This window comes from Crocodylus siamensis, chromosome 3 (assembly GCF_052110815.1).
Source record: "Crocodylus siamensis isolate JL-2025a chromosome 3, ASM5211081v1, whole genome shotgun sequence".
Taxonomy (NCBI): domain Eukaryota; kingdom Metazoa; phylum Chordata; order Crocodylia; family Crocodylidae; genus Crocodylus; species Crocodylus siamensis.
Window position 1 is genome coordinate 62,296,351 of NC_143397.1, and position 288,358 is coordinate 62,584,708.

General features: G+C 44.8%; 3 protein-coding genes and 1 pseudogene across 8 annotated transcripts; 1 reads left to right on the plus strand and 3 right to left on the minus strand.

The window, feature by feature from the left end:
• Positions 1–21,022: 21,022 nt before the first annotated feature.
• On the minus strand, positions 21,023–71,145 carry TRIM36 (tripartite motif containing 36). Of its 2 annotated transcripts, none has more exons than XM_090038395.1 (10): positions 70,676–71,145; positions 52,294–52,531; positions 41,132–41,457; positions 34,867–35,013; positions 31,660–31,755; positions 29,458–29,711; positions 28,803–28,927; positions 27,677–27,970; positions 27,037–27,334; positions 21,023–23,326 (listed from the first exon to the last, which is right to left on the minus strand). In XM_090038395.1, exons 1-10 carry the CDS (start codon positions 70,736–70,738, stop codon positions 22,972–22,974), a joined length of 2,196 nt encoding a protein of 731 aa, XP_089894521.1. In that variant the 5' UTR covers positions 70,739–71,145; the 3' UTR covers positions 21,023–22,971. The 2 variants fall into 2 exon arrangements, with proteins under 2 accessions (XP_089894521.1, XP_089894522.1); XM_090038396.1 differs by lacking the exon at positions 70,676–71,145 and adding an exon at positions 54,724–54,868.
• Positions 71,146–99,077: 27,932 nt separating this feature from the next.
• On the minus strand, positions 99,078–156,377 carry PGGT1B (protein geranylgeranyltransferase type I subunit beta). 3 transcript variants are annotated; one of them, XM_090038401.1, is made up of 9 exons: positions 156,195–156,375; positions 143,584–143,702; positions 132,930–132,997; positions 117,796–117,947; positions 112,399–112,531; positions 109,299–109,344; positions 106,195–106,379; positions 105,819–105,927; positions 99,078–99,778 (listed from the first exon to the last, which is right to left on the minus strand). In XM_090038401.1, exons 1-9 carry the CDS (start codon positions 156,341–156,343, stop codon positions 99,597–99,599), a joined length of 1,143 nt encoding a protein of 380 aa, XP_089894527.1. In that variant the 5' UTR covers positions 156,344–156,375; the 3' UTR covers positions 99,078–99,596. The 3 variants fall into 3 exon arrangements, with proteins under 3 accessions (XP_089894527.1, XP_089894529.1, XP_089894528.1); XM_090038403.1 differs by having other exon boundaries at positions 156,233–156,341; XM_090038402.1 differs by lacking the exon at positions 99,078–99,778 and adding an exon at positions 104,099–104,877 and having other exon boundaries at positions 156,195–156,377.
• Positions 156,378–166,942: 10,565 nt separating this feature from the next.
• On the minus strand, positions 166,943–278,370 carry CCDC112 (coiled-coil domain containing 112). 3 transcript variants are annotated; one of them, XM_090038400.1, is made up of 11 exons: positions 278,257–278,370; positions 258,570–258,793; positions 191,309–191,430; positions 183,130–183,251; positions 178,709–178,798; positions 175,668–175,743; positions 173,468–173,858; positions 171,260–171,676; positions 169,187–169,282; positions 168,368–168,486; positions 166,943–167,260 (listed from the first exon to the last, which is right to left on the minus strand). In XM_090038400.1, the coding sequence occupies exons 2-11, from the start codon at positions 258,585–258,587 to the stop codon at positions 167,230–167,232; spliced, it is 1,482 nt and encodes a 493-aa protein (XP_089894526.1). In that variant the 5' UTR covers positions 258,588–258,793; positions 278,257–278,370; the 3' UTR covers positions 166,943–167,229. The 3 variants fall into 3 exon arrangements, with proteins under 3 accessions (XP_089894526.1, XP_089894525.1, XP_089894524.1); XM_090038399.1 differs by lacking the exons at positions 258,570–258,793; positions 278,257–278,370 and adding an exon at positions 222,012–222,122; XM_090038398.1 differs by lacking the exons at positions 258,570–258,793; positions 278,257–278,370 and adding an exon at positions 195,826–195,961.
• On the plus strand, positions 204,047–206,385 carry LOC149868332 (uncharacterized; annotated as a pseudogene).
• Positions 278,371–288,358: the final 9,988 nt, after the last annotated feature.

The window sequence follows — 288,358 nt, forward strand, 5'->3', positions numbered from 1 at the left end:
CCCACTCTAAAGGGAACAACTGACAGTTAGCTGGGGCCCAAAGGGAATGATCTCTAGTGAGCTCCTGCAGACATCTACTTGGCACTTCCTCCTTCTTCCCATATTAGCCCCAGGTGTCATTTCCGAATCAGGTCCACCTGAGATGCACCTAAGCTTCAGTAGCCCTACTTTACTTACAGGGGCCAGAGACTGTGACAATATGACAAAACAGCTCATCATTTCTAGCAAGGCTCCCTAATGGAGATATTTGGTCTCAGATAGTGACAGGATATAACACTCATTTTGATAAGCCATATCAAAGAGTCCTGTGCCTAGTTTTGTTGAAGAGGGGCTGGAGGCTACTTTGGATTTTTAATTTTATTTTTGCATTGTCTTAGAGGTTTCAGTCATGCTCTGCTCTCTCTCAAGGAAATCTGCACTGCACCACACTCTGAAGAGCGTGAACATGAGTACACTCCACCTGCCTTAATGTCTGATCCATGACTACCATCTTCTGGTGGCATCAGGGAAAAGCAGAAGGGAAAAATATCCGCAAGAGAAGAATCCTGCATTGAGGCACAAGCAGGCTTGATAAAAGAAATTGAAACAGTCAGCTCTTAAAGAAGAAATCTTAGGGACTACCAGACAGATTCAAAGGAGAAGGATGGCAAAAATTAGGAAGTGCCCCCTAATTTAACTGTATTTTTTTTAATAGGACAAACTCAGTGAAGAGAGTATACAGACATTCAGCACTTCTGGTGATAAACTTGCCATTGAGAAAGTGAGAGAAATGCACGTTTCTTTATGTAGGTACAAATAAAAAAATTTCAGACATTTTTAAGTTATAAAAAGTCATTTATACAACTATCCATGCATGACTAGGTGATTAGGAATATTCCAATAAAAAATATGGAGAATCCTTGTTTTGATAGATCTGCTTAAGTCAAAAGCTTCAGCTGTCACTGTGACATTGTTTGGCATAAGGTAAGGTAGATATGTACCTTATAAACTAAATTCAAGTATATAACTTTTTGTGAGCCCAAGCTCACTTCATGACTAGAAGAGCCCCTGAACTCAAAGGCTAGGGACAGACATTACACATAAACTGATTTAAGTGATCAGAAACTGGTTTAAACCCATAACAGAACAGAAGTTAAGTGGACATAAACAAGTTTCAAAATGGCTGAAACTGATTTAAGATAAACCTGGTTGAATGTAGTATCAGACTTAACTGATTTAAGTCAAATCAGTTTATGAAACTTCTGTCCCAGACCCCTTCCTGGTCCAAGTTAAAGCAGAGTCTCCCAACATTTTGCAGCCCTGAGTTGGGCTGGGCTGGGCTGGGCTGTCTGCTCCAGAGAGCAGAGCTAGGCTTACCCCTCTTCTTCCTAGCTGGAGCAGTGAGGGCTGGCTGACAAGGGGGCTGGTGGGAGCCCAGCTGGGGACACAACCCAATCTATTGGGGTGGGGAGGGGGGAAGGACTGCCCCACTCAGACAAAACCCAGCTGGTGGTTGGGGCCAGCAAATGGGGGTTAAACACCCCTTCCCTGGCTCAAACTTACTGCTGGCTGCAACTGGGGACTATAAACCCCAGAGGTACCTGGAAGCAGGAAGAAGTAGTGATGAGCAACCCTGCAGAGTCCTGTTGCTGTAATCCTGGACTGCAAATCCCAGTGACCTTGAGGGCAGCAGGAAGAGGAAGTGAACACACAGCCAGAGAGCCATGCTCTAACTGCCCCCAGCTTCTGGCCTGAGCCACAACAGGCATGTGGCTGCATTTTCTGAATCAAAGATAAATGTCTGTTCACTTCTGTTTCAATTTAATCTGTCCAACTTAAACTAACCTGCAAAGACTGAATCAATTCAGCCTCAGGCTTTTTGACTGTCTGTACCTAGCCAAATGAATCTAGTGCATACATATATCAATAAACCTCCCCAGCCAACTGATTATTTCCACAGGATGAGCAACTTCAAATAGTTAAAGCTATACAGACAGTATGATAATGAGAAAAGAAAATGGAAATACTTAAGGCACACTTCAAAAATGAAGGTGAACCACCTGATGTGGCATGTGTGTTTGGGCAGCTGGAGAAACACACAAAAGAAAGTGAACACAAATAATCTCTCTTTTGAATGGTACACAGGGAGGGAAAACTTAAAGGATTTAACAAAATAGAGGCAGGCAAGGAGTGCCTATGATAGACAGGGATGACAAAGCTATGTTTGTCACAAGTGACATCCAGTTGAGCAGCAGCAATTCTGACTCATGTGGCACTCATTGGAGCCGTGTGTTTTTATAGTGCATCTGCATTTGTACAGAGCTGAAAGAGTGCTTCGATAATACCTGAGTACACTTTACATGGCCCAGGCTAAATGCAAAACATTTCAATTTCCAGAAAGCAAACATGGACAGTATAATGAGCAAGTTCTTTCAGACCTAGAGCAACAAACAACTCACTGACATCCTGCCAGGGAGATGTACACACTGAGGAACTTGAAAGACAGACAGCTTCAGAGCTATCTTGAGCATCTGTGCCAAGAAATATATATACATCTCACATTTCAAAGCAAATTCCTGCCTAACAATCCAAGGATTTCAGCGGCCTGGTCCTGACTATGGTATCTTATATCTTCTTCACACTATTCTCTGAGAACTAATTTTGACCATCCTCACTTTTTTTTCATAGAAAAGAATTGCAGGAGTGGCCTTAGGTGGATCATAGGAAACTAAGGATGGAAGGGATCTCATGAGGTTATCTAGTCCACACCCCTGCTAAAGCAAGAATCATCCCTGACTAAACCAGCCCAGCCAAGTATCTGTCCAAACTACTCTTGAAAATTGCCAGGGATGGAGGTTGCAGAACTTTTATAGGTAGCCCGTTCCAATGCTTGACCACCCTCACAGTCAGCAAGTTCCTCCTACTCTCCAACCTGAATTTCTCTGCTGTAGCCTGAAGCCATTGCTCCTTCTCCTGTCCCCTACATGGTCCCATGGTATCACTAATACCATGGTTGCCTGTACACCTCTTCAGGGGTTTTCTGCATTTGTTTGTTTTTTGTCAGAAATAGACAACAAATGTATAATATTTATAATTAAAGTAAAGAAAAAGTACAGTATTTATTTGATCAAATCATGTATGCCTCAATGTGCAATCAGGGCTTCTGCTTTCATTTTCAGGCATGCAGACACTGCCACTTGAGGACTATTTAAACAAGTGCTGCACTCCATTAACTTCTGTGGAAACTACTGGCAGCTGTGAGTACTCAGGAGTCCTGAGTCAGTCCAGTGTGTATCAAATGAACACCTGCAGAGAGCCAACATATTTTTACCTTGATGTGTCCAAGAATATGTTTTAAACTAAGATGTTGTTGGCCCTGAGCTTGACTTTGAAACAATTCTTTAAGTCAGGGCTGCTCAACTACCAGCCTATGGACCACATTTAGCCCTCTTGTGCCATGTCATCTTGTGCACAGAGCAACACAATGCTCATTCCTAGCATATGGGACTGGACAGAGGCAGTGCAGGACCCAGTCCTGGTCTGCAGGATCCCACTCAGTTTGTAGACAGTCTCCACACCCCGCATCTGTCCCACTAGGCCAAAACTTTGAGCACAACTGCTTTAAATGACTACCCTGAACATGTCTGCACCTCAACCTCCTATCTCTTTCACTCTGCACTTCCTGCCTTTAGCTTTCATTGTAGGCTGTCAAAAATGTACATACATAAGGGAGGGCCACAATGAAGGACAAGATGACCTCCTGTCTAGTCGCTTCATGGTGACTACACCCTGCAGTGTAGCACACATCAAGTGTGTCTACATGTGCTTTTATGCACACCTAAACTTAATGTGCATTAACCTAATCCACATTAAGGCGATTTAGGCGCACATCCACACATCCATGCGGGTTAATGCAGGTGTGCAGACCGACTTGGGACTAAAATAAGTCCCAAGTCAATGGACACACACCACATTAATGCGCGGTAGCGTGTCTTCATGTTTGCTAATGTAATGTAACTATCCGCGCATAAATTTGATACCTGCATTATACAGTATCAAATTTAGGCTCAAATGGCCTTAAATCACCATTTTAAGGTGTATTAAGGGTGTGCACATGTAGAAATATGCCCTTAATGCACCTTAAATCAGGCTAATGCACATTAAATGTGCATGTGTAGACACACACACCAAGTGCCACAGAAAGGTAGTTTCATTTATACCTCGTTCAGGGTGCAGCATATATGAAGCAGAAATTCCCTACTTCACTCAGCAGTCCCTAGTGTGATTTACAGACAGTGTAGACCTGCCTTGTTTTGTTTTGTCCCTGCTCTTTCTTCGACATGTCTAAATATTCTTCCTTTACAATAGATTTCTGTCCTCTTGCATAGCAAGATATGGTTTCAAAGTGCTTCCTCTAGACACACATAGTGAATCACTGTATGTTTCTATCACCAGCAGTAACTTAAAAAGGAACTTTGGATAGCACAGTGTATTAATTATAGAAGCATATTTTAAATTTATGTCCTAATTTTGGCTTTAATTTTTCCTGTCTGATCTTCTTACTGGAATTAGTGGGGCATACCAAGAAAAAATACAGGAGTCTTATTCTGTTGCATCACCTTCCATAGAATTATAGAAAATTAGGGTTGGAAGGGACCTCAGGAGGTCATCTAGTCCAACCCCCTGCTCAAAGCAGGACCATCCTCAACTATATCACCCTAGCCAAGGCTTTGTCTAGCTGGGTCTTAAAAACCTCCAAGAAAGGAGATTCCACAACTTCTCTTGGTAACCTGTTCCAGTGTTTTACTACCCTCCTAGTAAGAAAGGTAAACTCTTTCTTCTAGTCAGATTCTGGTTACAGCCTATATTAGCTATAACAATCATTACAAAGGAGAAAAGGTAATTCTAAGAGGATTACCATCTTTCATTGACATTATCTATTAATGTGGCCAGGGCCCCAGAGGCTTTTCAAGTCATGGAACAAGTATCATCCTTGTGCTCAAAGGCGCTCATAGATATGATGCACTGGCTAGATGCAAAGGTCCTAACCCCTGAATAGAATGAAGCCTTGCACCCTATGGTCAAGGTCATGGCTTGGGTATCCTTTGTGTTTCCTAGGAGGAATCACAATATGGCTCCAGGTAGACCCTTCCCCACTCCACCCCCATGCTCCGGGCATTCTTCATATTCAGACTACACCTTGGCTCAGGAGTGGGGCTGTGGATTTTAGCCTGTATCATTTTCACCCTTGAGGCTGGCCTCTCTCTAGAAATGGTGGCTTTAGGTTATTTGTTACCAATTTTTCTAAAAAACGAATACAGTGAAAATTGAATGAGAGCAGCTAATCTCCAACTTTATAATATTTCACAAGAAAATGAAGTAGTCTATATTGAAATAATAATGATTTCAAACAGCTAATGGCTGAGGGTTTCTGGGCCGCTCAGGGCTTTACATTCACATACAAGCTCTATTTTTTATGATGTATTTCCATTAATAACACCTGAAGCAGTATTATGAGCATTTAACTAACTATTGTTTGATCATTTAAAAGTAGGTAGTGTGGTTGCCAGCTGCAGAGTCAAATGATTACAGTCTAACAACACTAACCCCAAGACTTATTCATATTAACAGTCAGAACTGAAAAAGCCACAGTATCTTCCTTCTGCTGTCCTAGACTGAAGGCCACTTCCAGTCAGTTTTCTCATTAGAGCTGCTTACATGAGAACTATGCAAAAAAGCCCCCCAAAACCCATGATTATTCACCTAAAGACTTGCTTTCCCAAATTGGCCCTTTATGGAAATAAATATCCAATTAATGCACAACACAGATGATGCTTCTTAAGCAATATTCTCAATAGCTCAAAATTTAGCAACATGCTTGAATTTTTGCTTAGCACCTAGAGTCAGACTGTGGAAGGTCATGGCACAATGGAATAGCAGAGTAACAGAGGCAACAGACCTGGACACCACCTTTGAGGGAAGAGGTGCATATATAGCTATTGCCACAGCAGGTAGCTGGTCATGCTGCTGCTGGCAGCACAGCAGCCAGTGCTGCCCCCATACAGAGCTGCTGCCAGGGCGTGGAGCTACCCTACTACACCTCTACAATGGAAAGACAAATTTAAAAAGCAGTCACGTGGTGGCACTGGGAATCAGAGATACAAGCTAGACAGCACACAGTGTTTTGATGGGAAGAATAACAAGTTAAGTTAGCTTTAAGAAACCTCCTGAAAGAGGGCCAATGTGGTCGCCATTTTCAAAAAAGGGAAGAGGGAGGACCTGGGCAACTATAGGCCCGTTAGTCTTACTTTGATCCTGGGGAAGCTCTTTGAGAAGATTATCCAGGAGCACATCTGGGAAGGATGAGCAGGGAGGCGATGCTCAGGAGCAACCAGCATGGGTTCATTAGGGGCAGGTCCTGTCAGACCAACCTGATTGCCTTCTATGATCAGGTCACAAAAATCATTAGATGCAGGTGTCGCAGTGGATGTAGTGTTTCTGGACTTCAAGAAGACCTTTGACACTGTCTCCTACCCCATTCTTATTGAAAAGTTAGGTGACTCTGGCATTGATGCCTACACAGTCAGATGGGTCGCAAATTGGCTGAGGGGCTGCACCCAGAGTGGTAGTGGACGGGTTATATTCGACCTGGAGAGATGTGGACAGTGGGGTCCCTCACGGCTTGGTCCTCGGGCCTGCACTGTTTAATCTCTTTATTAGCAACTTGGATGAGGGGGTGAAAAGCACCCTTTTCAAATTTGCTGGCAACACCAAGATCTGGGGCGAGGTGGGCATGCTAGAAGAGGGAGACAGGATACAGCTGGACCTGGACAGGTTACAGGGGTGGGCAAATGTGAATAGGATGGGATTCAACACTGACAAGTGCAGGGTGCTGCACTTGGGCAGAAAGAACCAGCAGCATACCTACAGGCTGGGGAATTCCCTTCTCAAAAGCACTGTGACAGAAAGAGATCTTGGAGTCATTATTGATTCTAAAATGAACATGAGCCGCCAATGTGCAGAAGTGGTCAGGAAGGCTAACCACACCTTGTCATGCATCCAGAGATGCATCACAAGCAGGGCCAAAGAGGTGATCCTCCCCCTCTATGCGACACTGGTCAGGCTGCAGTTGGAATAATGCATCCAGTTCTGGGTGCCGCACTTCAGGAAGGATGTGGACAGCAATGAGAGGGTCCAGAGGAGGCCCACTCACATGATCCGGGGACAACAGGGCAGGCCCTACAAGGAGAGGCTGCAGGACCTGAACCTGTTCAGCCTTCACAAGAGAAGGCTGAGAGGGGACCTGGTGGCCGTCTACAAACTTTCCAGGGGGGACCTGCTGGGAATGGGAGAGACCCTGTTCACCCAAGCACCTCCCAGAACAACAAGGAATAATGGCCATAAGTTGTTTGAGAGTAGGTTCAGATGGGACATTAGAAGACACTGTTTCACAGTCAGGGTGGCTAGGATCTGGAACCAACTTCCAAGGGAAATGGTGCTGGCTTCTACCTTGGGGGTCTTTAAGAGAAGTTTGATAATTACCTAGCTGGGGTCATATGAGCTTAGTATTCTCTCCTGCCCAGGGCAGGGGGTCGGACTTGATGATCTACTTAGGTCCCTTCCAACCCTACAGCTATATGAATCTATATATGCCAGGATTCCCCAGAAGCTGAAAAAAAAAACCCCAAAGGTTCATGCTCCACCCCTTTTTAATGAAGTTGGCGAGTCCAAATTGATAGGAACTGTAGTTTCACAATAGGATTGATAAAAGGAAAATACAGGAACTACACATACCTATTGCATGAGCCCAGTCCTTAAAAAAAAGACAATTAAGAAGCCTCCTGATATTTGTTTTAACTGGATCATGAACCACTGCTACTATAAAATAGGAAGCCATTTGTTAACCTGGAGAGTCTAGGACCTTGTCTCTTCAGTGATGTTCAGGTGGACAGACTCTTGCACTCATGCTGGTGAAATGTGTCAAGATCTGGTACAGGCATGTTGGTTTTGGCTTCTTTCAAGGGTCTGATACCTCACTTAGGATGTCCATAGGATTCCCACCTACCTACTTTCCTCCTTTTTTAAAGTACAGCAGTGGACCCCAAAGTAAATGGACATTTAATTAATGTTTTTGTGCATTAAAACATAGCAATAACAGTATTTTAAATGACTTTGGCTTCTAGAAGTAGAATATTCATCTGAATTCACTAGTTTGGATGATACATCAGAAGAGGTGAGATACCAATTACAAATCTCCACAGAAGTATTCATCATGCGGATTTATTCCCGTGGCGATGTTTTGAATATGATGTTCATGTAATATTACTTTGTACATCAGTTGAAGCAGCAACTAAGGACCAGCTGTGTAGCTCACAAGTACCTTGGGGAAAACAACATTGTTAATGTTTATTGTATCATGCATTAACTATAGGAAATCCAAATTACAGCATATTCGTGCAGGTGTAAAACATTCCTTGCTTGCTTCCTATTTAGCAAGTGATTTGATGGCTGTCAGGTTTACAACATTGTCATCTTAATAACTCAACCATAAGAGAATAAATTGTCCTGGTGTGTCTGCAAACATTTAAGACACCTACCATAATAGGTACTATGGGGAAAACCATTTTTTAAAAAGGTGGGGACACAAACCATTACAGTAGAGTTGATTACAAACAGAACACCAAGGGAAAAAAAGGTGAGCTTCTCCTACCATGGCATGACATCAATCAGGACATTTCTAATGTTAAACTTTCTTCTGTTTCCATTTTAACCTCCCCAGCTAAAGGACTTTGAAAGTCTACCATACTGCTGTTATTGCTGCCAAAAGGCCTTGGAATAGACCTTCTGGGAAGGGGTAGATCCAAAAAAAGGGGCAGGGGATTGAGGGAGTGCAAGTTTAAAACCAGCCACCCGGCAGTGACAACAGCATTAGCACTGAGGGAGTCAATTGACTTCATGGCTCATTATCATCTAACTGATCCTTTCTACACTCTTCATCCCACAGGTATTAATAACCCTCTCTTTTTTTTAAAAATGGTCTTGACATTTCACTGATCAAGCTAAACTTTCTTCTCCAACTCTGCTTTCTGTTAGCCACTCCTGTTCATGAGTTTCTATTTCACAGCTGTGCAGACTGTTCTTAACTCATTGCAATGAAGTTATATGTTTTTCCTTCAGAGTAGCCCTAGGTCTCAAGCATCTTTGTAAAGCTCCTAGAGTTTTTGTTTTTTTATTTGAGAAATGTGTTGTTTCAGAGGGGATGATACACCTCACCATATGCATCCCCCTTTTCCAAATTCTACATCTACCTGTGCTTCTGGGTACATCCACATAATTCCCATCAAAGGTGGGGACCTAGCTACATGACTGTGCTCTGACTCTTTCTCTCTCGCAAGCACACATACTTTAGCTGTGTTGTACATATTTAATCATATACTGCAAGTATGCTAAAACTGGGTAATGACCACAACATTGGCTTGGTAATGGAGTATGATAAAGGCCACATCAGCGTTTTTAAAAAAAATTCAAATTAACTGTAGCAGTCAAGAGACAACCTTGAGTGATCAAATCTCTCAATGCAGTTGTAACTCCAGGCTAGATAGACCATTTCTCCTCATTTTGTAGTCTTTTATGGGTATTTCAATACCGTTTTGGAAATGGTTTTGCTCCAATAAAATTTCCTTTTTGTTACCGTGATGGGAAAAAAAAATGTATAAACAAAAAAAATAGATGTAATGCCATTTGGGTGCATCTATATGTTCATCAATGTGCTGTAGTTACTGTGTGTAAAGTTTAGTACTTGTATAATCAAGTACTAAATCAATGCACAGTAACTGGCGCTACTGTGCAGTAGCACTGGCGCATGCCTTTTTAGTTATGCTACTGTGCAGTAGCCTAATAATACTGCACAGTAGCATATTAGCACAGTTTGTACTGTGACACACTACTGCAACGTATTATTAAGCTATTGTACTTTTAGCATCTCGTGTAGACATGCCCTTTTGGGAGAAATAAAACAAAAATAAGAAATCAATACGCTTTGCTACATGTACAATGCTTCTCACAGTTTGGGCTTAAAGGACAGATTAAAGAATTTTCACCTCCAAAAGAGAAAGAAAGAGAGAGAAATTACTATGTACTATGGACAAGTCTGAGAAGTCAAACTTCTTTAGAGGTTTTTTTTTTAAATTAACAATAAAGTATAGCAATAAAAAAAAAACTGAGAGAAGTGATCTTCATGCAAGAGCATTTATAATTCCTCTTGCAGTTAGCTGGCATTAGTACTAGAAAATTATTGTTGGTCTATTTTTAACTACCAAGAGTCCTATTAATTATCTATCTGTTATCATAACATCTCTTAACAGCACAGGAGCTGGAGTGTGAATTATTAAGTAGTAAGCCAAAGTTTGTGCTGTAGCAACTTTGGAAAAAAATTCAATGGCATTCTCAACATTTCCAAGAGAGAATTTGGTGAAAGCAGTTTGACTGTTTCAGGTGCACTTGCTTTTCCAGTACAACAGTGTCATCTTAAATATGTGAATGACAGACATGAATGATGCAAGTTTCATGACCCTCTGTAAATATCAGGGAAAACTGACACAGCACAGTCTGTTGGTTGTTTTATTTTGGGTCAGCAGCCATGCCCTTGGACAGGAAAGTATGTTAGAAAAGTTTTTTAAAAGTGGCATAAAACAAAGTGGAAAACAGAACTGTCTTTTTGGTTCTTTCTCACTCCATAGTCTTTGATGGTCACCCTCTGGTATTCATCAGCACTGTTTAGACAACTCAATGGGAATGGCAGCCATACAACTAATGGCAATACCATTAGGTTTGTCTAATGAGAAGAAACATTTCTCAGCTTTACTTCAAAGCAATTGTTCACTGTGCCTTTGCATTCATGTATGTTCTATGGTGGATAACAATGCTGCCAGCTGCACTGAAACTGCATTAAAGGCAGGGATAGCCCCAGGTCAAAGGGCACCTCAGGCAGTCTTAAATTTTGTGCCACTCCCCACAGAACTAAAGAGGTCATTGTGAGGTTGCTCCATTGTATCATGTGAGGCACACAGTTGCATTTCATGATCTTTAAAGAGTTGGCACATCTTGTGTCCCAGTAGATGCTGTTCTGAAACAACATAACCCACTTTTCCACCTACTTCAGTGTTTAATTCTTCTCCAGTCAGTAGGACTTGATGACAGTCTCAAGACTGGCCACTTGGCAAAGGTAAATATATATATAATTTCCCTCCGCCCCAGTAAATTGCTGGAATTTACATTTAATTACACATGCAAGTAATTCATTCCTACATGCCCTAAATTCAGTGGGCATGCTCACAATAGCAAAAAGGTTCACAAGTGTTGGCAGGACAAGCCCTTATTTAGGCCTCAGTCATAGACATAGGAATCCATAATGGGTGTAAACAGAAGTGCAGCTCCCAGCTGCAACCTCTGGCAGCAGCAGGTTTTGCAGGCAGCAGCTGTCACCACCATCACAGGCCTCCAGGTAAGTGGCAGTGGCTGCCATGTACAAGCCCAAGCCCAAGCTCATGCCCCCACCCCTCATCGTGGCTGCAGAGTCAGCCATGGAGCCGTGCTCTGGCGGCATGCCAGCTTCCCTCTCCGCCTCCCCCGGATAGCCGGCCAGGCGGCATGTGTGTGGCCTGCACGTGGCGGGCACCACCACAAGGGCGCTCCATATCACTTGCCCACAAAGCCTCCTGCAGAGGGACATCCCTGCCCTTGCCCCCTGGCCCTGTTCCCAGCTGTGATTCCTTCAACCCCCAAACATCTTCCTCAGCCCTGGTCCACAGCCCCCAAACTCCACTTACCTCTAGGATTCAGGGGCAAAGGGCATGGCTCCATGGTGGCAGCGCTTACCCACCAAGCCCTGCCACCCTGCATACAGCCGCCACCACCCCACAACGCCATGGAGCCATGCAGCCAGTTGTGGGATATGCTGCTGCATGCAAGCCCACCGTTTTACACCCCCGCCGGGTGGCACATATGTGGCCCACACACGGTGGTTGCCACCGCACTGCTGCTGCCATGCCCTGCACCACTTGCCCACAAAGCCATTCAGGTGGCTGTGGGATGGTAGCACAGGGTGCAGTGACAAAGTTGTGATGGCAGCCTCCATGTGCGAACCTCCTGCCAGGCTGGCCAGCACGTATGTAGCCCACAGAATGGCCCTGCTCCTGGGAATGGGCACAGGGGCACACTCCCCCACTTCTTGATCTACCCCACCAGCACCTTTCCCCACCCTGGCCTGCCCCTCACCCCCACACACACTTACCTGCTGGGGTGGGTGTCAGTGTCTGCATGTCTGTGGGTCTGGGGGGCTGTTGCAGGGGGCATCAAGACGGCTGTTAAGACTGTGGCAGGGAGTGCGGGGCACCAGTAGCACTGGGAGGGGCTGTGGGGGGCCATTAATTATCATGGATTTTGGGTTTTTAATCAGAGAATTTTAAATTTTTAACAGGAGAATTTTCAATTTTTAATCAGAGAAAACCAGGATCCCTGGTAATGAGTTACAACATTACCCCAAACTAAACAGAATTTCACTGTTAGTTCAGGGGGAATCTAGCTGGGAGCTGGGAGTCCAATACACCCACCCACACTCTAGCAGGGGCTGAAGAACCCCAGACTGAACTCTGTCCACTCCTTTCCCCCCCTCCCATTCTGAAAACAGCAACAGGCTGGGAGCCCCGCAGACACAAGTTACAAAAAATGCTACATTTTGAAATGTCTTTATCTGATACCTTATGCAATGAGGGGGCAGATTTTCACCCAATCGGATTTCTCAAGCTGCCTGCAGCCATGCAGTTGTATTTGGTCATGGCCAGAGCCATTCTTTGGAGGGGTGGGGAAGGCAGGAGGTGAATCAGGGCAAACACCCTGGGCCCCACATTTTGGGGGGCCCCACAGACAGTGCTGTTCAGGCCCTGCTGGCCACCATGCACCACCGGATCCGCACTACAGCTGCTCACCCCCCAACCCCTCTGCACTCTGGTCTCTCCCCCCGCAAACAGACCCTGCACAGGCTAATATGCCCTGGACCCTGCACACCCCTAAGGATGGCTCTGGTTATGGCTATAGACTGCTTTCTGTGGCCAGATAATGCAAAAATTGTCACTTCTGCCTGGACCCTGGGAACTTCTGTTTGGTCTGGGGTAATGTTGTAACCCAAAACACTTTGCAGAAAATGTTCTGAATTATAGCTGGGAGCTGCACTTCTGTCTGCACCCCCTATGACTGACTCTGATGGAATCCTACTGACCTCAGTGGCACTGCCAATAAGGACAGGATCCAGCACTGTAAACCCTCATGTAACACTGAGGTCTTAGACAAACTTGCTCTTTCTGTGAGAGCCATTGTAAGCATGAGCAGAAAAGCAACACAACTCTTATATAAGCTTTACAGAACTTTTAAGTTTAAGGACTTTTAATTTTGATGATGTGCAATTTAAAGTAGGATTATGTTTTTAAATGAATCAAGTAGATGGATTTGATTCAGCCTGCTTTTCCTTGGTATCAGACAATATACAGACCCTTTTTAATATTATACATCAAAAAGTAATCCTTAATCTCTTTTTACCTGCCCTGTAGAACTACTTTTATTACAAAGAGTGAATTGCAAGGGAAGATATTAAAATTATGCCCTTTATTGCTTCTTTATGATGTATAAAAAATAATCAAAAAAATGTTTTAAAAAAATTTGCTCATGTTTTACGTTAGTAGTCCAGGACTTTGACTAGCATGGTTTGAAAACCAGGAGGGACTAATCCAATAGCTAGAGGTAATAGAGTTTTAAAAAATAGCAAAACAGGCTACTTAGCACTATGAAGGAATCTGAACTGAAAGTATTCAAGGGTTGATTCGGTGACAGTGAAACCTTGATGTACTTAATAGGGCTGTGCGAGGCTTTGGACAGCGCTTCAGATCCGAAGAAGTTTCAGACGCTTTGGCATCCAAAGCAGCATGTCCAGATCAAAGCGCTGGCTTTGTTAGGCTTTCTGAAGCAGTTTGAAGCTTCCAAAATGCTTCGGAGCCGCTTCAGAGATCCGGCCATAGGGTATAATGGAGAAACAATGAAATATCTATAACTTTGTTGGTTTGTGTTTGATTTGGATGTAACTTGCAGGGGTGGTAGTCTCTGCTTGGAGCACAAAGCCTGCCAAGTTTTAAGAAGATTGGTGGAGAGGTTCAGGGGGAATTGCACCTCAACTTTGTGAAAGCAAAACTGATGTCATGTGTATGCGTTACATCACAGGGGGGTGAAAACTGCTCAAGTGGTGGCCCTGGCTAGCACCACAAAGCCTGCCAAGTTTCAAGAAGATCGGTGCAGGGGTTTGGGGAGAACTGTACCCCAAAGTCTTGAAAGCAAAACTCATGTCACGGCTATGTGTTACACCACAGGGGAGTGAAAACTGCAGGGGTGGTAGCTCCTGGTGAGGCCACAAAGCCTGCCAAGTTTCAAGAAGATCAGTGCAGGGGTTTGTGGGGAACTGCACCTCAAGCTGCAGACAAGCTGAACTTGTGACATGGGTGACCCCGTATATGTTAAGGCACAGTAGGGTGAAAGCTGAAGGGATAGCAGCCCCTGCTGTGGCCACAAAGCCTGCCAGCTGTTAAGGGGATAGGTGCAGGGGGGTTCTGGGGTCCTGCACCCCTAGCTGCTGATGGACAAAACTCGTGACATGGGTGCTTGTGCAACTGACTGTCTCCGTCTTGGGGCATGGGAGACACCACTGCAGACCTCGCTGCTAAGCTTCTGTGTTACCAGTTACCAACCAATCATGATTCACTCAGGGACCAGCTCAATACACTGCTTTGACGAGCCCCTTCTCTAGCTCCCTCTCACATGGTTACCTTTGTAATAGAGCTTCATACGCCATCCCTCCCAAATTTCCTCAAATCCAGAGAGTTGTGACAGGCCAACCTTAGACTTCCTTTCCAAACCTTTTCCTGAGACTTTTCATAGATTCATAGAAGTAGGGTCAGAAGGGACCTTGTAGCTCATTGAGTCGGACCCCCTGCCTTTTCTTATGCATAGGGGAAGCTGTCTTTCACAGGAAGCCTATCATCCTTCAGCTACCACCACATGATGCATGGGCACCTGCTATAATTACTTGTCCAAACCCTACCCTACCACCTGGGGCCAAATAGCAAAAGCAGAACTCTTAAAGCATCCTACAACCCTTATTATTTCTACAGAAATGTAGAAATGCTACTTAAAAAAATTATCATAGCAGGCCACATCTGATGTACTGTGTTACATTTTGGGTCCCCCACTACAGAAAGGATGTGGACAAATTGGAAAGAGTCCAGCAGAAGGCAAGAAAAATGGTGACCGGGCTGGGGGACATGACTTATGAGAAAAGGCTGAGGGAGCTGGGCTTATTTAGTTTAGAGAAGAGACGACAGAGGGGATTTAATAGCAACCTTCAACTACCTCAAGGAGGGTTCAAAAAAGGATGGAGCTGGACTGTTCTCAATGGTGACAGATGACAGAACAAGGAGCAACAGTCTCAAGTTACAGCAAGGGAAGTTTAGGTTAGATATTAACAATAATTTTCTGAGAGGGTAGTAAAACACTGGAACAGGCTACCCAGAGAAGTGGTGGACTCTCCATTCTTGGAGGTTTTTAAGACCTGGCCAGACAAAGCCTTGACTGGGATGATCTAGTTGGGCCTGGTCCAGTTTTGAACATGGGGTTGGACTAGATGACCTCCTCAGGTCCCTTCTAACCCTAATTTTCTATGATTCTATGAATTTTGTTAAAAATATTCTTGCATATATTTTCACTCTAAACATGCATGATTAATGTTATGCAAGAGGCAAGGAAGGATCTCAGGATGATACCTTGTATTGAACCAACAGCATAGATCAGACAGTTAGAGAAGCTTTTCATTTTTCTCTTTTGACAAACTACGTTTAGTGCTCAAAGGACAAGGTGCTGTACTTGTATGTAGTTCTCTCTCTCAAAGTTCAGTTAGTCTCAATGATGCTCGCTCGAAGTCCAATAAGATAGTATTTGCAGGGATTAATTCTATGATTGATGCCAAAGTTCCCCTCTGTTTTAAAGGTGCAGGATTTGGCCATCACACTCCACTCCTGTAAACAGGTAGTCATGCAATTAACTGTGTGTGTGCATGTGTGTGAAGAGTGTCATCAACTTCAATCCATTTCATGCACAATTTTTTTTGTCCACCCCAACACACAGCTGTATTGTCAGGCCAGGCTTCTCTTGGTCTGCTATCTGGTACCATGTAAGCCAGTACAGCCTGTTCTATGGTCAGGTTATCAGTGACTAAACTGGTGCCCCAACCTGGGCTAGCCCAGGTGAGGAGGGTGTGTGGACATCCAGCAGTACTAAACACAAGGCCGGTCAAACGGTGGATGAGCTCCCTATGAGCCAATGGTCATCCATACCTGGAGTGGAGATGGGCACCACCAGGTCACTGCATGAAGACTCACCAGTGGAGGAGGGTTGTTTCAGCATCAAAGGTGCTCCACCAGTCACAACAGCCTCAGGACTGACTTGACTTGAACACTTGGCTCCCCCATTGCAGCTCTGCCCAGCTGATTTTCTTAGATGTTTTTTGTAGTCTCAGCCAGTACAGTACTTGAGCCTTGACTAGGAGGGAGAAAATGGCAGCTGAGCCTACACTTTGTGAGCCCATCTCTTCCTCCTCACAATAGAGGAAAATAAAAAGCATTTTGGCCTGGAAAGCATGGGTCTTGTCTACATTTAGCTTCCCTTCATTTTAGCCAAGTTTTCTGCTGGCTGCGCACATACCACTGAGTGAAATTTGGGATGAGGGGTGGGGGAGGACAATAGCCAAAACATGAAAATGATTATAGGCTTCAAAGAAATAAATCTTTTTTTTTTCCAAGAAAGTGCACACCTTTGATTTGTCTCACTTCAGAATTAGGGAAAGAAGAGTGAGTAGATAAACGTAAGAGGTGTAAAGCATGCTCACAAGTGTACACTCCACACTCATCTTGAAAATCTCATGACAACCTAGGCCTACAGTAGGTAAAATAGTATTCTTCTTTGATGAATTAAAAATTACATCCATTCCATTATTTTTCCTCATGAGTATGGTTGGTGTCCCTCGCCTAGGTCTTGGTCAACATTGATCTAGTTTAGACTTTAAGAACTAGGTTTACCCTCCTTTAAAAAAAAAAAAAGAGGGGGGAAAAAGTTAAAAAGGTACCTGTCCAAAGAACTCTCTGTAAAACAATCTGCCATGTTTATAGGACTAAGATTAATGGCTTATTCCTTTTGCAGACTCTAGCAAGTGTATTAAAAAAGGCAAGGTTTTATAGAGGTAGCTAAAGCAGAAAGAAGGAAGAACAAATTTCACTGTTGAGGAACTAGACAAATATGAGCGATACAAGAGATTACCTTCAGCTGGGGTATGTAAGGACTTGGATCCCAGCAGTTTGGTATTTTTCCAAAGAGGAAGGAAAGTCTTTTTGTCAGTTTTTCCTAAGCACTTTTCTTTTAGTCACATAGCAGAAAGCAAGGGGAAGGAAGACTTCCTAGGTAGACAAAGGAAACTGAAAAAAGGAGACACACGGGTCCTCATGGGAAACATCTACACAAGATGCTACTGCAACTTTGCACCCCCTGCTGTGGCAGTAGTCAGGCAGGTTGAGGAGCCAAGCACCACTCTGCTTATGGGAATGGAGAAAAAAGATAATCCAGCCTGGCCAGCCACAGAGCTAAGCCAGCACCTCACCCCAGCAAGGCACTTGGGAGGAGAGTGCTCATGGCCAGTGGCTAGTAGGATGCAGCCGAAGGCCTGCACTACCCAGATCCCAATTCTGGGAGCTCTCTCTCTGGGACCCCACAATAACCATTGTCTGTAGGAGACGTGGGGGAGAAACTTACTGGCTAGGATGGACACACAAGCAAGTCCAGTGTGCAATCTCAAGCTTCAAGCTCATGCTTGGGGGAATACATTAAGCTGCGAGGCCCAGGCCTAGAGCCTTCTCTGTGGGACTTTTGCTGGGGTCCAAGTCTTTACATACCCATGCCTGAGGACCCCAGAAAATTTAAAAACAAAATTACCATCCCTGGCCAGGAGGGGCCCCCGTAACTTTATGTTTAAAAGGCCAGAGACCCTGCTACTGGACCACCAGCAGGGGTTTTTTTGGCGTTCTCCTACCAGCAAATTTCACTGTTGCAGCCCTTTTTGGGCTGATGTTTTTCCAGAAGGCAAAGCCAGATCCCACAGCAACTAGTGTGCCAAAAGACTCCTTTTCCTCTTTTCCTGCAGTAGAGTCATTCCTACCACAGTTTAAAGTAGCACCCAAGCTCCAGGTTTCTGATTCCTTGTTCACAGAGTCCTGATTCCAGCTCCTGGCTCCTTTTGCTCTAGATTTGCCAGTTCCTGATTTCTTCCCATACCTTTCTTACCCCCGTCTACCTGAGTCCAGTCAAGACCTGTTTTCTGACAGTGGGCTCCTGACTTTAGTTTAGTAATCACCTGCACCCTTGTCCCTTACAGCTAGAATCACCTGCTCCAAGCCCCCCTGACTAGCAACATTTTAGTACTTTACTAAACTTGGTCTCCTGCCCCACATGCTCCTAATCCTGACTCTTGTATTTAGTCTGGACCCTGTCTGCTCCCGATTTCCTAAGTTGTAACCCTCTATAGCTAAGTCTTGACCAACCACATCTTGGTCATACCACAAGACGTGCATGGCTCTGATACAGCAGCTGTACTAGCAGAGCACAAAGTGCTGTCTGGGAGAAGAGCGACTACTAAAGAGCTCTCTAAAGCTAGCAGAAGGGACAGTGCCTACACGTATTTTCTGCTGGCTGCCAGATGGTGGCAGAATCTCCAAGAGAGAAATGAAATCACTCTGCCCATAAAAGGGGGAGACACTGCCCGCAGTGAGTACCTTTGAATGTGGTCAATCTAAACCCTTTCCCAACAGAACACTGTACTGCAGACTGGGTCTCTGTATTGAGCAAAACCCCGGATATGGATCTCAATAGTAATTAGAAGCACCTGAGACATTTGTGTTAGTGGATAGCCAGAAGTGTTATAGCCAGCCTAAACTAACTGATTCGGAAGTATGCTCACACTATTTTGTGGTCTTTCTAGTCATTTCATGAGAAAGAAGCTGAAGAGTTCTCCCTTTCTTGATGGAAGAACAGCAGCACTTCGTTGTATACTTTGTAATTAAGTGGGTAATAGGGTTACTAGCATAAGAGTCTAAACATAAATAGCATTCACTCATTTCTAGTATTTCTTAAGCAGAGGTCATAGCTCACAAGCAGTTCTCATCTTAATTTACTACTTAAATTTAAAAATATGGCTTTGCCTATGCTTTTCTGTTTTGTTTTGATGCAGAAAGTGACTAAAATTAAAATTTACTCCAGTTCTTACGGTCACTTTAAATTGCATTAATACAATTTTGCAATGTACCAGAAGTCAGGTCAGTGGAGTTGGAAGTCAGCTAGGCTTGGTGTATAAAGGCAGTTATCCCACCACATGATAGTATTATTCTAAAGGGAGGAGGGAAAAAAAAAGCCCAGCAGCTCAGGGCAGCTCTGCTTCCCACTCTTTTCTCTGCTGCAACTGCCACATAGACTTAGGGAAGAGGAATGAAGACTCCTAGCACTGCAAGAAAGTAGGAGTGACATGGGCACAGCACTGATTTGGACCATCAGAATTCCTGGTAGCATCTGAGTATGGAAATAGACAGCTGGAAAGGTTGAGATATGCCCCCAGCTATATACTTTTCAGATCACATAAAAAGTACTGTCCCTTCATCCTCTACACACAGACACACACTTTTTGTCTAAAGAGTTCCTTTAGAGAAAGTAGAAGCAAGAGGGGGAAAAAAACCCAAACTAACAAGAATGGAGCCTGTCAAACAAGGCAGGCCAGCTAAACAAGTGAATCCTTTCATGTAGAGCTGGATTTGCCAAGTGTAATGTTTATGGTTGGGCAATAAATACACAAAAAGGCTTATTATTGTGCCAAGGAGCTAAAAATGTTCTTCAAGCCAAGTCAAAGTGACTTTTTTCAACGTGCACCAGAGTCTCATATTAGCTCTCTCTCACACAGACAGGCATTTATAGTGGTGTTTTCCTAAGTCTTAAAAAAATGAATTAATGAAACTGTTACAGAGTAAAAAAAAGTTAGACACCATGAAATTTCTGAATATGCCCCTTAAAGCATAGGCTTTATAATATGCCAGTAAGCTTTACCTCCACTTCCTTGTGCTCCTCTCAGGAAGCACACAAACAGTGACTTTCACACAACCGGTTCCCCTTCCCTAACGTTTTTATTAGGGCGGTAATTCAGGTATGTTAAGGCTATTTAAACAAAGAATTACAACATATTAAACACAAATGACTCCACAAAGAAAAGCATAATGTTGCCTGTAACAGAGTATGGTCTGTTTTGAGATAGTTCAAGTTTAGCAAACAACTTTCATGCCTTCTTGGAAGGGCATAGAGAGTCATTTGCTCTAGCAAGACAGGCTCTCCTTGTTCTCAATGGATTCCAACTCTAATTGTGAGGAACACAGCCCAACTCCTAAAAAGGACTATAACCTAAACATCTGACCAAGGAGTGACCATGTTAACATTTTTCACAATTCACCAATTATACAGTGTATTTGGGGCTAGAGCCATCAGTGGGCACAGATGCACATAAGACGCTCCAAGAGGAAGAGAGAGACTGAGTAACTCAAAATAAGAACATGAAAGTACTGAAACTTTATAAAGGTGGAATTCTTAACATCTGATTTTCATGGTGTACACTTTAGGGGAGGTCAATTTTCAGGCATACAATTCAAACAAAAAGTAATCACAAAGAATCCAGAATGAACTCATCCACTATACCAAAAAACGAATAACCAGGGCTCCATGAGTACTTAACATACTGTTATAATGCACAGATATTTACTGTTGTTAAAACAGGACAAACTACTTCTACTAAGAATGTCAGTCATTTTTTGCATCTATCAGCAACACAGTTTAAAGCCAGGATATAAGAATGTGAGTGACCCAACTATTACATTTAAGTTTTTATTTTTAAAAAAGCCAAAGTGAAGTTACATTTACATTACAGAATATTTTTAAACAAGGCCTTCCTGTTAAAGCTTTAAATATATTATGAAAAAAACATTGTGATTTTTTTTACACCTGCACAGAGCTTTGAGATCACACAGTAGTCACAATGGTTTTAAAACAACTATATTGCACAGATCCACTCAACCACCACAAATTCTTAGCTTAGTCTATGTTGTAAAGTGCTATTTTGTAGGAAGAAACAAGTTTTGAAGAAACAAACAAACACTTAGAGACAGGCAAGTATCACTGAACTGTTTTCTTCCCTTTGTAGTTAAAAATAAATCATTTGCTTCCATATACCTGATGATAGTATATTTGCATTTATTAAACTGGAGTAAGCACCATGTATTATCATACTGAATGTGTCTGAAATATTCAAGTAATGCCCAGTGCCAAATCAATCAATGTTCAACTCAAATAAGGAAATGCATACACCAGAAGTTCCCTGGCTGGATCATACTTTAATTGACAAACATACTGGGATTTTAAAGTACTATCAATCCCCTGTCTAATAAAGTTATTGCATAGGTGGTACATATTAAATTAATGCAAAATAAAGTTAATATAATTTATGCTTATGATCCAGAATGACCCCAATATCCTCAATCAAAAATGCTGCAATATTTAAATTCCAATTCATATACTTGTACTTAGATAGCACAGCTTGTAAACTTACTCCATACACAGGCAGCAAAATTACTATCACAATCAAAACAGAGCACTAGACATTTGTTTCAGAATTACTTTCCACAGCAGGTTCATCTTTCACAAACTAGACTAAAACCAACAATGCAGGTACTTCAGCCATTTTTGCACAGATTCCTTTCAGTCATTACCACACAAATAATCAGAGTGTAATGGAACAGGAATAGACACTTAAACTAAAGACACTTTAAGGCAAAAAAAACCCAACAACAAAAACCCAATCTCAAACGTAATCAGTGCACTTTCCTAACTTATTCTTATTAAAACATTCCTTTATTGGATCCAAAGTTAACTTATAAAATATTTATTAACAGAAATACCTGAATTAATTTAAATTTAAAAGTCGCTTATGTTTTATCACTTATGACAATTATTCAATTATTTTTTTGCCCAGAAAAAGACCAGGTACCATTATTATACATGCCCATAGTTAAGTTACACAGACAATGAAATGAAATATTTCAAGACAAATTGCACTTCTCAATATATTTTATCCAGTCTATACTAAAACCTTGGAATAGTAAGAGCTCTTACTAGAAGAGCTATACACCAGTTTTATAGGTCATCATTTTATACACTTAGTGTGATTATAGGCTATCTGATACCATTCTTTTAATATTATTTTCTCCTTTCAAATAAAAGCCAGGTTCAACTGCAGTTGTGATACCCTAGTGCTTTGTACTTTCAACTGGTGCAAACCTCAGTGTTGCTTACGATTTAGTTACAAGAACTGCTCAAACTCATTCAGACAGGCTTCTTTTAAAATGAAGAGCATATACAGAAAATAACAGCAATAAAATAGACTATGTGGGTCTTACTCCATTAAAAAATGGAATGTGATGTCAACAGTACCAACTAGATAAATGATTTAACTTGCATAAAAGGCAGGTTCCTAGGTCAAGTAAAGCAATCAGGTTGCTAATAAAACTTTTTTTTTTTCATACATTTGTGGAATGTGGGTTACCACACAACAAAAAGGCAGCACAGTGAATAGAAGGATGTCCTCTCTAGAGAGTTGGTAGAGAGAGTAGATCATGTTCGGTTTTGTGCATAAAAAAATAAGACCAAAAAGCCTGAGTGCAACAAGAACACTTAAACAGGATGTAATTATTCAAGAATTTATGCTAAGGCAGATCCTTCCGCTTTCATTTCTGATCTCAAAACAGCAATTAGTAGAGATATGCACTACACATCATCTGGATATTCCAAATACTTTGCTGTGATGGCCTCCTCAAGATGAATCCCTGCACTGCCCATTAATGCAAACGCTGGATACATTGTACCCGAACAATCTACCTGGCGCTCATAAAGGCATTTCATGTGGTCAGCATCATAGAATCCAACTTTGCCTTTGTCATAGTCCAGGCAGATTCCTACACAGGACGGCATGGGAAGAATCCTGTTGGCAGAATCTTTGGGAGCAGTAGGTGCCTTGGGAATAAAGAATTTCTTCATGCCTAAAGTAACCAATGTAAAAGGCTGAGATGATTCAAAGCAGGTATCTTCACTCCCACTGTCATGACCGCTGTCTTGCTCATACCTAGAACAGAAGAGCAGCACTGTCTGAAATCTGAAAGGCTGAGAGAGTTCTTAATATGATCTACTAAAACTAAGGATCTACTGCAATTGGGACAGCTGCCCACCACTTTCACAGGCAGAGCGTGGGACCCACCAGCCATTTCACAGGCAGAGCATGGTGGTGCCCCCACTCCTCTGATTAGCTGAGGGTCCTGATGGCCCTGCCCCTTGCCTATTATTGGCTGTGAGGACTGCCTGTCTTGCAGCCCTGCCCCCTCACCACTGATTGGTGGAAAGAGACAGGGCCACATCATGGGTAACCCTTCCAACCAATCAGCAGTGAGGGGCAGGGGCAGCACTCATCTTGCCAGCAGCCCTTCGAGTGGGCAGAACCCCTCCCCCTCTTTCCCGGTGGGCTGCCGCAGCACCCTAAGGACTGCCGGCTCCCTCTGGGGAGCCAATATTTTATTTTCAGTAATTTGGGGGTTTTTTCTTCCTATAGATTTCACAGGCAATGCTGGATTTCACAAAATCCGCAAATTGTGATTTTGGTAGGACCCTAATTATAACAAGTATTTTATAGCACAAATCATCAGAAGATGATGACAGAGCACCACAAGAAATTTCTAATACAAGTGAGGGTGTGACACTACCTCAGCTAGCGTATCCCTGGTATCAGTGAAGGCTAGGTTACAGCTGAGGGTGACAAAGACCATACACCAGAATAGACTCCAGCATGAGTCATGCCACAATCCCAATTGCTGGCTTGTGCTGAAATCCATACTCTTAGCTTATCTTTGCCCTCCTTATCTATGCTAGATAAAATAGATCCTAACTGACATGCTGTGTAGGTGTTCCCTGAATTAAGGTGTTACTAGCACTGGTGGGAATATCCTTGTTAGCATTAATCTACCTGTAAGGAGTTCCAGGTGTTGCTGTGTCTAGGACACAGGACATCTGCATTCAGTCTCCTGCTCTAAAACAGACCGTGGACAAATCACAATATTGATAGAATCATAGAATCAATGAGTCGGAAGGGACCTAAACAGATCATCTAGTCCGACCCCCTGCCATGGGCAGGAAGGAGCACTGGGGGTGGCAGGGGTCATAAGACATTTATTTCTTTATCTGTAACATCAGTCAAGTCGTTCTATCCCCAACAGAGTTCTTACAAAGCCAAAGTCACTAATAATTAAGAGATGCTAGAAGTTGTGCTAATCAGCACTATGCCTTTAAAACAACAACAACACAATCAGTCTAGATAGATGTAGCATTACTGAATAACAAGTTCAGGCAGAACCTCCTTCAGCCTAAGGAGACCAACTGCATCAATGCTAGAAGCAGATCAGTAAAGGGCCTGCAGAATTATGCCTGCAGCTCAACATTTAACCACTGTGCTCAAGTCCATATTTTAAACCACCCCGTCCTTCCAGCATACATAAAATGGATATAAAAATAAGTGGAATAATTCCTATTTTAATTGTCCTCCTCTTTTTTCAGCCTCATGTCTAAGATAACATGAAGAACAGTTTGTCAGCTTGACCCAAGGGTAATTAATACTAACCAGATCAATACTTTCTGTTAAACTACAGAGAAGACGCCTGGCAAAGGGAGGGACATACCTACTCATTTATCAACTGCTTGATTACCTATAAGTAGGCAGAATACCATTAACTCAACAGCGCACAGCAAGGCAACAGGAATGACTAAAAATACACATGTGCACCACAATAACTTTTTTTCCTAACCATTATCAGATAATTTGATATTAGTTTGGGTTTCCCCTTTGATAGCAAGGGACCAGAGTATTGACAAGAGGAGGGAAGTTTACAATATGGCTCTATAGGAAATGAAGTTTCTTTTACTGCCATGGTGCTTCCTTGTGCAGAAAAAGCAGAACATATATCAAGAGGTAATGAAAATAGATGGGGTGCACCGATAAAGATTTTTTGGGCTGATTACCAACAGCCAACCAGCCATATCGGCCAATACTGATCCAATTGCCGATATGCAGCCTGGAGAACAGCATCTGGCTGGTAAATCTGTGGGGGGAAAGGGTATGGAGGTGCAGATCAAAGACCCCACAGTGAGGGAGGGAGTGGGGCTGGGGCAGGGGAAGGCACTGCCTAGCCAGGGCAGGGTGGGGCACAGGATGGAGCCACAGGTGGCTCGTCCAGGGGTACCGGGGGGAGGAGAGTGGCTCCCACCGCTGCACACACCCCTGGGTGAGGTATGGGGGCATGTGACCCCTGGATTTGTGTGCAGGGTGAAGGTGGGCTGCCCCCTGGGGGCTGGGGCCAGGAGCTGTACCAGCCCCTTACTGGAAGTGGGGTTGGGCCAGGGCTGCGCTCAGGGCAGGTGGTGGCAGTGACACTGGGAAGGGGGGCTATGGGGTGGGCTACAGCCACCCCAAAAGCTGTGGTAGCCATCCCATAGTCCCCTCTCAGTGTTGCTGCTGCCCTCCCTGCCCTGAGCGCAGACCCAGCCCAGCCACTCTGCCGGAAAGAAGCTGGTGCAGCCCTCAGTCCCAAGCCGATAGCATGCAGTCCACCCTCATCTTGTGCACAAATCCAAAGGGCACATGCTTGCCATGACTCCACCGGGGACATGCGCAGCAGCAAGAGCCACCCCTCCTGCACACCCAGGCAAGCTGCCCACAGCTCCATCCTGCACTTTGCCGTGGCTGGGCAGCACCTGCCCTTGCCCCTACCTGAGCCCCCTCCCTCCCTCACTGTGGGGGCCTCAATCTGCCCCCTCCTCATGCCCCCACAGACTTACCAGCTGAACACTGGTCTCCATACTACTGGGCTGCATTCCTGGCCACATGCATGCTGCAGCTGAGCACATGCAAGTGGCATTTATTGGTGACATTATCAGCCACACCAGCCAAAAATAGGTGATTACTGATAAGGTAAATTTTTCTTTTTATTGGTGCCGATACTACATGGACCAATATATCTGTACACCTCTAGAAAAGACCACATCATTCTTTTCACAAGCCTGCACCCACACTGACATCCCTTCCCCAGTGATCTCTGGATTATCTTCCAAATAATAAATCCAACAGGCATATGTATAAGCAAGTATCACAACTCCACTTACAGCCATTTATCAGTTCAAGTTTTGAACACCTGCAATGATTTAAGAATGGTGAACTTCCAGTAGAGGATGGATTATTGGAGCTTACACTTAAATAAAATGGTATTTGTCACTCGCCTCACTTGCAGGCCCACTATACCAGTTCTGACTCGGCTTCCCAGGAAATGCATTAATGGCTTAACATTAAAGTTTAGGAGAACCCAAACAAAAGAGTGAGGACAGAAAGTGTAAGTTATAGCAACTGAATTACTTTCCAGACTCCCCTTTGCATTTGACCTATGGTATTCTTCCGCAGAGCAATACATACCCAACAAGAATGGCATGTGAGCTCTACTCTGCAAATATTCCTAATGTTGGTGAGGGACCAAACTGTGTCGTCAACTGGTAATTTAGCCTCTATCATTTGGTTATAAAACTCAGGCTGACTGAAAACACAGAGGTACGTAGCTTGTGGAAAGATGAGGGAAGAGAAAGGAAACATTAGAAGCACTGTGAAATAGGGTCACATCTTAGTTCTACTAATTTTTAAATTTACTGGGGAAAAAATTACTTTAATTTACTGGCTAAAAAAAAAACAACAGGAAAACTAGGTGAGGCTTTTTATCTCATCTTAGACAACAGTCTACCATTTACCTTGGGCTGGTTACATCACGGGGATTATGGAACCACTCTTGTATTTTAGCACTAGATGCAACTCCCACTTTCACCAGGTATGAATAGGATTCCACACGAAAAGCCCAGAAGTGCTTCCCTTTTGTGATTCCTGTGTCTCCAATGATGTAGTCAAGAGTCATATAACACCCCACTTGGATACGTTCAGCTCCTAGCAGCAGAGGAAATCCAGCCCGACTTTCCACAGAGTTTCTCTTTGCATTCAGCACAAGACGTTCTTGGTTGTAGCCACACTTGTCATCAAAGAGAAAACTATAGACTAAAAAAAACCCAGCCAAAAACCAAACATTTATATTAGCACAATATTTGACCATATTTCTGGTACTTAACCTATTCCTTGTGCCAGCACATCTTGGAATTTTTTTTTTTTTAAACGCAAACTACTGGATTACAATTCAAGAAACAGTAGATTGCTTACTATTGGATGTTTACAATTATTTGTAACTTTAATTATTTCATTAACATACTACTTTCAACAAACATACACACATAAGATGGTAACAAAATTAAGTACGTATTGAAAATGGCTGCATTAGAAAGAAATTGTAGGCGCTGTGTATTGATACAATTGTTTATGGACAAGGCAAAAAGCATACTTTACCTGAAGCTGGAGGTGTGTGCAAGATAACTTCCCTACTCCATGGGCTACAGATAGACCCTTTATAGCCTCGGACTCTAAAGGCATAGCTGCTGTTGTTATCAAGGTCGGAGATTACTTTACTTTTGTTGCAGACTTCAGTCTCCTGCCACATTGCATTCTCCTCTTCTCTATTAAGCTTACGATATTCAAGGATATAGGTATCAGCTAACTCTGCCTTCCCTGGCTGCTCCCAACTGATCAAAGCTTTATTATACATTCTGCTCTGCTCCTCATTGATCTCTGGTACATCTAGACCTGGAATAGAAGTTTTATATATTGGTCAAAGGCTACATGACGTATGATTTACAATGAATGCAATGAAGAGTTTTTCTGGGGTGGGCATTGCAAATCCATGTTTTACTAATGTTCCTCCTGTTTTCTGTACTTATTTTTTAAGTTCAGTGTCAAGTATCTACAGTACATTTTAAAAACCACAATATGCCCCTTACCTGTCACTTGAGGGATCAAAACCTTCTAGTTAGACCAAATATGACCAAAATCCTATGAAACACGTCCAAACAATAAAAAACAGTCCTAATACTAACTTATTAGCAAACAGCTATTTAAGCAAGCTTTTACAGTGTTTTAATTCTAAAAGCAAATGTCTGTTATGGTTATTCAAAATAATTCTCCATGCTAGTTTACCTTAGGTTTCTACTGCTTATTTACCAAGACTTAAGCCTGCAATATTAACATGTATATTATATTTAGTGGTCTTCCCCCTGCACTCCCTTATTGGACAGTATCATATTATGATCACAACTCTCTTCCATCATAGTATTCTTTCAGAAGCGGTACTAAATGTTCTTGCTGCCTTTATAAACTGCAAAAATAAGACTGAAATTTTAGAATGCTTTGTTAGAAAGAACAGCAGAGCTCTCTCTCACCACAAAGAGCTTTTCTATCACTTCTTGCAGGGAAATAGCTTTGCGAGGGTCAGAGAGAAGCAAAGGGGAGACAATGAATTCTCCAAGGCTGTGGACCGTTAACCTTTCCTAATACATAGGCTCCTTCCAGTGTTAGCATTAATTACTGATCCCCAGATTAAGAAAGAGTAAGCAAGACTGCCATTACTTCTGCAACTTACCACTGGAGTAAAAAGACAAGTCTCCAAGAGTCTCCTCTTGCTTGGTTGTATCAAGCACAAAGTCTTCAAAAGAAGCTTGAGCTGCTGGTCTGAAACTCTTCAGAGATTCAGTAGCTTTCTGTATTCTAAAAAACGACAGTGATAAATAAATACTAATGTTTATTTAATACCACAGTATAATAACAACAGCCAGATGAAAATTCTGGCCCCAGATGTCATCCATTTTACAACATGATAAATCCAAAATAGCCCAATAAATCTGACAAGTGGAGGTGTCTGTAGATAAGCATCCATAAAAATAGTTTAGGAAACAAAACATATGTGAATAATTAGTAATAGCATAATCTGATCTAGCCCCAACAACTTTGCAATAGTCCCTTAATATGGCAAAATACCTTTTGACTTAACCATTTTCTGATGGATGAATTTCCCATCATTTATATTAAGAGAAAGGTTCACCTCTGTGCGTTTTCTACATTGCAATTTAATGTAAGTTATCTGCACCATAAATCTGGACTCATTAACCTCTGCAAAATAAGCATCAGTTACATCCAGTATTTTGTCAAACAACAACATCCTAACAATATTTGAAAACACATGCCATAACTATTTTAAAGTGCATCTAAAATTCAAGTGCATTTTAAAATGTAAATACCTGACATGAAGCTGTTTTGCTGTTTGAACAAAGCAAGATTGGTCTGTTTCTTTAAGCACTTCTTGAGCATATCCTACAAGGCCATTATTTTCCAGAAGTCCCTGATATTCCTCTATTTGAGTCTGCAGTTTCTCCAGTCTTAAATTCTTAGAAGCATCAATTGCCCTGAGAGCAGATGATCTCCTCTCTTGCAAAACATCAAACAACTTGTCAAAATTATGAGATGCTTCTTCTTTAGCTCTCTCCCCATTGCACTATTATAAGAAATAAAGTACATTAAAAAACCCCAAGATTTACTCATTCTACAGTGCTGTGGAATCTTATGGGAAGTATTTTCAAAACAGCAGTTAAAAATTCTAACAATGCAGTTATTTTTGATGGGCAACTAGACCATTTTTAATCACTTAATTAAAAGAGAAAGGAGTTATGTGCACAAGTTCATAAATAGTCATTAGCCCTTCAAAATGGTAATACAGTCAAAAAATAAAACAAGAAGATACTTCTCTAATCATCCCAGAAATATATAGAGCATAACTCTCCTTATATCATTCGCACTAGGCATTTTAATTTATGTGATAAAAGCTCAACAGCTCAACTTCGTAGTCTTTTCCAGCACTCAGATATTTCAAGTAAAAAGTTTCCTACTGTGGTAATTAACATTTGTGTCAGGTTTATTATTCAAAAGAATTATTTCCACTGTGGGGCAGAAAAATATGGATTTAAGAATTTCCACATGTCCTCTGTTCTTTAAGTTTATACTGTTTCCCCAACAAAGATACTAGCTTTAATTTCTCAAGTAGGAAATTCCCTTATTTCCTTCAACTTATGGCTTTCATTCTTGCCACACTTTCACTGTATAATCAGATGGAGACTACAGATTACATAATCAAAGAGCAACTGACATTCCTACAACCTGAGGCAGCCTTCCTTTCTCATCCATTCTGTTTTGCTTCTAGTCTTATATGTGAATTTTTCTTCTTAGTGTTACTGTACATTTTTTCCTATTTAATCTTAAATATGTCCTTTTTTCAAATCAGGTTCCCGATATGCAGGGGACAAGCACTAGAGGGGCATGCAGATGTGACAATTTTCACCTGATCTAGCCCCTGAAAGTGCTCTGTCTGGTCATGGCTGTAGAAGTGAATGGCTGCAGAGTGCTTTAAAAAGGGCCCTATCCCACAAAAATCTGAACCCCCATTGCACAAGGGTTCAGATGAAGACACTCCAAAATGGAGGGCCCTCAGTAATTTTTGTCTGGGCTGCTTCCCACCCCAGGGACTGTTTTCAAAATGAGAGGGGGGAAGTGAGTGGAAGGAGTTCAGCCTCATGTTTTTTCAGCCGGTTCAGGAGGGAGTACTGAAGCCATCTGAGGTGCAGAAGCTCCAATCCACCCAACCCCATCCTCCAGCGCCACCTGGGCAACCCCTAGGACAGGGCTGGCAGGGAAGATGTGCATGGCTCTGGGGAGACCAGCTGCAGGCTCACAACAGCTCTGAACAACAGCTGGATTGCCTAACACCCAGCACTCAACAGCACACTTCTGTTGGGTCCAGAGGATCACTGAAACCCAGAGCATTTCCTGCAAAGTGCCATGAGTTATAACATGGAGCTACACTTCTGTCTGCGTCTTAGATTCTTTCCTCTTTAAATATGTTATAGTAGCATTTAACGCTTCTGATCCAGACTGGGTCCCTATTGTACATTGAAGACATCTCCTACCCTAAAGACGTCCAAGAGGACGTTATCAGACACCTGCCTAGTACCAGAGCTGACCTTAGGGGAAATGGTTGTACTTTGGTGCCATCCTCCGCCCTAACCCAATGCCTCTCCCCTCTCCTTTCCCCAAGTCACCAGCACTGATACCCTGCTGCACAGTGGCTCCATCCAACAGGCCCAGGAGCTGGGCAGCATGTGTGTATGACACCCCCCCTGATAACAGCACCCTGGGCAGTCTCCCATGTTGCCCACCATTAAAGTTAGCTCTGACAGGTACCTTTGTCAAAGGAGGTTTAACTCAAATGATCCTCAAATACAATGCACAAAATAAAAAGTTCTGATAGATCCCCTCCTCCCAAAAAATCACAGAACTCAGTTTCAGCACATTTCCATAAAGTAAAAAAGAGAAAATCATGACTGTACTCCAATATTAAGAGCCCCCATTACGATACCTAGCAAAACACCCATGTATCGAGTTATCCTTACCTGTGTTTCTTTCATCAAGAGACTCAGTTCAGAAATCTGACCTTTCACCTGGCTCTCCTTACTAATGAGGTAATCAATATCCTTTGAAAGCTTCTCCTGTTGAAATATAATAAAAAATTATCAGAAACAAAATTCTATCTACATTGTCTTATATGGTTTACATGCAGCAACTGTCAGACATCTAGAGTTCACTTTACATATCTGCAAGCACTAAATAGCTCTAGATTACAAAAAGCAGCAGGTTACAGGAACATGCACAGTAGGCCTGTGCAAAGCAGCAAGCATTTGCTTCGGATTTGGATTCAGCTGATTCAGAGGGACAGTGATTCAATTCGGTGATTCGGATCACTGTCCCAATTCAATTCAGCCAATTCGGATCTGAAGGTTCGGCGCTGATTCAGAGATTCAGCCATAAACTAAACAGGCAGCAGTCTTCACCACGCTGGAGACAGATGCCTCTAGCTAGTAAGTTTGTTGTGGTGGACAGAGGGGAGAGGGAAGGGGGGGGGAGGAGGGGGCAGATCAACTCCCCCACAACAGGGAAGGGATTGGGCCTGGGACAAGCTGCCAATATGGGACACGGGGGTGCAGGACTCAGGGAGGGGGGCTCCCGCCACTGCGCACCACCAGTCCAGGAGGGCATGGGAGTGGGCATGTGCCTCCGGAGCTGCACGGGGTGGGCTTTGTGCTGCATCTATTCACAGTCATCAGTTTTCTTTAAGGTGGGCAGGCTAGAGTTTCCTATGCTCTTCAGACAACCTGGGCAGGCATGCTGGAGGCTTCAGGGCCCAACTATGCATGCACCAAGAATTCCCATTTCCTGGGCATGCACAATTTGTGTCCTTGAATCCCCAGAAGCACCTGTACAGGGTCTCTCATTTGCAGGGGTGCATCCCAAGCTGGTTTCTCCAGGCGTGCACCTCTACAAAAGGTGGGGGGGAACCCCAGGTTTCTCCATTTGCAGAGCTGCATGCTTGGGGAATCCAACTCAGGGCACATCTCTGAAAATGCAGAAACCCAGAGTTTCCTAAGATTTGGTCCCACAAGATTCAGCTCAGATGCTCCTGGGAATGGCAGACAACAAGTGACATGCATTTCACCTAATGAAGAGAATCAGACAGCAAGGCCAGATCTAGCCATAGGCAGAGGAAGAAAATGTTATTTGAGGGAGCTGAGTACATGCATACATGCACCTCCCAGCAGGTAAGTCTGTGGAGGGGAAGGAGTAGGGGAAGAGAGAAGGGGCATTGGGAAGGTAGTGGTCAAGGCCCCCACCGCAAGGGAGGGAGTGGGGCAGGGGCAAATGGGGCCCAGGGGCAGCTCATCTGGGGTGCAGGGGGGCTCTCGCTCCCGTGCACACCCCGGGGGAGGCAGGGGAGATGCATGCCCCCCAGATTTGTGTGCAGGGTGGAGATGGGCTGCCCACTGCGGGCTGAGGGCTCTTTGCCCTGCTGCCACTGCCTTAGGAGTCGTGCAACACCATGTGCCTGCCATCAGGCAGGGAGGGGACACAACGCAGTCTGGCAGTGGCAGGAAGATGGTGTCACGTGGCTCCCAAGGCAGGAGCATGGGGCAAAGGCATGGGGCAACCAATGGTCACTTTTGAACTGGTGAGGGAGCACTTGAAGACATTAAGCTACTCTAAATTATCAGGACCAGATGGACTACACCCATGAGTGCTGAGAGAGTTGGCTGGAGGCTTTGTGGGACCATTGGCAAAGATATTTGAAGATTCATGGTACTGGAAGAGGTCCTGGAAGACTGAAAAAGGGCCAAGTACTGGTCTAGAAACTAATATAAAACAGACTGGTTGGATAATTGTATTCAAACAGTAGTCATGGAATGACTTGATGTCCTACTAGATAAGGCATGAGGGAAGATGGTCCCACAAAGTAAGGTCTGGGTCCAGTACTATTCAATATCTTTATTACTAACTTGGGAAAATGGAATTTAAGTTATATTTAATAAATTTCCAAGGACACCAAGGTGGGTCAGGTAACAAACATTTGGTGGACGGTATTAAGACTTAAAAATTATCTGAAACAAAAAGCAAATGAAATGCAATGTAATAATGACAATCTAGTGTTCAGGGCAGAAAAATTAAATGCACAAGTATAAAATAGGACTTGCCAAGCTGTGTGCACTGTACAAAAATAAAAGGGACCAAACTGAACAAGACAGTGTAACATTACCTTAAAAAAAGAAAAAAGGAGGAAAAAAGCTAATAGCATATTTGGATTAATTGAACAGGAGTGCTGTATACAAATAATTAGAGAACTAAAAAAACATAAGGAAAGACTGGAAGAATTCGGATTATTTGGTCTAGAGAAGAGAAGCAATGGGGAGAGGAGAGTTGATAAGTTTTCGGATACAAAAAGGGTTGTTATAAAGATAATGATTTGGTGACCAACTGTTCCGCATCCAAAGAATGGTCTGAAACTGCAACAAAGATGATTGTGGTAAGTATTAGGACAAACTTTCCAACTCGAAGGGTGATTAAGTACTGGAACAGATAGCTTTGAGAGGGTGTACAACTTCCATCATCAGAATACAGATGAGACAAATATTTGTCTGACAAGTTTTAGACAGGGATGATCCTGCCTTAAGCAGAGGGATAGGTAGGGGAAGGGACTAGAGTTGGCTATCTAGTCCATTTCTCTATGATTCTAAGATGAGTTCATTCTATGAAATTTTAAAATCTTTCAGAACACGTGGTGTATAATTTTAGGTAAACATGAGTGAACCAATTACCAGATGTGCCACTTTGCGACAGCCTTTACAAAAATATCTTCCAATTATATGGTCTGATTTTCTGCAAGTGAGCCCATTCCAAGAACACAACACCTTACAACCAGTGGTTCTCAATCTTTTTCAGCTCAAGACCACCTCATGTTAAACTCAAATCACCCCTGGGAAAATACCAGCTCTTAGCTTTCTTGACTACAAAAAAGTAACAGAGGAATTTTCCTGTGGCAAAGAAGTCAAAAAGACCACAACAGGTCAGAAAGTTTTTGGTGCTACGGATTCCTATGTGAAAACTCTTATCTTATGAATCACATGTAGGTGTTTAATACCTAACAATGCTAATATTGTGAAGCACCCCATCAAAAGAACTGACAGCACCTTTATTGAAAATCACCAATTTATACACACAGATGTCATGAATTTTTCCTTTCCTCAGGCAAAGCGAAGGGTTAACAGTCTCACCTTGAGAGTTTTGTAGGCACTGCTCATGGTTGTTACTTTATGGTTTGCATGAGACCCACCCAGTTTACAAAGATGACAAACAGGCCGTCTGCAGATTTCACAATACATGTTCACCCTCTCCATTTCATGTTCTGGGCACATCAAAATCTGCAAAGAGCAATTAAAATACAGGTGTTTCAGAAGAATGAAATGTTAACAACCTGCACAGGGCCAGATTGGAGCCTGGCCATGTCCTCTCCCCCCAGCCATGTCCCTAACCCCCTTCCTCCACACAACTACCCCCACCCTCCTCCATGTGTCTGGGTGGAGCTCTGCCATGCCAGCCCCGGGTGCCAGATTCAGACCACTGGCTGGATCCAGCCCACCAGGCAAAAAGATTGAATATCACTGCTTTAGTGTAATAGAACTGTTTAACATATGTCATCCATGCCAAGGACAGAAATAGTCCTATTACACTTAAAACAACACTCCTGGGACTACTGACTCCAGTCTTATTTACCAGTGCCTCACCTAATTCCCTAAAATAGCTTAGAGGTTTCCAAAAGCAGAATACAGTGTAATGTAGGAAAGATGCCAATTTTAGAAGCAAAATGCCAATTTGTAACACGTCACAGAATAAATACAGCCAGACATTGTAAACATCAGTTTAAACATAACCATAGCTGGAAAAAACAAAAAAGAAAAGGAAAAATTCTATTGTGTTAGGTAAACATGAAACTGTAATGTAATATCTACTCTGGTTGCACTACACATTGATTAAACTTGTTATGTTAGGGTTTAAAAAAAAGAAAAGTGCCATACTGGGTTAGACCAATGGTCTGTCTACCTGAGTCTCCTGTCTCTGACAGCAGAAGCAGTAGATGCTTTACAGCAGGCGTGCTCAGTCCTCAGCCAGTGAAGGCATGTAATTTCTGCAGGTCTAACAATTTGGCAGCAGGGGAATAGTGGCAACATTAATTGCTGCTCTCCTGTGGCCAAATTTCCAGAGATAGGGAGCCTAGTGTGCTATACTAGAGAGAAAGGGGCAGCCCAAGATGGCGCAGGGCCAGATTCAGGTGTGCCAACCCCAAAAGGGATCTGGCCTGCAAACCATCTCTGCACCACTCATCTGACCCACAGGACTGAAAGTTTGAGCACCAGTGCTTTAGAGGGAAAATTTTTCGTGTAATCAATACCTGGTCATACCCTCCCTGTTGTCAGTCATTATTGGTTTGGGGATATCAGAGGATATCCCTGTCTGTTTTCTTTGGTAGCTATTAATAGAGCTGTCCTCCATGAATATGTCTAATACATGGTTATACTATCTGCCTCTACAACCTCCTGTGATGAAAATATCTGCAAATTAACTATGCATATATGCAACACTGGGCAATGAGTTAGCTGTTATGACTTGGGAAATGTAGGAGTTTCAGTTATGTTAGGCTCCAGTAATGCTAAGACACTGCAAAAGACGTTGGGAGTAAAAGGCTTTACTGACTGCTGGATGACTTGATAAAAGATGCAGTGAGCAAAAACATAAGAAACTATAGCTGAATAAGCTGGGGTGTAAAAAGTTAGAACTCACTAGGGAGGCAGAGATAACAGAGGGCAAGCTGCACTCAGCAGGGGTAAGTTAAAGATACTCAAATTCAGTAGGGAGCACGCTAGAAAAGCCCAAACTCAGAAAGAAGTGAGCTCTAAATGTCTAAATTTGGGAGGGGGGAGCTGCAGTTGGCAAGGAATAAGCTGCAAGTGTCTGGACTAGACCAAAAGAAAAGCGAAAAGAGATAAGAACTGGCATGGAGTGAGGGCATCTAGGCTATAAATACAGGGATGTGAGACTCGCCCTTTCGTAGTGACTTAAGGGGCATCTGTGCACGTAATGCATCACTTACCATTGTGTGGGCAGTTTTGCTGAGCCGGGCAGATTGCTATACAAACCTGCTAGTGTACTATCCTAAAAGACAATAAACTTATCTGAGCTTTCACCACTGACACAAATTCAAGCTGTTCTTTTTTCGTGCCACGCAAGCTCTAGGAAGTTGGTTGCAGGCAACTGCCTCTGAAAGCACACTGACCAAAGCAGCCTGAACACCAAGAGTGACAGCAGGCTGACTGGGAACCCTCCCAATCCCCAAGTGCCTCTGAGCAACAGGAAAAATTACCTTGGAGCTGTTATATGTAGCTCTCTAAAAACAATGGCTCAAATATGCAGTGGAATTCAATCTCTTGTTTGTTTTAAACCTGCCTCCTGATAATTTCAGTGGGTATCCTCTCATTCTTGTATTCTTGTATTCTGGGACTTAGAGATTGAAAGTTTCCGATTCACTTAATCCACACCTGTCATGATTTTACAGACCTTTATCTTGTCCCTGATCAGCCTTTTTCATTCCAAACAAGAAGTCCTACCCCTCCTAGTCTCTCCTGATACAGCAGCCTCTCCATATTCCTGATCATTTTTGTTGGCCCTCTCTGTACATTTTTAGTTCTACTGCATTCTTCTTTTTTGGATGTGAAGAAATGCACACAGCATTCAAGATGTGCACGTACCATGGATTTACATAGTAAAGTGATGATTTTTCTGTTTAGTTTTTAATTGTCTTCTTAATGATGCTCACCACTTTACTGGATTGTTGGATGCCCAACATTTTACCAGGCTTTGTTGGCCACCATTGCATACTGAGCCAATGTTTTTAGAGAACTATATATATATATATATATATATAACAACTCCAAGGTCACCTTTCCCAAGTCGTAACAGCTAGTTCAGAGCCAAGCAGTGTCTATGTACATTACTTAGCACTTAACACTGAGGCTGCTTTGCCACTTTTTGCCCACTCAGGTGTGCAAGTTGCAAGAATAAGTTGTTTTCTCACAGAACTGTTTAACTATTGTAATACAGCTTAAAATATAACTGTGTCATGTTATTTTACATTTGGTAAATGAAAGTTATAGCTCGCAAAAAACAAGAGATGGAGAAGACCTACCAGATTATCTTGTTCTTCTATGTCATAATTCAAGGAACAATAATACAGTACGTGTCTCTCCCATCCCTACCACACACATTGCTCAGCATTATTCAGTCTGGTTTTAAATTAATCAAATGAGTGACTGGGAACATTGTTTACGAGAATAACAACACTCCATGCATTCAAATCATCTCCTAACAAAAAGGCATGTGATCAAAACTCTAATCTAATCTTGTGCAGTAGTCACAGCATATCCCTTAAGGGGCCAACATACAGGCTTCACTATAGTTTACTATTCCTCATTTTGTCTTCATAGGAAAGTGTATAAATTGAAACACTCAAGCCATAGATGGACATTGCAAAATGTCAATCTATTAATAAACCATGTCCATATTAGCATCAAGAGAACCAGAATTCTCTCCTCCTTTATCTGCCTACAAGATGAATTTCCTATAGGTACTACATCTTAAAAATCTTAATAAATGACATATTTCTAAATTTTAAGTCTAACCCTAAAAATAATTTAAAGGTTTCTAGTGACCTTAAAAACATGTAGCCATAAGCCAGTATGTCTGATAAAGTAGGCCCATCCCCCCCCGCAAAAAAAGCATAGATGTTTACATGTTATTTTTATGCAGTTAAAATGCTAGTAAATGAAATAATTAAATGACAATGACTTGATGCAATACTTTGTATTAAAAAGAGGAATTTAACTATGATCTGTTCATTATATAAATCAGTCTACCAAGTCCAGGAAAATTAAGCTCCTGTGCCTCCCTAGATCCTCTTGCTTTGAATGAGTGGGAGCCTATACATTCAGTGTGCCCATCTTCACAATACATACAAAATTAAATAAGGTATGGCTAGAAAAGTGAAAACCAGATACCAGTTTTACAAAGCTATGCAACTAAAGTTAATATTGTATGGTTCTATTTTGCCTGGCTGCATGAATACCATGAATGAAAATTAAGCTTAGAGAAGAGTAATTTAATACAATCTTCATATAAATTTAATACTTCAATACTAAACAGGATTAAATCACATCTATCTGAACTTACCTTCAGTTTACTTGCTTACAGGAGAAAGATTAGAAAACCTACAAAGTAAAAGTAACTACAACAATCTGGATAAAGGTACTCTCTTACAGAACTTAACAATTTTATCAAGTTAGACTAAAAATTTGTACGAACTAAAAAGCAGCCCCACGTGGTAAGCTTTGATTTTCTAGAACCTCGCACTCTCCATAAATAGCATGACTAGATTTTAATCTTACAGTTATGTTTAAGTTTAAATGTACTTGTAAGAACAACTGCTATCAGAAAATGCTACACTGTTAGTAAAAAGCTTCACATATGAGCAAATCTACCTGTTTAAAAGTATGTGGTTAAGTATTTCCAGAACCAGTGAACAGTTTAGTTCTTTAAAAGTCAGCTCCGTGCAGTGCGAACATTTTACTCAATTAAAACATGTAATTTGGTCTATACAGAACTCAATGCAAGGCAAAACTGGTCTTAAAAGCAAAGTATTACCTCACAGTAGTATCCATGAGACAATGGCATACTAAGAGTAGAGTTCCATGGATGCAAAAATTTTGAATTCACATAGGTCTAAGCAATCTTTAAATATAGCCATTTATACCAGTTACATTCATCATGGAATTACCATGTGCTATTTATACACTGAGTAAACCATTGTGCCTTTCCCTTTGCTACTATTCCCTGGTGAAGCATGAAGCAGCAGCAACCAACAGCATGAAGTCCAGAACTTCTTATGAAAGCTCCATTCTTCTACAATAGCTACACAAGAATTATGACTGTGGGGAAAAAAAAAGCATAAAGCTCAACTTCATCAGTCCTAAGCTTGCCAAAAGGGGAAGGGAAGAAATCCCATATCCCTGAGTAGAGGTGCACCAATAGAGATTTTGGGGCCGATACCAATAGCTGATTTTTAAGGAGGCATATCAGCCGATACCGATCCAATTTCTGACATGCAGGCCTGCAGCTTGAAGAGCTATATGTAGCATGTAAGTCTGTTGTGGTGGAAGGGGAGTGGGAGGGCAAGGGCAGGGGTGTGGGGAGTGCAGATCAAGGCTCCCGCAGTGTGGGAGGAGTGGGGCTGGGGCAGGGGCAGGGGCGGGATGGAGCCACAGCTCATCCGGGGGGTGTGGCTCCCACCACTGCACACACCCTGAGAGGGCATGGTGGGGTGGGGAATCCCTGGATCTGCGTGAGGCAGGGCAGACTGTAGGTGCAGGCTAGGGCCAGAGCTGTACAGGGCTCTTCCCAGAGGGGACTGGGCCAAGCTGCACTCGGGGTGGGCAGCGGCAGTGCCAGGAGGGGACTATAGAGGCGGGCTGCAGCCTCCCCAAAATTTGCCATAGCCCCCCCTCCCAGTGTCACCACATGCCCCGAGCACAGCCCTGGCCCAACCCCCCTTCCCTCCTACACGCTGAGAAGAGCCCAGAGCAGCCCCAATGCCAGCCCACAGCTGCAACCTATCCCGCCCTGCGCAGATCTGGGGGCACATGCCCCCTGTGCCCTCCCAGGGTGCACACAGTGGTGGGAGCTGCACCCTTCCCCCAGACAAGCCATAGCTCCATCCAGCATGCTGCCCTGCCCCAGCTGGGCAGCACCTGCACCAGACTCAGCCCCAGCCCCAGCCCCACTCCATCCCTCACCACAGGGGCCTTGATCTGTCCCCCATGTCCCTTCCCTCCCCACTCCTCTTCAACCACAACACACTTACCAGCTGGATGGAGCTCTCCAAGCTGCCAGACTATGCTCCTGACTAAGTGCTGCACTGTGGCTGAACGCATGCAGAGGCATTTATCAGCCAAATTATCAGCCACATCAGGCTGATTTCCAATAAAATCCATTTTCTTTATATTGGTGCTGATCTGATAATGAACCGATGTATCGGTGCACCTCTATCCCTGAGCTTATTTGGATATCAAAAGAAATCCAAAAGGAAATTTCATTGCAGAACTCTGATTATTCTGCTACTTATAAGAAAGCCACTGAAATCAGGAATTAAGACCATTCTAAGGACAATCTACACACACATCTAACCATTCCTGTGTGTGCTCCTACACTTGTCAACACCCACCACATTAACATCTTTAATATGTGGCTGATGATTTCTTCAGTACATGTTAGTAATAAAGTCTAGAAGTTCAAATGAAATGGTTATCAGTCATAAAAAAAGCGCTGGGTCAGATATATTCTGTAGTATAGTAGAGTGGGGCAAGAGATGCACATGGTAAGTAACATATCTGCAGGATTCGTCCGTATGGTACGTTAGCTTAAAACACCACTTACCTTAGGCCTGAAGTTAGTAGTTGGTCCAACATATTCATGCTGGGCTTTTACAGTTCCCCAAGGATGATGTATTTTGAAGCATTCATTGCAATAGCTTGCACTGCAGTCCATGCAACTCTTTGTGGATTCTTGAGGTGGAGGTTTGCAGAGATCACACATAATAGCTGTGGCTGCCCTGGCTGCCTGCCTGTATCTTTCCACTATAGTTTCCAATGTGAAGTTTCGGAATAAGCCATTGATGCCACGTTCTCCCAGATCTATATCATGCCGACAGCCAGGACAAGGAAAGATGGTGGTTCTAGGAGTCAATGAATTGCGTTTCCAGCCTGTATAGACAGCAAGTCTTAGTTACAAAAAAGTGGGAAAACAGGGCAGAAGCAGGGAGAGATCATAAAAGACAGGGATCTGTAAGCCAATTCCGAACCATTTCAGCGCACCTCTCAAAAGTGGTACAATACTAATTCTGATATATTCAGCCAAGCCAAAAAGAACAGATTGCCTTTTCAAAGAATTGCCTCATTTGTATACAGAAGACAGAGCAAGTTACAACTGAATTCCAAATGAAATTGAGGTAACAAAATTTTACTAATTCAATACCAAATGTGCAGCACTGAAGTTGTGTTTCTGGTAACAGTACAAAATAGTATAGTATGGCTGAGAGGCTGCTTTTCTTCAGAAACAAGCACTATATAGTCCAGGCAGTGTGAAAGACAATACCTATACAATGGAGCAATTAGTTTCTGCAGTACTGTGCAAGGCAGAAAAAACTCCCTGTATTTGTCATTTATAGTTCTGGTGGAAAGGCATTTTTAGACAAACATACTTAGAAGTATGATCAAAATACTTACTCTACACCATGGAAGTTTTTCCAAACTCAATTCTAAAAGTATCAAAAACTGAGTTTCTACCATTAACATTCAAAGATTTACCGCAGTAATCCAGTTTTGGATCTGTCACAGGTGGAACCATCTTTAAATACCATACAACCACATAGCTATCAGCTGACTGCCCAGAGGAGTTTTCCATCTATTGACTCCTCTGTGAAATCCTATGAAATATAAACTTTCATTTCTACCCAGGAGAACTTCTACAATATTTTCTCCAATGCCTGATGAAGGGTGTGTGCCCAAAAGCTTGCAATTAAAGACATTTTTTTGCAAAAATCTTGTTGGTCTAATAAAAGATATCATCTCTACTACGAGTCCCGATTGCCTTATACATACATACAAACTTTCTATAATCTGTCTGGATCGATGGCTGTTCAAATAAAGATCGGGGGGGTGTTGATAAAATACACAAAATGAAGGTTGTTTAATCTCAGAGTGACAATAAACAGTATTGTTCCCCAAAATCCAAATGTACTTAATTTTTAAAAACATGGTTTGGAAGGAACCCACAAATACAAGACAAGACAGGTAGACTCTTAAAACACTGGGAGCTTCCAGCCAAATCATTCAATCCCAGTAGGGACAGACTGAGCTGAATGTTTTTAATTGAACAGTTTAGACAGGCTTGTTTTTAAACAAGCTTGTCGGAACTAAATACTCTATAAAAAAGAAGACCACCAAACATGATACCAAAGAAAACCCCAACGTTTGGTTTTTAGCAGGGTTAATATATTGTATACCCTAGTCTGTACTGGGGAAAAAAAATGAGACTGCAGGACCTAAAGGGAATGTTAAGCTAATTTTTCAAGAGGGATGGATAGATTAGATAGACAGATAAACGTCAACTAATTACACACACTTCTTTTTAACCAATACATCAACCCTTTATCAACCTCTGTGATAAAGCAGACATAAAGCCTCACATAATTTGAAGAGTTCCTTGGTGAAGACTTCATTAAATAAATTTTAAAAAAAAATCTCAAGGTGCCACTAACAGCTCCTTCTCATCTCAGACTTCATGGCATTCTGCATTGCTCTAATGAAAAAAGGTTCCCCAGAATAAATGAATTCCTTTACAAAGTCTTCTCATTGTTGTGAAGAATGATTCTCCTAAAATATGCACCATGTTATAGCTGCATAGGCAAGACAGGGAATAAAAAGTCCAACTGTGGAGTGAGCAAATGTACACAAGCAGATGGTGCCTCTCCAGTTCACTAAATCACATATTTATCTCTGCCTAGACAACATATGGAAATAAGGCTACTTGGATGGGAGGGGAAAAAGTGAAATTAAACCAGTTACTGTAGTTCAGGTACTGTTTAGATCTCTGGCTAAAAAGGAATACAAAGTTTCTTGGTACTTAAAAAGAAATACAAAGTTTCTTGGTACTTACTTGATGTGAATTTAATAACCCAAACTGCATGCCCTGCAATATCTGTAACTTGGCATATGTAGAGTAACACACACATGCAATGGATAAAACAGTAACAGTTTAAAAGCCTTATATAAAGATGTATGCTCCCAGGACATGCATACACAAATATAAATACACTTTCTACATAGACTTTGAAACAAGCCTGAAAGACCTGGGTTGAAGATAATTTGACATGCAATACCATGCAGTGAAGAACAGCCACCAAAAGATGCTTACATAAAAAGCAAAGAAATAATGGAAAACCAAGCACTGGTTTGTATAGCTACAGCACAAGTGGTTAATACAATGCTTTAAGGAGCAATACCAAAAATGTAAAATAGCAGGTGAAAAAAACATGGTGCAGTGGTCAAGTTTAAAACAATACAAATCTCAAACTCTTATCCAGTAGCATGCTTTTGAAGTCTGGACTAAGTTGACACAAATGTGGGAAAGGAATTTGTTTAACCCCAGATACGAGTCAGCCATTTTCTTTGTCACACATGAAACAAGACAAGATTGTGATAACGAAGCCATGCTTTATACATATACTGGTGACACCATACCTATACCAACATATTCAGTGGCCAGGAAATCCAAGAGATCTTAAGATATTCCATCCCTTTTCACTGATTCAACGCTAATAATTTGTTTTTCTTAGACTAAGAACTACTTCAAAGAATACAAGGTCCGTAAATTCATATGGAGACAAGAAATTCATATGTTAACTATGTCAGCACATGCTACTGGTAGTTAACTTAAAAACTTAGGCCAATTCTTCATGTATCTGAACAGTAAATTAGCTTGGTAATTCCCATTTTTATTAAAAATACAAGTTGGTAAAGGTAAGATTCTAATCAATTTATTGATCTAAGAACACAAGGTATCTTTTTATGTTTTACATTGCCTTCTACCAAAAAACTCTACATACAGCTGTCCCAGGAAATTTCAAAAACTATAACAATATTAAACTTCTAGCTTCATTTTTTTCTGGATATTTACACTCACTATCAAGTAGAGGGCTTCCTACTGCTGGTATCATAAGTTATGTAAACTTCTGGGCTAAGTGCAGACAGTCAAAAAGCCTGAGGCTGAATTGATTCAGTATTTGCAGATTAGTCTAAGATGCAAAAATTGAACCAATAAGCAAATGAACAGATACTCGCTTTTGATTCAGGAAATGCAGCCATATGCCTGCAGTGGCTCAGGCCAGAAACCAGGGGGTGCTAGAGCATGGCTCGCTGGCAAGAAGCCAGCTTGGGCTGTGTGTTCACTTCCTCTTCCTGCTGCCCCTGAGGTCTCTGAGATTTGCAGGACAAAATCACAACAGTAGGACTCTGCAAGATTACTCATCACTTCCCCTTCCAGGTGCTTCTGGAATTTGTAGTCCAGTCACAGCCAGCACTAAGTAAGCCAGCAGGGCAGGGCAGCTCTGTACTTTGGGGAAAGTGAGTTTAACATGCTCCCTGGCCCCAGATCCCAGCTGAGGGACTCTGATTTAACTTAAACCAGGAAGGGGTCTGGGACAGAAGTTGTATAAACTGGTTTAGCCGAAATCAGTTAAGTCTGATACTACATTCAACCAGATTCATCTTAAACCAGGTTCAGTCACTTTGAAACTGGGTTATGTGCACTGAACTTCTGTTCTGTTATAGGCTTAAACCAGTTTTTGATCACTTAAACTGGCTTGTGTGTAACTTCCTTCTCTAGCCCTATAGATTCTCCTACACTGTTAAGTTATGAAGATATGGTTCTCCTGCTAGAGACAGTGCATGTGCAGGTGGGGGCCTTCAACAACTGACAAGTCTAAACTAACCTTTAAAAATATATATCCTCCATGACAGCATCCTATATTTAAATTAGAGAACAGCACCATCTCTGGCAGTTAAATCAGAAAAGGGATACCACATCTTAAACACAAATCACTTGGAAAAACAAACATGTAAAATCAGATATCACCAGCATTCTGTGGTCATGGAAAATACAAATACAATTTGTGAGGGGGTTTAGAAAAGAATATCTTAAAGGTCAACTGGACTCTGCCATGATTTTTTTTAAAGAGTTCACATTTACAGCATCTTCAAAAGCTAGTGAGGTCATGAAGAACCATGAAGAGTCCTAAACTGAAGAACAAATCAGTAAATTACATGCTTAAAATTTATTGTCTTGTCTGACTTTAAAATCTTTTGTTTATATTAATCTTAAGTGTTGCTTGAAAATATGATAGCTAGAAACAGCTTCATTCCTAACAGAAAGAAGCTGTTTCCCAAGTTAAATATCTTTTCAAAAAGATGGACTGTGACCTGCAAGAATAACCCTGAAATGTCTTTATTTTTGTCAGTTGGGAGGTTTACATAAGAAGGACCTTCCATGTTTCGCCTGAACAGTCAGTTTCCTCACTTTGGGTCTATCACACAGCCAAGTGACAAGCTATAGTTGTTCTCAACCATTATAGACTGGAGGCAGCCCTCAAAAGACTCAAGGCATCTCTCATAAAATGCCAGCTCTTAGTTTTCACTTGTTTTGTGACTACAGAAAAATAATGGGGTGATTCTTCTATTTCAAAGATCTCAGAAAACTCACAAAAGGTCAGGATGTTTTTAATAACATGGATTCCTATTCAAGATTGCTGGGTTTATCTTATGAATCTTATTTGCATGCCTAACAGTGCTAGCACTGCATGGCACCCCAGGACCTTGAGGCACCCCAGCTGAGAATCACTCTACTAGAGCAACTGCAAATGCACAAGAGTTAGCAGACATATTCTGGAGCAGGTTTAATACCTGAAACTGTAAAACTATTTTTAAATCAACTATCCTTCAAGTTGGCTGTGATTAATTAAGCTCTCTGAATATCATAAAATAAATCCAATTAACTTTTGTTCTGATTTTGAGTGCATCCAGAAACTAAAGAAGAACTTAATGAGGAAACACTGAATCTCTGAACCTCTGCTCTAAAACAGTATGCTGTTAGAAAGAGCAACTTAAGATCATCACTTAAAGGGAAAACCAAGTGTCCTTCAACAGCTGTAGAAGTGATGTTTTCCTCCCAGAAAATAGTAGTTCTCAGCTGAATGAATCAGTACAACAGTGATTAGTGCTGACATCTCAAGAAGAGGTGCTATTATACTGTTAATTTTCAGCATGAATCCCAGTCTAACATTTTAAAAAATGACAGGAAAAGTCAACTGAATATTTGAATATTCAAAAAAGCTAGAACCAAATCTACTATATTTATATATAATTTCACCACTGTTTTTGAAATTGCTATCTCTGCTCCTACATTCTTACACCAAAATGCAGTTTCTGGATGCCAGAACTACTCAGTCAGGCCAGCGACTTCCTCTTCAGCATTTCTTTCTTTCAAGAGTTATTCATTCTCTTTCTATAATGCAATACAAACTTTAAGGATACTTCTTTCTCTTTAAGCTAGAAAACAATGACTATGGTACCTAAAGATCATCACTTAAATTGTACTGGACAGAATGGCATCTTAAAGACTTACAGGTTGAGAGAGGCATAAACTTTTGTAGCCTACCACTTCCTAAGATGCTATCAATGGACTTGCAGAAAGCAGGGGTTCTATATAGAGGGGGACAAAAGATAGGAGGAAGGGGACACTCCCGAAAGGGGAAAAGATGGGTCAAATAAGTCAGTAAGGTGCATCTCTGCCCTGCCTTCTGCCTGACTTCAGACTAGCTATCTCTTTACATCTTACTGAAATTAAAACTATATTCAGTTGTACTGAAGCTTGGTTATGTAGCAGATGAGAAATTGTTCCCTTAAAAAGGAATGCACATTAGACAGTACATCTACAGAAATTGTGTAACCCACATAAATGTGTGTGTTTGAGTCCAGTTGACCTTCAGGCTAATTGCAGAACAGAATAAAATGTCTTCCAAATAGAAGTCTTCCATATCTTTGTCCACTTGCTAAACTGTTTTGCAGACTTGACCACTGATATTTAAACTATATGCCAATCAATGATATTTTACTTAATATCTAAATGCTATACTATCTACAGAAATACAAAGAGTGAAATAGTTCTACCTCTCCACCCAAAAGACCTCCGCTGTGAGGCTGTGGACAATGAATAGAAAGCTGTTTTTAGAAATAACAGAAGTGTAGATTCACCAATTGTTTTTAATGGTTCACATAAGAAAGCAACAACTCTTTTCTTCCCCACTGCAGTAAAGTACTGTAAGACTGAAATAAAAAATTGTTTAGTTTCCTAATACACTACACAGTTGTAACACAAAGAGGGAAAAAAACAAAGACAAAGGCCCATTTCATTTCATTTGAGAATAGTTCAGTGCTTCACGAATACAATTTTTGTAGTATAAACACCACCAGATTTTTTTGCATTATTATAACAAAGCTACATTTGAACAAAGTAAGTAGTATAGATAATAGCTCCATAAAGCAGAATTTTAGCTAACAAATCTCCCTTCTTATGAAGGAATGGGTATATGTCCCTTCCCCCAGTCAGATTCTATTGTAAAACCCACTCTATTCTACAAAAACACATTAGCTAGGGGAATACACAGAACATTCAGCCAAGAGGGGCAACCAAACTGTTTCTAGCACCATTTACATTCAGACAAGTAGCTTCTGTTTTCTGAGACCACACCTCATACCCCACACACAGGAATGGAACCATATATTTCTATATCACAAGTAACCCACACAGCAACATTTGTAGTTGCCCAGAACTTGTCATTACAGATCTTGTTTTCAGGTGCTTGTAATTTTGGCAAACTTTAAGCATTTCACCTGAAGCTTTCTCAGGTTGGATGTCTATCCGATGATTTAGCTTGGGGATGAAGAAAGCAACTTCAACTACAACAATTTAGCCATTTCCAAGAACAATGTTAGAGAAATACTGCTCGTGTTAAAAAAATTTCATAAGCCTCTTATTTGAGAAACTAGCCAATTGCCCATCAAGAATGATGGGGTGGGGGGGAGGCCACACTTTCCCTCCCCACCTACCTTCATGGCTGAGGTAGACCTGCCCCCCCCCAGCCATTCCCCCATACCATGCCATCCACCGCGCCACATCCGTCTGCCTCCCCTCCCCTCCTCATGAATGATTGTGGGGGAGTGGGGAAGGGTGTGGACGGAGCACCACCACTCAACGCCCCATGCCACTGCTGCATCTAAGGAGCAGGGGGTGGGGGGTAAGGCCAGTGCTGCTGGCCTCATCCCTCACTCTGTCCCAGGAGAGCTGGCCTCACCCCCCTGCTGCCTCCCCTTTGTCCCCACTGTCACGGCAGCATCCAGGCCCACTCTTCCCCCACGCCACAGTGGGCACACACTCATTTCCCCCCCTCCCCCTCCTGCCTCGCACCGCTGCCATGGGTCCAACCCTGTTTCCCACTGCCCTCACGCCACCACCTCCGACTCCTCCACCCCTTCTGTCCCTGCTGTCCTGGCAGTGCCACCACCACCTGCAGCCCAAACACTCTTAGAGCACTGTGACCAGCTGCAGACAGCCAATCAGTGCGACTAAAGCATTACGGATGGACAGAGACAAACAGACAGACTAAGGCTTTTATAATATTAGAATTCTAGGGCCTACATGCTTTGGTGTCAGCCATGCCTCTGAGAAGTCACCCAAGTCAACTATTATAAGCCTCTAAAAAATTTCCATTCATACACGCACACAGTAGAAATTATATGTCAAGATTGGCACCCAAAGAAGACAACTGGAGACCCTTTGGGTAAGAATCCGAGGGGAACGTCGTGAAGTGGATACAATGGTAGGAGTTTCCTACAGGCCTCCAAAATCAGGAACAAGAGCTTGACCAAGATTTGCCTGGAAACTAGCCAAGGCTGCACGCTCTCGGTGCATGGTTGTCTGTGTAGCTGAAGTCTCCCATGACATCTCATGGGAAGAGCACTCAGCCAAACTTGATTATTCTCAAAGCTTCCATACATGCATGGATGAGCTCTACCCGTCTCAAGAAGTTTATGGGCCGACAAGAGGTAAGGCACTGCTGGACCTGATACTGGCCAAAGGGGATGATGTAATCAGTGACCTAAGAATCCAAGGGAAGCTGGGTGAGAGTGACCACAAGTAGATCACTTTCACTGTCCATCACGAAGCTGGCAAGTCAGCCAGCAATGCAGTAGTCCTCGACTTTAGGACAGCTGACTTTCACAAGCTCAGAAGGCCTGTTCTTGAGGCCCTGAGAGGCCATGATTTCACAGGGAGGGGAGCTGATGAGTGGTTGCTCCTTAAGGAAGTGATCCTAGAAGCACAAGGGGAATCCATCCCAAGCCATAAGAAAGGTGGTAAAAAGGCTCAACAACCCCCTTGGCTCAAAAGGAAACTCATGGACACCCTACATCTTCAGAGAAAGGCTTATAATGGATGGAAGTCACGAAACACCACTAAGGAGGAGTATTCTACACTGGTCCACACCTGCAGGGAGCGAACTAAGAAAGCCAAAGCTGCAACTGAACTCCAACTGGCTATACGAATCAAGGACAATAAAAAGTCCTTCTTCACATATGTGGGGAGTCAAAAGAGAAACAAGGGCAATTGGACCTCTGCTAAACCAGTTGGGGCAGCTGACTACCAACACCAAGGAAAAAAGCCAATCTGCTTAATGATTACTTTGAGTTGTTTTTTTTGGGTGTTTTTTTTTTTTAACATGGGGGGGGGGGGATGTTTTGTTTTTTGTTTGTTTGTTTTTTTTTTTACCAGCCCAAAGGGACCACCCTGGCTAACATGATGCAGGATGACCAGGGTGAGGATGAATATCCGCACCATTGGTGTGGATGTTCTGAGAGAGCATCTTAAGAGACTAGACCCCCCACAAATCAGCTGGGTCTGGATAGATGGCACCCATGAGTGCTAAACGAACTGGTAGACATCATAGTGCAGCCACTGGCAAGGATATTCAAGAACTCGTAGCACTCAGAGGTGTAAGGCACGAAATGGTGATTGTGCTGCATGCGCCCTCCTGTAAGCGATCAAGCCCAGGCTTGCAAAAACAAGCATGAATGGAAAAATTGGGCAACTGTGGCCTCGACTACTCCACAATCTGATGGCTGGGGAACTGACTCTGAAGTCGGACCTAGAGAGTGGTAGTTGACAGAACTAAATCAACATAGCACTTGGTGACTAGCGATGTCCCCCCAGGCTCTGTTCTCAAACCTGTACTCTTTAACGTCTTCAGAAGCGATCTGGACACTTGTGTCAGAAGTCAACAGGCTAAGTTTGCTAACGACACCAAGCTTGGGGGAAGCGTCCACTCTTGAGAACAGGCTGGTGATCCTGATCCGGGCTGACCTCAATAGGCTTCCAAGGCAGTTGAATGAAAATATGATGGCATTCCATACAGAGAAATGAAAGGTACTTCACCTCAGGGGGCAGGAACCCACATCATCACACTTATAGGCTTGGCAATGCTACGCTCGCTAGCACCATGACCAGAAAAGACTTGGGGGTCATGATGGACCACAAAATGAACAGGAGCCACCAATGCAATACCGCAGCTGGCAAAGCGAACAAGACTCCGGCTTGCATCTACCGATTCATCTCGAGCAAGACCCAGGATGTCATCCTTCAGGTTTACTTGGCCTTGGTGAAGCCACATATAGAGTACTGCATCCAATTCTGGGCTCCACAAATTCAAGAAGGATGTGGAGAAGCTTGAAGGAGTCCAGAGAAGAGCCACACCCATGATCAGAGGGCAAGAGAACAGGTCTTATGAAGAGAGGCTATGAGCTATGGGACTCTTCAGCCTGAAGAAGTGCAGGCTCAGAGGTGACTTGGTGGCAGCCTATAACTACATAAGGGGTGTGCATCAGGATCTGGGGGAATGCCTGTTCACCAGAGCACCCTAAGGGATGACAAGATCTTGCAAGAGTTTGTGACAGTTGGACCATTTTAGGCTAGACATAAGGAAAAAACTTCTTTATTGTCCAAGCCCTTAAGGCCTGGAACAGACTCCCCCCATAGGAGGTGCAAGCACCTACTCTGGACACTTTTAAGAAACACTTGGATGCTTATCTCGCTGTGATCCTATGACCCCAGCTGACTTCCTGCCCCTTGGGCAGGGGGCTGGACCCAATGATCTTATGAGGTCCCTTCCAGCCCTAATGTCTATGAAATCTATGAAATGGAGATCATGGGTCCTGGAACAGCCCTTCAGCAGCATCTCAACTGAGGTGAGACTGGAGGGGAGCAGGGAGAAGGGAGCTTCCCCATGCTCATCAGCTTTTAATAGGGCAAGTAGGATTCACACGTGCAGGATCAGCTGTAGCCCCAAGCTCCGTGTGGTTTGGAGATGCCCATGAAGCTGGAGACAGCTCCTCCCACCCCCTGGAGCTCAGGGTTTAGCCAAGCAGCAATTGTGACCCCCCTGCCGCATAGGCTGACGGAGAGCATTAGACACATGCACTTTGGCATATTAGTTGAGAGCGACATTTTCTAGTACCCATATCTGTCAGTACTAGCAAGCAGTACATTAAATTAATCTACTGCACAGTAATTGCTGTGCATATAGTCTTATGTGCAGTAAAGTGCATGTGTAGACATTTCCAGTGAGTTACTGAATTTATTTAATACTGGGGGGGAGTCAGGAAGTGAAAATGGCTATTTGCAGGATACCTTATTTAAAGGCTATTTCATACATGTTCACTAGAGCAGCTCCTTTTTTTTTTGACAATAAAGGCAGACATTCTCACAGTCAATTTTCTGAGCTGTAACCACAACCTTTCACATACCACTCCAAGCTAATTACTTATAACACTTAAAAAGTACAGAGAGGACATTTTTACTAAGTCAGACACCATTCAGATCAAGTCATGTCTTACACGTAAAAGTACGAGATTACACAAAGTTCTAGTACGTACCCGATCTAGCAACCCTTTCAATTCTATCCATACTAGGAGAATGGATTCGAATCCGAGGGCTACTCTGATTGGATGATTCGGAGCCCGCATCAGTAAAAGAGTCTTCAACTGTGAAGAATAGAATTTCTTTCACACATTTGTGACAGATACTGTGCTGACATGGGAGGATCAGTGGGTGAGTAAATAACTCCTTGCATGCTGGGCAGATAAGCTCTCGTTCAATGTTTTTAATGGTAACCTGGTAAAAGAAAGACAAAGAAAGAATATAATTTGAGCAAAGATGACCCACAATATACACAAGCATTCAGAAATGGTGTTAAAACATAGGTGGGGAACTGTTTCCAAAAACTGAGGAAGATTATTTTGAAGTATTTTATTACTCTAAGAGTAAATGTCCACAAAGACCATGGTTGTGTTAGAGCGACATCGTAGCCATGGGGATGCAGAAATTATGCAAGGCAAGGATTTCTTAGGATAATATATCTTTTTACTGAACCAACTGCATAGTTAAGATAGAATCAGGCAAGCTTTCAAATGCAAGTCTTTCTTCATCAATGAAGGTTTTGAATGGAAGGCATTCTTCTTCAGGTGACCTGAAGGAGGTGATCTTGCACTCTGAGACTACCTAACTCTATCCTAACTATGCAATTGGTCCAATAAATGATATCACCCTAAGAAATCCTTACCTCTCGCAGAGACCATAACAGATTAATACGGTAAACCAAATGGTGATAATACTAAGAAAACTTTGCTAACATTCACTGATACATAAACAAGACAATACACTTGATCTTAGCTTACAAGAGGACAAGAAGCAATTTATGCAACACAAAACTGCTAGCATGGAGCAAGATATCATCTAGTGAGCAAGTTGGCACAATCTACGCAACACAAAACTGAACTGCTTTACTTGCCTAAGGAACTGTCTTTTTAAAATGAAAAGTAAGGGGAACTGAATTAATTGAAAACCCTAAGGAAGAAAAGATTAATTAAATAATCAATCTTTAGATTAGTTTAAAACCCTAAAAGAACATCTTTTTTAAATAAAAAGGGGAATTGAATTAAATTTAAACCCCTAAGGAAGAAAAGACAGTTGTCATTTTAATACAAGTTCTCAAGTGGAGTTAAATTCTAAATTCCACCACAGTTTACTCAAACTGATAATTTATGCTAAAACTGCCTACTTTTCACTAGGATTAACCTGAATTAAGACTTTTTTGTGCTGATGACTTGTCCTTGGATTCTAGGTGCTACTTTGAACACTGACTGTCTGTGATCATCTGTCTGCTACCCAGACATTTTAAAACCTGTTGTAAAAGTTAATTAAAACCCACTAAAACCCATGATTTTAAGTTATAATCTGGTTACCAAATATTCCTTTCTATACAATCCTTAATTGTTAAGATTACAGCTTCTTTCCAGGCCAGGAATGGAAAAAAGAATATTTTTATGTCAAGCATCATGATTCCCTGCTTAATGGTGAACTAGAAAGAAAACATTTTTCTAAGCATCCACAGAAAGCTTTTGATTTTTTTTTCTTTAAAAGGTGTGTAGACACAGCCTGAAAATTTTTCCACAAAGCAGCTTTTTCTGCTTGTTTTTTCAAACTTAGAGAAATTAGAGACATGAAATTATCACTTCCTTGTACAGCTGGTTTAGAAAACAGATACAGATACATAAGCACATTAGTAGAACTGGAAGTGGCTCCAAGTTCAGCATTGCGTACATCATGTTCCCCTGTGTTCCGAGTTTTAGGTTACACAGACATTAAAGATGAACAAGAATGAAAAAAATCTTCTCTTTTCACTTGCTTAGATGCCTGTTTCTTGTGACAGCCCACAAGGTGTCACATACACACCCCCCAAATCCCAGCCAGGCACGGCAGGTCTATCAGCAATAAGGAAGTAAGATTCTTTGCTCTCCGCTTGTGTAAATAAAAGCCTTTTTTTTAATGCCTCTATGACCAGGGGCTGTATCTGGCTCCGCCAGTCACTTCTTGAAAGGATCAAAAACAAGTAGACTCCTTCCCAACACCCCACGCTGACAGGTCCCCCGGGACCTCACGTCTCCCTCCAGCACCCAAAGGGAGCAAAGGGCAAGCGGAGCTGCCTGCCTGGACAGATTTCCTTCCCCCCGTGCCCCTGGGCTGGACAAGCCATGCCAGGCTGACCATGGGCCCAGCACCTGGTGCTGCCCCCGGGACCCACCGGCCGGCGTGCCATGCTGCGGCTGTGCCCGCGGCCGGGCGCCCAGTCTCCAGGCTTCCCCGGGCAGGCGGGCGGGAAGCGGAGACCGCCCGCAGCCTTTCAAGCCCCTGCAGCCGCCGGGGCGCCCAGGGCGGGCGCGGGGGGCTGGGCGCGGGGCCCCGGACTGCGGGCAGGGCCAGGCCGGGCCGAGCGGCAGCGATCCCCCCCGCCCGCGCTCACTCACAGCGGGCTCCCGCCGGTCGCCCTCCATGGCGGGCCGCTCCCTGCGGCGGCGGCGGCGGCGGCGGCTGCTGAAGCTGCGGCTCGGCCCCGGGCGGGGCCGCCTGGCAACGGGGCCCAGCGCACAATGGGGGGCGGGGCGGGGCGGGGCGGGGCGGCTGCACCTGCCCCTTTGTGAGGCGCGGGAGGCGCCCGGGGCCGGGGCCGGGGCCGCCCTGTCCGAGCTGGGGGCCGGGGCGGGGCGGCGCGGCGCGGCGCGGCGCAGGCGCGGGAGGCGCGGAGCTGTCCAGCAGGACCCGGCCGGGGCCGCCCTCCGCGCGCATACGTTGCACTCGTTACACGCGCGCCGCACACACCACACCCAGCACACACCGCACCCACACTACGCACCCATCTGACGCGCTTACCACACACGACATACCACAGATACACGCTACACACGACACGCATTTCACACCCCCACACCACACCAGACACACACTACACAAATGACATACCCACGTCTATTAAACACCCACCCTACATACACATGACACACACTACATACCACACACTACACACCTACACATACATGCATTACACACCCCCGCTACACACCCACACGCACCACACACATACTACACATCTACACTTTAAACACCCACAATACAAATGTATCCGACACACATGCCACAGACTTACTATACACACACACTACACACATTGCACACACCCTCACTCCACACCCACATGCACACTACACACATTGTATGGCCAGAGCCATCCCTGGGGGGCGCTAACTGGGGCAACCCTTCCTCGCCTGCTGCTGACACCAATGCTGCTGATGGCACCAGCAGCGTCTTTGGGCCTGGCCACATGGGATGGGAGTGGGGACAGGACCCTGCATGGGCTGATTTGCCCCAGGCCCTGCACCTGCTTGGGTTGTCTCTGTATACAGCACACACACACTACACCCCCACGCCTCAAACACCCACACTACACACACATCTGGCACACACACAACACACCACAGATGCACACTACACACAGATTACACACACACCCCCTATATACCCCTTACACACACACCCTCACACCCTACACACACACCTCATACATGCCCAGACTTGGGCATCTTCCCTGGGCAGCCACAGAAGCAGAATCCACCCACCAAATGTGCCCAGCCCTTGGGGACCCTGCCATTGCCTGGCAGCTTCAGTGAAGCAGAAGTCCCCGATCCAGTGGGCAGAGCCAAGCTGTCACTGCCCCAGCCTCTGCAGAAGGGAGCAGGAGCTTGAGAGGCCTGGGGCCCAGCACAGCTGCCTGCTTCAGACAAACGGGAGACAGACAAGGCCACATCCTGTGTGGATTAGGGTAGAGTTGCACCTGCTAGTCTAACCCAGTGGGACTCAAAGGTTTGGCACTACAGCCCAGATGAGTGGCATTGGGCGAGTACGGGGCCAGGGGCCAGATCAAGCCCTGTGTGCCAGGAGTGGGCCCCATGCTGCCTCTGCCAGCCTGACACACCTAGATGTGGTCCCTGGGTGCTGGAACTGGCCCCACTCTGCCTAAGTGCTGGGACTGTGCTCCATGTGCCGCAATTGGGCCCTGGGGCCCAACTCTACATGCCAGGATCAGGCACCCAATCTAGTGCACAAGGCCCAGGGCTCCCCACAAGTCCGGAAATGTGGCAGCAGGCCTACCAGCAATTTGTAGACCCCTAGGGTACCCCATGGGCCAGCTAACAGCACTGGGGGCCAGATCTGGCCTGTGGGCCATAGGTTCAGCACCCCTGGTTTAATACAATTATCCATCACAAGCTTTCATGGGCAGAGGCTAACTCCATCAGATGCTGTGAAAGGACAGGCACAAAGCTGGGGGTCAGAAGAAGAGAGAAATTTGAATACAAAAGACAGGGGGGAGAGAAGAGGGAGAGGGGAAATTTTGAGAGAGAGGAGAGAGAGACAGGGAAACTAACCAGCTGCCATAGCTACTCTCAGCTGGACATGTATACCCTGGCTTGTTTGCATCCTGCCACATTCAACTTGTATGCCCTAAAGCTTCCCTTGGTCTGACCAGATTGGCACCATTGTTTTTTTTTATTTACAAACTTCTCTCGCTCCTTCACAGAAAAGGAGATTTCGGCACCCAGTGATGGCCCTCCCAGACCTGAGAAGTAGCTCAAGCCCAGTCACCCTCTCAGAGCACAAATCTTTTGAAACCCCTGCACGTTTCCTCTCCCCAGAGAGTCATAATAGTGGGAGAAAAGACATGCAGTCTTGGCACAAGGTTCCAATAAACAAGGCAAGCTATTTTCAGACTAATTAACACAGAGGGTGCTCAGACAACATGGGGATGGGTGCAATTAAAAACAAAACAAAACAGCTAGATTTGAGGCTGCATCAGCACTGGGAGTAAAAAAAAAGAGCAACCTTTCACTCCCCCCCCCCGCAAAAAAAAATATTGGTGGGTGTGTGATTATATATATATATATATATATGTGTGTGTGTGTGTATGTGTATGTATATATATATGTATGTAGGAGCTGAAAAGTAGCCAGGGATTTATGAATAGGCAAAGCATTTAAGATTGCCTAGCTATTAGTTCACAAACTGAGAACAGAACAGTTATGCTGACAGAGCTTTCAGTTTCATCCTCCTAATTCTGATGGGGAAGCACCAACTTTCTTCCATGGAGCAAGATATTGTCTAGGGCTGTTGTGGCCAACCTTTTCATTGGGCATGCCACAAATTGAGTTCTGCCCCCTCCCTGAGTGCCACTCTGATCCCCTTCCCCTGTCCCATCTGCTGTTCTGCTTTTTGCTTCCTCCCCAATCTGCCACTGTGTCCCCTGGCCCCTCTGCAATCTGCTGCATGCCATACACAGAGGTTGCCTGTGCCACTTTTAGCACATATGTCCCAGGTTGGCCACCCCTGCTCTAGGGAACAATCAACAGGTAGTTAGTTCACAAATCCTCCTCTGTGAACCTTCTGCAGTCTATTGGGAGTATCAAGCTCAGTATTAATATTGTGATAAGAATTTATAAGCTTGCATGAAGAAAGGCATTTTAGATTATTTTGTAGTTGGCAGAGAACACTGGAGGTGATCTCATCTTAATTAGAATCTTGAGAAATCTTAAAAGTTGAAGGTCTGGAGTTCAAGGAGCCTCCCCAAAAAGGGGAAAGGAACTAACAAAGAGGGAGTGAAAGCAAGAGGAGAGGTAAAAGAACAGTAAGTGCATGGAATTGATTGTGTCCAAAACTATCAGAAGTCAAGGTCTCCAAAACTCTAATCCTGCCTCTGCTACCAACTCCCTCTCTGGCCTGAGAAAGCCAGTCGACTGCTGTGTTATTCCCTTTGTCTAGAAAAGTTTATTGGTTTAAACTAAACTGATTTCAAAGTTAAGCTGGTTAAACTAGTACAAATCCTGTCTGACCTTTGCTTATGTCAATTTAACTTAAGTCAGTAACTACATTAAGATAAGATGGGGTTGGAACTGTGAATGTGTCTTCATTATACACTGGCACCAGCTTAACTAAATTGATTTAAAGATCCAAGTAGCACACATTTCTTCTGCAAACAGTGCCCTAATCATTCATTGATGCAATATACCGCATAGACTGTGCTCATGCTAGACTTTCTGGAAAGTGTCCTGCCTTCACAGCACTGGGATACACAAGGCACCTATGCTTTTACTGCTCTGCTATCTCACTCTGTTAACAACAAGTCTGGACATCAATGGAAAAGAAAACAATGCCCTTTCTCAACTAGCGTCCACTTTTGCTGCCACTGGTAGGAAAATGACCTCCAAAATGTTTAATACAGACAAAACTACAGGGTATGTAAATCTCAGTTAATGTTAGGTACAGCACTTTAGGTACAGGAGATTTAAGAGACTGTGAATGCTAAGGATTATAATTTATTTGTATTAGAACAAAAAACCGTCACCAAAAAAAGGCAAGGCCCTTGTCAGAAAAAGCATAAAATGTAGATGAGGGATGGGGGAGTTTGAGTTCTCAAATTTTAGGAGAGTGTTTGGAGAATCAACTTCTGTTTCCTAACTGTGGGGTGTCTGTCTTGTTATTATAAGCCATTCTGTGCCTTTTGGATAGGAAAAAATATAAATCTAATAAATAGAATTTTTTTTAAAAATCCATACCTTAGGAAAGAGGGAAACAGTAAAACATTATGGAATTGGGGAGAAACCACCAGAGTAATAGTATCAGTAGTCAGACAGATAAACTCCAAATGGTCTTTATGTGCTTGTGTCTGTCTCTCTCACACACTTGCATGTGCATACACACACACCTTCTCCCCTTTTCAACATGTTTGTGTTAGAAATAAGTTAAGCCTGTACATAACATTGTTTTCTTTATTGGAAAGAGATAGAAACAATACTATCTATGGTTATGTAGAATTCAACTTGGTCATGAGGGGTGGAGAACGAGGCAGAAACAATCACTTAACAAGAAAATTCAAAGTTAAGACAATGTCCTGAATCCATACAGTGGAAGGAAGTTTACTTTTATTAAAACTGATTGAGTTGAGGACAAAACATCAGTGTTAATGGGCTGTCAAGTTCAGTAAACCCTAAATCTGACCTACATCTTACCAGCTTTCATTTATATTTGTACAGTTTATTTAAGAAAGCACAACTCATTATATTTCCCCCCAAACTCTTTACTGGTATTTGTACTACCTTCTACACAAACTATTAATAACAAAATATCTGAAGAGTGTAATGTGGTTTTCAGCATTGATTATTTTTGTGCTTCTCTGAGCCTGAGCTGTGAAATTTGACTGGTAAATTATGCTTTCTGGAAATGGTGAACATCGGGGTGGTGATTTTGCATTTTCAGCATTGCAAAGGGATATTCACATTCCAGACAAAAGGGAAAGTATTTTAATATTTTTATAGATAGATGTAAATATTTTCTTATGTGTTTGCTTTCTAAGCCACCCTCTAATCAAGTTAAACTTTAAACTACTTGACAATGGCAGGAATTCTTTGTATATATTTTTATGTCAAAGTGCCAATTGGCCAGAATTCACATTCAACCTTGCAGCAATAAACCATCACACAAAGGACTAAAAACATGTTGGCCGGGAAATGACAGTGTATAGCTTCCACAAGGCTAATAAAACATGAATTGAAAAATGGTTTGGAAACTTGTGAATAATTTTATTATACTCTGATCTTCAAAATTCCTTGTCTCTATGTGTGTCATTTAAAGAATTTAGTCTTTTATAAGCATGACCCAATCTTGTCCACACTAGCATATTACTGACAATGGGTGCAAGTGGCCTGGGGTAATATGGTTTAAATAATAACTACCAACAAAAAAGATGGATGTTCAACATCGCCATAGTCTCTGAAACAGTACTGAAGAGAACTGTCCCAGATGACACATACAAACGCAGACAGAGATAGTTAGTCATGTTAATCTGAAGTCAGGCAGAAGACAGGATACATTTGCACTTTATAGACTAACTAAATCAAAAAGGGTATCTTCTCAGTATCTGACCCCACCTTCTGCCCACACTTACAAATTAAATTGGGCTCTATACTGGTTTAGATAAAACCCTTGCTAGTGTAGACAAGGCCAAAATGTCCCCATTCTTCTTATTCCCTCACCCTCCGAATGCAAACGAATGCCAACTATCATTATTGTCACAACTTGCCAGGGACTTTTTAGTCAATCCTTTAATTGATCATTAAGGTATTAACTTGTTTGAATGTCTGTTTGCATTGGCTGCAGTGTGAACAGAATTTTAATTACCTTGCTCCCCTCAGCTTACTGAGGTGTTGTATGTATGAAAAGGCCTGAGGCCTTCCAACATGTAGAATTCAGAAGGGAAAGCTTTTTGTCCTCACTTTTGCCCCCCTTCATCCTATTACCAGGCTTTTTTACTGTCATGGGGATGTCCCCTCAGTGCAGGGTTACTACATTCTCAATGCTCTTCCCTATTCTATTTTTGCTTTTGTTGCTGTATCAAAAAACATCTTGTGCATTATATTTGGAGCAGAGATTGGAGAGCTGTCCTAATAGGAGAAGCAGGGGGTTTCTCTTAAGGTTGGTGTAGCGTGTAGCTGGCTCTAGATCACTTGGGTCTTGTGGCTTGACAAGGGAAGTAATGGTAAACCAACTAATCATAAAGCCAACAGTTTCGCATTTTGCTTCCCCAGCTACTCAAAGCATTCAAAATCAGGGCATACCGAGGTCCTTGCTGCATTGGACAATTAGTACATATTTTATTTAGCGTGTAGTAAGATTTACCATGCCATATATGGACCTGAAATTTTATTTCCTGGTCTCTTCCTAAATACATGGGTTGAAATGTGCAATGTTACTCAAAGATATAGAAGTTTTTATCTTAATCTTTTTAAACTGAATATTTATTCTTCAGCTGGCAAATGGCTTTGAACAGGTGCTTTGAAAGATGAGAAGACAGCCAAAGAGGTTTTTCTTTAATTTAAGCGCACCTGTGCACTCACATACATGCACACTATATATTCCATATATATACACATATATTCTTTATTTTAAATCCTTTGAATTAAGTGATGTTTTTAAATGTTATTTTTTTTGAATCCCAAGATCTCTGTAAAACTTGATTGTTCTGGGTTTAGGCAGAAAGACAAAATAGAGTGAGAAGGAGTCATTTGAAAAGATTGAAGAATTGCTCAAGATAACTGTGAATGTTGTGACCCTTCTTTGAACAGCAAAATCATATATAGCAAAAATATTTACAGCTAAGCTAAAATGACTCTTAAATTCTTACTGTTTTACAATTTTGTTTTAGAAAACTATGCAAAACATTGGCTCTGCTGTTCAATTGAAACAAATGCCATCATGCACAAATATGGTTCCATATCATATGGTTCTGCACATACATTGAAGTTACTGCTGCTGCAGAAAGAGCCAAGTTAATCTTAAGCCATATTCTGAACAAAAATAAAACAGTGGTCTATAAATGGAGGACAAGTTTGTGAACAGGCTCAGAGAAGCATTTTTTTTAAATACAGTATTTTCATGTTTGGCTATTGTGAAAGGGGCATTCTGGCTACGTACAGACATTCAAAAAGCCTGAGCCTGAATTGATTCAATTTTTGCAGGTTAATTTAACCTGTGTAGATTGAACCGGCAAGCAAGTGAATAGACGTTTACTTTTGATTCCGGCAATGCAGTCATATGCCTGCAGTGGCCCAGGCATGGAGCCAGGGGACACTAGAGCAGCCTTCCCTTCCCTTCTGCAGTGGCCGAGGGGGCAGAGGGAGGCATGGCCAGGCCCTGGCAGGCCTGAGTATGATTGGGGAGGGGTTTAAACCCCCACCCTGGCCTGCAGGGACTCCAGCCAGGGTCTGCCTGGAGGAGGAGGGAAGCAGCCATTACCAGACTTTTTTGGGGAGGGATCATGGCCAGACCCTGGCCCCTGGCCAGATGCCAGCCCAGGATGGCCCCTAAAGCAAAGAGGGGAGTTGGGGTCCGCCTAGTTGGGGTGGAGCAGCCCCTATCAGGATCCCCAACCCCCTTGCCATTCCAGCACCAGGGGCAGCTGCTGGGAGACTCTGATTTAACTTAAACCAGAAAGGGGTCTGGGACAGAAGTTCTATAAACTGGCTTGACATTGTAGTGGGCAAACTGAGTTATGCTCAGGGTCTTAGCATAACTTTAGGCCTTCCCTGAACTAAGCAATTAAATTGTACAGAGTGCCTTATAAGGCACTGGGAAAAATGAGTGCTGTGATTGGTATGGTGGGATAACCAGGTACAGTACTTTCCCTAAAAGGAAAGAAACCCAAAAATGGAATAGGATTGGAGCACCTTATCTAAAAAGATGAGGTAAGAAACTTGAGGATTGGACAGTTTGAGATGAGAAAGTTACAGAAGTAGTGGACAAAGAGACATTGTGTGTTTGTGTTGCCACCCTGGGAAGACAGGAACAGCCTTGGACTTCTTGCTTTGAGTAACAGGAAAACCAGAAACTAACATCCCACACATCCTGCAGAGGATCTGAGGCTGGTACCACCGAAGGTCACTGTTGTAACATCTAAGGAACCACTTGCCAGGTCGTATTGCAAGGATGATTATTTTGTAATAAGCCTAGGAGTTACTAATAAAGTTCACTTGATACCAAATCGGATGAGGGGCTGTGTCAATCTTTGGGAGTCTCTGGTAAAAGGAACCCTGGGACAACAGACATCAGTGAGTTAAGTCTGGTACTACATTCAACCACGTTTATCTTAAACCAGGTTGGGCCATTTTGAAAGTGATTTATGTGCACTGAACTTCTGTTCACTTTCAGTTTAAACTGCCTTCTGATCACTTAAACCAGTTTATGTGTAACTTCTGTCCCTGGCCTATAGGAATTAGGGAGCAGAATGAAAGAAAATTGATACTATCACTGGCAAGGAAAAATGTACTTTTGCTTAAGATTTGGCCTGTAACTCAGGAAATCGATGGAAGTCTCCTCTTCCCAGCCTCCTCCTCCTTTTCTGTAAAAGAGGGACAATGCTTATACTACTTCAGTTGGGTATCATAGGGCACTCAGATGCTACACAGCTATAGGGACGCTTGTAACAGACGCTCTGGAAAGACAGAATATTCCAGAGACTGTTACATCAAGATGTGACAGATGCTATGAGCACATGGAAAATTCAAAGACTACTGCATCAAGGCTATTAGTGTTACATGGGCCCTTTGTGTTCCTGGTTCAGTGAGTGGGTTTCTTGTAGGAACTGCTGTCTCTAGGGGGTAATTAATGTAAATCACTAATGAAGATAACAAGTTTGTGGCAGTCTCATTCCCTGGGGGAAATAGTGAGTAGTGATTTCCTTTGATTTAAGAGGCCTGACAAAGAAGTAAAACTATAAAGGGAGGGTAGCGATCTCAGAGAAGGGTCACTTGCTGGATATATTTGTGTACTGTAGCTGCCAGGATTCTAGGTGGATATGTAGGTATGCATGAAAGCTGCTTATATTTTATTACATGTTTTCGTTAGTGCTTTGACTCTAAATAAACAGTTCTTTACTACGTGAAAGGTGGCTGATCACTAGTTAACACTGGCCAGGTCTACACTACAAAGGCTGGCTAGCATAATGATGTTGATTAGGATCACAGTGAAAAAAAAGTCACTTACCCCCACCAGCTGCTGGTATCGCTTATGTCATTTGGGGACTTGATTTAACTACTCCCATAAAAAGGACTTTGCTAGTATAAGATCTATCTCCAGCAGGAGGCTTTGCTGGTATAGCAGCTGTGTCAGCATAGCATCTGCAGGTAACCTAGCCTTGCCGTAGTCCCTGAGAAAGATGAGTTGCAGGTGCTGAACTTAAATCCTTTGGGAAAGTAAGAATGACCAGAAAGAGGGCAGTAGTTTCAAAACACGATCTAGAGGGGGGGGGAAAAGTGCTTCACACCCTGAGAAATATAAGGGTTTAGAGGCCTGAAACCTAAGACTTTGAAGAGACCATGAAAGAGACCAGTGCAGTTAATTAAGGAACTGAGACAATAACCACCATACAAAAACCTTGCAAATAGAAATTTCTGAATATGCAGAAAAAAGAGCCCCGTTTTTTAAAGAACATCAAGTGGGTCATAACACGGCCTTGTCAAGTGTGGTTTGGGACCAAATGTATAAGGAATCCAGAACAGCATTCTTGAGATGCACGTTCACTAGGGACAGAAGTTACACATAAACCGGTTCAAGTGATCAGAAACTGGTTTAAACCTGTGCCAGAACAGAAGTTCAGTGCATATAACACTGGTCTAGTTGGGGATAGCCTAGTCTTCACTTTCAAAATGGCTAAAACTGGTTTGAGATAAACCCGCTTGAATATAGTATCAGACTTGGGTCAAACTGTTTTATGGGAATTCGGTCCCAAACACCTTCCTGGTTTAAGTTAAATAAAAGTCCCCCAGCATCCCAGCATGCTCTGCACCCCTGAGCTGTGCTCTCTGCTCCAACAGAGCAGGACTAGTCCAGCCCCCAGGTACCAACAGGGATTTTTCCATCCCCAGCAGCCAGGAGTGGGGTGTATTTCCTCACCCCCGTCTCAGCCAGGAAATCAACAAGCTCCCATCTGGGGCAGGGGAGTAAAGCCCCCACTACCAGCTTCCCCCCTCTGCTGGGCACAGAGTGGGCATTCCCCCCACCCCTGGCTTCAGCTGCTGGGGGTGGCAGGGCCCCAGGCTGTAGCTCTGCACAGGAGGTACTGGGCAGCCAATGCTCTGTCCCCCTGAGCCAGCTCCCATGAATAGCAGTGGTGCCAGGGGCTGTGCTCACTCAGCAGTTTCTGGGACAACAGCAAGCATCTGGAATTGGGGTGGGAGACAGAAAGGGAGGAGGCTGCCATTTTTTCTCCCCACTCCCTCCTTAGCCAGCCTGCTGGCTGGGGAGCAAATACCAGCAGGTGATCAGCCCCATTCCTAGCTGCACAGAAGCCCACAGTCCATGAATGGTGTGTGCCCCCGGTGGCTGGGGGGGAATGGTTGTGCTGTTGGTGGTGGTGGGAGCACAGTGGCAACAGCGGGAGCACAGCAGCGGTAAGCTAGGAACTCCTGCAGATGGTGCCAGCACTGTCAGTGGTTGGGGGCATGGTGAGTACAAGCCAGGGGTCGGCGATCACCCACAGGTGCCGCTGGCAGCAGTGGCAGTGGCCTGGGGTGATCGTGGACTGCCCACAGATGCCACTGGCGGTGTTGGCAGCAGGATGATGAGTGGCAACCACCCGCAAGCACTGCTGACACTGTCGGCGGCGCCTTTTTACAGAGGGTGCACTGCCATGCTCAGGGGGTGCATGTGCAACCATGTGCACCCCCTACACATTGCCCCTGCCACAGTCCAACCTGAGTCAGAAGCCAGGGCAATTACCCAGCCATGCCCTTTCCCCAGCCAGTGGGCCAGCTGAGGAGGGAGTGGGGAGGGGAACAGCCCCCATTATGGGCTTCCCACCCCTGTGCTGGGCACAGCCTGGATACAAATCCAAAGTCGGGGCAGTGGGGGGTGAGGGGAGGCTTTTTCCCTCCAACTCCCTCCTCAGCCGGCCTGCCAGCCAAGCAGGGGGCATGACTGGGTGATCAGGATGGCTCCCAGCTCAGGTGGGGGAGTAAAGCCCTCACTGCAGGCTTCCCCACAGCTGGGAGCTAAGCTGATCACCAGGCCATGCCCCCTCCCCAGTGGGCAGCCCAGCTGAGGAGGAAGATGGTAAAAACAGCCCCACTGAGGACTCCCCCCCTGCACCTGACACAGCCCAGCTGGGGGTCCAGAGCTGGGGGGAGGCATCCCCCCCAACTCCCTTCTCAGCCAGCCTGCTGGCCAAGGAGGGGGCACAACCAGGTAATCAGCCCAGCTCCTGGCTTTGTGTGGGGGGAGGAGGAAAGAATCACCCTGCTGGGGGTCCAGTGCCAGGCAGAGTGAAGAGGTTCCCCCCACATCCCCTCCTCAGCCAGCCCAGATTGAGGAGGGGGGATGGCTAGGGAGACCGGATCCAGGCATGGGGAGAGAGGGAGAAACACTCTACTGTGGGTTTCCCTCTTCCCCCTTCCCCAGTGCTAGGGAGAGCCTGGCTGGAGGTCTGATGGGGAGGTTTCCCCCATGCCCCCTCCTCAGCTGACTGGAGGCTAAAGAGGGAGCATGACTGGGGAAGTCATCCATCTCCCCACTAGCCACCAGACTGGGAGGTGAGTTCTAGCATGCCCTGGCTCCTGGTGTGGACCACTGCAGGGGCCTGTCTCCCTTCCACTTTTGAAAAGCAAGCATGACTTCACTTTCTTATCAGTTCAGTCTAAGTAGTTTACAGAAACCTGCAAAGCCTGAATCAATTCAGCTTCAGGCTTTTTGATTGTCTGTCCCTAGCCCTTATGTCATTCTTGGAAATCAGTCGCCAAGTTTAACATTTGATATCAGCAAGTTTGCAGACAACACCAAGCTGTGGGGAGTAGCAAATATGCTGGAGGTAGGGCTAGGATTCAGAGTGATTTAGACAAATGGGAGGATTGGGTCAAAAAGCACCTCATGAGGTTCAACAAGGGTAAGTGCAAAGTCCTGCACTTAGGATGGAGCAATCCCATGCACCTGCACAAGCTGGGGGCTGACTGGCTGGGAAGCAGCTCTGCAGAAAAGGACTTGGGAGTTACAGTGGACAATAAGCTGAATCTAAGCCAGCAGTGTGCCCTTGTTGCCAAGAAGGCTAATGGCATACTGGGCTACATTGATAGGTGTGTTTCCAGTAGTTCAAGCATGAACAGCACATGCCCTTGGAGGCTGGTGGGTCACAGCGACTGCATGCAGGCAGCAGCGGTGGCAGTGATGTCGGCAGCAGGGGACAGGGTGGCAGTGAATGGGGACTGCTTACAGGTGGCTGCAGTGACATCGGCAGTGAGGGTGAGCCAAGTGGGGACCTCCTGCAGGCAGCCACAGCAGTCTCGGCAGCAAGGGGGGATGGGGGTTGGCAAGCAGGAGGCAGTGGGCAGAGACCACCCGCAGCCACCATCCACACTGTTGGCAGCAGCAAGCAGTGAGCGGGGACTGCCCACAGCTGCCGGGGGCCCACAGCGACTGCCCACAGAAGCCAGCAACAGCTTCAGCAGCAGCCAATCTCAGGGGGGAGGGGCATGTACCCCCCACCCCATGCCTCTCCCATGCATCACATATGATGTCAAGGGAAGTGATCATTCCCCCCTATTTTGCACCAGTGAGGCCACATCTGGAGTTGACTGTGGTTAGTTTTGAGACCCCTACAGAAAGGACGTGGACAAACTGGAGAGAGTCCAGAGGACAACAAAAATGGTGAGGGGCCTGAAGGACATGATTTATGAGAAAAGACTGAGGGAACTGAGCTTATTTAGTCTTGACAAGAGAAGACAAAGAGGGGATTTACTAGCAGACTTCAACTACCTGAGGGGGAGGAGTTGAAAGAGGATGGAACTGGACTGTTTTCAGTGTTGGCAGATGACAGAACAAGGAGCAATGGTCTCAAATTGCAGCAAGGGAAGTTTAGGTTAGATACTAGGAAGAATTTTCTCACTAGGAGGGTAGTAAAATACTGGAACAGGTTACCTGGAGAGGTGGTGAAAACTCCATCCTTGGGGGTTTTCAAAACCTGGCTAGACAAAGTTTTGGCTGGAATAATCTAATTGGGGATGGTTCTGCTTTGTGCAGGGTGTTGGACTAGAAGACCTCCTGAGGTCCCTTCCAATGCTAACTTTCTATGCTAGCCATTCCTCACGCTACCTTACTGGTGTATGTTTTACTAAAGAGAGGTAATAAAGGAAAGTTTGGTACTTATTACCAGCTCAGAACAATTATTTGTGATGGAAGAGCTGGAAATAAAACCCATTGTTTTATTGTGGGGCAAGAAGTGATTGCAATCTTTGGAAACAGTTTTTATGCCTATCATTTAGAGCAATGGGGCCCATGACAGCAGCAAAAATTTGTCTTCAGGCATCTCTTTATGAGCCACAAACTTGAATCCTGTCCAGCAGGAATGGCAGTGCTAACTAGTAAGCAGAAACAGCTCCTCAGGCGAGAACATTTCCCTCACCCTTACCTAGCCTTCTATTTCAGAACACTTATTCAGAGTGAGGCATTAGTAATATTCAGAATTACTAGTCTTTTTTTCCAAACAATGTATCATTACAGCCATTATTATTTCCAAATTTTCAATAGTTTACCAGGAGAAGTAAAGAGAAAAGCAATACAAGGCGGGCAACTTTGACTAAGCCAAAAATGAAACAAACCCACATTTGAGCATGCACAAAGACCTCATTATGCCTTAAGAACAGAAATAGAAAGAGGAAGAGTGCCTTAAATAATCCCTTTCCTAATCTAAAGTACAGGGTGTATTTCAGGTTTTTAGAGCTCTCACAAACCATAGCATAACCTTTTCAGGAAAATAAGTCAGATAAAAAGGTTTAAAAAGCCATCAGCCTTTACTAATATGAAAAAAGGAGTTGGATTCCTTATTTTTTTTACTTTAAAAGATGCAGACACCATTATTTCCCCAAAATGTCTCTGCAAGTCCTGAATCATTTCCTGTTAGACAGCAGTGTTTTCATTAGAGCAGTATCCTCAGCCACAGCAACCATGGATAAAAAAAGAAAATATTTAATATCACGTTGCCAGTATTTGTTTCTACACTAGCACATTTTGTAACTCTAATTTAGCATTACAACACTCTGGAGTACAAGCAAGAGATAAAGCCACCAAATGCTAGACTTTTCTCTCTACCTCAAGCTTAAAAATATGTCACTTTTCAGCTGAAGATTTCGAAGTGCAGGACAAATACCAGTCAGCCTCTGAAGCATACAAGTGAAGTGAACGGTCCAAAAATCACAGAGAATCAATGACAGAGCTAAGAATAGAGTCCAAGAGGCCCAGCAGTCTCCTGTTATAATCATTACAACAACTTTTCTTCCAAAGAGATTTTTAACACCTTTTTGCTTCAGAGTACTAAAAATTAACTCTTCTTTGTGCCTCTCTTTTCCATAGAAATGAGAATGTCTCTGGACTCTTCCATGAGCAGAGAGGAAGCTGTGTTAGTGTGAAGTCAGGCAGAAGGCAGGATAAAGATGCACCTTATAGACTAAGTAAATCAGAGATGCGTAAGCTTTCATGAGCCCAAGCTTACTTCGTCATGAAGTGATGCACAAAGAACTGAAGCGAGATCACCATAAAGTGACCCTGGATTCATGAAACTTATGCATCTCTGATTTACTTAGTCTACAAGGTGCACCTCTACCCTGCCTTCTGCCTCAGCACTTCCCCGTGTTTCTGGTCTTCAGGCTAAGGTACTGCATGCAGCACTACAACTGGCTCAACCCAGGATCATTCTGAATGTTGAACAGCCCAGGTAACTTAATTTATTCCCATTAATGACCCAGGCCCCAGTTTTGCAAAAATGTATGCATCTATGCTAGAAACCATGCTGCTTTCTAACTGCACATTAAAATCCCAGCATAGACAGGCTGGGTGTAACTTTACACATTAGCTATGCAAGGGAAATGCCAATAGGGGTTTAATGTCATCTGGCAAATGTTTTAAAGCTGCAGGGTGTTTTGTCAGTACTAGGCTGTCAGTGCACACCTTCTCCCCAGTATAGCCACAGGCACTGCATGCAATGGGACTAGTCCCACGTTTGTGACAAGATGCTCATCTCAGAAGGATTAAAGACAACAGAAGCACCAGAGATAGAGCTGCTTCATGAATCCTGGGGTGTATGGTCTAATGAGGGGGGCGACAGCCTGCAGCATGTGTGTCACAAGTGGCATGGGCAGAGCACAGCAGATCACAGAGTGGACAGGCGGGGAGGCCAGGGCAGGAAGCAGAGCAGCAGATCAGGGAGGGAGCAGGAGGCAGAGCAGCAGAGTAGACAGGGAACAGTAAGCAGAGCAAGCCAAACAGGGGACATGGAACAGGGAGCAGAAAGCAGAGTAGCAGATCTGGCAGGGAGCAGAAAGTAAAGAAGCTGGACAGGGAAAACAGGGCAGGGAGCAGAAGGCAGAGTAGCAGATCTGGCAGAGAGCAGAAGGTAAAAAAGTGGGACAGGGAATGTAGGGCAGGAGCAGAAGGCAGCGCAGCAAGTCAGACGGGGGCACGGGGTGGGGAGCAGAAAGCAGAGTAGCAGATCGGACAAGGAGCAGAAGACGGAACGAGAAGTCGGGCGGGGGACACGGGGCAGGGAGCAGCAAGCAGAGCAGGGGATCGGGCAGGGGCAGAGCAGCAAGTCAGACGGGGGACACGGCGGGGAGCAGAGAGCAGGTCGGGCAGGGAGTAGGAGACAGACCAAGTCAGACGGGACGCGGGGACGGGAGCAGAAAGCAGAGCCGCAAATCGGGGGGGGGGGGGTTGGGAATGGGTGTCCTGCCTGGGGCTACTTCGTGCCCGCCTCCCCCCTCCCCCCGCCCGCGGATCCCCCCGCAGCAGCCTCCCTCCCCCCCTCGCTCGCGGCGGCGGCGGCGGCGGCCGGGTCCTTACCTTGCCTTTTTCTATCAACTCCATGATGTAGCCGAACTGCTTCCCTTCATCTGACTCGGACATGGCTGGCAACCTTTGCCGGCGGATGCCCACAAGCCCGGCAGCCTCCTGAAGAGCGAGGACTTTCCACGCTGCTCTGGGCAAGAGATTTGCCCCCAGAAAGGGGGGGAAGTGGGAACCTCCCCCCGCAAAAAAACCCCAACCACCCCGAGCTGTGCCCTGAAGGACTAAAAGAAAAGAGGCAGGGAGCTGCCTTGATTGATTGCATTGGTGATGTGGTCAGGGAGAAGATGAGCTAACGGAAAAAAGTGAGAGCTGCTGTGAAAATGTATTAGGTGAACTTGGGACATACAAGCTCCTCCTAAAGGGCCTGTGTTTCTCCTCCCCCCGGGGCATCTCTCTTTAAGCCGGGAACAACACACCAGAAAGGCAGTCTGGCTCCCGTGTATAACATGAAGGGCTCCAGTCTGGGCTTGAAATCTGGTGGGTCCAAGTCAAAACAGGCAGGGAGCAGGGCAGCCCCCTGCCTTTATTTGGTCAGAACTTGGGAAGTGCCTTTCCCTTCCCCCTTACAATCAGACTGTTTTAACCCACAAGGGAAAGGAGAGATGCATAGCAAAGAACATGAAACCAGCTGGCCTCCTCTGGTGATGAGATGGAGTAAAAGGGCATGAGCTGAACATCAGCCTAGAATGCATGGTAGTGAAGGAAGAGGACTGTACTAATCCTGTAGATTAAGCATGTTGCTGCTCCAAAAAAAAGTGTGGCTTATATAAAAACATAGTAGTTGCTTATATGAGTGATTTTTCTGAGTATCTGCTGAGTGTGATTAAAAAGACATGGTCATCTTAAAACTCAGTTCCTTACCTGAATTCCTTTAGATAATCAGACCTAACATTTAATATCTGGCTAAGTTTTCACCATTGCTTCCGTCTCAGGCACTAGCACTCTTTTAGCTCAAACCACAAAAGCTACATGATTGCACCTACCCTGAGAATATCTAAGAAGCTATTTAACTTAAACACTCTGAGCAGGGTCTCTGAAGGCAATGTACTCAGAGTGTATACATTTTCATCTGCAAATAAGGGAGTGGCTACACAGTGTATGAATCCTAGAGAAGCAGGGCTGGAAGGGACTCCAGAGATCATCTAGTTCTCTCCCTGAAGCAGGAATCATAGGACCCAAGGCAGGAAGGGACCTCAGTAGGTCGTCAAGTCCAACCCCCTGCTCAAAGCAGGACCAGCCCCAACTAGATCATCCCAGCCAGGGATTTGTTCAGCCGGATTTTGAAAACCTCCAAGGATGGAGCTTCCACCACCTCTCTGGGTAACCTGTTCCTTTGCTTTACTACCTTCCTAGCAAAAAATTTCTTCCTAATATCTAACCTAAAAGTCCCTTACTGCAACCTGAGACCATTGCTCCTTGTTCTGTCATCTGCCACTACTGAGAACAGTTCAGCTTCATCCTCTTTTGAACCCCACTCCAGGAAGCTGAAGACTGCTATTAAGCCTCCTCTCAGTCTCCTCTTCTCTAGCCTAATAAATTCAGTTCCCCCAGTCTTGCCTCATAAATCATGTCCGCCAGCCCTCTTGTTATACAAATAGACTTTTTGCCTATTGCTTTTAATCTTATATATTTTCATGAGTTTTGCATTGCCTTAAGAAACTCCATTTTGTATTGCTCTGAATCTTGACAAAGTGCTCGACCTTTGTATGTTGTATGTGTGAGAGAATGGGTGAGAGTATGTTTGTGGAAAAGGAAAACATCAGCTGGTGACTGGCTGAAGAATGCAGACAGATAAAAGACAAAAACAAGAAAAATCCACCCCAAAACAGCAACAGAACAACAGTAACTGACCTTCAAGGAAGAACACATTGATAACCCAGCAGAAGCCCAGAGGACTGGGTGAATTGACAAGGCTATAAAAGATGGGGCGAGACATATTGATTTTGGGTCTTGTTCTGCATGTCATCCTGGCGCATCAGTTCATCTGACAAGACAGACTGCCAGAAGCCCGGCTCCTACTTGTGATCATCTTGGCTGGCCACCGAGTTGATCTGAGCACTAAGACTGGTAACATATACCAGTGCAGAACAGAAATTGGGGTATGAATGTGGGGGCCGTGCGTGCGTGCGTGTGTGTATTAAGTGCTCAATCAATAAATGCGCCATCTTGCCTTATCCTCCCTCAGAAGGTCTTGCTCGTGATTTGAGCAATTGGCAATTTATGGAACACCCTCCACATTTTGTCACCCTCTGCTAGACTCTCTCCAAACCATAATTTAAATTCTACATAAGTTTACCCTCAACCCTGATACAACACAGCCCTAACTTGCCACAACTAAAATAGGAGAACCACAGCAGCCAACATCCTGCTTTCATGAACCGTTGTATATATATGCTCAAGAGATCCAAGGGAGAGGGCCACACTCCCCTTTCCCTCCTCTCCCCAGCTGCAGAGGAAGGCAAAAACCCTCACAGTCCAAACCAATCTGACCATGGGGTAAAATTCCTTCCTGACCCCAAATATGGAGATTGGTCTGACCATAAGCAGAGGGGCAAGTCCCTCTAAACAGGAACCTCTGGCTTTGGTCCCAGCAGGAGCATTAGCCAAAGTCCCCAGCCTTGGCTGTAACCAATACCCAATGCTTCTTGGAAGGCTTAAAAACACCCTGACACATATAGCAGAAAAAGAGGTGAGGGGAAGGAAGAGAAGGCAAGTGGTAAAGCCCAGAAGCATGGGAAATACCTACAGTTACACTTGCGTTGGGGAATGGCATAACTGTGCTTTGATCAGCAGTCAGCAACATTTTTGGGCAGAGCGCCAAAAAACCCTGCAACTTCAACTTGTAAGATGTTGGTGTACCAGGAGCAGACAGCGAGGGAGCCACGAAGGGCCCAATCCTTGTTGGGGCAGCGAAGCCCTGGCCTCTTCCCCACCATCTGCCTAGAGGCACGCATGAACCTGCCGCCAGCAACAAGCCAAGCTAGGGCTCCACAGACCCTGCCGCAGCTGCTCGCAGCCTCCCTGCCACCTGATGTGAGCAGCCCCGGCTCTGTGGCTGGTGGCAGGGGCCAGCCCAGAGCCTGGGATGACTGTAGCACGCTGAGCAAAATAGTTTCATGTGCCACACTCTGGCACGCTGAGCAAAATAGTTTCATGTGCCACACTCTGGCACCCAGCCCCTGGCTTAGATCATCTCTGGCCAGTGGCTCTCCAACCTTCTCTTGAACACCTCCAGCAATGGAGAATATAGCGCACAGGTAATATATGTGCTTGCTTTAATCTAGTTAGCACAACAAACAATAGCAGCAGAGTGCCTAGGGACAAAAGGGCCCCTGCCCATGTCACTGTGGCCAGTTTCCACAGAGACCCCAGTAGTGGTCATGCCATGACAGCATGGGGCTAGGGTTTCCATGGAGACTGGCCCCCAGCAGCATTGGCAAGGTGCACGATTGGGCAGTGAGCTGTTCCAGGGTCAGGGCTGGGATCTTGCAGTGGTAACAGTATGGTCCAGAGCTGCAATCCACTGCCTGCATGACCATGCTGTGAATGCTGCAAGATCCCAGCCCTGGAGCAGCTTCCCATCCAGCTGTGCACCCTGCCAGCACTGCTGGGGCCAGGTCTCCACAGAAACCCTGGCCCCACGCTGTCATGGTGCTGCTGCTCTCAGGGTCTCCATGGAAACCGGACACAACTATGTGGGTAGGGACTGCTGGGAAATGGAGACTGCTGCAGGCCCAGTCTGGCCTGCAGGCCAGACTTTGCCCACCCTTGGCCTAGGGGGACAATAGTTTATTGGCCATCTTCTGCTCTTTGCTTCTTAAGTTCCTTATACTAGCTAGATGTTAACTAACACAGGTACTAATGCTGCAATCACACCTTTATTTTGCAGTGTAGGCATACTCTCAGTGTTTGCAGGATCAAACCTTAAAGCAGTTTCTTAAACTGTGTGTAGTTGTTAGGTAAAAGATGCCTGTGACAAACCTTTGGCCACAAACTTGCAATCTGATCCACCAGAGTGGACCTTATTCCCAGGTAGAGCTCCAGATAGTAGCACAGTTCTTCACCCACTTCAGTCTGATTGTAGTATCAGGGCCTATGGACTTGTCAACATAGGAAAATTGACCAGAATAGTTCTTTTAAATGAGACAAAGTGCTATAGCTCCTTGCACCTCCCCATTTTATCATGGAATAATTACTTCACTCACAAAGTCCACTAATAAATAAGATACAATCTCATTTTTATCGAAGATTAGAATGTAAGTACAGAGGTATTTATTGCAGAATAGCTTGTAACACACCAGCTATTCTGATAAATCTAAGTCCACCTGTAGTCAAGACCATGGACAAAGTTCAATTTCACTTTCTGATTCCCCAGCATTTGCTGCAGTCTCTAAACTGCAAGGCTGGTGTGTTTCAATCTAATTTAAACTTACTTAATTTTTAAACAGCTTTTCATGAAAAAATTTCTATTCCATTATAGATTTTATGAAACATTTTTCTCCTCAGAACCTGCATTCGTGACTCAGTAAATGACAGTGCTATTTTAACATATAATCAGCTGTGTTTCTTCCTCTGAAAAATTACTGATGCCCTTTGTTAGTTAGTAAGGCCATTCATTGGTTTGATATGGAAAGTTATAGTAGATCCTTCTTGTGTTTACCTACCTCCTTTCAAAGGGAGAAACTTGGCACCAAGGGCTCCAGCATGCATATGGGGACACAGCAAACCTACTCCTTTCCCAAAACACCTTTTGTTCACCTGGCTTTCCGAATTCTCATCTTCTGTTTCAAGGAAACAAAGAGACAATGGGAGAAGAAGCGTGGAAAGGCTCATCTGTATACAAAAGTGGCACCAATATGGTCCGCATCAATATAATTTACGCCAGTCGTGAGTGTGGTCTGGCATTTGCAGTGCGGCAGCCCATATTGTAGTTGGGAGAACATTTCAGGAGACTAGAGGAACTATGATAGGAGGCATCAGATTCTTGTGATCCTTCCATCTAGAAATCAGAATTCCTGATTCCTGCACTGTTTTCAAATTTCTGTTAGAGAAGAAGCCCTGCGGGGTATAGCGTACTAGGGCATTACTGAAGTTGATGAGCAGATCCCATTGTAACTGAGCTACAGTCCATCTGATGGGTGAAGCCCTTGCTCTCCCTCTGCTGTTGGCAGTTCTCCAACCAACAGCAGAACTGTGATAGGACCAAAGGATCTCCCTACATTCTTCTTGCAGGGAAAGTGAGAGCGCTAGTTCTCTCTGAGTAATGAAGTCATTTCAGCCCTGTTATCATGGGCATCCCTCCAGGCTCTGTCACTCCAATGAAGAAGTAAGGACTGACCATAGTGTAGGTAATTACAGACTTTGAGAAGTGAAAATATATGAATTCCTCTTTTCTAGAACTCCTCAGTACCCCCCCACAAATGGGTGTGAAATACAGGGTCAGTTTCTCAGCAGATATAGGTTGCTCTAGCTCCAGTCTGGTTTCAGTTGAGCTCTACACCCCTCAGTGGGTTGAGATACATCCCCGAAGATCTGGCTTAAAATTAAAACAAAAAAAAGGTACCAGTTACTTCATAATACAATGCGCAACATCCCATCAAATTTATAATTATATTTGGCCCCGTGAGGCCAGGAATTTCAGCATAAATTTATCTACTAGATGCTTAGTACCCGTTAACAGATGTTTTCTGATCGTTGTAATGCGATTGTCATAAGCTGAGTCTCCAAGCACGCCATTTATAATCACTTCAAAGAAGGGTCTAAGAACTGTAGGATCTAAGAGGCTCTAATCTTATTACCTTTAACTCCAGTCTGATTCTCCACACAACTCCTCCCACGTAGGATGTGAACAATACTCTGAACAAACCTTGCACCTATTCCACAGGTAATAGAGGGATTTGTCATAACCAGGTATCAGCGTAATATAATACTGGTCTCCTGAAAGACTGAGACGATTGCTTCTACAAGCATCTCAGGCACAGGCATTCTAAGGTGTGTCAGGAATGGTGTGAAAATAGCGCAAATAGTCTTCTAGCTTACCCTTCAGCAGAAAAATATATGGGATTAGGAAAATGTGACTGGAGAACTCTGTCACTGAAGGAGAAAATGCAATAAATCTCCTTCGGGAGGATATATCTGCAACCACACTGCATGGGCAAGGTGGCTTAGTGGGAACACAAGGGTCTGTAGTGAAACCAGATCCCAAATGCTTTGGGTAATAGAGCACTCGTGTCTACCCACATCTCTCAGTAAAAAGCCATGCTTTCACTGCCTCCCTCTTAATGAACACACATTTTGCCCTCTGTAAAGGCAGGTAGAAACCCCAGGCAAGACTTTGTGTTTGGAAATCCGCTGAGTTTTTGGAGGAGCACACTGCAGAGAGCAGTTGACTTCTCATCTCCCCCCTTCCAGTCTTACACTCCCCACAAACGCCACAGTGACCACCTTCACAGCGCTCACAGGAAGGAGTCCTCCTTGCTCTTGCCTGGTGTAAAGGCCTTACTGCCTACCTTTGGTCCCTTCCACACCAGGAAGGAGGGGAGGAGTATCCTTAGCATTGGGTACTGCATAAGTAACCTACTAATCACATCTAACTTCTCTCTGGTGAAAACATTGAAAAGGGGATTTTATAACAGTATTGTGTATCTTTTCAGAGCCTGTGTTTGCTAAAGTCTCTGATACTACAGTAATATTATCCCAGACCCTTTCTACAGGTTACTCATTGAAATAATAAACCCTTTCTTTCTCAGTAAATGGGGCACATGAATAGATACCAGACTTGTTTGTTATTAGATACTAGCAACAGATATCAGATGACTCATTAACCGGACAGCTTGCTATTTGAATATACACACACACTTTCAGTACACTGTCAGCAGTCTGACAGTTCTTTCCTTCCATCTTGTTTATTCCTAAACCGCTGTCAGGAAAGAAAGAGACATTGGTCAATAGAGCAGCAAAGCTCTTGATGCATAATTTAACATGATGCTAGGTATTCTATTTCTCTGATCTACCTAATAAAGACTTTTTACAGCTCATCTGGCATGTCTACACATGCATTTGTGATGGCTTAAATTTACTGCACAGTAAATTACTGCACAGTAAGTGGGAATAGGCTGGCATGCACATGTGCAGGCATTAAAGCACATTAATGCTGAGTGCGGACTGACTTGGGACTAAATTTAGTCCCAAGTCAGTCCACACACAGTGTTACTGTGCAGTAAGGCGCCTACACATGCATTACTGTGAAGTAACTAATCGGGTGTAAATTTGATACCTGCATGATGCAGGTATCAAATTTACGCTCAAGTCAGCATAAGTTGCCATATTTAGTGTGCAGTACAGCTGTGTAAGTATAGACATGCACCTGTACAGCACAGTAATTTGGGTTACTGCGCAGTCAATGCCCACCTGTAGACATACCTACTAAGTAGTATTAAAAAGCACTTCTATGGCCAACTTTCACTGTCTGTTATCATTCCTTTTCCTGAGTATTAGCAGGAGTTCAGGAATAATAAGTTAGTTAATCCTAGAACAAGGAATTGTTTGAAAGGTTTCCTTATATTTTGAGAACTCTTACTGCAACTGTCATTAAACTGGGATACTAATTTAGTCCTGAAGAAAGGGTTGAATCACTGCTGCATTAAGGAAGATTATAATCTGATGCTTCTCCAGAATTATAGAATCTCATGAAGTGATTTTGGCCTCACAAAAACTTGTGCATCTCCACCTTAATTAGTCTATAAGGTGCACCTCTACCCTGCTTTCTTCAAAACGATAATCAGAACCAGGCAAAAACACACCTTTGATCTTCTGTTGAGTAAAAACACGGTGAAAAGCCAAGAATTTACAGCTATTTCCACTTCACAATACTGAAGACAATAGTTTACACTACAGTTTCCTCTAGCTAGTGGCCATATTCAAGATCCTGCTTCTTAGGACACGTCTACACTTGAATCTTAGTGCAAGTTTGAATGTCTGTATCCAGTGAGCCTTAATAACTATTGCAGTGTGTATACACCACATTGTTAGCCAATGATCAAGGTATTTTTGCTTGTCTCTTTGAGAATGCACAGCACAGCAGGAGCATCTATACATGTTGCTGTAGTGCTGTTGTTACTGCACCATTATTTAGTATTTCCTTTTGGAAGTACTAAAAGCTGGTGCATTAACAGCCTGTACTGCAACGTGTACACCCTGGGGTTATTTTTAGGCACTACGTCGCTGTAGCGACATGCTATAATGAGGGAGTGTGTTGCTAAAGTGACATAGCTGCAGTGTCATGGTTTTTGCCCACGGATGCTATGTCACTATGGCATGTTGCTAGGGTGATGTAGTGTCATGTGTAGACATGCCCAGTGATGCTTCTAAAGAAGTCCACTGCGTTCTGGCCAGATGTCCCACAGTGCATTGCTCCACTGCTGTGCTAAATGCATTCTGGGATTTTCTATGCTGTGCTTGTGGGTTTCCTCACCAGAAGCCAATGGAATTCTGGAGCTTCAGATCAAAAATATTCCTCTTTTTTCACCCCATAATCCCTGTTATTTTTGCAAGCCAGGCTATGCCATTTTCCAAGTACTGTCAGGCCATGTGCCAGTTGTTGTTAGATAACAGGACTTGAGCAATCACTGAATTAAAGCCTGGAACCAGAAGCTGGCTGCCAGGAGACGGAGTCTGGACTAGAGCCTATAGCTGGAAGTCAAGAGCAAGAAGACAGCAGTCACGAACAAGGAGCCTGTGGCTAAAACTTCCTGCCCCTGGGGCAGGCGGCTGAACTTGATGATCTTTGAGGTCCCTTCCAGCCCTAACGTCTATGAAATCTATGAAACAGAGACATCTGTGCTGATGAGTAGCCTGACAAACACTGAGAGGTCAGCTGCTTATACCCAGGGAAGACACTCCCACACTGGTAACTAGAGGCAGCTGGGGGTAAGTAGGCAACTGGCAGCCATTACTCCATTACTTAGGGCTAGCTGGGGGTTAAACCCTACCTGTTGCCCTGACTCCTGACAATAGGATGCTGTAAATCAATTTAACATCTGGTGGCGACTTCAGAACCAGTTCAATAAGGCCATCTGAAAAGAATAGGCAAGCTGAAATGTCCATTTCATTTCTCCAAAATCTCTTCCTGTCACAGCTTGACTTAGTGGCTGGCTTCACTTGCACTGACTGATGGGACAGGATAGTGCAGCAGACTTGGGATAACCAGAAGCGACAGGAGAACGTCACGCTAGCTGCAGGCTCTCCCAGATATCTTGCCATTGTCCTTCACGCTCTTATGACCCAGCCAGACCTCTTTAGTCTCCATGTAGTACTGACTTCTTTTTCAGTTGGATCCCTTCTCCTTCAGTTGTTCAGGTAGCCACTTGTATATACTTTGGGTGGCTAGACGGACCACGGACCTGTGTACACCTCTTCCCCAGAGATCTTAGCATACGGCCACACTAACACGAGGCATAGCCACTGAATAATCAGGAATATGATAGTCTGACACAGGTCTGTGAAAAAGGTGGATTTGTGGACACAAGGCACTTTACTACAGAATAACCCAACTTGCCCTGCAACAAATTTCAGCTGTAGGTATACACTTACCTCAGCACTTTTCAGCCAAATCAAGCAGATTTCCACCATAGAATGACGATGGAATTTATCTGCAGTAAAGGACCCCAAAGATCAATACAATGGAAACAAAAGGACTGAATAGTTTAGCAAACTGAACAAATTATGGGATTAGTAATGACTGAAAATTTCTACAGTTTTCAGTTTGCATGAAATTACTTTGATGATCTAGTAGATAGTCTAGATCCCTGTCTACTACACTTTAAAAACTACCAGAATAATTGTCACTAAAATCTCAGCCATGCTAGCAAATGGTCTCCTATCTGCACTGGAACACTAATTAGATTCAAGCGCTCTTCCTGCACTCGTGTACACATTGTTGTTCTTCACTGTACACTAGTAGTCTTCAAATTGATTTGATCATTGCTATTAATAATTGTCTATAGGGTCAGCTGCCTACCATGTATAGGACTTAACTAGCACCCTGTTCTGACAATCAGAACCAACAGGCCAAGGTTTACCACCTCCTTTAAAAGGAGTTGCCATTGGTGGAGAAATTCCTAAAAAATTCCCACTTTTATCAGTGTTGGTAGAGATGAACAGGAGACCTGTGGTAGCCAAAAATCCCTTTGTCAAACAAATGAGAGTATCTTAGTAAGCTGTCCTAATACAAATATGGCAGCAAGAGTGGTCTTGGATGAGTCATATTGGCAGAGCACTTAGGATATGTCTTCAGTTTAGACTTAAGTTGGTGTCCTCTCTGGGTGTTGACCCTAAATCCCTTCCCACCCACAGAAACTTTTTACTCAGTGTAAATGGTGGTACTTTCAGCTCAGGCTAGCTGGTCTAGCTAGGGAGCATAGGCCAGAGCACAAGTGCTGCTTTTACTCAACTTTGCCATGAGGAGTTAGTCTAAAAAACTCATGGTCTGATAAGACTCACCAGAATTTCCCCTACATACTTGTGTTCTCCCATAATAGACTACAAAAGAATAATAAAGCAGCTCAGGTTATTTTTTACAGCTCAAAGAACCATGGTACAAAGAACTATCCCCCAGAAGAAGTCCCAGTGGTATACAAAATAAATATAAAAGAGGTACAGCATTAATGAGGACACAGTGGGAAGGAGGTGCCTAAATGCTATCCACCTACCACCGATAGAAAATTTGGGTTGGAAGGGACCTCAGGAGATCATCTAATCCAAGCCCCTGCTCAAAGCAGGATCATCTGCAATTATATCATCCCAGCCAAGGCTTTGTCTAGCTGTGTCTTAAAAACCTCGGAGGATGGAGACACCCAAGTCCACACTTTAGATCCTCATTCATGGAGAGAAACACAAGACAGCATACACAGGGAGAATTTGGCTGAATATATAGATAAGAATTAATACGAACTGATACCTTTGCACTTTTGGTTTTATTCGGGCTTCAGTTCAGGAGATAAGTTGGTTCTGCTCCAGACATGAGAAATTCTGACAGAATTTTTCTTGCATTCAAAAGGAGTTACATCTGAAGCTTCAGGGTAAATCCATCTCCCATAAGTAGTTTCCTTATCTTAAGGTTGCATTAGCACAGATTTCTTCATGTACATTTCTAGGACAAGTAAGAAATTCTGTCCTGCTGCATTAGAGACAGGCCCCGTGATACCTTCATATACCCTCATCTGAAGCATGACAGCACAGCAGAGAGCAGGAACTAACCTAAAGGCTCCACATCACAGCTAGAACTCCATGGGATGTTTCTCTGTGGCCTGGTTGGGGGGTGGTCAAATGCTCGCTCGTCTTCCCAGATCCAAAAAGATGTAAAAAACCCCATTTTCTTCTTAATGTCACTGGCTACGGCTGTCATTCAGGTGCCATTTGTTCACTGTTGGGACAGGAGGTGGTGTATGTGGAGCAGCAAGGGAGGGGGAGGGAGCTTGCGAAACAATTAGATGTAGGTGAAATGTTGCAAATGCCCACCTTTGACCTGTTTTCTATGAACCAGAACATGAGACTAGTGTGTATTTGTTTTTTGTCTGTTTTCTTCATCTGTAGGAGCCTTTTTCATCTCTAGAACTGTTTTTTTATTCTTTTTTCTTCAAAAACTGTTAGCACCAATTCAGTGCTTTTTATAAGCTCTTGATAGACTTAACATCAAAATAAAGAGTAAACTGTTTGCTTTGGACTTTAAAATGGCTTCCATACAAATACATACCATGGGCCAAGTTATCAGCTGTCACAAACCAATTTATATGAATATACCCTAGCAGGTGACTTGGTTCCACATTGTAGTCCTGTAGCATAGCACAAACTAGTACTGAGTCTTGGTGTGACTTGATAGAGATCAACATATAGAAGAAATGCATATTTCCTGACCTGTAAAATATGTTGACTCTCCAAGGACAGTTGGTGACAACTCTGGATTTGCTGCTTTGTTTCTTCCTCTGCTGAGTTTCTGCTGCTGAACTAATTTTGAGTGGTGAAGCTTGATGCTATTTTCTTTCTACTCTCTGAGGACTCTAAAGTATTCACTTTTTTCCACAAGTTAGTGAATCCAGTCATGTACATACCTATTATACATGTCTCGCTTCTTGTTTAAAGGCTTTTTCCATATAAATATGCACACAGGGTATTTAAATCACTGGCAGGTCTTACATAGGGAATCCTCTTAAGACAAGTAACTGGAAATGGTGGTTCAAATGGGGACATTCCAAATAGCAATATACTGGATCCACTTGCATGGAAGACAATGTAGAAAGACTGGGACCAAATTCTACCCTCTAAATAGGATAATTGGAATGAAAATAGATACATGCAGAAAGACAACCATGTACTTTTATATCACAGCAATAAAATGTCATTAACATTTTAAACTTGAGGAAGAGAGAGACAAGACAGATCAAATTATGGATGGTACTAAAATATTCCAGGGTACAGTGTGACTGTCCTAAGCATTACATTGTATCATTAGAACAACAAACACTCAAAATCATTAAAGAACTGTGCATATGCATATCAAAAGTATGTGTGTCTCTGGTGAGAAATATGACCTACTTCTGTTCTTCCAGACATAATCAAAGGAGTTTATAGGCCCATGTCCAAATCAAACAAAACTAAAGAGAATTAGCATAAATGGTTTATGAATTTTACATAAACCCTCTCCTTCCTCAGGGAACAGAGTCAGTGGAAAGTACCAGGAGCAGCTGAAGAGATTCAATAAAGCATCAGGAACACATTCCCCCCCTTCCCCCAACAGGAAGGAGGAATTTTACAAATAGAAGAAATGTTATTTGACCAAATTTTCATTCATAAGCTCACTGCTTGGGTGTGTAGGCCACAAACTACACTTGCAGTGAAACCTATTCATGGCTGTTCTGTACTAGGAGGCATCTCTTTTAGATGCTACAGTTGGATTTTTTTTTCTTTTTCAAATTTCCCCTTCGCTGCTTCTGGGAGGAAAAAGCAATGCAATTAACTTGACACTGATAGTAAACAATCAATATACATGCATTATCATCTGTCAAGGAACTGAGAATAGCCATTAGTTTGTTAGCTTCCACTGCTCTTCCTTTCTCCATCTTTGTTTTACTGCTGATACACATATCATTTGCACTTTTATAGTGTCTTCCATGGAGGGATCTCAGAATATGTTTGTCTCATCAAATCCTAAAGTCTTTTCTCTTTGAAAAGGTCTTTCTACCTCAAGGAGGATGCCCACAACATAGACAACCTGGCTTTTATCCCAAGTTCTCCACCCAAGGCCCCTATTAAAAAATAAAAGGCAAATTAAGACATAACTGATTTCTTACTTTGAAAAGGGAGAAATACAAGGGACTCCATGAAATTCACTAAAGCCTCAGATTTTAACTAAAAGATGCTCAGATCCTACAATGATCATGGTAATATAAAACATGAAGATGGTTGGATGGGTGAGGGAAACTTTACAATGCATCTATGAGTTATATAAATATCTTTGACACCCTTTTTACAAAGAGAGAAATAGGCTTGTATTCAAAGGGCATGTCTACATGTGCATTTTCACTGACTTCAATTTACTGGGCAGTAAATTACTGCTCAGTAAGAGGGAATAGGCCAGTGTCTACATATGCAGGCATTAAAACACATTAACACTGCATGTGGACTGACTTGGAACTAAAGTTAGTCTTAAGTCAGTCCACACACACAGTGTTACTACATAGTAAGGTGTCTACATGTATGTTATTGTGTAGTAACTAATCAGGAGTAAATTTGATACCTGCATCATGCAAATTTACGCTCAAGTTGGCATAAGTCACCATATTTACTGTACAGTATGAGCATGTATATGTAGATGTGTGCCCGGACTGTGCAGTAATTTTAGTTACTACGCAGTAAATGCACATGTGTAGATCCACCCAGTCACACAACTCAATGAAAGTATCAGGAATACAGTCCTGAATGGACCAACTATTAGCATCCAGTTACATACAACAGATTATGGCACTAATGGGGGGGGGTCTTCTATGAAAAGGGCTAGAAGACCCGCCCCCCATGGGCAGTTGTGCCACTTTTCCAGTGGAATGACATTTTTCCACAGGCTGGGCCATATCTTGGTCACCCCTGGTCTAGGCCCAACTCTGTGACAGGACCAGCGAGGAGGCATAGCAAGAGAGAGCCACTGGAAAAGTGACTGGAGAAAAAGGAAGGTACTGAATGTCAAAAAGAAGTTGGACCACTTAGAAATGACAAAAATCCCCAAAATATCCAATGAAAGGGTATGAAGAAGGTTGCACTGAGCTGTGGAAAGGAGGAGAGCAGTAAGGGAAGGACATGGCTCAGTAGAAGCATTTATTGGCTGGAAAGGTAGCTTTATTGAAGGTTGGGTGCCTAGCTCTTTTCAGCAAGAGACCACCACCACCACATATTTTCCAGCATTTGGCTGGAAGGTGGGGGAAGGGGATTGAGAATACCATACCAACCAAATATTATAAACTCCACCCTGACTATAGTCCAGGAGAGCTGCAATTATGGTGCTACTTTGAACCTTAAACACCAACCTCATTTTCTGTTCGAAGTATACTATCACCAGCATCTCCCATACCAACAACTTATGGGAAGATCCCATGACTTTGTGGAGCCTCAAATGAGGCACAAGAGTAGAGAAGTATAGCCAGAACCCCACACTGAGGTTACAGAGGAAGCAAAAGAAGGGCTGCAATCTGTCTCCCTTTCACCACAAAAATAATGAGTGTTGAGGGGGCACAGAAAACCATACCAAAAACATGGTGAGATCATGGTTCCAAGGAGGAGCTGCCAACTCACATCCTACTTGGATATTGGTGGATGTAGGAGCAGGACAGAACAGAGGTTGGCACCTTAGAATTTGTAATTCTCCATAAGTGGCAAGAGATGGTATCACTGGGTGTTGGTTTGAGTCACAAGAATGAGGAAATGGATTGTGTAGAGCATCAATGTGTAGAGGTGTTTTGAGGGCACAACCCAGAGGCAGACTGGCTTGACTGTAGCCAACTTACTACAAAAGTGAGCAAGCAGCCACAGAGTCTTCAGAGAAAGGGCTTGAAGGCTAAAGAAGGACTGAGGTAAGGCATGGGCAGGAAACATGAGGCTCACTCAAGACAGGATGGTCTGGAGGAGTAAGACAGTCATCTCCTGGGACAAATGACTAGTGATACCCCCAGATGGGCCACTTGATAGACCAGGCAAGTGTTACAGGATCTTACCCAGTCTCCTTGACCATATACGAAGGGGTTTCCAGTCTTGATGACACTGATCAGGACTATTCCCAAGCAATACGAGCTGACTTCCAGTCCTTGCAGGTTCAGCTTGGGATTCAGGCCAGAGGCTCTGTGAGGAGGTCCCTGTGTTTGGCAGCTGCAACAGACCTGGTTACTTCAATGAGCTTCTACATCTGGACTATATGGGAATTCCTGTTGCAGGGGTGTGGGATCCAGTTAGCTCTTGCTCCTGTGCATACCAGACCACCTGTTAGTGGATCTTACACCTCAATTCAAACTGTGCAATAATCTTTAGAAGAGACAGTTCTACATAATACATCTGCTTTTAGTCACACCTTCTCTCCAGCAATCTCACTGTCACCATTCTCAGCCACCAACTGCAGTTCTTTCTTTGCCTCTAGATCCCTGTCCTTAACCTTCAGCACCTTCACACCTAAATCCTCTCAGTTAGTCTACCCACAATCAGGCAACAGTCTGACGCTCCTCAGTGGGTGCGTCTACACAAGACGATTAATGCAGAGTAGACTAATTCTACTGTGCATTAGAGAGCATCACAGCAAAACTGTACTAATGCACTAATGCACAGTAGAATTAGTCTACAGTGCATTAAGCATCGTAAAAACACCATGCACCATTGCTACTGCACATTAGCACTGGCTACTGCACATTTATGTAGTATCTCATGTTAGAGGTACTACATTTAATACACAGTAGCAATGGCATGTTAATACATGTGTAGATATACTCAGTTTGTAGAAAAGCTTAGAACAGCATTTCTCAGCTCATGGGTCACAATGCAAAAGTGGGCCACAAGAACATATCAAAGAGTTACGAACAAACTTTAAAAATATTTAGGGCAGGGGGGAGCAGGAGGCGGCCAGCAAGGGGGCACTACACGGATGTGTGCATGTGCACATGCACATGGCAGCCAAACAGCAGTGGAGAGAAGCTCCCGCAGCTCCTTACAGGTAAGTTGGGGGTGGTGGGAGCATAGGTGACACATTGGGACAGGCATGCCCCTAATTTCTGTGCCCACATTGGGCACAGGGTTGCAGCCTGACTGAACTGTAGCGGTGGGACCTGACATGGGAGGGCAGAACGGGACAGCAAGGCTTGTTTCTGCCACTGCTGCTGGGACCCTCATGCCAGCCGCATTGCCAGCAGTGTAAGGAGGGTGCGCTGCCCTCACCTCTCCCACCACCAGTTGCTCACATGTCAGGCTGCAGCTTTATCTCACTGCCATGTCCTAGCCATTGCCACCACTGTCCTCAGGCCATGACTCTACCCCAGAAGTGAGGTGGGGTGAGGAGCAGTGTGGGCAGCTTGAGGGGAGCAGAGGTGGCTCCTGCCCAGTCTAGCGAGGCTGCATCCACATGCCCGCTGTGGGCACAGAAATTGGGGGGCATATACATATCCATACTCTGCCCCACCCACTGGGGGTCTTTGGGTTGGGAGTGAGGGGCATCAGCAGGGCCGAGGGGTGCAGGTCAGGAGTGAGGGGGACCTTGAGTCCAAAAAGGTTGAGAACCACTGGCTTAAGAGGGCATTTCACAACCTGTAATTACAGTCAGCTAAATTGATATAAAATTTCCACTCAGGAGTAATGTTTAGGGGCATCTTGGCCTCTGCCACTCCAAATCTAGTCTTTTCATCTCAGCCCAGAACTGACTGGTACATCTTGTGATTCTTGGTTTGGGGAGTTCGTCCAAAATCTGTTTATAGACTCACTGTTTTTGGATAGCACACTGTTCCACATCACAATTAAGATCCTTCTTCTGATCTTGTTTCAGTTGGCTGATCATTCCAACTCGGCTCTTGCTAACAAAGTGAAATAATCCAACAAAGGAGACACGAATGCCCACAATAAACTACGTGCTGTCAGCTACTTAAAAACCAGTAGCTACTTCTTGTTTCTGCAGGGCACATCACTCAGTGGGATACATAGCATAAAATTGGGAGCACCCTGTGAAAGATCAGGGAAGAGGATTGCCCAGCTAGCCAACTCAGATCATACAGGCTTTCAATCCTCAGTTGAGATGGAAATTGAGATACTTGTCCTTTACCACTCAGTTGAACTTAGGATCTGAGCAAGACTTAGTACTGGTGTTTGGGCAGGCTTTCAATGACTTCTGAAGACATGTCATACATTGACATACATTTCCACCAGGATGGTACTTGGAACTACACAAATGAATTAAAATGTCAACACCTATTACCATAAGATAAAATAGGTTTTAGCATCGCTGGTAATTTTACTCTGATGACCACCAGCAAAGACAGTAAAAACATTACACATGTAATACTAAACTACCAGTTCCTGTAACAATAAAACATTGCTGGTAAGCAATGCATTAGCAGTGCTTTATACTTGCTCATGCTACTGATGACAGAATCTAGAGAGAAACGTTCCATTTCTGGAAATGACCCCCCTTCTCCTGATCTCTGCCCCCACATCTGATTTACAGATGTTCATGACCCAAACAAAGTTGTGGCAAAGTGCACTGAATGGACATTTCAAGCCCACAAAGTTTTGAGGCATTTGGGTCCAGAGATTCTGTTTATCCATAGATAATGGTCAACTGTGAACCATGGATCCCAATCATTTTAATACCCAAGGTATTGGACTTTGTTGACCTGCTCTGTTTCTAGTCCAACACCCTCTGTCATTTGAGGTGCAAACACACAAAAGAGAAAGATATTCAGAGAAAAGCCCTTTGCTTCAGTGATTTGCTGCACTGAAACATATAATTCCTTATGGTCTCCCCTCACATGGTTCCATTTGACATAACAGTACAGTAATTATATGCCACTGGGAACAAGTTCATTTTAGAAATATGGGTTAAGTATGTAGACTTCTATTAATATTTAATACAGTATTTTGAGTATGCAATTATATATTTATAAAGAACCATTCCAAGTATGTAGCCATGCATACCATGAATATGTAATGCAGAAGCCATTTTATGGTGCAGTTATTGTTAATATAGTCTGACAAGAGGAATGTAAGTAATCCACAGTTTTTAAAAACATTAATTGAATAAGAACAGCAGACCGACTAAATTCATTCACTTAAAACAATCTGCCCTAAAACTCAGAAATCAGATACTGCTGGAAATCAGAGAAAGACCAGTCCTATGCAGTCAGTGCAAGTTAATTTGCTACAATATATTTTCTAGCACTATCTGTAGTTAAGTTTTAACATCATCAGTGGGGTTTCCACACTTCTTAGAGCTTGGCTACACAGGTTTTTTTGTTCATATTAACTTGGAGGGTTTTTGTTGGGTTTTTTTGTTTTAAATAAAATAGCATATATCATATTCTGTAATTTACCAGCTGAACAGATTCTATAATCCCCTTCTTAAGTGGAAAAAGTTCACTGTACACTCCTGTACTTTGCACTAGCCTGGCACTCCTCCAGTTGCTATCCCACAGTGCTTTGCAATAACACCAGGACTCACCAGTTTTTCACCTGTGTGCACGTCACTGTTCTGGGGCCATTTAAAGCCTAGGACACACCCAGGACTGGTCCACTTGTGGTTTCACACTCTGAAAATAGCATCCCACAGTAATATAGTGCTGTTATTATGGCAAAGCTATATTAGGCATCCTCTGACCACTTGGAGCCCAGCAGAAGTCATGGATCTCTCTTACCCACTGAAAAGAAGCAAATATGCAGGTGGCCCTTTCAAAAAGGTCACTGTAATAGGCTCGTCTACAAAGAACAAATGGTTACACGCATCTCTTAATAGGCTGAACAGTAGGGCTGTGTGCAGCTTCAGGTGATGATTCGATTCAGAGGAGATTTGGCCTGATTTGGTGGCCGAATCTCCAAATCCAAATTGAATCAGAGAACCAATAAAAAGGTCTGAATCAATTTGAAGCTCTCTGAATCAATTTGGAAAAGATTCGGAGAACCTGGATGATTCAGACAGTCCCCACCTGCTGCAGCAGGGAGCTGGAACCAGACTCAGAGTTGGTAAGTAGGGGGCAGGGGAGGGGAAGCTGAAGAAGTGGGGAGGGGACCATGGGGTCCCCTGCCAGGCCCCATCCCCTGCCTGCTCTCTCAACCCCCTCCAACTCCAGCCTGCTCCCCCAGCTCTCCGCCCATGGCTGCCCCGCCCATCCCAGCTCCTGGTGCTTTAAAAAAAGCACTGACTCACCAGGTGTTGCTGGGTGGGGGCCCTGCTGTCTCCACTGCATGTGCGGGCTCTGCCACGAGCCCCCTGATCCCCCCTCACTCCCCCAAACCCCTCAATGCCTGCCCAGCCTGCCCCAGCTCCAGCCCTTTAAGAAACCCCCCCCCCTCCGGACTCACTAGTTCCTGCAGCGGTGGTCAGGGCTTCATGGGGCTTGTGCAGAGCCCCCCATGCAGCGTGGGGGGCAGCAGGGATCACCCCCCACCCAGGAGGAACTGGTGAGCCTGGGGGTTTGGTGGGGGGGTTCTTAAAGACTGGAACTGGGGTGGGCAGGGCAGCCATTCCCAGGGCTGGGAGAGTGGGTGGGGGATGGGCCTGTGTGAGTCGGAGATTTGACAGCAGCTGAATCTCTGAATCAGATTCGGCTGAATCAATTCAGGCCAGTGATTCGAATCACTGAATCAAATCACTGTCCCCCAAATCAGCCAAATCTAAATCCAAATTTCACAAAAAATAATGACATCCTTTACTGACTTGACTGTGCTGTAAAACATTTCTAGCTTTACCCTCCCTCTGGCTCCATAAGGGGCTCCTGCCATTGACCTGAAGCCTCTTGCAACAGGTGGAAGTATTATCTGCTTGTGGCGCACAGCCCTTCAGAGCGGTGACTGACATCAGGCCACTTGTTTAGTTGGGGGGAAAAAAAAGAAATCATCCACCTGCCCATTTGCTTTAACTCTGCACAGAGGATGACACCAAAGCATTGAAAAGCTTTGTTCCAGCTGTAGAGAGGACAGGCTAGCTTGACAGAGAGAGGGGAATCCAATCCAATCTTGCTCTCTGAGCAACAGCTGCTGCAGAATTTTGTTGCCTTTTTTAGAAAGGAGACCGTGGGAATGGTTGATCTCTAGCAGCATTCCACAGCCTTGGGGCTTTGAAAGGGCACTTTCCAGGGACCCGCACTAAGCACGTCTCATACTCTGCTTAGAAGGATCCTTAGAGTCTTTCCCCCTCTGCCTTTGCTGACTCCAGAGCTAGGAGGCCACAGCCATGAATTAATTGCCCTCCCCGCTCCAAACCCTGGAGCTGCAAACTCTCCACTGAAGCTCCTTAGCATTTGCAGGGGATCACTGAGGTCAAGACTGCAGTAGGGTTTGCACAGCCCTACAGGGGACTAAAGGCAGGGGGGTAGCTGAGAACATTCACAGGGATGAGAATCAGGGATTCCCAGATACAGAAGAAGGAAGCAGATGGGCTCTTAAGTGAACTGTCACACAAGGCCCCCACCAGATATCTCAGGAACTCTGCTGGAACCCTTGTATGCCTGGCAAACCACAGTACATGGGAGTGTAAAAACGTGAACTACAACATGGCCCTGGATATAGTTTCCCAGCAGCAAAGATTTTAGCATCTCCAGAAGCTCAGTAACAGCATGAAGTTCTGCTGTTCTGTGTCAAGGGTTCACAAAGGCTGTAAGGGGAGGCGGGGGGAAGAAGATGGGGGCCTGGCACATTGCTAATGGCCTGAGGCATTTGTCTAATTATCAGAAGAATGAACATGCTTTTCCTTTTTAAAATTACGCTGTCTCCGTATTTGCAGCTTCCTTGGTCCATTAGTACAAATTATTTGCTAGTGGAATTAGTTTACAAAGAAAACAATTCTCAGGGCTTGGAAGAGCTATTAGAGGGACCTAGTCATAGCAGTAGCTTGCATGGTTGGGTGGGTGTGGGTGTAATACTGGATCATATGTTACTACCAGTCTGCAGGCAACATGTTCCATCTCTCTTATGCATCTGTGTATATAAAAGGAAAGTCCTGTGGCTATATTTGACCTGCTTGGGCCGGTTTTGCTCTTGCTGGAGCCTGTCCTTGGCCCTGAGAGCTGCACATTTCAGAGGCTATTTAAGGATGGTGTGTAGTGAGTGTAAGCTACACACAGTTGGTTTGTATAATATGAGTATGCAGAATGGACAGCAAATGAATGTACACCATCCTGTAAAGACTGTGGATTTGTTCTAAAATCTCTCCCTACTATTTATAACAATCACATATTCATGCCTGTGTGCTTTTGAGTTGAGTTGTCTGTAAAAGAAAAAAAGAGCAAATCGCATCAGACCAACCTCAAAAAGTATAAATAGAATAAATAGGAATAAACAGAACAAGCACCAAAACAAGTAACAAAGATAAGACTATAAACGTTTCTACAATGAGAGTTTACAGTTACAGCAAGAGGTGATATGATGGCTGATCCCAAGGTTAAGAAGTTATTTTTTTCTTTAATTTCCTTTATTGTGGTGAGCTGAAGCCACAGAAGGAAGGCTTTTCCTAAAATAAGGTTACTGCGCAGCACCAAGTAAAGACAGGGCCATGCTCATTTCAGATAGCTGAAAGCTATTTCAAGTATGTCGTTCCAAGAACATTCCAGCTTGCTTAGCTGTCTGGGCAGCACAGGCACCACAACGATACGTTATGAACCATTCCCTTTTGTTTGCCCTAAACTTAGAAATGGGCAATTAAAAATGAAATCCTCTTTCCTGAAGATGGCCCAGATTTTATTCTGAGGAGCCCCCGTTTTCCATATCATTTCAATATCAAATTGCCTTTTGGTGGGTGTCCCACAAAATGAGCATGTGATTCTCTGGATCCCCCCCCCGAATAAAGTCTATGTTTAGCAAATCCTGAACGTATTGTGTGCGCTGTGCTTATGGGAAAAGAGGTGGTGGCACAGAGACCTTGATCCAAAAGGGTCTACAAAAACAACTTCAAATAGGCCTTGCTTCCATTTCAAAAGAACATTTTAACTTAGGTTATTCAAATGGGATAGCTTCTACCAAAGTCAGCCAATCCAAAAGGATGTTTCAGTTGACTGGAGCAAGAGGTTATTCATTTGATGAATTTCATCTTGGCAGGGCTACAGGGTTCAACAGGGATGCAGTCTTCATGAAAAAAGGCCACAATTCATTGTCAAAGTATAGACTCCTCTTCATTTGCATGTTTTTCCTCCCACCATTTTTCTTCTTTTTTTACTGAAACATACCTAATAACCTTAGCAATGAAAACCCCATTCTCTAGCACTGAGAAATTTCCTCCTCTCCCAACACTGGGCAAGACAGTGAATACATGCATAACTCTGTTCTAGACTCCTGTCTCGGGTGGATAGCTCCTTTTGGAAAGCAAACAGCAGGAGTTTTAACACAGCTAGTGTGAAGATAATCTGGAAGTCTTTGCACCAGTGGATGAGAAATTAGCTAGTCCAATTTAGTACCTGAAGGCATAAATGCAGTAATATATAGGCAACATGACATGCTGAGACTGAAGGCATTAAATATAGCATCATTAAGGTGGAGGACATTATGCATCACTAAAGTTGTCGTGTCACTTCTTTCCCCAATAACCCTAAGAGACAGCACTAGTAAAGGCAGACAAGGGTGGCCCTAAGGCTTCCACTGAAAAGCTCGTCATCACTAAATGCCACATTCAAATACATCTCATCATACCACCTCAGCACCTAAAAGTCCTTCTCTCTTTACATTTTTTCCATCATGCCCTTATCATATATACATTCTGCCTCCACATCTGCCTCTTTAGTCTTCTTGAACCCATACTAGTCCTCCAAACCAGGCAATGTCCTGTAGTGAAAGTAGTCCCTCATGCTACACTTCCATGTTGGACATGTTATTCTTCCTTTTGAACTGTATACATACAGCCAAACCTTTGAGCCTTTCATTTTGTGAAAGGTATACAAATATGAGTGAAATAACTGAGAGGAAAAATGCTGTGTCCTGTTTCATGTTAAGACCCTAATTAGCCAAGTATTAACATTTCTAAGTAGACCAGGCCAAGTATTTTCTGGTGAAAACATTTTAATTTGAAAACATTAATTTGCCAATAGCGACTTGTTTTACAAGAAACGCACCAGTTCCATCTAATTTCCAAAGGAAGTCTGCCTGCTTCTCTGACAGCTCACTTTGTGGATTCTTGTAGAGCCCAGAGTTTCTAGGATACGTGGGACCAGAGAAGCATCTCTTTGAGGTCTGCCTTCCAACTATAAATGCTGGCTGGCATGTAAGAGGCAGTTTCATGCAGGGTGTCCTTATAAAGGCCCTTGAAATTGGCAGTCAATACCCTCCCTCTTCCACATGAAATCATTTGAACTCTTAAAGCTTTAAGGCTGCAATGGAGGGTTTGTAGATACAAAGGTGGAGATATTTCAGTTTTGGGTAGTAACCACGTGTAGACAAAATGGTCATGTGCTCCTGCTCTCCCCAGTTTTGACTTTTCTTTTAATTTTTCCAGGATACCAAGAAGACCTTGATTTGTTTGTTGAAATTAATATATTTTAGGTTTCTCCTACATCCAATTATTTGTTAGCCATCTGTATTAGAATGTATTAGTCTCATTTGGAACTTTGAAGATGAGGAAACCGTGTATATAAATAGATGTGCACTTAGCAGGAACACTCCCAATTAAGTCATCATACCATCTTCCACTAATTATGTTAAAATGAGGATGAGGTTAAAGTTTCAATGCAAGCCTTCATTTCTGTATAATTAAATAGTACATTTCAAATAAAGTGTAGCTGCATTAGTTAATTAGATCATGTGAAAAGCTGAGGTTTACCATAGATGGGTAGTAGAGCTGTGCAAAATTTCTCCGGCTGTTTCGTTTCAACTTGTTTCAAGCTTGAAACAGCAAAATCAAAACGAAATGAAAAGCTTTGAAAAAGCCTTGAATCAGAACTTGGGCAGTCGAAACATTTTGAAAGTTTCAAAAAGTTTCGAGTTTCGAAGCTGGGCTTGCTCACAGCTACAGAGAAACTAAGGAGAGGGAGGGGGAAGGACTGCTCTGATATTGACTGTGTAGCTGGCCAGTGACTGATCCTTCCCTGAGGTCCCTTCCAATCCCAGTGCTCTGAGGGAGGGAGGGAAAAACTGCAAAAAAGCATTGTTTGAACTGAGTTCTCTCTGTGCTTTCACGCTTACGAGCGATACAAGTTTTGCTGTGAACAGTTTGAGGTGAAGTTTCCCAGAACTCCCTGCACCTATCTCCTTGAAACTTGGCAGGCTTCATGGCCTCAGAAGGGGCTACCATCCCTGCAAGTTCCATCTGAATCAGGCCAGAAATGACAAAGGTATAGGCAGTTTTGTGCTTCCCCATTATAGCCTATGGGCGAAACGTCAAAACAGTGTTGAACAGAGAAACAGTTTTGATGAAACAAAACAGAACAGTGCTTTCGAAATGAACTGAAACGCAAAACAAAACTCAAAACGAAACACTGTCCTGTCAGAACAGAAGTCAAAATGAAACAGTGCTGTTTCACACAGCCCTAATGTTGGGCAGCAGTGTAATGCTTTCACAGCTACATTTTCCGCTTCTGTATACTGGTTACATATCTCAATCTGCTGAATCTAAATTTCCAGGTTCACCTTCTCTTACCTGTTATCACTTTAAGAATTTTACACAAAGATAAACACTTTTCCCTAGCCACTTTTCCCAAGATGATCAAGAAAAATGAGAAGGCTAAAATGAATTTACAGATTTATCTCTGCTAGCATTAATGCCATTGACACAATCACAATCAAAATGGCAGCTACACAAGAATGTGCAATGGCCATCATTTGTCAGTTTCATGCAGAATGAGACATTAAGAGCAAATCATCAATTCCAAGCTTGTGTCTACTTAATGGGTGAACTCTGTCAATGTAAAATATTAGAGGTTTCAAACTAATCAAAGTCATTATGTTGTTCATGAGAAGTAAAGGCACAAACAGTTCAAGGATATAAAAACAAAGCCAGAGAAGTTAATGGGATATAAATACAACATCTATAATGATTTTGGCTATTCCAACTTAAGACAAATGGCAGTCTGATATTGACATTCAGCCTGAACAAGATTTTGTGGATGTCACATAACTTGAAATGAAACAAGGAGGGTCAAATGAACCCCCCGACCCCAGCTAATTCAACATACCACAGTAGTTTACAGGTCTAAAAATGAAGCAAAACAAAAACAATCCCCCTCCACCCAAACACATTTTAGCTGGTTTTCTAAATAAAATGCTGTCAATTTGCATATGATGCAAGAAACAAACCAGTTTTGAACCTGAATGTAAATGGATTTGCTAGGACTTGATTTTTAACGGCTGTCCCATCATTCGTGTTTTTTCCACCTCCATTTACCATAAAGATTGCAGTACTGTGGATTATGGTAATGTGTCCTCATTATGGATTATACACTATGTTGTTAAAGGTCCCCAAAATCAATACATCTACTTGTGTGACTGTCAATGCGAGGAACATCACATCCTGCAGAAGCCAGTAAAAAGACTGCCATTTTATTAACTGGCTCACCTTGCAGTAATAGTTAAGCCCTGCCTCAAAGCAGCCTACCACAATTGTACCTCTTGTGAATTATATTATATATTTAAAGAAATCAAAACAGAATTCATTGCGTCATCGCACCCTAGCTGTATGACTGGTGCTCAGCTTCAGAGCAGTGTGCCGCGATGACATTTGGACACGCACTACCTTTTCCGGAGGATTCCGCTAGTTCTTTTCTTCCTCGTTGTTTGTAAGATTTTTAGTCCATACCACATTAAAATCCAACAAAGGTAGTAATACTTCAGTAAAAGCCAATTACAACAGTCCACTTCAAGGGTAGGCAACGTTTTTAGCCATAGTGTTGAACCGCCCCCCAATGTCTACCTTGGAAGGTGCCAGAGTGCCAGCATGCAAGAAAAAAAGACCGGGGCAGGGGGTACATGGCAGGATGCACTGCATAGTAATATAGTTAACAATCATACATGTTGTTTTTTTACGGTAAATAATAGGTTTTCTAAAGATTCTAAACCTGGTGACAGTAAATAAAACTTCATATACTACCTTTCTTCTTGTGTATTTTTCTTAAGCATGTTGTAATGAGAGAGAGAAAAAAAGAGAAAGGTGGGGGCAAGGGAAAGAAAAAAGAAAAAAAGAGAGGAGAGAGACAAATGAAAGACAGGTAAAGAAAGAAAAAAGGAGAGAAAGAAAAACGAGAGAAAAAGGGGAGAAGAGAAAAAAAGGAGAGAAAAAGAGAGATGGAGGAGATAAGAAAGAAAAAAAAAGAAAGATGGAAAGACAAGAAAGGGAAAAAAGAAAGAGGGTGTGTCCTTTGCTGCTCATGTCTCCCACCGCTACAAGCTACAGCTTGGGCCTGCTAGTTCAAGGCAACATCCAGTGGAGGGAGGCAGCAACGCCCCAGCAACAGACACCAGAGCTGGGGAGCTCAGGCCTCCCCGATGATCCCGGAGCGGGGGAAGCCTGGGCCTAAGGCTGGGGCTCAGGCAAGCAGATGTCCCTACCCCACCCACATGAAGGCAGCACCGAGGCGCCGAGCACTGGGGTGGCCATCATAGAGGACATTCCAATTTTCTGATACTCTGCCCTCTATTGATATAAAACCAAATGCCTTTATGTCCTCTATTTTTGTCTTGAAGAGAAAAATAGAGGACATAAAGGCATCAGGTTTCATATCAATAGAGAACAGAGGACAACCAGACTGTCCTCTATGATGGCCACCCTATGGAGCACCAAAGCCGGGTGCTCAGGACAGGATCTGGGCTGCACAGGGAGATGGCTGCTGCTGTGGACAGGCTGACCCCTTGGGAAGGCAGCAGCTGGAGGAGAGCGGGAGCCAAGTGAGAAGCAGGGGCTGCCCTGGGGCTCCGCAGACTTGGGCCACGGCAGGTAGGCAGGGGTGCCCAGCAACACCCGAGGTGGGGCCCAGCCCATCCCAGCCCATGCAGCTCTGCAGTGTTGGGCTGCAGCTGCCCTGCCTGCCAGGGGATGTGCCTGGCCAGGTCAGGATGCTAGGCTCGGGGTGTGTGGGGGGGGTGGTCTGGCTCTGGACTCAACCTCCTTGTGCACCAGGCACAGTGCAAGCAGGGCAGAGCTGCCCCCAGTGCAAGGACCTGACTATGGGAGCTCCCCGGGCCTTGGGAACAGCTACCACAGGCGGTGCTTGGGGTCAAGCCAGCCAGGAGCCTGCAGTGCAGTGGCCCTCCACAGTGCCTGCCCCATCTCTGGTAGTTGCCGGTCAGCAAGGCCAGGGCTTGGTCAGGCAACTGTGACGGCTATTCCCGGGACCTGACAGACTCCCACAGCCAGGCCCTTGCAGCAGGGGAGGCTCTGCCCTGTTTAGACTGTGCCCTATGCACAGGGAGGCCGAGCCTGGAGCCAGGAGACCCCCTGAGCTGGATGTCCTGCCCTGGCCAGCTGGTGCCCCTCACAGGCAGGGCAACTGTGGCTCATCCCTGCAAAGCTGCACAGACTGAGCCCCACCTTGGGTGCTGCTGGGCGCTCCTGCCCACCCACCAGCTGTGGCCCAAGTTCGTGGAGCCCCAAGGCAGCCTCGCTTCCCACCCAGCGCCACCCTTCCCAAGGGGTCAGTCTGCCCACAGCACCTTACCCTGCACCTCTTTCTCTCTATGCTGCCCATACCCTGGCCTGAGCACCCAGCCCTCTGGTGCTGCCCCCAGCTGGGTGGGACAGAGCGTCTGCCTGCCCGAACCCCAGCCAGGCCTAGGGCTCATCCACCTACTGGGAGCCTCCAGCACAGTGGCCCTGCACAGTGCCTGCCCAAGCCCATCCCACCCTTCCAGCAGCTCCCTCCAGGGGCCAGGCTGGGCTGGGGGATGCAGCCCAGGGACAGGAGTTAGGGTTAGCAAAACACAGACTGCATCCCTGTCTGTGTTCTCCTGACTTTACCCCACTCTGTGCCTGCCATCGTGCTAGGACCTGCAGTTGCTCAGAAGAACACAGAGCAGCAACTTAATTTTTTTTTTTAAAACAATTTCCTCACACACCTCCTCGTGTGCTGGGGAAAATGTCTCTGCATGCCACTAACTGGCATGTGTGCCAGGGGTTGCCTGTCCTTGGTCTACTTCCTTGTTGCAGGAGCTGTGCAAGTGGATTATGAATATTTTAATAACTTTAGAAATCCACTCTATATTGAATAAAATAATTTTATTTTTTTTAATTTTTTTTACAAAGATTATGGAATCTGAAAGTAGATGAAAAAAGGTAACCTTTAATGAGGCTTAATGTAGATTCTCTACCCAAAAGTGTGTCAAATAATGTCATTAAGAACTCCAAAATTTAGTGCTATACTGTATGATATGTAAACAGATTTTGAAAATACTTTCCCCGTTACACAGCTTGACACAGTATGCACTAATTTAAAAAAATATAAACTGAAGAGTTAAATTTGCTTCAAGGGACTTCTTAGAAGAAGGACAAGCTGTTTGAAGAGCCTTTACAGAGCCTGCAGCAAAGAACTTCTACATAACTGAAATTATTTCCTTTTACCCCAGTGCCAAATAACTCACCAAAGGCTGTTCGCTATCAAAGTGATGCCCGGAACATGGGTTTGATTGTAGGACTCCAGCACTTAAAGAGCACATTGGTTATACATGGCTTTTAACCCTGGGCTACAGTGATGCTACAACACTAAACTTGGGCCTAAATCAGTCATGTAGAGATATGCATATCATCTGAACACTGTTTAGAGTCCTTAGTTTTCCAGATCTCATGGAGGTGGTGAAGGCGCTCTGAGGTTCTGGTGCTTACATTCAGGGCAGGGTGAACTTTGCAAATGCCAGATTCCTCCATTAATGACAGGCCACAGATCCCAAAATAGGCATGTAAAGCATCTGAAAACAAGACAAAAAGGAATATAGTAAGAGCTTTGTGGTGAACCATGCGGCAACACAGTCACCTGTTCTAGATTCCAATATATTTTTAGCCAGGCAATGAACAACTAGAAAATGAAAAGCCCTTCACTTTCTGCTTTATTATTCAACGGATCTAAATATTTCATGCTGTATTTGTTCACATACACCAGGGGTTCTTAAACTGCGGGTCATGACCCCTGGGAGGTCACGAGCAACTTAAAAAGGGGGCCGCAAACTCCCCAGGGGGTATGGGCAGCAATGTGGGGAAGTGTCGTGCAGAGGGGTGGCAGCGGCTACCACATGTGAGCTTCCTGTCTCCCACCATCCAGCGCTCGGGGTTATGGTATCACAAAGTTTGAGAACCCCTGACATAAACCATGGCCTCCCGGTATAATATTTACCTTGTTTTAAAGGCAAGTGAAGAAAACAAAGAGTTTTCCTAGAAGAAAACCAGTGGTAGGGAGCCAAACCTGTTGCCAGTCTTGCATGCCAGATAAGTCTAGGACCACGTGTCAAGTCCAGCCACAGACCAACCCCATGCACTGCCCCGTCTAGCACATAGGAACATGTCATCCAGCTGGGGGGGGGGGGTGTGCTCTACACAGGGCTAGAAATTTAGTGGCAGGGGAGTAGTGGTACCTTGAATTGTCATAGCTCCCATAGCTGCACCATATTTCACCATATTTTCACAAGTTAATGCTACCACTGCTCCATAGCCACCATGTTTCTGGGTTCAAGAGTGGATTTTCTTGATGGATTTTCAGTTGGTTTTCATGAAAAAGGGTGTTACACATGAGAAAACACAGTAATTGACTAGGTCATAAAGAGTATTTGAGCAAAGGCCTGAAATCTGAGAATGTATTCTAGGAATCTCAACTTTATTCAGCAAAGGCCTTTGCCAACTAATAGTAGTTACTTTAGCCTAGGGAGGAGATGGCCCTTACCTAAAGAGTGTGCTTCTCAGAGTCAATATTCTCAAGCAGTGAGAATTGACCTTCTTGGCAGAAGCACCGTAAATTAGCTCTGCACCCTCCCCGAGTACTACTCTGACCTCCTTCCCTTGCCCATCTGCTGCTCTTTCTTCTTCCTTCCCTGTTCTCTCCAACTGATCTGCTGCTCTGCTTTGTTTCCTGCCCCATGCTACCTGCCTGATATGCTGCTGCTTTTCTGCTCCATGCTCTGTTTGCCACTTTGCTGCTGATGTCCCCTCCCCAATCTGCCACATGCCACACATGGACTGCCTGTACCACTTGAGGTGCACAGATCACAGGCAGGCCACCACTGGTCTAAACATTTCCTGCTACAAATAGGCAGAAGATATTTTTGAGCATAGGAACATTGTTCATGGGTACAGCAGGAGACTCTGCAGATGAGATGACATGAATTATTGAAACAGCAAGGTATATATGAAAACTAGGAACTATAACCATGAACATAATACCACCAAAAACACAGAAAGATTCCCCACACTTCCCGCCCCCCATGGGAAATGATACCCCTAACTTGACTCTCTCTCAGGCAGATCAATGCTCCATAATGTACTTAGGTGAGTTTCACTGTAATTTCACAGGTGACTGAACAGATTTTTCAAGAATGTATTTGCACAAACGCCAGTCAAATGTTTTGAGCTTTAATGAATGAAAGAATCCTTCATTAAACTTCATTAACATGCAGACAGACCATAGTTCACTATATATGGCAAATATGTCTGCCACGGAGAGCTCTCCCACAGGAAAAAAACAAAGAATGTTCGCTAAAACCCCATTACAAACTATTGCCTGATTGTTCATATATGGCTATCTGGTACGCTTAATTAGGTTGTGAAGTAGTGCAGACTAATGCAGAATTTAGGATAGGTCAAAACATACCTATTCTGACATAGCTTTGTTTGAAACAAGTCAGTCACCATCAGTTAAGGCTTCTGAAGGCTAGAAGAGTTGCACAACCAAAGTTCAGTGAAAGAGTCAAATAGATAGCAGATAGCCTAATAATTTAAGGCATTCAGACCTGCAATGACTGGATAAGACAACTTTCATTTACAGTGCTTCCTAAACAAGTCTCAGCTTACATATACTCATAACTTCACTTTTAATTAAGGGTGCACCAATAAAGATTTTTCTGGCCAATACCGATGGCCAGTTATTAACCAGCCATATCAGCCAATACTGATCTGATAGTTGATATGCAGCCTGACAGCATGGAGAGCAGCATCCAGCTGGTAAGTCTATGGTGGGGGAAGGAGCTTGAGGGAGGGAAGGTGCATAGTGGGAGGCAGATCGAGGCCCCTGCAGTGAGGGAGGGATTGGGCTGGGGCAGGTACTGCCCAGCTGGGGCGGTGGATAGACCCTCATTCAGGAGGGTGCGCAGGGATCGGGGGCAGGGGAAACAGTTCCCTGTTGCTGCATGCATCCCAGGGGGGAGGAATGGGGGGCATAGGCCCCCCAGATTTGTATGCGGGGCAAGGGCAGGTTACCTGCTGTGAGCTGGGGCCAGAGGGTGTACCAACCTGCCCTTGCCAGGGGGCTGGGCCACAGCTGTGCTCAGGGTGGGCAGGACAGGTGCGCTACGGCAAATTTGAGGGTGGCTATAACCCACCCCATAGCTCCCACTCCCAGTGCTGCTGCCACCTGTCACACCCCCATGCCGGGAAGAGGCTGGTGCAGCCCCAGGCTCGCAGTAAGCAGTCCATCCTCACCCTGTGCACAAATCAAGGGGGCACATGCTCCCCATGCCTCCGAGAAGCCACCTCCCTCTCCAGTGCCCCACAGACCCAGATGAGCCTTCTGCAGCTCCATCCCATGCCCCACCCTGCTCTGGCTGGGCAGCACCTTCCCCCGTCCCACTCCCTCCCTCACCATGTGGGCCTTGATTTGCATCCCCCATGCCCCTTCCCTTCTTCACACCCCTTCCCCACCACTGACTTACCATCTGGACGCTGCTTTCCACACTGCCAGGCTGCATTCCTGGCCACATGCATGCTGTAGCTGCATGCGTGCATGTGGTATTTATTGGTGACATTATCAGCCACACTGGTCAAAAAAACCCAATTGCTGATAACATCAATTTTCTTTTTATCGGTGCAGATCCAATATGAACTGATATGTCAGTGCACTTCTACTTCTAATGTTTTCAAAGTGCTTATTTCTACGTTCTTCTTGATCCTTGTGTTTTAATCAAAGTAATTCTTCATTTCCAGTCTTCTTTCTGCTTCATCTGTGCCTTTATATACACATTCAATTCACTCTTCATTTTCTTAGTTTTGCATTGAATTTTAAAGTTTAGGTAATTCAGATACTACACTGAGGTGTATAGTATAAAACTCAGATAAGTTCTCACTGTTTTGGCCCAACAGGAACACAGGCAATTGTGTTGGTGTCTATTTTCCCCTGAAGAAACTCTCTTTACCAAGACTGATGCATAAGTAGTGAAGGATAACCAAGTCATTCTTTGTTTTTCAAAACTGGCTTATTCACAAAAAAGTCTTGTACTGATCACTTATCACTGGATACCAGCAAAATTAACATAAGACAGATGTCAATCTTAAATATGTAAATCTGAAAGCCTTTTAAACAAAGGTCTGCTTTTGCTTACCTAACTGGAAACACAATTAAAGTGCATGTGATTTATTAGTGATTAACATATAAGCCAACTTGATGTTTGAAGTTCTACTGCTTTAACATGAAATTTTTGGACAAATCTGCACTTCCCCTCCTCAACTGCAAAACAGCAGTAACATCGCTACTGGGGTTTTGTGAGGTTTAAGGTACTGTGCTCTCAAATTGTGTACAATCTTGAATGGGTGTTCAGCTGCACAGCTAACTACAATGGATCCTACAAGCACAGAACAAAAAGTTTCTTAGTTCCCAGCCCAGAGATCTAGAATTATACTAGTCCATAACTAAAGACTTGGTGATGGTAAGTTAAGAACCAGTGCTAAACAGCATGCTAGATTGAAGATCCACCAATTCTTTGGTCTTTAGTACAATGCAAATTAAGATTAGAAATGACTGCGTTTCAATTTTCTTAATGCTGAAAAACATTTGTATCCTTTTTGGCCCATGAAATGAAAAAAATAACATTCTTTCTACTTACCATTATATCCCCCTGACCCCACCCTTCAGTTGACATCAGCTCAAGAGCTAGGATCACAACTGTACAAAGCCAGAACATTTGGAATCTCAAGCTTTCAACACTAATTTCAAAATCTAGGTTTCATGAGATGACCACCTATTAACATGAATGCTCAACTGAAGTAAGGGTGGGGGGGAGAATAAAATCAGAGTAACTGTACAACCAATATGGTATCACCAAATTAAATCTCTATATTTATTAGCCATGTACAATTTTTGCTCAGTTACACAAAACTTAGATGTAATCTTTCTTCTTGAAGATTACTATTTGACCCACAAGATACGGACATAGGTTGCAGTTTCAAAGATCAAAGAGTAAAAAGACTCCTTATATCAATAGAGAAGTCAAAGGAGATCAGAACAGAATCACAACTTGAAAAATGACTATACAAAAATAGCATCCACATATTAAATAGACTTGCTTTGGTGCATATAGAGTCACACTCACTGACTTCAGTGACAAAGGCAAGTTTAACACTCCTCTATGTTTAGCCTTGCAGAACCAGAGAAGCTCAAGGAAAGTGAACCATCTCTTTCCTGATTCTCGCATCAACAAACTTGAGTTCAGTTTACAGGACTACTGTCCTTCCCACCTCTAGATGTGGATGTTACAGTGAAAGTAACAGGGCTGTTTCATCCTGATGGTATGTTCTGAAGACAAAGGGTGTAACGGAAGACAGCATTAGGCTGGAAAAATCTGCATTATGCAGATATTGTACAAGCCAGAAAGAACGAAGCTTAACTCTCAGACGCCAAGCAGATTCTTCAGGGATGGCAGTTCCCATTTCAGCTGTGCGGTTTTGTAATAGAAGCCACAGACATGCATAAGTGGAAATGTAAGAGACAGTTTTCATGAGGTCACTCTTCAAAGCAGATCTGCATTCACTCCCTCATACCTGATTTAAGCTTTGTGAAGTTGCACACAGGTGATATTCAAAAGCAGCAAAACTGCATAAAACACATATAGGTCACACAAACTGCCAGGGCTAATAAGTACTAAGAAATAAGCTGCATTTCGCAAGGTGCCAGGGCTAATAAGTGCTTAGCATACCAGTGAAGTTTTCTAGAGACATCCTACACTAATCATGAGACTGAAGTTCTAAATCCTCCAGTTCCACATTCAGCCTGTCTATAAATCAGGCACAGAAGCCTACCACCTTCAAAAGAGAGCCTTGGTAGCAGAATCAGAGAAGACTCACTTTGAAGGGAATTACATAGTGTTCATGTGTGCACTTAATGAAAAACCAAAAAAAGTAAGGTTTATCTTTAGCCGTACCAACCTTAAGTCTTATTCCTTCATACATACAACTTCGATAGTACAAGAGACATTTTATACAGCTCAGGTTTTAAACAGATTGCTTTTTAGTGTGCTAAAAAAGGAGCACATCAAGATAGAGAGGAATGGCTCTACTATGGTGACAGTGACTGATCTCAAAGCAGCATAGCATATACAAGTAGGTTCAAGAAGAATACATTCTCATGCAATGATTCTTTTGCTGGAAACCTTATGGTAAATACATACTTCCTTTGGGGTATTATCATGTGGACAGAACCACTCCATGTGCCATCTCTGTTAAGACTATATGGTTACTTATTACACAAGTTCTTTAGTTAAAAAGTGATCAGAAAAACTAAAGAAAATGCAATCCAGAGTCTAAACTCTGTTCTATGTCCCCTTTACATAAGAGACTAATTTGCTGCAGCAATAAACAAGGAAAAGTGGCAGAGGGAAATGTGTATACTTCATGTTATGACAGTCAGTTATATTTTATAGCTTTTATTGCCCACATTTTTGAGAGGAAAACAATTAAATATAATAAAAAGTATGAGAGACCTGTTGGACTAAATTGGGAGATAAAAAATACCCCAGATTTGAGAGAGTAGTTTACCTGGATGGCTGTCTGGCCACTTCGCAAATCCACCAACAAGGCGATCTTGAGTTGACAAGATGTAATTCCTGTTTTTCTCAAAATTGGTATACTGGAATATTTTTAAGAGCTGAAAAGAAATGAGTGGTTCAACAATACATGAACAAAAGTATTAATAATTAATTGGTGCAACAGAGAATAAATCTAGTAAAAGTTAAGGCCCTACATTTTTGCAAAAAATTACTAGATAAGTATAGTACAGTACAAAGTGCAGAGAGCAAGATACCAATTTTAAGGTCACGCCAACCTGCACTGGATGCAACTATGCTACAGCAGTGACAGATAAAGGAGTTAAACTAGCTAATAAATATATAAAAATGTCTCACTACTGTATTACCTTAAGAGTTGCTCCCACCCAGAAGGAGTAACACGTGTCCACAGGTTTATTGGGCCGTCCATGGTAGCCATTCTGTTGCCTCATTATACACCATCTTCTTATCCTGTTCAGTTCTTTCTCAGAGAAGACTTCCTCCAATTTACCCATCAAGCACAATGATGCAATTCCACAGAATGTGGAGCCACCTGCAAGGAGAAGAAGAATAGCCTCTGTGATGCTTTGAAATAGAAATTTAGCCTTAGTGAGAATCTGGCTAACTGAGATCATAAAAGCTACAGCATAATACAAAAAAAATAAATAAATCAGAAGCCTGCTTAATTAGAAAAGCTGATTTGAAATCTAAACTCCAGAGGAAAAGTAACCCTTTGTCTACCACAGACACCCACCACAAAAAAAATTACATGCGCTATTCTACAGTGACTAGAGCTTCATTTCCTCACAGCTGGAGGCTCTATCAGTGCTGCACCATTCATATAAGTAGTAAACATTGATGTAACAGTGCTGTATTCACTGCTGCAGACCTGTTTCCATATGTAATCCATAAGCAAATGAATAGGAATCCAGAAATCTGAAACAATGCTGGCAAATTCAGAGACACAGTAAGCAAGCTATCTATACCAGCGTTTCTCAACTTTTAAGTAGCAAGTACCCCTTAACTTCTAAAAATTTTAATAAGTACCCCAACACTCAATTTTTCAAGGGATTTTATATTTACAGACTACTGTGTGCCATATGTTGGAAGAAGGGCTGCGTATATAAGGCCGTGATATGACAGATGTCTGATCTGGTGTGGGTAGGATTGCCACATTTTACACCAGGGGTGCACAACTCAAGTATGACCTGGGCTAGAGGTGATGTTGACCAAAACTAGAAGGGCTGAACCCAGTGCCGTGCAAAGCACGGCATGCCAAATTATTAGAGGGAAATTTAAAGCGCCGCAGTGCATGGCACACCAAATTTTTTGCCATAGTTTTGAGAGGAGGAAGGGGCAAGAGAGAAAGAGAAGAGGGTGAGAGAGAGAGAGAGTCCTGGGGTACCCAGGTACCCCCAGGGGTACATGTACCACAGGTTGAGAAACTATTATCTATACCACTCCAATGCAGAAAAATTAAAGGGAAGAAAATTTTTCAATTCACTACCCCCTACAATAAATCTCATTGTGTCAGGGAAAAAGAAGGATCATAAGGTTGGAGAGAGAGAGAAATTTCCAGTGAAAGAAGGGGGAAGATAAAATCATTCCACCCTTTATTTCTACAGAATATTCACTATTGTTTTTAAGCCACAATAAGGACCTTTGCCTTCTTTCTGCTAGTGCTCCAGCTGGGATGATCTGAGGCACAGAAACAGAAAATTGCTGAACCCTCTCCTCTCAGGGCATCCCCTTCCTCACCCTCAGTTCCGATTCAACTGCTCTCACTAGAGCCAATGAACGATGGTTTATTAATCAAATTAATGCTACAGTTACACCAGAACAAATATCAGTCATTTTCCTTCAACTGGGGTGGGGGGGTCACAGAGGGAAAAGCTAGACTTCCACATCAAATTACTGAAGTAGCCAAATTCCTGAAGTATGTTGTAGGCAACCTACCAGTGTATTTAGTTAGCTCATGCTCAAAAGTCCAACTAGTTACAAGCTGCCAGCAGTTGTGCATTGTTCCAGGCTCCCTTACTGCTACACTTCAGCAAGTTTACAATGAAAAATATACCACCATGAAGCTTCTTACACTGCAGCTGGCCTACTGGAAACTGATCATTCCACCATCTTCTCACTGCACTGACAGTAAACACCAAGTACTTGCCTAAAATTGCTGATGTAGAACATTTCTCTGATGGACAGAAGGGGACCACAAGACCATATCCATTTCAAGATGGCGCCTACCCTACGAAAGTCTAAGAACCCCATTATAACTATAAAGAACACTGCAAAACACACAGTGGTGCTCCAGACTTCAAGAGAACAGACTGAGGTCTGAAACAAAACAGGAATCTCAAGTAATTTCTGCATCACTTTCACACTAACTAAACTGTCAAGATTTCCTGAAACCACACTACAAGTTGGTAGTGAATTACTTTATCTGAGTCTACCTAATCCTTGTTATTATGGAATATGCCATAGCATACACTTAGGTTAAAAACTGCCTGGGTAAGAACCTAAATTAAATTGTTGAGGCAATATGTGGGCTCATTTAGATCAAGACACACCGCTAGCAATATAAACATGCTGTGAACTAGGTCCAATGAGAATTAGGCTCCTGTACTTCACTACTAACTTCATTCTAGCATCAATACATAGAAAAGACTCTAGAGCAAAAGCATGGTGGGATGCTAAGGAACCATGGTTAAATTTGCTAACTGTAGACATTATTAAATAATCCCTATGAAATGAGTTTTTGATTTCCAATATGCCATGAAACAATCATCATAACATCATATAAGAACATATAAGTTCAGTGTAAAGTTATCAAACCTTTAACATACACGCACACACATAATAACGTTGTCTTATCCATATTAGAAATGACCCAACTGTTCTAGCAATTATTGCCACAGACAAATAAGTAATGTTTGCACTGAAAACAGCAAGTTAAGAATTCCTGACTTCATGCTTTTCAGCTTGCTGCTTATAAAAGCTAACGGTAGTCCTAAAATTTAACCCCACATTGACTCTGTGGTTCAGCATAGGAAACGATGATAGGGTTTATCTGTGGCTGTCTGAACTGGAGAGTATCCTCAGGAAGGAGAGCTGCATGAGGACACTTGCAGGACTGACAAAAAAGCAATGATAACATTGCAAGGACGCTGCTCTCCCAATATACAGCTTAGGTCCCATCTTTTAAGAGTTAGTTAGATAAGAACAAGAGAGCAAAACTGTTTAGCACTCTCTCTCTGTGCCTCCAAACACAGGTAAGACCGTAGGGTCATAGGAAAAAGGATGGCAACACATTCTGAGAGATGCTTTGGATTTATTGTACTTCCTTAACCACCCAAAATATTCAAAGGGAGGGAAAGCATGATAGGAAAGCTGAATACCAGAAGTGTGGAAAGCAGCTTAAAAGTTCACTATAGCCATTTTTAGAGTGGAGAAAACATTTTGAGGGCCTTACCATGAGATTCCAGCCCAGCTCCCTGTGCCAGCCCATTATCGTATGACTGAAAAAGAAAAAGCACTTCAGAACCAAATTATTCATATCAACATACATCTCCAGCATCTTGCATACATATTTTCATTTTGTAAGAATTTGTATCAAGACACAGTGTTCAATTTTTAAACCAGCTGATAACTTCTGAACAACTTGTGCCTTGAAAAGTTAACAGCAATAAAATGCCCTGCCAGCAGCTTTTATAATTGTTTTCTCAAAACAAGATCAATGTTTCTGTTTCAGTAGCACTGCATGATAAGTGATGAATAATTATACAGTATTTCATTGCAAAGTTACAGGACCAGAAAAAGCTAATTCTGTGGGACTCTTTAAATCTATTCTGCTGGAGCTGTGTTTTTTTGTTTTTTTTTTACAAAGAGAAAGCAGTTTCTGAATTCAGACAAGATGAACCTAATTTATTTATGCTGTTACCTTCACCAAAAAACCAAGAGCAAGAAAGTAACAAAGCATTACAAGTAACCTGGCACTGAAGTACATGACATACTCTAGTAAAGACTAGCACACATCAAGCCCATAAGAGCAACAAGAAAACATACTTGTTAAGCATGAAAAAGAAAGCACCCTGCTTGAGATGAAATGAAGCAGCTCTATGGAAAGCTACCTTTAAAAATACAAATGTTGGCAATTATTTCTTTCTTCTGATGTAAGCTTTAGCAATCAGTTAAGTGCTAAAATTTCTTGTATTAAATCTGCCTAAAAACATTTCAAAACAGAATACAATTTTTTATAAAGGCAGCATTGTGGGTTCCACGTTTATGGGATTAGTAATTCCAAGCCATGCCTATTCAGTTTATCTATCTGTATTTTCTAAAAAGGGTCACAACCCCTTGAATACTGAAGTCAAAGTTGACGCCAAGGTTTACAGATCAATAACAATTCTACATCAGAGAAGTAACAACTTTGAAATCAGTGACATAATGAAAAGAGTGCTAGTCTATCATGTACAAAGATGCATTTTTAAAAATAGATTACTTTTTCAGACTAGAGGTACACTGTAATATTGTAATGTTCAATCATAACATTTGCCTTTATTGTCATATGTGCTTAAATGTATGATTCAGGAAACAATTTTCTGTATGAAATTTAAGTTTGTGTTGCACTTCTGACACAACAATGCTAAACCAAGGGACAGAGGGCAAGAGAAAATAATGAATTCTAAAACAGGAAAGATCTATTATAATGACTGATATGGCTATTCATTCTTGCTGTTGTCTAAACAAATTACTATATCTCAGCTGCAAGTCAATTTGCATAGCTGAAGAGCTTATGAACTATGACTTGCACTGAAATATATAAATAAGCCTCACTTACTTGCAACTGGTGACATAAGATATTGAAACAAAACCAAATCTTTGTATGGCAGTTCACTACTGAACAATGCCAACTATTTTGCCTGATAATGTGCATATCAGAACAAAGTAACATTGTTAAAAAAGAAGCATTTGTATGGGAAAAAACCAACTAAAACAACGATATAGTTTATAAAAGAAATCCAGAACTGTAAAAACTGAAATAATATTTACTTATAATCATGAAATTTACTTTTGAATGGAAAAATATTTGTACTTAACGTTATTTTATAACAGCAGCCACTTAGTGTTTAATAGCAGCATTGGATATTAGCATTTAGGTATCCTGTGTGTTATGCAATTTTAAATACTGTATTTATAAACTCTGTAAAATTCCTTTTACATAGTGGGAAAATGGTCACCTTGGCAACCTACATAAAGCAAAAATTGAGCAGCCTCTGTTAGTAACAGCTCTATTTTATTTTTCTTTCTGATAGTATAATAAATACTTGTTTTCTAACTTCAATGGACCTGGAGATTCATCAGACTAGAAATCAAGCAGAGGTAAACCAAGTGATAAGCAGGATGAATGCTTTCCAGGTGTGGTATTTTGTAATTTACCTGGATTAGAAAGGCTTGCTTAAAAGACTGAATTCCCAATTGCATGAGGAACTGTGCCTATCCTGGATAGCAAGACACGAGAACTCAACTGTCAGGCTTACACTAAGGTTATACAACCCAGTAGCGTTTGACACTGATCCAAAAATGAACATAGCAGGCTAGAAAGCAGACCTGGCCTATAAACACCTTACTGGGGATCCCTGCTGCACTGGGGGCTCCCTAGCAAGCGTAAAGCCAACAAAGCATCGACGTACCACACAAACACAGGCCATATGCCCGCTGATGAAGAGTACCTTGAGGAACGAAATGCAGCAGGGGACCCAGCCAAGCAAATCCCAATGTATAAATGTATATTTTCTTATGACTGACAAATTTCTTCATTTGGGTAAGGGCTACAAACAGAGACTGTACATCTTCAGTGCCTGTGCTCTGAATGCTACCACATTCAGAGACCTAATGACTACAACATGACAACAAGTCTCCCTTCTCAGTTACATTCTTTTCCATCTCATAGCACAGGAGAGCTGCAGGCATGTCTAACTCGAATCTTTGATCCTGCAACAGCCCCGCTTATTCAATATGTGCATCAGGAACAAAACTAACTCACTGGTTGACTGTATCAGGGATGACTGCAGTAACCAGATTCTAAAACATGGTGGGACTGAAGGTGTATCCATACTTCTATGCAAAGATACCTGTGCTAAGTCTAAACAGTCAAAAATGGATACTGGAAGCTGGTAAGCCATAAGAGCACAGAGCTTCAAATGGGCTACTTTACCTGCTCTTGTATCTTTAGACTGCGCCACAGCATCCTACCTCATTCCAATCTGAGGGTTCATTGATACAGCATGGTTATACATTTTTAATAGAACATAATAAATGTAGGTCTTAACAAAGGTAGACAATTTGATATTACATTTGAAACATATATATGCTAAAAATAAATTATATTAACAAATACAAATAACTGACTTCTTATCCCTGGCTCATATATAATATCAGAATTATATTAAACGGCACATGTACAGCAGGGCTGTGTACTGTACACATTTAAATGTATAATGCTAACACCTGAAGATCTTCCCTACTATATAGAAGTCTAATATCTTTTTAACAAACACAGGAAAACTCACCATACTTCTTCTAATATAGTCTATTGCCTTCTTCATATCCATGCCTGACCAGTTGTTGAGCATGTAGCAGATGCAGGAAGCACAGTACACAAATCTCATGTCATTCTCGCTACCTTCAAGCACAGCGCAGAAACTGAAAGACAGATTTTTTTCAATATGCACTGAAAAGAGTATCACTTTATCAAGATGAACATGAATATTACCTATTCTGAATAATGCAACATTTATTTCTCCTTTCAGGAGGAAATTCCTTATAAATTTGGGCTACCTAGAAGGACTATACTATGATTAGAAAGATATCTAATCCACCCATTGAATTATTAAATATCCTCTGTAAAAGATATGCTTCGATCAAACAAAACAAGATTAAATGAACCATTTACATTTTAGAGGCTTTTGCAATTTTAGCTACGCTAATGTCAGACTACTTGTATTAATATTTAATAGACTGTTTCAATGCCTGCATTCTTCCACCCACTATCATATCGCATCACTACCCACAACAGAAACTTTTTGCCTACTAATCCCTTTGTAGGAATCCTACGGCCTTAGTTTTTCACTATTTAAGGATCGGGTTATATGTAGAAAGATATTAAATCAGTATCATTAGCGCTCACATACTGTGTGTGGAAATAATCTGGCATCAAGTTTCTTTGATTGGGTGACCCTTTTGAATTCTACCTTAGTCCTTCTAACAACTGGAAAATGAGTGCTGCATGAATTAACGCGTCCAAATCAGACACCGATCTTTATGTTTCTAGACATCAAAAACCATATAACTGAATTGGTCTGCTATCTGACAAGAGTTCATTTGGCTCAAATATATAGATAGGATACTTGGGAGCTTTTAGAACCTACAAGCCAGGCAGGTGAACTGAAGTTGTTTGAAAGTGTCCTCTGACTGACACATTAATCTAAAGAACAATTTATCTTTTTGATTTGAAAAACACCAACTCAAAATACCACACTGAGCCTAACAATAAGAGAAGAGTGTCAGATATAGACACGCTAATAATCCCATGTGCCTGCAGATGCTGACTTGCATCAAAACTAGACAGACAAATGCACACTTTTTTGCACATAAGACTATTTGGCTCATTTCACGTCAGTCATTTTATCTAGACATGAGATTCAAGTTCAAAAACACATGCAGCTCATTCCTCATCTAGAATTCTCAAATTTTAAAATAAAATTTAAATTATATTTTCATTTGGTCTGAATTCCTGAAAAGAGTTTTACTTGGTAGAGTCCTCTATAATATATTATTATACACATCATCTTAGCTCAAATTGAAAATACTTTGATTTTTCATTACACTTTTTTATAGCCCATTCTGGGCTAGATGTGACCCACAGGCTACCAGTTGGACAACCCTGACATATGATATACATATTTTTAGACCAGTTCTATTTCCTTTAGATACTGAAATATAATGATTCAGTTTAAGGGAACAAAAAATGTTACTTGGGCAACACTGAACTACATCTTACTGTAACATTACAGTAAGCTTATTACTTCAGTGTTATCAGGTAAGGGAATGTCTCTCTTTTTCAAAACTAAGTGCACATGCGAAATACTTTCACCCTAGTTGCCAACTGATTTAGAAGCTAAATGCTAACTTACAATTGCTCTGAGGTCAAAACAGTTTCTACTTAAAGGAAGGTCTGATGATAGAATTGGAACCTTCAATGCAAAAACCAAGTGTAAACATAATTCAGAAATGGAAAGGATCCTTTTGCAATGAAGAGCCCCAAACAGACAGTTCATTCATGAACCAACAAAGCCTCTTCAATGAATGACAACTGGAGGGGCTGTACACATGGTTTTTTACAATCAGAATAATGGATTCACAGAATTATAAAATGGACATGTATTCTACACGCTGCCTGCTCCCTAATAATTTGCCCATACTGCCTTTTATCTAACATTCCCCTTCAAACCTGTCTAACCTGCTAGTGTTCTGGTTTAACTTTAGGTAAGTGTGTAATTTAATTAAAACAACACTGTTTTATTGTTTAAGTTCTGATTCCTAAACTATTCTTGAAGCAGAATGTGATGGAAAATGAGCTTCCTTATTGTCAGTGACATTTAGTGCATATGCTTAGCAAAAATAACTTAATTAGTTGAGTTTTTGGAAACCTGCGTTAACTTAATTTGGGAAACTCAGGCTTATGAAGGTCAAAAGTATGACGACAGCCCTAGCTATTTCTAATTGTGTACCTCTGGTTTCTAGGAGCAAATAGCTAAAGCAGGGATGAAGAACCTCCAGGGCATTGGTCAGCTGGGGACTCCATTTCCCCAACCCCTGCCCCCATGTCTCATGCCAGTCTCCATGAAGACCTCAGCCACACTGGCAGTGCATGTGACAGAGCAGTGCAGGGGCTGTTCCAGAGCTGCCAGGAGCATGGGACAGGGGCATCTTGCTCTGGAACTGCCATCCGTAGCCTGCATGCACCAGGCAGGGGTATGCATGCAGGGGATCATGGCTCTACCCTAGCTCCACACAGGCTGTCACTGCTGCAAGGAGCCAGGGCACAGCCATGATCCCCTACATGCGTGCCCCTGCCTGGAGCTTGCAGGCTATAGATCGCGGCTCTGCCCTGGCTCCAGAGCAAGCTGCCCCCGCCACAAGATCCCAGCAGCTCTGGGGCAACCCGCTACACTGCTCTGCCTCATGCACTGCTGGCTGGCTGAGGCTTGGGTCTCCATGGAAACCAGCACAAGCTATGTGGGCTGGGGTGGCTGGGAAATGGAGTCCCCGGCCAACCAGATCTGGCCCATGGGGCAGACATTCCCCATCCTTGAGCTAAAGTTTCAAGTACTGAATGGGCTACAATGCTTGGATTTTTGCTATATATTTACCAATTTAGTGTAGGATCCCCTAAAATGTCACAAAAAAATGCAAAAGAATTATGCTTTCACAGACATATCATTAGCCTCTAATTTACAAATGGTGTCTGAGGGCTCCTGTCTTTTTTCAATTGTATGCATTACTGTGGGCTAATACAAATACATCCCCTAATGGAGGGAAGTATTAAAAACAAATATAAGCTATTAACTAATCTGGGGTGCTGAACAGCAACAGAAGCTTATGCTTTCTTCTGAAGACTCTCCCTCCCCCCCCACAATTTCCCTTCCTCCCATCCCTACCCCATATAAAAATGTCTTGAGTCAACTGTGCTTAAGTGTGGCTAATTTCTGAGAAACTCAATATTATAAGGGTCCTTCAGAACCTAGCATACTGTTCAGTTTGTCTCCTGAAAAATATATTATAAGAAATTAAGGGCCGTCTCTCTCATATCCCTCTATGTACAAACAGCAGCGTATTACCAAATGCATTCCTTACATTTCTGACTACCTTTAAAATCCTGAATCAGAAAGCTCCTGTCAAGACAATTTGACAAGCTTTTGATCTGGTATCCCATGATCACCTCTTGGCCAAACTGCCCAGTTGTGGCCTTGGCTCCACCACGATCCGCTGGCTGGGAAATTGGCTTCGTGGTCGGACCCAGAGGGTTGTGATTGATGGCACTCACTCATCGTGGTGCCCTGTGACCAGTGGGGTCCCTCAAGGCTCTGTCCTGGGACCCATACTGTTCAACATCTTCATTAACGATGTGGACATTGGAGTCAGGAGTGGACTCGCCAAGTTCGCCGATGACACCAAACTTTGGGGCAAAGCATCCACGCTAGAAGATAGGCGGGTGATCCAGGCTGACCTGGACAAGCTCAGCAAATGGGCAGACGAGAACCTGATGGTGTTTAACACCGAAAAATGCAAGGTTCTCCACCTTGGGAGGAAAAACCTGCAGCACCCTTATAGGCTCGGCAGTGCTACGTTGGTTAGCACTACAGAAGAAAAAGACTTGGGGGTCATCATTGACCACAAGATGAACATGAGCCTGCAATGCGATGCTGCGGCTAGTAAAGCAACCAAAATGCTGGCGTGCATCCATAGATGCTTCTCGAGCAAATCCCGGGACGTCATTCTCCCCTTGTACTCGGCCTTGGTGAGGCCGCAGCTGGAGTACTGCGTCCAGTTTTGGGCTCCACAATTAAAAAAGGATGTGGAGAAGCTTGAGAGAGTGCAGAGGAGAGCCACGCGCATGATCAGAGGTCAGGAAAACAGATCTTACGATGACAGGCTGAGAGCCATGGGACTCTTTAGCCTGGAAAAGCGTAGGCTCAGGGGTGATCTGATGGCCACCTATAAGTTTATCAGGGGTGACCACCAGGATCTGGGGGAACGTCTGTTCACCAGAGTGCCCCAAGGGATGACGAGGTCGAACGGTCACAAACTCCTGCAAGACCGTTTCAGGCTGGACATAAGGAAGAATTTCTTTACTGTCCGAGCCCCCAAGGTCTGGAACAGTCTGCCAGCGGAGGTGGTTCAAGCACCTACATTGAACACCTTCAAGAGTAAATTGGATGCTTATCTTGCTGGGATCCTATGACCCCAGCTGACTTCCTGCCCTTTGGGCAGGGGGCTGGACTCGATGATCTCCCGAGGTCCCTTCCAGCCCTAATGTCTATGAAATCTATGATCAGTCTACCATCCACTAAAAACAAACAGGGAACTACAAACAAAATATTTTTTCTCTCAAACTCTAGAAAGTCAGACACTCCATATGTTGCTTTTCTACAGTCTTCTTTGAGAGGACATCAAGGAGTCTAGCACCACACAGAAAGCCAAACAAGTCTGTTTAATATGCATCTCATGTGAAGAAACTGGGGATTGAGAAACAAAAACAATTTTTTTTCAAGCTAATCCATTGCCTTTGACTACACTGTGGACACAGGTTCACTCATGACCTATTTATGGGATTGAGGAATAGAGCAGCATTAGTTTATGCAGTGGAGTTAGCCCCGCCCCCCCCCGACTAATGCCAGAGACACCTGTAAGTCTGGCAGGATCCGCTCTCCTTTCCAGATAGGACACTACATTTCAATGTCTAACATGCAGAAGACAGACTGAGAGGTTAAGCCAACTAGATTGCCTCAAAACTAAACAAAGCTCAGATAGCTGAGCATGTTCCTTTGCAGGACCTAAGAGCACCATCAAAATCAGAAAACAGGAAGGCATATTCAAGTTAATTTAGGCTCCAATGAAAAAGACACCACAGCCATAGACTTCTTAATAGGGAACCTTTGCAATGCTAGACAAGCATAACTGTTCTTTAAATATAAGTAATCTCAGGATACCAGTAAGCTATACTGCCTCTGGTTCAACCCCTGCTAACGTATTTGTAGCTTAGCTTCTACAGAGAACAGGAAGCTTTTGGTAAATAGAGAACTCTTAAAACCAGGTGTTTCACAGCAATATGTAGTATATTTGTTCCACAGTTACATTTTCCTCCAAATTTTCCAGTGTGCTTTGCTATAAAGGAAGTCTTGTACCTTCCATCTTCCAGCTGGAGAGCCTTCAATCCAATCAACAAGGCATCTTTGTTCACTCGACTCAGGTCATCGCCAAGAATAACCAAACATGATAATCCAGTGTAAGTCATTGCTATGTGGCCACTGTCGTATGGATGAGATATACCAGGACCCTTACAAACAAAAACATTTAGCAGAGGATATTATCAGACAACAAAATGCATATAGGCAGTCCAAACTTTTATGTTTTGTTTACCTTTATAATTCATCTCTGTGCAACTAATTTTGGTCAAATGGAATACAGCCCGCCAGATACATCTGAAATAAATTAAAATTATTGCACAGCTCCATTTAACATCCTTGCCAACTTTTGCCATGATGGAAACCAGTAGAAGGTTATAGGAGTTTTTAAGAACAGGTTAGACAAGCACTTGTCTAGTTAGGGATAATTCTGTCTTGAGCAGGGTATTAAACTAGATGACCTCCTTCCTAATGTCTCTCCCAGGCCTGTTTTCTATGATTCTAAGCTTCACAAATCCTTAAAAAAAAAAAAAAAAAAAGTGGGCTCTACTAAAAACTGGTAATTATACCAATAAATAAACAAACCAGTAGTACTCATTCAAACAGCTTTGTAAAAAGAGATCACCACATTCAAGGCTAATACTGAACTTTTCAGCTACAGTTCTCATCTCTCTTTACTAAGGTAAAGTGAAATTAATCACATTTTGTGCATAAGCAAATAAGAGTTAGAGGCAGCAACTGGCCAACGGTCAAAGAGCAGAACCCAAAATCACAAAGGAAATCAGGGACAATCTTTTGGTAACACAAGTTAAACTCTGAGCCCCGAGTGCCACTTCCATCACCTTTCCCTGCTGCTCTGGTTTCTGCTCCCTGCCAGATCTGCTGCTCTACTCTCTGCTCCTGACCCTCTTATTCCCTACCTAATCTGCTGCTCTGCTTTCTGCTCCCTGTCTGATCTATCATGTGCTCCTGGCTCCCTGCCTGATTCCACATGTGCCACACAGAGAGGCTGTATGCGTTACTTGCAGCATGCATGTCACATGTCATAGGTTGGCCCCACACTAAGACTGTCTGATGATTTAGTTACTCAATCACACTGCTTACAACAGTCCCTTCTACAAAGGGCTGACAATATATTAACAAGTATTTGGAGTTATTCATTTAATACTTTCTATATCCACAAATTCCCTCACATCCTTAGATGTATATATTAGCAAGTGTGAGAAATACAACATGCCAGATTTCTGCAATTTTTGCTTTGCTGGCTGAAGGAGAATCTTTTATCTCTATTACACAAGACCTAAATAGGAGATGAAACATAAAAACTTTAAAGGCATCCTACAAAGCTAAAATGAAAGGCAAGCTCCAAAACACAACAGAAACAGCATCAATTTGTGGGCATTCATAAGGGAAGACAGTTTTTCTTGTGATGCCCTAGGTGCACCTATCACTGGATTATTGTACTACATCAAATACCACGTGTTGCAATGATTCAAATATGTAGGGCAGACCTTTAAAAAAACTGCAAGTATCAAGACTTCATAAGAGGAAGAGAAGATTTTTTTAAATGCTAGGAGAGCCATTTCTCTACTGAACACAGTGGAAACCAACTGGGGATTTTAGCACATTTTAAGAGGGGTTTTATTTTAAACTATTTTTATTTTCACTTTCTGGCCCTTTTTTAAAATCTATGCAAGAAAAATAATACTAAGTTTTTAAAACTATTAAAGAAAAAACCTTATTCTTAGCACTAAATTCAGGAGAAATGTACTCATCTTTCCTGCCTTCACTCTGAGAATAGATACCCAAATTAGCTGTTTATTTTCCAGTCACCAATCCAATGTTATCTTTACAGCTATAAGGGCTGAATATTTTTCAAAGTAAAAGTTTTGCTTCAACTGCAGAATTTGGCACCAAATCCCACAGCTGTGACATAAAAGGAATGCAGACTACTTAAAGTCTCCACAGATAACAGGTACATGGACCTGTTGACAGACAACAGGTACATGACCCAACTAGGGAAGTAGATGGGGAGAAAACGTCAGGCAAATCCCTATTCTTGCAAAAACAATACAACAGATTAAATTAATGCTAGTACTCAGTGGCCGGGGGGTGGTCTGTATATAGTCCTTACTCTCCTGGAGATTTTCAGTCCAAAACAGGGGGGAAAAGAGGTGCAATAGGTAATGTTTCACTTTCTGCCATGTATTATGAGGGGCAAAAAAAAGGGAGAGAGATTGAAGTGGAAAAGATAAGGCAAGCAGTCAGACTAGACAGTAAAAAATGTCCAGCGTTCAAGATTCAAAGTAGCATCTGTTGGCCCAGCATCCTCCTGGACTGGAAAGCTTACTGCTGAAAGTGAAAGCTGTTCAACGAGTGCTGGATCTGGGCACAGAGTCCTTCCTCCTCCAACAGACAGCGGTCACATACACGCATTCATTTCGACCAGTAAGAATTTCTCTGACATTCTTATTAATAGAAAAGTAGCTGGAGCATACATACCTTCCAGGCCCCTAGCTAGAGTGTTATACAGGTGAGCTGCCCAGCAGCCAGAGGCCACCCTCTTGCTTATGGGAACCTATTACTTGGCAGCCTATCCTCTCCCTGGCCTGGGAAGGGGGCAGGATGCAAAAAGGTAGCCCCCCAGGTAGGCTACATGGCTGCAGGCAGTAATTTAAAGCTGGAGGCACAGGGAAGAAGGGCCAGGGATAGCTTCTCTGACCCCAAGTTCTCTAGCTGTTAAATAACTGCATGTGCCTCTCAGCTGAGCAGTACATACAGCATTTAAAGCCTGTGAGGCTGGGAACTCAGATGGGTACAAGTGTTCTGGCCTACTCCCTTGGGCTTTGCAATCCCCACTCCTGCTGCCCAGCTAGGCAGCGTGGGTGATAGCGGGACACCAGTGGAAGCCAGTATACCAGGGTGGGAGGGGAAGGGAGCAGCAGGGCAAAGCCTCCAACCCCTTCTCCAAACCAGGCAGTCCCCAGTTTGGGGAAAAGTCCCCTCCCATCTGGGAGGAGTGTGTACAAATGCTCACTCTTAGGAGAGAAACTCCTGGAAGCAGTAATTTTCCCTCAGGGAAATTCAGTGAATGCTTGTATGCTTCTCATTTCTATTAGTAGAACAGCAATTCTCTTTGGCAGAAATGTAATGCCCATGTGTCACGGTGCCACTATTTAACACCTCTGTCATCTTGCTTCTCAGATGGATGTCATCTCTTGGCCATGACTCTCACTGTAGCTTACCCCTGGCCCATCTGCTGTGGCAGGTGCCAGGGCTGGGTAGTTAACCCTTTGGGCTAGGCTCCACCTCAATATGACCAGCTCTTCTAGTCATAGTTCATCTGGCAAGGGAAAAGGACCCTACTGAGACATGGGTAGTGGGACTGACCGTCATTCTCCTCAAGGATATGAATGGAGATTCAGGATGGGCTTCACGTCATCATATCCTACTGCTGCAGTTGCTCCTAGCTGGTGTCTGAGGAGCTGGGGGGCAATGGAAAAGGCAGGGCATAGGAGGTAAGAGGAGAGAAAGAGAAGGAAGGAAGGAAAGAAGGAAGAAGTCTGTAGTACTGGCATTGACTTTCCACATAGGACCATGCTGCTCTTCTTCCACAGATCACCTGAGCTGGAGGAAAGAAGAGGGGACCGATGACAAGGTTTAAGACTTTTTTTTTCTCAGCATTTCATCTGAAAAACTGATCAGGTCAATGAACTGTATCGCACTATTTTTAATCTAAATGGGACACACACTAGACCAGGGGTCGGCAACCCCTGGCACTTTTATTCGACACACCACCACCAGCCCCAGCTCTGGGTAGCTGCTGCCAACCATGGAGCCTGGGCTGCTCCCAGCAGAAAGATAGGAAGCTGCAAGCAGCAGCTACCCAGAGCCAGGGCTGGGTGCAGCAGGCAGGCTGCAAACAGCTCAGTACTGGCACGTGTACCCACACCTTGGAGGGGGTGGTAGGAGGGGCTTGAGGCAGCGCAACCCCAGTCTCTCCCCCACTCCCAGCACAGAGGTGATGACTGGGCTCTGGGCAGCTGCAGCAAGCAGGCTGCAAACAACTATGCCAGGCTCCACCGCTTCGGCATCAGCTCCATGCTGGCGGTGACTGTACATGCACCTCAGAGCGGACAGCGGGAAGGCTGTGCTGCCTCGGGCAGGGCAGGGCAGCCGTAGCCATAGCCGCCCTGCCCGGCACCATACTCCCCAGCCTAGTCCTGGCGCCTGCTGCCTAAAGTAATGGGACAGAGGCAGGTCCTGGTCCTGGGTCCCAGTCCTGAGCCCCTTGCTCAGCTGCCTGAGACAATAGGGTAGGGGCACTGGGGCTCGGTGCCTGCCCAGAGGGTTGGGGAAGGGGGGAGCTCAGGAAGTGGAGCCCTCCCTGCTGAGTCTGCAAAGCGGAGCGAGAAAGAGAGGGTGAGTGTGTGTCGGGCTTCAACCAGCCCCAGCCCAGCACAGCCCAGCCCTGAGGCTGCCAGCAGGCTCCTCTCCCTGGTCGGGCAAAGCCAGGGCTGCCCCCGCCATGGTTGGCAAGGGTGAGGCCAGGAGCAGGGCGAGCAGTACTGGGAATCCTCTGCCGGGCCAGGCTCCCCGCCTCTCCTGGTTTCAGTGGCACCACGCTGGAGCAGGACTGGGAGGGAAGAAGCAGCTGCCCTCCCTGCCCCAAGCTTCCCGGCTCCTGCCACTGGGACCGGGGCTAATGCCCAGCCAAGGAGCAGCTGCGTGGGGACTGACAGACCCAGCCCACCCTGCTGCATCAGTTTCTCCTGGCTCTGGTGGCTTTCGCTGGGGCAGAGCCTGGGAGAGTAGACCTGGAAGACTCCTGGTCTGCACCTTGGGGGAGCAGAAGGGTAAGGGGCAGGGATGGGCTGAGGTGAGCAAAGCCTGGCCCTCTACCAATCCCCCTGGACCTCCTGGCTGAGTGGGAGGGGGACTTAATCCCCTCTATTCCTCCCACAAACGGGGGGGGGGGGGGGAAGGGGCAGAGTCCCTGAAATGGGCTGCTCAGCCCTCTAGCTCGGGTGACAGCATAGAGAGGCCCAGGCTCCGAGTCCCCCGACTGTTAGTTCAGACCTAGTTAAGGATTACCTGGAGGGCTTAGATGTATCCAAGTCGGCAGGCCCGGATGACCTTCATCCACGGGTGCTGAGGGAATTAGCTGGTGTCATTGTGGAGCCATTGGCACAGCTGTTTGAGGACTGCTGGTGCTCCGGCCAAGTCCCTGAGGACTGGAAAAGGGCCAATGTGGTCCCTATTTTCAAGAAGGGGAGGAAGGAAGAGCCTGGCAACTACAGGCCAGTCAGCCTCACTTCTATCCTGGGGAAGGTCTTTGAAAAGATTATCAAGGGCCACATTTGTGAGAGCCCTGCAGGGGAAGTGATGTTGAGGGGTAACCAGCACGGGTTTGTGCAAGGCCGATCCTGCCTGACTAACCTGGTCTCTTTCTATGACCAAGTAACAAAGAGCTTAGATGGGAAGGAGGAAGTCGATGTCATCTTCTTGGACTTCCAGAAGGCCTTTGACACAGTGTCCCACCCAATTCTGGTGGACAAGCTAAGGGACTGCGGCACTGACGAATGCACAGTCACATGGGTAGCAAACTGGCTCCAGGGGTGCACCCAGAGGGTGGTGGTGGACAAGTTGATGTTGACCTGGGAGGGTGTGGGTAGCGGAGTCCCCCAGGGCTCAGTCCTTGGGCCAGTGCTGTTCAACATCTTCATTAGAGACCTAGACGAGGGTGTGGAGTACACCCTGTTCAAGTTCGCTGATAACAACAAGCTGTGGGGTAAAGTAAATACACCAGCAGGCAGGGACTGCATCCAGGCAGACCGGGACAGGTTAGAGAAGTGGGCGGATCTGAACAGGGTGTGGTTCAACAAGGACAAGTGCAGGGTGCTGCACCTAGGGAGAGGGAACCAGCATTATGGTTATAGGTTAGGGGCTGACCCTCTCGGCAGCACAGAGGCAGAGAAGGATCTTGGAGTCAGGACCGACTCCAGGATGAATATGAGTCGCCAATGCGACGAAGCAATAGGTAGAGCCAACCGCACCCTGTCATGCATCAACAGGGGCATTACTAACAGGTCCAGAGAGGTCTTGCTCCCCCTCTATGCAGTGCTGGTCAGGCCGCAGCTGGAGTACTGTGTCCAGTTCTGGGTGCTGCACTTCAAGAAGGATGTGAAGAACCTGGAGAGGGTCCAGAGGAGGCCACTCGTATGGTTGGGGGCCTCCATGGCCAGCCCTATGAGAAAAGGCTGAGGGACCTGAATCTCTTCAGTCTCCGCAAGAGACTGAGGGGGGATCTTGTGGCTGCCTACAACCTTATCAGGGGCCAGCAGCAGGGACTCAGGGAAAGTCTGTTCACCAGGGCCCCCCTTGGAGTCACCAGGAACAATGGCCACAAGCTGAGGGAGGATAAGTTTAGGTTAGATATTAGGAAGAACTACTTCACTGTAAGGGTGGCCAGAGCCTGGAATAGGCTTCCCAGAGAGGTGGTGCACTCACCTTCCCTGGAAATCTGCAAGAGGAGACTGGATAGGCAGCTGGCTGGGGTCTTATGACCCCCAGTGCTCCTTCCTGCCCATGGCAGGGGGTCGGACTCGATGATCTGTCTAGGTCCCTTCCGACTCATTGATTCTATGATTCTAGCTGATGACAGCTTGTGTGCTGTGATCCCCCAAAATTGGCTAGTTTAGGGCTAGTTTTAAAGTGACTTCGGGTTATAAATTTAGCTGACACCTGGCAACCCTGCTGGCTACAAGCAGCTGCTCGGGGCTCTGGAGCCCAGTCATCAGCTCTGTGCTGGCAGCAGGGAAAAGGCCGGGGTTGTGCTGCCTCAGGCCCCTCCACCGTCTGCTCCAAAGCACGCGTGCAGCTGTTTGCAACCTTCTGGCTGCAGCCAGCCACAGCTCTGGGTAGCTGCTGCCAAACATGGAGCACAGGCTGCTTGCAGCAGGGCTTGCAGCTGAGCCAGCCAGATTCCCACCTGCTCCAAGCCCAGCAATGGCCCAGACCCCTACTGGGATGAGGCTGGCGCTGCCCCTTGCCAGAAGCACGGCACCTTTGCGGGCTTAGCTGTTTGGGTGGGTGGGTTGATGGGCAGGCTCTAGGCTGGGGCCTCTGCTGGCCACATTGCAGCTCAGGGGCTGGCTCCCCAGGAAAGCACAGGGGCTCTGGCAGGCCCGGCGCATTGTTGGGTTGGACTCTGTCCAGTGGCCCAGCAGCCTGGCTCTTTGCATCCATGCACCTGGTTCTGTGCATCTGTGTATGCACACGTGTCTGGTTCTGGATGTGTGTGCGCATGTGTCTGTTCTGGTTTTCTGTGTTTGTGCACATGTGGTTGTGTGTGTGTGTGTGTGTGTGTGTGTGTGTGTGTGTGTGTGTGTGTGTGCATGCGTGCACGCGTGTGGTTCTCTGTGTGTGCTTGTGTATGTGCCTGGTTCTCTCTCTGCTCTTTCTCTTTCTCTCTCCTCTTTCTCTTATTTCTCTTTTTTTTTTCCTCTCTCTTTCACTGCAACATGCTTAACAAAAAAAGTACATAACAATAAAAGCAACACTTATGATTATTAAATATACTAATATGCAGCGTGTCCTGCCATGTACCGCTCCCCTCCCCCATTTTCTTTTTCTGGCATGCCAGCATTCTGGCACCTTCCAAGGTTGACATTGTGGTTTTTTCGGTACTCCGGCCAAAAAATGTTGCCTACCCCTGCACTAGACCAAGTCACCCCACCTGGATTAGACTCTAAACTTGCAAACAATTAAGGACAAAACTGAAGTTTAGTGCAGCAGGTTGTTATTCAGCTTTTTGTTTTTCCTGGGGCTAACTTGTCCCCATATGAAAACCAACATCCATAACAAAACAAACGCACAAACAAGCAACAAAGGTTTAACTCAAACCTGCAGCCCTTCCTTGGACCTGGAGAAAGCTATCCCAGTTCTGTGCTGCCTCCTCAGCACTTCAACCTCCCCTCCCTCCTCAGCTCCTCTCCCTGGGAACTTTTAACTTCCTCAAGCCAGGCAATCAGCCCTGTCAACTGGCCTGTGCCCCTGAGCAAGCAGGCTATTACTCCCTACAGCAGAGCTGGACAAATGAGGCCCAGGGACTGGATGCAGCCCGCCAGACCATTCTACCTGGCCGGTGGGGCCCCTAAAAAATTTAGAAAATTAATATTAATCTGCCCTGGGCTGCCTATCATGCAGCCCTCAATGGCTTGCCAAAACTCAGTAAGTGGCCCTCTGCCCAAAATAATTGCCCACCCCTGCCCTACAGCCTGAGCCATGTCCCTGGTTACAGTTAGTATGGTAAATCCCCATGTCCAAAATACATTCACCTCAACAACTTTACTCTGAGCAGTCTACTTTCCATGCTGCACTTCTAATTTTGAGTTCCAGAATCCCCATGTAAAAATATAAGTACCAATCCCGAAATGTCTAGGGCAACAGAAAGCAGGTCCTGTTACAGCCAATACTCAGTTTATAAGTGACAGGGCAAACAAGATTTTCCCTTTTACAAAATTTAAATTTAAACCCAATACTGCTGCTTTAGCAGCACTTCCTGTAACCTAGCATACTAGCCAGATTTCAAGTGTTCTACATCTAATTTGGGCAGAAAAGATTCCAGCAAGACATTCACAGGTAAAAATGTTTGGAAAACTTCCACAATACTAAGCAGTAATTTCCTTTACAATATCGAAGTAGGTCATCCACAAGACTGAACAGAAAATTGAATTTGCAAAAAATTTAAACCCAATAGGATTATATAAACTGGATGGCTGCAACACTTAAATTTTTACTTGGCATGTCTATGAAGGAGGGAAGATGCCAGCACTAATTATACACACAGAAAATGCCAGTCTGAAAAAATACTGTGTTCCATTATTTTGTCTACGCGTGGATGTTGACAGTGTTAATCTCCAAATAAATACCGACATCTAGAATAGTAGACCAGTAAAAGGTGCAATGAAACCTTTTTTTTAAATTCAAAGTTTCATTCCAACGAAGAGAAAATTATACTTATTTGAGAATTGAAATTTAGTACAGTCTCTCTTCTGACTTTTTAAATTAAGGTTGCAGAAATTCTAATTGAATTTCATGCTGCACTAGTAATTTTAAAAGCATTTAAAAAGATTTTATTAGAAAAAAATCTTTGGCATTTATCATTCTAAAAAATATTTCCATTTAGATAGCAATTTTCATGTTACCCTTCAACACAAAGTTTTATTTTGGAAAGTATGGTAAAATTTTGTTCCATCAGAATTATTGTAGTGGGAAGAAATTCATAGATACATAGACTGTAAGGCCGGAATGGACCTTCGAAGATCATTGGGCCCAGCCCCTTGCACCAAGCAGGAAAGACAACTGGGGCCTCTTGATTTCCAGGGTAGGCAATTGCACCACCTCTGGAGGGAGCTTATTCCATAACATATAACGACTGGTCTATATGTTATGTAGCACTGATTTAATGTGTTTGCTGAGTGTGGACACTGAAAAACTATTTACAAGTTGTATTTCGTTTAGGTATTTATTGAAGATAAGGCCTTTCTTGGAACAACACCCAGCTAGACGGCTGTTGCATTGTATTTTTAAGATAAGTAGTAATATACTTCCAAACTTGCAAATTGTTGTACTTGGGGAACATCAAGGAAGACAAAGGGAAAAGAGCGGGGCAGGCAATTATTTTGGGCAGAGGGCTGCTTACTGAGTTTTGGCAAGTCATCAAGGGCCACATGATAAGCAGCCAGGGGCAGATAAATATTAATTTTCTAATTTTTTTTTAGGGGCCCCACAGGCTGGATAGAATGGCCTGGTGGGCTGCATCCAGCCCATGGGCTGCATTTTACCCACCTCTGGAAAAGAGAGTGACCAAGCATTTTTTCCAGATGAAAAATACTCCTCACCTCCCCCCTTTTAAAGGGCTAACCTTAACTCCAGTACAACATCGTAATGGGTTTTAACAACAGCTTAATCATAACACAGTATAAAATAGCATGTATACTAACAGATGGGAACTGCCATCTTAAGAATTTGATGATCTGAAGTAGGACTGAACAAGTGGCTTTCCCGACAGTGGGTGGAAAAAAAAATCAAGTTTTGTAAGATGTTTTAATTACCAACCCAGACAGATTACTTTGCTAAGTTTAATGCCACTAAAACAACTTATTTTAAAAGGGTTTATGGTTAAATGAAGAGATTTCCAGAAACTAAGACTATTTTCAAGATTTCTTCAGGATTTTCCTTGTGCAATTTACATCTTAGGCCTTAGGACGCATAACAACACACTGAATGTTAACCTGATAAGAAATATGGTATTTCTAAACCAACTGCACAATGCCAGTGTTTATATCCCAGAATCAAACTTCAAGGGAAAATAATCTCTGGCCAATTTAATTGCAGATTGTTTTTACAAAATCTACCACCACACAGGTATCAAATTATACTTGAAGAATTTTAAATGCTTTTTCCATAATTTCCAAGATTTAATAAAAGAAAAACAGTGTACACAAGACCACATTTACTAAGCTGCTCCCTATACTGACTGTACTACAGGGCCTCCAAACACAGTGCACATAACTAACTCCTGCTCTACATTTATCAGAGAGGCCATCACTATTAAAGTAAGTGAGCTCTGCAGGTACCTTCGGGATTAGCCAAGAGGCATGTTTCACTGTACACCATGTACTTCGCAGAAAGACTACTTTTATTTCTGCGCCACTGCAGAAATAACTCACCAAATCATCAAGCTAAAATATAAGGAAGTTACTGTTTCTGTCAACTCAAACAGTGTTGAACTTTTTAAGGTCAAGGACAGAAAGGAAAACAAAATGATGATAAACTATTTTAAGAATGAAAGTAGCTGCATTACAGATATATTAGTGACAAGAAGGACATTGAAAATTATGGCCCTGTTACACTTTGTAACATGGACAAGACTTAATCTCCTTTTTATGGTGAAAGATCCAGACTATGGCTATGTCCTGCCCATGTTACAAATTTTAACTGCTGTTAAGAGATCCTTCTAGTATAACAGAAACAAGGATCAGAGCAATGGCACTCACAACAAACAACTAAGACTGACTGCCACCTTGCACTTCCAATATGAGAAGTAACTCCTCATGCCTGTGAAGACACGTTTAAAATTTGAACTATAAATAAATGAAAATTATTTCAGCAACCTATCATTAGTACGGTATTAACTGCTTTTGCTGACCACTGCAGACAGAGTTAAGCTCCTAACTACAATGCAAAATCAATCATGCTGGTGGAAATGATTTATGTGCTTTGCAGTATAGGCAGAATCTGTTTGCACCAATGAAGCAAACCATCATGACAATATAGATCAGAGACACTTAAATCCTTCCCATCCCCTCAACACAGTAACTGTGGTATGATGCATTATGGCAGGGGTGCTCAATCTGCAGTTGCAGAGCCATGGTATCTGACCTGTGGGGCTCCCCACGAGTTGGGAAATTTGTTAATGGGAGAGCGGTGGCAATTAATACCGCTACCCTCCTCTGATCCCAAATTCCCAATCCTTGTGGCAAGTCAGAGCTGGGCCATACCCTCTCACTCCGCAGAGCCAGATCAGGGCCCAGCCACCCCCACACCCTTTCCCATGGGTTGAGGCTGGGGCTAGGGCTAGGCCATGCCCCCTACCCCACAACATGACTACATAGAGCCCCACCACACCCACCCCAGGCACTGGATAGCGACCACCAGCTGAGTCTGTGGAAGGACTGGGCACTGACCATCTGGCTTGCTGGGCAAAAAGCTTGAGCACTAATGCACTATAGTAACAGGGTCCCTGAACTCAGTTGATTTCACATTGCAAACACGACCTCCTTAAAATAGTTTTACATGGAAAAAGCACTACTGATGAGGGTTCACCCCTCAAATGGATTTATAACAATTTCAAAAGACTTAAGATTTCTGGCCAACTTAGGCTTAGCTAAAACATTGTCTGTTACGCATGCTAGATTTAACTTGAATCTAGTAACACCAGATGGAACAGACCTTGGGACCTGACGCAAATTCATACTCTCAAATTATGCTATGCAACTGTTACAGTCAGATGTACGTATTCAGAAGCATTTGCTAGTGTAGAATTTTCAATCAATCTATAAGTTTACAGTACTTCATTAAGACACACCTAATCATCCTGAATTAGGTTAACATGACTATTGATTTGAATAAAGATTTTTTTTCAATCTCTCACAGATTTGAAGACACCACAATCATGTAAAAAAAAAAATCAAATGGTTAAAGAACAACCACCTATTTCCCCCCCACAAACACACTAAGATCCTGTCAACATTCAGTAAAACTGGGAGAATTTTCCATTTCCTTTTCTTCATTATTTTGCAGTGTCTATAGTGATGAGAGATTTCCATGAACTTCCATGAATCAGCTCAGACATACAGCTATCAGCCTAATTTCCAATGTGACACTATTCAGAGCTAAAAGATGAGATGGTCACTATAGAGGTGTGGAAATAACTTGCCAACACGAAAGCAAAAACACCTATTAGCAATTTTTTTTGTTTGCTTATTTTTTTCTTTTAAGATGCCCGCTTGACTGACCACTTTTCATTTATGAATTAAAAGGCAGTAGCACTCTTACTATTTTAAACAAGTTTTATCATTGCAGGCTTCCATGTTTTATTATTCTTTTGTGTATTGATAATTCTTTTTAAGTTGCCTTATTGGCAATATTTTAGGTTTTTTTATGCCAATACAATCCAGGGAGGTCCCCTTCCTTGAACCCACTGGTACTCAGCTTTTTTCTCTGGTGGGCTAGATGGACAGTGTCTGGTCCATATGTGGGCTAGTCCAGCTGGCAGTCTCCATCTGGTGCTCAGGCCAGGCACAGCATGCCCCATCCAGCCTTATGGGGGATATGGGCTTGACTTGGTCCTAGTCCAGCCATAGAAGGGGGAAGGGGGCAGAGGTGGCCCAGTCCTGATCCAGCCACAGGGGGGTTAGGGTTTGGGAATTTGGCAAGTGGGAAGGGTGGCAGTATTAATTGCCACTACTCCTCCACTGCAAAATTTCCTGATCCATGGGGAGCCCAACACTACATAGGATAGCTTTGTAGGCCACATTTGGCCTGTTGGCTGGAGGTAAAGCACCTTTGCTTTAACCTAATGATTCTTAATATAAAAACATGCCCTTCTATAAACACTGTTTAGGCTTTGGAAAGCCAGTGCATTAGATTTCTATAGATTATCCACTCCTACCCTTGGTCCCTTTCTACAAACTGACAGTTTACAGAGCATGGGACATCATGGTAGGTAGGAACAAGTGTCCAGAAAATAAAAGATTTATCACTCAAGTCATGTGCTGTTTGAAAAGAAGCAATACAATGAAAGAGTACCATAACGTGCAGACAGTGAATTCCAATGGCATTCAGAACTTTATACAGCACTTTTCTTCAAGCTGCTTTACAAAAACTCCTTTCGGTGAAGCCCAATTTCTTCAAGCTTTGTGCACAGGAGAGGATTTCAGGAAGCTTGCAGAAACCATACGCTGCCTTAATGTACTGAGTTTATTTCATTCTTTCATTTACTCATTCCCTCATTTTAAGGCTTTATTTCAGTATTATGACCGAAAATCCTTGATGTGCATTTCAGACCATTCAAATCGTATTACACAACTGTGCAGCAGGAACACTGCACTACTAACAATTTCTAATTAACCAGAAGAAAGAAAAGAATCAGCTTACAGAATCTAACTTGAGAAATGTATAACCTAATTTGGGTTATGGGTTGCTATTTATGCATTTAAAAAGTTATTGAAACACCTTAACAAACTGCCCTTTGGTATGTCTGTAAGAGTGTTACAGAAACTCTCCTTAAAGAGTGCTCCGTGAAGAAATCCTTAACAGCTCCGAAAGCCTGTAACTAAAGCTAATGCCAATTCCAACCAGTGTATAATTCATCATCTTTACCTCTAACACTGTAGCAGACACAGTATGGGCTCCAGAAGGGAGTAACTCCACAGCAAACAAAGAGACAAAAATATCTTGTCTCTCTGCAGTGCCTGATAGAGATGCTGCTGTGCTCCCAAGTAGTGTATTGCTCTGGAGCCTGGCTGATTCACTCCGCAAGGAGACAACTTGTTATTCCAGAGTAAATCAGCTTAACAGCATTCCAGTCACGGTATGTCCATACCGCAGGACATAGCGTAGGTACCAAGGTAAAAATGAATTAGTCTAGGCAGAAGGCAAGGAAGGACAAGGTAGCACCTTACAGTTAGAACACTAACTCACCCAGAAGTTATGAGCTTTTGTATGCTACAGCTGACTTTCAGACAGCATCTGATTACACTACACTACCACTGCAGTTTAGAAATACTTCCAGCAGATGGCTACACCTGATCCTGCAAATCTTCCTGCTAACCCCCTTTCCCTCCTCCAAATGCTTTTTGGAATCTGGCCTGGACCTGAATCTGCATCTTCTTCTCACATCACCACCAGCTATCCTGCCAGAAGCAGCACAGACAAGCCTTCTGCTCCCTCTTCCAATTCCCCCACCCATCCCTGTGAAGTTCACCACTATTCTTATCTTCCAAGTGTAGCACCCACTCCCTTAGCAGTAGGTGTGAACACATTTTCGCCCACATTCAAGTAATACACAGGATCCACTCAAGTGCCCTGTCATACATCTCCTTGGCTTTAAGGAAATTCTGCTTTTTCTGGCCCAGATCCACTTGCAATTCTTAAGCCCCACAAAATTTTTGCCTGGCTGGATTGTCAACTGCAATTGTTCCAAGAACTGCATTGACCTGGTATTGCAGTGCTTCCAGGACCGGTGCAAAAAAAAACAGAAAAAAAAAGTTCCAAGAACTGCCAATGATTTGCAGTGCGGGTTGATGCAAGCCACTACAGGGGGTATATCAGTTTCTCCCCTGACATTTGTAAATGCAGACACAATACTGTCTTCCTTAGAAGCATGCTAGAGATTTTTAAAAACTATACAATGAACTTAATATTCACTTGACTAAACAAGGTTGCCTGGATCCACACTTGCTTCCTAAATATTTAAGGATTGTACAACTGCATCAATGAAGAAGCCACAAGATCATTACGTGTTTGTATTGGAGACTCTCCCCTCACACAAAGCATCAACTAACCTTGGATGGATTGAATGGCAGCCCCAAATACGAAGAGCCTCGGAAGCCACAGCGATTCAAGTTTGCTCCTGGAGAGGGGAGGGGAGGGAAAAAAAGAAAAAAAAGGAAAAAGGCAACTGATTTACTTTGATGAAACTTAAATTTTGGCCAGATCCAAGATATGTTAGCACTAAGTATCTGTATAGCTTGTTCTGGTCCTTTCAGTACTGTCTAATTTCAACATGTTACTCCTGTAACACAATTTTCTCCAGAAAGATAACAGTGCAGCAGAAGGTGCTTTATCTGCTTCACATATCCTATTTATACTAGCATGGAATTTCCTCCACTGTTCTTAGTACCTCCTAGAAAAGTGTCTACCATGTGAATAAGCTGTTTGCATCTAGATTTCTATCCAGTAAGACTTGCTTTTCACAGCACCCTTATTTAAGTTCTGTTGCTTGATGTACATGAACACAGAGATGACTTCTATGGATTTAATTGGGCACTGACTAAACCATTTCACAACAACAGGTAGGTCACTACATTGAACTACAAAAGTATTTAATAGAGACATTGTGAAGAGCTAACAGGACTGCTCTCTCTAACCAAAATACATATGGGCGTATTTTTTCCCCAAGAAAAAGCTGCTTGTTTATTCAAATATGGAACTCTGTTGAAGTTCTCTATATCATGTTTATCTTTATGGCATGAATACCTAGGATAGGTTAATATAGTTTCAAATGACGCATAATGCTAGCCTTTTAGATAGCGGAACGATGCTTTTTTTTTAGGTGCAGTAACCCAAGTCCTTGATTTTAAGTCTCTGGAGGTACAAAGCTAGTGCTGAGCCCTATGTTTTAGTATTCAAATAATAATAAACATAAAAGGTTTATACTCTGGACCTAAAACTCCCCATCTATACTATAGAAATCTGAACCAAAATACTACAAAATAGTTACAATGATGGAAACTCCCAATATAGATTTGTAACAGGGAGTTCCCATTGTACACTTCCCTTCTGGGCATTGATATAACAGAAGCCCCTTCTTGCCTGCACCCCCTCCCCTTTTTGTGCATTTCTTTTTCCTTCCAAGTACTGGCAGAGACCTAGCACATTCATTGCATGGGTGTGGCAAAGCTCAGAGCAAGCCATAAAGCTGAAGTTGATTTCTGTAGGAGAAACCTACAAACTACATCTACATAGCAAGCAACTGAGCTAAGTGTCACTAAATAAAACAAAAGAACTAAAATATTCACTTCAAAGCAAAGCCTTTAAGAGACAAGAAAAGCCAAGGTGCATTGAAAACATGATTTTAAATATATCCTGGTGAACCCATTCCCCCTTTGATTAAAACCTATGTCCCAAAGCAAACTTCCCATACCTGTTTAAAGTGCATGCTAAATCAGTCTATGTGACTGCATCTAACCTAACTCACTTGTCCCCAGTGGTCTTTGATCCTCACCACCTCACACTGCATTTTTATAAAAATGAGAAATATATATTACATCTGTCTCATCTTTGGCCTGGCATTCTGTATTTTATGTTTTACATCTTTTAACAAATGTATTCTTTAGAGTAAGTCATACCTTGCATTACTAAAATTATTATTATAAGAATACATTGGAATTGTAAATCACTGGAATTGTATTGCTGTATTGGGCTGATCCCCTGAGTGAATGCAAGTATGTATAAGTCAGTAGGTAATTGAATGAGAAAGCAAGAGCCTATGGCTGTTAAGTGACCATAGCCTAGCTAGAGAAACTTACCATTACAAAACTGTACTCTATAAGCCATTCTAACTGTATTCTACAAGCCACCTGAAACAACACATGTGCCACAATGACAGCTTCATGCACTACTCAAGACCCATGTGGGACATCGAGGTCCAGACTGGGTAGCCAAGATGATGCAGATCACAGAAATCTGCCAGAAATGGATAAAAGGCAGTGAAGCATGACCCTCAGTGGTGCCCTCTCATCTAGCACCTGACCTATCGAGACAGCACAAGCAGGCAACCACCTTCTGGAGAAGACATCACCTTGGAGGAAGTTGACCATTGACAGATTCCAGTGCCCCGGATAGGTATAAACCAACATCGGCACTATATTACTACTGCAGCAATTACGTGTGTAAGGTGGCCAGTACCCCTCATAACTCAAAGCTTGCATTTATGATTTTATTAGTAACTTCAAATCCCATACAATAAATAAGAATTTATTAAGATCTTGTGAGTTGGTCCCTTGTAGCCAACAGATTCACAGTGCAATAATACTCTTTTCCAATTTAAACACCAGTTTAAGATCCAATTTGCATCTAATACAATTTATATGAACGTGCCTGAGTTTGTGCCAGTGTAAATACTTCTATGCCATTAGACTAGTGAAACGTTTATTTACCAGACAGGTCCCTAGATTGATTATGTTTATAGCCATCATTCTGAAGTGCAGTGAAGTGCTTACTTAATGGAAAGAAATGCTTGCAATTTCGAAAACCTCCATTGCCCCTGTCCAAGCTGAAAATTATATGTATAGAAATATAACAAAGGTCAGTCCGGTTTAAAAAGAAAATTGGTATCATCTGTTATAGTATATGGAGATAAAGATAAATAAAATGCTGAGGAGGAATCAAGCCTTGGTAATTTTCTCTTCACACACCCCAAAATTATGTATTAACCACCACATTAATTGTAGCACACCCTATTTTAAAATCATAGAAATAAATAAATAAATAAACTTTCAGGAGCAAGGAACAAAGTTCTTAGAGACAGATTCTTTACTCATCTTGCAGGCACACCTAGATGGCTCACTAAGGACTGGGTCCTCCATTGTGTTGGGTCCCACACCTTAAGAATACAGCAAAAAAGGCCTCTACCCAAAGAGGTTCAGATTGAAGGAAAGGAGAACTAAGACAATTTGTGAAAATGAGAGCACAAAGCCACCTAAAATTGCTGCCATACAACTGAGTGTTTCCTGGTGGTTCCACAGCCTAGATCAGAGCTGTCCAACTTCTAAGTGGCCAGGGCCACATGAGCCACACTAGTGGAGGCCACATTAGCATGAGCCACATACGGTGCAGGCCCCCCACTTCCCCACCACTTCACTGCACATGAAGGCAGTCTCCTCACTTTCCTCTCTATGACTGTGGGCTCCCCCACTGCCCTATGCAGTGAGCTATACCACACTGCCCCCTGGGGTGGGGCAGAAAGCAAAAGCTGGAGGAGGGGTGGGGAGCCTGGAGACCCTGGAAGCTACTGGGAGGAGTGGCAGCCAGGTGGGAGACAGTTGGATAGCCCTGTCCTACGTAATTTCCTAAAATAAATAAGATCAGCTGTCCTAGACTGGACACAAGCAAAACCACCACTGGCTAGACTTAAAACTAAATCAGTGACATGTTTAGAGTACATGAAATCAAGACAGTACACTTGGAAATCACCATTCTACCCACTCGAGATCATTAATTTTAGGAGTAGTAGGGCTGCACAGATAAAGATTTTCTGGCCCAATACCAATGGCCAATTATTAATGAGCCATATCAGCCTTTACTGATCCGATTGCCGATATGTAGCCAGGCAGGTTGGAAAGCAGCGTCTGGATGGTAAGTCCATGGGGGGGGCACAGATCAAGGCCCCCATGGTGAGGGAGGGAGTAGGGCAGGGGCAGGCACTGCCTAACCAGGTTGGGACATGGGACAGAGCCACAAGCGGCTCATCCAAAGGGCATGGGGAGGGGGTCACCGGTTCCTGCCACAGGGCGCACACACCTAGGGGAGGCACAGAGGACATGTGCCCTCCTAGATCTGTGTGCAGGGGTGACGGCAGGTTGCTGCTGTGGGCTGGTGCCAGGGGCAGCACTGGGCTCTTGCTGGTGGGGGGGGCTGGGCCAGGGCCACACTCAGGGCAGGTGCAGGCGGTGCTGGGAGCAGGGCTACAGTGAATTTTAGCCCATCCCGTAGACCCCCACTTAGCCTAAGAACAGCCCTGACCCAGCCCCTTGCTAGGAAGATCCCAGTGCCAACCCCAGCCACAGCCCACAGCAGCAGGCCGCCCTCGCCCCAAATACAGATCTAGGGGGCACCCCCCCATGCCTTCCCTGGGGATGCATGCAGTGGCAGGAGCCGCCCCCCATGTGAGCGGTTCACAGCCTCATCTCCACCTCCCACCCTGCTCTGGCTGGGCAGTGCCTGCCTCTGCCCTTGCCCCAACCCACTCCCTCCTTTACCGTGGGGGCCTCAATCTTCCCCCCTTCCCTTCCCCACCACAGACTTACCAGCCAGACACTGCTCTCCAAGCTGCCAGGCTGCATTCCTGGCCATCTGCATGCTGTGGCTACGCCCACGCACGCAGCACTTATCAGTGACATTATCAGCCACATCAGTCAAAAAAGCCAATAGTCAATAATGTCAATTTTCCTTTTATCAATGCCAATACTATATGAACCGATGTATCAATGCACTTCTAAGGAGTAGAGAATGCTTTTCTTTACAATTTACAAACTGTTACGGTGACAGGATATAGCTTGGTGCAAATACCACATTTACTCAAATACAAGATAACAATCCCCCCCAATAATTAGATTCTATATATGGGAAATGTATATATTTCATATAATTTTTGAAGTATAAAATCTAATTATTGGAGCTTGCCTTGAATTTGTACCCTTCCTACTGCTACTGCAAGGAAAATAAATCTGCGGGGTCAGGTTACCCCTTTGTCCTCTACCACCCCCAAACTTCTTCCTCCTGTAGCCCTTTCCCCCCACTTACTGTTAGACCCTAATCTTACTGAGCACATGGAAGTGAGAAGCAAATTTAAAAAAAACCCACCTGACCCTGAAATAAATATAGCTATAGAAATTTGCATATAGTACCCTTAGACTTAGCTCAACCCATGTGCTAATTAGCCCCCCACTCATGACTACAACTGAGTGTTCTTGTTCTGAGTCCTGGGATATACTCCAAAAATGTATATGCATGAGGCATATAGTAATCTGGTCCAGCTCAACCTTATAGAAGGCAAGGCCACACTAATCATACGTGACAGGCTGAGAGAAGGGCCAACAAAGGGATTCTGGGTGAGCTGTTTGGGGCCCTGTTTGGTGACGTTTGCCAGACATTTAAGGCTGGTGTAGAAACAGGAAACATTGGAAATGGGAAAGAAAGGCACAGTTCAGCTGTGGGAGTGAAGGGGCAGTCGAAATGAAGCCAATGTAGTAGCTATGGCTTGGAAAAGAGTTGATGTTGAGGGGGACTGCACTCAATGGGCACTACCACATATTGTATTCAGATGGGTTGCACTAGCCTACCCTTATGGTAGGTTCCCATCAGCATGTTTGCCCAATATGGGCCATATACTTTATAGTCATGCTCAGTGCTGTGGCTGCATTTAATCAGCTTCAGAGTTGGTTTCCTGAGCACATTGAAGAATAAATGTTTTCGCTCAATCTGAGCCTTCAAGAGGCCGAGAAGCGATTGCTACATTCAGCAGCAGTTCAAAAGATAAGAAAATGTATTTAATGTGTGGTTTCCTTGCATGTGAATGTAAGACAAGGGGCTTTTTTCCACATGCTGACTGGGAGAAAAAGCCTTGTGTTGCATTTGAGTAAATACAGTAAGAACATGCTGTGAGCCGGGCTGTTCTGCAATTAAGCTGAACACAAGTTCCAATAATTAACAGGGAGGAAAAGAATTTCTTTCTCACTCTGTGCTACTGTGACACTCAGGGAGCTACCTAATCTCAGTCTATACATATGTAATTTACTGAATATTGTTTGTTAGAGTGTGGTGCGAATAACATCAAGGTTACAGGTCTGATCTCTGGTTGGACAAGATGATCTCTTGAGGTCCCTTCCAACCTTACTTCTCTCTATGATCTGGTCTGAAAGTTATAATACACTATGTTATTGGATTATTTCACTACTATAATATAGTATATTACAATATACTACATTCTGTACAAATATAGTGATCCAGCTTAGCTGGAAACTATTTGAAAAGCAACCACAAGAACAATCTAACAGCTAACTTCCAATAAACACGTGTGACAACTACAGACAAGAACCTATACCCCAGGCCAAATTAAGCAGTATTTTTGCCACAGCTCAGAAATTAGAGATCAAAAAAGAAATATATAGTAAAAAAAGAACTGCCTAAAAAGGAACTAACAAATTCTGTAAAAAAAGTCCAAAACAAATGGACTCTTTCCAGACCTCCTGGCAATGGTAAACATTAAAGAAGCTAGGCAAATAATAGTCTGACTAAAGTTTAAAACACATTTTCTATTAAATTATGTGGTTCTAAGTAATACTTTTCTTTAAGAAGGCTCCCTGGTCACCAGATAGAAAGATTATTGCTCTTGAAGTGAACAGAGCTTCCAGTACTGACCTTGAGACAGTCCTGGTTAGTGGCCTGCGGTCCAAGACCTGTTTTGAGCATAAAAGTAATATGATTACACCCTGAGGATGCTGGCATCTGATACCTGAATGGAAGTGGACTAGGAGAGACCAAGACGGCCAGAAGTACAGCTGGCCCAGGAACTGACAACTACCATGAGGAAAGTGAGGTTTTTAAAATTAAATTAACCAAAACTTATTTATTTCCATCATCATCCCTTTTCATTTCTTTAATTTCTGTGGAGCTTACTGCACCAATTCTTTTATTGTAAAATGTTGGGGTTTGATGTCAAGCAGAAAGTAATACCTGTAATCTTTTAATGCCATGGTTTTATCAGCAGTGCTATTAATTTTATTGTTGTTTTTTTGGCGAACAATGATTTTCTGGTCAAGTAGTCCAATTGGCTAGTTCAGAGTTTTGACACTTCTTGGCTAGCAGCTTAGGTGAAGACATACTTAGTCCCTGGGGAAAGCAACACAGCAATCCATTATTCACGGAAGAAGATGAATAATTATCAGAGGGGAGCCACATCTCAGCCTCCTAAAATAAAAAGCATTTTGTACTTAAGGCCCCCGGACTATCAGATTTACAGCTGGCCTTTTTTTCATTAAAAATAGATGGTTAAGCTGAAAAGGAAGTGCTAAAAAGGAAGTGAAAATAGCTGCTTTTGCTGGTGAATTATGGTATGAACAAGAAAGGCCATGATATTTAGAAGACTCATCTATAAAATCTTGAAAACTGTTTCACATGGCAAAGATGGCAGACAAAGGTTGATTTAAGTTGATCACATTATCTGAGTTTTTAAATACCCAAAGTTACTTTAGCCAGCACCTACACAGCCAGCTAAAACATTACATGCAAATATAGTTAAGAAATGGCACCATCTAGTGTTAATTTCTAGTTTTAACAATATCTGAACATCTACTAAAAGAAACTTTAGAAGCAAAACAAGTTATCAACGTTAAATTCTACAGCACTCACAATCCCCAACAATCATAAGAGAAGCACTTGGAAAAGTCTGCTTCACCTAAGCGGAAAGACAGGACTATGCCAATTTAACCCCCTCCCATGGCTATATTCCCCAAATCATGGGAGTCAAATACTTGCTTGGAGAAGGCCAACTTATTTTAAATTGTGGGCTACTGGCTACAAACTTAGAGCCACAATGTACCCCAATCTACACCAGTGCTTCTACTAATGACTGTATGCAGTTTATGCAAAACTCTGAAAATGAGAGCCTGTTCAGAATCATTAAAATAACAACAAAGCTGTTCCTCCTTTAAATGAGTGTTGCAGTCAGCACTGAGTGGAAAAGACAACAAAAGGCCACCACTTCTATTTGTCCCCTTTGTAGTTACTTGTGCATTTTACTAGTTGTTTGGCATGCATGACTGAGCAAAGTAAATTATCTGTAAAATCACAGCCTTAACTTAGAACTATGACATCTGCACTGCACGCACAGCCAAGGACTGCACAGTTCTCACTGTGCTGGCCAAAGTGAAGACAGCATTATGCTACGTTGGGTCACAATTGGAAACTTATCTTTGCAAGCTTAAGTACTAGCACTAATTTTAAAATAAGAATTTTTATTCTTGAAGCAAGGTTCTCTCAGGGTGATCCAAGTGGATAAGACCCAGCATTACACAGGAGATTAGATAAGAGTAGTAAGACCAATTGTAGCTCAATTTTCTAACTCTCAAACACATAAACAGATGCCTCAGCTGTGAATGGGATCTCAAAAAAATATTTTTCCTGTTTCTTCAAGTGCTGAGGAGGCAGCCAAATGAATCAGAAATGGATATTGTAAAAAATCAAGTTCAAAGTCTGGCAACATTTTACTTTCTAGTTGCAGAGTCTATATCTTCCCTCTGTTTTTTTTCCTTTGGAAAAAGAAATCTGATTTTATTTACATCAATTTTTTAATCTCATTTAAATAAGAAACTTTTCTTTTTAGAAATGAACCTGCTTTAAATGAAATCTGAATGCAATAAAAACATGCGGGGGAGCGAAAACTTCAGTGGGATAGCATTGAAAATAAAAGGTACGTTTTCATCTCTCAGATGTAGTCTACACTGGAAAGGATTTGCCAGTCTAGCTATCCCTTCTAACACAGGCTCAGAACCTACCAGAAAAAAACCCCATGGTTTTGCTGTTATACTAGATCGCTGGACAAAATAAGCTACACACACCAAACTACTTCGTAAAATTGATATAAAATTGTATCAACTACGAGTTTTTGCCAATATAAAACACCATACCCTTGAACAATGCTATTAAAACCACAAGCGTTTCTAACACTAACCAGGGCTATGTCATTTTCAAATCTATCAGAGACCTCAATGCTTGGTATCTAGTGGATAGATTACTTTCACATCACAAATGGCAGTCTTTGAAGCAAACTCTCCCTCCTGCAGATGTCTTACTAGCATAGCTGCCCTTGCCCTGCCTCTCCCATAGCTGTTTTACTCCAGTCCAGAGCTCTCAAGTCTCTCAAGATCTTCCAAAAAGTGCTAAATTTGTTTTTAAAGTGATCAGCAAAAGACGATAGGGTTTGTATCCTTTTTCTCACAATATAAAGCAGGGATCAGCCACCTATATGGAGTGCTGGGCCAAAATAAGACAGCTGGATCTGAAGGCAAGTCCCTGTTTGTGACCAACTACACTCACCACTCCAAACTGCCTAATGACATCCCAACCCTCCCTGCTCTATGCCAACGGCTGCTCTCTCACTCATGTGCCCGCTACTGGACTTACTGCTGCTGCCACCTCTTATCCTTTGCTACTGGTTCCCATCACCACCAACTACCACAAAGTGACAAAATCAGCAGTGAGAAAAGAAGTGCCTACATTAAGGGGACACCTGAAAGAGCACACAGGGAGGGCTGAGGCAGCAGTACAAAGTTCAACACCCCACCCCCCACAAAGAAAACCAGTATGGCAAAGTAGAGTGCACAGGCAAATGTGCCCATCACCCCTACTTGGGCCATAGCATCATGGGCTGGATACAACTGCTTGGTAGCTGGATTTGGCCTGGTGACCATAAGTAAGGATCTACTTAAAGCATCCTGAGGTAAAGGAAAAAAATAATAATAATAATAATAATTTAAAAAAATAAAATCGTAGGATGTCTGTGGCACCCAGCAACATTTTCAAATTTTTTTCCTCAGTGACCCCCCCCATCCCCCACTGATTGGCAGAGGGGCCCTGGTAGTTCCACCCCTCACCGATGATTTATTTTCCACCCTTCATCATTTATGTCCGATTAAGTGTGAATAAAATGCAATTAATGTCACATTTACTTTAGGCAGATATATATCACTATACATTGTGTTAAGCAGCAGGCAATCAGGTTTTAATAGGTTTAACTGACACAGTACTAGTATTTTTCACTTAAAGGACAGGCAGTTTAGCTGCAAGATCTAAATCCTTTTAAAAACAAGCAGGGGGTCATTTTTGCCCTGTTTTATACCCTAATCCTTCTCTCCCTATTTTCAAAAGTGCTTTCCTTCGGGCTTCTTATGACTGTCCTGCTGCTCCCTCACATTAGTAATATTTGCCTGTTGTACTGTTGCTTATAACCATGCTAAGCAGCTAGGTCAGTGCAATCACTAAGGATGATAACTGCATATGATACATCTCTTGTAGGCAGGGCCGTCCCTGGGGGTCGGCAAATTGGGGCGACTACCCTGGGCTCTGCGGTCAGTGCTGCATAGGCCCTGCTACAGCCACCCTGCATCAGCAGCTCTGCTGCTGCTGCAGCCGCCAGCTCCGGACACTCACCACCCCCCACTGCCTCAGGGCCCCACACAGGCTGATATGCCTTGGGCCCCACACACCTCCCAGCTATTAATCTCTTTAAAGAGATGTTTCCAGGTGGTTCAAGAACGAAGAAAGCAAATGGTAAACCACCAAACTACCTACAAGCAAAATTAAGAATTCCTACTAACTAAATGGAAGACGTTATTATGCCCATTTATTTTTGGTAGGGTTTACTTGGAATTTTACATTTCCTACAGCTTCAGAGTAATTTTATACCTGTAACGTTAGGAAGCTAAGACAAATGGATTTGTCTAAAAAGAGTCAGGCTCTCTTTCGCAAGGCTATTTTTAATACAAATTTGTATAACTGCTAGGCACTCTTAACTCACATTTTATATTACTGGGAGCTAGATGGAGTCAGCACCTTTGAAAAGTTCTATCTATAAATAAATAATCATGCATTACTCCCAAGGGCTAGAAGTAAAATAAAAGGTGTTAAAGGCAATAAAAAAGCTAAAAACTCACTCACTGTCTTCTGTGGGAAGGACCTGCAGAGAATAAATCCATTCTATTATATCATCTTTGTTCACCACATCTAAGGAATCCAACATATCCAGACCAGAGAGGGCGAAAAATGCAATTGTCAACCTAAAAGAAAAAGATAAGGCTTACACCTCCCACCATAAATGTCACAGCGGAGATTAACAAATTCTTGTAGAAATAGAAAAGTCTACAGTATTTCAACCTGTGACTAAGAGGGGCAACTCATTAAGTCTCTCTTCTAGTTATGAATTTTACCAGTTGCATTCGGTTATATTCCTTACACTTGGGTGTCTCCACATATTTGGGCAAGATTATTAGGTAAATCCCATTTTTTGTGACGCTAATGCACGTTTGTGACGATAATTCAGATATTTAGAACATCAGCCTGAGGATCTAACTACCCAGTGGTGTTACTGCAAAGTGGCACACATTAGTGCTGCACTGCATGGAAGTTGGTAATCACTGCAGAAGAACAGTCAATTGGTGTTTTTGTAGCACTGCATTAACGCCCTTAGGAGGCAACACATACAGAGCAACACAGCACATCTCAGTTTGGCCCTACCTGGCACCAGCACTAAGCAGCATGGACTTACCCAGAGCACTTGTTATGTTCACATTTCTGAGTTGTGGTTCATAAAACTCATCCCCTCCACCCTACATAACATCCTCAGGTCATGCTGTCATATCTTTGTTGTCACGTGAAGCATTTTCTCAAAAAGGGTATGTTGCAAACACTGGAGCTTTGTCTCTGTGTTACATAATGTGACATTAATACAAATAACCACAGCCAAAATAAGCTCATTTTGTGAACAATTGGTTTTCAAGGCTGTTTCAATTTATTGTATGTTATAGGGGAAAAAAAACATGTTAAGTATAGATTCAAAAACATAAAAGGTGCATACAGGAGCCCCTATGTGAGCAGAATGATCATCTTAATCAGACAGCTAGAGTTCTTTGAGCAGCATAAACTTAACCAAAACTTCTTACCCCAATACTTTCAGACAACCATACCTGTGGCACTATTCTAGCCTTTCACCAATATACAGTCAAACCAATATCTAGAACAGTGGTTCTCAACCTTTTTTGTACCAGGACACATTTATAATTACTAAGGACCAGTCCAGACCCAGTCAATAGTTTAAGTACAAAAAAGCCCCCGGCCCTGTCAGTGTCCTTTGCTTTTGACCCACTGCCACAAGGCCCTACTCCCCACAGCGTATGGTGTAGGGGGTGGGTATGTGGGGCAGTGTGGGATATGTAGGGAATAGGGGGGCCCGAAGCAGCTCCCTGCAGGCTGGAACTCTGCCAGCCTGCAAAGGAAAACGCATGTTTTTTCATGTTTTTCTCCTTTAAAGCACAATCCATTTTTAAAGTTTTTTTCATGACCCGTTCGTATATTCTTGCAACCCACTTTTGTTGGGTGGGTTAAGAAACACTGACCTAGAAGACACAAGAAAAAAAAACTTAAAGATGATTCAATTCAACTAAAGGTAAAGTTTGGGCAGGTCTGCATACAGCAGGTGCAGGCAAAATCTGGCCCTCCAGGTCATTCTATCCAGGGCCCCTAAAAATTTAGAAAATTAATTATTATCTGCATGTGGCTGCCTGTCAAAAAAGACAAGGCACCAGCAACAGCAGGACCCAGGGAGAGGCAGTGGCAGGACCCAGCGGCTGAGCAGCAAGATCCGCCTGGCTCCACCCTGCCCCCAATCAGAAGCCTCTGCAGCTTCTGGCCTGGTGACCCTTTGGCTGTTTCCCACCTTCCCTCAGTCCAAACGGAAAGCCAGATAAGATCGGATGGAGGGAGGAAGGTAAACTGCTGCAATCAGCTCATGCAGCTGGGAACTGTGTGGTGCTGGAAGAGGTGGGCTGGAGGCAGAGCAGCTGGCAGGTGGGTGGGAAGCAGCAGTGGTAGGCAAACGGAGCGGTGGAGTGGCAGCAGGAAGCAGCAGTGGGTGCAGGGAGCAGTGGCAGCTGGGAAGTGGTGGCAGCAGTGGCAGGCAGGTGTGCAAGATGGAAAACAGGGAAGCAGAGTGGCAGTGGCAGGCAGGAGTGTGGAGCCCATGCTGCTGCCCTGGGGCTAGCAGGGACCCAGAGTGGGGTGGCAGGAGTATAGAGCCTGGCACAGCGTTGGCCTAGCTGCATCATATGAGGGTTACATAGTCCACAAGAGCCGCACATGATGAAGCCAGAGGCCCAGCCCCAACTCTCTCTCCCACCCCACCTACCATAACCTCACACCCTCCCACAGGTCCCACCCCTACCACATACCCCACACCCCTTCACACCCACCCATCATATCCACACCACTACACCCTCCCCACATACATCTCCTTACCTCCCACACACAATATACAAGAGAAGCACTGTATTTTGAGCTATTATGCAATTGCTTCTAGATACACTATGCAAGCACATGTAAATCAGGACACAAATATATTTAAATAAAAAAGGGACATCACAGCAAGAATTCTTGATGTCATCCGGTCCTCCAACAACTATTCCCTGGTCCTCATCCATGTGGGAACAAACAATGAGGCCAGGAGTAGTCCAAACCATATCATGAGTGACTACAGGGCTCTTGAGACCAGGCTTAGAAAGAGAGACACACCCAGAGTGTGGTAGTAGATGGGTCGGTATTGACTTCCAATGATGTGGATACTGGGGTCCAACAGGGTTCAGTCCTTGGACCTGTACTTCTCAATATCTTCATCAGTGATGTGGGTGTGAAGTGCACTCTGTCCAAGTCTGTGGATAATACTAAATTGTGGGGTGAAGCGCACACTCTGGAAGGTAGGGAATGATTGCAGGCAGACCAGGACAGGTTAGAAAAGTGGGAAGTACACAATAGGACAAGTGCAGAGTGCTGCACCTAGGGCGCAAAAATATCCATCACACCTACTGGCTGGGAAGTGACCCTCTCAGCAGCACAGAAGCAGAAAGGGATCTCAGAGTTATAGTGGACTCCGAGACGAACACGAGTCATCAGTGTGATGAAATCATCAGCAAAGCCAAACACACTTTATCATGCATCAGCAGATGCATGACAAATAGAACTAGGGAGGTGATGCTTCTCCTCTATGTAGAGTGCTGCATCCAGTTCTGGGCAGCATACTTCTAGACGGATGTTGATAGACTCAAGAGGGTCCAGAGGAGGGCCACTCCTATGGTTAGGGGCTTACAGGACAAGCCCTATGAGGAGAGACTGAGGGACCTGGACCTCTTCAGCCTCTGCATGAGAAGGCTGAGAGGTGATCTTGTCGCCTCCTAAAAATTCAGTAGGGGGACACAACAAGGGATCGGAGATGCTCCATTCACCAGGGTGCCTCCTGGGTTAACACAGAACAATGGTCACAAACTGACAGAGAGCAGATTTAGGCTAGATATCAAGAAAAACTTTTTCGTGGTAAAGGTGGCCAATATTTGAAACGGGCTTCCTAGGGAGGTGGTGCACTCCCTTACTTCAGAGGTCTTTAAGAGAAGGCTGGACAGGCATCTGGCTGGGGTCATCTGCATAGGAAGGGGGTCGGACTCGATGATCTCTTGAGATCCCTTCTGACCCTAGCATCTATGAATCTATTGCGGGGGCGGGGGCAGTTTCAAGATAGCAGTACCCTTCCTCCCAAAAGGAGTACTTCTTAGACAAGGGGAGGGACTTCCAGTGGCAAAGGTCAGGGGTTAGAGGTTCGACTTCCAGTACCAAAATGGTGACCAAGGGGTGAGGCACCTGTTAAGGGATGGGGCTACCCTTGTGACCCTTGGCAGCTCACCAAAACTCATTAAGTGGCCCTCCACCTGAAATAACTGCCCACGCCTGGCATACAGTGATCTTGTACAGACATGACGTTTCTCCTGGGGGTGTTGCTGCTCTTTCAGGAGAAGCCATGAGTGTATGCACGTTCAAACTTTTTCTCCCAGAGTAAAAATGGCCACTCCAGAAGAAAAATAACATGGGAAGAACCAAGGTTAAATCACTCCCAGGAGAGTTTCTCCTGACAGAGTGAATGTTTGTCTATGTTGTGGCTTCTCTAAAAAAAGAACATAGTTCTCCAGTTCTCCCCACCTCTCCCAGAAGACAGTGTCTCTTGTTGGACTCTGTTGCTCCAGCAGGGAGCAGGACACGCCCTTTTCACAATCCTCACACTGTGTTTCAGGGAAGCACAGGCTGACTGTGGGTGGCCTGGGTCAGCCAATCAGGGCTGTCTTATGCAGTCCTGCCATCTGACACCAGGCAAACTCAGGGTGCCTATAGAGGACGTGGAGATGAGTGTACAGGGCCCCTGCAACTGCAGTGTCAGCACAGAAAGCTCTTCACTCTTCAGCAGCTCAGCATTTGAATGTCTGTACATGCAGACAGGCGGTACATATCGAGGGCTATAGATTGTACAGAAAGGACAGGGTGGGGAAAAAGGGGGGAGGGGTTGCACTCTATGTTAAGGAGCAATATACATCAACTCTCATCAAGACAGAATCAAAGGATGAGGAAGTAGAAGGACTGTGGGTTAGGCTAAATGGGGGGCAAGGAGAAAAGGATTTGGTGGTAGGGGTCTGCTACAGACCCCCACATCAAGGGGAAGAAATAGATTTGGGGCTCCTGAGGCAACTCTCGGAGACCATAAAAGCTAAAGAGGCGGTGGTCATGGGGGACCTAAACTACCCGGACATCTGTTGGGAGACACAGACAGCAAAGTCCCACCGCTCACGCAGGTTTCTAACCTGTGTACAGGACCTCCACCTGACGCAGGAGGTACATGGTCCCACTAGGGGGAATGCCTTACTGGATCTGGTATTGGCAACGGGGGATGCCATAGTAGGCGACCTACAGATCGGTAGCCATCTGGGGGACAGTGATCACCTAAAAATACAATTCAGCATAAGGCGTCGAGTGGGTAAGGTAACCAGTAGGGTGAACGTGCTGGACTTTAGGAAAGCTGATTTCAGTGAACTCAGGCGATTGGTGAAGGACGCACTACAGAGTAGTAGTTTTGAAATGATGGGAGCCCAAGAAGGGTGGCTGTGCCTTAAGGAAACGATCCTTCGAGAACAAAGCGAGACGATCCCCGTGAGAGGTAAAAGAGGGAAAGGGGCCAGGAGGCTTCCCTGGCTGACCAGAGAAATCCAGGGCAGACTAAGGGCCAAAAGGGGAGCACATAAAAAGTGGAAACAGGGAGAGATCACCAAAGAGGAATATACCTCTTCTGCTCGTGCTTGTAGGGAGGCAGTTAGACAGGCCAAAGCTACCATGGAGTTGAGGATGGCAACCCAAGTAAAAGACAGTAAGAAATTGTTTTTTAGATATATAGGGAGTAAAAGGAAGGCCCAGGGAGGAACAGGACCTCTGCTAAATGGGCAGAAACAATTGGTGACGGACAGAGGGGACAAGGCTGAACTCCTCAACGAGTTCTTCGCCTCAGTGTTCCTAAGCGAGAGGCATGACAAGTCTCTCACTGGGAGTGTAGGGAGGCAGCAGCAAGGCACCAGACTTCCATGCGTGGACCCTGAGGTGGTGCAGGGTCACTTGGAAGAACTGGATGCCTTTAAGTTGGCAGGCCCGGATGAGCTCCATCCGAGGTTACTGAAGGAACTGGCCGACATCATTGCAGAGCCACTGGCGGGAATATTTGAACGCTCGTGGCGCACGGGTCAAGTCCCGGAGGACTGGAAAAGGGCCAATGTGGTTCCCATTTTCAAGAAGGGGAGGAAGGAGGACCCGGGCAACTATAGGCCAGTTAGTCTCACCTCCATCCTTGGCAAAGTCTTTGAAAAAATTATCAAGGCTCACATTTGTGAGAGCCCGGCAGGACAAATTATGCTGAGGGGAAACCAGCATGGGTTCATGGCAGGCAGATCGTGCCTGACCAATCTAGTCTCTTTTTATGACCAGGTTACAAAACGCCTCGACGCAGGAGGAGGAGTGGATGTCGTATACTTGGACTTCAGGAAGGCATTTGATACGGTATCCCACCCCGTACTGGTGAACAAGTTAAGGGGCTGTGACTTGGATGACTGCACAGTCCGGTGGGTGGAGAATTGGCTGGAGGGTTGCACCCAGAGAGTCGTGGTGGATGGGTCGGTTTCGACCTGGAAGGGTGTGGGCAGTGAGGTCCTGCAGGGCTCGGTCCTTGGACCGATACTCTTTAATATCTTCATCAGCGACTTGGATGAGGGAGTGAAATGTACTCTGTCCAAATTTGCAGATGACACTAAGCTATGGGGCGAAGTGGACATGCCGGAGGGCAGGGAGCAGCTGCAAGCAGACCTGGACAGGTTAGACAAGTGGGCAGAAAACAACAGAATGCAGTTCAACAAGGAGAAATGCAAAGTGCTGCATCTAGGGAGGAAAAATGTCCAGCACACCTACAGCCTAGGAAATGACCTGCTGGGTGGCACGGAGGTGGAGAGGGATCTTGGAGTCCTAGTGGACTCCAAGATGAACATGAGTCGGCAGTGTGATGAAACCATCAGAAAAGCCAATGGCACTTTATCGTGCATCAGCAGATCCATGACAAATAGGTCCAAGGAGGTGATACTTCCCCTCTATCGGGCGCTGGTCAGACCGCAGCTGGAGTACTGCGTGCAATTCTGGGCGCCGCACTTCACGAAGGATGCGGATAACCTGGAGAGGGTCCAGAGAAGGGCCACTCGTATGGTTAAGGGCCTGCAGACCAAGCCCTACGAGGAGAGATTAGAGAAACTGGACCTTTTCAGCCTCCGCAAGAGAAGGTTGAGAGGCGACCTGGTGGCTGCCTATAAGTTCATCGGGGGGCACAGAAGGGAATTGGTGAGTATTTATTCACCAAGGCCCCCCCCCGGGGGTTACAAGAAATAATGGCCACAAGCTAGAAGAGAGCAGATTTAGATTGGATATTAGGAGGAACTTCTTCACAGTTCGAGTGGCCAAGGTCTGGAACGGGCTCCCAAGGGAGGTGGTGCTCTCCCCTACCCTGGGGGGTCTTCAAGCGAAGGTTAGATGTGTATCTAGCTGGGGTAATGTAGGCCCAGCACTCTTTCCTGCTTATGCAGGGGGTCGGACTCGATGATCTATTGAGGTCCCTTCCGACCCTGGTATCTATGAATCTATGAACTCAGGGTAATTTTTTCTACCAGGAGAAGAAATCTGAGAGAATTCTGCCATACTAACTGAAGGTATGTACGTAGCCAGTATTTCCCATATTGGAGAAATACTGCAGCTAGAAACCTTTGTGTGCTAGTGCAAATGCTGAAAAATGCTTTTCACATAATGCTACACAGTTAAGTCATCATCAGAGTATAGAAAACTTCTTAATTCATCTGAGAATCCACTGTTAATCAGGCTGGGATTCAGCAAAGATCACATATATAGGGAAGGGACCATAGCTATAAGGGAAGGGACCATAGCTAAATCAGAATGAAAAAGTATGAATACCAGGCAAATAAGCACTATGAGCCCATAATTTCTTTTGCCAGAGAACCCACACTCCTATTGGTACCGGACCATTATGGAGCTCCATATATATTTTAAGTGCTGGAATGGACTCCATGGATTATCAAATCCAGTTCCCTGCTGTTGTGACATGACTGAATATAATCTTTTTCATACAGTGATAGAGCTCATAGAAAAGTAAAAGATACATTCTCAATAGAAGCAACTGCTGCCAGTACCTATGTTGGTCACATTTGCTGAGTACACCATCACTCTGAAACAAACTTAAAAAAAAAAAAAAGCCAGCAATGCTAGGTATACAGGTATTTCACATATCTGTCAATTTAGAATTAAGTATCAAACATGTCAGACATTTGCCTCCTATGAGGTCTGGAAGCTTATACACTAGCAAAGCAAAAAGGATTCAATGAATAGATATACAGACCCTTATGTTTTAAGCTCCCAATTTATTTTGTAAACAGGCCTCCCTCTAAAATAAGTGAAACTGATCAATACTGATTTCCAAACGGCTCTGTTTCTTGTATGAAGTAACTGATTTGTGGTACTAAACGTCTCAAAAAGAATGTTTCGAGACATAACTTTCTGTACTGCAAAGGTAAAGGGAATGCTCTCTTCCTTTCAATCGTCTATAGCACAAAGCAATGGTGTAGGGACATTACTGAATTGTATCACTGAAGTTAATATTGCTATTACTGCATACTACAACTATATGTTAAAATAAACCTCAGGATATGGGGCACAGCAGTTTCAGCGTGGGATATGTAATCAAGCATCTAACTGCTCATCTCCATCCCCAAAATTAATTCCTTAGTAGCCCTGAACAAGTCATATGCTCCTTGACTGAATTTCTCTACAGCTAAACTAGAAAGAAAGCCCTTTGAGATATAAAAATATTACTATGTGAAATACATCAATGTTTACAAATTCTTATGTTGACAAGGTAACCGTTTAAAACTGCATCTCAGAACAGAAGGTTTTCTGAGTGAATAAAAGTGTCATGGCTCAAGAACTGCATGTTGAATTAAAAATGAAAAATAAAGGTGGTTTAAATTGAGACTTTAAATTGAACATTTTCTGTTTAATTAGAATGCTCAAAATAATGTAAATAGATTCAACACATCTTTTATTTTAGTATTATTCAACCACTAGACAACAGCTAATGCTAATGTAGTGCTTTGTAGAAGGTGTAATACAGCTTAAATTATCCCCCATCCCTAAACAGTAAATAAATGCAGCGTTCACAAAAGATATTATCAGAGCTACATTAGCTGAAGAGATTACAGGTATTTTACTCTATTTCAGCCCAATGCCTACACTTCCGTATTTCAGCAACACCTACAGGTCTAGTAAATACCAGGTCTAAATCATCAAACTAATTTCCACTTTCATTCAGCAATGACAGTTTATCTTATAGGTCAGACACTAACTTGGTAACACCTTCACATGTAACAAGGTGCAAAGCAACAAGGCAGAAGTATGTGACTGTCACTGACCTGTCTCTGATAGGTCAAAGAAAAGATCTACCTCCTACTGTATATTATTTATAGTGCATTTCCCAATATCTGCAATCATCAACTGGCCCAAAAGAGCTAAACATAACCTTCTGGGTCTTTTCATCTAGAGTTACTGCATGGTTATGTAGAATTTCACATACTTTCGCTTTCTTGCCCCCCCCCATCTTTTTACTTCAGATTTTACTTTCAAGAAGGGGTTCAATGGATTCTCTTTCTTCACCCTAGGCTGTCAGGGTGGACCAAAATCACTTTAAAAAACTAAATGAAAAAAACCCAACACTCTACTTGTATTCAAAGTTATGAGAATAAATTATGAACTAAAGTTCGTACTAAATGTCCTAATGTACTAAACATTACGAACTAAATGTCCTAGTCTGTCAAGAGCGTTGAAATAAAAATATGTTGAAACAATGAGACTTAACGAGTTAAATGCTGCTTTTTAAATGTAGATTTAGAAAGACACCAACTAAATTTGATATCAAACTTTATAAATAAAGCATTCTCTCACACATGCTAGATTCACTATCTAGATAACTTGGAATCTTTATAACTGAAAAATGATATTTGCCTCCCTTCCAAAACTCACAGTGGCATAGTAAATTATGTTATTCTGAAGTCAGGCACAAGATAGGGTAGGGTGGCTGGCACTTTAGAGACTGGTTAGCCCCTGCTTCCTCTGGAAGTACTTTAATTTGTGCAAAAGATATTTTTGCCTTGATCACTTCTGATTTCACTTCAGCAGAAATGCTTGGGTTCACTTTCACCATCCGTTAATTCAAAATCATTTCCGTTCTTCACAGCAGAACTTCCTCTACACATTAACTGAGAATGGCAAGCTTGGTTTTATTCAATTAAGAAAAATAATTTTAAAATACTGTTGCACTAAGTTTTAGAACAAATTCCAATTTCTAACCCAATGGAGCCTAGAAACAAAGCCATAAACAAAAAAAAAGAATTGTCTAGTAAGTAAATAAAAACCATGATTCACTTTTTTCATCTGCAAAATACATGCAACAGAAACTCTAAAACTTTTTTGGATTTAAGATCCCTAAACAGACTTGAGGCCGCCCTTGGAAAATGCCAGCTCTTAGGTTCTGCCATGTTTCTGAGTGCAGAAAAAAAAGGGAACAGTTCTCTTCTGTGGCAAAGAACTGAGGAAGCCCAAAGCAGGGCAGACTGGTTCTGTTTGATACTCTGGATGCCTATTTGAACTCTCTAGGCTCATCTTGTAACTCGTATCTGCCCATCCAAGAGCACTCACACTGTGCAGCATCCCAAAAGGAGCTCAGCCAAGACATACATGAGAGCTGCACCCCCCCAGTCAAATATCACTGCCCTATAAGTTTGGAAGCTGAACACCTGTTAAACTAAACAACTAGGTAAACACCTGCACTTCGAGGACACCCTTTCCATTGGCATGAAGCAGCCCCATGTCTAGCGTGACAGTGGAATTTGGTTAATAAGGTAAGAACAGCCATTTGCTAGGTCATACCACAGGTCTGCCTAGCCCTGGGTCTTCCTGATCAACCTCCTCCTGGCTCTGGCCAAACTAGCCATCTACCAGGCAGGAAGAAGGCCCTAGCAGCAGGGCAGGGAGGCACGACACACCCACGGGAGGATGAAGCTGTTTTCCTCTCACTCCTCTGCTCGGGTCTCCAGGCAGAGTTTTCAGAGTGGATAAAACTCAATGATTAAAAAAAAAAAAAATCATATTTTTCATTTAAATAATTGTTTTGATTTATTCATATTTGTATTTGTTTGTTAAGATGCTTTTTTTAAACAAAAAACCTATATAGTTTTAATTTAAGATACGTTAATGCTCAAAGATATTATCATATATCTGGGCCACAGATATAGACAGCTATACCTTGTACAGGAGGGATCAAGTGGATAAAAGGGGTGGGGGGTGTAGCTCTCTCTGTCAAGGAAAGCTACGCGTCCCTGCAAGCTGACAGTGGCACCCGAAGTGGGCGACTGGAGACCCTCTGGGTTAAAATCTGTGGGGAACATGGCACAGGGGACACAATAGTGGGAGTCTACTACAGACCTCCAACCCAGGATCAAGAACTTGACTAGGAGTTTGCCAGAGATTTGGCTGCGGCTGCACACTCCCAGTCCATGGTAGTCATGGGAGACTTCAGCTACCCGGATATCTTATAGGAAGAGCACTCAGCCAAATCCAAATGGTTGCAAAGCTTTCTCATGTGCGTGGATGAGCTCTGACCCAAGAAGTCTACAGGCAAAGCACTGCTCGACCTGGTTCTGGCAACGGGGGACAACCTTATCAGTGACCTAACAATCGAAGGGAAACTGGGTGACAGTGACCACGAGCTGATCACCTTCACCATCCGCCGTAAAGCTGGCAAGTCAGTCAGCAATACAGAAGTCCTCGACTTCAGGAAAGCTGACTTTGACAACCTCAGGAAGCTTGTCGGTGAGCCCCTCAGAGACCACGACCCCAAGGGGAGGGGAGTTCAGGATGAGTGGCTGCTCCTCAAGGAAGCGATCCTGGATGCACAAGCAAAGTGTATTCCATCCTGGAGGAAACGCAGCAAAAGGGCACAGCGGCCCCCTTGGCTCTAGCACTGCCTATAAGCAGACCTAGCGGACCTCCTTTATGGGTGGGTCCAGGAGCAGGCCAAAAGCCCCATATCTACTCCTATACTTCTGTGCCTTGCCTTAGTACCCTTCCCACCCCACATGCTGTCAGCCCACGCAGCAAAAAAACCTGCCCTGTCCTGAGCGGTGCCAAGTCAGGGGCCAACCTCAGGGGGGACCTGTGCCCCCCCTACCAGTCATCTGTGGTTCCCAAACTGTGGATTTGTCTGCACAAATCAGAGACAGACAAGGTTATTGGGGTAAATGTGTTATCTTTTATTAGACAAACTAAATAGTGCAAAAAAATGTTCTTTGCAAGCTTTTGGGCACAAATGCCCTTCTTCAGACATAAGGAGAATTTGTCATCTCCAGAGATAACACTCTTGTGAACAGCACCTGATTGATTACCCACCCACTTGTCCCTCTGGAAGTCTGTGTACACAGAGTCAAGCCCTTACCTTTCTCAAAAAGTACAAAGTTTCAAGAAAGTAAACAAACAGAGGGTATCAAACAACAAGAATTAACTTTTTGTAGAAAAAAGTGACTTTCCAACTTTACTCTGAGCCTCTACACAAAATGAACTGCTCCAAACAGGAGGCTGCACCACACCTTCAGCTCCTGTGAAATATGAATTTCCATTTCAACCTAGGAGAACTTTTACAGTCTCTGCACTCTCCTATGCCTGGTGATGACAGGTGCCTGAGCCCGAAGACTTGCAAATAAAAACTTTTTTTGGGGCAAATATGAACTTGGTCTAATAAAAAGATATTCTCTTTGCCACGAGTTATAAAACCGAGCCGTCCTAACCAATGACTTAAATGGTGGTTTAAATAATCATTTCACTCGACGCGATTTAAACCAAATCCACCCGAGTGTCCCTATCAGGTGTCCGGGCGCGGTCGGGCTCTGCTCAGCGCCGCTTCCAGCCCCCTGCCCCGGGGCTGCGGCCTCGCTCCCCTCCCCGTTGCCTCACGCAGGCGCGGCCGAGCCCGGGGGCGCTGCCCGGCCCCGCAGGAGGGAGGCCCCCGTGACAACACCCCCCCCCCCGCGGCGAGGCCGCACCTGCTGGTCTCCAACGAGTGGTACCGCTCGGGCAGCACCTGCAGGCAGCGCTGGAAGAAGCGCACGTGCCGCTCCTTCAGGAAGTCCAGCCGCTCCCCGTCCCCGCCGCCGTCGCCCAGCTCCTCCGCCCTGGCCGCTGCCGCCGCCATCTTCCTCGCCCGCCCGCCCCGACCCGGCGCGCGCCATGTGCGTCACCACCGCCCGCCGCGTCACCGCCCAGCCTCGGCCGCTGTCACGTGACACCGGAGCCCGCCGCGACGGGAGAGTCACGTGGGCGAGGGGCACTCGAGAGTCTCCCTCCGCAAGGCTGGAGGGGCGGGGGGCACGGGAGGGTCATGGGGGCCCAAACTGGGTGATGGTCCCAGAGGGCTGTGGCGGGTCCCCAGGCTGGTCAGGGGTCCTGGGGTGGAAGGAAGGGCGGCTGAGGACACGGGATCGGGTGGGGGTAGCAAGCCAGAGAGGCACGGGGGCCCCCAGGTGGGCAGGGGGTGATCTCTGAGCGCAGGCAAAGGGGGAGGGGGAGGAGACAAAAGCCCGGACACCAGGATGCTGCCTGCGTCGGGGCTGTGGCACCCGTGGTTTCTCCCGTGGCAGCAGGGACGCAGGCAGCACAGCACAGAGATGCCCGGGCACTCTGCGGCCATAGGGGTGATGCTGTGGGGCACCCTAGCGCCCAAATAGAACCACCCTGGTAGCAAGGGGGTGGCTGAGCTGGCAACCCAGATGCCTGGGCTCTCTCCTGGCTCTGGGAGGGATGGATGGGAGCCTGGGCTGAGAGCCTGGATTGTCTGGCCAGGTCTGTTTGGGCAGCAGTCACCCTGTCTCCCCCCACAGAGAACACAGCCCATCCCTACCGAGGCAGTGCCAGGACTGAAGAAGAAAGGTTAAAAAAACCCAGCAGGAACTTGGTGAGGAGATGACCTAGGCTCAGCGGTCTAGGGCTGTCTCTCAGACAGTCATTGCTGCACCTATGTCATTGCCTACTTTTGCATATCAGCAGTTTTGAGGCTACGGAGCTGGACTCCTTCAGTGAAAGGTTGGCAATCTCTGTGCAATTAACTGCAGTCTCTGGAGGAAAGACACAGACTGATTCCTGCCCACACAGACCTGGCCAGGGAACCCAGGTGTTGGGGCTTCTAGGCCCCTCCCCACCGCTGCAGCCCACTGTCCCCATTCCTCTCCCAGAGCAGAAGTGAACCCAGACATCCAGGTTCCCAGCCCCCAACCAATTGCTTACCAAGCATGGGAGGTGCCGTGGCCATGGCATTGTTCTGCAGCTCTAATATCTGACACTGTGGAGCACACAGGTAAGCTACCATGCCTATCACAACCAGCAGTGTCCCCACCACCAGTACTAGGAGCCAGACCAGGAGGGTAAGCAGGTGTAAGAGGAGGCAGTAAATGCAGCAGAAACACCTCCCTCCCTACTCCCAGACACCTGGGGTCCTTGAGCCAGGGGCTTGTAGGGACTTCTGGGGCATATCCAGCCCAAACTCTACCTGAGGTAGCAGGATCAGCCCTGTCCAGCCCAGACACCCCCATCCTCAGTGATGACTGTTCTCTGCCATGTTCTACTGCATAGTCTCCCACCCTTGCTGCTCCATGGGTCAGGGGGTTTAAGCCACCCCCACAGGCACTGGGTGCTGGCTGCAGCTCAGGGTGGGGACTGGGCTGTGCTAGTGCTCCTGCTGGGACTCAGCCCTGGAGCCTTCCTCCAGGCCTGTAAGCTACGAGAGTGGGGGCTGCTGGTGTCCTAGACACCTGGGTTCTCTGGCTAGGTCTGTATGGGCAGTAGCCATCCTGCATCTCCCCCACCTCCAGTCCAAGCTCTGTCTTGATGAGAAGGCTGAGACTTTATTCAAGGTCAAATATTGGTCACATTAAACAAAACAGTGGGCAGCTATTGGGTGGGGGTAACCTGGGCACAGCAGTGCTAGGCTCTTACTGAGGCTCTCCCAGGCTGTTGTGCTCTGCTGGGTGCTGCTCCACGGGTTGGGGGCTTTCCTTCCCCAAGAGGTGCTGGCTGCAGCCCAGGATGGGGGTAGGGACTAGGCTGTGCCAATGTTCCTGCTGGGACTTGAGTGCAATGGGGGGAGGAAGGAGGGGAAGAACTGGAAGCCCAGACACCTGGGTTCTCTCCTAGCTGTAGGAGAGGAGTGGGAATTGGTGGGTTAGTGCAGGGGGGAGCTGGGAGCCGAGACACCTGGGTTCAAAGGGGTGACCCTGTTATACCCAGCCCTAGCATCACTTTCGAGTTAGCTGCAGCTCACCCCCCTGCTGTACTAGCCCCATGTGTTCTCTTACCAGCTGGGATAGGTTTTGCTCCATGTGCTGTTGGGGTGGAGGGCGGGGGTCCACATCTGCCTGAACATCTCCCAGCATCTCCTGCAGCCGCCTCCAGACACTGACACCAATGACAACTCCTCCAGCTCCTCCAACTGTTGCATTGGTGTGATACGAGTAGGTGTCCAAGACCTGGCCGTGTGGCTGGCTCTGGCATGGGATGTAATGGCCAGGTGTTATAAGGGGCTGAGATCCCACCGCCCCTGGGTTGGGGCACTGGGAGCTGGTTGTACAGAGCACCAGCGCCCAGTGCTGAGATGCAGCAGCCTTGGGTAGGTGCCTGGAGTGGGTAGAACAGGCCCCCCCCGTGCAGCTGGCTCTGGCTTGGGAACCAGGGCTGGATATACCAGGGCCCCTCCCCAGTGCAGCTGCTCTGGGATGGGCATCCACCACCATGGGCTGTTTCATTTCTCCCAGCAGGAGCAGCTGGATTATTATGTCATCATACATGTACCATCCCCCTCAATTGTGAGGAAGAAGTCAAACAAGTATAAGTGTCCTGCTGAGCTCGAGGGCAGGGAGAGGGACCTGGGTCTGCCCCCATCTGCTTTCAGCTTTGGAACAAATGGTGCCATCCTGACCCCCCTTCCCCCTGCACCCAGTATGGACTCCTAGTGCACCCCAGTCTGGGGGGGGAGGCACAAGGCCCCTGTGGGCCCTACTGCTACCCTGCTCTGTACCTCCCCTAAATCCTTGGTGTAGCTCTGGGCAGATGCTGGAACATGAGCAGAGAGAGGCCAGCGCAGCTGCTGCCACCCAGCACTGGCTGGGATTGCTGTCTGAGGCTGAGTAGTTGGGGGGCAGAGCTGGCTGGCGGGCAGGCACCTGCCCCTCATGCCCAGCCCATGCAGAGCTAGGGGCACAGTCTGGGTTCCATGTGCATGTGTCCCAGGGAGCTTCCAGTGGAGTTTCCTTCTTTCTAGGATCTGCTACTTTAACTAGGATGGGGAGCAGAAAATGGGCAATGCCACCATACTCAGATCCCACTGTTATAAGGGAACACCACAGCCCCCACAGCTGCATCTCCTGCATCTGACAGCAGAGCAGAGCTAACTGTGCTACACCTGCAGTACATTACATGCATGAGGCCAGAATGAAAGCCTCCTGTGTCCATGTCCCACCTCTCCCCCTGCCCTTGAGACCCTTTTATACTCTCAGCACTTTTCTACTTTTCTGGGTTTGTTTTAATTGAAAAAGAATGGGGCATGGGTTTAATTGCTGTGGGGGGGGAGGCTGGGCAGCTTTGAGATGGGGTCATTTTGCAACAGTGGTCTCCAACCTTTTAAAGTAGGAGATCACCTTTGGCATTTAAAAGCAACCCAAGATCTACTGTACGCTGCAACTACCCCCTCCCTCTGCCCAGCAAGTCTGTGGGGAGGGAAGGGGAAGAAGGCGGATCAAGGCAGAGGGAGCTAAGTCCTCCCCAGCAGCTAAGTCCCACCTGGCTGGGGCTCCATTCAACTTACCCCTGCTCCTGCCTCTGCAGCAGTGTCCTTCACTGCAGGGACCTTGATCTAGCCCCCACCCATTCCCTTCCCCACGAACTGACCTGCTGGGCTGGGGCATGTGTGTGTGCATGTACGCAGGCACTCAGCCCCCTACCCCAGCTTCATATCGACTCCAAGAAATCCACTAGTTGGTAACCACTGTTCTACAACTTCCACCTGCCTCAGTTCAGCCTGGGCTTAGCTTTGTGAAAAAAGGGGGTCTTCACACAAGGACTCTCAAGCAAGAAGGCGATGGTTATTACCAGAGATGGGCAGGGGTGGTGGCAGAGAGGAAAGGGGAAAGGTACACAGCCCTCTCCTACTGATAGGATTGGTGTCATGTGAGAAGGAGGTTTTCAGGAGAGGAGAAAGTAGCAGAGGGAAGGGAGAATGGTTTATATTCCCCACCCCTTCATGCTCCAATGGAATTGGTGTTGTACAAGCACTGCAAAAAGGGGCCTCACATGATGAATTGTGCAAGGGGGAGGTTTTTACCAAGGGTTTGGTAGCAAAGAGGAATGGTTGATGTAGGCCTGGCTGCAGCACTGATTATTATATGCTACTCCCACAAAGGCTTTGCTTAAAGCTGACATGAGTATGCCTCAGGCCCCTGGTACAAAACAGTTTGAGATGTTGTATTACATCTGTACCTTGAACAGAATTTGTTTTAATCATTGTATAAGAAAACTGTAAAGCAGGAACACCTTGTAGTGGCCTGGGGGAGCCTGCATGGTGTTGTTCCACCTACACTGTCACAGTACAAGTGCCCTAGCTGATGGACTTGTCAGGGCCATGTTTGTAGACAAACCTGACCAGCTCTTTGCTACCAAACTAAGCCTGTTGTCATTCTTTAAGACAAGACTAGTGTTGGGATCTCCTGGCTGGGAGTTTGCCAGCACTGTGGTTCCTGAGACTTCAACACTGACAGCACATCAATAACAGCAGCAACAACACCACCGATAACCCCAGAGGACACTGGTGACCCCCAGCCAAGTGGCAAACTGCCCTCTCGTAGGCTCACAACCTGCAATGACATCACATCACAGGAGAAGCCTCTTGTTTCAAACTGCTGGGCTCTCTTCATCAGCATGGGATTTGATGACAGTGTTTCTCAAAGGATTAAGAGAACAGCCCCAAAACAGTTCAAGTTACTCACCAATCTGGCTATCCCGAGAACATTCATGAGATTCTGGAGAAGCCCCAACACACCTGGTGGAGGTGAAAGTTTTTTGAGATAACTGAAGGTAAAGAATGGGATCAGGACACACTGACAGAAAAGGTGGTGCAAGCACTGCTGCCCAGTGTGTCAGAATAGAGGAATGCCTGTGGTAAGATGGAGGACAAGGGTTACCAATGAGCAACTGATTGGGGAAAAATAGAAACAGCCATCAAAAGGCTTGAGGGAACCCCCCTGCTAGTGAGCTATGGACACAGCTGGATCAGGGTCCAGGCTATATGCATGCAGTTGAACAAATATGTGATCTCCTTCAAGCCTCAGGCAGAGTCTTACCTACCACAGCTGGGGCTCTGTACTCTGACAAGGGTGGCTGCTACTGGGACACAGGGGCCCTGGATACCAGCTGCAGTATAGGGCTCTCCGGGGGCTGCCATCCTAGCACCAGCCAGCAGTATTGCTAAATGTACAATAATTATCATATTTGTACAATAATTTCAACCCGTATACAAATGTACAATAGATAATATCAGTAGCATTCAAAATGTATGATAATTTTTGAGGCAGTTAATTGATGCAGCATATGCAAAGCCCAAGTCATTCTCAGGGAGTCTTAGCTAGCTTTCAGGTTCATTATCAGCACTTTATGACTGCTTGCATCCATATAACATGGTTCAGCTTTGACCCATTTCTCACTTGCTCACTCACTGGAGGCTTACAGTGAGCTATGTAAAGTAAATCAGAAGACTTCTTTGAATGCATTTTTCAGGTGTACTAGTTTTTTCAGAAAATACCATAATTTGAGCTTCCCAATATGATAATTTCATATTTAAGACCTGGCAACACTGGCACCAACTCTAAATCAGTATCTCGGGCTTGTGCCTGACACCCCCCACCATCCCCCCCAACTGTATTGATGCTTTTGTTTGCACATTCTTCTCACCAAGAATTCTGGATTGAGCAAAAGCCACACAATCTCTCAGTTTCACCATTTTCAAAGTACTTTCTTCAGGGGGACATGGAAATTCTTCATTACAACAGTTTAAACCCCCTCTTCACCAAGATTCTTACTAAAGAGTCACATTTATCTGGAGTCAGGCAGACAGTAAAGGTAGATATGCACTGTACAGACTTAAGATATAAAGTGCACAAGATTCTGTGAACTCAGAAATTGTGTGTTCTACATTCCTACTAAAACCAGCCTATGCTGAAATACAGAAAGAAAAAGTTTTACAGGGGGTGGTTTTTTTCATGGAGACTACAGAAATGTAATACACCTTATTCAACGGAACACTTTAAAGAAGGAAACGAGAAATCGTAAAACATCTACTACTCAACTATCAATACCCGACAGGGCACCAAGCACCCCACAACTCCACTAGAAACTAATGATCCCAGTAAGCTTCCAAGTAAGGTCCAGATTACCCTTCTCCATGACAGCAAGCAGCCATCAAATCCACTATGTTTGCTATTAATGTAAAAGATCCTTTCCAACATACACTGCTAATTTCTAAGGTATAGATAAGGCAACTCCAATATGCTCAGATTTATAACTATCTGAACCAAGATGGGATAGATTATTAAAACTGCATATACACACTGATGAAGAAAACCTTCCATCACCGCTGTAACTAAGGTATTCATCACCTGATCTCTTGAATTTCTGAATAATCCAGGAGACACAGACACCTCACTATTGTTTGCAATTCTTCCTAAGGGGAAATAAACAAATATCAAACTACACTTGGAAATCAGTGTTGTTTTGTAGATCAATCCATTGATGATGTATGCATTTTCAAAACTCATTAATTTTGTAGTTATTATTGCATCCTGTATACTTAATTGGTAAATAGATAAGTTTACTATTTATATGTCACCAATCACAGATGTTTTGACATATTCTAATTTGGCTCAACTAATATAGTAACACTGGTATTTTCCATTAACACCTGAGGAACACAGAAGTGATGATGATATAATATTATGAGATGATATATCGGGTAGGCAATGTTTTTTGGCCGGAGTGCTGAAAAACACCGCAATGCCTACCTCGGAAGGTGCCAGAGTGCCGGCATGCCAGAAAAACTGAATGAGGGCAAGGGGTACATGGCAGGATGCCCTGCTTGTGCCCCTTGCCCCCCACCCAAAGCCCCTGCCCCACAGTCTGGGGCTCTGTGGCTGCCAGCAGCTACCCTGGCTCTGGGTAGCCGCTGGAACCCAGGCTGCTCTCAGCAGGGCTTGCAGCCTCCCAGCCACCTGCTGGGAGCAGCCCAGGATCCCGGCTGGCAGCAGCTCCCCAGAGCCAGGGCCGGCTATAGCTGGGAGGCTCCAAACAGCTGTGTTGGTCTCCAGCATCAGCTCCGCACCAGTGTGTGCACACGCCTCAGTGTGGGCGGTGGGGGAGGGGCCTGAGGCAGCACAACCCTAGTCTTCCCCACTCCTGGCATGGAGGTGATGAACCTGGCACAGCTCTTTGGAGCCAGCCCGAGCTCTGGACAGCTGCAAAAAGCAGCCGGTAGAGTGCAAACAGCTGTGCCGGGCTGGGGAGCTGCTGCCAGCCAGGATCCTGGGCTTCTCCCAGCAGGCAGCTGGGACATTGCAAGCCCCGCTGGGAGCAGCCCGGCTCCATTGCTAGCAGCAGCTAGCCGGGGCCGGCTACAGCCAGGAGGCTCCAAACAGCTGTGCTATGTTGTGCCAAGCAAAATGGCTTTGCGTGCCACACTCGGCATGCGTGCCAGGGGTTGCCAATCCCTGTGATATAGTATTGTGGTGACACCCAAGCACTGATGTTGTAGCATAAGGGATATGCCTAATCAACCAATGAAAGAGTATAGGTGAAAAGCATCACACAGAAATCCCAATATAATATTCAGGTTTATGTAACCTCCAAAATTGGTATTTGTTTCAGTCCGACAATTTATAGTGGTATTACTTTCCATTTACCTGATTTTCATAATATTTCTGTAACTTGAATACTGGATGACAGAAGGCAGGACAGGCACCTTAGAGGCCAGCTAGTTTAGAGTCATAAGCTTTTATAGGGAATAGCTTAATTGATCAGATACTAGATATTTATGTTACTGAGTAATTCCTGCCCTGTTTCATGCCAACAAACATCTGATGTATTCACTGATGCCAACTATTGGATTCCTGCAACCACCTTTCTTCTTGTTCACCAAAGCAGATGTACCATTCTAGCAAGCAGTCTGAATTATCTACAGTCTCTTCTAAGTTTCAGTCCTATTGCCAGGAGACACAGTAAACCCCAGTGACTTCAACAAAACTTACTGCATTTGGCTTCCATGTCACTTCTTTTAAGTACGGTTTTACACCTAACACTATCACACACCTTTTAGCATTCGAGCACTTCCATGCTCTCACAAGGACGTAGAATAGCATTTTTTTTTTTTTTTTTAATCACAGCTTTTATGAGATGTAGTACACCCAATTCAGAACCTAGTTTCAAATCTCCCAGTGCTGCAGTGCAAACTTTAACATGGAAAAGCCAGGATATAGCTTACTAATTTGAATAGAAGAGTTGGCCTTTTCTGCCCTAATGTACTAAACAGTTTGATATATCTGAATTTGCACCCCATTCATAACAGTCTCATGTTAATGCTTTAAATCAGAGGTAGGCAAACTTTCCCCACCTTTTCCTGTCTTTTTGTAGATAGGCAGGTATTAGGACCCCATCCTGCCTCTGCAGTGGAAGAGCTCCTGCAGCCAACATCCCCCACCACTAAACACCACGAAAGTCCCACGTCCACAGGCTGGATTCAAATGGCTCAGATAACGCCTGAGAGCCATAGGTTGATGACTGCTGCTGTAAATTAACATGTCCCTGGACAAGTACAAGTTGAATCTGAAATTAATATTCAGCCAACACAGCTTTCGGCCCCCATCCCTCTCCAAAAAGGACCAGATAAAAATACTCACATATGATCACAATAGAGAATGCAAAACCAAATGTAACTTGAAGAATACTGTCTTAACTTCATCAATGATCAACAAGGCATTTCATTTGAGACTCTCTCCAATGCCAGCAAATCCTCAACTGTTAGTTTAGATCAAGGGTGTTAAACATATGGCCCACAGATCCAGGTCATCTGGCCCACAGCTTTGATGCGGCAGAGGAGGGGAGAACAGGCATTCCTTTGGCTATAGCCAACTGCCCAGGCGAGAGCTGGAGCACTGGAGCCCCAGAAGCATTGCAAGATGAAGCCTGACATCACAATTTGCTCCCAATGGCAGCCAAGCACCCAAGCAACAGCTGCAGTGCTGGAGCCCCAGTGGGAAGAGGCCTGATGCTGTGGCTTGTTTCTGTGGCAGTAGCCAAGTGCCCAGGATGCCAGGCCTCTTTCTATTAGGTCCCAGAGAACGAGTGGGGTGGGACAGGGGTGATCTGTGGGATGGCCTATGGTGCCAGCCCTATACCATTAGTTTGGCCCATGGATGATCTCATATCATTCAGCTGGCTTGTGGGGACAGGTAAGTTTGACATCCCTAGTTTAGAATAACAGATTAAACGACTTTGTTGATCATCACCTCCATCTCTTCCCTTACAGCTCATTTTACAGAGCTTTGTTAAATCTTGTATTTGTGTAAACTATTTGTAAATTAATAAATATTACAAAAAAGCAAGTGTACAGAAAACTCTGTCCAGACTGCATTCCCTTCCAAATCTTCACATAGAAAACAAGAACTCCAGTCTCACCTTTACTGTGCTGGCGGCAAATAGCTGTGAGACTTTTTTTTTTGATACAAACAAAGGATGACACCCCACTAACAGTTGCTACATTAGCTCAGGTAGCAGAAGTTTGTAGGAAAACTCTATTGTTCACCAGTGGGGCTGAAACCTGTATGCATGTCAAAAATTCAGTCTGTTTCTTAAAAACACTAGGTATTCTTTCTTATACACAGTAAGTGAAATGTAAGTTTTTAAAGCTGGTAAGCATTTCCTAATTTTTTAGTCAAGATATGCATAGGCAAGCTGAATTCTGGCATTACTAAATTTGGTCTGCTTAATTGTTTGCATCACAATGCAGTCTTTAGTTAAACAATCACTTATTGCTCCCCACCCTGCCAGTGAAACTCCTGTCCAATTCATCTTCAGATCCATCCCATGCATTGAATGCTACACAGATCCTAGGTATGATAATACTCAAGGGAAAGCAATAACCTTAGTTTTGGTATTTCCTAACGTTTGAACGTTTGACTTTGCAACCCTTATACCCATAACCTAGTTTAGGCTGTAATATAATTAAACACAGTAACTGCATATCTTAGAGTTATAGTGGCTAGGGACAGAAATTGCACATAAACCAGTTTAAGATACATATTGAAACCAGTTTAAATTAATTGAAAAATTAGAATATGAAACAGAAAACCTTAAGAAACTGAGAAAAGGACCCTTCCTTGGTCAAAAGTATTATTGCTTCCACTGCTTTATCAAGTGACCATTGTATATATAAAATCTATGGCAGGAGTCAGCAACTTATGGCCTGCAAAGCCAAGACTTCTGTGACCTTTCAGCTTGTGGGGGAGGGGGCAAAAACCAGGGAGGAGGAGAAGACGGGACCCAGGGCTTCACCAGTGTGGCAGCCAAGTCAGAAGGGCTGGCATGCCTTAGACTGAGCTGGATAATCTGTCCTCACTGTTTGTGAACCACTGCAAACCCCTGGTCTGTGGTACACAACAACGTGTGAAAAGAGCAAGTTTATAGACTATCAGTTAGTATAGCAAAGTCATCTACCACCACTTTTTAATATAAGTTAGATAATTTCATTTTCCTATTTATTAAACTATGAATGCCATGACACTTGGTACTTATATCAAAATGAAAATACACACCATAATGTATGGTATCACATACCATTGCTAACATGACAAAATATTAAGCAGTCAAACTCAAAACTCATGTAACAATACTCTTACTCTTCTTTCTTCCTTTATGAAAACTTCTGAGCACATGGTTGGCCATTATGATAACACGTAAACCATCTTCCTGTATACGTTATACACAAATATTCAGCTATAAACCTTGTCTCCAGGTTGGAATAGCTCTGCAGGGATAAAAAAAAAAAAAGAACTGCAATTAACTACGTTTAAAAACAAACAAACAAACCCATGTCTATCCATATCCAAGATGACACCCAATAGTCAGATTCTATACATGGAAAAATTATAAATTAGTTATCATTTTCCATGTATGAAACCTAATTATTAGAGGACTGTCTTAAATATGTTCCGGTGGGGGACAGGTGATGAGGGGGACGGTAGCAGGACAAGCAGTGGAGGAGAAGGGGGAGCATGAAATAGGGCAGGGCGTAGGGGAGGTGATAAGGGGAAAGCAGCGGTAGAAGCAGTAGAGGCAGGTGATATGGAGGCAGGCACCTTGCCCCCTGCAACTTATGACCTCTTGTGCCTTCCCCCTTTTTCAGCCTCAAGCCCCCACCCTCCTTTCCCCCATGGCACTTCTATCCCCCTTGGGTCCCTGCCCTCCCTCCCTCACTAAAGCATCTATACTACCCACCTTTGCTCCAGTGCCAACAGGCTCTTTTCCCACTGCAGCCCAAGACATAGGCAGCTGGAACAATACAAGCACCAGCATCTGGGTGGGAGCCCAGGGGCTGCATATCAACCCCTCATGGGTTGCATACGGTCCATAGGTGCCCAGTTGGATAGCCCTGAATTAACTGAATCAGAGAGGCAGAAGCTTTGGTGAGCAAGAGCTCACTGCAAGAAGTGGGTGACTTAGCATAGCTGCAGCCTTCTAAGCAGCCAGGGGACAGAGTCAGTATTACTGCTAAGTGGCTGGACTGGGGCCCTGTTCCACACCTCTAGGCTGCAGCAGGGACAGAGCCTGCCAGCACCAGAACAAAGGTAAGGGGGATGGGGCAGAAGCAGCATGGGAAGAGATGAAGGCCAGAAGATGGTAGAGGTAAAGCGGGGGGGCTAGGGGGTGATCAGGCAGTAGATCTGGCTTGAGCCCTACCTAGGGTTGGGTCCAGAGCCTGAACTGCAGCAGCTGCCCACCCCTTACTTCCTCATAATCATTTCATATTCAGTTCCAAGTTGAGGGACTTTTCTCCCCACCCCCATGTTAAATGAGGGGGGAATACTTCAATACTTTATCTTAGAATCGAGTAAATAGTTTTCTTCTTTCTTACCTACGTGGAATGTGTAAAAGTGGCTTTGCACCAGTGGGACCAATCTCTTTTGTGTGTTCCTCCCAACCCTTTGTAGGTTTGTACAATCTGGATGGGTCTCTGGTTACGTGAACTTCAACCTTTCAACAGTATATTTTAAAAAAATAGTAATCAGTACCTTTTCATTAGCTAGATCTCTAGCATAAAAGCAGTGTGTGTTTGATTTTCCTTAGAAGACATGCGGCAAGTGTTATTAGTGAAAAGAGACTTTGACCTCAGAGACCAAATGTGGCTTAATGCAATACTGAAGCATTTACTCTATGTGGTTACAAACGGGAACAGTGACTGCTTCAGTGCACAGATAAAACCACTTAAAATTGAGAGTCTTGCATATAAGTCTTCTGTAAATTCTCAAAACGATGATTCGGCATGAACATCAGCTACCAAGTAGTCAGCATCTTTTAGAATAAATGTAATCAAATAACTTTAGACAGGCATATATTTGATCTGTTTTTGCTGATATTTTGCCATCTTTATATGCTTTTAACATACTATTACAAATCTCTCTCAAATGAAAAATTAACTCTCGCTCCTTTGTTAACAAAACGTTTATGTTGTATTTTCCTTGTTAAAAAAACCTGATTTTTCATAGCATTAGGGATGGGGAGGATTAACAAACAAAACAATCAATGGTAGTTATAATCAATTCAATGAGAGAGAGAGAAAGAGCATGCGAAGGCAACAGATAAAAAGCTCTTTAAAAATATATTTCAAGCACAAGAATATTTCTCAGACTAATAGAAAAGTTCAGTCAAATAATCCTATACATATGTCTGTTACCTTTTCTCTTAATTTTGCTAATCTTTTTTCTTTTTCTAGTTTTTCCTCTTCTTTAACTTGCTTTTCTAGCATCTTGAGCTCAAGTTTATGCAGATCCTGAAAAATATACTCTGGATGAAATGTGTATCGAGTACTTTTTGTAACATAAAACAAATCATGTCAAAGCACCAATGGCATTTTTAAACTTTATTTAGTAATGAATCTAGCTTACAGAATAACAGATCCAACATTAAAGCGCACATCCAGTCCCTCCAAATTTACACAAAAGCAGATACCAATCTCCCACCAACAGTGCTACCACAGCTAAAATCAGTGTCTGTGGAAGTGTTGCGTTCCTTTCTCCTTCCCAATCCCCAACAGCTCCCCAGTGCCTCTGTTGAAGTAAAGCTTTTGTGTTTCTTCATTGTTAATATAATAATTAACCCCCTCCTCCACCCCAGAACTCGACACAATATAAATCCCGCTATCCTCCATTAAACTTCTACCCCCAAATCTAAAATCCATTCCAAATTCATTCCCAAGTGTTCTCTCATAGAACTTGCACCTCAATATTCAAAAAAGTTCCTATAATTTTCTGGTTTGGAAGTAAATTTTTAAATTTTTTTTTAGCAAATTCCAGAAATTCTCACCAGATTGCCAAATAAGAAACTTTCTGCTTTCTACCCTGTAGAACCCTGACTTGATAGGACAGCTTTTCCGTTACTAAAACTTCCCAAAATTTTTTATGCCAGCCTGTGATTTTAGCAGTGTTGCTTACCTTCTAGTGTTGCCTTTACAACTGTAATTCTTGCAGCCACCAGAAGACAAAAGTGATCAATGCCCTATGACATTTATACGTTGTTGAAACTCAGGAAGGTTCAATAGGAACATTAAGGGGTTATCTGATAGCTGGCATCCTGTTATTTCCCTCACTGTGTCTCCAACCTTCTTCTAGAACAGTTTAATTTTGGGACATCATCTACCACATGTGGTAGAATCCTCCCAAACTGACCACACTCCCTCCAACCTTTGCCTTTCTAAATGCATTTAATTTTTTGAAGCGGGGACAGATACCATCAACATAGGATTTTAAAATATTTTTCATTTATTATTGTGCAGATGGATGTATAAGGACCATTGTTCCAGACAGTACGAATTTCTTCCCATTCTTCAGTACTAATTTCTGATCCAATGGGATCAGCCTATTTCACAGCATTGGCATTTTCATATGATCAAAAAAAATCAGCTTCAAATGTTTTTCATTCCTAATGTTACAATGCAGAATTAAATTACTCTGGAGAGTTGCTTACACAAGTTTATCTTCTTCAAACAAACTACTGTAACCTTTGACATTGCATCACTATATAGTCTCTTTATTTAATATCCATTCTTTAAGAAAGAAAAATTGAAGCAGATGATGACAGTGGGAATGCCCTTATTCAGCAGCTTACTTAAGCTTATGATAAACTTTTCGGTAGGTACATGGCCTTACTAAAGCCAACGAGACTATTCTTTTCATAGTTTCATAGTTACTTTTACATAAAATGAAATGTGCACAAGTACTTTGCTGAACTTAGACCTTAAAGAAAAGCAACAGAACACAATTTAGGATGGTTTAGATAGGGATGACTGTGCTTTGAAGTAGGGGATTGGAAACAATGATCTTGTTAGGTCCATTCAAGCCCTAGTTCTCTGTAATTTAGACCAGGGCTGTCCAACTTCAGCATGGCCAAGGGCCACACACTGTGGGGTATCCCCCCCGACCCTCTTGCAGCACTGCGCAGCTCCTTGCTCCCAATGCACAGCAGTGGGAGAAGTAAACCTCAGGGTCCATGGGTCACATGTCCTTAACTACTCACAAGCCTGTGTGGCATGCAGACCATATGCTGGCTCCTAGCATGCCACATGCGACCTGTGAAGTGCGAGTTGGATGGCCTTCATTTAGACAAAACAATGGATTATTTGCAGGACACAGAGCTACCTTCCAACAGATGTGCCTAGTGATTCTAAAAACAGAACTTAAGACTTATTGATAATCAATTATCAAGTGTCTTACACTTTCTAATACCATATGTAAAAAATAAAATTACTCACTCGCTCTTGAAACTTAGAAATTTCTTCTGCAGCAAGTCTCTTCTTCTCTTCCCTTTCTGCCTCCTCTCTCTTCTCTTTTTCAAGCCTCTGGAGCTCCTCCTTTTCCTTCTTCTGTAATGTGTATTCTTCTAACACTAGCTTCAACTGGAACTGCCGCTGGCGCTCTTTTTCCTGTTTCTTCTGCTTCTCTTTTTCTTCTTTCAATTTAGATGCTTGCTTCATTGCAAATTCAATTGCTTTATGTTGTTTCCATGCTTCAACTGCTGCTTGTCGCATTTTTCTTTCCTCCTCTGCTTTCTGTTTCTTAACTTCATCATGTTGAAGATGTGCTGTCCTTAGAATTTCTTCTGACTTCTCCTTCTGCTTTAAGATTTCATCTTTTTCTTGTTGCTTCTTCTGTTTCCACTTTTGGATAGACTTCAAGAGAAAAGTAAGAAAAACATTAATTTTGTTTTATAAAAATCTTACAATTCCCATAACAATTCTATCATTCCTAAATGAGACAGAATGGACAAAAATGTAGTCTAACAGCAGAACTAAAAGAGGTAGAAATTAATCTCTGACATAGCTCTTTTTCTATTTCTGCAAATTATTTAACTACTACATCTTAATTTTTTCATGTGTAAATGGAAACAGTTTTTATCTAACTGCCACAGGCATGCCTGAGGATTAATATCTAAAATAAGTTGAATATATCCTTGGCTAGCTAACATCAATGTCTTTGCGCCTGGATAAATATTTAAGTAAATAAGATTGGAGTAAGCTTCCCAAGCCACCAAATCCAGTCCCTTGCATTCACAGACTACCATTTAACCCAGAAATACATAAAAAAAACTGTTCACCCCAAACCTTCATGCACAGGATTCAACACAAAAATACCAACCACACTCTACAACTGCTATATGTAACAAGCAGGACAGACGAAAGTAAGCAACCTCCCTAAATACCTTAGTTTCTTAAAAGTTAGCCCTGCTGAAGTCCAAAACCCTCGCTGTATATTTCTGTGCATCCTGAAATTCAAGTTGAACCGAATCAACTCACAATTGCTTGATCCCACAGCCAGATCATCTAATGTCCTCAATACTGGAAACTACATACAAGACTTTTGTTGTCCATATTACCACCAGTTCAGCCTCCCCTCCCTCCCTCCCTCCCTCCCCGCCTTTTAAAAAAAATATTAATTACCATGCGGGAGACTCAAGTTCAGAGCTACCTCAAAATTTCTATATTCCAAACAAGTGGGAACCAAGCATATTCCATTTCTACATAGGCATTTCCACAAGCCATTGTGTCTTGTTTATTTAGAAAGATCCTTCCTCAAAGTTTGCACAATATAGGAATGTAAATACTGTTTAAAAATTATCCATTTAACCTCATCTAATTATATTGATTAAACAGTTAACCAATAGTACAGCAGCTTGAACACAGCTGCTGCTGGGAGCTAATCCCTAGGACTTTTAAGGGGAGGAAGTGGGGGAAAGGAGGTGGTGGTGGTGAGCCCTGCCAGACAACACAGTGCACATGAAGCTGTGGGCAGCACAGCAGGCAAAGGGCTTCCCCAGCCCACTGCAGTTGCTGGTACACTGGGAGAGAGCACCCCTGAACGAGAAGCTAATTGCATAATTGATAAGTCATTAGGCCGCCCACTGTTTTCCTCTTTAATCTCACAGGCTATGGGTATTACTTCCCCCTCAACCCTCCTCATCACTCTTCCCTGTCTCCTGCCTTCCCAGCCGTCTTCCTGTCCCCGAGGCACCGTACCACTTCCCTTCCCTGCTGGATTGCACCCCATGCTAAACATTAATGGTAATGCATTATCAGTATAAATATACTTATCATTTAAATGTCTAAACGTTTAACCTTTCACGTCCCTAGTACAATGTACTCTACAATTTGTACAGTGCCTAACACAATGGATTCCCATTCTTGTTTGGTATTTTGGACTACTACAACTATGATTAATGATAATAATACATTAAATATATGTTTGACCAATAAATACACCACTACAACATGTGCCAAGAGCATCATCTTTAAAACAGCATTTGCAGAGTGAAGTACTAGAGAACCTGTTTTGTTTACCACCTGTGGGAAAAATGCTGCATCTGCTGTAACAGCTAGGGAAGCAGACAGAAGCAGGTAGGTCTGTATTTTCAAAAGCTAAAACCATTTTTAAAAATATTCAAAAAATATTCAAAATTCTCTTACCTCTTTTTTTCTTTCCTGTAATATCTGGAATTCTTGATACCATTCCTCATGCTGTAGAATATCCTCTTTTGTTCTTCCAGAGAGACACTCAAGAACTTCATCTATGTAGGATGCCCTTCCTTTATGTTTTGTCCATATTTGCAAAAAGAGTTGATGATCATAATCATCCCAGCCTCCTTGTCGTCCTCCTGATCGCTGAAGGAATTTTTCAAATTCTACTACTTCTTCAGGCAGATGATTTTGTAGCGTTTTATCCACTGAAATCTTACCTGATGGCAATTGGAAAACCCTTTCTGCTGCTGTGCTACCCAATGCCCACATCTCAATTTTTTTCTCTAATGCACTGAGCTCATTAGTAGCAATCTTCTCCTCCTTCAGAAGTTCTTCATATCTAAAAGGCAAGATAAAATTAAAATAACACCCCCCCATCATCCATGCATCCACAGGAAATAATCTCTGGATTTTCTTAATTCCCAGACAAAAATCTACTTTTAAGATAATGCAGATACATAAGTAATTTAGGTTAAAATACATTATGGAGAGACTTTACTGAAACACTATAAGCCCCTGAAATTCAGTTAAGGATCAAAAGAAATAGAGGTGGAACACGTACAGTTAGGGCACTCAGAACAGTAATTCTTTCCTGTTGTAGTGCCAAAGACGCAACAAAAGAAAATGACATGCCTTCAAAAACTAGATGACTATCATGTAGAACTCCATACTGAAATGCCTTTATGGCTACTGTGTAGTATCACCACATACACTTAGAGGTATGACATTAATCTTTCCCTAAATAAAATCTAATTTTAAAGATGTTTTCAATATGTCTTTACTTACCAGATAAATTATAAAAAAAAAAATTAGAGAAACTGGATGGAAAAAAGGAACAGGAATATGATTTATGGGATAGTGTCACTTTTAGGTGTTGTAGGGCTTCGGCCCTTTCTTGGTAGGTGCCTTGCTCCCAAGTGACATCAGGGTGAGAGAAGGCTCCGGTGCCATGTAGTTGGTTCGGGTGCTGCTCCTACTCGTCTGCCATGTCCTTGATGTTCTTTATTGGGGAGGCAGTTCCCTGCAGGTGGCTCCAAAGCGAGGAGATCTCGACCCCGGTCTTTCTTCGGGGGGCTCCAAACCTCCCCTTTAACACACCCTCAGCACATCCATGGCCTTGGGCAAATGCTGCATCCTGCAGTTCTTCACCTGGACGATCTTGTCTCATCCACACTGCCTCAGAATGGGTTGGGTCTTCCCAGCCAACGCAATCTTCCCTGTGGCTCGTCCCTCAACTTCGGGCCGGCTGGGGCAACTAAAACTTCCCCAGCTTGAGGCTGCCTGTAACTAAAAATGAACCCAACAGAAAGTGTCTGGCCTCCGCCAGCAGGCCTCTGGGATCCTGTGTCCCAGTGCCCACTTGGTCACTCAGGGAGGGGTGGGAGAGAAGAAGAAGGGGAACTCGTCCATTCCTTCCCCCCTAGTAGTTGTGGGGCCAGGCAGCTGCCCTGTGCCGCACCCTGGTCAGGCTCCCTCGAGCAATTGCCCCGAGGTCCTGGTTGACCTGTAGCCAATCTCCTATTCTTCACGAATAGGTGAGGCTTGTAATTTCCATGCAGGGCTGTGCCTTCTCCTTTGCTGAGCTGTCCAAGAGGGCTAGCAGCTCCCTGCTGCCATCCCCAGCCAGCAGGAAGCTGGAACCAAACCCGAGTTCCCTAATGGGGCACCAGTGTCCTTTCCAGGTGTTCCTTGGTCCCCAAGGCTTGTGCTCCTTATCCTCTGCCGGAGTCTTCTGGCAGATGCTCTGCTCCACTCCCCCACACTCAGGGCTTGTGTTTCCCGGCTCTGCAGCTGGCATCTCCCAGCTGGTGTCCCGCTCTTCCCTTGCTGGCCGGCTAGCTATGTTCCCAGCTGCCTTTTGAGCAGCCCAAGCCTATCCAAAGCCCCGCCCCCACCAATTGCCGATATGCAGGCTCAGGCAGCTCCGGAATTGCAGAGCCTGCATTGGTGTTTCTTCTCAGCCGCTGCTCCTTTGGACCCCTGTGGGTCTGGGACACCCTAGAGGGGCTTTTACTTTTCCTCTCACAGATAGGATGAGACTATGTTAATATATTTAATTTTACCACTTTTAGCTTTGTGCAACCAATTTTCAGTTATATCAAGCTTATAAAAGCATGCCGTTTATGAAATGAAGCATCTAGAAACATACATTTGTCTCTGCTCTTCTTTAAAAGCATTTATTGTATTTTCAACTTCTTCCATCATTTCTCGGAGCTTTTCAACAACTACAAAAACCAAAAAAAGAAGCAAGTATCACTTTCCCCATACAGGTTTCCCTCGATTTATGCAGGTTCTTTATATGCAAATTTACTCTTACGAGATAAGCAAATTTAGATCCATAATTCGTTATATGCGAGGTAAATTCGCTCTTATGCGATCAGCATAGACCCCCCTGCCCCAAGCAGGTAAGTCTGTGAGGGAAGGAGAAAGGGCCACAGCCCCACTCATCCCAGCTCCAGCTGTAGCGGCCTTGGGAGCAGCCGGCACCAGCTGCCTGCAGCCACTGGGCCGCACCATGCTCTGCCCATCCCCCCCACACCTGAACTCCACTTGTCTGCACCTCTGCTCCTGGGCTGCGCTGCACTGTGTCCTGGTGCAGGCAGCTGGTGTAGGCTGCTCCCTGGGCTGCTCCAGCACAGGCTGGGGCAAGTGTGGACAAGCGGAGCCCCAGGTGGTATGGGAGCGGCAGTCACCCCAGCCTCTGCTGCAGCGGCCCCAGGAGCAACTGACACCAGCTGCCTGTAGCTGCTGGGCTGCACCGTGCCCCGAACCCCCCAGGGCTCTGCCTGTCCCCACTCACCCCAGCTCCTGCTGCAGAAGCCCCAGGAGTGGCCAATGCCAGCTGCCTGTAGCTGCTGGGCTGCACCGTGTCCTGGTGTGGGCAGCTGGCCCCAGCAGCTCCCTGCACTCACCCCAGGCAGCTGCCGCCAGAGCTGGGGAGCTGCTGGCACCAATTGCCCGCACCAGGACACCGTGTAGCCCAGCAGCTACAGGCAGCTGCAGCTGTGGCGAGTACCGTGCCCCGCACTGCCCAGGGCTCCACTTGTCCGCAGTCACCCCAGCCTGTGCTGGAGCAGCCAACACCAGCTGCCTGCACCAGGTCATGATGCAGCCCAGAAGCTACAAGCAGCAAGCATCAGCCGTTCCCCGGGCTGCTGCAGCAGGAGATGGGGTGAGTGGGGACAGGCAGAGCCCTAGGGAGTTGGGGGCACAGTGCAGCCAAGGGGTTACAGGCAACTAGTGTCAGCCACTCCTGGGGCGGCTGCATCCAGGGCTGGGGTGAGTGCTGCTCTGCTCCTTCTGCTTTGCTGCCTTGTGCAGTCCCAGGAGCAGTACCCCTCCCTGCACTCATTCCCTACTCCTAGCCTCACTCTCTCCTTCATCGCCATTGGAACTTATCCCTATTTGTTACACTGTAAAGTAGGTCCACTTTATGCAAATTTGATTTATGCGCCACTCTCCGGGAATGCATGTACTGTATAAGTCGAGGGAAACCTGTAGTTCAATTCAGAGAGTGCTTTCCACACTTTCCTGTGGATTAGAATTAGCTTTTTTTGAATTAGAGACAAATACTGAAACGGGTAACACCCAATTTCCTCAATGCAACTAAAATAATGAATTAACAAACTACTGCTGATATGAAGGAATTCTTTATCAGTACTGACAGAGCATGCTGCTGTTCTGATGAATATGTACGTTTTTATTTGTCTTCACCCTTCTCCACCAGATACTAAAAATAGGTATATGTCAGGTTTAGCAAAAAAAATAAAATAAAATAAAACAAAACTCAAACTGGTCTGTTAGGCACTTACAATTTTGGATTCAGCAACATTAACAATTACAAAATGTTCCTGGTACTAAGACAGTGATCTAAGGAAATGGGAATGTGTGCTGAAGCACCCTATACAAATTACTGGGGGGAAATTAGATGACTCCAAGAGATGATTAAGAGGGCCTAGACACCAAGTAGGTGAGATAACAGGAAGACCTATATGAAACACTAAGCACAGAAAGTGCTCTAAAACCCTATACTTTTAGAGTTTACGTGTCCGATTCAGGTGACACATTAGATGCCTTCAGCCCCTTGGATTCCAGTCTCAGGTGCCTTATAATGGCAGTGTAACTACCTGATGTGTAACAGCCTATTAAAGCACTCAAAGGAAACTGATTACCTGGGTCATAGCTCCCTACCCCACAAAGTCTAAGGGGTTCAAGCCTACATCTCTTAAATCAGCAACCTGGAAAACAGGCAGAGCCAGCCAAGAATGGGGTCAGAACAAAAGTAGAAAAAGAGGGATACAGAATTGGTATTAGGGCATCCAGCAAAAGAGGGAGGGAAAAATTCTGGTTCCCTACACCTGGACTACTTATGCATATTATATTAGGCAGCCACTGGATTTAAAAGAACACAGAAATTACCCTGAGATCAAAGGCAGGATATGGTGTAAAAACAAGCTGATTAAGTTGATACAATTCATCATCCAAATAAGGCCTTAGTTTAGTTTTTATGCTCATTCATGCCTTGGAAGCCCTGTTGACAGTTCTCCAGAGACAGCAACTTGATTTTGTGTCACAGATACTTGTAGATAAAAAGTGAGTAAGATTAACATATGTAACATAAGCATCATAAAGCCTCCAGCTGGTAAGAGATTTCTATCTCCAGTCTGTGTTACATTAGAGCTGGTAAGCTATGGGTGAACAGCTTTCCCATTACCAACACTCCAGGTGTTCAAGGAATTCAATGCTGAATGTGCTTCATTCATTCTCTATAAAACATTCCACTTTTTAACAGCAATCTGGTTTGCTTAAATGTAACCTGCCTTTATGTTGGTTTAATGCCCCATCACAGATGGCAGAAAGATATAATGCTATATCCACATTCCAAAGATATATCAATTAAACTTAATTGTTTATTATAACTCAAAAAGAATGACAAGGATGCTAGCACAGGAAGTGCCACGTTCCAACGGCCTACAGAAACTCATGCCTATTCCAAGGAAAAACAGTCCCAGTGACTTCTGGGAGCCTCAGCTCTTTCTTTGCACTCCCCTGCCTTTGAAGTTTTAGAGAAGGAAAAACAGACTAGAGAAAGGACATCTTGAATCTGTAGTTATACATCCTGTTACAATTAACTGAGGATATGAATGTTTTGTTTAAAAAAGTATTTTAAAGTTCATCAACAAAACTTACATTCTGGAGTAGGCTTTACATCTTTTAACTGGCACTGAAGTCTCTTAACATTATGATGTATTTTTGATAGCTGTTGCTCAATTTTAGCTCCTGTGGAGGAAGTATAAGAAAAAAAAATGGTAATGTTTAACAGTTTCATTGTGCATCAAATTCAAACTTCCTATGCCGGCTCTCTCTAACGACATGAAAGTCCCGTTTACATGCAACTTAGGAATTCTGAATGATCTCACAATTCCACATCACTGAATACTGCAGAGTATGTGGAATCAACCACATGCTATAGGATTGTCACAAAATTCCTCTGCTAGGGGCAATGCATTGTTTTAAGCTTTGGTGGCTCCCATTCAAATAGCTATATCCCTACTTAAACCAGTTTTCTCCAACCTCTTGGCAGAGGCCCAAGGTTTAGCAAGCAGGACATTTTCAAACGAGAACAAAGGACACTTTCTGTTAATGCTGGGTCTTGAAAAACACAAATCTTATGAGTATGGTAGCAAGGGACATTCAGAGGCACCTCAGAGACACAGAGGGCTAACTGCTTTGTTTAACTAAAGGAACAGGTGAGGAAGGTGAAAGAGTTGCACAAGAGAGACAGCTCCTCCATTATTCTAAAAGCCTTGTGCAAGAGAAGGACCCAAGGGTTGTTAGAAAAATCTGGCCCAAGCCCAAATGATGATCCAGAGAGGTAAGGAAATAGAAATGTACAGGTTTTTCTTTGGTCTAAATCTTTATTTACTTCTTGTCCTAGCTACAAAAAAGTTATCATTCTGAGCCTGTAATAAAAGGTGCAGGTACACAACACAGTTCCACTGGTATTGCCATGTTTTCTCATGTATAATATACCCTCCAAATATAATGCATGCCCTCTTTTTGGAAGGTCCCCCCCAAAAAAGGGGGAAAAAATCTTATCTTGAAGTGCAGGCAACTACCAGAGGTTTGGGGGCTACATAGTGGGCCTGGGGGCCAGGACCTGATCTGAAGCCATGGTAATTAATATTGCCACCATTCCCTTTTCCTTCTCCCCACAAATTTCCAGACCTGTGAGAAGCCCTTTTTCTCATGTATAATGCATATACCAATTTTCTCCAGCTGGTTTTGGGGAAAAAGATGCAGAATGTGTGAGAAAATACAGTACCTGCCTTTATGTAAGTGTAAGTTGGGAGCAGGCATACAACAAGCAGCCCTACCCCAGTAAAAGTCACTTCAGTCTAGAGTAACGGTACCTCAGGAAAGTCGTAAGTAATTATACACTGGTGTAAGTTACTCCAGTGTACAGGTCACATGTCCACACTGTTCATTTCATGCTGGGATAGCCTCAGTGCACACAGGTATTACTGGTTCTCCACTACATGGTTCATGGTACTGTAACAACATCTACAGCAGAGTTAAAAGAGCTGGTTAACCAGCTCTTCCAGTCAGCAGTACAACTTTCATGAACATATAAGCCAATGTAAGTTACATCTTTGTAAATGTGTCATGTGCCCACACCAAAGTTTGTGCATCTGTTTTTCAAATGAAGAGGTGAATAGTAAATAGAGAATAGTAAATAGAGAATGCATATGAGGATGGTGTTCTGGGAAAGCGTATACTTAAAATTACTGATTAGTCTGCGGGCTATGGCAACTGCACTGTAAGGTCCTATTCCCTGAAAGTTGTAACAGAGTCTGTGCCTAGAATATGTGCAAGAGCAGCCAAGGGAAGAAACAGGACTATTGAAGGAAAGTTTAAATGCGCAAGACTCCAGTGACGTAACACAGCAACTTGGTAAGTGTCAAGCTGGGGCAGGTTTCCAACATTCTCAAAGCCCTAAATTGTGTAACCCTTTGTTTCAAATCTTCCTGTTATCCTTAAAGCATGCATTCCTAGTCCAATATCACTACCCCTTTCATCTTCATCTTCCCTTTCTAACTGTAGCACCCTCTTGGAACCTTTTTGCCTAAGTACCTTCTAAATATTTATTTTTATCTTAAAGCCATGCAGAGAAGAAAAAGTATATATCAGGGGTCGGCAACCATGCAACCCAGCTGACACCATGGGCCACCATTCCCCTTCAGTGACAGTGAGCATAGGCTGTAGCAAGGAAGAGCAGCCTTCCACAGGGGCTGCAGCAGCTGGCTAGAGCAGCCAGAGCTGATTGACAAGCCATTAGCAAAATGCAGACTAGATCAAGAGCTGGGGAATAGTCATGCCCTTAGGGAAGTGCAGACCACACCCAACCCCTTTGCAGGCTGAATCTGCCCTATGGTCATAGTTGGCAACCCCTGGTATATAGGATAGGGGAAAAAAAACCCACCATCAAAGAAGTGCAAACTTTACTATGTAAAATGATCTTACTAGCATCTTCCCTTTGCCTTCCTTTTCCCTTTTCAGCTTGGGCTCTTTAGACTGACATACTATGCAGTTTGTCATGTTTGCTTGAATTCTTGCTAGGGAAGGTAATGTGTTTGCCATCCCATAATTTAGGTGAGCAAAATATTTTCAACAAATAGAAAAAATTTGCCACAAAGGTGATCACAGTCACAAAGCATCCTAAACCTCAAATTTATAGGTATGACCTGAATTTCATCACGCTGCTCCACTACCAATAATAATTAAGCATTCATTGGAATAGAGAGTGGAACCCCAGTGTCTCATCTCCCAAGTGTCCTAACCGCAAGGACGCAGTGGCACCACTCCTTTTTGCTTTCTGTATCATGACTCAGAACCTACACAAAGAAAAACAGCTCTGAAAAGAGAAAAATGAGAGAGACCCTCCTCAGAACACCCTCTGATGAGAATTCAGGTGTTATCCTTGCAGCTCGTAAAATTCCTTAGGGTAGAAAAAAAAAACTACACTCAGGCCTCCTGTACCCTGGTGAATTCTCTAATGACTGAACTGCTGGATATTTCCTTAATGGCTCTTAATTTCATTTGCTTTTCTTACATTTTAAAAGGGCCCCAAAACGAAGGATTTCTTCTGGGTCTAATGGTATGCTTCATATCTAACAAAATAATATTGATCATCTTTTCACTTAGGCAAGAAAAATGAAAATGGTTACAATCTGGTTTGTTTCAAACCAATTTTTAAATGATTTTTAAGCTTGAGAACGGAATAAAAAATTCATTCTTTGCATAGCACAATTCAAAAGTATTTGCAATGAGCCAACGATCTGCAGTCTACCCAACAACAGGTAAACCTTTTACTAGATCTATCCTCTCAAAATCTGAAATACGCATTAGATTATTTGGCACTTGTATTCTTTAGCGCCCTTCTCTTTACTTCAAAGATTTGGCATATCCAGACACTTGTCCACAAAGCACTGTGGGAGACTTTTAGACTCCTTAATTATTTGTGCTGCTGTCATAAGCTTATTGCACCCTAGGGCAGAGGCTCACAAACAAATTATTGCAAGGCTAACAAATTTTATAGGAAGAGTATAAACAGAATCCACAGGCTGGATCTGGCCCACAGAGTCATGTCATTCAGCTCAAAGAGTTCCTAGGATGCACCAAGAACTTGAGAGCAGTGCCCACTGCCAAATTCCAGGGCACAAGAGTCCTGTTTGGTACTTGCTTTAGTGGTGAGGCAAGCAATGGCTGTGTTAGCTCTGGTGGCTCCCTGACCCAACACAACAGCCACCATCACCACTTGGCCTGCCCCTGGAGATGGGTCCAAATCCAGCCCTCAAGGCCAAACAAATTTGACACCCCAGCCTTACGTCACATCAACTGTTCAGCAGTAACTGAGCATTTGCATACTCCTACCCCATGCTAAATTAAAAGTTACCTCAAACAAAAGCTGTTTTCAGTCTTGCCCTATTCCCAATCCATCTGTGTGTTACCACAGATCAAGTCTCAAAAATTCCTAACACTAATATCAGTAGTACAATGGAACAAGCTGCCTAAGGAAGCTGAAAATCTTGTTTGTTAGAGATTTTTCAAGAGAGGCTAAATACACATTTATCCAGGATCATTTATGAACAAAGGATCCTGAATCTGTGCAGGGTGCTGGACTAAATATATGGTGAGGTTCCTTCAAGCTCTATGAGCGTAAGTTCTGCTTTACTATGGGGCAAGATCATGCACACAGAAGATGAGCAGTAGAATTTCCAGCTTCCGTGACCTTAAATTTTTCAACTAAATACCCTCAGTTAAGCTGCATTACATCTTGTTAGGTTTACTTTAACAGATCCCTGATATGAATGGTTTCCTAAAGCAATTTTACAAAGACTGGATATTCACTATACTCTGGATGCAAGACTGCTTAAAAATGGCTAATAATAGTAAATATTGAAATAATGCAGTTCTTACTGCTCCTTATAAAAAGCACATAAAAGTATTTTCTACATTATCATCAGAATTCACTTCCTGCTTTGCTTTGTTCTATGAGTTAATAAACCACTTAGGGGAGTGACTATGGGGAAGCAAACAAACTGCGTTACTTTCAGCTTTTCTGCCATTAGTCATTTTATGTTCCAGTTCTTCCAGTGTGCTGTATTCCATCCTGAAATCACTCTTCTTGCTGTAGAGATGGCCATTTTTGTCTTTTTCTACAGTTGCAAATCTGAAACAAAAAACTTATGCAACTGAAATCTCATTTTAAAATAACTGAAGACTAACAGAAAATAAAAATCTGTGGTCATAATCATTAACACTTAGAAATCAGCTACAAGAGCACAGACTAGTTCTCTTTATTTTTTGATGCAATAAAGCGAGTTTCATTTAATGTTACAGACAACAAGTACATCCTTACAGAATGTAACAGCTCTATGAAGGGAACATTAATCAAAATAACTCCTTTCAACCTACCTTGTAATTAGTGTGTTATCACACCTCCAACAAATATTTTGTTAATCCAAAATGTACGCACCATTTTCTGGGCCTGGAGAAGTACATGGCTTCATTTGCTTTGTACTTAACATCCATTGCTCTAGGAGTAGCCACCACAACATATCTTACATGGATAGAGAATAGCAATCCCACCTTGCAAGATGTTGGGATTTTAAACAGAAGCACACCGATATAATTGGTGGCATATCGAATCGACTCCGATAACAGGAACATTAATGTTATGGTCAATCGTCTTTTTTTGGCTGGTGTAGCGAATAATGTCACCAATAAATGCCGCGTGCATGCGGCCAGGAATGCAGCCCAGCAGCTTGGAGGGCAGCATCTGGCTGGTAAATCTGTGAGGGGAAGGGGCAGGGGGGGAGGGAAAGGGCATGGGAGGGGCAGTTCGAGGCCCCAGTGGTGAGGGAGGGAGTGAGGCAGGGGCAGGCACTGCCCAGCCAGGGTGGCGAATGAGACCCCAGGACAGGACACAGGGCAGAGCTGCAGGTGACTTGTCCAAGGAATGCGGGGAAGGCATGGGGGGCATGTGCCCCCCAGATTTATGTGCAAGACAAAGGCGGGCCAGGGGCTGCATTAGCCTCTTCCCAGTAAGGGTGCTCGGCCAGGGCTGCGCTCAGGGTGGGTGGCAGCACCAGTGGGAGGGGTGGCTACGAGGAATTTTGGGGGGGCCAATGCCCACTCCATAGCCACTCCTCCCAGCACTGCCCATCCCACCTGCAGCCCTGGCCCAATCTCCCTCCACGCCTGGAAGAGACCAACACAGCCCCTGGCCCCAAGCCCAGTGGAAAGCCCACCCCTGCCCTGCACACAAGTCCAGGCAGCACATGCCCCCCATGCCTCCCCTAGGGGTGTGCACAGCAGCAGGGAACCATCCTCCCTAGCCCCCCTCCCCACCAACGAGCCACCTGCACCTCTACCCCACGCCCTACCCTGGGATCACATTCACCACCCTGGCTAAACAGTGCCTGCCCCTGCCCCACTCCCTTCCTCACCACCGGGGCCTCAATCTGCCCCGCCCCCCCGTACTTCTTTTCCCTCCCACAGACTTACCGGCAGGACGCTGCTCTTCAAGCTGCCCGGCTGCATTCCTGTAAATCAGCCATCAGATCAGTATCAGCCGATATGGCTGATTAATAATTGGCCATTGCTATTGGCCAAGAAAATATTTATCAGTGCACTCGTAATTTTAAAATCCAAATTTGAAATAAAATAATGTTTTTATTTGGAACAGAAAACCAGAAGTTTCTCTTTAAATGTAATTTCCACCCTCTTTCCAGATCTACTTGGAACTCTGGGGTCCGCCTCAAGGGCTGCCTTGTGGTCTGTCTTAGAACCAGACTGTCCTGGGGCCCGGGATATTGAGGATTGGGGAATCTGGAGGCACATGGAGCCCAATCTCCCAAGAAGCTAAGAATCTGTAACTATAATCTGGAAATTGTGTAGACATGGGTTCAAGTCCTTGATCTGCCACACAACCCTTGTCTGACCCTGGACAAATCACTCAGACTCCTTTTTCTAAACTGTAAAAAGAGGATAGCAGTATTTCCCTACCTCGTATGGGTAATGGGAGTATTAATACAATCTAAGCAGCCTACAGGGGGCGTTTAAGCAGAACACTGTTTACCATGTGTGGATTCAGCAGTTCATCCTCGCAGCACTGCTGTTACAGCTGTTCTACTAGTAGTCCTGAAACTGCCTAGGACCTGCCAAGTTCACGGCTGCTATTAGAAGCAAGGCAATCAAAGGAAACTACGTCCTGGTGGCAGCATCTCCTGGTCAGGCTTCTTCAACACATTCCATTCACTCATGCCCACTGATATGCTTCAAATCTTGCAGCACACCAATGAAGCTCCGTGGGGGGGTCTTTGTCCACAGTTCCTATTCTGCTTGGGAAGAGCCACTGGAGCAGCTTTACAGCACGCTACCAAGTTTGGAAGGTCAGCAGAAGTGGACAGTAGGGTCATGCTTGGAGAAGGGCATGTTTTAGCCACAATGCACGGCCCCAGCACCCTAAACATACCCTAAATAACAATGTAACTAGCATTAATGATGAACAAAAGACTAAGAAGCAGGCTGTTCCTTCAGATAAGCATAAATAAGGTAAATCTGCCCAGCAGGTAAGTCTGTGGTGAAGAACAGATTAAGGCAGAGGAAGAAAAAATTACTTGGGGGGCACACCTCTCCAGTAGGTAAGTCCCACCCAGCCAGGGCCCCACTCAACTTACCCCCTCCTGCCTCAGTGGCAATCCCTCACCGCAGGGGCCTTGATCTAGGCCCCACCCCTTCCTTCCCCCATGGACTGACCTGCTGGGATGGGGGGCACGTGTGCATGCAGGCAGGCACTCAGCCCTCAACCCCAGCCTCAGATAGACTCCAAGAGGCTCTCAGATCTACCACAAGAGGCTTTGAGATCTACCAGTAGATCAAGATCCACTAGTTGGTGACTACTACTGTAGGGAATGAAAGAGAAGGAAACCAGCAATGTTTTGAGCATAGCAAAAGCATCTTTGGGACCCAAGATTTACCTGGATGGAAAACTTGGGCTAACTGCCACGTATTTATGGGTCTGATGTCATTTCATTCTTCTGTGTTTCTTCCTCTGTTTTCCATTTTAAATATCTGGTGCCTTGAAGGTGCTAATGAATCACACCAGTGTAACTGACGTTGTTACAGTAATGTCTGATAGTAATATAATAAAACTATATGTATGCATGGGGGGAGGGTAAGTACTTTTCTCCTTTAATGGCACCTCTGACTTGCTAACATTGTTTATTTCTATTTTTTGAAGTAGCTTATTCCTTTAGGGTTCAATTTATATTTACATTTTTTCCCCCAATGAAACATTATTTATGTTGTTTCTTATTTATTTTTCCTGATGTTCCTCCATAGTGCCAAAAACCCTTACAAATAGCCATCACTAAGAAGTGGAGCATAGCAGGGATAGAGCTGGGAAACTAGCTGCACCAACGCCACTGCAGACACAGATGGAGCTCTAGTGTAAACTGACAAATTTGCTTCAAAGTTGCTGAAAAATCTTCGCTTGTACAGCAGAACATGAATCATTCATATCCTAATGACTTGCAGCATCCATTGAAATAAATGCTGCAACAAACAGCTGCAAGGCTTGTCCTTTCCTCAGAAACCTGTTTTAAAGTAAGCAGGCAGCTTCTCCACTGGGCTACAGCACCGCAGTAGTCCCACAAAGCTGTTTTTTAAAGCTGTATATAGCCTGTTAGCTTGCAAATGCTCATCCTCAAAAGGCCCAATAAATCTAATCCTACAATTATCCAGGTTCTACCACATTCCAAATACTTCTACAATAAATAAGTGATCTAAACAAGAATGAGAGCTATGCAGACATTAATGCTAGAAACGGCTAACTTGGCTGTGACAGTTCTTTTGTAGATTTATTGACAGATGATCTTTGCCACTTTATGAGGTCAACAATATAGCAAAACTTAAAGGATTCCAGATTCTGGATCCAGGTCTCACACTCAGAGCTAGACAGGGGCAGGCAAAGTCCAGCCCGTGGGCTGGTAGTGGACTCCGTTTCCCAGAAGCCCCTGCCCACATGGCTGGGGCCAGTCTCCATGGAGACCCCAGCCATACCTGCGCAAGTGATAGTGCAAGGCTTGGGCTGCCATGGAGACTGATTCCAGCCATGCTGACAAGGCACACAGCAGGACAAGGGGCTTGTCTGGAGTCACTGGGATTTTGCAGCGGGGGTACCTAGGTCCAAGGCCAGGGCAGAGCCACGATCTGCAGCCTGCACACTCCAGGTAGGGGCACACAGGCAGCGGAGGACAGCTCTGCCCCGGTTCTTTGCAGTGGTGACAGCCTGGTACCGAGCTGGGGCACAGCCGTGATCTGCTGCCTGCACGCCCCTGCCCAGAGCATGTAGACTGTGTACTGTCGCTCTGCCCTGGCCCCGGACCAAGCTGCTCCTGCCACATGATCCCAGCAGCTCCTGAGCAGCTCCCTGCCCTGCGCCTTACCAGCACGGCTGGGGCAGGTCTCCATGGAGATCCCAGCCTTGAGCTATCACAGCACAGGTGCAGCCTAGGGTTTCCATGGAGATTAGCCCCAACCATGTAGGCAAGGGCTGCTGGGAAGTGGAAGTCTGGCTACCAGCTGGATCCACCATTTTGTGCAGCTCTGGACTACAGCCACACAAAGATTGGAAGTTGACTAACTTAGGGGCCTTGCCACCTAGTGGAACGCAATGCCCAGAGTTCGGCACAAATATACGTCTGTATTTTTTTTTTGGAAATTAAGAGCCTAAGAATCATAGTAACAAAGGAAATATCCCTATGCTGAGCTCTGCACTGCCACAGCCAGGCTGGGACTGGTACCTGAACTAGCTAGTTTAAAGCACTTTTGTGACTGCCATGTAAATATACTGTAGGAATGGTATCCACAGCCACCAGCTATTATCACGGTTGAGAGAGCAGCTGTCTGAATCAGCCAGTAGAAAATGCCCAGATGATACTCAGGCACCTGCTTTTGCTGAAGAATCACAGCTATGAACCCTTTCCTGAATTAGGTGCCTATACTCACAAAATACAGTTGGAGAAGGGGGTGTTGCTCCTTTTTAAACAATAGCTTAATGGTTAGCGCACTAACAAAGGATGCTGGAGACACGTTTCAAACAATCCTTCCCCTGCCTGAAGTTAACTTGAATGTACCTCTGCCACCTTCTAGAACAATGATTCTTAATGTTTTTGTACCCCTGGCATCCCTCCATAGCTTTTGTGAATTGTGTGGCACTGAATTTCAAAAATAATTTACAGATTACAGTGCTGCAGTAGGATCATACAGACATGAACAAGCCTAAGTCTGCTCTTATCTACTTAGTTTATCTCCTAACACTTTACTTTTTTTTTCAAGCACCCTTCAAAAGATCAGGCAGCACTCCATGGTGTCTGGGAGTCTGCTTAAGAATCACTGTTCTAAAAGAATGAAGCTACTGAGTATTCTAGGGTGCAGGTTTTCTCACTGAAATTGTCCTACTTTGCATGGAATAACTGTTTTTTCATTGGGCCTCACTCCAGCAGGGGGAAGGGAGACCTGGGTTATCATCTCCACTCTGATGAATATTTAATATAAAATAGTGAAATATTTAGTGAAGCAATAAGTGGAATATAAGTGTCCTCCCTCAGCCCCTTCCCCGCCCCAGCCCAGGATCAACTGCAAGAGGTTCAAGGATCAGCTCCCTCCTTTGTGAGTGCTCTAACCAGGAGGATACTGAGATACCTTCTCTCTGGTTTATATTTAATTATTCCAAGCAAAGTGAACCAGTATCAACAGCAGAGAATGAGAGCACACTCATGTCCCAGAATACCCTAAAGCAGTGGTCTCCAACCCTTTTAAGCCGAAGATCACTTTTGAAATTTAAAAGGAACCCAAGATCTACCCTGTGCCACCACCAACCCCTCCCCCCCCCCAGCAGGCAAGTCTGTGGGGAGGGAAGAGGAGGGTACAGACTGAGGCAGAGGAAGAAAACAGTATTTGGGGGCATGACTCCCCAGCAGGAAGGCTGTGGGGGAAGGGGAGATGACCCAGCCCTAGCCCCACTCCCTCTCTCACCACTGGGGCTTCGATCTACAGCCCCCCCTACTCCTCCCCCAACAGGCAGGGCAGGATGGAGCCATGAGTGGCTCGTGGGGGGGGGGAGGGGAGGGGGACCACCCCAGAGGGGCGGCAAGTGCCCCTGAAATTATACAAGGCAGGGCAGGGCAGGGCAGGGCGGGCTGCAGCTGGGGCCGGGCTGTTCCCAGCAGAGGCTGGGGCCATGCGGCAGCAGCACTGGGAACAGGGCTGCAGCCACCGGAAAAGTGGCTGTAGCCCTCCCAACTCCGTTCCCAGCACTGCCACCGCCCAGCCCAACCACAACTCCGAGCCTCTACTGGGAACAGCCCAGCACTGCCTCTCAGCAACTGCCCACAGCAGCAGCGTGCCCTCCCCCACACAGATCTGGGGAACATGACCCCCATGCCCTAAAGTAGGGGGGAGGGGGTGGGAAGCGGCACCAGGCTGTTCCTGGCAGAGACTGGGGACCGCAATCGGGCTGGGCAGTGGTGGCACTGGGATCGGGGTTGAGAGGACTACAGCGAATTTTTGTGTGACTGCACACCCCAATAGCCCCGCTCCCAGCACCACTGCCATTCAGCCTCAGCCTCCACCAGGAACAACCTGGCCCCAGCTGGCAGCTGCAGTTCGCCCCACCCTGCCCTGCACAATCCCAGCGCCACCCCCTCCACGCCCTCCTGGGGGTCCACACTCCCTCCTCCAGACAAGCTGCTCACAGCTCCATCCTACCCCGCCCTAGCTGTGCAGGGCCTGCCCCTGCTCCAGCCCTGCTCCCTCTCACCACTGCTGCAGCCCACCATACTGCCTTGCATTGGGGGGGGGGGGCATGTGCCCCCCCCCCCCGATCTGTGTGCCACAGAGGCAGTTCCCATTGTGGGCTGGGCTTTGCACCCCAAGCTCCGCTGCAGCTGGCCTGGGAGCAGCTGGACACACGTGACATCGGGCCACTCCTGAGCCAGCTGCAGCAGGGCTGGGGGCACAAAGCCCAGCCCACAGCAGGATCTGCCTCCACTGGGCACTAATGGGGGGCACGTGCCCCTTGGGGCCTCTGCCGGGTGCACACAGCAGCAGGAGCCCTTTCCCCCCACCCCCAGATGACTGGATGACCCACCTGGGCTCAATCCTCCCACCACTCACCCAGGGCCCCACTTACCGGGCTGCTCTTGAACTCCATTCCTCACTGCAGGGGCCTCGATCTGGCCTCCACCCCTTACCTCCCCCCACCAACTGACCTGCTGAGCTCGGGGAGGGGGGTGCGCGCACACGCATGTGCATGCTTGCTGCTGCTTCTGCTGGCCAGTGCCGACCCAGCCAGGCTCCTCCCATCCCCAGCAACACATGGGAAGCCAGCTTCAGCTACATGCCACTTTTCCTGGCCGGTGCCCAACCAGCAGAGCCTGTTCCATCCGGAGCAGCATGCGGCTGAAGCTGACTTCCCACGTGCTGCTGGGGACGCACGGCTGGGTTGGCACTGGCCAGCAGAAGTGGCGGTGGAGCCTCCTGCCTTTTGGGACCAGCTGGTGTAGGTAGAGGGAAAGTGCAGCAGCACGTGGGGAAGCCACTGCTTGATAGGGGGTGGGATGGGATGGGATGGGATGGGATGGGCCGGCCGGGCGGCACCAGGGAGGGAAAACTGTGGCTGAGCCCCCTGCTGCTCAGGACGGGAGCATTCCCACAGCATTGGAGGGTGCTGTGCTGGTGAGGGGACCTGGGCTGGCTTCTGCTGTGCCACAGGGGAAGGGGGTGGGGGCGGGCAGGAATGGGTCAGGACTAGGTCATGCTGGCACCAGTGATGGGTGGGGGGTTGGCCAGTTTTTGACATCTGCGGCCTGATGGGATGGGATGGGTCTTTGCTTGTGGGAGGGGTCAGGTTCTAAGGCCACCTCTCCAAAAGGAGTACTTCCAAGGGCAAGGGGAGGGACTTCCAGTGGCAAAGGTCAGGGGTTAGAGGGTGGGACTTCCGGTCCCAAGACGGCGACCAGGGGCTGGGGCTACCCATGTGGCCCTGGACAGCTCGCCAAAACTCATCAAGAGGCCCTCTGCCCAAAATAATTGCCTGCCCCATTCTAAGATAATAACACCCCTTTACTGTTTTAGCAACTAATCTGAAATCACCTCAGAAGTCTATCACCCAAAACAACACTATGCAAAATACATTTATGCAGACAATTTTTAACTTACTGGTTTTTCAGTTTCTCTGCTGTTCTTATGAATTCAACTTTCTTAACTTGTTCAGCTTTCGTCTTCCAGTTCTGAAACGGAAAGTGTTGACGAGCACCTGGAGTACTGAAGCAGTTATCACTCTGTACAGAACACAAAATGCAGCACTCTTTATTACTTAAACTATTCTAGCGTTTTAAAAACTTATTTGTGTCACTGGTAATAAGGTAAGATAAAAGACCTAGCATGAACCCAATTTAAAAGTACAACTTCAGTGTAATTCAAATTATTTTAAATGGCCACATAGTGGTTTAATACTGCACTAAGAAAACAAACTGAAAACTGTAATATGTTTTAAAGAAATATAGTAAAATACCAAATCACTACATGCCGCAAGATTTGCAGTACTGGATCAGACCCAATATTCTGCCTCTGACCATGACCAAAACCAGAAGCTTCAAAGAAAAGTGTTACTACCTGACATGAGGCGTACTTAGGAAAATATCTACCCAAAAAGATCTCATCTGAGCTCCAGAAATTAGGAAGTGGTTAAAAACTTGTAGCATAAGGTTTAATATACCTTCCAAATTTTGTAATTACTTACAAACAACTTTGAATATTCCCAATATTACCATTAACTATTGGTGAGTTAGCGTACAATTTTGCAATCCCTACTGATGTATAGTAAGCATGTGCTATATAGGCAGTTGCCAAGCTGAGACCACTGTCGATCATTACTTCTTTGTGCTCTCCCATCTGTATTCACTTGATTCAATCAGTGCTGAGTACATATTTCCCTCGTCAGATTATATCCACCTAACACCAACACCACCACACAGCAAGTTTAGTAAGAGTTAGCTTTTCTATAGGCAAAAACAACCCTAATAATCAAGAACTTCTTGGCATAGATAAACAAGACATTTGTCTTCCACATGCAGTAGCCACAACTAAAATGATTAAGGCCTTGTTAACCCAAGAAAACAGCACAAGTTCTCTATGCTGGAAAGCTATGGGGAAAAGAAGCAGAGAACTTGTAAGACACTCGTCACTGACCCAAAGGTGCGACTAAAAAGAATCAACTCAACAGAGGCAGGGCATTCCAGTTTTTAATTCTTTTTAACTATCAGCTGAAGAGTACCTAATAAGTATGTAATTAGTATTACCCTGGTTTAAAAAAGCCCCTTTTTTCTTCTTTAAGGGTCACTCTCCTTTTGTATTTGTCCTTTTAGACAAATAAATGTCCACTAAAAATATAAAAATAAGATGTGTACTCTGCTTCATTGAAAAGCTTTCATCCCTGCCAGCTTCTTCATTGGTATTTTATAGATCCCCTAGGTTAGGGGTGTCAAAGATATGGTTGGCTCATGGAACCACATCATCCAGCTCGCAGTGCTGCCTGTGGGTCTCAGACCTGCCCCATGCACTGCCCGTGCCATACGCTGGCCCTGCTGTTCACAATATGTGGCACACAGAACCCATACTGCATACACTGTTCATTGCATGGAGGCTGGAGCCGACATGAACAATGCACACAGCGCATGGGCTGGTCTGGGGTGTGCCAGGCACAAGACATACAGGGCCAGACCAGGGGGCAGCACACTGCATGCAGAGCTTTTACTGGATCAGCCCTATACACTGAATCTGAGGCAGTCTGCATCAGGCCCAAAGACCAGCCATGCAATCCAGATGCAGTGCCAAGACGATCTGGCATGCGTGCCACATGCAGTGCACATCCCAGACTGACCCCATGCCGTGCAGCATGTGGCACATGGGACTGGTCTGGGTTATACATGGCACATAGGGCTGGAGCCTGCATGGGTTACATGCAGCATGTGGGGCCAGTCTAGGATATGCTGTATGTGATGCCCACACTGAGCTACCCCTGCATGTTGGATCTGGGGCTGGTCTGGACTGGCCCTCTGAGCTGGATCAAATGTGCAAAATTGGTCCGACAATCTGCACACAGCCTGATCCAGCTTACAGGGTCAGCTGAGTTTGAAACCCCTGCGTTGTGGATCTCAACCCCTTTTTTTTTAGGCTCAAGGAACCCCATGGAAAGTACCTCTTTACTTACATTTCCTTTTTTTTTTTTTTTTTTTGACTATGGAAAAAATAACACAGTAATTCTTCTGTTGCAAAGAACTCAGACCACAACAGCTAGGAATGTTTTCAACACCAGGGATTCCAATTTGAAATCTCTGGGATCATCTTGCAAATCATATATCCCAGGGTGACACTGGTATGGGCTGTGGAGGGTTTTGCCTTCCTCTGTAGCAGGGGGCATAACCCTCTACCGAGGCCTCTTGAGCACATATTGATCACATTCTAGAGAAGCAGAATGTTGGCTCCCTGGTTCCTTTGCTTTACCCTTGGCAGGTTAGGGTGTTAAATCTGTGCTGTGTCAGATTGACAGCACTCGTATGTAGAATTTAGATGACAGTTGTGGGGCACGGTTTGGATAGGGCTGATCCTGCCTTATGGAGGGGGTTGGACTCTGGAGGTCCCTTCCAGCCCTACTTCTCTATGACTATGACTCTATGACACATATAGATGTTTGCACTTAACGGTGCTAATATTACATGCCACCCTGTGGCACCCTTAAAAGGATCTTGCAGCACCCTGGTTGAGGAAAAAAAAAAGTCACTGCTTTAGGTTGCAAGGTGCTGGTGCAGGGGCCGAACTTTTATGCTAGTCTGTAAAGAGCTTAATGGTGCTAGAATAATGATATCAACCGTAGATACCCCCAGGGCTGAGCCAGCATGCCAATACACCACCACAAGCCAAAGAAACTACCGAATAAATTCAGCACCTGCTTCTTGTCATAATTCCCTCTGCAGTTCTAGCCCATGCAGATGAACCATCTGGCCCACAGGTGTGTGGCCTAACCCCATGCACTGCATGAGGCACATCCAACCCCGCCCTAGTACAGCTCAGAGGGAGGTAAGGCTGAAAAGGACCTCCAGAGGTCATCTACTTCAGAGGTGCTCAACGCCCTCCTCTGCCCTGTCAAATTGCCAAGCCCTGCACAGCCCCACGGAGTGGTGTTGCCAGGTGCATAATAATTATTGTATTTGTACAATAATTTCCCTTGTACAAATGTACAGGCAAACCCCACTTAGCGCTCTTAATTGGTTCCAGAAAAACTGAGCGTTAAGCAGAACTGCACTAGGCGAAACCCATTTCTCCATAAAAACGAATGTAAATAGAGTTTAATTAGTTACTGCCCACCCCGCCATCACCTCTTCCCACTCCCCTGCCGGCTCTGGCCCCACGTACCAGCCTGGGCACGCGTTCCTGTTGCCCCGCTCTGGGCCCTCGCCAGTCCTGGCCCTGGGCACTGGCATGGTCCCATGCTCATGCCCAGCTGCCCCTTGCTGCTTCTCACTGCTGCCGCCTCTCCCCACCTCTCTCGCCTGCCTGCCGGCCTCTCCAGCCCCACTTGCCAGCCTGGGCACTGGCACTACTGCTGCCAGGCACCAACGCGGACCCCGTGCTCCTGCCACCCCACTCTGGGCACAGGCCCCTGCCGGCCCTGGCTCTGGACACTGGCATGGGCCCCACACTACTCACCTTTGTTGTCGCTGCTTCTCCCCACCCTCCGTCTGCTCCAGCCCAGACACCAGTCCCTGCCGCCCTGCTCTGGGTGCAGGCTTCCACTGGCCCCGGCACAAGCCCTACACACCAGCACAGGCCCCATACACCAGCACGGGCCCCATGCTCCTGCCCCCCACCCTAAGTGTGGGCCCCTACCAGCACTGGCCCTGGGCACAGGCTTGGGCCCCCGTGTTCCTTTCCCTCTTTTGCAGCTGCTTGTCTCCACCCACCCCCTGCTGCCTGCTCTGGCACCATGTGCCAGCCTGGGCCTGTCCTGCCCTGGGCCCTCATGCCTGCCTGTCCACTCACTGCCACTCATTCACCTTCCACTTGCCGTTGCTGCCGAAACTCAGATTCCACAGAGCGCTACAGTGTAACTGGCAGAGTGCTCAGGGGAATCGGGTATCACTTCTAAATGAACGCTATAGCGAAATAGCGCTAACTGAAACCTCATTAAGCAGGGGTTGCCTGTATGATCAATAACAGTAAGTGTTCAAAATGTACAATCACTTTTGATGCAGCTTATTCATGCAGCACATGCAATACTCGCTCTCAGGGAGCCCTAACTGACTTCTGGGCTTGCTGCCAGGACTTTCTTACAACCACTTGCCTCGAAATAAAGAAATGCTTTAACTCTGATGTCCCAGTTGTCACGCACTCACTAGTTAATTATAGCAAAGACTTATTTGCATATTTTTCAGCAAATACCGTAGAGCATTTTAAGATTCCAATACGATCGTTTCATATTTAAGCCCCAGCAACGCTGCTTCAGAGCAGGGCCGGCTGCTTTGGGCCACACCCCTCCCTCGCGGGACCAGGTCCAGCGCCTTTCCCCGCCCCCGCCGGCTCGGCACCAGTGTAGTCCGGGGCTCATGCTTGGGGCGGGAGAAGAAGCGGGCGCGGCGAAGCTCACACGGCGACCCAGGAGTTAGCGCGGCCTTTACCTGTTGGTGGCCAGACGACGCCGCTGCCACCGCCGTTGCCAGGGCCGCCATCTTGAAGCCGACCGGCGCTTCAAGGGCCGCCCCCTCCTCCGGCTCTGGCCTAGGGGGCGGGGCTTAGGAAGGAGGTGTTTCTTGGTCCCACCCCTTTCGTCTCAAGTGCAGTCTGGGGGCGGAGCCAGGGGACCACGCCCCCAGAGTTAGTGGCGGCGCGGGGCACAGGCGGGAGTGTCTGCGCGTGCGCGCTCCTGCCTGTGAAGCGGTTTGGGGTCGGCTGACCGCTGCCTGCGGCATCCCACCTGGCCCGGGCAGCCTTCTGCGATGGCAGCGTGATATCCCGCCATGCGCCCCGCTGCGAGGGCGAGGGTTCATTTCCCTCAGGGGCTGCAGTTCCTGTTTGAGCTGGTCCTGAGACAAGACCCTGCCGTCCTGGTGCCCACCCCGATACAACCGGCCCTTCCTGGGCCTGCTCCCCTGCTCGGTGACATCAGTTAAAAGGCTCCCCTGGTCTCTGGTTCAGAACCTGTCAGACAAACAGTAGCCTGCAAATGCAGGAGACTGGACTAGATGGGCCAGGAGATCCCAGCCAGCCCTGCAACCCTTTCCCAGCAAGGTCGCCTTTCTTCCCAGTTTATCTGGTGGCTCCAGCACTCAGTTAAAAGTATCACAGTTTAATAAAGGATGATCTAATGTTGCAGCAGCGACTCCGGCTTGCCACGGGCTTACATGTTAGCGGTGACTTTCATACGCTCGTATAGACTGGTGTTCGTGTCAGCCTGGTGCCCATGTCAGCTCCGTGGCCGAACCTGAAAGGAGGAAGGTTCTGTGGTTTGGAGAAGAAATCTGACCTAGGTGTGGAGTCCGGACCCCTGCTAGGACAGCGGCTCAAATCCTGAAGAACGTTTATCAGCGATGAGGACGGAGAGAAGTTTTGAGTTCAGGGTTTATTTGATTATTAGATCTGCGTGGTATCCCTTTGTTCCATCTAAAGTGGGTTGTGACTGCATTGAAAACCCCATGAAAAGGCTGTCTGTTAGCTATTGTGCCCCATGAAAGGGTAAACCCAAATTTGAGTGACTACAAGCTTGGAGCTCTAGGAGGATTGTGCTTAAGCTATTGGATGCATGGGGGAGCCAGCATTAATCTCAGGTTCAAGGTAGTTGGGTCCCAGAAAAGCAAACTGGATGGCATATCTGTACCTCAGGAGTGTTTCTAAAGGCAAGAAGCCAATAGCAGTGCCCAGACTGAACAAGTTAAACATCTGTTGAGATCTAACTACAGGTCCCTGGTGAATGTACAGCCAGGGAAGTTTGATCAGGGCTGTAGCTGAGCTAGAATGTTGCCCTATAGAGAATGCTGAAATACAGAAAAAGTGAGTGGTGCTTGTCAGAGATTACACTAGAGTTACCACCTCCCCCAACCCACCCACCCTCTATGACTTCATCCCCTTCTGTAAAGCCTGTGGCCTAAGTTAGTTGGGGAAAACATTACGTGCAACTAATTTGGTTCTGTCTCTTGGTTTTGCAGAGGATGTAGAGGCGAAGATACCTATCTAAATAATGCTTCAGAAAGTGGGGAGATGTTAGCTGTTGACTCGCACCCTATTCATTTTTTTTAATTTAGATTTTCCTACCGATTCATTGATGCAGGAAGGCCAAAGTACGTCCTTCATTATACTGCAAATATAAAATTAAAAGTTTTTAATTTTTCAGTGCATTTTCAAGAACTCCCAAGATCTTGTTGGTTTTTTCTTTTACTTACGTTCCAATTAAACTTGAGCTGTCAACTACATTTTCTGCCAAACAGAAATAATCTATTCAAATAATGGTTTTGCTAGCTAAAAAGGCTTCATAAAATGGTGCTTTTCCCAGCTGCAGCACACAAAAGCATTCCCAGATGCTAACCAAACGGCCTGTGCTGAAGACATTTTATTGCCTAATTGATGTTTTTAAGAGTACTTTCCTGCTGTATTTTTCCTTTTTGTTTTTATGACTGCAATTACATTTGATTTCTTTGTGTTAGTGATTTCTATGTAGCTAGCCCTGAATAGAAATTAACTAGTAGTGGGAAATGTTTCAAAACCTGAAAATAGTCATCAGTGAAAATTAAGGAGGATTGTTCTCACAGATTACTACCTGCAGTGCCCTGAAAAAATATATTTATTCTTTCCACCGAAATATTTCCAAGTTTTCTTTGTCTTAATGCTGCACTACTCTGGTAGAGACAAGTTCCTCCAGATAGTACTTGCTTGTATTTGCTTTTGCTTCAACTATTTGTAGTTTATAAGCCATATTGAGCTTTCTTTTACTGGATTTAGCAATTTAGCTGTTTAGGCAGTGACGTACTCAAAACATCAGCAGTTTTGCTCCAATATCTGAATGATACTCTTGAGTAAAGCTATCTATAATTCAGTTGTGCTGGCTAACTTCATTATGGCAAATCCATATATGATATTTGTAAAGCACGTTCCATGCATATGGCCCAGAATTCTTTGCATCATTTCTCACTGCACTTTGTCAGAGGTACCAGTGTAATCACATAATAGGTATTTCTGGCATCTGGGTTGGACAAAGCCTAGCCCTTCAGTATTCCCAGCATCTGCACTGAAAAGTGGTCATTACATACAAGTCACAAACTGCTGAATCTACTTCCACTACAGAATACTAGTTTGATGAGTCAAAGGAGCTCAGTTAAAATTCTTTCTAGCTAAGATTGTATCTTCAGGTTTTTCATTAACTACAACAAGTTAATCACATAAAACTAAATGCTAACATACTTACTCACCTCTTAGTTTAGTTTTGTGTTACAAGCCCTATACAAAGTGTTGATTTGCCTGAGAGTTTATCCTTAATAAGGGCTTTGTTATCACTGAAGGCTAAATATCTAAGTAAAGGCGCATACCTGATAATGTGTCCCATCTACTACCCCTCATTTTATTTAACATGCACAGTAGGTGCTATTGCATTCATCAGATTTACATTTAATATGCATTCCTTTTTAATGCTGGGGGATTTTGGTATGGGAGAGAAGGGACTTTGCCAATGAGGGGATAGTGTGATTAACATTTTCAGAAATGGCCACTGATTTTTGGGTATGCAGTGTAGTACACTGTGTCTGATTTTTAGATGTACCAAGTATTTCTATCTTCCATTCAAGTTAAGAGGAGCAATGAATGCCTGGCATTTCTGAAAAATTTAATTCTTTTCTCTGTTATGCCAGAGATGAGCTCTGGATACAGCAGATTGAAGGAATAAAAAAATTAGCTCTGTGCCATATTGAACTCTCCAGACTTGTGTTGTGTGCAGTTCTGACAAAAACCTAGATCTCGTCCAGAAGTTCTAAAAATGGTGTCTGCTAATATATTTGTGCTGGCCAGGAGGGTGAGACAGTACTTTATTAAAAACACGTTTGTAGATGACATAGTGTTCTTGTGCAGAGACCATTAAAAAAAAGAAAGAGCTTTAACAAAGATGAGCTCTTGAAATGGCAGCTATTGTAGCAGAAGTAGTACTGAAAACCAGTATGTGCTATCCATAGAAGAGCTGTTTGGCACTGTTGATATCAATCTGGCACACTTTACATCCACATACTACTGTTTGCAATGATACAAAAGTATTCATATCACTGCTGCAACTGCTGTAGAACCAAGATTGTTTCAGTGGTTAGTGCCTAGGGGCACTTGTACATGTGTCATTCTTTAATCCTCACTAAATTAAATAGGTTTATTAAAACCGAAATGATTTGCTACATCTTTGTTTACGGATGACAGCCTTTAAATCAAATTAAGCTCAGTGTGCAAATCACAGTAAATTACAGCAGGGGAGCCACATATAATCTACCCTACTGATCTCTTTGGTACTCATATGCAGCAAGGGGTGCTGGCGAACCAGTAGTCCCCTAATTCCCCAAACATACCCCCAACTCCCTGAAGCTGTAGCTGCCCTCATGGAGCCCCACATCCAGAAGGAACTTTATAAATTAAAACCTTTACTTACTACAAACCTTTATTTATATAGTATAAACCTTTATTTACATAATATGCAAACATAAAACATACTATTTTTTGTTTCTTGCTTGAAAAAATAAAACTAAAAAACAGCCAACATAAATAAACTTTTCCCCAACTGGATGGGGCCAGCTGGACCATGGGACCTTCTATTTCTACTATTCATTACCCTATTGTTTTCTATTTCTATTCTTTTCTATCTTCTTGTTCTATTTCTATTATCTATAATCTTCTATCTTCAATTTTCTTTTATTTCTCATTTTCCAATAGTCTCGCAGGGGAAGAAAGACAACGGGTTTTGCCCATCTTCCCAAAACCACTTTTTTGCCTTCCCCCTACAGGCTACAAAATCTCCCATTGGGGATTTCTCTAAGCATGATGTCTGTCGATTCCTATATATAATCAACCCTTCCCAGGTCAGCTGAAGATCCCTCACTACGTAGACAGGGAGGCTCTGGAGTACATGGAGCACTTTCCGTATCTTAGTAGTCACATCTCTCAACAGGCTACCATTGATGAAGAAGTCCAGCTCTAGATCAGCTGTACCAATGCCACCTTCTTCAAGCTGCAACAACATGTCTTCGATAATAGAGACCTCTGGAAGTCAATGAAGGTTCTGATTTACAAGGCTGTCGTGCTGACCACCCTCTACTGCAGTGAAACCTGGACCATCTGCCGACACCACATTAAGACCCTTGAGAGCTTTCACCAGCAGTGCTTGCATTAAATCCTGGGGATCAAATGGGAGGACTACCGGACCAGTGCAAACGTCCTCTGTGAAGCGGCATCCACCAGCATCAAAGCCTTGCTCTTGAGAAATCAACTCTGATGGATGGGCTGCTGCATCCACATGTCCGAGAACCACCTCCCTCGCCAAATTCTCTTTTCCCAGCTCTCCATTGACCAATGCTCAAAGGAAATGGTACAAAGATACACTCAAGGTCGCCCTCAAACATGGAGAGATTGACACCAATGGCTGGAGGAGCAAGCTGCTGACTGTTCAGTGTGGTACCACCTGGTCCACCAAGGCACACACCACTTCGAGGCCTGAGTCAATACTGAGGTGGAACGGTGGTGGCAGAGGAAGGAGAATGAGACCAATCTGGGGCTGCGAATCCCACTCCCCTGCGCAACAACATGCCCCCATTGCTGAAAAATCTGTATATCTAGAATCGGGCTCCTCAGTCACCTGAGGACCCATCAAACCTGACAGACGTCATCCTTGACTCTCAGCGACTGCTGACAATCGCTCAGGATGCAGCATAGCCCAGGGGAGGAGTCTGGGAGGATACCTCTACTATGCATGGATTTTCTGAAAGGCAATTATAAGAAAGACTCAAGTTACCCCAAAATATTAATATGTTAACACGTGCCAAGGGACACCCCCCTCAATGGCAAACTTACCATGTGCTGTACCTGCTGCTGCACCTCTTGTAACATGGGTAGGCGCTGGCATTTGTGTGGTTGAGGGCCTCAGGGGGCAGTGGGGTAAACATTACCCCATAGGCAGTGGTGGTGGTAGAACAACCACCACCATATATAAGGCAATCACAGGGGGGTCGCAGCTCTGCCCTGACTCTGGACCACGCTATCACCATTGCAAGATCCCAGCCTGGCCCCAGAGCAGCCCGCCCTGCTGCATGCCCTGCCAGCACTGCTGAGGTCAGTCGCCACAGAAACTCTGGTCCCATGCTATCATGATAGCGTGGTTGCTGCTGGGATCTTCAAGGACACTGGCCCCAGCCAGGCAGGTAGGAGTTGCTGGAAATTGCTGTCCACTGCGGATCAGATCCAGCCTGCAGGCTGGACTTTGCCTGCCCCTGCCCTAACGTGATACTTAGTGGACAGCTCTACATGAGACGTTTACTGCAGAGCTACCTAATTAGCTCCATAGTAAACATTTCAGCTTCTACTCATGCAAACCTATTAGGCCACAATAAATTAATAAACACTATTACCAGTTAGTACTTATAAATACAAGTACTATCCTGTGGCAGAGATTTTTAGTGCGCAATAATGCACATATGGATGCTATAGGGCTGGCTGGGGCATGAGAGTGTTTCAGTGCAGGAGCTGCCTGCTGGCTAGCCTGACACTGGAGCATCCACACGCCCCAGCCAGCCCCTCTGTAACACATTTAGCCAGGTCAGAGCAGGTTTGGGCTGGAAACCTGGCCCCCTGGGTCCTCTGCCAGTTGGGGCTGCTCTGACCTGGCTCAATGTGCTGCAATCCTGGGCACGATACCCAGGAGTAATTAACTCTGGCACAGTATGCACCAGAGTTTATCTCTTCAAAATTCATTGCACATGCAGACATGCCCAATGAGTCTCAGTTTTGGCTATCCCATCCTCAAGAGCAGATCCCAGAATCCCCATGCAGTAAAGAAATATAGATGAAAATAGAACTATGATGAAAAATACAGTTTAACATTAAAACAGGTGCATTTTTAAATATAACTTGGAAAACACAAACATAAATCAGAGCGCTGATAGCATCTACTCTGCAATATACTAACTCCATGGGGATGCCACAGGTGTCATAGGATTGCCTAAGTAATATCTCCCACACTTCTGACATCCTGAAAACCAAAAGAAAGGAAAAGGATTACCCATCGCTTACACCCTAGGTAAGCTACTTCACTTGCCATGATACACTAGTACCCACCCATTGTTTTCACAGGACCCAAGGTGTGATATATCTCTTTGTGACCCCACTGCATACATGGGAGAGAACAAGATAACATAACTCCCTCTAATAGGCCAAAAGGCTCACTGGATGCCTTTCCACTTGACCAAAACACGGACCTAATCCTTTGTCTGATTTCTAGAGTGAAACCATTGGGGTAGCTAGAAAACAAGCAGAAATTAAGGATATCTGTAGCCCAACTTAAAGAAAAACTGAAATTTATTTTTAAAAAAGTACATTAATGAAAAGAATGAAGCTGTGCTGCTTATCTCCCTGAGCACTACAACCCATATGGGAAAGTCCTCATTGTGGGATTGCTTAGGTTTCCAGGCCCATAGCACCTTAGAGGCAGGCTGATGTCACTCTACCTTCTTACAAATGTGAGGCCACAAGGACTAATCCTCATTGGCTCATGGACAGGATGAACTCATTCAAAGCATCACTTAAGGTAATCTAAAACTTGAACAGGTGCAAATGAATATTATAGATCCTTGGGTGGTATGTATTTGCTCTGAAGAACTGTGCTAATAATCTACTTAAATGAAGTGGATGTAGAGTCAGCCTGTGACCCTGAAACAGAATGGCTAGTGTGGAAGCACTGCACTGTTGCGACTTCCTGTGAAAACAGAACAAACAGTTCTCTAGTGCTAAAATGGGTGTAAGATCAGGTCACTGTCCCACTGAGTGAAGGGATGAGAAAGACTTGCATTTGCTAGTTATTATTTCCAGCTGCATATCTATTTTTTGTCCACCAGGTGTCATCTGAAAAACACCTGATCACTAGTAGAAACAAACAGCAAATCTTTTCTTGTCTCCAATTTACACTGTAAAAAAATACTGGCATGAAAAAAGAAATGGGGTAGAAAAGTTTTGAATACCAGGGTCATAGGAGAGAAATATAATGGTCCCTTGACACCAAACCCTCTTTATATCTTCCTTCCACCGTTACCAACACATGTACACTTTAATTCAGACACTTGTGTGTCTATATGCAATATTTATAAGACAGCTATCTCTTTTGTACTTGGTACGATTTGCAACTACTCTTCAAACATGCCCTGAAAGCCTTTGAACTGATTCTTGTAACATGTCAAAGGAGGTTGTACTGTTGACAGCGATCCTGCATAAATATCACAAAAGAATCATGCTAAAGAGTGTTTTTGGTGTTGAAGATCCAGTTACAAGTTTCTTTTCTAGAAAAAGCTACACATTTAGAAGTAGATCATTGCTGAAGGATAAAGTGCCAAAGAAAAAACAACATAAAGACCCATAAGGGCAATGGTAGAATATATTCAATTGGTTTAATGGGACAAAGGACCACAATACAGCAGTTGAAAGAGAGGAAAAAGTAAAATGAAATTTGTCACACTAACTACAACTTCTGTTTGCTTGTCATTTTGTCCCAGAAGGCTCCCTTAGGAGCCCAGCTGGAGATTCTGTAATCAAGTCCATTAGTCCAGTAACAAACAGATGTGTTTAGTTACATAGGAAGCTTGAAACTCAGCTAGTACCACTCTACGGACCCAATTCAAAATGACCTTGGTACAAATAAAGGTTGTAGATGAAGTCCTAGGTCAGCTAGATCATGGGTAGTTGGGGAGCAGGAGCAGAAGGAGCAGGGCACACGTGTGCCACACACACACGTGTACCCCCTTACCTCGGCGGCAGAGACAGCAGCTGCAGAGGAGACAGTAGCAGGGGCAGCAACAGCTGATTCCCCCTAAGGTAAGTGGGGCAGAGGGTACAGCACAGCTGAGGTGGATCCGGAGGGGAAGCCCTTCAGAGTCCTCTTAGCTCGCCCGACAGGGAGCCGCGCTCCCGAGCTGCGCGCGGGTAGCGTGCGCAAACAGTGTGCACAAACAGGAGCGCTCTGTAAGGGCGCGCTGGCATTTGTGCCAGCATTCGCATAAGGCAGGCACGAGGTAGCTGCCCAGAGCAGCACCTCCAGCGAGCAAAAGCAGTAAGCACAGCTCTGCAGACATGATGCAGACATGGAGCATGGCTGTCAGGGGCCCCGCCCTGGCACTGCCGCCTGTCATGGGCTCTTCTGAGGCCTCCACTCCACTCAGAAGGAGCTCATGGCAGGGTTGGTGGCTCCTTGCCCCCTGTCTGTGGCGGGGCTCGGTCGGGTCCTGGGGGGGGGGGGGCCTGGTGGTCCCCTTGCCTGTCCCTCCTGTGCATGACTCCTAAGTGGAGCAGGTAAGGGAGCTCCAGGCTGAGGTGAGCAGGCTGAGGGGGATCAGGGATGCAGAGGATGAAATTGATGCCTATCTCTGTTCTCTGCAGGTCCGGTCACCCACTGTACAGCCCCCACATGAGACGCATTCAACACAGGATTGGCAGACAGTGTCCAAATCCAGAGCTGCTAGGCCTAGAATGGTGGAAGCTCCCCAGGTTCACCTGGGGAACAGGTTTGATGCCTTGGCAGCAGTGATGGAGAAAGACAGAGAAATTGCCTCCAGCAGAGACGATGCCACTCCTCACATGACAAGGAATGGGCAGAAAGCGAACACCAGCAGGAAGAAATGCCAGGTCCTTGTCATCGGAGACTCCATCCTACGAGGGCTGGAAGGTTCCATCTGCTGGCCTGACCCCATGGCGCGAGAGGTCTGCTTCATGCTTGGGGCTCGGGTTAGGGACATCACGGAGAGGATCCCAGCCTACATCCAACCTGGAGACCAGTACCCCATGGTTGTCATCCACGTGGGAACGCATGATGAGGCCAGGGACAACCCTGACCGCATTATGAAGAAATTCGAGGCTCTGGGGGACAAGCTTAAGGAGACGGGGGTGCAGGTGGTATTCTCCTCTCTTCTTCCGGTAAGTAGGCGGGGACGGCGACACGAGGTCTGCACTGGCGAGGTCAACTGGCACTTATGCAGTTGGTGCCGCCAGGCAGGCCTTGGGTTCCTAGATAATGACCCATGCTTTCGGGCAGGGGACTTGCTGGGGTGGGATGGGCTTCACCTCTCTCCTAAAGGCAAGTGTGTCTTCTCTTCCAGGTTGGCTGTTCTCGTATGACAAGCTTTAAATTAGCCTCACTGGGGGAGGGCGCCACAGGAAGACGAGAAGACAGCACCTGAGCAAGACAAGTGACAAATGCAAGGAGTGCCCAGGTAAGAAACAGGGGTCCAGACAGTCTACCAAACTAGGGGGTAACACACACAGCTATGCAAGGCCTTAAATGCCTATATACCAATGCTCGTAGGATGGGGAACAAACAGGAGGAACTCGCCCTCAGAATAGCCAGTTCAAACCCAGACATAATAGGGCTTACAGAAATGTGGTGGGATTCATCCCACGACTGGGCAGTTAGCATTAGGGGCTATAGGCTTTACAGGCAGAATAGAGAAGGAAGGAAAGGTAGGGGTGTGGTGCTCTATGTCAAGGAGCAATACACATCCTCTGCCAGCAGAATGGGGTCAGAGGAGGGCCAAGCTGAAGTGCTCTGGGTCAAGATACAAGGGGGCTGTGGGGAGAGGAATTTAACGGTGTGAGTCTACTACAGACCCCCCAGCCAAGGGGAGAAGCTGGACTGGGAATTTTCGGGCCAGCCTGTAGAGGCACTTAAGGCAAGGGATATAGTTGTCATGGGTGATTTAAATTACCTGGACATCTGCTAGGAGGAACAGTCACCCAGGTCGGACCGTTCCAGGAGGTTCCTGGCCAAGATACAGGACTTCCACTTAATTCAGGTGGTGCACAGTCCCACCAGAGGAAATGCCCTGTTGGACCTGGTCCTGGCCACAGGTGGCGACCTGGTAAGGGGCCTCCAGGCTCTTGACTGCCTGGGTGATAGTGATCATCGCTTGCTGGAATTCACCATCCAGCACAGGGTGTCAAGGGCCTGCAGCAAGACAGTAGCCCTAGACTTCAAGAAGGCCAACTTCAATGAGTTGAGGAGATTAGTGGAAGAGGCACTGGGGTTCTCGAGAGCAGGGGAACTCAGTGCTCAAGATGAGTAGTCATTCCTTAAGGAGACGATACTCAGGGCCCCGGGGGGGTGACCATCCCAACAAGAAGCAAGGGGGGCAAGAGTGCCCGAAAGCCCCCCTGGCTCACCAAGGGCATCCGGGAATGCCTGATTGCCAAAAAGGCAATGTACACCCGGTGGAAGGGGGGTGCTATCACCAAAGAGGAGTATACCTCCTCTGCTTGGGCCTGCAGGGGAGCTGTCAGGAAAGCTAAGGCGGACATAGAGCTAGGACTAGCATCCAAGATCAAAGATAATAAAAAGTCCTTTTTCAAATATATAGGGAGGATGAAGAAGGCACCGGGAAACGTGGGGCCGCTGCAAGATCCTCTGGGCAATCTGGTGGTTGCGCCAGCAGAGAAAGCAGACCTCTTTAACCAATTTTTCACCTCCATTTTCTTGTGCAGGGACCAGGACTTCCCCACCTGATGCAAGACAGACTCGAGGGGAACGCCTCCAGACCTCAGGTTGGGGAGACCCGATTAGAGAGCTTTTGGAGGGACTGGACGTGTTCAAATCAGCAGGTCCAGATGCTCTCCAGGGTGTTGAGGGAGCTAGCCGGGGTCCTTGGCACGGCTTTATGAGCGCTTGTCGTCCTTGGGCCAGGTGCCACATGATTGGAAGATAGCCAACGTGGTCCCCATCTTTAAAAAAGGGAGGAGGGAGGACTCAGGCAACTATAGGCCCGTCAGTCTTACCTCAATCCCAGGGAAACTCTTTGAGAAGATCATCATGGAGCACATCTGCAATGGGCTAGCTTCAGGGATGATGCTCAAGGGCAACCAGCACGGTTTCATTAGGGGCAGGTCATGTCAGACCAACCTGATTGCCTTTTATGATCAGGTCACAAAAGCATTGGATGCAGGTGACGTAGTCTTTTGGGACTTCAGCAAGGCATTTGACACTGTCTCCCACCCCATCCTCATTAAAAAACTAGGTGACTGTGGCATTGATGCCTACACAGTCAGATGGATTGCAGATTGGCTCAAGGGTCGTACTCAGACGGTGGTGGTGGACGGGTCATATTCGACCTGGGGGCAAGTGGGCCCACGCTGTTCAATTTCTTTATCAGCGATTTGGACGATGGGGTGAAAAGCAACCTGTTTAAATTTGCTGATGATACCACAAGTTGGGGTGAGGTGAGCATGCTGGTAGGGAGGGAAAGACTGCAGCAAGACCAGGATAGGTTACAAGGGTGGGCTAACAAAAACAGGGTGCTGCACTTGGGCAGCAGTAACCAGCAGCACACTTATAAGATGGGAAACTCCCTTCCTGAGATCACGGAGGCAGAAAGGGATCTTGGAGTCATTATTGAGTCCAAGATGAACATGAGCTGATAATGCGAGGTCACGGTTGGCAGGGCTAACCGGACCTTGTCATGCATCCACAGGTGCATCTCAAGTAGGGCCAAGGAGGTGATCCTCCCCTCTATGCAACACTGATCAGGCCACAGCTGGAGTACTGTGTCCAGTTCTGTGCGCCCCCCTTCAGGAGGGATGTGGACAACATTGAGAGGGTCCAGAGGAGGGCCACTCTCATGATCCGGGGACAACAGGGCAGACCCTACAATGAAAGACTATGGGACCTGAACCTGTTGAGCCTTCACAAGAGAAGGCTGAGGGGGGGACCTGGTGACCATCTATAAACTCACTAGGGGGGGCCAGAAGGGTTTGGTAGAGACCTTGTTTCCCCTAGCGCCCCCTGGCATAACAAGGAATAATGGACACAAATTATTGGAAAGTAGGTTTAGATTAGATATCCGTAAGAACTTCACAGTTAGGACGGCTAGGGGAACCAACTTCCAAGGGAAGTGGTGCTGGCTCCTACCCTGGGGATCTTTAAGAAGAGGCTTGATGCCTACCTGGTGGGAGTCATCTGAGCCCAGTTTTTCTCCTGCTCAGGCAGGGGGTCGGACTTGAAGATCTACAAGGTCCCTTCCGACCCCACTTCCATGATTCTATGATTCTATGGGATACACTGGGGCTGTACGACTGGCTGGCCATGGACTATATAGAGCCCACAGAGGATTAACTTCCAGTCTGCAGGCTCCCACCTGGCCGCTACCCTTGTCACTGCTGCTGCTGCTGCCTGGATCACCAGGCTCCCCCTTCTCCAGATTCTGCTTCCTGCCTTCACCTCTGGGGGCAGTGCAGCTCGGGTTCTCATGTTTGGAGGAGAGGTCACTCTGCCCACGCTGTGACAGAAGGGAGCCTGTACTACCCACAGAACAGCAGAGGTTCCCAGTGGAGTGCAGCCCTGAGCCACTCAGAAGTTGGCTAGTCCTGGAACATATGATCCTAAACCCTTGATAGCCACCACAGCCCCATTTGTATTATAAAGGGCAACTGAAACCCAACAGCTTATCTCTCATTTCTCCCAAATACATAGGTTAGTCCTGTACAAGATATCACCTTTTCCCTCCCTTTTGCACCATATCACATTTCCTGCTTTTATTTACAGTAGTAGCTCTTCCCATATTTAGCACTCTCATCTCTCCTTGACCTCAACAGGAGTTGACAATACTCAGTACTTCACAGTCTTCTCACATTGGGAAACTAAGCCTAAGTCTGCTTAATGTCCCAGAAACACAAAGGAGGCTTCCTCTCTTTCATAGCTTCATCTCTTTATCATCTCCCATTGTGTCTCCTGTCCCGGCAGTATTTGCTCACTTGCATAATCCAAATCAGCTCTAAATTAGTCCATCCTTTGATTTTACCTTGTCTGATCAACATCCCATCCTATTGGCTCTAATATATTTTCACATAAAGCCAAGTTAGTGAAACACCTTTTAGAAAAAGGGATTTTCTCAACTACAGTATAAGGGCAAATTTCATAGGGTTGAATTTTTGTATGAAATATTTTTGTGCAGTTCTGCTTAGAAGTCCAGCTGAAAGGGGCCTTTCAAATAGCCTAAGTACTGTCAGAGCAGAGAGGATGGCTCAAGACTTAAAAATAGTGGCTTAGTTATAGCAAGCGGTCCTTAAAAAAAAAGAGAGATGATAGGCAAAGTAAATCTGCCTTTGTAGCTTCAGTCTGTTCTCTTCAAGAATACCCTCTAATCTAGGGCCTAATTGCCACCCCATTTGGCACTCTTCTCAATTCTTTTCATGTTTATATAGTAAAAATCAATTTCTTTCTTTCAGGAAAAGTATTTTATGCTTAAACTGTAAATTGGGCTTCACAGTAAAAGTGAAGTAGAAGGTTAAAATTGGAGTGAAACCCTGGACAAATATACTGATACATTATTTTATGAATCTCAAATTAATAATTCTTTACTTATGTATAAGTCTATAATTCTTTTCTTATTTATAAGATTTATAACTGTGTACCAGACAGCAGAACCAGAGCTTCTATTAATTCATTCTGAACCCTCCTTTTTTCTCCAATTCCTTTTTCCCCCCCCTTTTTCATTCTCTAGGATTTCCGTGTTTCTCCTCACTTGCAAATAATCTCATGGCTTTTCTGTACCTCCTCCTCCCCATCCACTTCCACCCCCATGCCTTCCCTGCTTTTCTCCCTCTCCTACTATAAAAGGAACAAGAAAACAGTTAACTCACACACTTATAAGTAGCAGAAAAACAATGTGATACTCATCGCACAATAAAATGTGACATTTACCCAATGTATTATTTTAAATCTCCAGGCTTTTTAAAAGTGTGCTCTTACTGTGTCAAAGGCAAAATAGCGGTCCCAAGTCCCATGTGCAAGGAATGTTGCATAACAGAAATATGTGCCGAGCTGCATGGTACACAAAAGGAAACAGTGCTCAAGTGAAACTACAGAAAGCTCTAGGCTTAGCCAAGTCTGAGCAAAGCAATAAATTGGAGGCTCTCCTCCATACACATTTGTATATGTTCTTTCAATCATCAACCTGAGCAGCTGCTTGCATCTAAAACTGGCACATCCCATAGTCACTCTACTGAGGGCCTCAGTCATGCTAGATCTTCAACACCTTCCTCAGCACCTGTTTCCTCCAGTTTTTCTTCAGCGTGGCTCTGTGTTTTAAAAGCCCCTGCACTATTCTCCAGTATCTACTGTGTGTTCATTCCTGACCAACAGTCAAATCTGGTGCACTGTCTTGTGTTATCCCTTTAGGACATGTCCTTTTATAGCCTTCATGAGAGCACAGCAGCCCTCCAGTAAAAAGGTTTTAGCTCTGGAATCCTATTTTCCTTCAGTCATTTAAAGGGCAAGATGCCACCAGCTTATGTCACCATCAGCAGTACTCTGAGCAGAACAAACAAGAAGTCAGAGAGAGAGAGAGAGAGAAAAGAGGATGTATAACAACATCATGAAGATTTATTAGGGAAGCATGACTTGCAGAAAGGGTGACTCCCAAGTTCATGAAGAAAATAGTTTACAGGCAAAAGCTGACGTAAACAAGCATAATTAAGTATGGCTGTTTAGAATGCGATATTAGTTTACAAAGAAAGAGATTAAGTTGGTACATCACAGATTTAGAGCCTGATCCTGTTGCCATTGAAGTCAATCAGAGTTTTGCCACTGACTTTGCTGGGGCTAAAATAAATTTTTACCAACATTTTTATCGTGTCTTTTTTTTTCCTGGTTCCCATAGTGCAGCACAACAGATGTAATTATTAAGCCATTAGGTAGAGGCTGGAATTAAAGAATTAACATTTCAGACTTGATGTATATAATTTTTGTTTGCAATTATAGGAAACCTATGTGCTTAAGTGGCTAACTCATACTGTGGCTGTACACTGGTACAGTGACTGCACAAGCCACCTCACAACTACACACAAATTCTGAGCACACTCTGAAAATGCAGCTGAAAGACACGTCATGTTAATTTAATTTAAAATACTCTTATAGAAACAAATCTTTGCAACTCACAAAAAAGCAGTTTTAAGCTAAGACTCTGGAGTATTTACATTTTCCAAATCCAGATTGAAGAATATGCTATGAATGGCAACTGGAACTACTAAGTATAATCAAGGTTGTACATGATTGTTATAATTTCATCCGTTTTCCAGATTTTAGTTAGTGTTTCCTTTATTAAACAGAACAGCCAAGCCTCCAGCATTCCTTCCAGATCTCTGGAGGCAGTTAACAATGCATGGGTGGTGTCTCAGCTGTAGGTACCGCATGAGCAGACTCCACATCCAGTGACAGTCAATAGAACAGAGATTTCAGGAAGACTATCAAGGCCTTAAACTGCATCATTGTCATAAATAACATTTTTAATGATGTCTTAAAAGCTTAAAAATAATACATCAAGCAGGGAGAAAGCCAGCTGAAAGCACATAATGAGGGAGGCAGATCAGTCGAGACAAACACTTCACAATTTGGTGTCCCACTGTAGGTCAATACAGTGGCCTCTAACAGCATTTCTTTTAACCATTGCTATAACCATGCATATACCAGTGCATACTCTCCAGTTCATGCAGAAGGGTCTTGCAGAGAAGCTGCAAAAGATTAGGGTAGTATGATTTTGGTAAATGGATATGTGGGCCCTCTAGGTATGTAGACATGAGCGTGGAGGCTGCCTCGATGCAGACTCAATTAGTATTGTTGACCCGCATAGTTGTTCCAGGAATGGGGCACAAAATGATAAAGAATTCTTGTCAATTATAGTCACTGAACGCTAGGTAGCACGGGGGAGGGCACTTATTTTGGGTGGAGGGCCACTCACTGAGTTTTGGCAAGCCATCAAGGACCGCATTACAGGCAGCTAGGGGCAGATAAATATTAATTTTCTGAATTTTTTAGGGACCCCATGGACTGGATAGAATGGCCTGGGCCACAGGCTGCATTTTGCCCACACCTGTAGTAGCACTATGGGATTCCACCTTGAGGACCAGCTGGGTCAGTAAAGCTGCAGCACCTTTAATTTATCACCACAATAGCACCAAGAAGGTTTGAGTTGAAATTAGATGTGGAGAGTAGAATTTGATAAGGAACAGTACAATCATACCACTAGGAGAAACAGCACTTTGGGTAAGGAATCTAAATATCAGGTCAGTTCATCAGAACATAGATTTAAAATAATAGGCCAAATCCTCAGCAGGTGTAAATCAGAATTACTCCATTGACTTTGCCAATTTATGAACTTTGAATGCTAAGCCTGTGAATTGCCTGGGTGGACTAATACTACATTCAAGAAGTATTTGTAAACCAAATAGACTCCAAGAGTAGGATCATGTTCTTGTTCTTTTTTTTTTTCTGATATCAGAGATGTATCCATTTCAAAGCAGAAAACGAGTACAGGCCAGGAGAGCATTTCTAATTAGTCACCGCTCATTGCCAAAACAGTCTTGTGTTAAACTGATATTTTCAGTAGAAATGAATGGAATAATCAAGATGCAACAAATGCATCAGCCTACATCCGAGGAGCATATTCTTTTGACAAGCATATGATATCCAATATCTATGTATTTGTAGGCAGTTAGAATAAAGTAGCTCACTGGAGGGGCATTGTAATTCAATGGCTAGAAATTGTGGCTGTGTATCAGAAGTCTAAGATTTTCTCTCCAGCTCTGCTATTGATGGGCAGTGTGGAACCCAAGGAATATCACAGACTCTGCACATCTTGTTTTCCCTTACGTTTAAATGTGGAAAACACCCATCTTTGTGAAGTGCCCTGAGAGCTACAGCTAGAAAGAGCTACATAATTTGCCCAGGAACATATTATTACTAGAGGTTCACTGACATATCGGTTGGATGTCGGCTCGGCACTGATAAAAAGGATCTGCTATTGGCTTTATTTTTGGCGATTGTAGCTGGTGATGTTTACTGATAATTATGCCTTCTAGCAGGGGCCCCAGATGCCTGGGTTCCCTCCCACAAGCCAGTGAGATCTTGAGTGTGGAGGACCAAATCCAGATGCTGGGGCCCGAGCCATTCTCCATCCCCACTCTCATTGGTGGGCTGGGCTGGGCTGGAGCAGAACGGAGCAGCTGGCACTCCTGGGCACTGATGCAGCACAGGCTGTGGGCTGGGGCTCAGGTGGGCACTGTAAAAGGCAGAGTGCTACAGAGATGTGGCTGGGGCAGGAAGGGGTGAGCGGAGCTGCCTGGCCCAGCATGACTCAGTCTGCAGCGCCCAGGGGTCCTCACCACAGGGGCTGGGGACAGAGCCTGGCAGGGGCCACTGCAGCTGCTCTCCCCTGCTGTGTGCAGCACAGCCATCCCCCACAACCAGGTACTGCCTTTCCCAGGGCCAGGGTTGGGTCTATTCAGCCTCCCCAACAGGGCATGGGGACTTACCCTGCCCCTAGCAGCAGCACCAGGAGGGGAAGAGGCCCCTGGAGTCCAGCTCCTGGGACTTAGGGCTCAGTTGCGGAGAAGTGGCCCAGTTTTTCCAGGCCTGGAATGGTCCCATGGCCCTGCCCTAGGTAGACGGAGCAGACCGGGGAACCCGACCTAGAGACCACCCAGCCCTGGGCAGCCAGGAAAACTCACACCTTCCCCCTCGGCCCTGCTGGGCAGGCTCAGGCAGCTGCCCGCATGCTGGGGTTCAAGGGCATCATGCAAAAGAGCAGGGGCTGAATGGCTCTACACAGCCAGTCGTGGGCACTGCTAGGCTAGCCCTGCCTGCTGCTACTGGCATGGGCACTTTTACGTGTGCTCTGGGGGTGTGGGGTAGCTGTGCTTTAATTAGAGTAGTTCTGACTGCCACTCTAATTAAATTGCAGCAGTGTCTCGTATCAGTGTCCTCATGATTAAAAATGGTGGTGGCAGTACTTGAACTAAATCTTATTCAACAAGCTTTAGTTCAAGCGCCTTGCCACCATTTTTTAGCATGAGGACACTGATACACCAGATGAAGGAGGCTGTCACAGTGCCAAAAATAAAAAGGTTTATTTATTTCAGTAGTTTAAAATGCCTTGAAGTTATTACTAAATATTGGTTATCAGATTAGCATCAGCTGATGTGGCTGGATAAATTCTGTTAACTTTCATATAAACCCTTATCTTTCTATTTCAGGTCACATTATCAAATAGAGGCAGCTGATGGAGTTTCCCCCTGATTTTTAATCACATTGACTTCTCTAATGATTATCTGTATTGCTTCCTCTAAAACACATTATATGGAAGATACATTGGTGCAAACTAGCAGGTACGTTATTTCTCTGTTGTAGATATCAGGTATTAAAAAGCCTCTGCAACACAGAGTATGTAGTTAGTCACATAACCTGCATAAACGCGACGTGGGTTCACAGACACTATAGGTATGACACAGGATGTGAGGAATGCCCACTCAGCACTCAGACAAGATGTGCCAGCCAGAATTGTGTTTTCAGCCAACAGGTATTCTGCAAAATTCATTAGACAAAGTGTCAGGAAACACAACAAACTTTAAACCTGTCTCTCCTCTCAGTTACATTGGTGTAAAGCAGAAATAAATCTACTGATTGCACAGGCATAAGGAAAAGAAGGCACTGTCCGATAAGTATATCTTGGGAGATGAGTGGGGAGGATAAGCAATGATGCCATATGTTACAGAGCTTACTGTTAGATTAAGGGACAACACATGTTGAGCAATGTACTATGTAGTTTCAGGGTAATATAGAGACCTAAGGTGAGACAGCTAACAGGGAATCAGGGAATAACGGGGTTAGCAAAACTGCTGAGAATAAAAGTAATAGGAAGTATGTACCTGAATATGAGTGTGGACTGAAATGTAAAAGATAAGACCAGAATGCTTCTGGCTTAAATGCAAGGTAAGGCAATATACTCCCTGGGTAAGCCCTAAAAATGGACCTTTGCTACTATATGCAACCCCCTGCGATGGCAGATATCCATGTTTCCCACTGTCACAAAACACAACAGCTTCCACTCCACCCATAAGCCCTACTAATATTAACACAGTGGGCCTGCTTCTTTTTTCACTTATAGCAATTTAAGTCAGGGGTTACTAACATTTAGAGCTGCTTTTGTATACCGGAGAGAAGATCCATGCTCGCTGATATAGCACAGATCATGTTTTGACAGGATATAGGGACATTAAAATTAGCCTAAATAAACAATTCAGGAGTCCCCCCACCCCATGCTGACAGTATTCTACTCTCTCTTATATTCCTCAGTAAGACAAAAAAGACTGATAGGAAGGGTGTGTATTTTGAGTATTCTGCCAGAGGGGTCGGTTACAAATTGGGTTAACTCAGGGCATGTTTGTCAAGCATGTATCATGCTTTTACTACTGTATAAATAAGGCAATGATAATGATTAATCAAACAAAACAGTAATCAGAGCCTATGCTAAGAAAGGAATTAAACTGATGAGTAAGGATTGCAGTATTACATTTGGGAATTAGAATTACTGAATAATAAGGCTAGAAAGGAGCCCTTCAAATCTAGTTTGGTATACTGCATCACACCCTACACTAGTGGTTCTCAGTCTTTTTAGACAAGGCATTCCTCCAAAACTTTTGTAAACTGAGCAGCATCCCATTAAAAAAAACAAAACCTTATTTATTACAGGGCAGTTGGGCTGGGGGAATGACCAGACTTGTCTGCTTATCTCCTCACACACCCTTCAAAGGATTGCATGACACTCAAGGATGCCCCAGTATCCTGGGCTGAGAATCACTGCACAATACACTACTATAACTTTATTAACATTTACCTTGCAAAATTTTAGTGATAACACTGCACCAACCTCATCATTACACAAAACTGTTCTACTTGCTAACTAACTCTGGGTGCCAGAAGACTGGAAAAGGGCCAGTGTGGTCCGCATTTTCAAAAAAGGGATGAAGGAGGACCCAGGAAACTATAGGCCTGTTAGTCTTACCTCGGTCCTGGGGAAGCTCTTAGAGAAGATTATCCAGAAGCACATCTGCGAGGGACCAGCAGAAGAGATCATGCTTAGGGGCAACCAACATGGGTTCATTAGGGGCCGGTCCTGTCAGACCAACCTGGCTGCCTTCTATGACCAGGTCACAAAATCCTCAGATGCAGGTGTCACGGTGGACGTAGTCTTTCTGAACTTTAAGAAGGCCTTCGACACTGTCTCTCACCCCATTCTCATTAAAAAATTAGGCGACTGTGGTGTCAATGCCTACAGTCAGATGGGTCGCAAATTGGCTGGAGGGCCATACCCAGAAAGTGGTGGTGGATGGGTCTTTTTCAGCCTGGAGGGATGTGGGCAGTGGGGTCCCACAGGGCTCGGTCCTCAGGCCCGCACAGTTCAACATCTTCATCAGCAACTTGGACGAGGGGGTGAAAAGCACCTTGTTCAAATTAACAGATGACACTAAGATGTGGGGAAAAGTGGGCACACTGGAGGAGAAGGACAGGCTACAACTAGATCTGGACAGGTTACCAGGGTGGGTGGATGAGAATAGGATGGGTTTCAATACTGACAAGTGCAAGGGGGGAGGAAGAACTGCACCTGGGGAGGAAGAACCAGCAGCATACCTACAGGCTGGGGAACAACCTTCTTGTCAGTGCAGAGGCAGAAAAGGACCTTGGAGTCATTATTGATTCCAAGATGAACATGGGCTGACAGTGTGAGGACGCGGTCAGCAAAGCTAACCACACCTTGTCATGCATCTACAGATGCATCACGAGCAGGTCCAAGGAGGTGATACTTCCCCTCTATGCGGTACTGGTCAGGCCGCAGTTGGAGTACTGCATCCAGTTCTGGGCGCCGCACTTTAGGAGGGATGTGGCCAGCATCGAGAGGGTCCAGAGGAGGGCCACCCGCATGATCGGGGGCAGCAGGGCAGGCCCTACAAAGAGAGGCTACGGGACCTGAACCTGTTCAACCTCCACAAGAGAAGGCTGAGAGGGGACCTGGTGGCTGTCTATAAACTTGCCAAGGAGGACCAGCATGGAACGGGACAGTCCCTGTTCGCCTGAGCACTACCAGAGGTAACAAAGAATAATGGCCATAAGTTGACTGAGAGTAGATTCAAGCTAGATATCAGGAGGCACTACTTCACGGTCAGGGCGGCTAGGATCTGGAACCAATTTCCAAGTTAAGTGGTGCTCGCTCCTACCCTGGGGGTCTTCAAAAGGAGGCTAGATAATCACCTAGCTGGGGTCTTTTGACCCCAGTACTCTTTCCTGCCCATGGCAGGGGATCGGACTTGATGATCTCCTCAGGTCCCTTCCCACCCTACCAACTATGAAACTATAACCTCCTCAATGGATTTTCTTAATAACCAACATAAATCCATATTTGTATTCAACTTAACGAACTCTTAACACTTCTTCTTTTCTGCACCATTTCCTTTCAGTGCTTTATAAAGAACCATCATTGTTGTGCTGACCTCCCAGCCATCCTAGGATGAACAAAGGCAGATCCTTGTAAGCCAGCAGCTCAAAGCCATTTGCCATTCTTTGAATTTTGCCTCTTTCATTATTTATTTTTTTTGCGGTACTGTGGAGAATGTTTATCATGGTGTTTGTGGAGATGCCCTGTCAATGTCATGTGGAAAAGAAACTTCTATATTGCTCAGCAAGAGATTCTTTACGTACTGTTCTCTGTATGTAATAGCATCATGCTGAGGACTCCTAATGAGTTTGGTATCAAGTATAGTAACCATTTGCTAGGGCCAGGGATTTCTCAAGTGACAAATGACACTATGATAGGACCCCCAGTATGTATGTATGTATGCTGTTCTTCACAGACGGGGTTTCCTGACTCTCTGCCCTAATCCCAGTGTAGGCTGCAGCAGCCTGAAGTCTCCGCACATTCTACATCCACTGAGGAATTCCCTCACAACCAAAGAACCTCACAAAATAGGAATGGTTTCCACTATTTTCCTGAGTGGCACAGAGGGAACAGAGCAAAGCAGTGAATTCATCCTATGGTCTGACACTTCTTTATATTAGCACCCAGATCCAGGTGTAATATCCTTGAATTTACTGAACGCACAATGGAGGATCTGGGAATCCCCAGAGGGCATACAGCTACTATTATAGTTTCAGTGAATCTCATTTTTTCCTGGCTGTTAGCAGAGAGGATGTGGCCAGTGAAAATGAGTTTGTCTTGGGCATTCAGATATGATGACTGATAAGGTGGTCCTTATAGGCAGCTAATATAAAATAGTATAGACCTGAAGCTGCAGGAGAACTGCCTGGCTATTAGGATATCCCCAGGAAGAGCACCATTTACCCAGCGCTCAGGGCTTGAGGTCCTCATCTTCTTCCTGTTCTTTGTTGGTACAATGGATACTATTTAGATATCTTACTGTCTGGTTCCTTCTAAGCAGGACAATTGTTCCCTACCAGCCACACTTCAACATTATTACTGGTGTAAAATGGAATTGGGTGTGTTCCCAGAGGGATGCTCAACCTCAATCAATAGGCCTTACACCATGCTTGTGCCTTGCCTGGGGGTGCTATGCAGAGCAAGCAACACACACTTGTTCACCCTCAATGTGTACCAAAGCCCAGGAATGAGATGATGTCATTGAATTCAAGCAGCCCTAAGCATTCTATTCTAATATAATAAAAGTCTTATCTCTGTGTGTGTCTGTCCGTAACGCTCCGGGCCAACTGTGCATGAGCCACTGAGAGGGTGGGCAGCTGTACTTCGCACCGCTGCCAAGGATGTTTGTAGCAGTGGCCAACACACCCCAGCCCCAGCTCCAAGCAGCAGGGCTGCCCCCACTTCCCTGCCTGGGGGCAAAGGGAGGGATCACAGTGGTGGTGGTTGTGACCCACACTACCCAGCCCTGCTAGCCCCCAGAACAGCCAGCAGGGAGGGGGAGAGGGGAGCAGGCAGGCAGGTGGACCTGCAGCTGCAGGGAGGGGGGCAAGAGGAGTCGCACCTGATGCAGCATTGGGCAGGGTTGCATCTGATGTAGTGGAGGAAAGGGGGACAGTGGAATCACATGCGATGCAGCAGGGGAGGCAGGGCAGCGGGATCACACATGATGCAGTGGGGTGGCAGGGAGGGGGCAGCAGGGTTGCACCCAATGCAGCAGGAGGTGGGAGGGAACAAGGTCGCACCCAATGCAGCAGGGGGACAAAGGCGGCAGGAGGGTCACACCCAACATAGCGGGGGGCAGTGGGGTCACACCTGATGCAGTGGGGAGGCAGCGGGGTTGTGCCTGACACGGAGGGGAGGGAGCGGGCAGCAGGATTGCACCTGATGTGCTGGAGTGGGAGGGGGAGAGTGGGGTCACACCTGACGCAGTGGGGGTCAGGGGGAACGGGGTCATACCTGATGAGCTGGGGGTGCAGCAGTCACACCTGACATGGCAGGAGGGTGGGGGCGGGCAGCAGGGTCAAACCTAACATGGTGGGGGAGAGGAGGCAGTGGGGTTGCACCTGAAGCAGTAGAGGTAGAAAGGGCAGTGGGGTTGCACTTGAGCAGTGGGCGGCAGGGGGGACAGTGGGATCGCACCCGTTGTAGCAGGGGAGGGGGAGCAGTGGGGCCACACCTGACACGGAGGGTTGGGGGAGGGGGGAGCACGATTGCACCCAATGCGGCAGGGGGCAGGGGGGAGAGCGGGGTTGCACCCAATGTGGTGGGGGGAGGAGAGCAGCAGGGTCACACCAGATACAGTGGGGTGGGGGAGAGAAGCAGGGTCGTATCTGACACAGTGGAGGAGTGGGGGGGAAGGGGGTCACACCCAATGCAGCAGGGGGAGGGGGAAGAGGGGAAGAGTAGGGTCACATGCAACGGGGCAGGGAGGCAGCGGGGTCACACCTGACATAGTAGGTGGGGAGGGAGGGCAGTGGGGCTGCACCCAGCCCAGCGGAGCAGGGAGCAGTGGGATCACACCTGATGCAGTGGTGTGGGGGAGGGGAGCACAGTTGCACTCAAAGTGGCAAGCATCCAGCAAAATGATGTGCTTTCTCTCTGGTACCACGCCGTGCTAAAGTCCAAGAAAATTATAGGCTGTCCACCCATTGCTTTTATGCAACTAGTCTGTTACTGTACTTTGCAAGCCCAGTTGGAGAGACAGCTTTATTTTTAAATTTGTGTTCACTGAGTGGTTGCTTTTAACTAATTTTGAAGAGTGGGGGATATAAATTAGAAATTCCAGAAAGGTGTTTTATTTTACTTCAAACTGAGCTTTACTTTCCCCTAGAAGAAATATTCAAATCCATCCTCTAAAGATCCCAGAGGTTTTGTAGAAGAAAAACAAAGCCATCTGCTGGAGTCATGATCAGCAATTAGGGGGAAAACTAGCAGAAAGGGAGCCCATAGATGATTGTGTCTCCTAAGTGCAGCTCCTGAGATTTCAGGAAGAAAAATTATTGCCAACCAAAACCACAAACGTTGGACCCTTCCAGTTAATTTCCATTTACCTTGCTGTATTGTGACTGAATGGTAACAGGTAAATTTGCCCTGATCTCAAACCTGGCTGTATTTTTCAGTACAGGAACACTTCCATAACAACTGCTCAATGGAGTGAAAAAAATCATTTCATAACAGAGGTGCATGGCTGAACTAGTTATTCCTTTCTGTTGTCTGCCACCTGTTTTTTATGACCATTTTTAGATTACCACTGACCCTTGTTAACCTCATACAAACTAGCACATGCTTCTCTCAACATTTTCTGGACTTGAAACAGGAAAGGTTTGGGGGTTCCCAACAGGATGCTCAGCAACTTGAAAGTTGGGGTACCAAGTGACAGATCATGTACTTCTACAATAGGGGCAGGGAAAATACAGCCCACAGGCTGAATACATCCCAGAGCCCACAAATCCATTCCATCTGGTCCACAGGGCCCCTAAGAATTTAGAAAACGTATATTTATCTACTCATGGCTTATGTCAAAGATGACAGGAGCCAGGGGCAGTAGGACACAGGGGAAGCCAGAAGCAAGACCCACATGTACACCCCACCATACACATGCACTCATACCCCTCCTTGCATGGCCATACATGCAGACCCCCACACACACATCCCAGCCACCCTCTCCCCCATACACAGCCACCCACAAACCCCATACCCACCCACACCCCACATATTCACACATACACCCACATGCTCCCTCACTCCACCCCACCCCCACACCTATCCACCCCCCACAAAACCCCCAAAGACACACCTACACCCTCCCACACATGCACACATACACAGTGTGGCAGGCCAGTAGGGGGTGCTCCTGCATTGAGCCACCCATCTCACTGCACCCAACCACCTTCCAGGCTCCAAGTGCCTCCCTAGGGGTGTCTCACATCCAGCCAACCCCCTTCCTGGAACACACCTGCAAGGCTGGGGGTAATGCCACCACCACCCAGGTCTGGACTGATCTGTGCCCCCTGGGAAACACAGGCCTAATAGTCCTTGAGGGTACTTGACCCACTGCAAGAACTCAGGGTGCTTCCCTCAATCTGAAGCACAAATAGTGATCCCCCTTAGTCACCTGAACCAAGGGGACCCCAAGGCATAATCTAGACCCTCTCCCAATAAGTCTCCCATGCTAGGTACAGAGGAAAACTTCATTGGTTACAAGGAGTAGGTTTGGAATAGGGTATAGGGTAGAGCAATATCAGATAAATCCTTTACAGCAAACAGTGGCATGGTAGCCTTTGATTACACATCTGAGTTACTGCAAGCTATATATCTAGTTAGATCTAAAGTAGCTTACTCACAAGTATCATCCAGAAGCAAGTAGAGATTTCCTCTGGAGGCCAGCAGTTCATTGACCATGAATTTCAAGAGAGAGAATGTTTCAGATGATCCAGCTTCTCTGACAGTTTTCATCATGGCTGCTGGCCTTCCTTCCAGGCAGTTTTTAACTTATGTAGCTCTTATGATTTCATTTACCTGATCCAATGAAGGCCAGCAGTTGTTGACTGCCAGCCAACCAATTTGAACTGCATCACTGGTTGCCAGGTAGACTGGCAGGGTCTCTAGCTCCCTTCCAGTCATGATGACATTGCTTAGAACAATAGGGAGTTTAAGTCCCCCCCTCCATGTCTGAGGCCAGTCACGTAGGCAAGGGGAGCAGGTTTCCCCCTCCCTCAGGAATGTATCCAGCTCAGGTTACAACTCAGGGTTACCTGAAGCCAATGGGGCCAGGGGTGTCTACCCTCTGTAGTGACCACAGTAACCAAATTGTCAGAATGGTCACCCACCTGATAGCAGAGTTTGGGGAGAGGCAGAGATGACATTCTGCCACAGCCCCCCACAAACCTATACTTACCCCCCCACAATATACAAGAGTAAGACTTCATTTTAAGCTATTGTTCAACACCCTCTATGCACACTACACAAACACATGTAAATCAGGACAAAAATATTTTTTGAAATCAAATTCATGAATGTTGTAGATGTTCGATTTTCAGAATATAATTTGGTATTCTTCTGGTTCTGAGATGGCAAAACCCCTTTGGTGAAAGGAATGTTTCCGGGGGCAAGGGGAGGAACTTCTAGTGACAAAGGTCCGGGTTTACAGGGTGGACTTTCAGTTAAAAGACAGTGACCAGGGGGTGGGGCACCTGTCAAGGGGCGGGGCTATCTATGCAGCCCTCAACAGCTTGCCAAAACTCAGTAAGCAGTCCTCCACCCAAAATAATTGCCTGCCCCACTTTACAAGTACATCTCCTTTGTGATATTAAAAGTAGGAGCAAACAGTTCAAAATCAAAATGTGCGGGTCCAGAATGTAGTCTTTCTTATATGGAGGCTTTAGTCATTATCCAGATTTTTATACTGTCTCCTTCACTGTGGTATCTGAACATCTGAATGCATTAAGAGAAATAGTGTGATTCTTCACAAAACTGACCAGTTTATATCTCCGTCTATCAGAATGTTACAGGAATGCAAAGGAGAGTACAGAAGAAAAAATGCAGATGAAAACACAAAGAAGGACAGATTGTTTTACAGTCCTGGCACGGTATTCAAAGCAAGCAATTATGACTTACCAAATGATTAAGTCCAAATACCTTTTATTACAAAACATGGGTGATGCTTAGAAATAAAATTGTGCATATTACTTGAAAGACAAGCATCCATTATTTATGTGCATTGAATGTCATGTATACCAAGTAAAGAGTATTTGAGGATAACATTGAAATCATATTAAGACAACTATTTTTCCTAAGAGACTAATTTAAATCATTGTCAGGTTGAGATCTGCATGATTTTTAAAAAAAAATTTCATAGATTTTATCAGGAACAAGAAGTTGTTAAATGATATTTTAATACTTAGTAATCAATTGCTCTGTTTTCCATCAGCCACAAATCTGTGATTGCATCATAGCTGTCACCTATTGCACAAATCTGCACTGTGGAGGATAATGTCAAGTTAGGTTCTTTTATATCAAAACCAAAGGCTCTAGTATTTGAACTAAAAATTATTCCCTGAGTTATTAATAACAGTAGCAGTAGTAGTACAGCTTTTATCTCATAGAGGTCAGCCACTAGAAGGTAGTGATATATAGATACCACTGATATCTATATATATGATCTGATGTATCTATAGATCAGTCTACTAGTGGGTAACTTCTATAAGAGCTCTATATGTATTGCTACATATAGCCAGCGGGCATGTGTAGATGAAACGGGGGCCCTAAATTGAAATGGTGGGTTTTTAAAAACACCGCTTCAATTTAGGTCTTTTAAAACCCCCATACACCCAAACCTACCTGCCTCTCCAGCAGCAGGAAAGGGAGGGCAAGCTGCTGGCAGCCCTGGGCTGCGGGGGGTGGTTGGTGCTTTCCTCCATGGCAGCAGTGCCACCCCTCCACAGGCAGCACCTGCCCACAGGCACCTGGCTCAGGCATTCCCAGGGGGCACTGCACCCACAGAGGGAAGCACCGAGCCCCAGCACAGCTCAGGCAGGCAGGCTCTAGGGAAACGGAAAAAAAAAAGATCAGGCTCAACGCTTTTCTTCCAGAGCCTGCCTTCCCAGGCTGCTGTCATGCTGCCTACAGGGCTTCCTACAGAGTCCCTGAGCTGCACGAAGCCTGGTGCTTTGCTCCACGGCTGTAGGGCAGCAAACTAAAACTCCTCAAAGGAGTTTTATTTTGCTGTGCCCCAAGTCATTTAAGGCACCTTATGCTGCTGAATTTGCTACTGTGGCTGGAATTACTAAGCGATACACTGCCAACGCGTGCAAACATCAACACCATTAAAGTGATGCAAAAGCATTTAACCTGCTTTAAAGTGTTGTGCGCACACGCCTCTCATTTCGTCTACACATGGCCAGTGTTACCAGCATTGAGTCAGTGATCCTCAGGCACCAATTCTGTTGGACCAGACATCGTGTGTGGATGCCCAACTGTTGACTACCAAAACAACTGGTCTACTCCAGCTTGGTAATGGCCTCTCACAATGGCCAGAGGAAACATTACAACAGGGGTGGACAAAACAGTGGATCCAGCTGGCAACCAGACCCCATTTCCCAGCAGCCCTTGCCTGCGTAGCTGGAGCTGGTTTCCATGGAGACTCCAGCAGCAGCCACACTGTGATAGCGTGAGATCAGGGTTTCCGTGGAGGCTAGCCCCAGCCGCACTGGCAGGGCACGTGGCAGGGTGGGGTGCTGTTCTGGGGCTGGGCTGGGACCTTACAGTGGTGACAGCATGGTTCAGCACAGCTGTGATCTGCAGCCTCCATGCTCTGGGCAGGGGTGTGCAGGCAGTGGATCATGGCTCTGCTCCGGTTCCTCCCAGCAGTGACACTATGGTCTGGAGCCAGGGCAGAGCCACGATCTGCTGCCTGCACACTCCTACCTGAAGCATGCAGGCTGTAGATTACAGCTCTGCCCCGGCTCTGGACTATGCTGTCACCGTTGCAAGATCCCAACCTAACCCTGGAGCAGCTCCCTGCCTTGGCAGCACTGCTGAGACCGGTCTCCACAGAAACCTCAGCCCCAGCTATCACAGTGCAGCTGCTACTGTGGTCTCCATGGAATGTGGCCCCAGCCATGCAGGTAGAGACTGCTGGGAAATGGAGTCCACTGCTGGTCGGCCATTGCCAGCCCTTGTACTACAAGGACCTGCTGAAGGCATAGCTCAAGAAAACTGATGATGGCATCAACTTCAGTGGTCCTGCAACCTCAACAAAGCAGTAGCCCATTTCGAGGTAAAGCGCCTTGTCCTAGAAGCCGAAAGAAAGAACAGAAGAAGGAAAATGAGAGAAATCCTAGCCTATGGCCTATTTTGTGGAAAGACCTGCAACTTCTGCAGACATGTTTGTAGCTCAAGGATTGGGCTCTTGAGTCACTTTGAAACCCATCAATGAGCCATGGTAGATACCATTCTTGAATTGAGGGATTACCGATTATGACCATGAATGGCTATTGTCCTCCCTGCCTGTTTTGTTAATCCCGAATATTATAATTTTCTTGGCTTTGTTTAAATCCAGGTGTAAAATATTTTCTAGCAACTATTAATGAAGAATAATAGTTTTACTATGCTTTCCCAGTAAACTATTATACTTTCCCAGTAAACAAAATCAGTGTAGTGTTTTAATGTTTGCTCTAAAGGTACATCAAGGAATTACTAGATTTGAACCAGTGCAAAGGAGCACTGTCCAAAATTGGCCATCTTGATTAGACTATCTTTAAATTAGTTTTTGTGTCAGAAGTTATTATCCCACCGGGCCACTAATATCAGGATCATTTGAAACAGTTTATGGAGCAGACAAAATAAGTGTTCGTACGAGGCAAAAACATAAGCTCATTTGGATTCTGGATCACAACTCCATTAAGGAGAAATGTGGATTGCTGAAGCATTACCAAAAGGGAGAAAAGGAAGGCCAGAATCAGAAACAGAAAAGCTCCAACAAAAATAACCATCTTTTTATATAACAAGGTAAAAGAGTGTTCACTCCTGCTAGCAAGCACATGCCTTATCCTGCAAACACACTCAGTAATACTCCCCACCAATTTAAAATAGACTGTTCCTATGAATGGCAGCATAGCAACTTGGCTGGGCACTCAGGACACAAGGGTAACTGTGACTTCAGGCTGCTGCCATTCTGCTGGCACAGTTTGAATCAGCGCATGGGTTCTTTTTGCCCCTGCCTCCCAAGTCAGTGAACAGATTTGCAGGATAGTACCCTTACATTGGTGGTGGTCAGTAAAGGTAGAAACAAAGCCAGTTAAAGTGATCTTGTTATTTTCAACTGCCTAAGGAATAAAAGAATTGATAAGTGAGTCCACTTACCTTGTGTACTAGTAAAGCAAATCTTTGGAGATGCTGTTGGAATCCCTGCCTAGTACAAATGACTGCTGAGAAACACATGGCTTTTGCCTACGCAAGGCTTGAAACAGTTGTCAAAGCTGATGAATAGAGTGAAAATGTGCTAAATACATAAACTTGACAGATTTTTTAGAGGCCTGTACTTCTAACAGATGTTTACAGAAGAAGGCTCCATTGTTGTCCACTATGCTACATTATGCCATGTAACATGTTTTATGAATACTATTTATTGATTTAACAGATTCACATCTTCAAGAGGGAAAAACATCAATTTAATTTAATTTAATTTAATTTTACCATCTAGAACAAAGTAAAACCTTACTCTTGTAACAGGTTAATTTTGTCATTGAAAAACATGGCAGTGGTCTCATTCCTCTCATTATATTTCTAAATCCATTTCAGTTTGTGGTACAAGCCAATGTGGTCCAATTTGTAGTTGTAACAGAATTTCTTTAAATTGATTATTAAACATCAGTCTTACCTCAGTCAGAGCCTTTTTGCTTAGCAAGTGGTCTCAGACTCTTTGGAGCAAAATAATTTGTAAAAAGGTAAATGTCAGTACTTTGATATTCATGTTCATAGGGTAAGAGACTCACTAAACTTCTTACTGGTGTTATCATCTGCATGCAAAACTGACCAGAGTCTCTAATCAGCAACAAGAACCTGTTTTTAGGTCTGGACTGCCCTACAATGTCTTGAGGAGTTTTTGTGTTGATGTAAATACAAATATCCCTTTTGTCCTCTGGAACAATCTTGATAAAAAAGTATCTACAAGGTACGCTTTCCTAGATGTTTTGAAGGACAGTCCAGTTTCTGTTCACCACAGGGAAGGTCTCCTATCTGCTAGCACCACTGTACTACCTCAAAACCCTCAATCATCTATCTTCTCTGTACCTTTGTCACCCATAGCCTGCAATTAGTTTAACAAAATTTACTACAATGTCCTTACACTTACGACACCAACAGTCCTTCTCCTGCTTATATCCGGGGAGGTTTCAATAGTATCTTTGCATTAGTCACTGAAGCAAATCAGTCTGCAACAAGTCTGAACTTAATCTTATTTTTAGAAAAATCTTGATAGAAACTTTGAAGCTAAGTACAGACAGTCAAAAAGCCTGAGGCTGATTTGATTCAGTCTTTGCAACTTAGTCTAAGCTACAGAAATGAAACTGAGAAACAACTGGCTAGACATTCAGTTTTGATTCAGAAAATGCGGCCACACACCTGCAGTGGCTCAAGCCAGATGCCGGCGAGTGCTAGAACATGGCTTGCTGTTGCTCCTGAGGTCTCTGGGCTTTCCAATCCAGAATCATATCAGCAGGAATCTTCAGGGTTGCTCATCACTTCCTATTCCTGCTTCCAGGTGCCTCTGGGATTTGTAGTCCACACTCACAACCAGTAGTAAGTTCTTAGTAGAGCAGAACAGGGCAGCTCTGTACTTGGGGGAAGGGAGTTTAGCCCCCCGCCCTGGCCCCAGGTCCTAGCCAGGGTTTGCCTAGGGGAGGAGGGCAGTCTCTGTAGTGGGTGGGGGGCATGTGCCCCTCCTGAGATTGGCCCCCAACTCAGCACCACTCAAGATGCAGCAGTTTTTTTGCTGCATGGGCTGGCAGCATGTCAGGGGGTGGCACTAAATCACGGCATAAAAGTATAGGAGTGGATATGGGGCTGTTGGCCTGCCCCCAGGCCCACCCACAAATTGTGCCCCCCAGACTTAGGAGGCACCAGTCACCCCTGCTCCCCTTCCTCCCAACTCTTCTCAGCTGGAGCAGGCAGCCCAGCCTAGGAATGGAAAACATGCTGGGATGCCGGGGGCCTGTGGTTTAACTTGAATCATCAAGTCCAGCCCACTGTCCCAGGGGCAGGAAGTCAGCTAGGGTCAAAGGATCCCTGCAAGATAGATGTCCAGATCTTTTGGAGGGAGTCTATTCCAGGCCTTGGGGGTAAAGAAGTTTTTCCCTACGTCCAGTCTAAAACGGTCTTGGAGGAGTTCGTGATTGTTTGACCTTACCATCCTTTGGGGCGCTCTGGTGAACAGATGTTCCCCCAGTTCCTGATGCACACCCCTTATATACTTATAGGTAGCCACTAGGTCCCCCCTGAGTCTGCACTTTTCCAGGCTCAAGAGCCCCATGGCTTTCAGCCTCTCATCACAGGGCCTGTTCTCCTGCCTTCCAATCAGAAGTGATCAGAAGTGTCAATGCCCTGTCAGCACCTTTCCCAGCCAACTTAGAAGAGATCTTTTACAAACGAGGTTAACAAACAGGTATGCAACAGCAGAATGCTGCAATACTACTGTATAGTGTTAAATGTGATTTGCAATGGCCTCCATCGCCACAAGGCACTCTGATATGTTGTTGTAATTGCTTTTGTATCTGATTGTCCAAAATCAGCAAACATCTTTTTCACTTTACCCTTCCACCTGGCCAGTAATGCTTTCTCCTCTTGAACTCAAATATTATGTAAAAGACAACATGCAGCAGTACCAGCAGGAATCATTGGCTCACCAAGATCCACTCGAGTCATGAATCATTGCCAGCATCCTTTCAGTCCACCAAATGCATAGCCAGTAGTCAACCTGCATCTGCTCAGACAAGAGTCCATTGTGCCTTGTTTCCAGGGCAAAGGTTCTAAACCTTTTTAGACTCAGTGCACCCCTAGATAGACTTGAGGCACCCCTGGGAAAATGCCAGCTCTTAGTTTTCACTCTTTTTTTTTAACCGCAGAAAAATAATAGAGCAGTTTTTCTGTTGCAAAGCACTCAGAAAGACCGCAACTATGGATTCCTATTTGAAGTCTCTCATTTTATCTTGCAAATCAAATTTGCAAACCTAGCAGTGTTAGGCCACGGCCACAGCACCCTGGTTGAGAATCACCAGGCCAGGATATGGAGTCAAGAAAGCACGGTGTAGGCTTGGTTCCTTCAGAATCTTTGTTGCCACTGAAATCCCATTACTGAGAACAGGATGTGAAGGCCTGGGAAAAAGACCATGTTTTCAGCCATTCCCATATTTCTAAAATATGAACATCGTGCACCTTCTCTAACCAGCCCAACAATTAAATGTGTTCCAGCACTTGTACAAATACAGAAAAGCCCCTCTTGACTCAGAAAGAGAGGCTAGAGGGCCTATTTGGTGGTACATGCATCCTGTCTTTTATGACTTTGGGAATGTAATGCTTCTGATGCTTCACTTCCTTCACATTTCCCTGAGTCACAGTCCTGTGCAGCAGCACATAATTAATGGCCTTACACACCTAGATGAAACCATAGCTTTTTTTTTTCCAACACTGAATTAATTGCCCACTGACTGGTAGCAGTCAGGGACTGCAAGCTTCCAGATCATAATCACAACCTGCTTTCCCACTATCAGAGCACTGTCATCCTGGTGTCTGTGCTCAGCACACATTTCCATGAGTGTGACCTTCTGCATTTGAAAATTCTGCCACCTCTGCTGATCATTCCAGATCTGCATCACAACACAAAATCACCACTTAGGCTAGGGACAGACATTACACATAAACCAGTTTAAGTTATCAGAAGCTGGTTTAAACCTGTAACAGAACAGACATTCAGTGCAAATAAACCATTTTGAAAATGGCTCAAACTGGTTTGAGATAAACCTGGTTAAATGTAGTATCAGACTTCACTAATTTGACTCAAACAGGTTTATGCACTGTCTGTCCCAGACCCCATGCTGGTTTAACTTAAACCCCCCAACCCCAGTCAGCAATCAGCCACTGGTACCACCGCCCCCCCGCCCCAGGATCAGGAGGCACCAGTCACCCACGATACTTTTGCTGGTAAAGTTTCCTTGGGCAGACAAGGCTGTAGGTGTTGTTCAAAAGGCCCTTGGAAATTTAATGTCTAGCTTGTTGTGTGAATGCAGACTCTAACCTTTCCTCCTCCCCTGAGGATGGCAATAGGGTTCTTCATGGGCTCAGCAAGTCTGTCTCAGCACAATCAATTACAGAAGCTATGAAAGAAAAGCCACATATGGTGTGCAAAGGAGGTGAAGGGAATTAATTACCAGTATAGACAACTCTCACTGCATTTCAGGGCATTGAAATTGCAAAGTCTGATCATAAGCACTATATGGGAACCTTCTGAGTCATGATTAACAGCAGGCCAATCTAACTTGAAGCTTGACAGTGTTTTTGAGTCAGCAGCAAAACCTGTGATTTCAATGAGAGCAGAAGTAAGCCCACAGGTAAGGAACACAGTTCATCTACCACAAAACCCAATTAACATGCAAAAATGATAATCTTCCTAAGAGAGACTTGGGCTTTAAGTTCTGAATGGAGCCCATCTTCCCAGAATAAAACCTTTACACTCTGTAGACTATTTCTTTTGCAAGTACTTCTAAATTCTTCTCTTTCTGCCTCTATTCTGCACCACAAAGGATGTTTTTACTTATTTTTTTGCAAGGGCTTAACTAACTAACAAATTATTGTTCCTCTGTTAGAACAAAAGAACTGCTGCATTTCAAAGAATTGTAATGGAAGGAAACAGAGTCCTCATTTCTCTTGCTCCTACAGATTTTTCAGTATTTTCAAAGGAACCATAAAAGCCTGCACCCATAACAACATCTGAGCTTTTTTTAAACAGCTGGAAGAAAGTGGGGAGGAGTAGGTTTCTTGCCTAGTATTTGTGAGAGAGGAGAAAGAAAAACACACATTCAATCCAGAAAACAATTCCATTTATAGGAGGAAACGGGGACGGCAAAGGTTGTTTTCTGTATCAGAAGGAACTTTGCCAGGAACTTTTTCATTCCATTTTAAGAGGGGGCAGTTCAAGCTGTGTCTACAAGCTTGAATCTCCAAATCCCCATGGAGCACAAACTTAGAGCAAAACATAACTTTTCTCAGTGATGCAGAATATTTCATTGTTAGACCTTACCATAGGGAGGGAAGTTAGTTAACTATCAATTAATTTTCCTTAATTAAATATTGGGCATATATAGTAACAGGTGTAAATGACTGCACCTCAAATTGAGTTCACTGCCATCCTATACGGGCAGAACTCCATGGAATGGATTCTTCTATCTTGACTCAGTAATGGTATTGCAGATTTAATGTTTGCTTATATTTTTCCTTCTATATAAGAATTTTCATGTTGCATTCTTCTAGCCTAAACTTCCTATGGCGTGGGATGCAATGGGTCTAATTCTTACCAAACCTACACCAGTTTTTCCACTAGTATAACTCCAGACATAAATAGTGTTTGTTTTAATTTACACCTCTATACAGGTTGTATTGGTACTCCAATCCATAGGGGTGAGTGCAGTGTGCAAAGACATACATAAACTTGCCATAAATGAGCTAGCATGAGCACCAATATCAGTGTACAGCAGCTTAACAGCAGCCCAGATTATCACATTTTTGGGCTGCAGTACGGACACTGGGTCAATACGAGTAGAATGAGGCCCTGGTACTTTACATTTTTGTCTCAAAGTGTTGCATAGCATTGCCATGCACTGTTAGGGTCCAATTCAGCTTCCACTGAATTCAGCAGTTGTTTCTCCATTGCTTTTAATATAATTTGGATCAGGCCCTTAAACTCTATCACTTGAAGAAAAAAATTGTAAAATTATTATGTGACAACAAAGTGAAAAAACTTTCCTCTGCATTTTCAATAGCGATTGAAGAGATTCATGTGGGACTGATTCTGCATCCCTTGTGTAAGTTAGGTAGCAATTACACATGTGAGTAATCATATTGTCCTTGATGGCACTTGCAGAAGTATCACACAGCAAGGGTAAAGGTCACAGATCTACATCCTGTGCTTGTAAAGCAATTTAGAATTAAATGTAAAAACAAGTATTGTTATGGTAATTCCTTTCTCATTTTTGTATTTTTATTCCTTAATGAGAAGATTTCATCTCCTTTTCCACAAAAATCAACTGAAACCTCAGTTATCAGACAACAAACTGAAAACAAATGGAGTATCCCTTTAGATATCTGAGCCTAAGTGCAAACCAACATGCTGTTCTCCCTTTTTGTTCCTATGGTAAATGTTTTTTATATTAATTCTAAAAATATCTGCCAAGTAATTTGCAATTGCTAAGAAAGTAAGTGCATCAAGACCTTAGCCTTACAGCATTTCTAAGGGCTTAAGGCTGAGATCTCTTTAGAAAGGCATTTATCAGTGTGTACTCTTCAAATCACACACAGTAGAGCCTACTGTGCTAAAGGGATGATGTTCTATTTTAGCTTCAGCTAGTCCCTGACAAGGACATACATAAATCTGAATAAATAAGGACTGAATATGAAACTGCTTCTTGTCTCAAAAGATGTAGCATTATTGATTTCCCAGAAACACCAAATATCAGAAGTACACCAACAGAACCGACAGAGGATCCAGTATGTCAAATATCCAGTATCCAGTCAAATGGGTTTGGGACAGGCCACGGATCTTTATAAAAGAAGTCCTGGTAGGAAAACAGTTGAGAACCACTGCTTTAGGGCCTCAGCATTCAAATGTCTGTACATGTGGCTCTAGGTAAGTTTTTCTACCAAGACAACAAACCTGGGAGAATTCTCCCATATTATTTGAATGTGTGTACATAGCCTTTTCACAGCACACTTGCATAACTTTGTGTGGGGGGGGAGAGAAATAGACGAAGAAAGAAGTAAAAAACTTAAGCAAACCCCTGAAATTACATGGTAGCCAGTGACAAACATTTAGCTGTCACCAGGCCACTTTATTTTGGAATGGATCACAAAGGAAAGATAAAGGACTGGCTTCCTTATGAGAAAAGAGGAAACTTTTTCAGTTGATAGAGAAGCCTGTAAAAATGGATAGCTCACATACACAAAGACCAGGACTCAGGAAAAAACCTTAAGCATCTTCTTAAATTTGTGCATGTGCTTAAATGTTTTCCTGGATGGGACAAGTGTGTTCCTAAATGCTTTGCTGAATCAGGGCCAAATAGAGGCAGGGCTTCTTGTTCACAGCAAAGGATGAATAACCAGTGCATATTGAGCCATACCAAAGGCTGGGTGGTCCTGTCTAGCAACAAGAAGCAGTTAGGAAACTGTTGAACTGGTAAGTTTATGGTAACCAAAAGCCTCAGAACAGTTAATGGTGACAGAAGAACAAACCCGTGTTGGAGGGTTTGTTAAGACTGGTCATGATGTCTTTAATTTTAAATGAGCTAGCCATATTAAGTATTGGCACGTTTTATATTACATGCATACCCCCCACCCCATGTCTCCTCATAGCAAAAATTTATATCTTTACTTTTCCCAGAACCCATATTTCTTATTTAGGGTTGGCATACAGGGTTCCCACCAAATACAGGAAAGGGCTCCAGATGAGTCTGATTGCTTATGGATTCCCTTAAGACTGAGGTCTGGGATTCCTACTCTGGATCCAGAAGGATGTCACCAGTGGGTCTACAGTAAAATGCTCTTGACCTGATATTAATTATACCTTCTGCTCCTTCTGCACTGATGCAGTTCCATGTCAATGGAGTTATTCCTTATTTACATCTATATAACGGAGATCAGCATCAAGTTTTCTGTCTGAACAGGACTAGCTACTGTTAAGGCAGAAACATTAATCTATAATTTTCTCAGCTTTAGCTGAAAATGAGCCTTGCCAAGTACACCCACATATTTACCAGATGTATTTGCATCATCAGGTACCATTGCACAACTTACCCTGCTTTGATAATATCTAAAATAATTTGTGAAGTTTATCTTATGAATGAAGCAAGTAATTCACATAAACCCTGCCAGAGCAGAAAATGAGCCTTGGATCTAGTATCAGATGACAAGAGCTGGATGGCTAAATTTGTTCACATCAAGTAAAAGTGAAACAACTCAAAGTGAAATAAACAGCAAAGTTTCTGTTCGGTTTGAGGTTCTGTTAACATCAGTTAGGATTTATTTTTTGAAAAAAGACCTAACGACATAGTAAACATACACACAAAACAACCCCCCTAAAAATCTTGGGGACCTGGACTACCATAACTGAATAGCCTATACAGTCTCTAAGGGCCATTCTAGACATTCAGGCAAAGGTGTGATAGGATCTGATGTGTGATTGGCATGAACACACCGCCTGCCATGCCAGACGTGCATGGCAGGCAGCATGATTGTGTGATCCAGCATCAAATGCAATCATGGCTTATTGCTGGTGCATTCTCCCCCTGCACCTGCAGCTGGAAGTCCCACAGCTGATAGGTCTCACAGGTGCGACAGTGCATGGTGCACCTCTATGGCTAGGAGCCCATCAGCTGATGGGGTTCCCAGCTACAGGAGAGCACCCAACTATGCATTCAATTAATGGCATAAGAATGAGCCACAAAGTTATTATGCATTTTTTTGTGGAATAACTTTGTGGCTTATTCCTTGTTTTATCACGCCATTAATTGATTGAACATGTGCCTGGGTCACAACTTAGGACAAAGGATTTTGTGAAAGCAGGAGAGTTCTCATTGCTTGGTTTGATTCCATGATGGCGTCACAACACTGTATGACATGCCACTTTGTTTAGCTTGCTTCACTTCCTTCTTTTTTGGTCTTCCCTTGCCAGTGGAAGATGGACTCAACTCTAGCAGTCAACATGCAGCTCAATGATCAGTTACAATATGCCATTTTATAGTTTAGCTTTGCCAGTTTGCTTCCTTCACTTTCATACAATTGTAGAAAATGAGGGTTAGAAGGGTCCTCAGGGAGGTTAACTAATCAACCCCCCTGCTCAAACCAGGACCATTCCCAACTACATCATCCCAGCCAAGGCTTTGTCTACCCTGGTCTTAAAAACCTCCAAGAACAAAGCTTCCACAACCTCTCTGGGTAACCTGTTCCAATGTTTTACTACCCTCCTAGTGAGTATTTTTTTCCTAATATCTAACCTCAACTTCTCTTGCTGCAACTTCAGGCCACTGCTCCTTGTTGTCATCTGCCACCACTGAGAACAGTCCAGCTCCATCCTCTTTTGAACCCTGCTTCAGGTAGTTGAAGGCACTATTAAATCCCCTCTCAGTCTTCTCTTCTCCAGAATAAATAAGCCCAGTTTCTTCAGCCTTTCCTCGTAAGTCATGTTTTTCACCCACCTAACCATTTTCAGTGCCCTCTGCTGGACTCTCTCCAATTTGTCCATATCCTTTTTGTAGTCCAAAACTAGACATAGTACTCCAGATGTGGCCTCACCAGTGCAGAATAGAGGGAAATAATCACTTCCCTACTTTACAGTGAACAAGTTCAAACCATGAGGAAGAAAGATTAAAACTTTTGGGTTTTAATCATATAGAGAGATATTGAAGGCTAGATCCTCAGTTGTGACTGACATATACTTAAAGAAGTTGAGGGAGCAAAGGAGGTTCTGTGCCAGTTTTGTCTTCTGCTGATTCTGACGCTGGCTAATGCCCAGTGTAATCTCATCAAACTTAGAGCAGATTGAGGGTTGCTCTACATTATGCCTAGTTGTCCGGGGCCCCAAGGGACTATTCCAAAGGCTGGAGAATTTCTGGGATAAATGAATGTCCTGGCTATGCCTGCTTCTCTCAGGAACAGCTTCAAAACCAGCAAGCAAAAAGCAAGCTGGCACTGTATCACCTCCTTGCTGCCCATAAACTCATCATACACACACATGAAATCTTCAGGGAAGCAATTAAACTGGCTGGATGGATGTTCTTGTCGCTGGAGCAAGAGAAAGTAGCTGAATTAGAAATGTGCTGCAAATTTATTTAGATTTTCCAATGTTCATATTTTTTATGGATGAATCCTTTCAAACTGGTTTAACCACATGTTAAATAATAAAAAGAAAACCAACAAAACAAAACATCCCAATTTATACCAGTCCTCAGCAGCTATACACCTCTGCCTTTTTTTCATAGTTTCAGAGTAGCTAGGGTCAGAAGGGACCTGAACAGACCATCTAGCCTGACCCCCTGCCACAGGCAGGAATGAATGCTGGGTTCACAAGACCCCAGACAGATGATCCTCTAACCTCTTTTTGAATTTACCCAAGGTAGGGGTGAGGACCACTTCCCTAGGAAGCTGGTTCCAGATTCTGGCCACCCTAACTGTAAAATATTGCCTCCTGATCTCTAACCTAAACCTATTCTCTATCAGCTTATTACCATTGTTCCTTGTCACCCCAGGTGGTGCTGGGGAGAATAGGGCTCTTTCTATTTGCTGATGATCTCCCCTAATGAGTTTTAAGGCAGCCACCAGGTCCCCCCCTCAGCCTCCGTTTGCTGAGACTGAACAGGTTCAGGTCCCTTGGTCTCTCCTCATAGGGCCTGTCCTGCTGGCCTCTCACCAAACAGGTGGCCCTACTCTGAACCCTTATGGGTTAAGGGTTTTAACCTTAACCCATAATGAGTTCTTTTCTGTTTTTGTTTGTATGATGGATAATTCTCAACCAGAAAAGACTACAGTGAAATTCATGGATTGGAGAAAATTTGGAGGACTCACAAGTGCTCCCAATCAGAAGAAGCGAGGGAGCTGGCACTGGAAGGAGGAACCTGTGCATCACTGCTGCTTTCCCTGGCCAAGCTGAGTGCTGTGAATGGTTGCTTCCCTCAGCATGGGCCAGGTGTAGGTCAGGAGCAGTGCTGGGGTTCCTTCTGCACTCAGATCAACCAGGGTTAGCAGCAAAAGGGTGGACCAGGTGGCAGGGGATGAGATGGGGAGGGCAGTGATAGGGGATAGGCAGGGAGGCAAGAGGCAGGGTCAGGCTGCCTGTCCTCCACCCTATATTTTGCATACCTACCACCTGTCCGCCCCCCTGCCACTGCTTTTTCTGCCATGCGGGGAGGGGGAAATGTGCGAATTTAAAATAACCCTTCAATAATTAGATTCTACACATGGAAAATGATAACATATTAATATTTTTCCATGTCTAGAATCTATTATTGTTGGGGTAGTCTTAAATCTGAAGTTGTCTTGGATTCAAGTAAACAGAGTAAGAGGCAGATGGGATTTTCCTTTTAGAGCATCTTAACATACAAGCTTGCTAGCTTAGTGAGGAGGACTTTAAATTCACCAGGGGATAGAGAGAGAAAAAAGCCCAGAGGTAAATAAAGAGCCTGGGGACGTGGATAAAAATTTAGTAAGTGGAAGCAATAACAGAAGCCTTAGCAATCTTTTCAGGGACAGGATAGATTTAGATATAGCAGTGTAGGGATGCAGCTGGTTGCCTGGGGCAAAGTAGACATGGTGACTTCTGGTTTGCAATCACAAATGTGAACATGCAACTGACAGCAGCAGCTGCAACTCGCCTGCCAAGTTGGCACCCAGGGAAGTTGCCCCTATACCCATCCAGTTACGCCACTGGTTGAATACCCAAAATGTTTAGATACTGATGAGAGAAGTATGGAGAACAAACAGGAAGAACTGGAGCTCCTAGTACATGCACAGAATTATGAAGTAATTGGGATTATGGAGATGTGGTGTGATAGGCTACATATTAGAATAGTCATGGATTGGCATAGCTTGTTCAGGAAGGTTAGGTAGGTGGAAAGGGAGGAGGTGTTGCCCTGTATATAAAGGTGATGTATGTCTTTTCTGAGGTGCAGTACAAAGTTGAAGGGAAGACTGTTGAAAGCCTCTGGGTAAAGGCTAGAGGGGAGAGCAGCAGGAGGGATTTCATGGTACAAGTCTGCTAAGTCAACAAAGCAGAAAAACAAAGGTAGATGAGGCCTTCTTAAAATAGCTGACAGAAGCTTCCAATTCCAAATTATTAGTTCTCATGGGGGACTTTAGTTATCAGGACATGTGCTGGGAGGGAACAGAGCAGCATACAAGCAGTCCAACCAATTTTTGGAGTACCTTGGGGATAATTTTTTTATACAAATGGTAGGGAGGCCAGCTAAGGGAGAAGCTCGTCCTGACTTACTGTTCACAAACAGGGAGGAATTGGTTGAGAATGTGAAGGTGAAAAGTAATGTGGGTGGCAGTGACCATGAAATGATAGAGTTCAAGATTCTGAGGGTAGAAAGGAAGGACAGCAACAGAATAAGGACACTGGACTTCAGAGAAGCAGACATTAACAAACTTAAGGAACTGGTAGACAGAATCCTCTAGGATGCAAGTCTTAGGAAAAAAGGAGTTCAGGAGAGCTAGCTGTACTTTAAGGAGGCCCTTTCAAAGGCACAGGAGCAAGCTATTAGGGCTGTGCAAAGCTTTGGGTGCTGATTCGATTCGGAGGTGATTCAGCAGCCGAATCTCTGAATTTGAATCAAATCAGAAGACCAATAAAAAGGTCCGCATCAATTCAAAGATCTTTGAATCAACTCAGAAAAGATTTGGAGAGCTTTGGAGATTCGGGCTGTCCCTGCTCACCACTGCAGGGAGCTGAACCCCGATTCCATGCAGGTCAGTAGGGAGCAGGGGAGGGGGAGCTGGAGGAGTGGGGAAGGGAGCCCCACACTCACCAGCTGCTGCACCAGCCTCAGGGCTTCTGGGGGCTTGTGGCAGAGCCCCCCCCCCACAAAGTGCAGAGCAGTGGGGTGCAGCAGGGATCGCCCCCCTGCCTGGCAGGATCCAGTGAGTGCAGGGCTTTTTTTTTTTTTAAAGAACCAGGAGCTGGGACCAGGTGGGGGCAGCCATGGGGGGGGGGGGCTGGAAGAGCAGGCGGGGGGGACTCATGACACAGCTCCCCACACAGTGCAGGGCAGTGAGGGGCTGCAGGAATGCCCCCCACCCCCACCTAGCATCTGGTGAGTGTGAGGCTTTTTTTTTTAAAGAGCCAGAACACTGAGGCTGCGCAGGGCAGCCATTGACAGGGCTGGGAGAGTGGGCAGAAGATGGGGCCTGTCCGATTTGGAGATTCAGTCAATTTGGTGGCGGCTGAATCTCCAAATCAGATTTGGCTGAATCGGTTCAGGACAGTGATTTGAATCACTGAATTGAATCACCGTTCCCCAAATTGGCCAAATCCAAATTGGAAGCAAATGGTAGCTGCTTCTTTCAGGCCTACAAGTTATCCCAATGCAGCAGACGAATGGGAAGTTCAACAGGAGATCAGCCTGGCAGCAATCTCTTCAATGACTTGAAAATCAGAAAGGAATCCTCTAAAAAGTGGGAACTTTGATCATAGTATTAGGGAAGAGTATAAGAGCATTTCACGGACATGCAATGAGGAAATTAGAAAGGCCAATGCACAATTTGAGATGCAGCTGGCAAGGGACATAAAAAGCAATAAAAAGGGATTCAATAAGTATGTCAACAGTAAAAGGAAGACCCAACAAATAATAAAAAGAAACCAAAGGTCCCCTATGGAATGTGGAAGGTAATTTAGTTATGGATGATGCAGAGTAGGCTGAAATATGTAATACTTCTTTCTTTACTTATTTCTTATTTTCTAATATTATACAGAAGTTAAGGTAGTTCCATTATATATCTTGTGATTCTCAACCAGAGTTCTACAGCACCCTGGGGTACCTTGAGATCCTTTCAAATGCATCACAGAGAGCCATGCAGTGTTGCCACTGCTGGGTCTACAAACATGATCCACAATACAAATCTAGAGATTTCAAATAGGAATCCCTGGCATTAGAAATATCCTCACCTATTGTGGTCTTCCTAAATTCTTTGCAACAGAAAGCTTCCTCTATTATTTTTCTGTAAGCAAAAAAAGAGCACAAACTAAGAGTTGTCATTTTCCAAGGAGTGTCTCAAGTCTAATGAGGGGTGCCTTGACTTTAAAAAGTCTGAGAACCACCGAAGCAGAGTACCAGCAGGATGCTCGACCACTTAAGGGCTGTTGCAGACTCTGTGTGTGCCTGCTTTGTGAGCAGCAAGGAAAAGCCTCCCCCCAGGAACCAATTTTAAGGGGGAAGGTGTGTGGCAGAGCACCCTCAGTGTCTGACACTTTGAGGAGAGCAGGCAGCAGACAGGTGCAGCCCAGCCCTGATGAGGTGGCCATTGTAAGATCCAGGCTCTCAGGGCTGGGACAGCAGTTTACTACCAGCAGCTGAGGGAATACTACCCAGCTATCCCGCTACTCCAGGAACATCTTGGAGATAAGGGCCAGAGCTATGGGGATGGCAGAAGGCTCCTGGTCCTGGGCATGACTGAAAACTGTGCCTTACTGGGGAAGGGTGGCTTGGTGGGACTCCTTGTGGAGAGCGAGTTCCCAAGAAATGCCAGGCCAGTTACCTCCCCAGTGAAAGGTGAGGCGAGGCACCTGAAAACCCCATCCCCCTCCATTCTGGTGGGTTATAGTATTGGAGAGGAGTAGGGCCAGGCATGCCCAGGGAGGGGCACCTGAGCCCAGAGTGGGTAGTGGGGCCAGGCATACCCATGGGAGGCACCTGAGTCTATGGAGGTGTAAGACCTCAGAGCCCCAGAAAAGGGGATGAGTGTGTGGAGCCCCAGTGAAGGGGGTGAGTATGTTGAACCCCAGGAGGGCGTGAGAGGAAAGTTAGAGCTCTAGCTGAGGGGTGAGTGTGGGGAGGCCTAGGTAAGTCTTTGGATGTCTGAAGCTGCATGTGGGCCTGAAGCTGAGTAGGCGGCACAGAAGCAGCCCTGAGTAAGTGGGACAAGTAGTTGGCCCCAATGAGTTACCCTGTGTGGGCCTATAGGTGAAGTCAGCTCAGGAGTTGACTAATTGCCAAGTCACTGTGTAGATGAGTGTCGCAGGAGAGGTCCAAAAGGCTACACTAGGACTGGCCAAGGAGAGAAGGGATAAGCCTGATGATCCATGTGGTCGCTCAAGGGAGCAGGGCGGGGTGAGTGAGGCTTGGTAAAGAGCATGAGTGTGAGAAGCCAGGTGAGAGCAGGCAGAGTGACAGATGCTCCAGTGAGAGGGTGGCTGTATGAGTGAGGCCTTGAACAGGGCAGCATGAGAGAGGTCTAACTGTGGACTGAGTTTGCCCGGTCTCAGACTAGAGCATAGACCAGGTCAGAGATGACGACAACTGCAAAGTATGGGACACAATAAAGGGGAGGTCAGAGTTCTGTGTTTACTGCCTGTGAACAACAGAGTGGTCGCAAGGCAGCCTCCCACCTAATTAAAATCATAATTAATTTACAACAAGGCATGGCAGGCGAGAAAGGTGGGCGGCTTGCCCAAGGGCAGGTGGCAGGCTGGCACTGTGACCGGGCCTGGGAGTTTGCCCCTGTCACAACCACTAATATATATATTTACCAGCCATTGTCTCTGACCAGATTTTTTGAGTACAGTATAAACACATAAATCCGGCTTTCAAAATTCTAGAATTCTCAAAAATCCATCACCTTTTAAAAATATAGTACACTATATTATTGCGTTAAAATATAGTCTCCCAGTAATTCAGAAATTTCTCCGTAAGTCCAGCACTTCTCTAACTGCCATTGTTTTTGTTTGCCAGCCTACAGCTATTGTTTCAAACAATTCTCAGTCACATGTATAATGTAACAGCAAAGAAAATTGTCCTAAGGCTATGCACTTTCCTTATGCTTCAGAAGTCCAGAATTTTCAAATTTCTGGCAGCTGCTAGGTCCCAAAGATGCTGGATTTATGAGGTCATAGTGTATTAACATATATGAACATTATATTGATGATAGGTTATGTGACAAAGTGGGGCTTCCTGCCTAGCCACAGTACTAGTCTCCCTACTTTGCTTTGGGCACACTACCCACCTGACTCACCTGCCATGCCTTGTTCTCAAATAATTAAGATGTTAATTAAGGTGGGAGGCTGCCCATTCGTGCCCCAATGCCAGGGGGCGCTATCTCCGGCTCCGTACCTACCCTACACCGCAGCCCATGCCTCACAGATGGCATCCAGACATTAATCTCACCAGCCCCACACTGGGCCCCAGAATCCTCCTATCAGGACCCCTCTAAGATCCTCCATTCCAGCAGCCTATCCTGCCTTCATTCGGGCTGTCTAGCTCCCTGAAACCATTTCCCCCCTTGGGCATGGTCCCCCTGGGGCCTTTTGCCACAAAGGCCCTGTCCTCGCCTCCAAGGCCATTCGGAACCCCAGGCCTCCAGCTCTGGGCATCCCTTCTGGTGGGCCCCTGGCCCTTTTGACCATTCTGGTCCTGGTCCCAGCATTGACCAGTCAAAGGTATTCTCCATCAGGCCTCTGCCACTAGCCCCTTCACTCTTTCGGGTCTGTCTTCTGGCCCCTACTAGTGGATGATCCACCTGGCTGTGGGAGCCATGACTGGTGTTCCAGGGTCTCACTGGGTCTCTCACTTCCTCTCTGGAGTGGCAGGTCATTATGCTCACTATAGATCTTGCCCTTGACCCACCCTCGGCCTCCCAGAGGTGGAGAACATGCTGGGGTCAGGACCTGCCCCTCTCTCTTGGGCTGAGCCCCATTTACTTAGCCTCTGGCCCAAACTTCAGCCTCAGGCATCTAGAGACATACGTTGGCCTACTCCCCTCACTTGGGGTTCCAGATCTCCACCCCCTCACTTGGTGCTTCACACCACCCCCCTCACTTGGGGCTTTCATCTCTTACCCCTCACTTGGGGCTACGGGACTTCACTCGCCAGTGGGCTCAGGTGGCCGTAGCCATGCCTGGCCCCCACTCTCAAATGTTACACAAACCCACGCAAAGGTGAGGGCTAGAGTTAAGGCACCCCTTCTTGCCTTTCACCGGGGTAATCACTAGCCTGGCATTTCCTGGGGGCTCCTGTGCCACTGAGAGCCCCACCAGGCCACCCACTCCCAGCAGGGTGCAGTTTTAGGTGATTCCCAGGACCAAGAGCCTCCTAGCCATCCCCTACAACTCCTCCTTACCTCCAGGATGATACCAGCAGCTTTGCAGTCAGGCAATGTTCCTGCCTGGGCTGCCAGCAGCAAACTGCCCTGTTTATACGGGCGGCCAGAACTCTAAAATGGCTGCCGCAGTTAAGCACCTGCTGGCTGCTTGTCCCCAGTCTTAAAGTGGCAGGCACCAACAGTGCCCTGCCACACACCTTCCCCCTTAAAATGGTAGGGTTTCCCTTGCTGCTCCTCCAAAGCAGGCTCCTCTTGGGTCTGTGAAAGCCCTCAAGTGGCGAGCACCCCCAAAGGTGCTCCACCATGCACCTTTCTCCTTAGGTGCATGGTGAAATATGGAGGCTTCATTTGGCTGCTTTCCCTGATGTGCTCTGCCCCAGCCTACTGCAGTCCCTGCCATGTGGTGAGCACCCCAAAGGTGCTCCGCCACAGGTTATAAAAATACTTGTATATTATTTCCATTGTAATAATTCTAACCTGGATATTACTCCAGTGTTGAAGTTGTTTCTATATTTGCCTGAATAAAAAAAGTTGTTTTATTTAAAAAGAAATTATACATTTATTATTTTCTTATCAAGGAATTAACTTCAACATAAAACACAAAGGAACTGTGATGGTTTCTTAAGATTTGTTCTGCCATCCAGATGGTTAGTTCTAGCCATGGTTTTCCCAGGAGAGTGAGAATTGGGATTTCATTAATAAATATAGTGTACTAGCTTGTGGAACCCCAAGGCATGCCTGGTTTTTATGCTGTGTGTATATATATATCTGCTTCTGTCCCAAGCTTATTTATATAAAGGCTACTTGCGCAAATGAAAATGCCATCGTTCCAAGTAGGACATGCTAAGCAGTCCAAAAATGTATTGAGTTGCTGTTCTGGCACAATATCAAGACCTCAGTTGTTTTGCACAAAGAGTCCCCAGCTCATGAAAAGCTCACAGAGTGCAACAAATTCCTGTCACAGTCTGGGACTAAAAAAGCTCATAAGTGTTGCAGAGTCTCCAGATTAGCAACACCACTGTCAAGGGAAATTTGCCAATTTAGTGGTCACAATTAGAAGAAACTCAGAGTCCTGCACATGGACATATTCACTTTTACATCCAGAACTGCCCATATGGATACCATAAACCATTAATATATTTTAAAATAAACTATTTTTCACTGCTTTAGAAACTACAAATACAGCAACAAGCCCTGAAGTGAAAAAAAGGCTGCAGAGTGGGAAACTTAAACTCAGGAATGTCTATTAACTCTTGAAAGACACCATGAAGGCTTGACTCTTTGCAAGAGAGCGAGCTTTAGGAAATCTAGCTGGTCAGCTTTGAGAAGCCTTTGCTCAGAAAGTTGATCCCTGGTTTCGTATGCCACTTTATATAGGTAGACTTGCCAATGTAAGGTCATATCTAGCTCACAAACTTACCATACCCAGCAGTAGTCCCCTCAGCATTTTCTGTGGTTTTGTGCATACCACCAACCCAAACTTCAATTAGATATGGTACTTGAGTAAGACTGCCCTCTCTCTTACACCAGGATCTATATGGACTGTAATTCTGCTGAAGACAACCTCATTGCACGCCTATAAAAATATAGGAAGGAAGCAGATATATCAGGTTCATTTCATATCCACTCCATTGTGCACCAGGTAGCAGGCTCAGGGCCAGGGCAGCAAGTCACCCCCAGGCAGCTACCTGGACCCTGCCTTGCTTGCCCCCTCTGGCTTCTCAGAGTCCCACCCTGTTGTCTCTCCTGCCATGCCTTGATGTCATGATTGCACAGGGAGGATGCCCATAAAGGGCAGAGGGGGATTGAGTGTTAGGCCCTTGTCTGAGCTGAGGCTCCTGGCCTTGGTCCACTTTACTCTGTCTGGACCTCTCTACCTGATGTCTGCTGTCTCAGGACCATAGGCTTCCAGGCCCAAGACCCCACCCTGCTATCATGGCTCTGGGCCCCTTGGCCTCTTGTCTCACCCTTGCGGCCTCTGGGCTTGCACCTCCTGTCTTTGCTGTCTGACACCACAGTTCTTCCACTAACAGCAGTGCTAGACCCTTCAAAGGGTCTGGGACCTGGGGCCCCTGGCACCCTTCTTTGTTGCCTCTTCTTCCCTTACAGCCACACCCTGGCCTTTGGTATTTAAACACAAATGAAAAGTTTCGAGCTTCTGCTCTCAAACCAATGGTTCTCCATCCTGGGTAAACGCCACACCATGGCAAAAGCTACCCCTTCTCTTTGTCTGCATGTCTGCTGGTTCAGGGGCTTCTTGCAGTTTCCCTGCAGCCTGGAATCCTTCCTCCTTGTCCAGTCAAGCCCTGCTTCCTGCACCCTGCAGGGCTAGACTACCCCCACTGCATCAGGCCCTGGGCTTATATGCATCTCTCTTCATCACTTGACCCACTATTTCCACCCCAGGCGTGTCAATCACTAGCCACAGCTGGGATGGGTGGCCATTTAATTCAAGGGTCCTCTGACACTATCAGTGTGTCCAGGAGGCTGGAGCCAGCCAGCTGCTCCTTGACTCCCACTCTCCTTCAGTGATGCAGGCAGGGGTCCCCATTACAACTGCCTCCTCCCACACCTGCTGTCCTGCATTCTCTGCTTTTTGGTACCACGTGGAAACCATATGTATAGGCAGTTCATTTGTGAAGCACATATTTAATTCTTAAAGCCCTTAGTGATTCTTAGTGATGACAAGTATTATGTACAGGCATACCTCAGAGATATTGCGGGTTTAGTTCCAGACCACCACAATAAAGTGAATATCACAATAAAGCGAGTCACACGAATTTTTTGGTTTCCCAGTGCATATAAAAGTTATGTTTACACTATACTGTAGTGTATTAAATGTGCAATAGCATTATGTCTAAAAAAAATGTACATACCTTAATTAAAAAATACTTTATTGCTAAAAAATGCGAAGTGAGCAAATGCTGTTGGAAAAATGGCACCGATAGACTTGCTTGAGGCAGGGTTGCCACAAACCTTCAATTTGTAAAAAACGCAATATCTGCAAAGTGCAATAAAGCAAAGTGCAATAAAACGAGGTACACCTGTATATTTAAAAAAATATTACTGGTAATGACTATTCTGGTATTATGATAGGAAGCGGTACAAAATGCAGATGGCTGGGGAAGAATTCTGGAAGACAAGAACTCCACTGATAAGTAATTATCACGTTTTCCATTTTTACTTGTTTCACCCAGATGCAGCAAATTCAATTGAAGCTGACCCTGTGATTTCTGGACAGACTGTGGATAAATCAGCTTTCTCCTCATAATCCCATAAACTATAACTATTAAGTACTTTCTCAATTTTGGGAGAATAGTCATAACTGACAAAAAGAGATTCTAGAAATACAGAGTCAGATTTTCAGCCATCTGCACAAGCAGATGGAAAATGGACATGTAATTGTGCACATAGTCCTGATCCAGCAAAATGAATCAATCACTCTGCACACTTAATTAAGGCTTTCAGGGATGGGCCTCAGATTTTATCACGCAGTTATGGTTACTCACTTACTTTGCACCCTTGTTTGTGATGGCAAGGTATTGAGGTCTGGTCTACAATATGCCCACAATCCAAGGTATTCCATTTTGGGCCAAGAGCCACCCAGATTTCCAAATGAACACATGTTTAACTTCAAAATGACAGCAAACTCTTTCATACAAAACTTTGTTGCCGTAGGCGTGAGAGACCACAGCTAAGGAATTCAGACATATGGTTACTAACTGGGTACCTTGGCATTGTCCCTCAGCATTGATCTAATCCTTCAGATGAGGTTTTAGTCTGAGTTTACAACATGTGCATTCTTGAACCTTGCTCAAGTTAGCAACTGTTAAGAATTGCTACAAATCTTTCATCTGTGTGCCATTAACTACAATGAAATAGATATCATAAGTTTGGCAGAACCAATAGAAAGTCGCTAGTATCCAAAGAAACAAAGAACAAAAACAACTTGTCTCCTAAAAAAGCTCAATTTTTTCTCTCAGCTCATCTTACCTGTCCAAGGTACCCACTCTGGGTGCCTATTCATGTGCACCAACGCGTTCTGATTAGTGTTCTAATTAGGATGCTCCAACAAGCTGCATCTCATGTATTCAGGGTTCCACATTTCAAAATGGCCACAGGGGTGTTTTAACTAATCAGTTCAACAAGCTTCAGGTAAAGTGCCTCTGCAGCCATTTTTAAATGCAGGATGCTGAATACACAAGACACTGCAGCATTTTAATTTGAGTGGCTCCTGAGAGCCACTCTAATTAAAACACGCACCCCCTTTCCCTCCCCACACACACACTGGAACATATATATAGGCACCTCATTCTAGTAAACAGGATTAAAAATGCAACAGATGTCCGAAGTCAAGATGGACTTAAACTGCAAAATTCATATCCTGACTTCAAGCACTTCATAGTTTTGAAATATTCACAGCTGGGGCATTATTTCAACCCATTTAACATACACCAAAAATCTGTAAACCTTGATCTTAGCCCTCATAAGCACCAGTCACTGCACAGGCTTGCATCTAGAGCCAGATTTGGATTAAAATCCCCACTACCAACACACCAATACACACACATATTTTTTGGATATTTTAACCTCTCTGTTAGTTCAAACCAATCAAGAATCAGAAGGAAATTATATTTACGTTGTTAGAGGAGAGATGAATGATATTGTTTGAAAAATATTTAACACAGTGCCCAACAAATCTCAAAATTACAACAACATAAGAAACATTTATAATGAGGCCTACAGTTATTTGCTTCTGAGGAATACAAGGATAAAATACCACAAATAATGAGGTTTTTAAAACATAGAAAATAAGTATGAGAAATTTTTATCAGTCAGGAGCAGTGATCACAATGTGCTATCTGCCTGGACTTGAAAGAGGGCAAAATAATGGCTTTATAGGTTCTGTTGGGGAACATTCCTAAGAAAAAGAATTATGTTGAAGATGGCATGAAAGCATTTGTAGAAGAAAAATTCATGCATAACTGAAGCTGGCATCACTGACAAAAGTTAAAGTTAGAGACAACCAAGGGGGAGCTGGATGGACGTGTAAGGAGAGCCTAACTAATAGAGGATTTGGACAGTTAGGACAGGAACAGGCAGTGTTCCCAGGAAAAAAAAAAGAAAGCAAGGAGGGATCATATTATACTGGTGCTGCCAGCTCTCATAATTTTATTCCCTTAATCCTTCTCTACTCTTGTCTTTCCCTTAAAGCCCCAAGTTATTGAAAATAAACATATATTTTTAGACCTCATCGCTGCAAAGAAAAGCTTGAACACATGAACCTACATGTACCCAGTGGCTCAAAAACTAGAAGTTAATAAAAGATCCCAATATTTATCATTGTTTACAATCTTTATGACTTTAAAAGTAAATCTCATTATTATGGGGAGCTGAATTCCTAATGTTTGAGGTTAGCATTATTGAATTGACAGAAGATTGAAAAAAAGATTCAACAACCAGATTCTGCAGCAGTAGTTTTCTTTGACCAGTACTACTTAGTTGAGCAAGTACCAAAATCACTTCTGTAAAACTACACACAAAAATCAATATAAGATTTGTAGAGCCTGACCTAAAATTAAACTGAAACAACGAATATTAATCATATAAAATCATGTTGCTCAAGCTTAGTAACAATGAGACTCAGTCAGACAATCCCTGTTAAAAACTGGTTAAGAAAGTCCTGCCGGTCTCAGTGTATTGGAACGCTGCTTTTTCCAGGAGATGTCTGCTCCCAGCATGAATTATGCAGATGAGAGCTCATTGACATAATGGTTTCAATATTTTCTGTTAAAAACCTATTAAGAAGGAATTTTGTGACTGAGAAGTTCCCTGTTTATGTTTCAGTGGTATAGTATAAATATGTTATAAATCCCTGTTAAATGTTTTCAGCATGTGGAAAACACTGAGTTGGCCTCTGCAGTTGACTTTACAAAATGCCCTCTCTTTGCAAGTCTGGATGCCTTCATTTTCTAGCAGGTACTCCAAGTTTTTTTTTATTTGTCAGAATATAATAATAGCTGAAGACGAGGGAGCAAGTCTTCCACAAGTAATACAGAATTCATTTTCCTGAACCCTAGAAAACAAAATGCTCAGTTGTGAGGAGAGCATCAAGTTCATTAGAGACAGTCTTGACAAAATTTTGTCAAAATGTGAGAAACCTATGTTTCATATTCAAATTAATTCAACACTCCTTACCATTTCAAGGTGTAGAAAACTATCTAACAGGAATTTAAACATCACCACAACTACTGCACATGTCATAGACAGAGCTGGTGGCATTACCTACATTTAATTTTTTTTTCATTCTCACACCTATTTTCAGTTTTTGTTTTTTTAATAACTTCACCAGATAATAGCAGGCTGAAATTGTGTAAGCCAGGAGCCATGTGCTGAATTTGTTTTATTTTTAAAATTTCTGCAAAAAAGGGGTCCATCACTTTTGAGAATGAAATCAGGGTTAAATATATTGTTTCTTTGACATTAAAAAAAATCTTATATCTGTTCCACTAAGAACCTCTAGGGAGCCCATGCTTTTCAGCAAGGAGTCAACATTTTAGTAGGGGATGGCTCTGGTGTCAAGGTTGTGCCTTTTAATGTTCTCAAGAATACTGAAAAATGCCCCAACTTCAGAGTTTCTGAAAACCTAGTTCACACATGTGCAACAGAGACTGGCAAGGGTAGCCCATAACCGTCCATCTGTACTGAGTATGTTCTAGCTCATAGCTGTAGCAGCTGAGCAGGACTTTCACTGCAGATGCTTCTCTTGCCTGCTACACATTCTGTGGTGCCAAATATGGGAAACGAGATTGGGATTGGCTGGTCAACAAAATAGGGACCAGGAGCTTAAGGGGGCTGGAAAGTGAACTAGAGGGAGGAGACAGATGGGGCCTGGAAGCACTGGGAAGGGAAAACTGCAATAACGTGGAATGGGAGGAGGATAAGACAAGACCAGAGCTGGTTGGCATATAGAGGGAAAGACTGGGTTTGCAAGTATGTTAGGACTTAGATAAGGAGCCAGGGCAGAAGGTTTGGAATGAGAAGAAGTGGGAGCAGGGGGAAGAGAGTCAGGGACAAATTGGAGGGGACAGGGCAGAAGGGGTGGAACAAGACACGGGTCTGTGACTATAGAGACTGCCATCCAGAGGCTAGAAGAGAATCCAAGGTTCTTGAGTTTCTCCAGTCATCCACTGTTAGCAAGTACCTGTGAAGCCCACCAGCAAACTGTATGGCAGATCCCCCTACTGGCAACAACCTACTACTTCTATTGGTTACTCCAACAGTACAAATGGCAGAGAAGCTGAAGGTGCTAACCCAGATGATAACGCACCTGGGAGTCATGATGATTCCACATAGTGGAATCCCTACCCACCCGTTTGCTTTACTAACCCAGAGAGTTATGTTCAATTAACAATGCTGAAGGGGTGCTAAGGCTGCAAAGACCAAAACTCAAAAGTTAGGAAGTACCAGAAAGAAGGCTGTCTGTATAGAGGGAGGAGGCTTCTGTACCTTATGCTTGACAAGAAGTGAAACATCTCTGTCTGCCTGGGTGTCTGTGTTTTTGTAAGTTCAGAAGTAGTAAGTTCCTTTGACCTGCCATCTAATTTTTGGATTCTCTGAAATCACATCTTCAAACTTTGCTCCACAGCCAGAAGAGATGGAGACTTACTTTTACTTTTAACATGAAAGCTAAGATTCTTGTCTTGGCCCCTTCCTGAAAGAGCTGGGGCTTCAAGAAAAAACAAACAAACAAACCGGAATATTGTGAGACTTACAATAAAATGGGGAGAATGGGCAGTTTTAAACAAGTCCCCCAAATATCCTTTTCAGAGGTCTTAAATGAGGAGAGCACAATCTATTCCTCTGTATAGATCCACATGTCCCCTCACCCCTATTTCGTCTAGTGGGACCTCACTTTTATTACTGTAAATTAGTTGCAATGGAGTTAAGATAATAGACTGTGTTATTAATAACAAAGAAACAGTTAATCTGCCATGTTTAAAACTTTACATGTAATTCCCCCTTTCCAGACCCTATTTTTGAGTCCCTGCATCCTATAATTGGCCTTTCACAGGCATGTCTGGCTCAGACAAAATCATTATGTTCCATACAGCTCTACCCATTACAGGAAACCTGCATCACCCCTTTTCCCACAAGCACTGACTTTCAAAGGATTATAATAAGATAAAGATTAATAAATTAAATGCCCCAGAGGAAACCTGACATATTCAGCAGCATAGGAGTCAAACTAAATAAAAGAATGGTGAGGCTGTTTTCTCCTTTCTTGAAGACTGTGGGCGGAAAAGGATAAAAGGAACATGTCCATTTTCTGAGCTGAACAGCATACAGTACCAGGAGAGAAGGGGGAAGCTAAGGCTGAGAGACTGCAACGTGCAAATGTCATGAGCTGGACAGTTATTTGCTGACCTTTGCCAAAGAAGCTTTACTATAGTTAAAAGTCACCACATTAAGGCATGTAGTAAGGTAAAAGTATCTCACTGCTATGCTCCCAGCATAAGCTCAATAGGCTGGTCTATATATTTAGAGTGGCAGTGATAGATCACAACCACCAAAAATAAATCTGTCCATGTAATCCATGGTATGATATGTATCTTATTTGCATTCATTAAGTTTGGGGCCAAACTGAGACATTTCTGGCACACCAAAAATTACCCCTGTAGGAAAGTCCCATCAAATTTAATAGAGAACAACATACCTATATGTTTTTGAGTCATTTGGTAGAATTTAGTAGGTAGTACAAATTGATTCTTCAGAAAAAGAAAAGAAACGAAAAAGAAGATATCCCACCTCTGGAGACTCAGACAGCACTTCGGGCCCATCCAATGAGGGATGGCCACCAGTATGAAGTGCTCTGGCTTAAAGGGATTGTACCTCCCCTAAATAAGGGAATGCTGATACCATCCTGGATGACAGACCTGGACATAGCAGAGATGGTCTCTGTCTAAGAAAGCTGGAATTGAGATCTACAGACACCCTTCCCCCCCCAACACACACGCACACACACACACTGCTTGGAGAATCCCTCCTTCTCTGCAACTACACTAAATTCCCCGATGCACAGTCTCCTGAATATGGTGGAGAGTGGAAACAAACACTAGGCCTTACTGGCTAAGGACAGACATTTAAAAAGCCTGAGCCTGAATTGATTCAATCTTTGCAGATTAGTCTAACCTGCAAAGCTTGAACTGATTTGGAGGTGGATAGACATTCCCATAAAGAGTGGCCATTCCCCACCCCCCTGTTGATAACAGAGTACTGAATTACACAGCAAAGAGTTACACAGGCAGTTGTTAGCATTTATCAGCCCATAAAACAACACAAAGCCTCTCTCACTAGTTCAAGCTCTTCTTAAACAACTTTTTCCAAGGCAGGAATGGAAGGACATTACCAGTTACCTGTTGATTGGCTCCAAAAAGCCCTAAGATGACACTGTTCTTTCTGCCTTTGTCCTGTCTGCAACAGCATGGACCATAGCCAGCATGTGGTATGCTAGCTAATGCTGAGAGGTGTCTGTATAAGGCAGAGGGGAGGGGGGAATCCCTGACTGAACAGGGAGTAGAAGAGGGTGGGGGTGAGCAGGAGGAAGCCAGGCAGATGAAACTGTACCTGCAGTCTCTGCCAGACCTGCATCCAGGGAGCAGAGGAGCAGGGCCAGACCTGCTGCACTGAACCAGAGAGCAGAGCCCTACCCAGCAAAGTATCTAGGATGCTGGAAGACTCTGGTTTAACTTAACTTAAAGGGGTCTGGGACAGACATTGCAGTTTGACCCAAATCACTTAAGTCTGATACTACATTCAACCAGGTTTATCTCAAACCGGTTTCAGTCATTTTCAAACTGGTTTATTTGCACTGAACATCTCTTCTGTTACAGGTTTAAACCAGTTTCTGATCACTTAAATCTATGTGTAATGTCCGTCCCTAGACACTGAGACCCTGGATAAGAGTTATCCTTGGCACTGACAGGTGTGTGCTAAGCCAGTGCTCAGGGAATGTGTGGTACTGAGTGAGCTGCAATAGTCGGTTCCAGAGCTGTTGGCATTAGTGATGATGGCCCAGCATTGACAGATTCAATGACAGTTTTCTCACTGTTGGAAAGTTCAAGAAACAGGCACGGAAAGTTCTGCTGACTTGAAGCTGGCCAAAGGCACTAATCCTAGCATTAAAGTCATTTCAGACCGGACAAAGAAGTGCTCTGTTCCTACATGGAAAAAGAGCTCTGACCAAAAAATAAATCTGAAAGGCTGGCTTTGGAAAAGCTTTGAACTAAGCATGCCTATCCTTTTGAGACAAGCATAAACAGGCTTGGCTCAAGGACAACAATCCAGGGAATGGCACGCTGAGGCACATCTGATAGCAGGAATCCACTCACATAACACATGACTTAAACCTGCTCTTTCGGGTGCAGGTCAGAGAGGAGGAGCCCAGAAACACAGCAAAAACCAGGAATTTGAACTGTACAAGGAAAGCAACTACAGTGACCTACAACTGACTTAAACTGGCTGCTGTTGCATAACAATAAGGAACTTGTACTTAAAAACAGAACTCACTCAGTTTTTGGCTAGAAGGGAAGTCCTATATATACAGTGAGCTATGAGTAGGAAGAAATTGGAGACCATATTTAGACTTACAAGCCTGACTCTTCACATTTTGTTCTGGAAGGGGGAGGAAGTCACATGGTCCCAGTAGGTACTTCTTTTGCTTGAAGGTTCCCAGCACTTAGCTGCTTTAGGCGAAGAAGCTCACAAGGGGAAAATGCAAAGGACACCTTGACAAAAACCACTAATTATTGATTCTGTTTGCAATGGGACACTGTCTTGCAGCCAACACTCCCCCACACAGCAAAACAGCTTGTGTTGCCCTAGTCAGCATATATAACGTCAAAGTATAGAATGGCTGCTTGGCATTTGCCTTTACACGAAACCCATTTACTTGTTGTCACTTTGGAAAGTGCTGGAGAATACCCACGAGTAGTATTACATAAAACCAATTTCCATTTGTTCCTTGGCAACCCCCACATCAGTTGTGAAAGGACCCACGTTTACAAGCTGTATGCTGGCCTCCATTTCTTCAGTGTGAGAGTGAGAAAACAGCTGCCTATCACCCAGACAACTCTGCGCAGAGATGCGAGAAAGCTAGGCTAGAGGGATGCTCAGAGAGGCTAAATGATTGTCTCCACGATTTAAAATCTAAACTTTCAAAAGCCCCGTGCTTCATGGAAAGGCAATTAATAAAGAGAGAGGAACAGGAGGACTCAGCCTTGCAGAACCTTACTGAACTGAGCAGTCTTTGCTCATGCTGAAACTCCCACTGGAACCAGCATGACTCCCTACATGACTCACCCTTATTCGCACAGGAGCAGCTTCGCGCTGTAATTTAAGTGTAATTTTTTCCTTTGATAAAATAGCCTCCTTTTTTTGGATGACAGGAGATACTTATTTTTTTTTTATGTTTCTTATGAAATAGACAAAAAAAAGGCTCCTATTTTTTGCTTTTAGTGCCTTTGACATGACTTAAAAAGGTAAACAATCAGAACAGCAGCACACCTACCAGCAGCCTCCAACAGCAATCATGGGGGATTCAGCCGGTGGCAGGAGAGAGTGGGTTTGCAGGGGATAGATAACTTTAAGCTGCAGTTAAAAAAACAACAACTCCAATAGGACAAGAATACCTCATTGATTTTTCACTAGTCTGCAGCAGCAGGAATTCCACTGTGCAGACCCGCAGAAAAAGAGCTTACTCTTACAGCAGTAAGAAAGGAAAATCAATACTCAGCTTATCCAAAATGTTAAATGGGTTGCAGTCATCAATAATTACCCAGAGATACCTACTCTGATTATGAGTATTACTCTTATTACGCGTTTTAGTAGGGCATTACCTTTTTCTTATGCAAGTGAAGCAATAGGAAGGGTGTTATGAGCCTGTCTCTGCCAGGAGACTGACCAGATTCTAGAGTCTCTTCAAAAAAGGCACCATGGGTTGGGAATGGACAGGAAGGAACAGAGTGTTCCCAGAGCTACTGCAGTGCCATGCAAACTTGTTAAGTTACAGTTCACAATTATGCACGCCATTGTAATTTTTTCACCCACCACTTTTACATTTTCCAGTGCATACAGCACACCAGTTACCTATTGTGGTGACAGCTAGGATGCCAGGCATCAGTACATTTAATGTCATTTTAAAAAAAATCAAAAATAGATTGTCAGTAAGTCAGTGAAAAAGACAAGATTATTTAAGAACAAGTCCACCCCCCCCACCATTTTCCTGACTTAACTGGCATCTTTAAAATCTGACCCACCATTCCAGTCTAACTTAGATCAGATGACAGAGCCAATCATTTGTTATTTTACATGAAACTCCACTGAAATTAATGGAGGGTTTCAATTTAGACCTGTGGAATACCTCTGTCTCGCTGTCTAACTTGACTCTCTCAGTTAACTTGTCCAAAATGCTTTCCTGGGCAGCCTATAACTGAAAGCAAACCAGAAGTTGCCACATCTGCTCTACAAGACTCTGGAAGTAGAGACATGGAGAAGATGTTTACATTTGTAACACTTTATTTCATATTGTAGACCATTTGTGATGGCAGTTCCCCTGTAATTATCTATTTGTACGGCACCTACCAGAACTGGATCCCAAAGGTGATGACTACAGGTTACTGTAATCGTGTTATTTGGCACGTATATTGTTGTAGCAGTTAAAGACCTCAAAGAAGTGCTAGGTTCTGTACACATCTAATATAATAAAAGGCTTAGCCTGTCTGTTTGGGTGTCTGTCTGTCCGTAACACTTTTGGGCAACTGTGCATGTGCTGCCAAGAGGGCAGGCAGCAATTGGCTGCCTGGCCCGGGCTGCACATGTCCAAGTCTGAGCCACTGCCAGGGATGTTTGGTCAGCAGCAAACACGCCCCGGCCACCTGGACAGCGGGGCTTCCCCACACCTCCCTGTCTGAAAGCAAAGGGGGATCACAGTGGTGGTGCCCTCCAGCCACACCACCTCCCAGAACAGCCAGAAGGGTAGGGGAGGTGGTAGGCAGGGTGGGAGGGAGGCAGAGACAGGCCAGGGGGTCACAGAGCAGGGGGGGAGAGAATAGAGCAGGGCTAGACCCGGAGTGCTGTGGGGAGGGGGGAGGTAGAGCGGGCCTGGACCCAGAGTGTCAGGGGAAGAGCACAGGGCCATTCGCGGGGCTCTGTCCCCACCTGCCCCTCCCCCCCTCGTCATTCTTAATGGGCAATTTGCTAGTATATAATAACAAACAAAGAAGAAACACAAACTACAAAATACCTCCCAAACATCCTACACAGAGAACCTGATTCTCTTAGCTGTAATAATATTCTACCTCAGATGTTCATGTTGAAATTAAAAATCTTAAAGAGAGTACTTTGAGATCTCTATTTATTTTAGGGACGAGAAAAGCTATTTTTAAATATCTAATTAGTCACATTCAGAAATAATAATAATAGCATTATTAGGATATGAAAATATTATGCAAAATACTAGATACTTCTTCTGACATTATCTTTTCCTTTTCTGTAGATAGACCAGAATTCCATCAAACACTAATTTACCATGTAAGCCCCTTTTTAATATGGTAATTTTACCTCTATTATATAAAGCAATTAAAGGCATAACTCTAGGCATTTTACAGGAGCAAAAAATGTGGTCTCACTATATTAGGAACCTAAAGTAGCTATTAATTACTACAGAAAGCAGATCACAGCTCTGGGTTTTAAATCTCAGGCATATCCATTTGCAGAGCAAAATGTTACTGTCTAAGGTTAGGCCCCATTGAAGCCAGAAGCCAGAGTAGCCACTGCTTTTATTAATAACTAGTTGAACTAGATTGAACAACTTTAAGTAGGAAGGTTGAGCTACGCCAGTGTGTAATAGAAACCTAATGTATTGGAAGAACTCCATGCTCTGATATGAAAAACAGATAGTGCACCAAACTGGTTTAACAGAAGTGTAAAAGTACATAATGTTGCTACTTAGCGCCTGCTTTTTAACTGTATCATGTACCACAATAGCAAACACGTTAGAGACATTTATGGACTTTTTGCCCATTCCCCTTGTCAAGGAGTCAAGGTGATGACTGGGATCTGGGCACAGTGCTAGCTCCACTGTCTTTGTATATAGAAAGGCTTTACGTTTATAAATTTAGGCCCTGTCTGGTACATAGGCACCAACAGGGATGGATTGTTTGACTTAGCTGCTCCTCTAGGGCTTGCACACTCAGGGCCTGAAAACATTAACACCAAAATAAAGCATACACTGCCACAAGCAAATATGTAGGCAACCCGCTAAGGCCTAAGCAAGGCCAGACAGAGAGCACCCAAGGAAAAATGTCCTTCCTCAACCAAAAAGCAACTATAGCTTATAGCAGAAATCAACAAAACTGTGACAGAGTCACTGCAGATGATGTTTAGAGACAAGCCACATCTGCAAGAGGGCACACTCTAGAACAGTGGTTTTCAACCTGTGGTCTACAGACCCCTGGGGGTCCACAGACTATGTCAAAGGGGTATACAAAAGATGACTACAATCTATCAAAAGTATGTGAATACCCACACTTACAATTCAAAGGGGTCCACACCTCCATTCAAATTTTTTAGGGGTTCAAAAATGAAAAAGGTTGAAAACCACTGCTCTAGAAAACAGGTGTAAAAGGAGGAATTAACAAGATGCTGGTTCCCACTGTAAGAAGCAGTAGAAAAATATGTGTTATAGTTGTATACCTTGCAGGGAATAGTCCTAGACAGTCAAGACTATAGTCCCAGCAGGCAGGAGGCCCTACCAACCTTCAGACACTGGGGGCTTGAGGATTCAGTCAAGGCACTTAACCCTGGGTTTCTTCTTTGGATGAACAGGAAACCAAGCCGAAGTCACCAGCTGTCCATTCCTTCTCCAGTGAGCACCCTGCACTATGTGGGTTGAGGTATGGTAGGGAAGAAAACTAAATGCAGTAGTGCAAGACATTGGATGGTCTCAATCCTGCACTACCTGAAGAAAGGAAGAAAAGACTAAGCCATGCACTCATCACTCAGAGCTGTGGGGTTCTTGGTGAAGAGGCCATTCTGCTCCCATTTAAAGTCAAACTGCCAAACTCCCAGTGACTTCAGTGGAGTCAGACTTGGGCTTTAGAAAATTCCTGCAATGGGTAGGTGACCCAACCAAAGCCCACCCACAAGCCTCACTGCAAAGTGATTATAGTCTCATTGCATAGCCTCTGTGCAAATAATCAGGAAAATGACTGGGTGAACACTGCTATCCATAGGCAGATGACATACAAAGAAAATACAGAATGTTTACATACCTGAGTAATAGTATTCATTTGTCCTTATCTGGTTTCCTGTTGAGCATTCCTCTTTGCTGCCTTGACTGCTAGCTACTCCAGGCTGCATGATTTGCTGTTCTCTATGCAAGACACTGGTGGCAGTTACTGACTCTGGTGCCTTTTTACTTGCTAGCTCCTGTCCTCACGTTTCTGGTGATGCAGCAGTGATCAGGTTGATTGTTATAGTGCATCCAGTTGAATGCCTGGGCAAATAGGATGGTAAATATATTATGCATGTGTCTATAGCTTTGCTTGAAGGCCTGTTTATAGCATTAAGGTGAAGTTAAGTGCACTGATAATATCCACCAGTCACTTTTTCAGCTAGTAAAGGTCACAGGGCTACCTGTAAAAAAGCTTCTGAGATCTGACTGCCTCCCTCCTTCTCAAGTTTATATTTGCAACCTCTAAGCATAACTCAATTTGTAGGCAACTGTAACATTTCTTTCTCAATTCTTTGAAGTGAAATTATTAGTGTAAACAAACTTGGAAAGTTAAGGTTTTCTGTGTATCCAAAGAACAAGTCTAGAATGGCAAGGGACAGGCCAAGGTTTCTGCTCTTTGGGACACATGCACCCCCCGCTTTTCTTCTAGCAGTGAGAGACTAGGAACATTAATCATAGCTAGGGTGGCCATCATAGAGGACAGTCCGGTTGTCCTCTATCCTCTGTTGATACAAAACTGTATGCTTTTATGTCCTCTATTTTTCACCAGAAGACATAAAGGCATCCGGTTTCATATCAACAGAGGACAGAGTAGCAGAAAACCAAAATGTCCTCTATGATGGCCACCTTAGTCACAGCCCATTAGTAGGGTGGAGACTGTTGCTAAGCAGAGATGAAGCACAGAGAAGCAGCTCCAACCTGAACATTGTAAAACTCACCAAATACAGGCAGTCCTCAACTTACAGCGTTTCGACTTACGGCGATTTGCACTTACGGCGCTCCGCCATTTACACCCATGTTATTACTTACAGCACTGGATCCTCGCACTTATGGCACTATAGGGAAATTTACAATGAGAAAAAGAGGGCAGCAAAACAAACATCCCTGGATCAGTTTCTCAAAAAGCCATCAAGTGGCCCTAAGTCTCCCCAAAATCTCCCCAAAGAAGCCCTTCTGAATTCCATAACCCTGATGAAGGTGTTCCTTCACCTTCTCATTAAATAAAATTGTATATGATTAGTTACTGTATTGCCCTGTTTAATCAATTTATATACAGTACAATTTAGAAAGCTTTGTACTGTACAGTGTATATAATTTATAGTTGATTAAATAGTTGATTTAAATATGGTATTTATGGTCATTTCTATTAGAAATTGGGCATCAGGCCCTTGGTCAGGAATGTAACCCCCTATTATAACATTGTTTCTATGGGAAAATCAGATTTGACTTACATCGTTTCGACTTACAACGCCTTTTCCAGGAACGTAACCCGCTGTAAGTGCAAGGACTGCCTGTGTAACACAAAGTGAAGTTGTATTCTCCAAGACTTCAGGGACTTTGCTACCCAGTTTTGCACAGGTAAACAGGAAACATCCAGCCTGGCTGTTAGAGGTAAGGGAAAAATTAAATAGCTGCATCTTCCACGAGTTCCAGAAGTCTGGTTACCACTGGTCACACTGCCCCTTGGAAATACCAGTCAAAGAGAAAGGTGATACTGAAAACTTGTTAAAGAAGATACTTTGCCTCAGAGTACTGAGATGGACTCTCCCAAACCCTGCCTTCTCAGAGGCAAAAGTAGAACTAGTTCCTGGAAAGCTATCAGCCAGATTTTCAAATCTTTCCAGAAAGGAGCAGATATGATGTGGAATCTGAACTTAAAAAAGCAAAGAAGGTTCAAGCAAGATGTATAGACCTGCAAAAAATCACTTAACAGAAACAGTTATTTGCAGAGAGAAAAACTGGAAACACAAGAACTAAAGCAGAGGGAAGCAAAAAGAGAATAGGCCAGATGCTCAACCCTACTCTGACCCCTTTGCACTACACAGGATCAGAGGGGTTGAAAGGTGGCATCATAGTACCTCCTCCTCGCTCCTCTGACATTTCATTGATCATCTTCAGCTGAGGTTCTGTTTCAACATCCATATCTTCTGAATTCCTGACAGCAAGGAAAGGAGCTCAGACAGACTTGTCTCTGAATTTGTGAAACTGGACGCCACAGACGCTCCCAAATAAGCAGAAATGGGTCATAGGTCTTTACATTAAAAACAAAGAAGAAAAAGAAATGGTGAAATAGGAGTCATTCTCTCACTGATATTTTAATCTAATACAATTGACCAGTAGAGAAATTTGAAAGCAGACACAACTATAAAGGCATCTTCCCTGACCCGAGCACTATAACACAAGCCCATTGGCATGCCTGCACCTTTTAAACGGGCACCTGATGAAGTAATGGTGGAAAAAACAATATTATCCCCCCCAAAAATTCTGAGTTAGTTATGAAAAAAACCCTATTTCTTAAGAGATATTAGTCCATTGAAGGCCTTGATGATAAAAGCTGTTAAGTCAACTGTTTAGCGCTCTTGAATTTCAGAAGAGGAAGTCACAGGGCTCAAGTGCCTATATACTAATGCTAGGAGCATGGGGAACAAGCAGGATGAACTAGCGCTCCTGGTTGCACTAAACGACTACGACTTAGTGGGGCTGACGGAAACCTGGTGGGATTCATCCCACGACTGGGCGGTACATATTGAGGGCTATAGATTGTACAGAAAGGACAGAGTGGGGAAAAGGGGGGGAGGGGTTGCGCTCTATGTTAAGGAGCAATATACATCAACCCTCATCAAGACAGAATCAAAGGATGAGGAAGTAGAAGGACTGTGGGTTAGGCTAAATGGGGGGCAAGGAGAAAAGGATTTGGTGGTAGGGGTCTGCTACAGACCCCCACATCAAGGGGAAGAAATAGATTTGGGGCTCCTGAGGCAACTCTCGGAGACCATAAAAGCTAAAGAGGCGGTGGTCATGGGGGACCTAAACTACCCGGACATCTGCTGGGAGACACAGACAGCAAAGTCCCACCGCTCACGCAGGTTTCTAACCTGTGTACAGGACCTCCACCTGACGCAGGAGGTACATGGTCCCACTAGGGGGAATGCCTTACTGGATCTGGTATTGGCAACGGGGGATGCCATAGTAGGCGACCTACAGATCGGTAGCCATCTGGGGGACAGTGATCACCTAAAAGTACAATTCAACATAAGGCGTCGAGTGGGTAAGGTAACCAGTAGGGTGAACGTGCTGGACTTTAGGAAAGCTGATTTCAGTGAACTCAGGCGATTAGTGAAGGACGCACTGCAGAGTAGTAGTTTTGAAATGATGGGAGCCCAAGAAGGGTGGCTGTGCCTTAAGGAAGCTATCCTTCGAGCACAAAGCGAGACGATCCCCGTGCGAGGTAAAAGAGGGAAAGGGGCCAGGAGGCTTCCCTGGCTGACCAGAGAAATCCAGGGCAGACTAAGGGCCAAAAGGGGAGCACATAAAAAGTGGAAACAGGGAGAGATCACCAAAGAGGAATATACCTCTTCTGCTCGTGCTTGTAGGGAGGCAGTTAGACAGGCCAAAGCTACCATGGAGCTGAGGATGGCAACCCAAGTAAAAGACAATAAGAAATTGTTTTTTAGATATATAGGGAGTAAAAGGAAGGCCCAGGGAGGAATAGGACCCCTGCTAAATGGGCAGAAACAATTGGTGACGGACAGAGGGGACAAGGCTGAACTCCTCAACGAGTTCTTCGCCTCAGTGTTCCTAAGCGAGAGGCATGACAAGTCTCTCACTGGGAGTGTAGGGAGGCAGCAGCAAGGCACCAGACTTCCATGCGTGGACCCTGAGGTGGTGCAGGGTCACTTGGAAGAACTGGATGCCTTTAAGTCGGCGGGCCCGGATGAGCTCCATCCGAGGGTACTGAAGGCACTGGCCGACATCACTGCAGAGCCACTGGCGGGAATATTTGAACGCTCGTGGCGCACGGGTCAAGTCCCGGAGGACTGGAAAAGGGCCAATGTGGTTCCCATTTTCAAGAAGGGTAGGAAGGAGGACCCGGGTAACTATAGGCCAGTCAGTCTCACCTCCATCCTTGGCAAAGTCTTTGAAAAAATCATCAAGGCTCACATTTGTGAGAGCCCGGCAGGACAAATTATGCTGAGGGGAAACCAGCACGGGTTCGTGGCAGGCAGATCGTGCCTGACCAATCTAGTCTCTTTTTATGACCAGGTCACAAAACGCCTCGACACAGGAGGAGGGGTGGATGTCGTATACTTGGACTTCAGGAAGGCCTTTGATACGGTATCCCACCCCGTACTGGTGAACAAGTTAAGGGGCTGTGACTTGGATGACTGCACAGTCCGGTGGGTGGAGAATTGGCTGGAGGGTCGCACCCAGAGAGTCGAGGTGGATGGGTCGGTTTCGACCTGGAAGAGTGTGGGCAGTGGGGTCCCGCAGGGCTCGTTGCTTGGACCGATACTCTTTAATGTCTTCATCAGCGACTTGGACGAGGGGGTGAAATGTACTCTGTCCAAGTTTGCAGATGACACTAAGCTATGGGGCGAAGTGGACACGCCGGAGGGCAGGGAACAGCTGCAAGCAGACCTGGACAGGTTAGACAAGTGGGCAGAAAACAACAGAATGCAGTTCAACAAGGAGAAATGCAAAGTGCTGCATCTAGGGAGGAAAAATGTCCAGCACACCTACAGCCTAGGAAATGACCTGCTGGGTGGCACGGAAGTGGAAAGGGAACATGAGTCGGCAGTGTGACGAAACCATCAGAAAAGCCAATGGCACTTTATCATGCATCAGCAGATCCATGACAAATAGGTCCAAGGAGGTGATACTTCCCCTCTATCGGGCGCTGGTCAGACCACAGCTGGAGTACTGCGTGCAATTCTGGGCGCCGCACTTCAAGAAGGATGCGGATAACCTGGAGAGGGTCCAGAGAAGGGCCACTCATATGGTTAAGGGCCTGCAGGCCAAGCCCTACGAGGAGAGATTAGAGAAACTGGACCTTTTCAGCCTCCGCAAGAGAAGGTTGAGAGGCGACCTGGTGGCTGCCTATAAGTTCATCGGGGGGCACAGAAGGGAATTGGTGAGTATTTATTCACCAAGGCGCCCCCGGGGGTTACAAGAAATAATGGCCACAAGCTAGAAGAGAGCAGATTTAGATTGGATATTAGGAGGAACTTCTTCACAGTTCGAGTGGCCAAGGTCTGGAACGGGCTCCCAAGGGAGGTGGTGCTCTCCCCTACCCTGGGGGTATTCAAGATTAGGTTGGATGTGTATCTAGCTGGGGTAATGTAGGCCCAGCACTCTTTCCTGCTTATGCAGGGGGTCGGACTTGATGATCTATTGAGGTCCCTTCCGACCCTAGCATCTATGAATCTATGAATCTATAAATATTTTTACACTAGCAAACTGCCTGTCAAGAATGACCGGGGGATGGGGGGAGCAGGCAGGGACGGAGCACCGCCACCCACCACCTCACACTGCTGCCATTGCCCAGGAGTGGAGGGAGGCGGGGAAGCTTGCCCTGTCATCCCTTCCATCCCCCTCCACCAGCACCCCACGCCACCACCTCCAGCACCACTGGCCTCACCCCCTCTCCTGGCCTTGCTTCTCAGAGGTGGCAGAGCGCTATTATGACAGCAGGGATGGAGCACTGGGGCAAGACCAGCAGTGCTAGCCTCGCCCCCCCACCGCCCTGCTCTGTCTCCACCGTCATGGTGGCACTCCACGCTCTAATTGGTTGCTTCACTAACCAGTCAGAGTGCTCCAAGAGCGTTACATACAGACAGGCAGACTAAGCCCTTTATTATATAAAAGTAGCCAGTTTCCCATCAAGAATGATGGGGGGAGGGAGTGGGCATGAACAGAACACCGCCACCCATGACCCCACACCACCACTGCCTCTCAGGAGTTGGGGATGAAGAAGCTTGTCCTGCCATCCCTTCCATCCCTCTCTGCCAGCACCCCATGCCACTGCTGCCTCCAGCACCACTGGCCTCACCCCCCACATTGCTCCGTCCTCTCTATCCCTGCCATCATGTCAGTGCTCTTGTTGTTTCACTAGCCAATCAGAGTGCTCCAAGAGCATTATGGACAGATAGACAGATGGACTAAGCTCTTTATTATATAAGAATTTTACTTGTTGTCTACTTAAGCAGTATTTTGATCCCATTTCCATTCTTTGCCATAGTCTCCATGCCCACAGAATGATAGACACTAGCTATATCATATCCTACTTCTTTCATAACTTTATTCATTATTGCATTAGAATGGCAGTAGACACAAGTGGAAGCCGTTATGGGAATTTCTGTGGGCTTTAATTAGATTTTGTTTTTCATAGAACCTAGTTTAACATTTAACTCTCTGTACTGCAAAAAAAAATGTCTCTGTTTTCTGGGAAAGGATATTTGCCAAGTTAGCTGGCTATTTATATCTCTGCCATCTAGATTTGACCCGTGCTCCTTATTACATTGTATTTGCTATTCTATGCTTTTTTCTTCAAAGAGATATTTTATACTTAGTTGCTTCCAAATCATTAAAGGATATTCTTTCTAAAGAGAATGCCAATTACTATTACTTGTGGTGGTGTTTTGTAATGTAACCCTCTGCTTACTAAGGATTGCCCTGGGGGTCCTTAGCTCATTTCACATATGTCACCATACAGCTACCAGATGGTGGAACCTTCTGTGATAACCCGGAGTTGAATTGTTTTGAAAGTTGCCTAAACATTTGAAATAACCTGGGGACAGCCTAAAGTTAAACGGTTTGTCTCAAACCTTGTAAGCAAGCACATTACCGCAAATGCTAACTCTGTGGTAACATGTGCTGGGGGAAGTGGGTAGCAATGCAGGTCCTGCGTAGGCGGGTCAGTGTACTGTACCAGCTTCCTTAAGCTGCAGCTTGTGTAAAGTTGGTTGTTTGTTAATCTGAGCATGCGCCAATCAAAGGTCACATTTCGGTCAACTCAGCTACCATTAGAAACCCCCAATGAGCCCACCGGCTCAAATGGGGAAGTTTCTAGAACTTTGAACTGAGCAAGTCCGAATGATGACAGCCAGAGGCGGAACCACCATGAGGGAAGAAGATAAAAGGCGGACAGGAAAATGCGCGCTCGTCGACCCATCACCCACGGATCAAGAAAGAAGCACTAGCGATGGAGACACGTGCCAACAACACAGGATCCAGGGGTGGTGATATCTCTCTCTCTCAAGTTCTCCTTCCTTCTCCTTGCCTCACGTGAATGTTTCTAGTAGTGAGTTTTGACCAAGGGTTTTTATGTTGTTATTGAGTTAACCAAAATAAAACAGTAAATTGTTTACTTTGAGAGTGTTGCCTAACCACGCCGCACAGAGGATTGCAAAAGTACCTCTCCCTTCACCCCACTGAGCGGGACGGGACACCTTCCAAGCACTTTAATTTATCAGCAAGGTTCTTAACTAATAGTGCTCAAGTTTGTGTCCCTACTGGTCAGATGAGTAGGGAGACAGCTGGTCCCCATTTGCCCCATCACCTAGCAGTGCCCTTGTGTGCCAGGAATGGGCCCTGGCACTGCCCTCATGTGCTGAAATACCAAGGCCCATCACTGCCCCTGCATGCCAGGATTGGGCCTTGGGGCCTAGTTTCATCCCCCACAGGGGGTGTTGGGATGAGGTGCTTAATCTAGTGTGCAGGGCCCAGGCCCAGGGCTCCCCACAGGTCTGGAACTTTGGCAACAGGATAACAGTGTCACTGCTCCTCCATTGCCAAAATTTTAGCTAAGTGGGGAACCCCATGGACTGGATGACATGGTGCTGAGGGCATGATCTAACTTGTGGGCTGGAGGTTGAGCACCCTGTTAACTATTTTGTGCTTTAAGATAACTCTTGTAGGTATGTAAGGCAGGCTTGAATGCCATCCTGGTGTGGGATGTTGTTATATAAGCTGGTAATATCCATGGTGGCTAGGAGGGTATTGCTGGGAATGTGGTTTATCTTTTTAAGTTTTTGTAGAAAGTATGTAGTGTCTTGGACAAAACTTGCTCTTTGGGTGACAAGAGGTGTTAGGATTGATTCAGTGAAACCCGATATTTCCTCAGTTAGGGCTCCATGGTTGGATATGAAAGGTCTACCAGAGTTCCCTTGTTTGTGGATTTTAGGGAGCCTGCAAGAAGTCCCTGGGTTGGGTAGTGGGGGGGATCAAGGTCTGTAGTTTTTCTTGTAGTTCTGATGGAAATGATTTGATGGTATTTTTGAGTTTCAAGGTGAAAAAAGGAGTAGGACCTTCCTGTAGTTCCTTATAATAGGTGGTGTCAGAGAGTTGTCTGTTGGCTTCTTTTATGTAGGCTCCACAGTTAAGGAAGACTATGGCTCTTCCTTTATCTGCTGGTTTTATTACTAGTTGGTGTCTAGAACTTAGAGATTTTATGGGCTTTCTCTCTGATAGGGAGAGGCTGTTATGGTGGCATGTGTTGTTGATTATTTCATTGTTCATTCTTTCCCTGAAGCAGTCAATATAATGGTCAAAGTTAGAGTTTCACCCACTGCGAGGTGTCCAATCTGACCTTTTGGGGTTTTGGGGGGGTTGATCTTTTCCTCAGTGTTGTCAGAAGATGAATTGTTGTTGGAAGTGGATTCTTTCTGGTTGTGGAAATATTCCTTGAGGCAGCGGAATCGAAAGAATTCTTCTAGTTCTCCACATTATTGGGGTATTTTTCTGGACAGAAATTCAGGACTTTAGAGCAGGGGTTCCCAACCATTTTACGCTGTGGACTGGAAGTGACCATGAACCAGAAGTGACCGTGGACCGGAAGTGGCTGCTGACTGGCAAACTGTGGACCGGAAGTGACTGCCATACTGTGGACTGGCAGCCAACCCTTTTTTATACTGAATATAAAATACTCAGTATAATAAAGGGTTGGCTGCCAGTCCACAGTATGCCGGTCACTTCTGAACTGGCAGCCAACCCTTCGCAGCCCAGGGTTTAGGAACCCCTGCTTTAGACAGGACACATTTTTCAATTTTGATGTGTGTGTGAGGAGAGATTGATGATATTTGAGGGATGGTTGCCGCTTTCAGTGTCACTGAGTCTGAGGTTGGAATGTTGTAAGGTGGTGATGTTGTTTCTCTGAAGGTTTTTTTGTGGCTGGGAAAGTTGTTCCTGGAGTAATTTGTTGCATTTCTTCTTTCTATGTTGGATGGATGTTGCAGGAAAGTTTTCATAATTTCTTTCATAGTTTCATAGTTTGTAGGGTCGGAAGGGACCTGAGCAGATCATCTAGTCCGACCCCCTGCCATGGCAGGAAAGAATACTGGGGTCAAATGACCCCAGCAAGGTGTTCATCTAACCTCCTCTTAAACACCCCCAGGGTAGGAGCCTGCACCACTTCTCTTGGAAGCTGGTTCCAGACCCTAGCCGCCCTGACTGTGAAGTAGCACCTCCTGATATCTAGCTTGAATCTACCCTCTGCCAGCTTGTGACTGTTATTCCTGGTCACTCCTGGTGGGGCTCGGGGAAACAGTGACTTTCCCAATGCCTGCTGATCCCCCCTGACTAGTTTATAACAGGCCACAAGATCCCCCCTCAGCCTTCTCTTTTGGAGGCTGAACAGGTTCAGGTCCCGCAGCCTGTCCTCATAGGGCCTGCCCTGCTGTCCCCTGATCATACGAGTGGCCCTCCTCTGGACCCTCTCCATGCTGTCGACATCCCTCTTGAAGTGCGGCGCCCAAAATTGGACGCAGTACTCCAGCTGCGGCCTAACCAGTGCCACATAGAGGGGGAGGATCACCTCCTTGGACCTGCTCGAGATGCATCTGTGGATGCATGCCAAGGTGCGGTTGGCCTTCCTAACTGCCTCTCCACACTGCCGGCCCATGTTCATCTTGGAGTCAATGATGACCCCCAGATCCCTTTCCGCCTCCGTGCTGACAAGAGGGGAGTTCCTCAACCTGTAGGTATGGTGCTGGTTGTTCCTCCCGAGGTGCATCACCTTGCACTTGTCTGTGTTGAAACCCATCCTATTCTCGTCTGCCCACCCTTGTAACCTTTCTACATCTGACTGTAGCCTGTTGCATCCTTCCAATGTACCCACGTCCCCCCACATCTTAGTGTCATCAGCAAATTTGAACAGGGTGGTTTTTACCCCCTCATCCAAATCGCTGATGAAGATGTTGAACAGTGCGGGCCCGAGGACCAAGCCCTGCGGAACCCCACTGCCCACGTCCTTCCAGGTTGAGAAGGACCCATCTACTACCACCCTCTGGGTGCGGCCCTCCAGCCAGTTGGCAACCCATTTGTCTGTGTAGGTGTCTACACCACAGCCCGCAAGTTTCTTAATGAGAACGGGGTGAGAGACAGTGTCAAAAGCCTTCTGGAAGTCCAGGAAGACTATATCCACTGCAACCCCTGCATTTAACGATCTGGTGATCTGATCGTAAAAGGCCACCAGGTTGGTCTGACAGGACCTTCCACTGATGAACCCATGTTGGTTGCCCCTAAGCATGCAGTCTCCTGCTGGCCCCTCCTGGATGTGTGCCAGCATAATTTTCTCGAACAGCTTGCCTAGGATTGAGGTGAGACTAACCGGCCTATAGTTTCCTGGGTCCTCCTTCCTACCTTTTTTGAAGATGGGGACCATGTTGGCCCTCTTCCAGTCCTCCGGTACCTCACCAGAGCACCACGAGTGCTCATAAAGTTGTGCCAGGGGACTTGCAATGACCTCGGCCAGTTCCTTTAGAACTCTAGGGTGGAGATCATCCGGGCCGGCTGACTTGAATACGTCCAACCCCTCCAGAAGCTCCCTAACTAAATCCTCGCTAACCCGTGGCCCATGTGTGCCTCCCCCAGGGCCTGAGGGGGGCCCAGCAGGGAGGTGGCTGTTCTGGTCCCTACGTAGGAAGACGGAGGCAAAGAAATCATTAAACATGTTAGCTTTGCCGTCTGGTGTGACGACCAAGTTACCCATGTTGTCCTGCAAGGGCCCCACATTACCCGGGACCTTCTTTTTACCCCCTACATATTTAAAACAAGTCTTCTTATTGTCCTTAATCTGGGAAGCTAGTTCCAGTTCCATCTCTGCCTTGGCCTTCCTAACTGCCCCCCTACATCCCCGAGCAACTACAGAATAGTCCTCCCTGGTGATGACCCCTTCTTTCCACTGGGTATAAGCCTCCTTTTTAGCAAGGAGACATTCCCGGATGCTTTTGGTGAGCCACAGGGGCTTGTGTGCTCTCCTACTCCCTTTGTTCCTCGTTGGGATTACCTTCCTTTGGGCTTGGAGGATCGTCTCCTTAAGGAGCGACCACTCTCCTTAGACACCTGGCTCCCCTCCCCCCCGGGACCTCAGCGCTTCTCCAACTATCCTCCTTAGCTTGTTGAAGTCTGCCCTCCTAAAATCTAGGGCCGCTGCCTTACTGCATGCCTTTGCCACCTTGCGCTGGATGGTGAATTCCAGCAGGCGATGACTGCTGTCACCCAGGTGGTCGAGCACTCGCAGCCCCCTCACCAGGTCATCACCCGTGGCCAGCACTAGGTCCAACAAGGCGTCCCCCCGGTGGGGCTGTGCACCTCCTGGGTTAGATGGAGGTCCTGCACTCTGGCCAAGAACCTGTGGGAGCGTTCAGACCTGGCTGACTGCTCTTCCCAGCAGATGTCCGGGAAATTCAGGTCCCCCATGACAACCACATCCTTAGCCTTCACTACCTCTGTGAGCTGACCCAAGAATTCCTGGTCAAGCTCTTCACCCTGGTTGGGAGGTCTGTAGTACACTCCCACCGTTAAGTCCCTTTCCCCTCGACTGCCTTGTACTCTAACCCAAAGCACTTCAGAGTGTATAGTATTAGGGAAGATGCACTTCCATCCAGGAAGAGCACACACCAACTGCAGATACTTCCTCAGCCTGACAAAGGGTATTTATACCTGAAGCTTGCTAAGAAGATTTTTTCCAACTCTTTGAGTTGGTCTAATAAAATCTATCAGATTTACCTAAAGAACCTTGTCTGCCTTTGTCCAAGTCCTGAGTTTTTGGGGTTGAGCTCTGAGAAGAAGCCACAGGTGGCCCTGGGAAATGATACCAAAGGATCAGCAGCAAGACAGGTAGAATATAAGTGGAACAGTAATGGCAGAGCAAACATGAGGTAGTTATAAAAGACAATTCAGATGATCAGAACTTTCTGTCCAAACAGATCTTTTTTATCATAAGTCAGGAAGCCTAAGGCCCCTGGCAGATGTTACACATAGGATGTGATTAGCCAATTAATCACATCAGAAGTAGTAACCCAGCCACCCATTCAAGAAATTAATGGCATGATAAAACAGGGATTAAGCCACAAAGTTATTGTATAAAGTATGTGTAGCTATTTTGTGGCTGGATCTCATAGAGCCTGAAATTGAATGTGTGGTTGATGAAGCGCTAATGATGCTCTGCTTCTGCTGACTGATCAGCTGACTGATGCTCTGAGCCACAGGAACACCAGACTCCAAGCATGCTACTTCTCGGTTCAGGAGGAGCCCAATATTAGGGACTGGGGTGTGGGGTCTCTTGCCTAGTGGTTAGGCACTGGAAGCACAAATGCAGTCCGGCTCAGTTTCCCAGGAGCTGGGGTACAAAGGGGTCTGGTGTTGGTAATGGAACTGGGAGCTATAACCAAGGTCAAGATGGACATGGGTCAGAAGCTGAAGCTGGAAAGAAGGTAAGATGAGGGTTAACCAGGATCAGGAGCCAGAGCTGGAAGTCAAATCCTGATCTGGAAGTCACTGCCAGATCAGGGAATTCCAAGGGTCTTAACAGAATTGGAAGCTGGAACCAGTACCAGGAGTCAAAGCAAATCAGCAAGTTCATGGAGGGTCAGGAGCAAGAACTTTTGCCTTTATCCAGACAAGGATACTGCAGGTTGGGCCTGGCTTTTAAGGGCTGGAGCAGGATAGGGCCTGTTGCTTCAGGGGGTTGGTTGCCCTGGGCACTGATCTGGGCTTGCTGTAGGTGGCACTTGTTCTGGAGATGAATTGCCCTGATTGGGACCAGCTGGTGACAGGGTTTGGATCTGCCCTTATGACACTTGGAATCATTATCCTGGGCTCTCCTTGCACTGGCAATAGGACACAATTGAGATCAGATCCCCAGTTCCACAATCATGTTTCCTGCCATGCTCATGTGACATGCAGATCAGATCTCGTCATGCCTTTAATTGAACATCTGCCAGGGGCCTAAAACAAGCTATTTACCTGAGTTACTGTTCTCGTACAACTGGAAGTCTATTTCTTTTTACACTTGTTACCCAACACAGACCCTTTTCTCTGTTGCTCTGTGCACTGACACCATGAAAATTTTTCAGGTCTCATTCCTGTTGGGAACTGAAGACACTCTCCCATGTGTCAGTAATATGGAGGAAACATAACATGCTTGCCCATTTACAATGATTGGCGTGTCTTCATCTCCCCAGCTTCTGGCTCCTAAAAGCGTGACAGGTGAGAAGCATTTTTGCCTCCTGCCATGATTTCTTTGTTGCAATGATAATAGAAATGGATTGCCAGGGGATCCCTTCTGGGATGACAGTTTGTTTAAACAGGACTCCCTCATTGGGGCTAAGTACAGATCGTCAAAAAACCCGAGTCTGAATCAATTCAATCTTCACAGAAGATTGGTTCAACCTCTGTAGATTGAATCAATAAGTAAGTGAACAGACGTTCACTTTTGCTGCCAGAAAAGCAGCCACATGCCTACAGTAGCCCAGGCCAGAAGCCAAGGGGTGCTAGAGCCCACCTCCCTGATCTGCTGGAGCAGACAGCTTGAATCTGGAGGGGATGTGGGACAGAAGTTGAAGAAACCGATTTAACCTAAATCAGTTAAGTCTAATACTATATTGATCCAGATCTTAAACCAGTTTCAGCCATTTTGAAAGCAGTTTCAGTACACTGAATTTCTGTTGTGTTACAGATTTGAACCAGTTTCTAATCACTTATACCGGTTTATGGGTAATTTCTGTCCCTTGCGTAGATGTGACTGCAGTCAATTTAGGCTAAAAGCATCTATAGGCATAAGAGGATGTAGAAGTCTTTTTGTCCATTAGTACATGCTTTTAGTACAATCCAGGTGTGTAAGAGCAGCAAAAGGTGTCAAGTATCATTTAAACACTGCTAAAACCCCCAGAATAGGATACAAGGTGAACTTCCCAGCTTCATAGTAGAGCTGGTTCTCACCCACAAACATGGGTGACTGGTGCCATCTTAGTCAGGGGGGAGGGGGATCCCCCTGCAGCCAATCTCACCAACCGGGGGGGTTCCCCACAGTTGACAGCACCGAACAGGAAGCAGCTGCAGCGTTCCCGGAAGTGACCGCGGCGCTTCATCCGGCACTCCTACTCCCCAGCCAGTGCCCGTCACCTAAGCAGGGAGCATGGCCTGTCAGGGGTGCACCAGCGCTCTCAGGGGATGGCTGTGCACCCCCATGCACCTCCTATGTGTTGCCACTGCCCACAAATATTTTTGAAGGAAAATGTTATTCTTGACAGCCGGATCCTCCTATGTTGCATTCTCTGTCTTCTCTGAAGGGTAGAACATGATGCAGGGTAGGAGATGTACAAATACACCTCCCAGGAGGCACTTCAGCCTCATTTTCAAGGCAAAATATTTGATTTTTGCCAGAATTTTTTTGTGTTTGAATTTTTACTGAAAAACTGAAATTCCACACACAAAAAAATTCTCACCAGTTCCACTGAATAGGCCTGGTGAAGGCCGTGGACACAAAGTGTACCCTAAGTATGCAAATGAAAAATTTCCTTGCTTTTTTCTGGCATATATAAAACCCTTATTTTCAGACCAGCTACTTTACAGTGTCTCACAGATAGCACACAATGTATAGTATTGGAATATTTATTATTGATATGCTGCCAATTGTGCCATACACTCTTCGGCTAGAAAAAGAATTGACAGCTGCCCTAAAGGACTTCCCACTGAGACAGGAACTCCATAGATAATGTAGCTATGAGTGAAATAATGTGACTGAGCAGTAGTATTGGGACATTGTTTTATTCCTATGGGTTTGGGTTTTTTCAAATATATTTACATGTTGTTATTTGGCACACAGAACTTTGTAGAAAGGGCTAGTTCTTATAAGTCTTGAAAGAAAAGTGGGTTGTCAGAAGGATCTCAAACAAGGAAGGAGTGGATGTGGTTGACTGGCCAGGAGAGAGGGTGCCAAGCTTATGGGCTGCTTGGAAGAAGGCACAGAGATGCATGTGGGAGAAGGACACTTAAGGTATGATAACTAAGGCACATGGCTTGGGCAGAGAGAAGCAAAAAAAAATGAATAAGGACAGAAAAGCAGGTCAGAAGCTGGGTGGGCTGGCAGGGCCAGGACCACATTATTTAGAATGGACAAGCAATAAATGTTAAATGCAAAGAAATTACAGTCTTGTTTTATTTTTCTAAAAGGCACAGGATGAACTCCAGAGCGTGACATACTTAGTGCCATGAGACTGAGTCAGTTATCCAAATGAGTTCACTCAATTACCCCCGGAACTAACTGAATAGTCACGTAAAGCAAAATGAAACGTGTGTAGCTACTCTATGAAAAAAAACCCAACATGTATGAGGATCTCTTTAATCTAGTAACTCAAAGCCACTCCCTGTACAGAAACCCAGTACCCACTTCAGTGGGTACATACCCTGAAATCTGAACGGTGTGGGCAGCCTTCATGGGTGCATTTAGGATTTTGAAGAAGGGGTGCATCATCATATATAACAGAACACATATTTTTCTCTATGTAAAAAGAAATTAGAATCTTTACTAATCGGCTATGGGCTTACGGCTGTATTATTTAGTTTTAGATAGGACAAAAACAAATATAACTTTATTTGAATGTGCATTAATGTGCTATATCAGATATTCTGTATAAAACACTGCAAATTATGCAAAAATAATTGAAAGATGTTGTTTCTTTATTCCTGTTGTATTCTTTATTCCACAGTATTCACCGGCATACTGTGGACTAGGCACTAGAATTAAATGTGCATCTCTTTCAGATTCATAAAATGTAACCTTCTTGAACATCTTGACAGTGCTTCACTGAGTTCCACACCTGAGTTAACACTTTTAGCTAGAGTTAAAATCAATCTACAGGGCTGTCAATACAAGCTACATTACCAGGAGCAGCTATCAGACAGCAGAATTGCAGAAGAAACAATTGTTTGATTAGTGGAACATCAAGATCATTAAAAAGGAGAGGGCTGTGAACACCTCTGGAATGAAGACTTTGGAAGGAATCAGGTTAATTATAATGAGCCACGAAGCCAAGTGACTCCCTCACAGCTGCCTGAATAGAAGTGCTGCTGCACCTCCCAGGCAGTTGGTTTTAAAATGTGGATGCAATAGGAATCAAAAGAGGAGTGTGACTACATCACTGCACACACCCCCAGATCCACCCTGGCAGCCTCAAATAAAGTGTCAGCATGCCACAGCTGAAGACAGGATGGAAGCTCAAATCAGCTTTGATCTGGAGCAGATGAAGGAATCTGATGACATGCAGAGAGCAGTCTATGAATTGTCATGTCTTTAGGGAAACCATGACCTTTTAACATGTAATTACATCCCTTACATCCTTCACCTATTGCCTATACCTGAGCCACATACTTGCTCCTTCTGAAAAGCCTAGCAAGTTATCTTTATTTCTTCAGTATTATTCTAATTGCTGTGAGCCCACTTTGAGTTCTCTGTGAGTTTTGCCTAGTTTATGCACCAGCACTGCTGCTGGAAGGATTTAGCTTCATGTTTTGCAGGATTCTGATTCACTGACGGAGGAAAGGGAACTTGCTCTATGGTTTCAATAAACACTTCACTCCCCTAGTCTTGGGGGGTGGATCCTGAACACAAATCTTGATCTGACAGTGGAGGAGCACAGCACATGGGGAGCTCCCACCTTTGTTTTGGCTTTTTACAAGGAAAGGCTGGAAACCTGAGCCTCAAGTTGCCTAACTGGAAAAAGGCTAGATGAACCTATCCCACTTCCTCTATGTATCACATTGCTTGTGGAGTCTAGCAGTAGACTCCACCTATCTAAACTTGGCAGGGGTCACCCCCCAGCAAGGCTGATGTTGGGCACCCACACTTAGGGACAGGACTGTAGACCTGTGAAGCTGACAGAGAATATTTAGAGACTAGACCAAGCAGTATTATAAAGTGCTGCCTATGGGATGCTAGATGCTTACTGCTCAATAATCCTGAGGCAGGCTATAGCAACAGTCTCAGTAGGATCCTTTCCTGTTTTTCTGGGTTCACAAGTCCACAAGTATGAAATGCAGACACACAGCCAGAGTCATGGGACTTTAAAGACTGAGGCATTGGGGTCACACAAGACCAGAAAGATGGATGCACTGCAAAACAGCATTCAAGGACTTTTCACGTCCGCTGTGAGAAACACAGACTGGGCATTAGGGCTGTGTGAAATTTCGCCAGGTGTTTTGTTTCGAAGCTGTTTCAATGCATTTTGAGCTCGAAACAGCAAAATCGAAATGAAGCAAAAGGCTTTGAAACAACTTCAAAACAAAATGAGGGCACTCAAAACATTTTGAAACGTTTCGAAGTCGGGCTCGCTTGTCTTTAGCGCTGGTCCCAGCTGGCAGCAGCAGCCTACTGTCATCCTGCCTGCAGATCCAGGGGCTTGAACCCCCCAGGAGAAGTCTGACACAGCCCTGCAGCCTTTGCAGGGGCACGCGCCCCTGGATCTGCACGCTGGGGCCAGTGGCAGCAGCAGTCTTCTGGGAGCTTGGCATGGGCTGTGCCCAGCCTTGATCCTAGGTAGCAGTGGCAGCAGCCTGTCATCCCGCACACAGATCCAGGGACCCACACCCCTGGGAGGAGTCTGGCACAGCCCCACAGCCCTCCAAGGGGTGTGAGCCCCTGGAGCTGTATGCGGGATGACAGCAGGTTGCTGCTGCCAGCAAATGAAAGGAGTTTTCCTTTCAATAGTTCGAGGAGCAGAAACCTCTTCATCTATCTCCTTGACACTTGGCAGGCTTCATGCCCTCAGAAGAAGCTACTGTCCCTGCAATTTTCATCTGAATCAGACAAGAAATAACAACATTTTAGGCACTTTCATGATTCTCCATTATGGCCTATGGGCGAAACATCAAAACCTGTTGAAACAGTGAAACAGTTTCAATGAAACAAAATGGAACAGTGCTTCAAAATAAAACAGAATCACAAAAGGAAACACTGCCCCTTTGAAATGGCAAAACAGAAGTCAAAATGAAATGGTGCCGTTTCTCACAGCCCTACTCGGCATGTGATGCAGGGAAAAGAATGGCTTGCCAAGTGGCCTGCTAACAGCACCTTAGGAAGATTTTGAAAGACTTTTTGGGACCAATTGTGTCCCCCAGAAATTGGCAAGTGCATCAAGTGCATTCATTCAGTGAGGTTACCAGACAAGAAAACTTTAATCTGCCTGATCTACAGCATCTCAGGATTCCACCAAAATCTGTTGACATGAGTTTTCTGATGGATTTGGAGCATTGCATCCCATGAGGACATGAGATGAGGCCAAAGGGCAGTGGAGACACACTGGTTGTTTTCAAGCTGTTCATAACAGGTTTGTAAATTTATCAAATTTTCTATATATTTGATTAGAATGTTTCATTTAAAAATAAAATTTCCACACCTCCCATCCCCCTAAACTGCCAATGCAGTATTTTCCCAATTTGATCACAACACAAGGAGCCTTGCAATATACTGTTCTTTTTATATCTCATACTAGTCCCCTGAACAATGTAGGTAACATCCATTTGGTAAAGCTATTGGAACACACCCAAGGTCACTAGGAAGGGACCAAACCTCTCATGTAGGTACATGTATTTTAGACAAGAAGACAAGAAGTGTTATGCCAACATATATACAGATCTGGAAATGTGGAGATTGATTATGTGTCCGCCCCCCGCCTCCCCCTCCCTCTCCCCCTCCCGCCTTAACCCTAAAACAGCCTTATTTTCTTCTCTAGATGTCCCTATTTTAAATTATTTCTTGTGGCAACCTCCACAAGACACAAATGAAGACTATTTTGCTCCCAGCCAGTACAGTAGAAACCCACCCCCATTACTTGACACAATAAGCTAAACTTCAATCATGCCAAGGATGGATAACAACCCCTCTCATACTGACACTATAACAGCCAAAGCAAAGAGTCAATTTGCAGCAAACAACTCTTATATAAGCTCATGTCTATCTACGTTAAGGGCGATGCACATCAGAGGGCAAGCATGTGTCAGGCTAGGGTGAACCTACACCTGTCATGGTGTTATCTCTGTTCCTCTCATTAATGTGCCAGGGTTGCTTTTGGCTTGGTGCAGCTGGTAATTTGATCTCTTGTTATTTTTAATACAAGTTCTGTCTCTGTTATTACTAGGAAATGAAATAAAGGCCATGGAAACAGCCTGTCTCTTTGCGAGTAAGTGTGAGCATTGGGTGATAACTTGGAAATGAAACATTTCCTTATGCGTATAATAAGGTGGCTGATTAAAAACTATTTCTAGGGCCTCTTCCCTCCAGAACCTGACGTGCTGGTACATTTTGATACATGCCAGGTTCGTTTCACTGCACTTGTTGATTTTTCCTTCATTTTGTTAAAAATGAAAGATGAATCCTCTACTCCTTCCCCACTCAAGGCACCATTAGCCAAGTAGCTTTGGCCACAAAAAACAAATATAAACATTACCTGAACTCTTCTTTCACGCAGATAGGGGCAGCTCCTTGGCTCACTGAGAGTAGAGAAAGACTGGGAGAGCAGTTAGGAGCATAGACTGCAAAGGACCTCCTATGTTGATGTGCAATCCCTGGAGTCACCACTACAGATCCTCTCGTACAACCTAAAAGGAGCAGTATCTGCAACACCAAGAACGCCCTATGTCAGAGGAAAGGCAGAAGAGAAAAGGACACTGCCAATGCCCTTCCACTACAAACAACAAGGATGTTGTTCGTTAATAATTAGGATAAATCTAAAAATGTACTTTTCAAAAGCTCATGTTCAGTTAGAATATGTTTTGGACATCTCAGTGCTAGGAAGCAAAATGAACAAATGACCTTGCATGACCCCTGCAGAAGCCAAGAATCTGCAGCTTCCAGTGACCACAGTGGCATTCAGGGGGGTGTTCAACATCTTCAGAAATCAAGTTGTGGCTTCTGGACCTAAAAACCAATGTTGCCTGTCACTGTAGCACTGATTTCTTTTTCTACATTGAAGTTTTAAAGGTTGTTAAGCACATTATTAGCTCAGACTACTGATAACTTTCAAAGATAGAAAAAAGCATAGCTTTCTCAAAATAGCCTTCGTATGACTTGGTATGTGCTGTATGAGGTCAGATCAGTATTTGGATTGGTGAAATCCAAGGAAGGAGGAGGTGCTGTATCAGAAGGGCAATCAGGAATGCACTGATGATGCATAAGTGTTGACAGTGGGGGGACACAACTCCATGCTGCCTCTGCCCCCGTTGCTGCCGGGCAGTGGATCTGACTGTATTGCAGCCTCGCACCCTGTCAGTGCAAAAATTGCAGCGCTGCCACCACCCCTGCTGCTGCTGGGCCCTGGCTGTGGCTGGGTGCCAGCCCTTTGCCTCACACCCCACCATTGGCACAGAGATCTGGGGAGGCACGTGCCCCACTGTAGCCTGCTCCCCCCACCACTGTGTCGCCAATGCAGGAATGCATTATTTTACTCATGTCTGTTCTGACAACTAGAGTCCTTGCCCCATAAATAATTCTATTAGCACATAGTTAGAAGCGTTATCTTTTAAATAAGAGAATATGGAGATCTTGGCTTTGTGTAAGAGGCAAGGATTTTTGTGGGTGATATCTTTTGTTGAACAAACTTTGGGGTTGGGATAGGCTTGGACAAGTTTCAAAAGCTTGTCTAAATCTATCCTAACCATGCAGTTGATCCAACGAAAGATCTTACAAAAATTCTTGCCCCTCACATCGTTTGGACCATCACAGCTACATCAGCACTACCAGAATATTGGCTTTGTGTCATTTTTCTACAGAACTTTCCATAAAGATAAAGATTTTAACCCTGAAGTTCTAGCCACTTTCCAGACCAAGGGATTACATTCTACCTCCCTAATCTCCACTGCTTTTTCAGTCAGACACAATATTCTTCCTGCCCCAAAGAATACAGGTTAAACAACTAGTGCATTTCATCCTAAACACAGTTGTAGCTAAGTGGAGTGCACAGTGAATCATCTGAAGCGCTTGTACATCTATTTGTAAAGCAATTTGGGATCCTTCAAGATAAAATGCTCTGTTTACTTATTCATATGCTCCTATATGTGCACGCTGATTGCCCACATATGGCTGAGAAAATTCATGGGTTTATACAGGCACAAATCCCAACCCCTCTCCTGCCCCCCCCCCCACCTTTCTTTCCGATGTCTTGGTAAGTGGAGCATTGAGTGGAGATGAGTCATATGTTTAACTAAATTCTGGAGTGAAAAGCTATCTTTTATCCTACTGAGATCTAATAAATCTAATCTAATTTCAGCCCCAGTATCAGGAAGTCTTCTGTTTTCTGAGGCCTTGAATGCGATGGCCTTGTTCTTTTTAGTCTCAGTATTATAAACTAACATCTCTAATGCAGACAGTCTATAGTTGGCCCCTGGATACTACTGATGCTAAGGGCTTTTCCTTTGTGTGTTATCTTGGCTCTGTATAAGGCTAGATTGACTATTAGAATTCAGCTGTGGCTGTCTAAAGTTGTACTTCTGCTGGGCCATCCTGTGCTTGCCTTTGAACATCTTCACACAGACATTTAATTTCAAACAAATGCCTTTGCACACTGATTGTTTCTTCACTTATGCTATTTATTGGGAGTTAGTTGGAGGGAGACTCTACTGGTGATTATCTGATTTTTTTTTCTCACTATTGCACTGTGGTTGGGGTATTGCAAGTTGGAGGTAATTGCCATGTTTTTCTCTTTTAGCATTTGATCTTATTGTTGAGCGTGCACAAAGCACGGAAACACTGCTCTTTTATTTAGTATGGTAGATATCCAAATAAATACAATGTTCAATATAGTATTTACTTGCCTGCCTTATCCTGAGAAATTTCACCTATGCATTTCTTTTTTTAGAAGAACTCAGCAGGACAATCACAGAATATCTGTTCTGCCAAAATGAAAAAAGAAAAAGAAAAGATGATCTCTCCTGTAGAAAGCCCTGGGATGTCATCGCTTTGAGATTATAGACCTGCCAGTGCTCAGAAAAAAAACAATTTGTTACCATCCATTTCTTGTGAAAAGACACAGTGCTATACTGGCAGAGCGCCAGACTTCTCAGAAACAACTTTCATATCCAGAACTGGGCCTCTGACATGGGACTGCTTTTTTGCAGAACAGCTCTCAATTTTAAAAATAGATTAAAATAAGTCCTTTCCTATCATGGAGCCGGTTAGTAGTAGAACATTATAATGTCCTTTACGCTAGATGTGCAACAAACCAATTTAGTAGAAATAAGGTTATTTTCATAAACAGAGCTGACTGGCAGAGAAGGCAGGTCTTTCTGAAGCTTTTGATTATGAAATTATGAATGATAGGTTGTTGTTTAATTATGCCTGGGGGGAGTGGAGTACCAACCCTGAATCTTTTCTCCCTTAGATAATAGTGAACAAGTTGGATTTTGGTAACATGTTGATCAAGTTTTCAGAACATGAAGCCCAAAGTTAGGGTACAAAAACATGTAGCGATTGGTCACAAGCGCTTGGTTGAATTAAACCAGTAGATCCCAACAGATTCTATTTGTTCAGCTGTGGCTTTCTACAACTTTCCTATGTTCCACAAGTACCATAAACTGAATTTTCTAAGAAGTACTTGAGACTAAACTTTGTAGCCACTAATAGTAACTGGGGAAATGGTCTTCAGGAGCCCAAACTATATCGGAGTGGGGGTTTTTTTCTCAGTTGGTCACCTAGACCTTGGCACCCTATTACTCATTCCTGAAGTACCACAAGCAAGGGGCACGTCCATGGAAAAAGAAAAGCAAACTCTAAATGAGGATAAAGTATTTGCATGGACAATTCCTGCATGCAAGGAAAACAGGGAGGGCACGATTTCTTTCCTAATTCCAAGGAGGAAGCTCTTGACCAAGGAGTCAGCAAACAGGGACTGCCAGCAGGGGAAGCAGTTTGCTGGTAGTTCGCTGTCCAGTTCACAGGTAGTAGCATAGCCTATTACCACACTCTAGGGCATGGCAGAGACTCATTGTACCTGCAGGCGTCCTAGCATCGCTGAGACCTCCACACAGACACAGCCCATGGCCCCGGACTGTGGGGGCTGCCTGGTGTGGCTGCTGGCAACTGCGCATGGGGGCATGGGTGACTGGTGCCTTCCAAGTCTGGGGGGGGCACCAGATTGCCAACGGGTGGGGGTGGGCAATTGCCAAATGCAGAATCACCAGCACCGAAACCAGAAGTGCACTTCTGCCTGCTCTTCCGGTTTCGCGGCTGGCGCTTCCAGGGGATACATGGCCAGTCTCAGGGGGTACACGTGCACCCACTATGTGTCACCAATGCATGGGGGCACCTCCACTTGTGGGGTGTGCTCCCTAGTGGAGTCGCTGGAGGGCCAAGTACGGGAGCTTGAGGAGGATGTATATCAGCTATGCACCATCAGGGCCCACAAAGATTACATTGACAGCTATGTAGCAAGCCCCCCAGTTTTTCTTTTTCTTTTTTTAAAAAATGCATTCGCTCCCCTTCCCCAGCCATTTCTGACTTTGTCTCTCCCTCTCTATTCCCTACATATAAGTGAGCTAAGACATAGCTTCAGCATTTTATTTTGGTAGCAGGTTCTATTTGTTTTGTTTTTTCTCCTTTATATTGTATAATTATTATGTTTATATTGATTTTACTGTTCCATATTACTGATTTACTGGTACTATATGATTTAAGTCATGTCAACTTTCCATTTTGTTTGTCAAGTCTCCATCCTGTCCCTAGGCTCAGTTGTGTAACCCATGACTCACACCTACCCCTCCTATGTAACTTGGTTCCTGAATGAATGGATATGAATGAGGGTGCTTGAGAGACAATGGCAGTAGGTCTAAAAATAGCTCCCTCTGAATGACCAAACCACCAACACCAATACCTGGACCAACGACCCAGCCCTTGGAACCACTCTTAGCATTCAAGAAACAAAAGATGAGGCAACCCACTTTGTGCCAAGGCTGCACATGTGCAGTATGAACACCTGGAGCCCTCTGGAACAGGACTGACCTTGCCTGGACAGGCCCTCCCCATATGAGATCACAGGTAGTCTGCCCCATAAAAGGGGTAGTGAAGACTGACTCCTGGGGACTCCGTCTCCATCCGGACCAGCACCATGCCACACCACCACCTATCCACCCAGAGGCCCTACCAGGGACCCCCCTCTGGACAACACCTGCTGGACAAAGAGCCCTTTCCAGCCTGGATAGGTAGCTATCACCCCCAACCCCTCTTCAGCCAAGGACTTGGACTCTGCTTCTCTTCCCCACCTGGACTCTAACCCTTCCACTGAGTCTCTTTCTCCTGCTGCCATTGTGAGTGAGAGAGAGAGAGAGAGAGTGTGTGAACCAGTAACTTCATGGGGCTGTGTAGTTTGTTGTCTGTTTAATAAAACTGTTATTTGGACCCCTAAGTTAGGTTTTGATTTACTATGGTTTGGTCCTGCTCCAGTCTCTGCTCCTCACCCCTCTAACTTCTGTCTCATTTCTCCCTCTCCTGCTTTTGGCTCACTGCCACCTCCAACACCTGTCCTGAGCTCCTCTCTGCCTCCAACCCCCCCATGTCTTTGCCACTGTCTTTTCTCCACTGCCTTTTTCTTTTCCCCTGAGCAACCAGGTTTCTGCCTCAGTTTCCTGGCTGTCTCCTCCTTGCCACCACTTATCTGCCCCGCCCACAATATCTCAGCTGTCTGCCTCAGTTTTCAGCCCCAAGCTCCCAGGTTTCTGTCTCTCTCTCTTTCCTGGCTGTCTCCTCCTTGCCACCAGGTTTTTTTCTTTCTTTCTTTCCATTGCACTGGTGACCTTGAGTAACCCTGGGGCCACTTGATCTTAAGTAAATGCAAGCCTCAGTTCCTCAGCCATCTTCTCTCTAGTTTACCGGTTCTAATCCTGGTTCTGGCAACTTTCAATCCCTACACTTTAACTCTCTCTCTCACCTGAACCTGCCCCCAAGTACCCCAAGCACACACATACACACTGAACCATCCAAGTTAGGAACTTACCTGTGTGTATGTGTAGGTGGGTTGTATGTGTGTGAACTGGTGAGTGTGTGTGTGTATATATATATTATTGAGTACATGATATACGAATTAGTGATCTGTGTATGTGTACTGAGTGTGCGGGTATTGACAATTAATTTTTGCTTAATTTTTAGTGTGTAGTGTATGTGCTTGAATTGGAGATAGGTAGGCATGTGCCTGAATTGGTGATAGGTAGGCATGTGCCTAGGCTGGTTTGGATGAGTATGTGTCTGAGCTGTTTGTGTGTTTGTGTGTGTGTGTGTGTGTGTGTACCTAATTGATTTGTGTGTTTATATTTGTGCAATTGTGTCACACCTTCCTGTCTAACAATGCAAAACTGAGATCCTGAGAGTTGGCCTGACCCCACAGGGCAACAGCTACTGCCAGGCCCTACTCCAGGAAAAAGAAGAAGTAGAGAAGAAGGTGGCCACCAAGAATACTGGCCATAAAGACCCTCCCAGAGCTACCTGGAAAACAGTAGTCTCCAGATCCAGAGCATGCAGAACTAGGGCTACTCCTCCCCTGATGCTGCATAACAGGTACACTCCCCTCATTGTGCATGAGAAGACTCCGACAGAGACACCAGAGGAGGAGGTAAGTCTCCTGCATGTGGGATGTTGCGGAGAGGATCCCCAGGCTTGTCCATCCCTCTGACTACTACTCCACGCTCCTCATCCATGTGGGCACGAACAACACAACCAGGAGTAATCTGGACTGGGTCGTGAGTGACTATAGGGCTCTGGCGGCTGGGCTCAAGGGACTGGGGGTTCAAGTAGTTTTTTCTTCTGTGCTCCCTGTTGCAGGCCATGGACCCAAGAGGGAAGGCTGTGTGGAAGAAGTAAACAGATGCCTCTGACAGTAGTGCTACTGTAAGGGCTTCAGTTTCTCTGACCACATCATGCACTTCAGGGAGAGATGATTCCTGGGACAAGATGGCACCACCTCACTTGGAGAGGTAAGTCCCTGTTCTCAGCCAGGATGTCTGATCTATTGGACAGGGCTTTAAACTAACTTTGCTGGGGGATGGGGAAACTCAAAGTGGACCATGCCTGGGGACTGGCACACAGGAAAGCTCCCATGTGGAGGACACTAAGATAACTGGTTTGAAAATGCTAATGGAACAGTTCTCCCACAGCAACTCAGGAAATTGTGGGTGTCAGCTGCCTGTACATCAATGCCAGGAGCATGGGGAACAAGCAGGAGCTAGCCCTCCTGCTCTATAGTGGGCAATATGACCTGGTAGGGATCATGAAGACCTGGTGGGACTCCTCACATGATTGGAACATAGCCGTAGAGGGCTACACCTTGCACAGAAGGGACCGAGCAGGGAGAAAAGGTGGAGGGGTAGCTCTCTATATGAGGGAACAGTACACCTCTCTGGAGGCTGACATTGGCTCCAAAGATAAGCAGCTTGAAACCCTCTGGGTCAAGCTTTGGGGAGGTAAGGCAAGAGAGACCTAACTGTGGGTGTTTACTACAGGCCACCGAACCAAGGGCGTGAGCTGGATCTGGAGTTCTCTCAAGAACTGACAGAGGCCACACGTGCAAGGGACTTGGTTGTCATGGGTGACTTCAGTTACCCAGACATAGATTGGGAGGAACACTCAGCTAGGTCAGATCAGTCATGTAACTTCTTAACTGTAATCGAGGAGCTCTTTCTGACCCAGGAAGTGCAAGGGTCAACCAGAGGCACCACTTTCCTAGACTTGGTCATGGCCAAAGGAGATGATTTGGTGTGTGGATTGAACATTGAGGGTAGCCTGGGCAATAGTGACCATGAGCTCATCAGGTTCACTGTCCACTGCAAGGTTGAAAATCAACTAGCAGGATTGAAGTCCTGGACTTTGAAAATGCTGACTTCAATGCACTCAGAGCATTAGTAGGGGAGACGATGCGGGACCAGGGATGGAAGGTGAATGGGGTGCATGAAGACTGATCATTTCTCAAGGACACGATCCTCGAAGCACAAAAGAAAACCGTTCCCATGAAGAGGAAAGGCAGCAGAAGGGCTGACAAGCCCTCCTGGCTCAATAGGGCCATCATGGTCCCCTTGAAAGAGAAAAAAGAGGTGTACTCACAGTGGAAGCTAGGGACCATCCTCAAGGAGAACTATAGAACAGTGGTCCACACTTGTAGGGAAATGGTTACGAAAGCTAAGGCAGCAACTGAGTTTAAGTTAGCCAATAAGAAGTCTTTCTTTAGGTATGTAGGGAGCAGAAGAAAAACAAATGGAAGTGTGGGGCCCCTGCTTAACACCTCGGGACAGCTGGTAACAGACACTCAGGAAAAAAATGAACTCCTGAATGCCCATTTTGCTTCGGTATTTCACCAGACCAAGGGGAAAGACAAGTGAGATAAGGATCACAGGGGGCATGGTGGGAATGACAGCTTTTCCACTGTGGATGCTGAGCTGATGCAAAACCAACTGGAAAAGCTAGATATTTATAAGTCAGCAGGACCAGATGGATTTCACCTGAGAGTGCTGATGGAGCTGGCTGAAGTCATCACAGAACCTCTGGCAAAGCTTTTTCAGAAATCATGGCACTCAGGGGAGATCCCTGAGGATTGGAAGAGAGCCAATGTTATACCGATCTTAAAGATGAGGAAAAGGGAGGACCCAGGCAACTATAGGCCAATCAGCCTAACCTCCATCCCAGGGAAAATCCTGGAAAAACTCATTAAAGAATCTATGTGCGATACACTTGTTCACGGTAAGATTCTGAACAACAGACGACATAGCTTCATTGCGGGTAGGTCTTATCTTACCTTCTAAGAACAGGTCTCTCACCACCTAGACGCAGGAGAGAAGGTCAACATTATATACCTAGACTTCCAAAAGGCTTTTGATCTAGTATCCCATGATATCCTTGTGGAAAAATTGGAAAATTGTGGGCTTAACTGCTCAACAGTTCAGTGGGTGGAAAACTAGCTGCATGGTAGGACCCAGATAGTTCTCATGAATGGACCTCTGTCGTTTTGGCAAGAAGTGGCCAGTGGTGTCCCCCAGGGGTCTCTGCTTGGACTGGTGCTTTTCAACATCTTTATCAATGATTTAGATGTGGGGGTGAAAAGCTCGCTGGCCAAGTTTGTGAATGACACCAAGTTATAGGGGAGCATGGCCCTGCTAGAAGATAGGTTGCAGATACAGGGAGACCTGGACAGGCTGGGGAGTTGGGCGGACCAGAACCAGATGAATTTCTACACTCAGAAGTGTAAGGTGCTCCATCTGGGTTCAAACAATCCCCAACATACCTACAGGTTCAGTGGCAACAATTTGACTTGCACCACGGCCAAAAGGGACCTAGGGGTAGTGACTGACCATCACATGAACATGAGCTGGCAGTGCAATTCTGTGGCCAGCAAACAACACGCTGGCATGCATTAACCGTTGCATCTCATGCAAATGAAGGAAGTGATACTCCCACTGTACTCTGCACCGTTGAGACCGCAGCTGGAGTACTGCATCCAGTTCTGGGTGCCGCACTTCAACAAGGACATGGAAAAACATGAGAGGATCCAGAGAAGAGCCACCTCTACGATCAGGGACCTGCAAGACAAGCCATACAAGGAGAGACTGAGGGACTTGGGCCTCTTCAGCCTACGGAAGAGAAGGCTGAGAGGGGGCTTCGTAGAGACTTACTGCTACATCAGGGGAGTACATCAAGAACTTGGTGAACAGCTGTTCACCAGGGCATCCCCCAGGAAAGACCAGGAGCAATGGATACAAACTCCTGGAAGGCCACTTCAGGCTCAATACCAGGAAAAACTCCTTCACAGTCAAGGTGTCCAGACTGTGGAATAAACTCTCTCCAGGGGTGGTACAATCATATACCCTGGAAATCTTCAAAAGAAGACTGGACAGTCACCTCAGTTGTCTTTTCCTGCCTAGTACAAGGGGATTGGACCCGATGATCTACAAGGTCCCTTCCAGCCCCTAACAATCTATGAATCTATGAATCCACTGAAGGCTAAAGCATGGACCTCTGCAAGGGCTCCTTCCTTTTGGTTTTTCCAGACCTTAGGTCATTTAACAGACTCCCATGGATCACTGGGGAGATTCAATGCACAAAATATACCAGCTTCTGCTCCTACCAATAGGCAAGTCACTGGTCCTTCACTGATCTGTTACCTTTGTTGTTTATTAGAACAAGTCAAGACCTGATAATATAATTATGATAAATTATAATAAACCAAAAAGTTACTAAAGCAGCTGGTTACCCAGATTACTTTCTGGGACTGCTGTTTAGAGATCAAGTATCAAATATGGGCCAAATCCTAAAGTTCTTAATCTTTACACGATGATAATGTCCACTGAAGTCAAGAGTTTCTCCATGGCCAGCTCTGACTGCAATGGTAACAAGGAATATTTGGCTCATTGTGCATGAATGCAGTGGACAAGAATCATAGACAGATGATCCTCCTTAATTAATTCTCTTGATATTCATCTTTCACAAGAGAAAGTCAACCCCCAAATCAGACTTTCCATGTAAATATTCAGCTGTGTGATATTTACGGGAAGAGACTTACCTGTGTCCCATTCAATTTACTT

What these genes read in the sequence shown, in the direction of transcription:
- TRIM36 (XM_090038395.1), bottom strand. Translation starts at nt 70,738, where the DNA reads ATGTCCGAGTCAGATGAAGGGAAGCAGTTCGGCTACATCATGGAGTTG. An exon ending in CTACTAACTTCAGGCCTAAG is followed by an intron (nt 35,014 to 41,131) that starts GTAAGTGGTGTT and finishes TGCTCTTTGCAG; the next exon opens with ATTTTGATGTGCCCAGAACA. An exon ending in GTGCCTACAAAACTCTCAAG is followed by an intron (nt 31,756 to 34,866) that starts GTGAGACTGTTA and finishes ATATTTCAACAG; the next exon opens with GAGAAGCTTTCAAAGGATAT.
- PGGT1B (XM_090038401.1), bottom strand. Translation starts at nt 156,343, where the DNA reads ATGGCGGCGGCAGCGGCCAGGGCGGAGGAGCTGGGCGACGGCGGCGGG. An exon ending in TGCCATTCAATCCATCCAAG is followed by an intron (nt 117,948 to 132,929) that starts GTTAGTTGATGC and finishes TTTGTTTGTAAG; the next exon opens with GGTCCTGGTATATCTCATCC. An exon ending in CTCCAGCTGGAAGATGGAAG is followed by an intron (nt 112,532 to 117,795) that starts GTACAAGACTTC and finishes TCTGTCTTTCAG; the next exon opens with TTTCTGCGCTGTGCTTGAAG.
- CCDC112 (XM_090038399.1), bottom strand. Translation starts at nt 222,062, where the DNA reads ATGAACTGCTGGCCTCCAGAGGAAATCTCTACTTGCTTCTGGATGATA. An exon ending in TACAGGAAAGAAAAAAAGAG is followed by an intron (nt 171,677 to 173,467) that starts GTAAGAGAATTT and finishes TTTCTCTTGAAG; the next exon opens with TCTATCCAAAAGTGGAAACA. An exon ending in TAGCAAAATTAAGAGAAAAG is followed by an intron (nt 168,487 to 169,186) that starts GTAACAGACATA and finishes TACTGTTGAAAG; the next exon opens with GTTGAAGTTCACGTAACCAG.